This window comes from Staurois parvus, unplaced genomic scaffold (genome assembly GCF_062004578.1).
Source record: "Staurois parvus isolate SC_StPar_1 unplaced genomic scaffold, SC_StPar_1.0 ptg000608l, whole genome shotgun sequence".
NCBI lineage: Eukaryota > Metazoa > Chordata > Amphibia > Anura > Ranidae > Staurois > Staurois parvus.
Genome location: NW_028318404.1, coordinates 2,254,990 through 2,543,347, shown reverse-complemented (window position 1 = coordinate 2,543,347; position 288,358 = coordinate 2,254,990). Strand labels below are relative to the sequence as shown.

The 288,358-nt window shown below is 43.3% G+C and overlaps 5 protein-coding genes and 1 pseudogene across 9 annotated transcripts; 3 read left to right on the top strand and 3 right to left on the bottom strand.

The window, feature by feature from the left end:
* Positions 1–38,527: 38,527 nt before the first annotated feature.
* LOC149449680 (U2 spliceosomal RNA) lies at positions 38,528–38,643 on the bottom strand (annotated as a pseudogene).
* A 25,949-nt stretch (positions 38,644–64,592) lies between these two features.
* On the top strand, positions 64,593–75,350 carry UBL4A (ubiquitin like 4A). Its single transcript, XM_089692957.1, has 4 exons — positions 64,593–64,751; positions 68,031–68,136; positions 73,100–73,275; positions 75,152–75,350. The coding sequence occupies exons 1-4, from the start codon at positions 64,704–64,706 to the stop codon at positions 75,260–75,262; spliced, it is 441 nt and encodes a 146-aa protein (XP_089549083.1). The 5' UTR covers positions 64,593–64,703; the 3' UTR covers positions 75,263–75,350.
* A 10,915-nt stretch (positions 75,351–86,265) lies between these two features.
* Positions 86,266–90,121, bottom strand: INVS (inversin). The gene has a single exon (XM_089692955.1). The coding sequence runs from the start codon at positions 89,792–89,794 to the stop codon at positions 86,828–86,830; it is 2,967 nt and encodes a 988-aa protein (XP_089549081.1). The 5' UTR covers positions 89,795–90,121; the 3' UTR covers positions 86,266–86,827.
* Positions 90,122–90,204: 83 nt separating this feature from the next.
* LOC149449677 (selenide, water dikinase 2-like) lies at positions 90,205–120,199 on the top strand. Its single transcript, XM_089692956.1, has 8 exons — positions 90,205–90,458; positions 96,947–97,050; positions 104,815–104,922; positions 107,459–107,613; positions 110,941–111,031; positions 111,125–111,224; positions 112,067–112,279; positions 119,531–120,199. The coding sequence occupies exons 1-8, from the start codon at positions 90,236–90,238 to the stop codon at positions 119,755–119,757; spliced, it is 1,221 nt and encodes a 406-aa protein (XP_089549082.1). The 5' UTR covers positions 90,205–90,235; the 3' UTR covers positions 119,758–120,199.
* A 2,374-nt stretch (positions 120,200–122,573) lies between these two features.
* IKBKG (inhibitor of nuclear factor kappa B kinase regulatory subunit gamma) lies at positions 122,574–185,356 on the bottom strand. Of its 4 annotated transcripts, none has more exons than XM_089692948.1 (16): positions 185,172–185,356; positions 179,117–179,229; positions 169,257–169,435; positions 160,897–161,186; positions 158,007–158,120; positions 151,416–151,487; positions 151,282–151,343; positions 146,998–147,051; positions 146,715–146,817; positions 140,961–141,079; positions 138,797–138,937; positions 125,177–125,273; positions 124,950–125,099; positions 123,855–123,961; positions 123,549–123,607; positions 122,574–123,469 (listed from the first exon to the last, which is right to left on the bottom strand). In XM_089692948.1, exons 3-16 carry the CDS (start codon positions 169,402–169,404, stop codon positions 123,324–123,326), a joined length of 1,662 nt encoding a protein of 553 aa, XP_089549074.1. In that variant the 5' UTR covers positions 169,405–169,435; positions 179,117–179,229; positions 185,172–185,356; the 3' UTR covers positions 122,574–123,323. The 4 variants fall into 4 exon arrangements, with proteins under 4 accessions (XP_089549074.1, XP_089549075.1, XP_089549076.1 ...); XM_089692949.1 differs by having other exon boundaries at positions 151,428–151,487; XM_089692950.1 differs by lacking the exon at positions 158,007–158,120 and having other exon boundaries at positions 185,172–185,354.
* Positions 185,357–185,504: 148 nt separating this feature from the next.
* Positions 185,505–252,852, top strand: G6PD (glucose-6-phosphate dehydrogenase). 2 transcript variants are annotated; one of them, XM_089692952.1, is made up of 13 exons: positions 185,505–185,650; positions 216,689–216,825; positions 229,817–229,854; positions 231,109–231,217; positions 233,125–233,342; positions 236,452–236,610; positions 236,688–236,813; positions 236,896–236,989; positions 239,719–239,905; positions 243,265–243,500; positions 244,088–244,164; positions 244,247–244,339; positions 250,168–252,852. In XM_089692952.1, exons 1-13 carry the CDS (start codon positions 185,629–185,631, stop codon positions 250,256–250,258), a joined length of 1,587 nt encoding a protein of 528 aa, XP_089549078.1. In that variant the 5' UTR covers positions 185,505–185,628; the 3' UTR covers positions 250,259–252,852. The 2 variants fall into 2 exon arrangements, with proteins under 2 accessions (XP_089549078.1, XP_089549079.1); XM_089692953.1 differs by lacking the exon at positions 185,505–185,650 and adding an exon at positions 202,156–202,325.
* Positions 252,853–288,358: the final 35,506 nt, after the last annotated feature.

Genomic DNA, 288,358 nt, shown 5'->3' with positions numbered 1-288,358 from the left:
GTGGCAGTGGTGGTGGGAGATAGGAATTACATCAGTGGCAGTGGTGATAGGAGGATAGGGATTAAATCAGTGGCAGTGGTGGTGGGAGATACGGATGACATCAGTGGCAGTGGTGGTGTTGGGGATAGGGGTGAAATTAGTGGTAGTGATGGATAGGAATGACATCAACGGCAGTAGTGATGGGGTTAAGGATGACATCAGGGGCAATGGTGGTTGTGGGGAAAAGGATGACAGCAGTGGCAGTGGTGATGGGGGGATAGGGATGACATCAGTGACAGTGGTGATGGGGGGATAGGGATCACATCAGTGGTGGGGAAAGGGATGATGTCAGTGGCCGTGGAGGTGGTGAGGAGAAGAATGAAATCAGTGGCATTGGTGCTGGGGATAGGGATGACATCAGTGGCAGTGGTGAGGGTTGGGATAGGGAAGACATCAGTGACAGTGGTGGTGGTGGGGAAAAGGATGACAACAGTGATAGTGGTGATGTGGGGATAGGGATCAAATCAGTGGCAGTGGGGATGGGGATAAAATCAGTGGTGGTGGTGGGAACAGGGATGAAATCAGTGGAAAAGGTGATGAGGGATAGCGTTGAAATCAGTGGCAGTGGTGGGGAAAATAGGGGTGACATCAGTGGCAGTGGTAGGGATAGGGATGATATCAGTGGCAGTGGCGATGGGGGATAGGAATAAAATCAGTGGCAGTGGTGTTGAGTATAGGGATAGCGTAAGTGGCAGTGGTGGTGGGGATAGGAATAACATCAGTGGTGGTGGGGATAGTGAGGACATCAGTGACGCTGGTGATAGGGATGGCATCAGTGGTGGTGGTGATAGGGATGGCATCAGTGACAGTGTGGATGTGGGGATAGGGATGACATAAGTGGCAGTAGTGGACTTGGGGATAAGGATGACATCAGTGGCAGTGGTGGAAGTGTGGATAGGGATGACATCAGTGGCAGTGGTGGCTATAAAAGTTACATAAGTGGCAGTGGAGATAGGGGTAACATCGGTAGCAGTGTTAGGGATAGGGATGACATCTGTGGTAGTGGTGGTGGGGGATAGGGATGAAATCAGTGGCAGTGGTGGTGAGGATAGCTGTGGCATCAGTGGTGCTGGGGATAGGGATGATATCAGTGGCAGTGGTGGTGAGAGATAGGAATTACATCAGTGGCAGTGGTTATGGGAGGATAAGGATGAAATCAGTGGCAGTGGTGATGGGAGGATAGGGATGACATTAGTGGCAGTGGAGGGAATAGGGATGACATCAGTGGCAGTGGTGATGATGATGAGGGGATAGGGATGGCATCAGTGGAAGTGGTGATGGGGGGATAGGGATCACATCAGTGGTAGGGAAAGGGATGATGTCAGTGGCCATGGAGGTGGTGGGGATAAGGATGAAAATCAGTGGCAGTTGCTGGGGATAGGGATGACATCTGTGGCAGTGGTGATGGGAGGAAAAGGATGACATCAGCGGATGTTGTGATGGGGATAAGGATCACATCCGTGGTGGTGGGGATAAGATGACATCAGTTGCAATGGTGGTGGTGGGGATAGGGATGACATCACTTGCAGTGGTGAGGGGGGATAGGGATGACATCAGTGGCAGTGAGGGATGGGATGACATCAGTGGCAGTGGGGGATAGGGATGATATCAGTAGCAGTGGGGGATAGGGATGACATCAGTAGCAGTGGGGGATAGGGATGACATCAGTAGCAGTGGTGGTGGGGGATAGGGATGAAATCAGTGGCAATGGGGGATAGGGATGGCATCATTGGTAGTGGTAGGGATAGAAATGACATCACTGGCAATGGCGATGGGGGATAGGAATGACATCAGTGGCAGTGGTGGGGATGGGAATGGCACCATTGGCAGTGGGGATAGGAATGACATAAGTGGCAGTAGGGATAAGGAAGACATCAGTGGCAGTGGTGGGGATAGGGATGATATCAGTGGTGGTGGTAGGGATGAGATCAACGGCAGTGTAGATGGGGGATAAGGATGACATCAGTGGTGGTGTGGATAGGGATGACATCAGTAGCAGTGGCGGGGGGGGGGTATAAATGATATAAGTGGCAGTGGCGGTGGGGGTGGGGGATAGGGATGAAATCTGTGGCAGTGGCGATGGGGGATAGGGATGACATCAGTGGAGGTGGGGTTAGGGATGACATCATTGGTAGTGGTAGAGATAGAAATGACATTAGTGGCAGTGGTGGGGGGAGATAGGATTGACATCAGTGGCAGTGGTGTGGATAGGGATGAAATCAGTGGCAGTGGCGGATAGGGATGACACCATAGGGATAGAGATTACATCAGTGGTGGAAGTGGGGATAGCAATGACATTGGTGGCAGTGGTGATGGAGGATAGGGATGACATCAGTGGTGGTGGGGATAGGATTGAAATCAGTGGCAGTGGTGGTGGGGATAGGGATGAAATAAGAGGCAGTGGGGGATAGGGATTAAATCAGTGGCGGTGGGGGATAGGGATGAAAATCAGTGGTGGTGGGGGGATAGGGATGAAAATCAGTGGTGGTGGGGGGATAGGGATGAAATCAGTGGCAGTGGCGGTGGGGGATAGGGATGACATCAGTTGTGGTGGGGTTAGAGATGACATTGGTAGTGGTAGGGATAAGGATGAAATCAGTGGCAGTGGTGATGGGGGATAAGGATGATATCAGTGGAAGTGGTGGTGGTGGGGATAGGGATGATATCAGTGGTGATGGGGATAAGGATCAGTGGCAGTGGTAATAGGGAGATAGGAATGACATCAGTGGCAGTGGTAGGGATAGAGATGGCATCATTGGCAGTGGTGGTTGTGGAGATAGGGATGACATCAGAGGAGATGGGGATAGGGATGACATCAGTGGAAGTGGTGGAGATAGGGATGACACCAGTGGCAGCGGTGGGGATAGGGATGATACCAGTGGCAGTGGTGGAGGTGGTGATTGTGACGGGTGCGGCGTCAGACCCAAAGCCCTTCTCATCAACTTGTGACCAAAGCACTAGCCATTCTAAAACCGTGCTGTCACGTGCGTAACAATGCCACGCTCAGCTGCACCCTGCACAAAGATTTTCCAGCTAATGGACCACAATCTATGTGCCGCAGCCTGAGAGCGATTGTTACTGGGTCAGGTTAATTACTCAATTAACCCTTCACTCTGCCACCACCTCCTTTTTGTACAGAGAAGGAGAAAACTCACAAATCTTAGCTGTATATGTTTGAATAAGCGTCTGTATACCACTGTCACCGAAGGCAGATGTATATAGAAGTTTAAAACACACAGTAGCGCTCTTCAGAGACAGGGATTCTTAGTTTGCATTAAAGAACTTTAGAAATAGTTCAACACTTTTCAGAAAATAGGATTTATTACTAAAAAGGTCAAAATGGTGCAATAAAAATATTTACAGAAAAAGATGTAACCAATATATATACAGAGAGCAATAACTGGCAATGGCGATGGGGGATAGGAATGACATCAGTGGCAGTGGCAGGGATGGGAATGGCACCATTGGCAGTGGGGATAGGGATGACATAAGTGGTGGTGGGGATAAGGAAGACATCAGTGGTGGTGGGGATAGGGATGACATCAGTGGCAGTGAATAGAAATTATATAAGTGACAGTGGTGGGGGGATAGGGATGACATCAGTGGCAGTGGCGGGGGGGATAGGGATGAAATCAGTGGCAGTGGGGGATAGGGATGACATCAGTGGAGGTGGGGTTAAGGATGACATCATTGGTAGTGGTGGAGATAGAAATGACATTAGTGGCAGTGGGGATAGGGATGAAATCAGTGGCAGTGGTGGTGGGGGATAGGAATGACACCATTGGGATAGGGATAGAGATTACATCAGTGGTGGAGGTGGGGATAGCAATGACAATCGGTGGCAGTGGTGATGGAGGATAAAGATGACATCAGTGGTGGTGGGGATAGGATTGACATCAGTGGCAGTGGTGGTGGGGAGAGGGATGACATCAGAGGCAGTGGGGGATAGGGATTAAATCAGTGGCAGTGTGGGATAGGGATGACATCAGTTGGGGTGGGGTTAGGGATGACATCATAGGTAGTGGTAGGGATAAGGATGATATCAGTGGAAGTGGTGGGGATAGGGATGACATCAGTGGCAGTGGTGGGGATAGGGATGACATCAGTGGCAGTGGTGATGGGGATAGGGATGAACCGCCAATGGTTGCCTTACCTATCGCCCAGGTCATGTTTGTTGCTTGAATTATTTTTTCCATTATGTGAGTGAGTGGGACTTCTTGTCTTAGTTTTGCCTCTGGTCTCGGAAAGCCCAGAGCTGCCTCTGAGCCCTCACACATACCCAGGGAAGTCACTGGCTTCAGGTCATACACAGAGATGAAACCAATCCTCCTACATAAGTTGTACCTGTGTATTTGCAGTCTTCTTTTCTCTACATTCTTTCAAAGTCCAAAATTTAAAAAGCTTACAGTACAGAGGAGAGGGATGAAACACTGCAGGGCACTGCGAGGAGAGCTCTGAGAGCTGATTGGAGGGAAGGGGCACACCCCCCTCCACACAGCACACAGGAACAGAGCTGAGGCTGTCAATCTGATGGAGCTCCCTCCCCTGTCACCATTATTCTCTTGGTGTCAGGAAACTTGTCAGAAGTGACTGATAGAGGAATGGGACAGCAGACAGAAATGACACTTAGTGCTCTGGACAGAGAGAAGTACACAGTATAGAGGGACACAGTACAGAGGGAAATGCTTTGTCCATCCCTGAATCCCATCTATACACTATGTGAAGATAGATATTTCCGTGTTAGAATGGTAGGTTGTCATGGTGATATCCTGGTAAACCTCTTCTGAGCAGTGAGTGCTCCATAGATACATGGATACTAGAAGGATACATTACACCCAGCCGTCAATGGAGATGTATTTTGGACAGCGGAGGGCGGAGAGTGCGTCACCAAGTCAGTGCCACAAAACAGATTGATGTGCCCCATCCCTGAGCTGTGATTTATGTACACGGACCTCTGGAAATAATGGAAACCGATTCTTTGAAGTTGTCTGGTATACCTAAACTAGGAGTACTATCAGGGGTGGACTGACAACTCATGGGGCCCCCGGGCAATAGGGGATCATCAGGGCCCTGTGTCCTCGCCCACACCCAAAAACGCCTATGAAAAAGGTACCAGGGGCATCTCATGGGGCCCCCTACTGTCCCTGGGCCCTCGGGCAGTGCCCAAGTTCCCAGATGGTCAGTCCACCCCTGAGTACTATTACACCAAGGGGAAACATCAAAATGTTGTCACCTCTTGGTTCCACCATTCTCACCCCTCCTATTATAAAACACAGACACTGTGTACACGCTGCTGCACCCCCTGCTTTCTGTGTTAGTGCATGACGCTGCATGCACGCTGCTGCACCCCCCTGCTTTCTGTGTTTGTGAATGACGCTGCGTACACGCTGCTGCACCCCCTGCTTTCTGTGTTAGTGAATGACGCTGCGTTCAGGCTGCTGCACCCCCCTGCTTTCTGTGTTAGTGCATGACGCTGCGTTCACGCTGCTGCACCCCCTGCTTTCTGTGTTAGTGCATGACGCTGCGTTCACGCTGCTGCTCCCCTCTGCTTTTTGTGTTAGTGAATGACGCTGCGTGCACGCTGCTGCACCCCCTTGCTTTCTGTGTTAGTGCATGACGCTGCGTTCACGCTGCTGCACCCCCTGCTTTCTGTGTTAGTGAATGACGCTGCGTTCACGCTGCTGCACCCCCTGCTTTCTGTGTTAGTGCATGATGCTGCGTTCACGCTGCTGCACTCTCCTGCTTTCTGTGTTAGTGCATGACGCTGCGTTTACGCTGCTGCACCCCCTGCTTTCTGTGTTAGTGCATGACGCTGCATGCACGCTGCTGCACCCCCCTGCTTTCTGTGTTAGTGCATGACGCTGCGTGCACGCTGCTGCACCCCCCTGCTTTCTGTGTTAGTGCATGACGCTGCGTTCACGCTGCTGCACCCTCCTGCTTTCTGTGTTAGTGAATGACGCTGCGTGCACGCTGCTGCACCCCCTGCTTTCTGTGTTAGTGAATGACGCTGCGTGCACACTGCTGCACCCCCCTGCTTTCTGTGTTAGTACATGACATGTTCTTGTTTCTCATATTTTTATTTCTTTATACTGTAGATATATTTCCTTGGTAATTCATTGTTCACCCATTTCCACTGCTGGAATAACACATTTGTACACAGCTATTCAAAAGGTGGATTCTATTATTTTTTAAGGGTAAGTGTAAAGTGTTTTTCCTGAGGACTCCTATGTGTAATGTTTAGCCCTTTCACTGTCAGAGCCTTTTTTTGCTCACGTTAAAATCTTAAACTTGAAGATTAGTTAGATATTATATATTTTATGAAAGCCTGGAGAATAAAATGTTGGTAGTTATGTCAACAATTGATCAAACACAATTCAGTATTAAATAAAGTTATTTTTTAGCACATACAAACACAATATGTTACCCAAAATTTGGTAAAACATAAAAATTGAAGTTGTGCCGAGTAAAAAGATACCAAACATGTCAAGCCTTAAAATTGCATGCACTCCTAAAACAGCGACAAACTTCAGTACACAAACTATCCATAGGCAACACTTTAAAATCCTTACAGGTCATCGTTTGAGTTGACTGCAAATAATGGCCCTATATTTATTGCTCTCACTCCCAGTGTACGGTGATAACCAATATGTGTAGCACAGCCAATGTGTTCATTTGTAGGCACCCCTAAAGCATACGTTTACATTTATATGTAGAGAATTTGAAGCGCTCTTGCTTAATTACATCTTTTAATTGTTTTGTATAGCCACCAGTGCACCCACTGTAAGCTGACAGTCGGCTTTAAAAGTTTACACACATTCCTATCTGAATGCCCATAGCAGACAACTGCTTAAAGCTGAACTTCTGGCGGATCCAAATAATGCAGTGATGCTTTCCTTAAAATTTCATAAAATGTAACTAATGCAAGTATCTTATTAATATTAATTGGTATGAGTTTTTGCAGTCCCTGTGCAGTAGAGCTCAGACTGGGGTCAGTAGAAACAACACGAAGATCCAATCAGATGTAGCTGAGATGTTCTAATGGGAGGAGAAAGCAGAGTGACAGATATAAGCACATCAGTCTGCTGCTTCTCCTTCATTGTCCAATCACATGCTGGGGGAGGGACAAGACCTGTAAAGTGTTACCTAATGGCAGCAGAGAAAAATCAGGTCTGCTCTCTGGACAGGGAGGGAAAGGAAGAAAAAAGCGCCTCTAAGTGCAGTATGTAACAACATTTATTGGGGAGCAATGTAAAAGCACTCACATTGTGTAAAAAATAAGGCTCAGGTAAGTGGCGTAATAGCTGAGTCATCGCAGCAAAGGCCATATCCACGCTAAGGGAGACTATGGATGTCACAAGAAAGCTGGCCGGCCTGTGAAGTCTATGAAGATGGCATGTGGAGTGCAACATCGGTGTTCGCGTGATGACGTAGGGGAGACCAGCATGCATAGCGACGCATTTCGGAGCATGTGCTAAGCCACTAGAGGGCGGAAGTATGCTCCCTTCTCAAGCTGAAAACTGAGGATGTGGCCATAGATTTACATAGACCTGTCACACAGCCCTGTGCTCTCCAGACAGGGCTGTGCTGTGTGACTGGTCTGTGTAAATCTAAGGTCTGGATGGAATGAAATAGAAATCCTTTGCCAGGTAATAGATTTGTGTATGGTGGCCCTAAATCTCACCAATGATGGCCCTAAATCTCACCAATGATGGCAAAGTCAATTGAAGCAGATCGTGGTTTAAAAGAAATAATGACACTATTCACTATATGAATTCTTATTTTTCTATCTGGCATCTTTATTTATATTTTTCCCCACATTTACAGTACATGCAGACCAAGCTGTCTAGCAAAGGAGACAGACACAAAGTTGTGACAAAAACAACAAATAACACTGCACTGTTGGGGGGCGGGGGGCACCTATGATAGCCAATTTTTATATGGTTTTAAAAAAAATTTTCTTTTTTTTTTATAGAATACTTACTCGCAACTGCCTGCAGTTACACCATTGATAACAAGCAGTCGTGACAAAAATATAAAAAAAAAACAAAACACAAAAAACAGCGTTGTACAAAAAATTCCACTGCCTGTGACTAATACAGCATACTCCACACACAAAGGGGAATCCAGGCTAGATGAGGACAGGAGGACATCCAATTTCATGTTAATGCACAAAAAACCCATGGGTATAGAGAGAACACAGTTAGAGACTGAGAGGAGACTCATCCCCCACCTTGACAAACTTACAGGGTACACCTCTACTGGAGTGAGTTGCTTCATAAAAGTGAAGGGCCTATTAACCAATATCTTCCAAGTCATCAGTGTTGGAGATGAAGCTTTTTTCCATAATATAATAATATGTTTCCTTGCATAATACAATAATAGGGTAAGTAGGGTGCATATACATATATAGCCTAAGTAGGGGCCAGTCCATCCACTAGATTTAAAAGACAAGGGGCTAAGGGGTATAGTAGTAACAGATGGGATACATTAAAGGAACTCGGTCCAATAAATCTGAATAGCTGGACAGTCCCAGAAAATGTGCATAAAGTTCGCCCCAGCAGTGAAGCAACACCAAGAGGAGGAATGACCTCTGTAGATTTTAGCAAGTTTGGCTGGAGTTAAGCGGAGTTCCACTCACCCTGTCAAAAAATAAAAGCCAGCAGCTACAAAAACTGTAAAAAACAGCCACTTACCTGTTCCTCGGTCCCACGGTTTGTCCCCTGCAGCCCGTTTCACCGGCCGTCCTGGATTCCAGGAGGCTGGCATCTTCAGTGTATGCACCCGGCTGTGACAGCTTGCGGCTTCACAGATGGGTACCCACTGCGCATGCGCGAGCAGCGCTGCGCTTCATGAATGGTCCTGTAGTCTTCTGGGACCTGTCACGTGTCCCAAAAGACAACAGGGAGGGAGTCAGGGAGGACACCTCCCGCTTCCGATCGCCTAGGGTACCTGTCAAATTTGGGTACCTGCTCCCCCCCTCCCGCCCCAAAGGTGCCAATCCTTAATGGGGAGCGGGGGAGTAGTCCTTAAAGCGGAACTTCCCCTTTTGGGTGGAGCTCCGCTTTAAGTATATGCGCTGTATAAACCTATAGTGTATTAGTTGACCCCTGGCAGAGATTATCCTAGTACTGTAAATGGAGCTTCCCACACATCCTCCCACTCCTCAACATTAAGGTGTGGAACTGTGGATAAACCACCTAGCCTTACAAACACTGAGCAAATTGGTATTCTTGGGGAATAAAGATTTGTAAATAGCTGATAAAGGCTTGACAAGATCATCATCCCTCAACATGGACTTCAAGGCCGAAGGATGAAAGGAGATGGGAGCACATCCAAATTGTGACTGGTATGCAAGCCACACAATAGGATCATCATAGGTATAAAATGGGGTAGGTTGGGATTTTTCCAAAGGGGAGGATGAGAAGGTAGAAAAGGACCCCCCCAACTCCACTCCATGTGTCACCCTCCAAGCTCACAGGACAGATCCCATAGAGCTAGTCTGAATAAATGGAGACCAAGGGCCTCTATGAACTAGATGGGCCAATGCTTCATAAGAGCCCACAACTGCTGCCTTCAGTGCTACAGCATCATCATCAAAAGGGACTAGTCAGCCACCTGTGCACAAAACACAAGCTGACCAGCCAAGAAGTATTTATAAAACTTTGGCACTGCCAGGGCCCCCTCCTTCCAAGGCGGCTGCAAAACTGCAAGGCGGAGTCTGGGGGTGCCACCTTGCCAAAGAAATTCAGATACCAGTCTATGAAAAGAGTCAAATATAGCTTTAGGACTCCACACAAGGGAATTCCTTATAATATACAACATAAGGGGTAGAAACTTAATTTTGACTAAATTAATTTTCCCAATCAACAAGAGAGGGAGGTTTCTCCATTCATTAATCTTTTGCTTAAAATGGGCGAGAAGAGGGCGCACATTAAGCCGTATGAAATCTGATACAGAGGTGGTGAGGGTGATACCTAAATATTTAACCTGCGTCACCCATTGTAAAGGTGAAGCAGGAGGAGAATGCAAAAGGGGTGGCCTTACCAAAAAGGAGGACTTTAGATTTGTGCCAATTTACTCTTAAACCAGAAAATTAGGCCACATTATCCAAAATGGCCAACGCAGATGGCAAGGAGAACACTGGGTCATCCAGAAATATCACATCATCCACATAAAGGGCTGTTCTTTCTTCTAGACTACCCACTCTAATACCCCTAACCAAGGAGGAGGTATGCAATGCCACAGCTATGGGCTCCATCATAAGAGCAAAAACTCTTGGGGATAGGGGGCAGCCCTGCTTGGTGCCTTGGCATATCGGCAAAAAGTCTTATGTCCTGCCCTCTGTTTTATCAACTGCTACTGGGTGATCATATAGCAGACGTATCCATTTAAGGAGCACCTCAACAAACCCCATACAGGCCAGCAGCACCATCATATACATCCAATCTACTGAGTCAAATGCATTCTCCAGGTCCAAAAAGACCATCACAGTGTTATCAGTTCTATCCGGATGCAACTCAATATTGGTGAAAACTCGCCTTATATTGATATCTGTGGCTTTGCTGGGCATAAAGCCCATCTGTTCAGATGACACCAGTTGCAGGAGGCCTTTGGCAAGTCTGTTGGCTAACATTCTGGTAAGAATTTGAAATCCATGTTGAGGAGAGCGAAGGCCTATAGGAGGCACACTGTAATGGGTCCTTGTCAAGCTTAACCAACAGGACCACATGTTTCATGGGCTTCATAAAATGGCTGAGGAAGATTGTTGTAGCTTTTTAAAGAACATTAGCTAGAACTGGGCTTTAATTTGTTTATCTCTTACTTAAAGTGGACCTTCACACAAAAGTTGCTCTGATTGTTTTCCTCCCCAGGCCTCTATCTAATCTATCTAGCATTATTTTTATTCGGGGCGTGAGTACCTTTCATTTTTATTTTTTTTTTACAGTACTTACTCCCATTTCCTCAGTCCTCGCCTAGGTGAGAATGACGACATCACCTTGGACAGCCAACCTGCTTCCCCCGTGCAGCCTTCTGGAATAGTGTCATACATCCCAGGAAGCTGCAAGACCCATCTCCCTACACCCCTCCATCTCACATATGCACAGAAGGGAGCTGGCTGTAAATCATCAGAAAGTCACAGCCAACTCCCAAATCCAAGATGGCAGTGTTGGAGAGCCACAGCCATGGGAAGAGTAGGCTGCGGGGAAGACATCCGTGGACTCCATGAGCTAGTAAAAATCTGTTTCTTAAAGTCAGCAGCTACAGTATTTATAGTCAATGACTTTTAGTTTCCTAAACATGGGTGAAGTTCCTGTTTAAATCTAAAACTATCTTGTAAAAATGCAGCTGCATGATTTCATTGCAGAACAGTTTTGTCTCCCTATTCAATGGGTGACATTGTCATCAAAGGGCCACAGAATGACACTAACAAAAATGAGTCGGGGGGGGGGATCATATTGGTTTTATTTATGAGGGTTAATTTTCAGAATTTCTAGAAATGGAGGTAAAACAGGAACTGGCTTGGTTTAATCCCAGTAAAATCATGGGTCCTGATGGCAATCATCCCAGAGTTCTAAGAGACCTTCGAGGTATTGTTGACCTTGTTGGACCATTAACTGATCTTTTTAATCAATCACTTCTAGGAGGAGAAGCTCCCTATGACTGGCAGAAAGCGAATATTGTACCTCTCTGCAAGGGTAGCAAGGTAGAAACTGCCAACTGCAGGTCAGTGAATTTATTGCGGCTTTCATACTGCAATGCTGCAGTTCAACCACAGCATGGGTGCAGTGCAGATTACCTACAGTTTTTCACAGACTTCTATTATGTCCCACAGTTTTGGCACATTTTTTGAAAGTGCACCCTGCATGCTGCTAGGACTTAACCCTTGGGTGGTTCAGTGGATATGCAGTTAGCTAAAGGATAGATTCTATAGTGCGGTTGTAGATGGGGGTTCATTCAGACAGACACCAGTCACTAGTGTTGTACCACAAGGCTCTGTACTATGTCCTGTTCCATTTAGTCTGTTTGTAAATTATATAACTGAAGGTTTGTTAGGTAAGGTATGTCATGTTTCAGATGATACAAAGGTGTGTAATAGAATTGATATCCCTGGAGGTGTCTAAGATAGAGCATGACTTGACATTGCTGGAAGATTGGTCAAAGCTGTGAAAACTGTAGTTCAGTGTAAAATAATGTACCTAGGGTAAATCCCTTGACAGAGTACAATATTGAGGGGTATAGTATTAGCCAGAACTAAAGACGTAAAAGCTTTTGGGGTGCCTATTTGAGATGATTACAAAATAAGCAAATGGTATGTCCAATCAGTGGGAAAAGTGCATAGATTTCTTTAGTGTATCACCAGGAAGAAAAAAGGTCATGATTTTGCTTTATATATCTTTAGTTGGACCTCAATTAGAAAGATGTGTCCAGTTCTTGAGACTTCACTTACAAAAATAAACTAATTAGAAAGAATAATTCTAGAGAAAGGTAACCAAACTGTTGAAAGGTCTGAGGGATAAAACATATCAGGAGAGACTTCAGGAATTTAACATGTACAGTCTGGAGGAAAGAAGAGAAAGGGGAGACATGATTGAAACCTTTAAATACATCAAGGAGGTGAACCAAGATCAAGTGCACAGGGAAGTATAACATGACTTCAAACTAACAGGAGAAAAGTTCTAAACTAATCTTAAAAATTATTTCAGCACTTCCCCCTTAAGGGTTGCTTAGTAATTTTTGGGTTCCCTGTCAATTTGGACATATTTCTGAAAGCCCAACCTCTGCTGACACCACTGAACTCTTGTGACCAGAATAAGTCACAACTGTAAAATGAACTCCCACACATAGTTAGTCTGGCTGAAAAGAGACAAAAGTCCATCCAGTTCAACCAATAAAAAAAAAAAGTTATAATCCTATACCCACAGTTGATCCAGAGCAAGGCAAAAAAAACCCAGCAAAGCATGATCCAATTTGCTCCTGCAGGGAGGCAATCGGATATTCCCTGGATCAACTTTACCTATAAATGTTAGTATCCAGTTATATTCTATGTATCCAAAAAAGAGTCTAGGCCTTTTTTAAAGCAATCTACTGAGCTGGCCAGAACCAACTCTTGAGAGAGTCTATTCCACATTTTCACAGCTCTCACTGTAAAGAAACCTTTCCATGTTTGGAGATTACATTTCTTTTCCTCCAGATGTAAAGAGTGCCCTCTTGTCCTCTATGATGACCTCAGGGTGACTAGCACTACACCGAGTTCACTATATGAACCACTGATGTATTTATACATGTTGATCATATCCCCCCTTAATCTCCTCTTCTCAAGAGAGAATAAATTCAGTTCCCCTAATCTTTCCTTATAGCTGATCTCCTCCATGCCTCGTATCAGTTTGGTTGCCCTTCTCTGTACTTTCTCCAGTTCCCCAATGTTCTTTTTGTGAATTGGTGCCCAAAACTGAAATGCATATTCCAGATGGGGTATAACTAATGATTTGTACAGGGGTAATATGATATCTTTCTCTCTGGAGTCTTTACCTCCTTTAATACAAGAGAGGATTTTTCTCGCTTTAGAAACCGCAGCTTGGCATTGCATGCCATTATTAGGCTTGTGATCTACCAGAACCCCCAGATCCTTCTCCACCATTGATTCCCCCAGTTGTACCCCCTTCCCTAGTATGTATGATGCATGCATATTCTTAGCCCCCCAAGTGCATCACCTTACATTTATCAACATTAAACCTCTTTTGCCACATAGTTGCCCAATTAAACAGTGCATTGAGGTCGGCTTGTAAGTCGAAGACATCCTGTAAGGACATAATTCCACTGCACAGCTTGGTGTCATCTGCAAAGACTGAAATGGGATTTCTAATTCAAGACCCTAGATAGTTTATAAATATATTCAAAAGTAAGGATCCCAACACTGAACCTTGGGGTACACCAATGATGACCCCAGACCATTCAGAGTATGAATCATTAACCACTACTCTTTGAATACGTTCTTTTAGCCAGTTTTCGACCCATTTACATACAGATTTTTCCAAGCCCGTAGACACAAGATAGTGTAACCAATATGAAGTTTATATTGAATTTGAATGTCACTTGATCAAAATGCACAAAATAACATTGGCATATGCAGCAGATATCATCACTCTTCTCAACTTTAATTAAAAGGAACAGCATCCACGGTAAAGTACCAGTAACTGTTAGCAGGCGTACTTTCAGAAATAATCCACTGCCTCCAATCTGAGGTGGCTGTTGAATCCCCAGTGAGCAAGAACAACTATCAATAAACAGATCAGCTCACTGCAGGTCCTCAAAACCTGATGACAAGGATTAGATTTTAAAATGGAGAGAGCTCTCCTCTATAATAAACCAATTTCCCTTTAAGAACAATATGGAGTCTTCTGCATGCTAGTTGGGGCCCAATTGATATGAATATCTTATTTCGACTTTGATATTCCCCCCGTGGTCTGGCTCCTCCCACGGCCTTCTGATTGGCTTTTGCCGGCTGCCTGACAGCTCATATTTCCCATCGTTTGAGGGGCAGGCCAGCTTGACAAAGGAGATGGAGCCTCAGAAATATGTTGCGGCCCGCCCCCCTGCTGCCCACAGACCTATCACTACTCCCTGTCAGTCGCTGGGTAAGAGTGAGGAGAGACGCCAACCTGTCATCACTACCAGCAGGTCTTCCTCTAGCCTTGCAGCCGCAGTTGGTTTCACTATCTGAGAAAGGGTGCCTAAGAGATGTAGCACGTAGGTTCTTTCCTGCCCTAAATGCCCATGCTTGTTGTGCAGTGACTTCAACACTATTTTCCTAAATTTTGTGGGCAAGAGGAGCTGCCATAGATTTTCACTACGGTCCGAGGGGCCCCTTTGGTAGGCCACCCCAGCCCTCAGCTCCAATCTATTCCACTCTCGATAATTACCTTAGCATCTGGGGGACCTCCACCCAAAGTAGGTCTGGTTGCTCCCTTATAATGGTTCTTTTTGTAAGCTGACAAGGTGATCTTTATCCTGAGCCTGCTGCATATCCTTAGTGGTGACCTGTGGTAAATCTTTGCCTTTCAACTGGGACACATTGCAATAATATGGTGGGATGCAGGCACTCCGGTTCCCACCACTTCAGCATAATCCCCCCCTTTGACTACGTACTCAGCTCCCTGACTCATGGCTTGTGCCTCCTCTGGGGATACCTGTACCCAGTTTGGCTAAGTGGTATGGCGGCCACAGTGGTGTATTTAGGTTTTGTGCTGCCCAAGGCAACACAAAAATTGTGCATCACCCCAATGAGAGAGTTCTATAAGGTGTGTGTGTGTATATATCTCTCTCATTCTCTCACGTCTCTCTCTCCTCTTTCTTCCCCCCCCCCTCTCCCTCTCTCTCTCTCTCTCCTTTTCCCTCCCTCTCTCTTTCCTCTCTCTCTCCCCCCTCTCTCTTTTCCCTCTCTTTCTCCTCCATCTCTTTCTGTCTCTTCTCTCTCTTCTCGTTTCCCTCTGTCTCTCTTTTCCCTCTCTCCTCTATCTCTGTCTCTTCTCTTTTCCCTCTGTCTCTCTTCCCTCTCTCTCCTCTCTCTTTTCCCTCTCTCCTCTCTCTCTCCTCCATCTCTTTCTGTCTCTTCTCTCTCTCTCTTCTCTCTTTTCCCTCTCTCTCCCTTTTCCCCCTCTCTCCCCCCTCTCTTCCCTCTATCTCCCTTTTCCCTCTCTCCCCCCCACTCTTCCCTATTTCCCCCCCTCTCTCCCCCCTCTCTTTTTCCTCTCTCCCCCCTCTCTTCCCCCTCTCCTCTCTTTCCTCGCCCCCCTCTCTCTCTCCTCTCTCTCTTCCCCCCTCTCTCCTCTCTCTCTTCCCCCCTCTCTCCTCTCTCTCTTCCCCCCTCTCTCTCCCCTCTTTCCCCTATTCCCCCCTCTCTCCCCCCCTCTCTCGCCCGCCTCTCTCTCGTTTCCCCCTCTTTCCTCTCTCTTTCCCCCCTCTCTCTTTCCCCCTCTCTCTTCCCTCTCGCTTTCTCTTTGCTCTCTCTCCTCGCTCTCTCTTTCATCTCCACGCTCTCTCTTTCCTCTCCCCGCTCTCTCTTTCCTCTACCCTCTCTCTCTTTCCTCTCCCCTCTCTCTCTTTCCTCTCCCCTCTCTCTTTTTCCCTCTCTCCTACTAATACATATTTCCCCCCATTCCTCCTAGCAAATACCACCCCCCTTCCCAAAATCCACATTACACTTCCTAGAACAAGTGGAGAGGAAAGAGCCGGGAGAAGGTAAGCTGTGTCGTGTTCTCTGGGCTCTCCCTCCTGTCGTCCATCCAGCACGATACACAATCACTGATAGATCGTATGGGACTGTATACCCACACATAGTATGCTTACCCCCCCTCCCCTCCTCCAAGGGCTACTCATCTCCAAGCAGCAGGAAATGTGGGCAGGGGGTGGTAATAATACTGTGTGTGTGCAGTCACATATGATCTATCAGTGATAATGTATCATGTGCTGCATGGACGACAGGAGGGAGAGCCCAGAGAACACAACACAGCTCACCTCCTCCTGGCTCTTTCCTCTCCGTCACTTCTCTCCCTGCTCCAGGCTTTCCCCTGATCCCAGCTCTGAGTGTGTGTGAAGGAAGGAGCTCAGCGAACAGTGTCCACTCAGGAACACCAGGGCACCCCCTTGATCCGGCCAAGTCTGTCTCTCCCTCCAGCAGCAGAAAGCCGACGGAAAGGAGAGGGGGAGAAACCGGCTTTCAGCTGCTGGAGGGAGAGATGCACAGTACATCCTTCTGCAACTGCTCTCCCCCAACACACTGATCCTCCTTCTGTCCAGGCCACCTACAGGAGTACCGGTGGTACCCCTCAGATGGTGGCTCTACGTGGCGCTACTCAACAGGTCCCTTCTTCCAGGGGGCGGTGCTGACCCCCTAAAAATTGCCATCGTAGGCAAACACCTTGTTTGCCTCGTGGTAGATACGGCCCTGGGCTCTTCTAGATAGAGCATCCGCATCCTTATTCCCTGCTCCAGGCCTGTACTAGGCTGAAACAAAATCCAGATAGTGCAGCCAGCCATCAATGTCTAGTGGCATGTAATTTAGCTGTCGTTAGCACATAGGTCAGGGGATTGTTATGCATCTTCAAAAGGTATTCAGCTCCATATAAATAGTCTTTCAGCTTGTCTACCACAGCCCACTTTAGAGCAAAAAACTCCAGCTTGTGTATTGCGTAACTCCTTTCAGCTGGGGAGAGGCTCCAGCTCACAAGCGCTATAGATCGCATTAACCCAGCATGCTCTTGGTATAGAACTGCCCCCAGTCCCTCATGGCTAGCATCTACATGGAGTTTGCATGGCTTGGAGGGGTCGGCGTAAGCCACAACTGGGGCCTGTGTTAAGCATTGCTTAAGCTTATATAGTTAGTCTGGCTGAAAAAGTCCATCCAATTCAACCATTAAAAAAAAAAAAGTTATAATCCTAGACCCACAGTTGGTCCAGAGGAAGGCAAAAAAATCCAGCAAAGCATGATCTAATTTGCTCCTGCAGGGAAAAAAAATTCCTTCCTGATCCCCTGAGAGGTAATCAGATATTTCCTGGATCAACTTTACCTATAAAAATGTTAGTATCCAGTTATATTCTGTGTATCTAAGAAACAATCCAGGCCTTTTTTGAAGCAATCTACTGAGCTGACCAGAACCAACTCTTGAGGCAGTCTATTCCTCATTTTCACAGCTCTCACTGTGAAGAAACCTTTCCGCGTTTGGAGATTACATTTCTTTTCTGCTAGACGTAAAGAGTGCCCCCTGTCCTCTGGGTGAATAACTCTACACCAAGTTCACTATATGAACCACTGATGTATTTATACATGTTGATCATATCCCCCCTTAATCTCCTCTTCTCAAGAGAGAATAAATTCAGTTCCTCTAATATTTCTCCATAGCTGAGCTCCTCCATGCCTCTTATCAATATGGTTGCCTTTCTCTGTACTTTCTCCAGTTCCCCAATGTTCTTTTTGTGAATTGGTGCCCAAAACTGAACTGCATATAAATAATATATAATATCATAAAAGCTTGCTCACACTGTTTGGTGATGGGATCCAGAGGTCTTCAAGGTCCTTTTTTCAGAGGGCTCTTGCTTGGCTCACTGGTTTCACCCTCCATATTCTTTAAAAAAGTCGGTGAGGGCTACAGCTGTCTTTGCGAATCTCTCCACAAACCAATGATAGCAAGAACAGAGTCCCAGGAACAACCTCAATTCAGTAATAATGTTGGGTCGAGGCCAAGTAGTCACAGCTTCAATCTTGCTAGGGTCTGTAGCCACCCCTTCTGCAGAGACCACATGGCCCAGATAGGCAACAGAATTTTGATAGAAATGGCACTTCTCCAGAGACAGTTTCAGACCTTCTTCTTTGGAACACTTTCTCTAACCGCTCTTCATGCTCCTTCAAGGTTCTCCCAAACACTATTATGTCATCTGGGTAAACCAGTACCTCGATTAGATTCATATCCCCCATGATACACTCCATCAACCTCTGCAAAGTGGCAGGCACCCTGGATAGACCTTGTGGTATGCAGTCAAATTCAAAGAACCCCAGCTGGCTGATGAAAGCAGTTTTCTCTATATCTTCAGGGTGCATAGAAATTTGGTAGTATCCACTTTTCAAATACAGGACACTAAACCATTTGGCTCCTGACAGACACTGCAAAGCATCTTCAACTAGAGGGGTTGTATATTGATCCAGGATAGTCCGGTAATTTAGGGTTCTATAGTTGATGCACATCCGCATGGTACCATTCTTCTTGCCGACCACTACAATACGAGAGGAATAGAGACTCTTTGATTTCCAAATAATCCCAGCCCTCTTCAGCTTAGCCAACTGCTCTCTGCAATCCTCCAAGTCCCCCAGAGGGACTCGTCAGGCCCACACTCGAAATGGCTCATTTTCCTTGAGTCGAATCCAATGTTGAGCACTCTTTGTACACCCAACATCGTAATCATTCCTGGAAAACAATCTCTCCCAGCTTGTCAGTCTATCACTGGCTCTCTTCTGCCAGAGAGCCATGACAGAGGGGAATCTTGAAGGCTGAACTCTCTTCCAACAAAGTTGGATGGGGTGGCTACATTCACTTGCCCTAACAGAGCCTGGGCCTTCAAGGTTATGGGGTCTGCCGTGTTACAGACTTGGATTAGGATATTACCCCTATTGCACTGCCGTGATCACTACTGGAAAGATCTCTACCCCATTTCCAGTACCACAAAGGGCCCCAGCTGATCACTTTCTCTTCAAGACCATTCTTCCAAACCTTCCCCACTTCCTTTTCTGGAGCCTAGTAGGGTACCCATTCATCTGGGAAGGGTAAATTGTTGTATCGGTTGGCACTGCTGTATTCTGGCCTGCAGCTGTGTGTCCTGCGGTCAGCTTGGATGATGGGACCGTAATGCAAACGTTTTCCAACGATGGCGGCTGGGTGTCAGGGCAGGGGCTGTGGAACGGACAGGCAGGCCTAGTGGCAGGGTAACGCACTGACTGACGACAACCACCACCCACAGACCGAAGTCCCTCAGGGCGCGGAGTCTAAGTCCCAGGCTGCCCTTCACCAGAGCCCCTGATGGTGGGGATGGACTTGACGCAGCAAGGAACCAGGTCGCGGCCCCCGAGACACCTCGGCTGCGGCAATGGCCACCGCCAATGACGTGTAGCTGCTAGGAATGACAATAGCATAGTCAGGCAGGCCGGGTCGACAACAACGGGACAAAATGGTACAGAAACAGTGGACAAGAATCACAGGTCACGGGCCAGGTTCAGCAACGGAAGGTCAGATCAAAGGAAAACACAGAGAATGGTCTAGTCCAGTGGTCGGCAAGCCGCGGCTCTTTACACACTTTAATGCGGCTCTTGTGTGCCGGGCGCCCGCTCCCCTCCCTCCTCTCGGGCGGCAGGGACTCTGCAGCGTGATCCAAAAAAAAACAGCCAGGGCAGCGCGCTCAAATGCAATGATTGGCCAGTCTCGCTGCCACTCACATCCTGATAGCCAGTGATTGGCTGTCAGGATGTGTGTAGGCGGGGCAGCGTGACGAACGTGAGAGGAGCTAGGCTCCTTTCACAGTCCGCCCTGAAGACCGGAACAGCGCGGGAACACGGCGAGAGGAACGCGCGGAGCAAAGGTAAGTGAATTGACACAGGGGGGACTTGGCTTACTACTTGCTACTTACTTACTACTACTATATGAGGGATGAATTAATATGGGGGATGAATTACTATATGGGGGATGAATTACTATGGGGGATGAATTACTATATGGGGGATGAATTACTATAGGGGGGATGAATTACTATGGGGGATGAATTACTATATGGGGGATGAATTACTATATGGGGGATGAATTACTATGGGGGATGAATTACTATATGGGGGATGAATTACTATATGGGGGATTAATTACTATATGGGGGATGAATTACTATAGGGGATGAATTACTATGGGGGATGAATTACTATAAAAACGTATTGAAACTAAAAACAGTGTACCATCCTATGTATTTTCAGTTTTAAAAATGTGGCTCTCAAAATAAATTTCAATCGTGGTTTTGGCGAGATTTGGCTCAGTTGAAAAAAAAGGTTGCCCACCACTGGTCTAGTCACAAGCTGAGTCAGATTCCAGGAGAGTCACGAGAGTATACACAGAGCTGTAGCAACACAAAGACACAAGACACAAGTGCAAAGGGCATGTGCAGATCACAGGCTTATATGTAATTAGCCACACCCCTCTGGGGGATGGACCTCAGAGGCCTGAAGGCATAAAAGACTCCCACCATGCTCTGCAGAAACCCAAGATGGACGCCAGCACATGAAGCAGCACAATCTCTGGGAAAAGGTAGGACCTTGACACTGGGAGAACTAGGTCTATGTGTAATGTCTGCAACTATATGCAGGTAGATAGCAGATGTGAGGAAATAGTCAGTGTTCAATTAGTGGGTGTATGGGACTCTCTCACCCGAACAATGGTGTCCAGCAGGTCTGAGCAGTCTGTCTTTCTCTGCAAATGGAGGCTCCTACAGACTCTCTGGTCCTGATTCGGCATCCCGTCTGGTCTCCTGCTTACAGATTGGCTTGCTGGGCAGTGTGGCAAGATTGATGATCAACAGACTCTTTCCACTCCTCCTCCCTCTCTGACTCTGGCTCCGTGACCTGGTCCAATACTCCAGCCATCAGCACTCTCCCTCCATCTCTCCCCTCTCACTGTCTGCTCAGTCTACCGGGCTTTGAGATAAATATGCCCCCACCCACACACCAGCTCCTCTGGGAAATGTAGTTTCCAAATGCCATGTTCCTTAACACAGTCCTGCAATCCGGCATACAAGTTCCATATGGCAGTGAGTCAGTTAACAGTAAGTGGATTAATACATGCTTGGGATAGACATAGATGTATACTCGGGGGTAAGGGGGGGTGGGTGGGATATATATATATATATATATATATATATATATATATATATATATACAGTGGGGATCGAAAGTTTGGGCACCCCAACTAAAAATTTGCATTAATGTGCATAAAGAAGCCAAGGAAAGATGGAAAAATCTCCAAAAGGCATCAAATTACAGATTAGACATTCTTATAATATGTCAACAAAAGTTAGATTTTATTTCCATCATTTACACTTTCAAAATAACAGAAAACAAAAAAATGGCATCTGCAAAAGTTTGGGCACCCTGCAGAGTTAATATCTTGTACTGCCCCCTTTGGCAAGTATCACAGCTTGTAAACGCTTTTTGTAGCCAGCCAAGAGTCTTTCAATTCTTGTTTGAGGTATCTTTGCCCATTCTTCCTTACAAAAGTCTTCCAGTTCTTTGAGATTTCTGGGCTGTCTGTCACGCACTGCTCTTTTAAGGTCTATTCATAGATTTTCAATTATGTTGAGGTCAGGAGATTGTGAAGGCCATGGCAAAACCTTCAGTTTACGCCTCTTGATGTAATCCCCCGTGGATTTCGAGGTGTGTTTAGGATCATTATCCATTTGTAGAAGCCATCCTCTCTTTAACTTCAGTTTTTTCACAGATGGCATCAAGTTACCATCCAAAATTTGCTGAAATTTTATTGAATCCATTTTTCCTTCTACTCGTGAGATGTTCCCTGTGCCACTGGCTACAACACAACCCCAAAGCATGATTGATCCAACCCCATGCTTAACAGTTGGACAGAGGTTCTTTTCATTAAATTCTGTGCCCCTTCTTCTCCAAACGTACCTTTGCTCATTCCGGCCAAAAAGTTAAATTTTAACCTCATCGGCCCACAGAACTTGTTTCCAAAATGTATCAGGCTTGTCTATATGTTCATTTGCAAAGTTCAAACGATGATTTTTGTGGTGAGGACGTAGAAGAGGTTTTCTTCTGATGACTCTTCCATGAAGACCATATTTGTACAAGTATCTCTTTATAATGGAATAGTGTACCACAACTCCAGTGTCTGCCAGATCTTTCTGGAGGGATCGTGCAGTCAAACGTGGGTTTTGAATTGTTTTTCTCACAATCCTGCGAGCTGTTCTGTCTGATATTTTTCTTGGTCTTCCAGATCTTGCTTTAACTTCCACTGTTCCTGATGACTGCCATTTCTTAATTCCATTCCGAACAGAGGATATTGACATCTGAAAACGCTTTGCTATCTTCTTATAGCCTTCTCCAGCTTTGTGAGCGTCAACTATTTTCAGTTTCAGTTTTCTAGACAGCTGCTTAGAAGAACCCATGGTGCTGATTGTTTGGGCAAGGTCAGATGAGTCTGGGCATTTAAAACCTTTGAGATTGACATCACCTGGTCTTCCCAGACGATAATTGAGAACAATCCATGACACTGGAAGGTCTCAGCTTTGCAAAGGGGGCAGTGCATGCTATAAATTCTGCAGGGTGCCCAAACTTTTGCAGACGCCATTTTTTTGTTTTCTGTTATTTTAAAAGTGTAAATGATGGAAATAAAATCTAACTTTTGTTGACATATTATAAGAATGTCTAATCTGTAATTTGATGCCTTTTGGAGATTTTTCCATCTTCTTTATGCACATTAATACAAATTTTTAGCTGGGGTGCCCAAACTTTCGATCCCCACTGTACATATATATATATATAGATATATACATACATATACACACACACACACACACATACATACACAATTCAAGGAACACTTTGAAAACACATCAGATCTCAAAGGGGAAAAATATAATTCTGGATATCTATACTGATTTGGACTGGATAATGTGTTAGGAACATAAGGATGCCCCATCGTTTGATTTCAGTCCTCTGTAGGTTGATAATTTTCATTTCCATTTCCATCAAAGACACCCTGAAAATGAAGTTAAAAAATGAAGTAGCAAGCTAGTCCATTTTGCTGAAATTCCTCTGCAACTCAAAATGGTACTCATTAGTTTGTGTAGCCCCCACGTGCTTATATGCATGCCTGACGTCAGGGCATGCTCCTAATGAGACGACGGATGGTGTCCTGGGATATTTCCTTCCAGATCTGGACCAGGGCATCCCTGAGCTCCTGGACAGTCTGAGGTGCAACCTGGTGTCGTCGAATGGACGGAAACATGATATCGCAGAGGTGTTCTATTGGATTTAGGTCAGATGAGCGTGGGGGCCATTCAACGGTATCAATTCCTTCATCCTCCAGGAACTTCCTGCATACTCTCGCCACATAAGACCAGGCATTGTTCTGCACCAGGAGGAACCCATTGTCTAGCCTGCAGAGGTCTGTGCGTCCCTCCATGGATATGCACCCCAGACCATCACTGACCTACCACCAAAACGGCCATGCTGAATGATGTTACAGGCAGCATAACGTTTTTCACAACGTCTCCAGACCCTTTCATGTCTGTCACATGTGCTCAGGGTGAACCTGCTCTCATCTGTGAAAAGCACAGGGTGCCAGTGGTGGACCTGCCAATTCTGGTGTTCAATGGCAAATGCCAATCGAACTCTATTGTGCTGGGCAGTGAGCACAGGGATCACTAGAGGATGTTGGTCCCTCAGGTCACCCTCATGAAGTCTGTTTCTGATTGTTTGACCAGAGACATTTCCACCAGTGGCCTGCTGGAGGTCATTTTGTAGGGCTCTGGCAGTGCTCCTTGCACAAAGGAGCAGATACCGGTCCTGCTGATGGGTTAAGGACTTTCTACGGCCCTGTCCAGCTCTTCCAGAGCAACTGCCTGTCTCCTAAAATCTCCTTCATGCTCTTGAGACTGTGTTGGGAGACACAGGAAACCTGGCAATGGTACGTATTGATGTGCCATCGTGGAGGAGTTGGACTGCTTGTGCAACCTCTGTAGGGGTCAGGTATCACCTCATACTACCAGTAGTGACACTGACCCTAGCCAAATACAAAACTAGTGAAAAACAGTCAGAAAAGAGGAGTAGGGAAAAAGATGTCAGTGGCTGTCACCTGTTAAACCATTCTTGTTTTGGGGGTCATCTTATTAACACCAAAGCAGCTGAAACTGATCAACAACCCCCTCTGCTACTTAACTGACCAGATCAATATCCCAGGAGTTTAATTGATTTGATGTTATATTCTGATTAAAAAGTGTTACTCTATTTTTTTTGGAGCAGTAATATAAATATATACACACATACACAGATGAATAGTAGCCTTTGTGATATGCATAGCAGCCCTGGTAAGCAATCACCCCTTTCACTTCTATTCTAAATAGTGTCAAAACAAAATAAGAGAATTATTCTGCATGTGTCAGTGCTGGCCAGGCAGGGAGTGAACGAGGTGCTCATTGCACAACACCACCTGGGTTTTACAGACCAGGAGCATGGTTAGGGCAATATGAAGACTGCCATAGAAGTGAGCAGTGTAAATAGTATGTCTGATTTTGACCCTGTTAAAGTGGATCTTCATCCTGAAAACCATCATCCTTTCTGGCTACCCCTCCTCTGGTCCTCTAAAGAAAAATTTTCAGGCAGCCAATTAAAGTCACTTGCCTAGGCAAGCACTGTGCCCTTTATGTTTTCTGGGATATACACGTCACATCCCAGGAGGCATCATCTTTAATTCACAAAAAAGAAGGAGGTTGGACCTAGCGGCAAATCATCTGGAGGCCTGCCAGCTGAATCTGAAGAGCTGGCACAGTCTCGATTATGTCACACTAAAAATGGCAGCACGAGACCTGCGCACCAGAAGAGAAGAGGATCCCAGCAGGTCTATGGTGGGTATATATTTGAAATGTGCAGAACACACCACCTAATAAGCAGGGGTTTTAAGTGGGGAAGAAAATCAGTTTTAAAGAAGATAGACTATGGATATCACAGATGGACCAATCTCCCATTGCAGGCTAATGGAGTCCGATAGCCAGCACCCCTGGCTGTCAGATTACTCAAACAGTGCCAACATCTGATTAGATGCAGGCCTTATTTGGCTGATGATTCTCCACCCAGGTCCCTCAACAAATATCAATTTAAATACTGACATTTGTCGATCCAGGACTTGCCAATAGGGCTGATTCAGCAGGAACAGGCCTAAATTCAATGCATGTAAGGCCCGCTTTTATTCTGATTGCAGCATGATAACAATCATTAAAGCAAGCCGAATAGAAAGTATTTCTGTGTTTTAGAGGACTGATCTTTATATGAACACATGCTTTGTGTCCTTTAGTACAGCATGTACCACATCCTCCTAAATATCATTCTTTTACTTTCAAATCGTTAGTGAGTTCTGTTTCTAGGAAACAGACAATATGGTAATATGACAGCTCTGTGTCCTAAATCTTAACATATTTCCAGAAAGCAAGTAGGATTGGAAGGAAGAAGCTTAAGCAATTACTGATGAGCATATTTACTAACATCATTGGTAAAATCCCAGGGTTAGTGAGCCAGAGTAGAGTTTAGCCTAGCTGAAAAGTATTTGGTATTAGATGGAATTATATAGTATCTAATCTATTTTTGTATTATGTTCAATAATAAGGCGGGGTTCACATCAGTGTGCTGCGGTTTGGCTGCAGTGTGGCTGTAGGTTCACTCCCATTGGCTTCTTAAAGATCATTCTTCTTCTGAAAGCGCATCATAGATGCAGCTTGCAAGACTTTGGTGAGCTTTCATGAAAAACGCACACAGTCCAAAAGAAATCAATCGGAGTGCACTTAAAACTACATGTAAAACATGCATAAAAATCGCACTGCTTCCAAACCGCAGCACACTGGTGTGAACCTGGTCTACAAATTGTTAAATCTCTTTTTTAGGTAAATCTGAAAATTTGCTTTGTTTACATATTGCTTCTCTCACATCAGCAATCGAGGGCGCTATAAGCACAAACAGGGCTGACCTGAAGTTGCTGTCCTCTTCCCTTTCTGCTACCACATATAGCAACTTGAAGTGCATGTAAATCTTAACAGTAAACTCTTAAATTGCTCCCTTTGGGTCTCTTCCACCTCTTGACGTCTATGTAATACACAAGTGCAGTGGCAAAGAGAATAGGCTTTAATGCGCATATATGGGTCCTTGGAAGGCTGAGGTTTCTGTGCTGAAAGTGCTCACTGCCCGCTCCAGCATAGCCATCACACTGTCATAGAAAGCTCCCAGTCTTTAGTAATGATCAGGAGCCTGAGGGACCAGCTCCTGATAACTGTGACAATCAGTCACCATGATTATCCAAAAACAAAGTAAAAGAGCACCACTCATAATATACCCCAGTATATTACTCTAGGAACTTGATTCCTGCTGCCAGTGCTTAGTAAAGGCTTGTCAAGCTTAAAGTGGAACTTTACTCATGACAAAAAAAAATGTTCTTTAGCAAGGAACATACATTCCACATCGGTCTCTAGTGGCTCTGATTTTCGGCACAGTGCCTAAAAATAAAGAGCAACTGAACATATGCAGAGCAAGGTGAGACAGTGTATTACTGGATTTTAAACAGTATAGGCACTTATTTTTAATGTTTTACATAGCTATACCTGCTGAACGTGGCCAGCATGAAGTAATTTAGCAGGACTTAATTTTCTGACTAATGTTTCACTTTAATCCTAGGTCTGCAACAAAATGGTGCCCCTCCACACATTGGTCATGCACACCATCTGGCATTTTTTTGTTGGCTGACAGCTAAAAAGAGAGTGGGAAATTTGAAAGTTTTACTTTTGACTGCTGGTGATTGCTGGTGCTTGTAGTTTTAATTTTCTTCTTTGGGTCTTGCTAAAAGCTTTTACTTTTTAAAATCACTTTTTAAATAGCATTTTTTTTTCCTTCCTTTCCTTGCCTTCGTTCAGTCTGGTAATAAAGGGGAGTAGTTAATTGGTCACAGGTGATACGGGTACTATATAACTTGCTGTAGAGCTCACTCTGAGCTTGCCTGTATTTTGCTTGCCAGACCTTTGACTAATGCAGGCCATAGATGGGTCGAAAATCGGCTGATTTTTCTTTTAAAAAAACGAACAATCGGTCGTTCAAGTGGCCGAGGTTACCACCAATGGTAAAAAAAAAATTGGCCGATTTTCATCCTGTCTACAGCCGGCAAAAAGTGTCCCTGCAGAGAGCTCTGCTATTTCTGACAGTTCTCTGACAGTTCCTTGACATTTATAGCGGTTGCAACATTGTATCTATTTGTTTCCATTTAGGATACAGATGTTTTTATTCGGAAACAAATAGATACAATGTTGCAACCGCTGTAAATGTCAAGGAACTGTCAGAGAACTGTCAAAGAAATAGTGGAGCTCTCTGCAGAGACACTTTTTGCTGGACTGGAATTCCTCTTATTTTCATCCTACTTCTTCTTCTTCTTCATCCTCATCCTCTTCTTCATCCTCATCCTCTTCTTCTTCCTCATCCTCTTCTTCTTCTTCATCCTCTTCTTCTTCTTCTTCATCCTCTTCTTCTTCCTCATCTTCTTCATCCTCTTCTTCTTCATCCTCATCCTCTTCTTCTTCATCCTCATCCTCTTCTTCTTCATCCTCATCCTCTTCATCCTCTTCTTCTTCATCCTCATCCTCTTCTTCATCCTCATCCTCTTCTTCTTCATCCTCTTCATCCTCATCCTCTTCATCCTCATCCTCTTCATCCTCTTCATCCTCATCCTCTTCATCCTCTTCATCCTCTTCATCCTCATCTTCTTATTATTCATCCTCATCCTCTTCTTCTTATTATTCATCCTCATCCTCTTATTATTCACCCTCATCCTCTTCTTCTTCATCCTCATCCTCTTCTTCGTCTTCATCCTCATCCTCTTCTTCTTCTTCTTCCTCATCCTCTTCTTCTTCTTCTTCCTCATCCTCTTCTTCTTCTTCTTCCTCATCCTCTTCTTATTATTCATCCTCATCCTCTTCTTCGTCCTCATCCTCTTCTTCTTCTTCTTCCTCATCCTCTTCTTCTTCTTCATCCTCATCCTCCTCTTCTTCTTCCTCATCCTCTTCTTCTTCTTCATCCTCTTCTTCTTCATCCTCTTCTTCTTCTTTTTGTCTTCCTCTTGCAGGTCACTGCTCATGCGCAGATTTTTTATCGGTAAAAAATCGGCCGATTAGCCCATTAATGCCGCGAAAATCGGCCGATCGGCCGATTTCTTTCCAACTTTACCAAAAAAAAAAACGGCCAAAATCACGAAAAACGGCCGAACAAATAGCCCACTAACGATCCGAAAATCGGCCGATTTTATTTTCGGCCGAAAAATCGGCCGATTTTCGACCCATCTATGGCCTGCATAAGTGGACATTTGATAAGTGGAGTTAAAAAACCAGAGTTGGAAACAGGAAATTATAACAGGAGTCTACTAACCTGTAAGTGACAACTGATATTTCCTATTAATATTGTAACTGGGATAATGTGTTAGCAGGGTGGAAGGTTCTGTGCAGTCCACAGTGTGCCGCATGTATGCAACAATGGAGCAACAGCTCCAGGATGGATAGCGCTGCGACAGATGTGAGCGGCTTGCCCTTCTGGAAACTCGCGTTAGAGGTCTGGAGGAGCAAGTTGCAACACTGGGAAGAACTATCAACCTTGAAAAAGGGTCTTCTGCTCTCTCAGCAAGTAGCTAATGGGATTGATGTGGCGGGCGGAGGGGCTAATCAGGATTATCAGGTAGGAAGATGGGTTACTGTAACGAGAGGGAGTGGTAGGGGCTCACAGAAAAAAGGAAGGCTGGCCCTGGGTTTGAACACCCTAACAGATTTGCCAAGTTGGGTGAAGATGTGGGGGTGGCAGCCCTAGATGTCATTGGTATCCCTAACAGCTGGGAGGGCATACCATCTGGGAGTGGTGGTGAGGGTAGTGCAGGAAGGCCTAGACAGCTGGTGGTAGTAGGGGATTCTAATTTGTCGCCAGAATCGCCTCAACCAAATGGTTTGCTGTCTCTCTGGTGCCAGGGTTCGGCATGTGGTGGAGCGGGTTGATAAATTACTGAGAGGGGCTGGGCATGACCAAGCTGTCTTGGTTCATGTTGGAACCAATGACAGAATACATGGAAGGTGGAGGCTCCTTAAGAATCAATTTAAAGAACTAGGCTGCAAGTTGAAGGGAAGGACCTCCAAGGTGATATTCTCTGAAATATTACCTGTGCCATGCGCAAGGAAAGACAGGGGGAGTATAGAGAACTCAATGCATGGCTAAAGACCTGGTGTAAGAGAGAAGGATTTGGGTTTCTACAGAACTGGGCTGACTTTTCATTGGAGTACAACCTATATGCTAGAGATGGACTTCACCTAAATGGAAGGGGGTCTGTTGTGCTAGGGGAGAGGTTTATGGGAAGGCTGGAGGAGAATTTACACTAAAATCAAGGGTGGGGGGAAGGGAGAATTAGATTATAACAGGGTAGACAGATCAGACAGGAGTCAGTACTTATTGGTGGGTGGAACGGGGAAAGGTTATGGCAAATGATAAGAAGGTTCCCATGTTACAAACAACCACTGGAATTGGTACCATTTGTATGAAAATAAAAAATATGCAAAATACGTGGAACAAGGTGTCAATGAATTAAAGTGTTTGTTCACCAATGCCAGAAGTCTGCCAAGCAAAATAGGTGAGTTGGAAGCTTTGGTGCATGAAGAGAACTATGGATTTAATTGGTATTGCTGAATCTTGGCTTCATTCTTCGCATGACTGGGTCATTAATATTCCTGGCTATGTTCTATTTTGGAGAGACAGAGTAAATAGGAAAGGTGGTGGTGTCTGTCTCTATGTGAGAAGTGATCCCAGAGAGAGTGTGAAAGAGGACTAAGTTGATGGAGAGTGTGATGAGGCTGAAGTATTATGGGTGGAACTACACATGGGGGTGCGTACTACAAAGGTAATCATTGGAGTTTGTTATAGACCTCCCAGTATTATTGAGGAGGTGGAAACTCAGCTCCTTGCATAGATCGAAAGGGCTGCAAGGTCTGGGACAGTGATAATGAGGGATTTTAACTACCCAGCAACTGACTGGAGTAATGGTACTGCAGGGTCAGTTAAAGGGCAAACATTTTTAAACCTACTACAGGACACTTTTATGGTACAGTTCATAGAAGCCCCTAATAGGAATGATGCTCTGCTGGACCTGGTTATCTCAAACCATGCAGAGCTTATTACGAATGTCCATATAAAAGAACATCTGGGTAGCAGTGACCATAACATGATTTCATTTATTGTTAGCTGTAAATAGCGAGCACATACGGGAAAAATAAAAACATTAAATTTCAAGAGAGCTAATTTTCCAAGGCTGAGAGCTGCTTCCCAAGACTTAGACTGGGAGGGAATATTGGCATCGTTGAACACAACACAAAAATGGGAGTTCAAGTACAACTGTATGTGAACACACTGCAAAATATATTCCAACAAGTTTAAAAGGCTACAAATCAAACCTATGTGGCTTACGGCCAAAGTTAAAAAAAGCTATAGATAATAAGAAAAAAGCTTTTATTCAATATAAAAATTAAGGAACGCTATCATCGTCTAAACATTACAAAGAATATAACAGAATATGCAAAAAGGAAATAAAGGCCGCAAAAATTGAAAACGAACGACAGATTGAAAAAGATAGCAGGACCAACCCCGAAAAATTCTTCAAATATATTAATAGTAAAAAGGTTCGGTCCGAGCATGTAGGCCCTTTACATAATAATCTAGAGTGGGTGACTAGGGACAAAGAGAAGGCAAATTTATTTAATACTTTCTTCAGCTCTGTGTATACAAAGGAGCATGGGGGAGCTCTTGGGCATGGTATTGACACAGCTCCAGATGATCCACATTGCTTCAAAATTGATATGATCCAAAAATATTTAGACAGAATAAAAGGTGAATAAAGCACCTGGACCGGATGGCATACACCCACGGGTCCTTAAAGAACTGAGCTCTGTCATTTCAAAGCCATGGTTTCTAATTTTTAGGGACTCTTATGACTGGCATAGTACCACTGGATTGGCGTAAGGCCAATATGGTGCCAATATTTAAAAAGGGGTCAAAATCTTTACCAAGTAATTATAGACCTGTTAGTTTAACTTCTATAGTTGGGAAGATACTGGAAAGTTTAATAAAAGACCACATAGATGAGTTCTTGCTGAAAAAAAATATTTTAAGCAGCAGACAGCATGGATTCATGAAAGACAGAAGTTGTCAAACAAATCTGATTTCTTTTTATGAGGGGGTGAGCAAAACCTTGGACAGAGGGGTGGCGGTGGACGTGGTATACTTGGATTTTACGAAAGCGTTTGACACAGTTCCCCACACACGGCTAATGTGTAAGATAAGGTCTACAGGCTTGGAAAAATCTGTATGTAAATGGATAGATAACTGGCTAAATGATCTTATTCAAAGAATAGTGGTTAATGATTTATACTCTGAATGGTCTAGGGTCATCAGTGGTGTACCCCAAGATTCAGTGTTGGGACCCTTACTTTTTAATTTTACTTTTAGACCATTTCAGTCTTTGCAGATGACACCAAGCTGTGCAGTGGAATAACGTCCTTACAGGATGTCTTCAACTTCCAAGCCGACCTCAATGCTCTGTGTAATTGGGCAACTATGTGGCAAATAAGGTTTAATGTTGATAAATGTAAGGTGATGCACTTGGGGGCTAAGAATATGCATGCATCATACATACTAGGGGGGGTACAACTGGGGGAATCAATGGTGGAGAAGGATCTGGGAGTTCTGGTAGATCACAAGCTTAATAATGGCATGCAATGCCAAGCTGCGGTTTCTAAAGCGAGAAAAATCCTCTCTTGTATTAAAGGAGGTAAAGACTCCAGAGAGAAAGATATCATATTACCCCTGTACTAATCAGTAGTAACACCTCATCTGGAATATGCAATTCAGTTTTGGGCACCAATTCACAAAAAGAACATTGGGGAACTAGAGAAAGTACAAAGAAGGGCAACTAAACTCATACGAGGCATGGAGGAGCTCAGCTATGAGGAAAGATTAGAGGAACTGAATTTATTCTCTCTTGAGAAGAGGAGATTAAGGGGGGATATGATCAACATGTATAAATACAGTTGCAAGAAAAAGTATGTGAACCCCTTGGGATTCCGTGGAGTTTTGCATGAATTGGGCATAAAATGTGCTCTGAACGTCATCTAAGTCACAACAATAGAAGAACACAGTCTGCTGAACATAATACTACACAAACATTAGATGTTGCCATGGTTTAATTGCACATAACATGTAAACATTCACAGTGCAGGGAGGAAAAAGTATGTGAGGCCCTAGCTTAATGACTTCTCCCAGAGCTAATTGGAGCCAGGAGTGAGCCAACCTTGACTCCAATCAGTGGGATGATATTGGATGTGTTGCTGACAGCTGTCCTGCCCTTAAAAAACACACACCTGTTTTGGGTTTACTGGTTTCAAGAAGCACTGTCTGATGTGAACCATGCCTCGCAGAAAAGAGCTCTCAGAAGACCTACCATCAAGAATTGTTGACTTGCATGAAGCTGGAAAGGGTTACAAAAGTATCTCCCAAAGCCTTGATGTTCATGTGTCCACGGTAAGACAGACTGTCTACAAATGGAGAAAGTTTAGCACTGTTGCTACTCTCCCTAGGCGTGGTCGTCCTGTAAAAATGACTGCAAGAGCACAGCGCAGAATGCTGCATGAGGTAAAGAAGAATCCCAGAGTGTCAGCTAAAGACCTACAGAAATCTCTGGCACATGCTAACATTTTTGTTGACACATCTACAATAAGGAAAACATGAAACAAGAATGGAGTACATGGGAGGACACCACGGAGGAAGCCATTGCTGTCCAAAAAGAATATTGCAGCACGTTTGAAGTTTGCAAAAGAGCACCTGGATGTTCCACACCACTACTGTCAGAATATACTGTGGACAGATGAAACCAAGATTGAGTTGTTTGGGAAGAACACACAACACTATGTGTGGAGAAAAAAAGGCACACCACACCAACATCAAAACCTCATCCCCACTGTGAAACATGGCGGAGGAAGCATCAAGGTTTGGGGCTGCTTTGCTGCCTCAGGGCTGGACGGATTGTTGTCATTGATGGGAAAATGAATTCCAGAGTTTATCAAGACATTTTGCAGGAAAACGTACGACCATCTGTCCACCAACTGAAGCTCCGCAGAGGATGGGAGATGCAACAGGACAATGACCCAAAGCATACAAGTAATTCAACAAAACAATGGCTGCAACAGCACAGAATACGCCTTCTGGAGTGGCCCAGTCAGAGTCCTGACCTCAACCCCATTGAAATGCTGTGGCATGACCTTAAGAGAGCGATTCACACCGACATCCCAAGAATATTGCTACACTGAAACAGTTTTGTGAAGAGGAGTGGTCCAAAATGACTCCAGATCGTTGTGCAGGTCTGATCTGCAACTACAGGAAAAGTTTGGTTGAGGTTATTGCTGCCAAAGGAGGGTCAACCAGTTATGAAGTCCAAAGGTTCACATACTTTTTCCTCCCTGCACTGTGAATGTTTACATGTTATGTGCAATGAAACCATGGCAACATCTAATGTTTGTGTAGTATTATGTTCAGCAGACTGTGTTCTTCTATTGTTGTGACTGAGATGACGTTCAGAGCACATTTTATGCCCAATTCATGCAAAACTCCACGTAATCCCAAGGGGTTCACATACTTTTTCTTGCAACTGTACATCAGTGGTTCATATAGTGAACTCTGTGTAGAGGTCATCACAGAGGGGACACTCTTTACATCTGGAGGAAAAGAAATGTAATCTCCAAACACAGAAAGGTTTCTTCACAGTGAGAGCTGGGGGCACTCTTTAAGGTTTCTTCACAGTGAGAGCTGTGAAAATGTGGAATAGACTCCTTCAAGAGTTGGTTCTGGTCAGCTCAGTGGATTGCTTCAAAAAAGGCCTGGATTGTTTCTTAGATACACAGAATATAACTGGATACTAACATTTATAGGTAAAGTTGATCCAGAGAATATTTGATTGCCTCTCGGGGTATCAGGAAGGAATCTTCCCAGCAGGAGCAAATTGGATCATGCTTCGCTGGGGGTTTTTTTTTGCCTTCCTCTGGATCAACTGTGGGTATAGAATTATAACCTTTTTTTCTATGGTTGAACTGAATGGACTTTTGTCTTTTTTTCAGCCAGACTAACTATGTAACCATCAATCACAACTGTGTTAGAATAACTTTAGCCCGATCTCCACACATCCCCATTCCATCCATCCATCTCCACCTCTGATAACCCCCTCTAATGCATTTCTCCTGATTTAGGGATTAGTCATAGAGTTGTGATCAATGATGTGCATCAACAGTGTGTGGAGGGGTGCCATTTTCTTGTAGTCAATCATCGTGGTCACATGATAGGGCAGTCCTTCCCACCCCTAGGCATAAAGATTCAGGTTCAGGTCCCAACCATGACAGTACCTGCCTGCAGTTTGCATGTTATCCCAGGGCCTTTGTGGGTTTCATCTGGGTACTCCAGTTTCCTCCCACACTCCAAAGACAAGCAGGCAGGTTAATTGTATCCTGTCTAAATTGGCCCTGGTATGCGTATGTATGAATGTAAGTTAGGGACCTTAGAGTGTACACCCCTTGAAGGCAGGGACTGATGTGAATGTACAATATACAGTTGCAAGAAAAAGTATGTGAACCCCTTGGGATTACGTGGAGTTTTGCATGAATTGGGCATAAAATGTGCTCTGAACGTCATCTAAGTCACAACAATAGAAGAACACAGTCTGCTGAACATAATACTACACAAACATTACATGTTGCCATGGTTTAATTGCACATAACATGTAAACATTCACAGTGCAGGGAGGAAAAAGTATGTGAACCTTTGGACTTAGTACCTGGTTGACCCTCCTTTGGCAGCAATAACCTCAACCAAACGTTTCCTGTAGTTGCAGATCAGACCTGCACAACGATCTGGAGTCATTTTGAACCACTCCTCTTCACAAAACTGTTTCAGTGTAGCAATATTCTTGGGATGTCTGGTGTGAATCGCTCTCTTAAGGTCATGCCACAGCATTTCAATCTGGTTGAGGTCAGGACTCTGACTGGGCCACTCCAGAAGGCGTATTCTGTGCTGTTGCAGCCATTGTTTTGTTGAATTACTTGTATGCTTTGGGTCATTGTCCTGTTGCATCGCCCATCCTCTACGGAGCTTCAGTTGGCGGACAGATGGTCGTACGTTTTCCTGCAAAATGTCTTGATAAACTCTGGAATTCATTTTCCCATCAATGACAACAATCCGTCCAGGCCCTGAGGCAGCAAAGCAGCCCCAAACCATGATGCTCCCTCCGCCATGTTTCACAGTGGAGATGAGGTTTTGATGTTGGTGTGCTGTGCCTTTTTTTCTCCACACATAGTGTTGTGTGTTCTTCCCAAACAACTCAATCTTGGTTTCATCTGTTCACAGTATATTTTGCCAGTAGTGCTGTGGAACATCCAGGTGCTCTTTTGCAAACTTCAAACGTGCTGCAATATTCTTTTTGGACAGCAATGGCTTCCTCCGTGGTGTCCTCCCATGTACTCCATTCTTGTTTACTGTTTTCCTTATTGTAGATGTGTCAACAAAAATGTTAGCATGTGCCAGAGATTTCTGTAGGTGTTTAGCTGACACTCTGGGATTCTTCTTTACCTCATGCAGCATTCTGCGCTGTGCTCTTGCAGTCATTTTTACAGGACGACCACGCCTAGGGAGAGTAGCAACAGTGATAAACTTTCTCCATTTGTACACAGTCTGTTTTGCTGTGGACACATGAACATCAAGGCTTTTGGAGATACTTTTGTAACCCTTTCCAGCTTCATGCAAGTCAACAATTCTTGATGGTAGGTCTTCTGAGAGCTCTTTTCTGCGAGGCATGGTTCACATCAGACAGTGCTTCTTGAAACCAGTAAACCCAAAACAGGTGTGTGTTTTTTAAGGGCAGGACAGCTGTCAGCAACACATCCAATATCATCACGCTGATTGGAGTCAAGGTTGGCTCACTCCTGGCTCCAATTAGCTCTGGGAGAAGTCATTAAGCTAGGGCCTCACATACTTTTTCCTCCCTGCACTGTGAATGTTTACATGTTATGTGCAATTAAACCATGGCAACATGTAATGTTTGTGTAGTATTATGTTCAGCAGACTGTGTTCTTCTATTGTTGTGACTTAGATGACGTTCAGAGCACATTTTATGCCTAATTCATGCAAAACTCCACGTAATCCCAAGGGGTTCACATACTTTTTCTTGCAACTGTATATGTAAAGTGCTGTGTAAATTGACAGCACGATACAAGTACCTGCAAGCAATAAATAAACAGACACCAGGACTGGGTGGGAAGGTTGTAATATACCCATTTAATGGAAAGTGTAACTATGTTGGAATGGTATGTTTCTGTACTTGCCTTTAACTCATTTCTGCCGACATACAGTATATGGCAATATGGTGGTAGGCTTTAATGTTGGCAAAATCCTAAACATTCTGCTGGGAAGAAGGCCATTAAAGCAAACTCGTTACTATTCCCTCCATGGCAAAAGTATGGGGGAAAAAAAAAAGAACTGCATTCCACTCTGAGCTTCTTATCATTCACCCCAACCATGACATTCCACCATGCATGCAGAGTTTCTCGAATACATTGAATTGAAAGATGATATTGGTTTCCTATCTAATCATTTGTACTTTATTTTCTTCTGTTGTGTTATGGCAACTCTTTAATTGTAAAATATTATGCTTCAATGTGTACATAAAATAAATACATTTAGATTTAAAAAAAATTTACAAATCATTTTTCTAAAGTTAGACATTAAATTGATAAACTCTTTATAGTTTCCGTTTAGGAACATAAAGAATAGAAGAAAATTCTGCATTGAATTATTATGTAGCACCCTCCTAGTTTAGCTAGGGGGAGCTAGACCCTAATGGTTAGTTAGGAGCTGGTTAGCAGCTCAGGTGTGATAGCCAGAGGGGTCAAATTGTGGTCAGCGCTGAGAGACTCTGCAGGCCAGCCTCTCTGGAATTTCTGCCAACTTTGAGGCTTTCGGAAGAGGGCCTTGGAGGCAGTGGGTGGATTTGAGGATTGGCTGGCTGCACTCTTGAGGGACCTCAGCCAATCCGCAACAGAAAGCTTGGCAAGGGCCTAGGTCTCTCCTAAAAGTGTAAGAGCCTGTGCAGTAGCAGGAGTGGTGAGGAGTCAGGTGGAAGAAGGAGTAGGAAGATGTAGGGATGGAGCAAGAAGGCTACCAGGAGACCTAGCGTGATGGGGCCTGCCTGCGAGCCTGGAGCTGGAAAGGAGGAAACCGCTGGACTCATTTTTTTTTTTTTTTTTTTAAGTCCGCAAACGTGCAAACTACAACGAAAAAACCCGTAAGTGTTCACAAAAAATGTGCAAGTGCAAAACACCACACGAAAAAGTGCACTTAGGGGTGTGTTTGTCCTACCCCCGGAAGGGTTGGACCGTTCACCCAATCCCCCGGGGCACGAAGCTCCTGACAGGGACAAGGTTCCCATTTGGTCCTCCTGGCCAAAAGGCCTGGTGGACCACCGTTCCTTATGCCCAGCCGAAGCCGGACATCCAGTACTAGGCAAGGGGGTTCTCCCGAAGAGAAAACCCCCTAGGGATCAGGGGAGGAAGGAACCGTATGGCCACACATCCTCCCCCTAGACTTCAGGTAAGGCCCGAGGACCCACACCCTCCATCCGTGAAAAACACACACATAAGAACAGAAAAAGTGACAAAACGTGGGAGTGGTTTAAATAAATAAATAAAAAATAAAAAAGTGGTACCGTGCCTAATAGTGCACAGACCAGGCCCTGAGGCCTGTAGCAAAAATTGCCCCGGACTTAGCCAAAAGACCTGGTCCTTAGGGCGCTGTGCAAAAAGAGGTGAAAAACAGTGGCCATGTGTCATCTTCACACCGTGGGGTCCCACACCCAAGTGTTACTAGTGACACCCCTGAGAGCGTCTTCCCCAGGGGGCACTGAGTTTGCGGACTTTTTGCGTCCCCAGCCCCAGGCCAGACCAAGGTAGATCCGTCCAAATCAGGAGGTACTGGGTCTTTCCAGCTTTCCCAGAGGAATTACTCCCAAGGTCCCAGAGCGTATCGTGGCGCCCCCTGGTTTCTGTCCCTCCGGTCCAGCCTTCCGGACCCCCATCATACCAGTGAGGGTACTATACAACAACCATCCCCGCAAAGCTAGAATGGTCGGGAGCACCCCCACTGGACACTGATAAGAACAGATACTACACTTGATCTTAGCCGAAAGGCCGAGAAGCGGAAAACGCTGGACTCATTGGCCTCCTGAGCATAGACCACCTGTATGGCAGGGAAGGAGCAGCCCATCTGATAGGATTGGTAGCAGCAGCCATCTCACAAGCAGTGCAGGAGAGGATCGGAGTGAGTACACCTGCACCCCCTGGGCAGATAGGGGAAGGAGCACTCTGGTGGGAAACCAGATTAGCCCCCTACTAGTGACAGTTCCCCTCATTTAAAGGAACAGGAGCCAGATACGCTGCTCGGGAAGCAAGTCTCCAGATTGCTGAGTGAAGAGGAGTTCATCTAGGGTCTAGGACGGTACAACTAGGAGCTGCTGGGTAGCAGTCCAGCAGAGACTGCATCAGAAGAGAAGCTTGTGAATAGTTTCGGAAGTTGTTCTCAGATATTGGTTCCTTCAGGCATCCTATACCCCCTTACTCTATCCAAGTTCTAATCCCCTCAATAAACAAAACCAAAGCTCAAGAACTGGTTTCTGTCTCCGGATGAAAGCTTGTGTGGAAAATGCTGATTGGCTGGCTGTGCATGACTATAGGGGAACCCAAATTCATCAGAAATTCCTAAGGGGGTAGTGCTACAATTATGTAACAGCAGATTTCTACTATATTTTTAGTAAGGCCTCTTTCACATGAGCACTGAGGCCTGTAGCCAGTGAATGGGCAGAGTGCAACTTTAGGCGCCAAATGCTACATGCAAGTAGTCTGAGGACACAATGGCTTTATAGATACATCTACTTGTCCCAATACAACAAGACTGCAGGTGTGGGTGAGTGGCCCTGAACGAAGATAGTGTGTGTTAAGGGCTGCTCACCTGCATTTTGGTCAAATGGGATGGATGGCTGTGTCCATGCAGCCTCTGCATCACCATAGACTTGAGTGGGCTGCCTGCACATGGTAACTGGCAGCTCAAGCCACAAACATGGCCCATTGGTGGCATTGATATGACAAAATCACTGCTGCTGTCTACTTCAATAAACTATGAAAGAAGGGTGTCTTTATGAAGTACCATTAGGGAATAGGTCATAACGCCTGGACTGATAATATGCCTGGGCGACATCTTGTGGCGGAATAGAAATACTTGGGGGAATCAACTTCAAGTCACTACAGGATACAGTAGCCATGTGAAGGTGACTGACACTTTCTTTTACAATGGATTTTATTATAGAAAAGACAACATCAGAGAAACAGTCATAAACAAGATCACTGACCAACAAAAATGAGACATACAAGTTTTCTGATGAATAGTACCATGAATGCACTGAAGTATAAACAGGGAAACAAGCTGAGTACACAAGCACAGTATATGAGGAGGTAAAATAAAACATATTAATTTGGAAAAATGGCAGCCAATTTGAAACCAATGAATTAGTAAACAAAGAGCCAAAATTATCACAAAGTTCACAAACAGAAGGCAGGAGATAAGAAAAAAAAAACCCACGAAGCCTCATTGAGTGCATATTGGTACTCCACACCCAGGACTCCCAAGGAAGTCCAACAGGTAGATACAATATTGCTGGTATGGTTCTTAGAGAAAGAGGTCACAATCAGAGCAAATATCATGAAAACTGGCAGAACAGAGAAGAGAAAAGGAGGAACAAAAAGAAAAGACAAAAAGACAAAGAAAGGGCTCCAGGGGATCGCGAAGGAAAAAAAAATCTTATCGATAAAAGGGACTGGTCAAATCTAGACGGTTGGGCTATATCAAGCCCGGGGCACCAGATCTGCAGAAACTTTGTGTGAGTGTCTAACAGCATAGCCGTCAGTTTCTCATTAACCATTATAAAATTGATGGAAGCTGAGGGGGGGGGGAGGGGGGGATCTTCCAAGCCCTCGCGATCGTTAATTTGGTAGCCATGAATAGATGTGATGCCAGCTGCCGTTCAGCGCGAAGCAGGCCCACTAATGTTTTAAATAATAGCACCTCGTATGGGTTGCGCTTAATGTTTGTGTGAAACATAGTGCGGAGAAGGGCATAGACCCTAATCCATAATCTGCAAACCTCAGGGCAAGTCCACCAAATATGGGCCATGGTGCCTATTTGTTGGCAACCCCGAAAGCAAGTCAGCGGGGAATAAAACAAGCCAGATGGGCAGGTGTGTAATACCATCTATAAAAAAGGACCTTGTAAGCATTTTCTAAAATAACAACATTCCTTGAACATTTAGACAATGCCTCGGTCATGATTTGACAGTCTTGCTGATCCAGACTTCCCCTAAAGTTCCAACTGCCAATGCTGGTGGTAAGAATGAACCGGAGGCATTCTATATGAAATATTAGTGGAGTAAACAAGAGAGATTAAGCCCTGTATCAATGTATTGTTAAAGTGTTGGAGATGAAGGTAGCCAAAGTGCTCCCACAGTGGGAAATCGTAAGAGGAGCACAAAAGTCTCAAAGTTGAGTATTTGGGTGGGAGAGAGCAAAGAATGTACATCATGGAAGTCATGGGCTAGCCACCATGCAAACTGTCCAGCATTGTCACCCCCCGGGGGAAATAATGGATTATGGAGCAAATGCAGCAAAGGCAGGTGGGCAGAAATGAGACCAGTGGAGTATTTAATAGAATCCCAAAGTCGAAGTGTGTGCATCAACGTTGGACCAAGAGGAGAAGGGTGATGAATAGGTGGAAGCCACAGCAAAGAAGAGAGTGGTATCGGGTGGGAATCCATCAGGTCAACAGTAGACCACAAGGGAGAAATATTAGCCACTAGATAGTAAGCCTGAAGATTCGGAACAGACAGCCCTCCCTTGGTCTTGCGGGCAAATAAAATCTACTTAATTCTGGGTCAAGTGGAGCCCCAGAAAAAAGACAGAAGCTTCCGCTGATAGATGCTGTCGGGGATCGCCGTGCCGCTGGGCTCGGCGCAGGCGCAGTACACCGCCCTGTGCAGGGACCTGGCCGACCGCGGCAACCAGGTTCGCGCATGCGCAGTAGAGACCACGGGCGCGCGCCTGGCACTAATGACAGCGCAGGGCGGGATATTTAAACGGCCCTGAGCTGTCATTCAGTGCCTTTTGGTCTTTCTGAATCCTGTGTACCTGTGAAACCTGTGAAAGTAAGTTGCTGACCCGGATTGTGCCCTGACCTTGCTGTTTCTCCTGTTCTTGACCCTTGCTTGCCTGACCTCTCTCCTGAATGCCCCCTATTGGATCTGACCTGCTGTTGCTGACCTGGCGTGTTACCCGACTATTCTTTGCCCACTGCTCTGTACCGCACCGTCCCCATAGTTACCGATCCGGCTTGTATGACCTTGCACTTGCTCAGCCATCCATCCCTCTCAATGGGGTCTCCAGACCTCCTCATACCTGGCTCTCTCCCGTGGGAGCCCCTGGCGAATACCCCTACCACTGACGGGTGTCCTCAGTAGTCACGACCTGGTCCCAGGGGACTCCAAGTCCATCCCCACCATCAGGGGCCCTGGTGAACAAGTACTCTGGGGCTTAGACTCCGTGCGCTGGGAACATCCGATCAGTGTAGTGCTAGTGGTACCGCCGGGCGGTCCCTTACAGATGCGTAATATATGTAAAGGGACTGGGACCAGTAAAACTCGAAACACATACAGTAATTTGTGGAGATAAGTCATACGAATCGCATTGATTCTACCAAACCATGAACCGGAGTCCAGGAAGACAACATCTCTGTCAAATCCTTAAAAACAGCGGGGAAGATAGCCTGATATAGTCCTTCATAAGTTGGGGTGAGCTTAATCCCCCAAATACAGCAAAGCTAAGAACCATTGGAAAAGGGAACAATTGTTTAAGAGTCACCAACATCCACGGTGAAAAGGGTAACCGAAATGGCCTTAGACTTGGCAGGGTTGACACGAAGGCCTGAAAGAGCAGCGAAATAATACAGGACCACGAGTAGGTTTGGCAGGGTAACCCCCGGATTCGTAACTGACAATAATATATCATCAGCAAACAAGGATAACTTATGCTGAGAACAAGCAACATTCAGTCCCTCAATATTGGGATGCATGCGGATAGCTTCTCCCAGGGGCTCCAAAGCCAAAATAAATAATATGGGGGAGAGTGGACAACCCTGTCTAGTACCCCTACCAATTGGGAATGTTGGAGACTCAAAACCGTAATATTTGAGTTTTGCTTGGGGGCACGTGTATAGCGACGAAATCCAAACGCAAAAATGAGGGGCCAAAACCAAAATGGTGAAGGACCGACATAAGGTAAGGCCAGGATATAGTGTCAAAAGCCTTGTTGATGTTCAAGGATAAAAGCATCATGTCAATTTTGCGAGTATGAGCCAGATGTTGTAACTGCAGAATTCGTCTGATGGCGTCCCCCGCTTGTCTATGTGGGACAAAACCAACCTGGTCTTTCTTGATCAGATGAGAAAGAAAAGAATTCAAATGAGTGGCTAAGATTTTAGTTAGGATTTACATGTCGATGTTAAGAGAAATTGGCCTGTAATTTGCCCAAGAAGAATGGTCTCGATCAGGTTGCAGGATCATGATCACATTAGCTGTCAGCGAGTCAGGGTAAAAAGCCAAACCTCCCTTCACCGCATTGAACAAGGTGAGGAGCAAGCACATCACATCAAAGTATGAGTGAAATATTTATCTGCAGCGGAAGGATTAGAGTCATCCGGGGGGTACTTATCAAGGGTAGGATTTAACACTAAATTGGAATTCCCCCACCACCAAGAGAGTAACCCGGTATATAAACTAAAAAGAATCAGCGAGCGCTTAAAACTAAAAAGGCAACCAGAAACCCTCTAAATCACATGTAAAATCAGTATCAATACTTGAAATCAATCACGTACTTAAAAATGGTAAATCATGGTGTGCAAACTCACAAAAAGAAAATTAAATAAATGCAATCATATGATTATCATAAGTGCTCCGAAAAATCAATTAATGAATAAGTAGTCCTTGTAAAAGTGAAGATATTATTGTCCATAAATCAGTGATACTGAGTGAGGATCTGTGTTCAAGTAGTCATAAATACATTCCATGTGCCAATAAAATATTTGGTGATGTGCCAGGGATATGGAAAAATACGCACTCACCAGATGCGTATTTAAAATACGCTTTTATGTATATGGTATGATCAGCCAGAGGTCCCCTTTAAGGTGGAACGGATGATGTAGCCTGGAAATTAATCTCCCTCCTCTGGATCCTGAGCTGCTCTGCAGCTGTCCTCCACACTGGGCTCATCCAAGTTGTAAGATGGCCTTCACGAGGCTCCGGCGGCGTGACGTCCCGGCGTACGGCTCCTCCTTGACAAGTTTCGTGCCACGCATGTTATCAAAAGACAGGCACACCCCTTTTGATAAAGTGCGTGGCAAGGAGCCAATTCCAAGCCACCTGTAGTAGGCACTCTTTTTAGTGCGGTAAGAGTGGAACTTAACCCCTGGGAGGGACCTCTGTGAGTTTAGGGGCTAAAGCTATGTGGATACGGTCAAATTCCAGTCTTTCCAGGGGGATCTCAGAAGCCAGTTCTTGAAAAAGGGCGGTAGTGGTGCCCTGTAAGTCAGTAATCACTTCCAGAACCACGCGGATGCAGTGATTTTCTCAACATCTTCCAATTTATCCTTTAAAGCAGTGGTTCTCAACCTTCCTAATGCCGCGACCTTTTAATAGAGTTCCTCATGTTGTGGTGACCCCCAACCATAATTATTTTTGTTGCTACTTCATAACTGTAATTTTGCTACTATTATGAATCGTAATGTAAATATCTGATATGCAGGATGTATTTTCAATAGTTCCTTCTGTAATTGTACGAGAACATTTTTGTGCCTGTCCCTTTGGATATTTTCCCATGAACTGTCATGACCAGCCCTCGACAGCGGAGTACTAACGATCTGATTATCAGAAAGCATTTTTTTTTTTGGCACCAGAATTTTCATTTCGGTGCACCACTACCAATAACACGATCAACTGATCAGCCATGGACGGGGAAGTGGATTTCGATCAATATTTGGAAGATACAATCTGTATGGTGAGAACAGAGATGTGGTCGATAATCTCAATCTCATAAATTGATGAAAATATGGTACAATTGATGGAAAAAGCATCTCAGTGCGGCCAATCGATGCAAACTGGTCGATCATTTTGCACCCTGGTCAATCGACTTAAGGAATTTGATGGGAACGGAAGTTAATCTGATTGCCAATTGGATCTGATAGTAAAATTGAAGTGTGTATGGCCAGTATTCCCCCCCCTCCCCCCAGGGATATCAGCCCTCTTCCACACCAAGTCGTCTGTCCTGAGGCTCCTTGTATGACCCCGGAAAGTTTGGGATTGCTGATTGCTGTGTACTTCCTTCTAGCGGACCGTGTGCCCCGGTGCCAGCCCTCGTACAAGTGCTGTGAGGAGAAGCCTCCATGGGAGGTGAGCGGCTGTAGGGCACACGCCCTAACCAGATCCCCCCTCCCCAGAAACAAATGGGGGCCCGGCTAACATCTATCCAGCTGCTGTGAGCAGCTGCCCGCCCGGGGAAACATGCAGCAGGTGCAAGGGCAGCCAATGGGTGGCAGTGGGGCACCTCTGACCCGCCCCTTGCAGGGGAGGAGCCTCCAGCCTGGCCGGTCGCTCATAACGCACAGGGAAGAGGGAGCAGGTCAGTCAGTGTGCTGGTGTTAGTTCAGAGTGAGAGGCTCGCAGCAAGCCGGGAATGCGGGACACCCTGCCGAGCCCCTCCGACCGCCCTCACCACTACCTCATAGAGTCTATCTGTATGTGGGTGGACCCGCCTGGAGACGGATAGAGGAGCGGTGTCTCGGTTCCTAAGACCATCGGAAATATGTGTTTTCCGATGGTCTTAGGCGACCCCTGTGAAAGGGTCGTTTGACCCCCAGAGGGGTCGCGACCCCCAGGTTGAGAACCGCTGCTTTAAAGTGTCCAGCTCAGCATGCAAATCCTCCACCTCTTGTTCATGACCCTCCAAAACCGTAGTCGCCAGATCCATACGTTGTTCTAGTTGGTGAGCACAATGTCCCAATTCCTTAAGACCTTTTACAAGATCAGAGGATAGCTTGCGAGAGGCGGTTGTAATCTCCTCCCGCACAATGGAATTGAATTTAAGTAATAAGGCTTCAGGATTGTGGTCAAGAGAACTGGTTAAAACAGAGGGAACTGGTGCTGATTGTCCTCACCAGAGTCCGGATCCCCTGTAAGCCGTGTAGTGTCAGTGGGCTCAGGAGGGCTGGGCACCATCTTATCGGGCTGCCGGAGCGGGGAGCCTTTTTGCTGAGCCCGATGTTTAGGCTTGGAACGCGGGGTGCGATGCATCTTCAGGCGTGGGCCAGATGTTCTGCAAGCACCTCCAACCTATGGTATCAATATGTGGGGGTGTAAGAGCCTGATATGCCGAGGTAGTTGTTCCGGTGGTGCAGAGCAGGGAGATTAAGCGACCATCAACCCTGGCTACGCGTGTACGTCCCCCGATGGGGGGGGATTTGTTTACATAGGAGCAATCTGCAAGGGACAGCCCATGCATCCCGACCCAGGCTTCAAAATGTAGAAGACATTATCATAGGAGAAGGGGGGGGGGGGTAGACACAGACCGCCCTACTGAACCTCGGGGCCAGATCAACCTTCCTCTTCCCCGGGGAGAGCACCCGGGCTCCTCCGAACTCCTGTCTCAGGAAGGATTTCGGCCCCAGCACAGGTATAGGGGCAACACAGGGCTCTACGCTCCCCCACATAGCAGCTTACCTACCTGGGATCCAAGTCACGTCTGGGTGCTGTACAGGCTGGGTCCGGGCCTCATGCAGGCCACGTAGGCCGCAGTGGGCCTCAATCCTCTGGGTCTGCAGATGGGAGTCAAACTGGAGCCGGATCCCCCCTCCGTTCAGCAACAGTGGTCTGTGGGGATCCCCGATGCCAGCGGGATCCAAGCTGCCGAGTCCGGATATAGCACAGGCTGGGCTCAGGGCCTCGCATAGGCAACGACAGGCCTCGCGTAGGCCGCGATCTGCTGGGACCTCAGGCGGGGATCAATCTGATCCAAATCCCCTCGCCGGGCAGCGGCTAATGTCTATAGGGATCCCTGATGGCAGCAGGACCCCTCTACTCCCTGGATGGAGGCAGATTCTAGGGAGAGGCGGCGGAGCGCTCTACCCACTCCCCATACCAGTCGCCATCTTGGACACACCCCTGCCATTGACACTTTCAGATGTGTCGATTTGCCAGTAGATTCAGGTGACAATTTCTCATTTACAGATACATGTTCTCCCTTGTGTCAGCCAGCATGGCTGCAGGGGAGAAGAGGAGTTCCAACAATAGCTGGGCTATTGAAGCCTATAGCTGACACTAGTGAACCAGGCTTTACCAGCCATTGTCTTCTCTTGACAGACACAAGGGTGATCACATGACTGGACTAGAGCTGCCTGGAATTAGGTATCTATATACATCTTTCTTATACAGGTTAGTATAGGTGTTAGGGGTCAGTTTTAAGGATAGTTAGGTGTAAGCTGGAATTCCACTTGAAGTGTTATAGGCTGCTTTACTGTTAAGAACACTCGATAACAGAGACATTTAAGTGAACTGCAGGATTTGTACATGTTCTAATATCACATTGCTGTCAGTGCCAGGAACTGTACATTAAAATGTTTTCATAAGATGGTCAGAACCAGGGGCAGACTGACCATTTGGAAACTTGGGCACTGTCCGAGGGCCCGGGGTCAGTAGGGGGCCCCATGAGATGCCCCTGGTTCCTTTTTCATAGGCTTTTTTGAGTTTGGGCAAGGGGCCCCATGATCCCATATTGCCCGGGGGCCCCATGAGTTGTCAGTCCGCCCCTGGTCAGAACCACCAGCCCCTTTATTTCTTTTTGGACAGATTAAGGCCTCATCCACACTGGACTTTTTTTTTTTATTTTGCCTTTACTTCAGCAGAGTAAAATTCAGTCTTAAAAATAGGTCTAAAGCCACGTTTTGCAAATGTGTTTAGGAGTATATAGACATGCTTAGGCGTGCCAAGTGTTTGGATGTTCTTTCATTCCATTGGGCAGAATATTCAATTTATTCTGGCCATAAGAATAAACAAACATTCTACACTAAAGATGCCTACTGTTTAGGTACGTTTACACACATTTAGACAGATCTAGCATTTTTCCACCAAAATGAGCATGCAAGTGATTTTTGTTTTCTGCCTAGAAAATTGTCAAACACCTCTAACAACAGGTTGTTAGAGTTGTCATTGCTGACTTGTTGCTGAAGGAGCATATCAACATCAAATTTAGGTACACTACTTACACATTAAAAAAAAATGTTTTTTGATGTACTAATAAATACAGACCATATTTAAATACTTGCCTGCTGGAGTCCAGCTTTAAATCAGAGAAAAAAAAATATATATATATTTTTGGATATATATATATTCATTTAACACACACAAACACACACACACACACACACACACACACACCATATTGCCAAACATATAGGGACACCCCTCCAAATCATTGGATTCAGATGTTTCAATCCCCTCTCAGGAGCTCAGTGAATTCAAGCGTGATACCGTCATAGGTTGCTACCTGTGCAAGTCCATCTGTGAAATTTCCTTGCTACTAAATATTCCACGGTCAACTGTTAGTGGTATTATAACAAAGTGGAAGCAACTGGGAATAATAGCAACTCAGTCACGAAGTGGTAGGCCACGTAAAATGACAGAGCGGGGTCAGGGCATGCTGAAGAGCAGTGTGCCGAAGTCACCAACTGTCTGCACAGTCAATAGCTAAAGACCTCCAAACTTTGTGTGGCCTTCAGATTAGCACAACAGTGCGTACAGAGCTTCATGGAATGGGTTTCCATAGCCGAGCAGCTGCATCTAAGCCTTACATCACCAAGAGCAATGAAAAAGCGTTGGATGAAGTGGTGTAAAGCAATCCGCCACTGGACTCTAGAGCAGTAGAGATATGTTCTCTGGAATCACGAATTATGCTTCTCTGTCTGGTAATCCGATGGATGTGTTTGGCAGTTGCCAGGAGAACAGTACTTGCCTGACTGCATTGTGCCAAGTATAAAGTTTGGTGGAGGGAGTATTATGTTATGGGGTTATTCTTCAGCGGTTGGGCTGTGGCCCCTTAGTTCTAGTCAAAGGAACTCTTAAGGCATAAGCATAGCAAAACATTTTGGATAATTTCATGCTCCCAACTTTGTGGGAACAGTTTGGGGATGGCCCCTTCCTGTTCCAATATGACTGCACACCAGTGCACAAAGCAAGGTCCATAAAGACATGGATGAGTGAGTTTGGGGTGGAGGAACTTGACTGGCCTGCACAGAGTCCTGACCTCAACCCGAAAGAACATCTTTGAGATAAATTAGAGCGGAGACTGTGAGCCAGGCCTTCTCATCCGACATCAGTGCCTGACCTCACAAATGCGCTTCTGGAAGAATGGTCAAACCTTCCCATAAACACACTCCTAAACCTTGTGGACAGCCTTCCCAGAAGCGTTTAAGCTGCAAAGGGTGGGCCAACTCAATATTGAACCCTACGGACTAAGACTGGGAGGCCATTAAAGTTCATGTGCGTGTAAAGGCAGGCATCCCAATACTTTTGGCAATAGAGAGTCTACACACACACACAATAAAATGGTCAGCATTTTGACAAGCCATGTCCAGTATGGTCTTGCATCAAGATGGCAAATTCATGATAACCAACTAAAACCGGGACTATTGCCAACTGTGTACTAAAGTACTAGTTAGAGTATACCGGAAGTGGAATATGGGTTTCAATCACAAAAGAAACCCCTTTTTGCCCATAGAGTAATCCTTTAAAGAGCTGAAATCCCACAGAAGTAGCATTTTACTTTAATACATCTAGTGCTGTAAATGGTACAGACATTTAAGCTTCAGCTGGATATTAATACGCTGCAAAAGGATTGAGCTCACCAGAAATCAAACAAGGCCAATGCACAAATTTACAACAACTCAAACATGCAGACTGAATGGCAGAGCCAATTCCTTTTTATAATAGAGCAGGCTTGTGACAGAGAAAAGCGTAGCCATTATATTAAACATGGTCCTGTAGACAATGTTCTGTGCATCCAGACCAACAAATGTCAACTTAAAAAGAAAAAAACAAAAAAAAACAAACAAACACACGTCAGCTGCAATACATAGCTGAGGTTATTTTTTTAGACAACAATATAAAAGGCAGAGGTTTAAAGAGCTGTATTTTCAAAAGAATTATAAATAACCAATACTAGCAAAAGCGTGCCTGTACTAGAACAAACAAGGTGGGGATTTTACGAACAATTCTGAAGAAGCGTTCTCTGTACAGAAGTGAAAAGAAGTAGTGGACAATGTTTCTATTCTTATTATGTGAAAGAGGAAATAAAGGTTTCTATGTACAGGAGAGAAGTGGAGAGGTTATGACAAGAGAAAATATTTTCAGGAGAGGAGGTGTGGAAGATATGACAGTGGGCATTATGTACAGGGGAGCAGTGTGGAGGGTATGACAGTGAGCAGTATGTACAAAAGGAGTGTGGAGGATAAAAAACAGTGGGCATTATGTACAGGGGAGCAGTGTGGAGGGTATGACAGTGAGCAGTATGTACAGGGAGTATGGAGGATATGACAGTGGCCAGTATGTACAGGGGAGGAGTGGAGGATATGACAGTGATTAGTATGTACAGAAGAGGAGTGTGGAGGATAAAACAGTGAGCAGTATGCACAGGGGAGGAGTGTGGAGGGTATGACAGTGGGCAGTATGTACAGAAGAGGAGTGCGGAGGATAAAACAGTGAGCAGTATGCACAGGGGAGGAGTGTGGAGGGTATGACAGTGGGCAGTATGTACAGGGGAGGAGTGTATGACAGTGAGCAGTATGTGCAGGGGAGGAGTGTGGAGGGTAAAACAGTGAGAAGTATGTACAGAAGAGGAGGGTGAAGGGTATGACAATGGGAAGTATGTCCAGAAGAGGAGGGTATGACAGCGGGCAGTATGTACAGGGAAGGAGTGTTGAGGGTATGACAGTAAGCAGTATGTACAGGAGTGTATGACAGTGAGCAGTATTTACAGAAGAGGAGTTTGGAGGGTATGACAGTGAGCAGTACGTACAGGAGTGGAATGTGGAGGGTATGACAGTGGATAGTATGTGCAGAAGAGGAGTGGAGGGTATGACAGTGGCCAGTATGTACAGAAGAGGAAAAAATAGATATAAATCCTCCTGCACTTAAATGGGCAATCCCTATAGCTAAGCAGCTCACACCGAACCTAAACCTGATAAGTGAAACAAGCAAATTTAAAAAATGGTGTAGCGCTAATATGCCAAAAACATAATATTAAACAAATGAATACATAAATATATGTGCATATCACACACACATAAATAACAGGTGATAGGATGAAAACCAGATCCAAATGGTGAGTATTTATATAGTGAAAAGTGCCCAAATGTTGTGAAGTGAATAAAAAAATATTATATACAACCCCCTTATCCCAACTGGGGGATAAATAATCTATCAACAAAATATATAATAAATGGTGAAAAAATAGTGACTCCCCCACAAATAAGGGATAACAGTGTCCCCTAACTAGGGGATAAATGAATATACAACAGTGATAAGTCACCTATAAATGGTGATAATAACAAATACATGTTCACAAAAAAACCACAAAACATCAAAAAAAATACAGTCCACATAAATTCAGTCCAATTCAAATGAAAACTTGCACGTGATCCAGTGAAAAAATCGTGCTCACAGCAAATGTGACTATCCAACATTAGTCAGGGTGCCCCCTCACCTCCTTAAGTTGACCACAAGGGCCAGCTCGCTTTTAGGATCACCCACGATCCTTACAGGAACTATTACATCACAGGGGAAAATCACCGCACTGGATCTCATCAGAATTGGCACTTACTCCTCCTGGGTCCACTCCAGATAAAGATGCTCACAAAAGCGCTCTTACTCTGTCAGAGGATCATGATAATAAAACAAAAAAATCCTCCATAGTGTAATCCAGTTTATTGCTTATATAGATATAAAATGCCAAAAAATTGCCCACTCACATTAGACAGGAATAAATTCAGCTTTTCCTCATGTAATGGGTGTACTGCATGAGTATCCTGGTGTACCAAGATGGCGCCCACGCCGGAAATGACGTCACCGAGCACCGGAAGTCCGTCACCGCGCACCAACGCGTTACGTCACGCTGACCACGTGACTTCATCATTACTCTAACAGTAAAGAACCCATTCTTTGATCTAAATTTGAATTTATTTTATTTTATCCTCAAATCATGGCTGCCTGTACTCTTCAGAGATCTTACAGTAAACAGTTTATTACATTTCTTGCAGTCACCTTTGATATTTGTACATTGTAATTATATTCTCTCTTAAGCTCCTCTTCTCTAGAGTGAATAACTGTATTCTTTGCAATCGATCCTCACAGCTAAGGTCCTCCTTCCCCTTTAATAACTTTGTTGCCCTTTTCTGAACGCTTTATAATTCAACATCTTTCCTGAGAATTGGTGGCTATAACTGAACTGCATATTCAAAATGAGGCTGAACTAGTGTTTTGTAAAGCGGTAGAATTATTGATTTATCTCTGGAATGTATGGCATTTTATGCATGACAGTATTTTGCTAGCTTTGTTAGCTGTAGTTTGGCATTGCATGCTATTGCTGTGTGTTGCATGCTACCTCTGTGATAAACATGTACCCTTGTACTCTGCCTGCTTTTGCAGACCTCACTGAAGACCAGATGTAGGCAGGTGGTGGGCTGCAGTAAGTCCACTGACCTAAAGGTGGTGCTATTCCATTCCTTTAGGCCAGTGGTTCTCAACCTTTCTAATGCCGCGACCCCTTAATACAGTTCCTCATGTTGTGGTGACCCCCAACCATAAAATTATTTTCATTGCTACTTCATAACTGTAATTTTGCAGTGGAAGGACTAGTGCCACATCGTTGGTGTCAGTGGAAGGAGTAGTGCCCCATCGTTGGTGTCAGTGGGGGGGAATAGTGCCCCATCGTTGGTGTCAGTGGGGGGGAATAGTGCCCCATCGTTGGTGTCAGTGGGGGGGAATAGTGCCCCATCGTTGGTGTCAGTGGGGGGGAATAGTGCCCCATCGTTGGTGTCAGTGGGGGGGAATAGTGCCCCATCGTTGGTGTCAGTGGGGGGGAATAGTGCCCCATCGTTGGTGTCAGTGGGGGGGAATAGTGCCCCATCGTTGGTGTCAGTGGGGGGGAATAGTGCCCCATCGTTGGTGTCAGTGGGGGGGAATAGTGCCCCATCGTTGGTGTCAGTGGGGGGGAATAGTGCCCCATCGTTGGTGTCAGTGGGGGGGAATAGTGCCCCATCGTTGGTGTCAGTGGGGGGGAATAGTGCCCCATCGTTGGTGTCAGTGGGGGGGAATAGTGCCCCATCGTTGGTGTCAGTGGGGGGGAATAGTGCCCCATCGTTGGTGTCAGTGGGGGGGAATAGTGCCCCATCGTTGGTGTCAGTGGGGGGGAATAGTGCCCCATCGTTGGTGTCAGTGGGGGGGAATAGTGCCCCATCGTTGGTGTCAGTGGGGGGGAATAGTGCCCCATCGTTGGTGTCAGTGGGGGGGAATAGTGCCCCATCGTTGGTGTCAGTGGGGGGGAATAGTGCCCCATCGTTGGTGTCAGTGGGGGGGAATAGTGCCCCATCGTTGGTGTCAGTGGGGGGGAATAGTGCCCCATCGTTGGTGTCAGTGGGGGGGAATAGTGCCCCATCGTTGGTGTCAGTGGGGGGGAATAGTGCCCCATCGTTGGTGCCAGTGGGGGGGAATAGTGCCCCATCGTTGGTGCCAGTGGGGGGGAATAGTGCCCCATCGTTGGTGCCAGTGGGGGGGAATAGTGCCCCATCGTTGGTGCCAGTGGGGGGGAATAGTGCCCCATCGTTGGTGCCAGTGGGGGGGAATAGTGCCCCATCGTTGGTGCCAGTGGGGGGGAATAGTGCCCCATCGTTGGTGCCAGTGGGGGGGAATAGTGCCCCATCGTTGGTGCCAGTGGGGGGGAATAGTGCCCCATCGTTGGTGCCAGTGGGGGGGAATAGTGCCCCATCGTTGGTGCCAGTGGGGGGGAATAGTGCCCCATCGTTGGTGCCAGTGGGGGGGAATAGTGCCCCATCGTTGGTGCCAGTGGGGGGGAATAGTGCCCCATCGTTGGTGCCAGTGGGGGGGAATAGTGCCCCATCGTTGGTGCCAGTGGGGGGGAATAGTGCCCCATCGTTGGTGCCAGTGGGGGGGAATAGTGCCCCATCGTTGGTGCCAGTGGGGGGGAATAGTGCCCCATCGTTGGTGCCAGTGGGGGGGAATAGTGCCCCATCGTTGGTGCCAGTGGGGGGGAATAGTGCCCCATCGTTGGTGCCAGTGGGGGGGAATAGTGCCCCATCGTTGGTGCCAGTGGGGGGGAATAGTGCCCCATCGTTGGTGCCAGTGGGGGGGAATAGTGCCCCATCGTTGGTGCCAGTGGGGGGGAATAGTGCCCCATCGTTGGTGCCAGTGGGGGGGAATAGTGCCCCATCGTTGGTGTCAGTGGGGGGAATAGTGCCCCATCGTTGGTGTCAGTGGGGGGAATAGTGCCCCATCGTTGGTGTCAGTGGGGGGAATAGTGCCCCATCGTTGGTGTCAGTGGGGGGAATAGTGCCCCATCGTTGGTGTCAGTGGGGGGAATAGTGCCCCATCGTTGGTGTCAGTGGGGGGAATAGTGCCCCATCGTTGGTGTCAGTGGGGGGAATAGTGCCCCATCGTTGGTGTCAGTGGGGGGAATAGTGCCCCATCGTTGGTGTCAGTGGGGGGAATAGTGCCCCATCGTTGGTGTCAGTGGGGGGAATAGTGCCCCATCGTTGGTGTCAGTGGGGGGAATAGTGCCCCATCATTGGTGTCAGTGGGGGGAATAGTGCCCCATCATTGGTGTCAGTGGGGGGAATAGTGCCCCATCATTGGTGTCAGTGGGAGGAATAGTGCCCCATCATTGGTGTCAGTGGGAGGAATAGTGCCCCATCATTGATGTCAGTGTGGTGGAGGGGGAAATAGTGCCCCATCTTTGGGGTCAGGGGGGGGAATAGTGCCCCATTCTTGGTGTCAGTGGGGGGAGGAATAGTGCCCCATCGTTGGTGTCAGTGGGGGGGAGGAATAGTGCCCCATCGTTGGTGTCAGTGGGGGGGAGGAATAGTGCCCCATCGTTGGTGTCAGTGGGGGGGAGGAATAGTGCCCCATCATTGGTGTCAGTGCGGGGGGGGGGGGGGAGGAAATAGTGCCCCATCATTGGTGTCAGTGGGAGAAATAGTGCCCCATTGTTGGTATTAGTCACACAAATGATGGGGCACTATTCCTCCCACTGACACCAATGATACTTACCTTGCTGACCCCTGCTCCAGCCTGGGCTCGCTCTCTCACTTACCTGTCAGCTGTCTTCCTTCTCTGGCCGCTCTCCTCTTCACTTACTCCGGCAGTTCCCTCGATCTTCTTAGATCTACGCGCGCTGCCGCTCGGCTCCTCCTCTCCAAGCTCCACCTCCTCGCCGGTGATTGGCCGCCTGTGTGCGCCTCTCCTGAGCTACAGTTCCGGTGGCCAATCAGCGGCAAGGAGGCGGAGTTGTTGAGGGATCCCGGAGGTGTGGCCAGGTGACAGGGCAGCGTGTCATCCCGCCCACACATCGACTGAGTTAGAGGAGCGGTGTCTCGGTTCCTAAGACCATCGGAAATATGTGTTTTCCGATGGTCTTAGGCGACCCCTGGGAAATGGTCGTTCGACCCCCAAAGGGGTCGCGACCCCCAGGTTGAGAACCGCTGCTTTAGGCCAACAGGAGGCCATAAAGGTCTATTCTTTACCCTTTATGTGCTTTGTCTGCCATGGCAGAAGATGGGACTTGTAGTTTATTCATTCACAAGTTAGCAGTTGACACATTACAAGCCATTGTAAGCCTCAGCTTCAGTGTGGGTTGATGACACCTTCAGCCATTACATTTTAAAATCCCCACAGTCTACATCAAAGGGGTTCAAGAAGACAGTATTTTCAATATGAAACTAAGATCAAGAACTTGAAATTGATCTTAGAAAGTATTTTACCGAAAGGGTAGTTGATGCTTGGAATAGACTTCCAGCAGAGGTAGTGAGTCAGTCAACAGTAAGTGTGTAGGCAGGTGCAGTATGTTTTCTCCACTCTGGGTGGTGCTCAACTTGAGTGGTACCAGAGCCTGGAGAGGAAGTCAGGGGAAACATGGTTTCTCTATGGTTTCCTAGGTCACGGAAGCAGTGTTCTGGTTGGCTACGGTGCATCCAGGTGACCCCTGGTGGCCATCTTGGGTAAGCAGAGACGTTATAGATCCCTGCCTCCAGGGTTTGGGGAGCATTTGCTAATGAGTAGTGTGAGGAGAGAGACCCTGTCTGACAAGAAAAGTGATTAGCGGTAGGGAAAGGTTCCAGGTGAGTAGGGACTTGCTATCCTGCAAAGAAGCCTCCCCTTTGGGTCTGGACCGGACAGTCTGCATTCCAACCTCTGAGACAGACACTGTCGGTGCATCTCTTTCTGCTGCATCTCTGCATTGAACTGAACAGTCAGTGTTTCCTAAGCAGCACTCTCCCACTGGGGTGTTTGTAATTTGGCCTTCTCTTCAATACAAGTATCAAGTTATATTGCAACTGAATGCGGAGGACAAACAGATCTATACTCAGACAAAACATTTAACGAAAAAACCCCCACAAAACATGTAATAAAAAACAAAACACGGGCAGACTCAATGGCCAGTTAAATATTCTATCCCTACCAATCCCAACACAAAGGCTTCAAAGTCATTTTTAGAAAGTGGCACTAAGCCCTCACTCAACTCCACCAGCCTGTCTCTTCACACTGTATTTTACCAGTTATACACCCAAAAGACAGAGAAAGGCCAACATACTTCACATCCAAAAACACTGCACACTGGTCCCTAGCACAGTACACACAACCTCCCATACTTGAAGTTAGGTCAGCCATGTGAGTTTTCATCCCCCTGCTCTGCTCATAGAGACAATCAGAAGGAACATGCTATACTGTAGAAGGCTCAGCTATATCTCTACATGTGTTATCTTAGCAGCCGAACCACAGACTCTCCCTCCTTGTCCCAATACTTTCACACTATTGTTAAGATTTGTGTCTTTGAAGTGAGCCCTAGAAAAGTCTTGGGACGTAATCAGGGCTTTTTTCCCCTCAGAAAATAGGTGCAGGTACTCGCCCCTTCTGAGTTGCCCGTACTCGCCCCTTCTGAGTTGCCCCTTGTCTCTGCCCCCTACCCACCTTTGAATACCGTCCCTTGGTTTCCCAACCCTCAGCTCACAGTCCCGCCCCTTTTAGAAAACACAGAACCAGGTATCATTTTGTAGGGCTAAGTAATTTGCATGGAATTTGTTAATGATAACAAGGAAAGCAATAAAGCAGAGAGCAAGATCCCCTGCAACCAGCAATGATAGATCCCCTTCAGCAACAATAGATCTCCCAGCATCCAGCAACAATAGATCCCCCAGCAACAATTCCCCTCCCCCAGAAACAATAGATTCCCTACCAGCAACTATAGACCCCCCCCCCAGCTACAATAGATCACAACCAGCAACAATTCCCCTCCCCCAGAAGCAATATATTCCCCACCAGAAACTATAGACCCCCGAGCTACAATAGATCCCAACCAGCATTAGATCCCCACCATCAACAATAGACCCACCACAGTGGCAATAGATATCCCAGCAGCTAGCATTAATAGACCCTTCAGCACACCATAAAACCCCTTGGTATTACATTCAGTGCTACAGGTGAGGGGGGCAAGATGACAAGAGGGGGGGCAGTGTGACAGATGGGGGGGCAGGATGACAATAGGGGGGGCAGGATGGGACTCTCTTACCTAACCCGGCAGGAGCAGCCTGTAGGCAAGAAGCATGAGCTGGAGCAGTTCTGCACAGGGGAGGTTTCCTCCAGCCTTGTGCAGCTCCTTCTGCTCCTGACTCCCGATCGTCACACAGAGCACAGGGTGATAAAGAATCCTCACAATACCCTCCCCTGGAGGTCAATCTTTCTTTTACCCACCTAGGTAGTGTGGATGTGGCTAGCTCTGTGGGTGGTCTCCTGCAGGATCTGCTCCTGGTTGGCTGTCTGTGGATAAACTGCACTCCCCCGATCCAGCACCAAAGTCCCCCGATTCTCAACTGTCACCCCAACACTGTACAGAGTACTTTGAAGGGGGCGGGGCCGGACCAAGCAGACTGCAAGACGCTTTCCTCTTCAGCTGCCTCCTCCTCAGAAGCAGCAGAGTTCTGTGTAAAGCTGTCTGGGGCTGTGGTGCCCTCAGTGTCCGCCGGGCACCCCTTCTCCTCTTGCTGCCCCCATTCCTGCTTGTCCGCTAGGTAAATTAGGCGACAGCAAGGCCCCTAAAAGTGTGAGGCCTTAGGTGGCCTTGTAGTTTGCCTGATTAGAGAGCAGCCTCTGGGAAGCAATCCAGCACACTGAGACAACATTCAACATTATCACCAAACATTGCATCAGACACTTGCCATATTGGCAGTCTTTGTTCAGTACCGCCTGTACCACCTGTCGCCACTGATTGGTACTGCCCAGTATCAGTCCATCCATTGGCAGTGGAGACATCCAGGTGTACAGCAAATGTGTTCTCTGCAATTCCAGCAATGTATCACTATACACCCCACATCTATACACAATCATTTAGGGACTATTTCCTTAGCAACAACGTGGAGGGGCTCATTCACCGAGGCTTGAGAGGTAGAGATATTAAAGGAAACCTCCTCCTCATGGGAGGTAGCTTACACCACAGCCTGGTGCTCCTCCAGAGCACTACCAGAGGCATGGCTCACACTCATCCTCTCACTTTCAGCAACAGTGAGCCTTGCCAAGTCCTCGCCGGTCCCACTCGCCTTTTGGCACTCGACACAACATTATTCATTTGTTGGGGTGTAGATAAAACCTCTGCCATGCAGGAGCCCATATTCCGTCCTTCTGACTGTAGGGAGTGAACTTCCACAGCAGCCAACACGCCCTTGACTACCGACTGCTCTGCAGACCCTCCTCCTGGTACAGCAGCAATAGTGTCCACCCCAACATTACCCATGGACACTCTGTCCAACAATGCAAGTACTTCTTTGTGCCGCTCCTCCCAGTCCGTGCTCCACTCTCTGTTGCTCTGCATCCACCCAAGGAGACACACATGAACCAAAGGGCTCAACAACATCTGACACAATACACTGTTCAGTTGGAACATCATCAGACCGTGATAACACATGTTGTACCATTTGAACCAATTCCCCCTTCTGGTCCCCCAGCACCGTATTAGAGCTGTCCTAGACCACCACCAGCTCCAACCCTGGGAGTCCTTGTGTGATTTCCAGAAAACTCTGCAGCACTACCCATGTCATGGGAGATATCAAACCTTCATCATCACAGTTGTCAGGAATACATTTCTCAACATCATCAACATTTCTGTCTTTAGTAGGCTGTCTTACACATTAGCAGTTTAAGACCATCGGACATTTAAACCATCTAACACACAGTCCCGGTGCTCCTGCACAAAATGCTGTACCTTTGTCAGCTTGACCATGTCATTCCGCTGCTTCCTCCTTCATATGCTTGTGCCTTCAACTTGTGTCCTGGACAACCTCTTTGCTCCCTTACAATCACAGACCACCTGGGTAGGGTGGGTGGTGGGGCCCTGAACACTTTTTATAATATGAAGGCGGCAGCACACACCTGCATAATTAGTGTGCCTGTTTTCTCCAAAACCCAACCTAAACTGCCTGTTACATAGTGTGTGTGTGTGTGTGTGTGTGTGTGTGTGTGTGTGTGTGTGTGTGTGTGTGTGTGTGTGTGTGTGTGTGTGTGTGTGTGTGTTCAAATAGACCCTTGATGTCTCCATAAAGAGGACCTGTCAGCTGCCTAATGCTATGGCATTGGGGGATTGTTAACCCCCTTGTCATAGCAATAAAGTTAAGTAAAACAACATATAAAATAGATAAAAAATGTAGCAAGCACCCCTGTCACCCTCTGAGCACCCTCATGTGTATCTAAACAATGATTGTGAAACACATACAGTTGCAAAAAAAAGTATGTGAACCCCTTGGGATTATGTGGAGTTCTCCATGAATTGGGCATAAAATGTGCTCTGGACGTCATCTAAGTCACAACAATAGAAGAACACAGTCTGCTGAACATAATACTACACAAACATTAGATGTTGCCATGGTTTAATTGCACATAACATGTAAACATTCACAGTGCAGGGAGGAAAAAGTATGTGACCTTTGGACTTAATAACTGGTTGACCCTCCTTTGGCAGCAATAACCTCAACCAAACGTTTCCTGTAGTTGCAGATCAGACCTGCACAACGATCTGGAGTAATTTTGGACCACTCCTCTTCACAAAACTGTTTCAGTGTAGCAATATTCTTGGGATGTCTGGTGTGAATCGCTCTCTTAAGGTCATGCCACAGCATTTCAACGGGGTTGAGGTCAGGACTCTGACTGGGCCACTCCAGAAGGCGTATTTTGTGCTGTTGCAGCCATTGTTTTGTTGAATTACTTGCATGCTTTGGGTCATTGTCCTGTTGCATCACCCATCCTCTGCGGAGCTTCAGTTGGCGGGCAGATGGTTTCCTGCAAAATGTCTTGATAAACTCTGGAATTCATTTTCCCATCAATGACAACAATCCGTCTAGGCCCTGAGGCAGCAAAGCAACCCCAAACCATGATGCTCCCTCCGCCATGTTTTACAGTGGGGATGAGGTTTTGATGTTGGTGTGCTGTGCCTTTTTTACTCCACACATAGTGTTGTGTGTTCTTCCCAAAAAACTCAATCTTGGTTTCATCTGACCACAGTATATTTTGCCAGTAGTGCTGTGGAACATCCAGGTGCTCTTTTGCAAACTTCAAACGTGCTGCAATATTCTTTTTGGACAGCAATGGCTGCCTCCGTGGTGTCCTCCCATGAACTCCATTCTTGTTTAATGTTTTCCTTATTGTAGATGTGTCAACAAAAATGTTAGCATGTGCCAGAGATTTCTGTAGGTCTTTAGCTGACACTCTGGGATTCTTCTTTACCTCATGCAGCATTCTGCGCTGTGCTCTTGCAGTCATTTATACAGGACGACCACGCCTAGGGAGAGTAGCAACAGTGCTAAACTTTCTCCATTTATAGACAGTCTGTTTTACCGTGGACACATGAACATCAAGGCTTTTGGAGATACTTTTGTAACCCTTTCCAGCTTCATGCAAGTCAACAATTCTTGATCGTAGGTCTTCTGAGAGCTCTTTCCTGCGAGGCATGGTTCACATCAGACAGTGCTTCTTGAAACCAGTAAACCCAAAACAGGTGAGTGTTTTTTAAGGGCAGGACAACTGTCCGCAACACATCCAATATCATCACACTGATTGGAGTCAAGGTTGGCTCACTCCTGGCTCCAATTAGCTCTGGGAGAAGTCATTAAGCTAGGGCCTCACATACTTTTTCCTCCCTGCACTGTGACTGTTTACATGTTATGTGCAATTAAACCATGGCAACATCTAATGTTTGTGTAGTATTATGTTCAGCAGACTGTGTTCTTCTATTGTTGTGACTTAGATGATGTTCAGAGCACATTTTATGCCCAATTCATGCAAAACTCCACATAATCCCAAGGGGTTCACATACTTTTTCTTGCAACTGTATTGGATATCACCACACACACTGCAGTAGAAGAAATAATTCTAGGTCCCTCATTTATGGTTTAATCTGGAAAGGCATTTATCCCTGCCAGAGCCGGTTTTGCACTTTTTGTACATATAAAAATTATTTTTGGCCTGAAAATTACTTAAAACCACCAAATATTACATATTTTCAGAAAGCAGACACCCTAGATGTTGCACCGATAGATACCCAGTGTGTCAAACCTTAAAATTGCATGTGCAAAACAGCCGCCTATTTCATGGACAATAGACAACACTTTAAAAACCCCTACCGGTCATCAGGTTAGAGTTACCTGTGAAGAATGGGCATAGAATTATTTATCTCACTCCAGGGTGCGTGGTAATATGTAACATGTGTAATGCAAACATTTCCATGCGTAATCACCCCCAGCGTGTGCATTTATGTTTCTACATTTATTTATGGGCAGCACAGTGGCTAAATGGTTAGCAGTTCCGCCTGACAGTACTAGGGTCGTTGGTTCGAATCCCAACCACAGCACCACCTGCCTGGAGTTTGCATGTTCTCCCTGTGCCTGCATGGGTTTCCTCCGGGTACTCCAGCTTCCTCCCACACTCAAAAGACATGCTGTTAGGTTAATTGGATCCTGTCTAAATTGGCCCTAGTATATATAGGTTAGAGACCTTAGATTACTATTCTTATTATACAGGATTTATATAGCGCCAACAGTTTGCTCAGCGCTTTACAATATAACGGGAGACAATAGAGCAACAATACAGTTCAATGCAGGAGGGTTAGGGAGGGGCTAGTGGTACAAAAGGTAGTAACTGTGGGGGATGGACTGGTAGGAGTAGAAGATTCCATTATTAACTGAGGGCAGGATAGGCTCCCCTGAAGAGATAGGTTTTCAGAGATCGCATAAAAGTGAGCAGAGTAGGCGATAGTCTGATAAATTGGGGTACAGAGTTCCAGAGGATGGGGTAAGCTCTGGAGAAGTCCTGAAGACGAGCATGGGAGGAGAGGACAAGGGAACTAGAGAGCATGAGGTTGTGCGAGGAGTGGAGAGTACGGTTTGGGTGACGGATTGTACGCCCATTGAGGATTAAGGACTGATGTGAAGTGCTGTGTAAATTGATGGTGCTATATAAGTACCTGAAATAAATAAATAATATTAAGAGGGGGGTTAAAAAAATGTTTTTGGGGGAAATAAATACTTGGGTATAACTTACATTTTTTACTAAACTTTTTTTTCATCACAAAAAGTCCCCCTGTGATGCATTTTTGGTGACAGGTTCTCTTTAACCATTAGCCGCCCGGCCTATAGCCGTTTGGCGGCGGCAAAAACGCTTCACCTTTCCGGGTGCACGTCATTTGGCGGTTCGCGCGTTTGAAGAGCCGCGCAGCAGCACGATCTGTCACTGGCCGTGTCCGAGGCACACGATGACAGATCTGAGTACCACCCCCCCCCCGTTGCCGGTACCATGTGACCTGCTGCGACCAATCACAGCAGGTCACATGACAGTTGTATACAATGGATGGCTTCATTCATGCCATCCATTGTATACTAGTGCCTAGCTGTGAGTGGTCACAGCAGGTCACATGCACATGTCATGTGATTAGCTGTGGCCAAATCACAGCTAAGCACAAAAAAAAAAAAAAAAAACCTGAATGAATTGATTTCATTCTGGTAAATGCTTGGTTATAGCAAAGTAATTCTTTGCTATAAGCAAATTGTGCAAAAAAAAACAAAAAAAAAACTGATCACTTCCCCAAAGTAGTACAATGTTACTATGGTAACATTGTACTACTTTGGTCATAGTAAAATATGAAAAAAAAAAAAAATGTAATAAAAAATTAAAAAAAAAAAAAAAAAAAAAATATATATTTTTTTTTCATACTGTCACCAGTCAGTGTCCCTGTTCACCGCCATGCCAGTTATATGATGACGCTGTACTGCACTGGTGACAGTATGTAAAAAAAAAAAATTGTGAAAATAGTTAAATTTTTTTAATTTTCCGAAAAATTATGACAAAAAAAATACAACTTCAAAAAACACGCCATGCCTCTTATGAAGTACGTCAGACTGTCTACTTTGCAAAAAGGGGTCATTTGGGGGATATCTGTACTGTTCTGACATTCTTGGACTTCAAGAAATTAGATTGGCTGTCAGTACTTCAGGATTGATCAATATTCAGATATATACCATAGTTTTTGAACTCTATAACTTTCCTACAAACTAAAAAATACATCCTAATTTGGGTTATTTTCACCAAAGACATGTAGCAGAATACATCTCGGCCTAAATTTATGAAGAACAATTATTTATTTGTAAACTTTTATAACAGAAACAAAGAAAAACGTGTTTTTTTTCAAAATTTTCGGTCTTTTTTTTGTTAATTTAGCAAAAAAAAAAAACCCCAGCGGTGATTAAATACCACCAAAAGAAAGCTCTAGTTGTGTGAAGAAAATGATAAAATTTTAGTTTGGGTACAATGTTGTATGACCGCGCAATTGTCATTCAAAGTGTGAGAGCGCTGAAACGTGAAAACTGGCCTGGGCAGGAAGGTGTAAAATTGCCCCATATTGAAATGGTTAATGAGACACCTTTCACACCCCTGATGTCTCACCTGCCCTCCATAGAAAGTAATGGAATGCAAAATGTGCTTCATCAGCTTTTTCCCCAACTTTCTGGCTGGGAAAAGTGACTCCAGGACCGGACATTCACTGATCTCCATACTTCTACCTACTGGACCCTGCCATGCTGATCCCTTGTATGCCGATGGATGTGCTGAGCCCTGGAAATATGATGGGGTCACGTGGGGGGTAACGACAGTTCCCAGGGTGTGTGGAAAAGTTAAAGTGCCACCTATTGATGTTTTGGGGTGCTGTCATTTTCCGCTGTGTTGCAGGCACATGCTGTTGTGAGGCTTTTCATATCCTTTTACTCAATATAACCTCCTGTTTTATGTTGTACAAACATTGGGGACTATATTGTGCCTGTGTGTGACAAAATCAATGTCAATGGATTGTTTTCCAAAAACTGAGAAACAGTTGCGTACATATCATGCAACATAAAAATGTGCAACTATCATCTTATATCCTACATGGCCTCTGCTTTCAGAAATGACAGGATTTCTAGGGTCTGTACCTGACTGGAGCATGTGTGCAGGAAATGTATAAATCTCCCCGGAAGTGAAGAGGTTACAGAGCTGTCTGCGCGCTCAGGTGCACTTTAAATCCAGCAGCGCCCTCTGGTGTTCAGGTTCGGCAATAGCTCTCACAACAGGGAGGTGAGGTCTGGGAGCTGGAGGTGCAGCCAGTGTCTGGAGCTTGTGTACATTCCGCTCCGCCCATATTGTTCTCCAGGAGTTGCCGTAGCTCCATGTGACCAGCTGACATCTTGGAGGACTTCAAGCAGTGAGCTGTGGGAGCCGCTCTAGCCCGCTCGGCTGACTCTATGGTGATCCCGGCTGGACCCGGAGATGCAGCTCACAGTGAAAGCGTTAAAAGGCAAAGAGACGAATATTCAGGTGAGAGGGAGAGGAAAGGGGTTTTTGTGGTGGATGGACTGCAGCTTTGGGAGTGAGACTGGCCAGGTCTTTGCTATACTTCATATGGGTGTTCAACAGGCATCCTCATCAATGTACAAAGAGGACCTGTCCCTGACCCCCATACAGTGTCCTAAGAGAAGAGAGGTCAGGCCCAGGCCTGGTGATGAGCTCTGAGGTTCATATACACCGGGTGTGTCGTATACCGCCCTCCTAGCCGTGGTCCCATTCCTCACCGTGGTCCCATCCTCCACTGTGGCTTGTTGTGGGGTGGGGGAGGAGGCCATGGTAGGGACAGCGGACAGCCAGTGCTAAGACTCCTTGTCGCACCACAAGAAGAATCCCATTATTGGCGCTGTTCACATCTCTGCAACGCGCTTCTGTGCGTATCTTCTGGTGGCCATATTAGGTCCATGGTGTCACACGTGTTGGATCCACGGTGTCACAGGTGTTAGGTCCATGGTGTTACACATATTAGGTCCACAGTGTCACAGGTTTTAGGTCCACGATGTCACACATATTAGGTCCATGATGTCATAGGTGTTAGGTCCATTGTGTCACACATATTAGATCCATCCGGTTTCCTCCCACACTCCAAAGACATGCTGGTAGGTGAATTGGCTCCTGTCTAAATTGGTCCTAGTATGTGTATGTATGAATGTGAGTTAGGGACCTTAGATTGTACAACATTGAGGGTTAGGGACTGATGTGAATGTACAATATATATGTGTAAAGTGCTGCGTAAATGGATGGCGCTATATAAGTACCTGAAATAAATAAAATAAATGGTGTCACACATTAGGTCCACAGTCTCACAGGTGTTAGGTCCACGGTGTCACAGATGTTAGTCCACAGTGCCACAGATGTTAGGTCCTTGCTGTCACACATATTAGGGCCACGGCCTCGCACAGGTGTTAGTTCAACAGTGTTGTGACGGACCGCCTATCACTCTGATTGGGTGATTCTGTCAGAGACCTTCTTCCTCACCGCTGGGACACAGAACCAAGGTATTGTAGCCGGGCATCGCACCCAAGACGAGGCAACACTAGCTTAGGTGCACTGGAACTCTTTATTAAACAGAAATACAGATTTTTATACGCTCAGATATAGGGGCAGTCCCCATATGAACAATAAAAACAAACGTTACACATTGGGTTAAACTTCCCACACTGATTAGGTAAGAGCTTGATCACATTCTCCTAAACAGTGCAAACGGTAACAGTACAACTAACAGTGATCTCATTAACAGTAAGCTAATCAACACCAGGCCCCCAGTCAAGCCTGGGAGCCCACCCCAGACAGCCCGGCACCTCCAACCCTGACTACACCGAGTACATTACACATGCTGGCTTTCACTTGTATAATCTGTCCATCATAAGACCAAACTCATACAATATTCCGACAGTCTGAAAAAGTGGAATTAATTTACCTTCATAGATTTCTTGAGGGAGAATGTTGATAATTATTTCTGTAACAGGTGTCACACAGGTGTTAGGTCCATGGTGTCACAAATGTTGGGTCTGTGGAGTCACACGTGTTGGGTCCATGGTGGCAGGCACGTTGGGTCCACGTTGTCACAAGCATCCCTGCCCCTTTGTATACACCCAGCTGCAAAGCAGGGAATGCCCTGGGTGCTGCTGATTGGGCTAACAGGGATGTGATCATGTGACAGCCTCCTATGGGTTTGCCCTGCAGCATGGTCAGTCCTGCTCAGGACCAGGGATTAGCTCAGGTGTGTTTAGAGAAGTGTATGAACCCACCTGAGAGATCCCACTGGGAAGCTTTCAAAGTAGACAGCCAATCATGGGTGGGGAAGGCTTGCCCCGCCCCTCAGCCACAGGTATACAAGGGGCACACATACATGTGGCTGCAGGGCAATGCATGCCTCAGTGACATATGAATGGTTCTTTACAGTGACTGGTTTCTGGCAGGATCAATCAGGTAAGGTCGGATCAGGATCTCAGCAAGCCCAAGCACACTCCATGTATAGCTGCAGCTGAGGGGTGAGTTTGCCTCCTCCACCACCTATGATTGGCTGATGGCTTTGACAGCTTCCTGGTGGGATTGCTCAGGTAGATTCAGACTCATGTCCAAACATGTCTGAGCTCAGGGATGAGTCTGCACCTACCTGACCTATCCCACAAGGAAGCAGTGAATGCACACAGCCAATCACAGGTAGTAGAGGTATGCCCTTCCCAGATGCTTGTATACATGTGTCTGAGGGGAGGGGCAAATTTCCACCACCTATGATTAGATGTCCACTTTGATAGCTTCGTGGTGGGATCGCTCGGGTAGGTTCGGACTTGCCGCTGAGCTCAGACATGTTTGAACAGGACTCTGAATCTACCTGAATAATCCCACCAGCAAACTGTCACAGCTGTCAGCCAATCACAGGTGGTGGAGGCTTGCCCCGCCTCTCAGCCACACATATACAAGGTATGCGCTTGGGCATGTTGAGATCTTGGTCTGAACCTCAGTGATCCTGCCAGAAAGGCCGAGCTAATCATCTGTGGCCAAGACATCCCCTGCCCTGCAGCCCTGTGTATATGAGGGACATGTATACATATGGCTGTGGTTGGCAATTGCCCCCGCTGCTTATGACTGGCCCAGTACACAAAACCGCTTTCTTGCGTGATCACAAAGGTAAGTTCAGACTGAGCATGACCCCTGCCCCTGTATAGCTGACAATGACCTTCCACTTACTCCCTGCTGCCCCATTTATCAACTGCAGCCCTCAGAAAAGCCTGACTTAAAGTGGAACTGCTTTTAAAACTATAAGCAGGATTTTTTTTGTATTTTGTTTTTTTATACTACATGGGACATACTACGTTTCCTCTGCTCACATGCAGCGCTGGTGAGGATGTTCATGGATGTTGCATCACAGAAGTGAAGGTGAGTATTTACTGACTTAGTTCTGCTTTAAGTCCCTAGTTGGAGCTTACACAGGGACAAGAGTCCTCCACATACTACTGTGATAATGGTTGAGTCTGGCCAATCAGGCAAATTGTATCATGAAAGCAAGGGAATTGACTCACACGGTCCCCCCATTCCTAGGAGTACTTGCTGTATCCTTGGCCTTGTGTGGGCAAACAGGGTCCAAGAGAACAGGGGCATAGTAAGTATCAGCAGCTGAGCGGCTCAGTAACATTGCCTGATCTCAGCAGTACTAAGAACTGAAAAGACCAGTGATGTGCTCGGTCTGCAGACTATACCAGAATTGTACCATGATTACATCTACTGGTTTCTCTATTGGTTTTCCAGGTCTCTGAAAATGACACCATCCTCACAGTGAAAAGACTGGTAGAAGAGAAGTTACAGGTACCAGTGTCCCAGCAGAGGCTGCTGTTCAGAGGCAAAGCCCTCTCAGGTACAGTGTAGCTTGTTAAAATGTTGTAAGTGAACCGTTTGGAACAAATCAGACATCCTCATGAAACTTCCTGGAATAGTTCCTCCATCTGTTTTACATGGCTAAAAGTTGAACTTTGTTACAAAAAAAAAAAATTGGGAGCAGGAAGGTGCATGTCATGCCTTTTCTACAATAAATACTTCTTACCTTCCTGTTCCTGACAGCATGTGGTTCTTAATGAACTACCAGGGTGCTGATGAGCACTCTATGTAGGTGATTGATTCTTCCTGTCATTCAGTATCTGCCTGCCTGTGCGAGGTACAAGCAGACAGCTACACTGACTGTCTGCAGGAGCCATGCTTTAGCGGCTCCTAATCAGGGGTTTTTCCTTAGAAAATAGATGCAGGAACTCAAACACAACCCCCAAAACCCCCTCCCCACACACGTTCTCCAAACCTCATCAAGTAGTCAGTGTGTTTACATTTCACTAAAAGTGGGAGGGTCTTAAAAGGGCATTAAATACCAAGAGTTCATTACGTACAGAATGCAGAGTTTGGGGGGGTTACAGAGTACAAAGTTCGGGGTGCGCTACACACAATGCAGAGTTCAGGGATATGCTACATGCAGAGTTCGGGGTGCGCAACACACAGAGTGCAGAGTTCGGGGGTGCGCTACACGCAGAGCTCAGAGGTGCATTATGTGCAGAGTTCGGGGGTGCACCTCACACAGAGTGCAGAGATCGGGGGTGCGCTACGCGTAGAGTTTGGAAGTACGCTACACGCAGAGTTCAGAGGTGCGCTATGTGCAGAGTTTGAGGGTGCACTACGTGCAGAGTTCGGGGGTGCATTATGTGCAGAGTTCGGGGGTGCACCTCACACAGAGTGCAGAGATCGGGGGTGCGCTACGCGTAGAGTTTGGAGGTGCGCTATGTGCAGAGTTTGAGGGTGCGCTACACACAGAGTGTAGAGTTCAGGGGTGCGTTATGTGCAGAGTTCAGGGGTGTGCTACACATAGAGTTCAGAGGTGCATTATGTGCACCTCACACAGAGTGCAGAGTTCGGGGGTGCGCTACATGCAGAGTTCTGGAGTACGCTACACACAGAGTGCAGATTTCAGCCTTCTTCCACAGCTGCTTACCTCTGCATCCCCCATCCACATCTCAATTTCACTCCTTTTCTGCTCTGACCTCTGCATGCAACCACCCCCACCCCCCCTCCTTAAAAGCTGCACCATCTTCCACATGTCTTACTTTTGTTGCTGTGTTAAGCTTAAGCACCCAGCTGACTGTAGTACCTCCCCGCACACTGTAGGTGGCACCGCCTCTCTCACTTTCAAGGAGATCATCCAGCAGGGGTGTCAGCATCTGAAATGCACCCCAGACACCTGCATCTCCCTTGTTCCCACCTTGCACTCAGGAGGTCAGATCTGTGGGAGCTGTAGGGAGACAAGCTGTCACTTGTGACTTCTGTGTATTACAAGTGAGAGTGGTGAGTAGGGAGCAGAGGGCCTGAGCCAGAGGTAGTGAAACTCAGTTCCGTCAAGTTCCAGCTGATAAAAAGCCCTGCTCCTAATGAAAAAAAAATATAATAATAAATGCACATTTTTTTTAACCTGCATTTAATGTGTATGTATTATTTTTTTTTAAAACGGTGAACGTGCCAGGGATCCAAAAACTTTATTGTAGAAATCCGTCATAAAAGCATGATCACAGCTCCACCAAGACAGGCACAGACATTAACACATTTCACACTAAAAAAAGTGATTCATCATAACAAATGATAAAGCGCTCTTTAGTGTGAAATGTGTTAATGTCTCTGGCAAGTTAAAGGATAAGTTCACCTTTGGGAACCTGTTACGTTTGACCCGTTTTTAGGGTGGAACATGTAACATATTTACACTGGTGCAGCTGTTGCCCGATCCACCCCCATCCCTGTGACAGCAGTACAGGGAGAAGTTCCCAGTACTAGCTGTCACTTTTTTGTAAACTGCATGGCCCTGTGATAGAATATACTACAACTCTCGACAGCCTTTGCGGCTGTTGGCTTGTAGTTTTCAATTAACTACCATGGCACTGTTGCTCTATGGTAGTTCATTGAGTCTTCATGTCAGACTGTATCTGCTTGCTTGTTCAGGATTTAGGGGCACACAGATACACTGACAGTTTGCAGGAGTCCTGCATGGCACCAGTGATCTGCTGATCGCTGGTGCAATGCTTTCCAGGCTCCAGAAAAAAAAAACAATAGTGCACATTTTTTACCTGCAAAAGAGGGATATTCATTTTTTAAAGAGTGAACTTATCCTTTTAGAGTGCGGTTATCTTTCCTTTTCCTACAAGTCTACTTATCCTTTAAAATAGCTGAAGATGCCAAACTCATAGGAAGATGTTGGAGTCAGTGAGTGAGTTTGCAGATGTTGCATTGCTGAAGCAGAGGTAAGTATAGTATTTAGTTCTGCTTTAAAGGAAACCTTTAGTGAAGTTGTCCCCCACAAGTGCAGTCTACCTAGGACAATACTTTCCTCCTCGGTCCAGTGATCCTTCCTCTTACATGGTCCTGGCTGGCTCCTCGTCATAATACACATGCATACTTTGGCCCCATTCATTTCTATGGATTAGCTGTACTCTTGCAGCCTTACACCCCGGTCACATCAAGCCCGACTTTGAAATCGTGCGTCTTACAGTGAAGTCGCACAATTTCAAAGTTGGGGGACATGCCGATTTCAGGTGTGATTTGTACTACTTTAGAAATCGGTGCAGCTCTGACCAAGTTGGAAGCGCAAAAAATTTGACCGTTGTAATTGTGGACAATAGGGTGCGACTTGGCATACGATTTGCAAATTGCATGCCAAGTCGTACCCGATGTGACCGGGGTGTTAGGGTTGCAGTACAGATTACCAATAGAAATGACTGAAGCTGCGGCACACAGGTATGATATGAAGAGGAGCCAAAATGTACCATGTGAGAAGAACATAAATGTTTAACCAAAAGGATTGCACAAAGGGACTTGGATTTTAATTTTAAAAGCACAATGTTAAGGTTGGCCTTTAAAGAACAGGTACACGTTTAGGCCAGTTTCACACGTGCTTTACCGCATTTATGTTGCTTTAACGTTGGTGTTAAAACAGCCCATTTATTTTGAATGGGCTGTTGTCGCACCTCAGCACATTTCAAACTGGACCTGACCCATTTTTTGGAAATGCACTTGGAAGCACTCCACCTTTTTCTGGTGACAGCTGTAAAATTTGGGGGTTTTTTTTATTCCTTTCTTTCAGGATGACGTTAGTTACCAAAACAAATACAGTGCACAGGTTCTAACCCTTCCTCACTTTATTATAAATTAACACAAGATTTTGCAATTTATACACTTTTAAGAAGTGAAGCAGGAACAAGGATCATGTTAAGTATGCCTCCCAACTGCTTCTGCTCCTCTTACCTTCATTCTCCCACCACCCTGTGGTTGCGGGAGAGGAGAGAAATCCTATGTAAGTTCCAAGGTTATCTAGAAGAGCTTACACAGGGTTAATGACCCTTATTACTTGATATCATTTGGGCTTGAGCACCCAGCACTGCATGATGGTAGGTAAAAGAGAATCGCATGTTCCCCTATACACTGATGCACAAGGTATATCTCTTCACTGCAGAAGGCAAACCAAATGGCTGGGGACCAAAGGGAAGGTAAGTATAGACCATGTCCAGTAAATATTTGTATTTGATATGTTTATTATAAATCTTCTGTCCATTCAGCTTATGGAGCTCCAGGCACCTTTTGACAGTTTCCTTTGTCTTCTTACCATCTGCTGTAAAAACCCTGTTTACAGAGCTCAGTAGCCATAGATGGATTTTACACACAAGGGAATGAGTCAGAGAAGTGTTCCATTTCTCCCCCCCCCCCCCCCACCACCTTTTTTGTATAGTACTCTTACCACTTTTCTGCTGTTGTCTGATCAGGTGATGTTTCCTTTCTCCTTATTTTTGGTTCTCTCTGGCGATGAGAAGTCCTAAATACTGCAGAAATTGTTCCTTACATAATGGCATTAGCAAAATGCTCTGCAGCGTTCTCCTGTTATTCCAGGGCTGCTTAATAACGGCCCTCTGGGGTGGGTCCTGAGGCCTGGGGATCATAAAAAGTCAAAGTCACACAGGTATCATTCATCCCACAAGAGGACTGATGGTGGACTGCAGTTTATGAGAGACCATGTTGGAGAGGAGGGTGTAATGCAGCCATAGCTGTTTTTAACAATGCTTGCATTATTTAATTTTTAAAGTGGTAGTAAACATCTGAAAGGAAAAATGAACAAAGCATATTCCTCTATAGTGTGTAATAGCCTTAATCCAAAGCATCTAGTTTGGTTCATATCTGACCTTTCCTCCCATCTGCATAAATCTCTTCTGACAGTCCAACTGTAAGCAATTTTTGGAGATGGTTTGGCCCCCCTCCAGCACACAGCAGGTGGTTGACAGCCTCAGCTGTGCATGTTTCTCTGAGTGATTGTAGAGGGGGGTGTCTGTTCCCTCCACTCTGATAACACTGAGCTCTCCTCCCATGCAGTGTAGTGTGGGATGTCAGATAAACAGATACAATTTATGTAGGAGGATTTGTTTGATCTCTGTGTATCACCTGAAGCTGGTCACCTCAATGGGTATATGTAAGGGTTTTAGCTGGAGTTGGGCTTTACATGTTTATTTTTAAACAAATATTGGCTATGTGGTAGAAAAACCGGTATATAACATCAGTTTAAAATAAATTAAACTATTTCTATGGTTGAACTGGATGGACTTTTGACTTTTTTCAGCCAGACTAACTATATGTAACTATATGTAAACTCAAACAGTAAAAGTTAAAATGTAACCCCAAACCAACCTTGCAAAAAGGGAAGTTAACGGAGTAGTAGTTTCATGATCCAGGAGCAACTTCTTTTACTGCTGTTCTTATCTGCATTCACAGCACTGTTCTAATGAAGAGGTTTTTTTTTTATTCCTGTTCAGATGAACATAGCCTTTCCTTTTATTCCATTGGACCTGACGCCAGGCTCAACCTGATGGTGAAAGAACGAGCGTCCCCAGAGGCGGGAGGAAACGCAGTATGGAAATCGCTAGCTGTCATTCTAGGGAGACATTTTAGTCCCTCTGATGCAGAAAGAATTCTGGAGTATGTGCAGAAGGTAAGGAGCCAACTCAAAGGGTATGGAAAGGCAAATAAAGTAGTTCAATGGAAAGCTCTTCACCTTTAAAGTCTGTCTCTGTTTCATTTAAAGTTCGTTTGTTGCTGGTCCAAACAATCTGTTTACTTCACTAGCAGATGCAGTGGCCGTGTGCGCTGTATAAATTGCATTTAGCCGGGACCGGAACTTCCTCCCCACTACTGGAATAAAATTGAGACGGACTGAGCAGCGTTCAAACTCCATTTTGTTGTGGAAGCAGGATTGGAAGTTCCTTTCCTGCAACTGGAACACAATACTGTAGCATGTAGCTGAGGATACCGTATTTGCCAGCGAATAAGACAACTTTTTATACTTAAAACCATACCCCAAAAGTCGGGGGTCGTCTTATACACAGGGTATACATTGTGAACCTTTAGTTAGTTTGGGCCAGGCTGGCTCAGAACGAACGTCTTTAATCTGTCAGCCCGCTGGATGTGCGGTAATACTGTATATACGGTAGCTTCGGCTACATACAGTATATTGCGCTGAGTCAATTACGGCGAGTGATGCATTCTATTAATGAATACAAAGCCTGTTCGGATTGGCAGAGCTTGTGACATCATCAGCCTGCTTCTCTGACTCAGCCAATCCGAGCAGGCTTTGTATTCATTAATAGAATACATAGCGTGCCGTGATTGGCTCAGCGCGGTATACTCTATGTAGCCGAAGCTACCATACATACAGGAAGCCAGGAAATATGAAGCCAGTTTCAAACTGAAAGTTGTAATGTATCACAAGATGTCATTGATGAACTTCTGATGTCAGAGGATGAACATGATGTGGATTTTGAGGGATTGTAAATACCGGTAAGTCATAACCATTTTAATTAAAATTATTTAAATCAAATCTGATGTTTTTAAATTGGTGTTGCCTCGGAAGGGGGGTAGTCTTATACGGCGAGTATAGCCTAAAAATGTTTTAACTGGAAAATTAGGGGGTCGTCTTATACACCCAGTCAGCTTATATGCCGGTAAATACGGTGCAAACACAGCCACTGCATGTGTTAAAGAAATAAAACAGTTTATTTGGACTAGCGTTTTCCAAATGAATTATGTAGAGCGCACTAAAACTCGGAGATCAGCTTTAATGAGGCAAGTTTTTGTCTTGTTTCCCTTTTTTTTTTAACCTGTTGATCCTGCTAGTTTCACTGCCCAAGTGTTTTTACGTACTTTACATACATGAACTACAAACTGAAGCCTAACGCAGCCTGTAGATGATTTGATTTTCTGTCCCTCCGCCACGGATGGAAGGACAGAAAATCACTTGATTTATGGGCAACCTTACGCTTCAGTTTGTCGTTCACGTATGTAAAGTCAGATCTACAGTAAATCTAATAGTCCAACACTACCATCCACAGGCTGACAACACTGCTGTCTAAGGGTGGCTACACTGCTCTTCCATAAATCCATCCTAACCAGGATGCCTGCACTATTGTGTTCTGCCAGCAGGAAAAAGGAGGGGGTTTGGGGAGCCTTCCCTGTTAGCAGAATGCAATGATTACTACTAGCAGCTAAAGCCGCCTGCAGTAATCGTATGTAAAAAAAAAAAAAAAGGCTGGTTGTACCCAAGTCAATCAGTCTGCCCATACATGGATCGAATTTTGATCCATGTATGGCTGGCTTAACTCTAGCTAACGCTTTTTAAGTAGTTACACCAACAAATATTCTGTTTGGATAAAGGTTTTGACATAAATGAACTAAAGCTGACCATTGTAAGCACCCCTGAAAGTGTTAAATGTTTTTTTTCTGAACCCTCTAACTGCTACATTTGCTGCACACATAATGTGTATGTTGCTTTCTTTTATGTAAAAATATCCCCTTTATTTGCTCTTCCTCAGGACTATGAACGCAGCCTGTCACTTCTCAGCCTGGATGACATTGAGCGTCTGGCTACACGAATTCTCCACCCACAGCTACCAGAAACCATAGACCTCGGATTCCTGGACTGACACCCTTTCCCTTCACAATGTACTTGTTTCCTAACCCTGTACAGTACCCAAATTGCATCACCGTTGCAATAAAACACAAAAATGATCAGGTGCTTAGTCACTGAGTTTATTTCCAGAAATCGGTCTGTTCTGACTTTCCAGCCTAAAGAGGGAACAAGTGATTTTCTGTATACAGATGATCCTTTTTATCCATTATTTGGCAACTGAGCAAAGATATAAGGGTTTACTTTTTAAAGTATAGACTGATGTCAAACCCCCTCATTAACCAATCAGCAATCTTTGTTACTTTAACTGTTCCGAGTTGCTGAAGGGTGAAATGTGATTGGCTACCATGGGCCCATGCACCTGGCACAGAATCTTACTGCTCTTGGCTGCTGGATCGTTAAATTGAAGTGCCTGGACCAGTGCTTTTGATATAGTATGGAAGGGTTAGGCTGCCAGGTTTTAACTGCAAACAAGTAATGAAGGTCACGGCTATCCAACATGTTGGAGACAGAGGTCCCCTTTATCAAGGTGACAAATCTCTCTGAAATGTTAAATTTGATATGGAATTTCAGTATATTCTCTGGATGTTACCATCAAATTGCTGGCTTTCATGACTTGTTAGATTTACATAGTACCCACAGGAGGCTGTGCACCTGCTTACATGTCCATTAACTAGTAATCATTGTGGGGTACAGTTTGTTTGCATTTGCTTTTTTTCAGAATTATGAACACAGCTCGTCTGGTTTTACATGCTTTCTGTGATTTTGATTGCAAGGGATTTTTTTTTTTTAATTCCTGTGACACCAGGGCAAGAAATTAAGGCAAGGGGTTATTGGGCCAGGAGGGCACAGACAGCAAGGGGGTTAGTGCCATAGAAATGCGTGACAGGAGGTGGGTTGGGGGGTTACAGGCACAGAAAGGCTTATACTGCAAGAGGAAAAATGGCACAGGGAGGTGCAGGCAGAAAGGGAGATTATTGGTACAGGAAGGCATACAGGGGTTACCAGCAAGGTAAGAAGCAAACATCAAGGGGGTTACCAACGTGTGAAGATACAGACAGCAATGGCGTTGTCAACTCGGGAAGATGCATATGGCAAGTGGGTAATCGGCACAGGAAGATGCAGACAGCAAGGGGGTTACTGGCATACAAAGGTGCATACAGTGATGTTTAAACGATGATAGCATTCCTTCATTTTTATACTTAATAAAAGCTCTTTTCTTATTATCTATAGCTTTTTTAACTTTGGCCGTAAGCCACACAGGTTTGATTTTTAGCTTTTTAAACTTGTTGCCCATGGGAATATATTTTGCAGTGTGTTCACTGCAAGATCGTATTCAGAGAGTAGCGGTTAATGATTGATACTGTGAATGGTCTAGGGTAGTCAGTGGTGTACCCCAGGGTTCAGTGTTGGGACTCTTACTTTTAATATATTTATAAACGATATAGGGTCTGAGATTAAAAATCCCATTTCAGTCTTTGCAGATGACACCAAGCTGTGCAGTGGAATAACGTCCTTACAGGATGACTCCAATTTACAAGCCGACCTCAATGCACTGTATAATTGGGCAACTGTGGCAAATGAGGTTTAATGTTGATAAATGTAAGGTTATGCACTTGGGAACTAAGAATATGCATGCATCATACATACTAGGGGGGGTACAGCTGGGGGAATCAATGGTGGAGAAGGATCTGGGAGTTCTGGTAGATCACAAGCTTAATAATGGCATGCAATGCCAAGCTGCAGTTTCTAAAGCGAGCAAAATCCTCTCTTGTATTTAGAGGTATAGACTCCAGAGAGAGAGAGATCATATTACCCCGGTACAAATCATTAGTAAGACCTCATCTGGAATATGCAGTTCAGTTTTGGACACCAATTCACAAACAGAACATTGGGGAACTGGAGAAAGTGCAGAGAAGGGCAACCAAACTGATAAGAGGCATGGAGGAGCTCAGCTATGAGGAAAGATTAGAGGAACTGAATTTATTCTCTCTTGAGAAGAGGAGATTAAAGGGGGATATGATCAACATGTATAAATACATCAGTGGTTCATATAGTGAACTCTGTGTAGAGCTATTCACCCTGTGGTCATCACAGAGGGGGCACTCTTTACATCTGGAGGAAAAGAAATTTATTCTCCAAACATGGAAAGGTTTCTTCACAGTAAGAGCTGTGAAAATGTGGAATAGATTCCCTCAAGAGTTGGTTCTGGCCAGCTCAGTGGATTGCTTTAAAAAGGCCTGGATTGATTCTCAGATACACAGAATATAACTTGATACTAACATTTATAGGTAAAGTTGATCCAGGGAATATCCGCTTGCCTCTTTGGGGATCAGGAAGAATTTTTTTTTCCCTGCAGGAGCAAATTGGATCATGCTTTGCTGGGGTTTTTTCTTGTCTTCCTCTGGATCAGCCGTGGGTAAAGGACTATAACTTTTTTTTTTTTTTTTTTAAATGGTTGAACTGGATGGAATTTTGTCTTTTTTTTTCAGCCAGACTATGTAACAGTGAGGGTATTGTCAGCACAGCAAAGTGCAGACAGCAAGGGAGTTATTAGCATGGGAAGGTAAAGACAGCAAATGGATTACTGGCATGGGAAGGTGCAGCCAGGGATTATGGGCAGAGACAAATTAAGGCAGAATAGTAGAGTAGCATCTTTACCCCATGCCTCTGATTGAGATTGGTAAGGATGGCAATAGACACAAAGAAGCTATTCACTTTACAATGTATGTACTAGCATAATCACCCCCCACGCCTCAGTTGCACAGCTTTGACCAATGGTGTTATACCTGATTTACTGCAGGAGCATTAAGGTTGTAGCTGGACCACCTGGACATCACTGCAGACAACATTTTGTAGATTTAGATACTCTTTAACTAGTTGCCGCCCGGCCTATAGCCAGATGGCGGCCTGGCAAACACCTCGTCCCTCCGGGTGGATGCTATTGCGCATGCCTGCAGGGCCACACTGTGGTACAATCTGTCATCGGCCGTGTACCTCGGACACCGCCGATGACAGATCTGTGTACCGGCCAGTACCATGTGACCTGCTGTGACCAATCACAGCAGGTCACATGACAGTTGTATACAATGGATGGCTTCCTTTCATGCCATCCATTGTATACAAGTGTGTCTAGCTGGTCACAGCGATCACATGCACAAGCTGGGCCCATCACAGGCCAGCTGTGTCATGTGATTAGCTGTGGCCTAATCGCAAAAAAAAACAAACCCTGAATGAATCGATTTCATTCAGGTAAATGCTTGCTGATAGCAAAGTATTTGTTTGCTATAAGCAAATTGTGTTTAAAAAAAGAGAAAAAAAATGAAAAACAAATTATCTTTTTTTTTTTGTACTGTCACCAGTCTGTCCCTGATCACCGCCACACCAGTTATATGATGACACTGTACTGCACTGGTGACAGTATGTAAAAAAAATAGTAAATCTTTTTTAATTTTCCAAAAAATTATGACAAAAAAATTACAACTTCAAAAAACTCGCCATGCCTCTTATGAAATACGTCGAACTGTCTACTTTACAAAAAGGGGTCATTTGGAGGATATCTGTACTGTTCTGACATTCTTGGACCTCAAGAAATTAGATTGGCCGTCAGTACTTCAGGATTGATCAATCTTCAGATATATCCCATAGTTTGTGGACTTTCCTACAGACTAATATTTATTATTTTATTAGTTATTTTCACCAAAGACATGTAGCAGAATACATCTTGGCCTAAATTTATGAAGAACAATTATTTATTTGCAAACTTTTATAACAGAAACAAAGAAAAACGTGTTTGTTTTTTTTTCCCAAAATTTTCGGTCTTTTTTTTTGTTAATTTAGCAAAAAATAAAAACCCCAGTGTTGATTAAATACCACCAAAAGAAAGCTCTAGTTATGTGAAGAAAATGAATAAATTTTAGTTTGGGTACAGTGTTGCATGATCGCGCAATTGTCATTCAAAGTGTGAAAGCGCTGAAAATTGGCCTGGGCAGGAAGGGGGTAAAAGTGCCCAATATGGAAGTGGTTAACCACAGTTATTGAAATACAATATTTGACATGATGGCGGTCTTTAATTGGCATATTGCACTGAACCAGATGGATATTGGTTTTCATTAGTGTGCTGAATTTATGTTGCTTTACCCCAGGTTCACACCTAAGCGTTTTCTGCAGTTTTGCAGAAACGCAGTCCAGTCAATTTAACATGATTTCCTATGGGTTAGATTCACATCTCTGTGTCTTCACCCAGTATGTATTTTGGAAAGGGTCAGGAACTTTTTTGACCACAAAACGTTGCATTTTTGGTTTTGTAGACTTCAATGGGAAACCTGCAGCAAAGCATGTATTGCGTTTTTGATGTGTTTTGAGTTTAAAATCTGCCTAGCAATAAGAAAAATGAAAAAAAAAAATAAAGCCTCAAAAACGCAATGCAGAAACGCATCAAACGCAACCTACATAGGAGTGAACCTAGACTAAAGCTGACTTTTTGATGAGTTGACATTACTGCATACCACCTCTCTATGTACGTTATCTAATGACGCAGAATGTTTCCAAATGAGACCTTCTCATGGTAACACATTGTGTAAATCAACTGTATTTATTCTATTTTGGCATACACTTCATAAGGCACATTTGAAAAATACAGTTTATAACACATTAATTCAATAAATATACTATATACATGTAAACACAATATAGGCACTTGCATAAAATGTACTTCTAAAATCATTAATATATAAATATGAGGATTTTGGTATAAATTATTTAGCATAAAAACTGTTCAAGGATATCCTTAGGAAAGCATTAAAGCCCATCTACAGCTACAATTTTTATTTTCATCTTGGATAGTGCAGGGAAGAGTTAAAATTTCGATCAGGATTTTATTTTAGGGAAACACATTAATATAAACCTGATAAAAGCTCATACTTTTTTGCCTGATGTGTTTTCCACTAATATCAATAGACATGCATCAAAATGCAAGTTGCAGTGCACTCTATATTTGCATCATATTGTACATTAATACAACTGGAGGTGCATATTGATGCACATTTTAAGGCACGTTGGTATGTTTTGATGCATTTCCATTTTTTCCCCTGGACAATGCATCTACAGAAAAAATGGGAAAGGTGCAACGCGTCATTGGTCTATCTATATCAGAATAAAACATGTTTTGGCTGGATTTGGGCTCATTCTCTTTACTGGGAGGGCTGTTCTGGCAGTTGCATTTCTGAGTGCATTACTTTCCATGGCAAGTCTGATGTCTACTGCATATAGCCCTTGTCAGAAATACACCATACTAAGACATTTTGGGGGTTATTTACTAAAACTGGAGAGTGCAAAATCCGGTGCGATTCTGCAGAGAAATCAATCAGCTTCCAGGTTTTATTGCCAACGCCTAATTGAACAAGTTGAAGCTAGCAGCTGATTGGCTACCATGTACAGCCACACCAGATTCTCAGTGTTCCAGTTTAAGTAAATCTCCCCCTTTGTTGGGCAAAGGGCTGATCTAGATAACTGAAGTGTAGGTACAGCCAAAACTTCGTTTCACTTTTGGGTAGAGCAGGGAAGTGTTCAAACCTCTGTCAGTTTTTGCTTGTGCAGTGCAATGTATTGGATGTCAAAGCATGTCTTAACACTTGAGATACATTTTCCCTGATTTTAATGGAAAACACATTACAGTGGAACTTTAGTCAGAAAATTAAGTCCTGATAGATTACTTCATGCTGGCCCCTTTTTCAGGTATAGCTATGTAAAACATTAAAAATAAGTGCTTATACTGTTTAAAATCCAGCAATACACTGTGTCACCCTGCTCTGTATAGACTCAGTTGTTATCTATTTTTTAGCACTGCTGAAAATTAGAGTCAATACAGGCTGATCAGCTGACCTCCTAAAGCAGTCTTTTCAAACCTTTATAACACAGAGGATCCCTTAATTTAACTTTGCAGTCTCAGTGTGATGGTCAGTGGGTAGAATGTTCCTTATACTTGTTGCCATTGGGAAGATTACCCCCTTACAGATGGCTGAAAAGATCAATGGTGTCAGTGGGAACTTATCTGAGAGGCAAAAACTGCTCATTGCTCAAGGAACCTCTGGAGGAACCCTCGTTGAGAAACCCTGGCCTAAAGATTTACTGCTGCTCAGAGGCTCTGGGTTTCAGCAAAGGGACAACGTCCAGCAAAAAGAAACAAGAACAATGCTGGAGGCAATTTACAGCACATACTAATTTTGGTGGCATTATAAATGTGGAATGCATGTTCCTTGCTAAAGAACATTATTTTTCTTATCAAGTTGTTATGGGTAAAGTTCCACTTTAAGCAAAGATGTGAATCCAGCCTTAGGACCCATTTACAATTTCAATACATGTGTACCGATGTGCTAAAAACCCATGTGTCGTGATTCATCATTAACCCCTTTACACCAATGTCACACAAATAAGCAGCCTCACAGAATTATGGTTGAACTGGATGGATTTTTGTCTTTTTTCAGCCACACTATGTAACAGAACTAGGCTTTTTTCCATGGGGCCGCATATTTGCGTACCTGCCTTGTGCTGGGAGCGTGCCGCACGGGGTGTCACTGAGAGCCCCAGGTCCCGTTCTAACGATCAAGACCCGTAACTCCTGATTCCAGGTCACGTAATCGCTGTGATAGCCTCTGCTTGTTTTTTTTTCTCTCTATGAATGAAGGAGTTCTCTCGAACTCCTAGCATAGAGGGGGGAAAAAAATGGGTCAAAGGTCAGGATTTTTTTTTTTTTTTATATTGGTGTGAGTGTGTTTTAGGTAAACAAAAACAAAATGTGCACTATTGTTTCTGGGCTGTACTGTGGGTACAAACAAATAACATACACATATATGGTATCGCTGCAATCGTAAAGAGCTGGAAAATGTATTTTGGGTTGTTCTTTGGTGGTAGGTTATGGTAGTAACAAGAAACACAAAGCTTAATTTAAACAAAATACATTATTTTTACTATTTTGGGCCAGTTTCCTTTGATAATAAAAAAAATCAGGAGATATCCATTACCATTTACCACCAAATGAAAGTCCAATTTGTCCTGAAAAAAACAAGGTATAATTCACCTGGATGTACAAAGTACTTGTGATGATATGTACGGTTTTACTAACACATGTCAACGTTGCAAAATTGTGCTTAGGCATTAAGATTTGTTTTACCCTTAGGTGTGAAGGGGTTAAAGATAGTGTCCCATCTCAGGGCTGTGCATTGAAATATAAATGTATTTTGTTCTGGTTAGCAATAGCAGTGCATCAAACATGAGTTGTAATGCACTGACAACAGGTATTAACCACTTGAGCCATAGCTGTTAACCCTATCCACTCCCAATTCTAAGTATAAAAATATATTGGAAGTCAACTCAAAAATTTATAATCTCTTTGACACGCTTACCTTATGCTACAAAAAATGTGCTCCTACGCACATGCATAGATCTAAATGGACTGAAAAGGTTTAGATTTTCCATCACTTTCTGTGTTAGTAAAAATGGTTACAATGCCTAATAGAGAAGGGGTCACGTCTACCGTTTGAGGAATTCCACCTGCAATAAAAATGTAACCATCCTTCCCAACTTCATCTAAAAATGAATAAAGAAGTCTTGGCTATACATACGCTTTAAGATCCATGATTATGGCTGCAGCTGCCTACTAACTAGCACATCTTAGTCAGAATAGCTCAGTAGCAGTCCTTGGCTGCCTAACTTATGGAAGTAAATGGGCTACAAGTTTTTCTTCACTGAACAGCCCCCACCTGAAGAGAAATTAATGTATTTAATGTCTTTCCTAATTTTTTTTTTTTTTTTTATAATACATATTGATCATGTAAACTTTGTAAGGGAATTCTGTATGCCTAGTTTTTTTCAGAAGATGACCAACATTTATCTTAAGCAAACTATTCTAATTTTATTTGAAAGAACACGTTCATTAAAATGAGGTATAGCAGCCCATCAGTGCTGATCTAAGAGAGCTCCTAAATCTGTGTATCAGTGCCGATGGGCTTTGTCATGCCGTGTGGTGTAGGAGGGAGGAGAAGTATGTGAACCTTCATTTTTGCTGAATAGGGATCACAATGATGTGTCTAGAATAATATCTTAATATCTGTCTTCATTAGTCCCCTGTATGGCAGCACTCCGACAAGGAGAGGGTGGGCATCCCGAAGAGTCAATCCAACTCTATTAGTGCATATGTGCTGACAAGTGAACAGAAGGATGACCTCACCAGTGTGCAGCTGCCATACTGTCCGATCAACAAGCAGTGTTGTTGAACTGAATCTCGGTGACCTAGCGGGTATGAGTATGGATCACAAAACTTTCTGTACAGAAAATAAGTCCTTTACATGTTTCAACTGTGTGTTCACCTGCTTATCTGGAGTTTGGTTTAAAATCTATACGCTAATTATTCCATGCACTGATCTCCTGATCTTGGCCAGCCTTGCCACAAATGCTGTGGACAGGGGGTTCTGGAGCCAGGAAGTAATAGGATACTTTTAGGTAGCTGAGGGACATTTGCTTTCATTCACAAAAGGAAGCCCAGGTAGCTGGGATTTCCACAGTAGGATTCCCTGTGCTTTTCTGATTTGACCTCGGCAGATGTTCGGCACCTAGAAGACTGCTGAATCTAGCTGTGGACTGTCTCTCGGCTTGAGGACATCAGAGAACCTGCAACTGTTGAAACATATAGAAGAGGCCGTGGGAAGCGGTCTAGCAGTGTAGAGGGGGTCTGCAGGAGTGGAAGATCAGGTACATAAAATTGCTTTTTGCAGAACCTTAGACCTAAACACAGATTTAACCCTTGCAGTGCGAGGGCAGCACTACTGCACAGAAGCATTCTTCCTTTCTCTTGGAGTTCAGCTTTTAGAATACTACAATCATAGAGGCCTGTGTCTATGAGAATATAAAACCCACTTGAAGCAGGTCAGCTGGACCTCTCAGTGAATTCTAAGTGATCACATAAGTGTCTCAAATTGATGCCATCACAAGCCCAAAGTCCATAGACACAGGCCCCTACTGAGGAGTTAGTGTAACAAGCAGCACCATATCTTTCATTTATAATGCCAAGACCAGGAACACAACTGCCAATGACTGAACTCCAGGTGAATCACAGAGTGCATAGTTTAAATACACAAGTGAAACTTTTACTTGCTCAATAATGTGTAATGGCTGTTGTTCACAGACTTCAATGGGCAAAGGCAGACTGCTGGTAGTGTCAGTTTGGGATTTTTGAGATCATTCATCATTCATAGATATATAGTTAGTCTGGCTAAAAAAAAAAAAAAAGACAAAAGTCCATCCAGTTCAACCATAAAAAAAAAAAAGTTATAATCCTACACTCACAGTTGATCCAGAGGAAGACAAAAAACCCAGCAAAGCATGATCCAATTTGCTCCTGCTGGGAAAAAAATTCCTTCGTGATCCCCCGAGAGGCAATCGGATATTCCCTGGATCAACTTTACCTATAAATGTTGAATTCAGGGACAGCTGACCTGCTTCAGCTGCTTTTACATTCCTAAAGACTTGTGTGGAGAGCAAAGACATTCTGAAACTAACAAAAGCCCGTTGAGCCCTAAATCTGGTAAGCCAGTGAGTTAGGCACATCTACCATGCTGCACTGCCATGCAGGTGACACACTTATTTCCTGTTTCTGCCATACAGCTCCCAATGTCAAATCATTGCCTCTACTGCAGGCCATACATGGGTCGAATTCCGAACTAATTTTTTTAGAAAATTGGAATTTTCATGCATTTTGGTGCCACCATTGATTTCAAAATTCAACCAACCAAGCCTTCAATTTCACTACATGTTGCTACAGAAAAGAATTTTTGTGGCCAAGAATTTGCTTTTCTATCCAGGTCACAGCTCATGCTAATTTCTTTTTCGTCTCTATTTCCTGCATGATTCTGCCATCATTGAGTCGAAATTCGTTCATTTTTCAAAAAATTTCCAACATGCCAGATCAAATTTGATGGTCACACGAAAATTGGCATTTTCTGTGACCCACTAATGGTGTGAAATTCAAATGAAAATTCTTAGAAAAGATTTTCAAAAGAAAATTCTTTCGGAATTCGATCCGTGTATAGACAGCTATAGGTGCAGGGAGCTGGCTCCAGAAGTAAATAAAAAGGCGTACTACAAACCAGGAGGTAGCAGACTAACTGTCCCACAGGCACAGGTATGCCAACTGTCCCACAGGTGTGTATAGCACAATATAACCGTTGGCCAAAATTGCAGCTCCTTTGGCCTATTAAAATATACTGTATATATTTAGCTGTTTGCATCTAATTCCACTTTATGTTTTTGGTGGATTCAACTTTTTATTACTGTCTATGTCCCTGATGGGGAGATATCCCATTGCTTCCTTTCTAGCTGACCACACAGTGAAAACTCCCCAACGGGGCTTCGAATAGAATGAAAAACCTGACGGACCTTACGCATTGTAATCAACATGGAAACCCCTTCACATAGTTCAAGCTCACTTTTTGTCCTTGCGACCATAAAGGAAGTAAGGATAAATCTCCAGAGCTGGGAAACAGAATAAAAACATGATGGAAGGTTAACTTTTCCCCTGCTCGATCCAAAACAAAAGTTATAGATGGAATTCCACATTGAAGGAAAACTTCAGATACAAATTGAGTATCAGAGGTATCATTTTAGGATATAAATGACACTTATCCTTCTGTTACTGATTTTCTGTAGTGCTGCTTGACGGTCCTCCAGTACCTATGCTCATCCAGTACTCCCTCTACAAATGTTGAGATAATTCCACCCTGAATTTTGGAGGAGTGTCACACATACAGGTAAGATTTAGAACCCAATAGAGACCTTGAACATGGATGCACTGGAACTTGCTTAGACCTATCTGAAATATTTAAATGTATGTACTCTACACATTAACCTTGATCCTCAAATTGTAGCTGAGAGCAGAGTTACCCTTTAGGACTGACATACAAACCTAACAATTGCTGTATGGTCCCAGTGTAAAGGAGAAAAAAACCCAACAAAACCCTGGCTGAATAGATTTCAAGTGTGACATATAATCTGCTTTAAAGACTTCGTACACCCAAAACGAATATTTCAAGAGTTTTCATTTATCTTGCTGGAGGGAGGTGACACTTCGGTGTTGATTCACTAAAGGCAAATAGACTGCGCACTTTGCAAGTGCAGTTGTACTCATTTTCTCTTAGTGAATGAGGTGAAGCTCTGCTGACTTCCCTCATTCAATCATGTGCAAGCAAAAATGCTGTTTTTTTTATTCCATTTTCCGTGCACCTGATTGGCTATGCTTTATAAAGTGAAACTTCACCACAGTCACTAAGCTCTGGGGAAACAATTAGTGCAACTGCACTTACAAAGTGAGCAGTCTATTTGCCTTTGGTGAATCAACCCCTTCTTGTTTGTACTATATTCTATGAATCATTAAATAGATATCTCAAAGTGTTATAGGAAAAGAAGGAGCTAAAGGGCAATTCCACCTTCTGGCATTTATCAAAAACAAAATAGAAGTTTTTGATCTACTGATCCTTAACTTTTTGTAAACACTGTAAAAAGTTAAATAAGTGTCTGTTAGTATTGTGAGTCAGAGAACACGCGGTGAGTGAACAGTCCTTGCAATGCTACCCCTCTTTTTACTTCTGTGCTTTCTCCAGGCCCTCTGAATAAGTACTGCAGCTTGGTTCTTGCGCTGGAAAAGTTGTTTTCTGGCTTTCTCTCGTTCTACTAACTGTAGTCTCGCCTCTAAGGGAATCAGTTCAATGTCTAGCTGCTGCCACTGAGCAAGATTGAGACTTGCTCTTAAATGGTCTCTTGGAATTGCCGACATCCTGCTGGCATTATTATGGCTTGTTGGGGAGCAGTTTACACCTGTTCTCTCTATAGCTGCTTGTTTGCTATGTCTGGAGTGTGAACTCGATGTTCTGTGTCTCATCTTTCTTGAAGGTCTTTCTTCCTCACATGTAGTCTGTCTTCCAGAGGCATTTTGCTGCCCAGCTCTGGCTGAGCTACTTTTCTTTTCTGAATGCCGCCTGCCTGAGATTTCTTTGTGCTTTGAAGAATTGTCTCCATTACTTGTCAACTGGATTACTATTCCATCAGGTTCTTTGTTTCTCCTAGGCAAACGAGGTTCTGCAATACTGCAGGAAGCCATTATTTGGGTAACCATCTCTGTATCAGTTTTCTTATTCTTATGTATTTTAGATCCTTTCAGCGGCTTTTCCACAATCGGCTCCTTGCTGGTGACCTTTTCTGCAGGGTCCTTTTCCTTTACACATTGTCTAGTGTTACTTTCAGCTTTTAAAGACAACTGGGAACCTTCTTTAATCTCCTTGGGAGATATTCTATGATGATCCTTCTGGCTTTGGCACCTTTCTTCCTGGACTGGAGTGCTACAATGTTCCTTTCTTTGCCTGGAGCTCTTTTTACTTTTGCTACTTGGACATTCTTCATGATACTCCTTTACAGACAGTTCTGCTGGAAATGACATTGCATGAGATGTCCTACTGGGTGTGCTTGGATTACTTGGCTCACAGACTTCTCCCTGTCTTGGAGATGCATGGCCAGTCCTGCTTTGGCGATTGTGCTCTTCCATCTTTGTCCTACCTGCACTTTCTAGGCGTTTTTCCTCTGTAGTACATTTCTGCTGTATTTCACTGTGACCATGCTGAGCTCTCTGCTCCATGAATCTCTCAGAAGTGTTGATCTGTTTGTCCTCATTCTGCCCATCTTCACTAGGTTGATTAACTTTGATTTTCCTTTTGCTTACACCCTCTCGCTTTTTGGCAGCTGCGTCCTTTCTCAGCTGCTCATGCTTCATCAACAAGTTCTTCCTCTCTCTAAAGGCCCTCCGTACTTTGTGTCCCTTGTACACAGCTTGAATTTTGGAGGCTGCGATGTCCTGGATTGCAGCAATGGAGAGGGCACCATGTTCAAGCATAAACTGTATAACTTCCTGATGACCACCAAGCAGCGCATAGTCCAGAGGAGTATACCGCTCTTCAGTGCTTTCCATTTGGTTAGGAAAGGCATTATAGTGTAGTAGAAGTTTTACTGCATCTAGGTACCCGTTGTTACATGACCAATGCAAAGCGGTGCGGCCATTTTTATCCTGGATATTTGGATCGGCTTTGTTCTCCATTAATACCTCCATGCACCCGATGTAGCCGCCATAGGCTGCACACTGCAATGGAGTCCTGCCTTCGTAATCCTGGGCATTGGGGTTGATTTTATTTTCTATAAGTATTTGACATACATTGGCATTGCCTCCTAATGCTGCCCAGTGAAGGGGGGACCGGCCATCTTTGTCCACAAGATGAACCTTTGCCCCTCCTTTAATCAATGTATAGATGACTTCTCGGTGCCCCATCTCACAAGCCCTGAAGAGTGGGGTGTGCTTCATTACATCTGCAGCATCCACTTGGGCACCATTTTGAAGCAATATTCGTATGGTGCTAATGTGGCCAGAAAGGGAGGCAGCATGGAGTGCTGTACCACCATATTTATCCGTTCTGTTGACCTCTAACTCAGAGTCTAGCTCAAGCATGACTTTTATGGTTTCATCGCTGCCTTTCCCTGCTGCCCACATAAATGCCGTCCTCCCCTCTAAGTCAGCTTCATCTTTTACAGAGGGGTGGGCCAGCAGAACCCGAACGGTGTCTGGGCAGTTTCCCTGAGCAGCATAGTGGAGGGGGGTGGCTCCTTGACTGTCTGAAGGGATGTTGGGGGAGCGGTTTCTTTCCAGAAGAAGATTTGCGATGGCCGTGTGACCCAGTAACGCTGCCCAGTGCAGAGGGGTACGGAACAGATTGTCGTACGGTGTCACGTTACACCCCCGATAGGAAGTCAGAAGCCATACCACTTCTTGGTTCCCATCGCCTACAGCCAGGTGCAGAGGTGTGCGCCCTTCGTAATCCTGCCAGTTCAATAAGGACTCTGTCGGAGCAGCTTCCAGCAAACAGCGTACCGTGAGCGCAGCTTCCGGGTCTTTATGCCCAGCTGCCCAGTGCAGGGGGATCTTGCCTTCCAAGTCAGGGATGCCGATGTTGGAGCCATGCCTCACCAGCAGCCTGACGTGCCGGGGACGGTTGTAATAGGCGCTCCAGTGCAGCGCGGTTTGCTTCCTCTGGTCCTGAGCGTCCACCTGCCCCGGCGGGGTGTGCTTCAGGAGCAGGGCCAGGCAATGGGTGTCCTTGTGGCGGGTGGACAGGTGCAGCGCGGTGATGTCACGAAGATCACGGTGGGTGCAATCCGCTCTACGAGACAGGAGAAGCTTCAAGAGGCGGTGATTGCCCGTCTGGGCGGCCAGGTGGAGAGCCGTGCGCCCGCTTCTATCGGAGCGATTCACCTGGGCCCCGCAGCGCAGCAAAGCCTCTGCACATGCTCTGCGATCACCCAGCACACTGTACATCAGAGGGCTCCTCCCCAGCTGGTCCTCCTGGTCTAGCAGGTCTGAGTTGGAGCCAATCAGGCGCAGCAGAGTGGCCTTGTCCCCTGTCACAGCAGCCGCATGGATAGGAGAGGCCAAGGAGGAGCCCTGGGGCGGGCCGTTCATCTTCCTACAAGCTGAATTCCCCAGCACCGCGGTCAGCTTCTACTACACAGCGGTCTCTATGGCGCCGGGAGACCGGCTCCTTGCCATCTCTATGGTAACGGACATTCAGACCGCTAGCATTTCAGCTCTTCTCTATGGTATCGGCCGTTCTATTCCGCACCGCTAAGCCCTTCTCTATGGTATCAGACGTTCTATCCTGTGCGTTCATCCCTTCTCTATGGTATCGAACGCTCTATTCTTCGCCTCAATTCTTCTCTATGGTTTTGGACGCTCTATCCCCGCGGCTTAATAAATCTTTATGATGAAGGGCGCTCTATGCCGCATGGCTCCTCTCTGTGATATCTCTGGATGGGAGGGGTCGAGCGCACACAAGAATCACGTGGTCAGCGAGTCAGGATAGCTGGAATTTGACCCCGGAAGTGTCATCCACGAGCTACTGTCATGGCGGCCGGTTCGCTGCAACCTTCCATGGCTCCTTATTTCCCGGGCTACCGGCCCTTCGACCCGGAGTCTCTGGGGCTGGGGGCCGGCTTCCGGCTCACCTCCTTCTCGGACATGAAGGGCTGAGGCTGTAAAGTCCCGCAGGAGACACTGCTCAGACTCCTGACGGGACTGGAGGAGGGGGAGACCGGGGAACCGGAGGATGTCGGGGTCCCCAGGCTAGGTGAGACCGCCGGCTCTCTTTTCATGGCTGTCCTCTGCTTCCCTTCTTCCCTGCCTGGGCCCCAGGGGCCATAAGAGCGTGCAGGCTATAAAGAGACTCTGTCCTTACCAACCAACACTACTTCTCTCTCCCCCCCCCTTCTTCCTTCTCTCTCCCCCCCTTCTTCCTTCTCTCTCCCCCCCCTTCTTCCTTCTCTCTCCCCCCCCTTCTTCCTTCTCTCTCTCCCCCCCCTTCTTCCTTCTCTCTCTCCCCCCCCTTCTTCCTTCTCTCTCTCCCCCCCCTTCTTCCTTCTCTCTCTCCCCCCCCTTCTTCCTTCTCTCTCTCCCCCCCCTCTTCTTCCTTCTCTCTCCCCCCCCCCCTTCTTCCTTCTCTCTCCCCCCCCCTTCTTCCTTCTCTCTCCCCCCCCTTCTTCCTTCTCTCTCCCCCCCCCCTTCTTCCTTCTCTCTCCCCCCCCCTTCTTCCTTCTCTCTCCCCCCCCCCTTCTTCCTTCTCTCTCTCCCCCCCCTTCTTCCTTCTCTCTCCCCCCCCTTCTTCCTTCTCTCTCTCCCCCCCCCTTCTTCCTTCTCTCTCTCCCCCCCCTTCTTCCTTCTCTCTCTCCCCCCCCTTCTTCCTTCTCTCTCTCCCCCCCCCTTCTTCCTTCTCTCTCTCCCCCCCCCTTCTTCCTTCTCTCTCTCCCCCCCCCTTCTTCCTTCTCTCTCTCCCCCCCCTTCTTCCTTCTCTCTCTCCCCCCCCCTTCTTCCTTCTCTCTCTCCCCCCCCCTTCTTCCTTCTCTCTCCCCCCCCCCCTTCTTCCTTCTCTCTCCCCCCCCCTCTTCCTTCTCTCTCTCCCCCCCCTTCTTCCTTCTCTCTCTCCCCCCCCCCTCTTCCTTCTCTCTCTCCCCCCCCTCTTCCTTCTCTCTCTCCCCCCCCTTCTTCCTTCTCTCTCTCCCCCCCCTTCTTCCTTCTCTCTCTCCCCCCCCCTTCTTCCTTCTCTCTCTCCCCCCCCCTTCTTCCTTCTCTCTCTCCCCCCCCTTCTTCCTTCTCTCTCTCCCCCCCCTTCTTCCTTCTCTCTCTCCCCCCCCCTTCTTCCTTCTCTCTCTCCCCCCCCCTTCTTCCTTCTCTCTCTCTCCCCCCCCCCTTCTTCCTTCTCTCTCTCTCCCCCCCCCCCTTCTTCCTTCTCTCTCTCTCCCCCCCCCCTTCTTCCTTCTCTCTCTCTCTCCCCCCCCCTTCTTCCTTCTCTCTCTCTCTCCCCCCCCCTTCTTCCTTCTCTCTCTCTCCCCCCCCCCTTCTTCCTTCTCTCTCTCTCCCCCCCCCTTCTTCCTTCTCTCTCTCTCCCCCCCCCTTCTTCCTTCTCTCTCTCTCCCCCCCCCTTCTTCCTTCTCTCTCTCTCCCCCCCCCTTCTTCCTTCTCTCTCTTCCTTCTCTTCCCCCCCCCCCCCCATAGGGATATCAGCACAAACATAGAGGAGAGCGTGACTTCCTTGAAAGTGGAGAAGTTTGCTTCATGTATGGACATTTTCATCTGTGTCCAAGAATTAAACTAATACTGGCAACACTATACAATCTGGCCATACCATCCACTGTGTAATATAAGGATATCCTGTGTGATTGGATAGAATAGAATAGGTTTGTCCTTCTATGGTTTTGTTAATTGTAAAAGAGATTGTACAGGGTTGGTGCAATCAGATTGTAGTGTGTATGGCCAGCCTTAGGGCTCATTGACATGTATTGATTTATGAAAACTGACATTAGAATGAATGTTTATAAAGAATAAGTGTTAAAAATGCACTTGATAAATGCTCAGGAAAGTGTTTATTTTCTAGTGGGAAGTGATGTAGATGAAATGATCTGTCAGAGGTGAAGCTAGGTTGTCATGTGATAGCAAGCAGTTTTGTGAATTCTCTGCAAGATGGATTTGTATACTTTGATCTCTTTTACAATTTGTCTGGTCCAGCTCAGCTTTACCCACACAAAAATCTTTGCCATTGGCAATAATGCTCAATGCCTCTGCTCCTGCCTGACATTGTCAGTATTGCTGGCTGATTGATGATTTTCTTGCACACAGAAGTAAATAGTGTTAGGACATGGCTGTTCTGTACAAACAGGAGGTGACTGGAGCTGCCCTGTCCTAGTTTGCTATTATTTACCCAGTGCATTCTGGGATACAGGAACCTCCACTGTCTCTCCCGCAATGCCAAGCTAACACTTTATAAATGCTTCACAAACACACCATACATGTTATAGGGCTGGTTACAGAGCATTACCATTAAAATCAATGGAGGCAGTTGACAAGCTTCAATCCCTCACAAAAGCGACATGCTGCTTAATTTTTAATACAACGCTACTGCTTCTGTGTGAACAGCACTGTGTGCTGCCCATTGTAATATTCAAGGCAGGCACTGAAGGGCGGTTATGAGTCTTTAAAAATTCTGGTGTCCAGGGGTCTGCAGTAAAGGGGAGGGGGGAGCAGAGTAAGGCCTAGTTCACACTGACTTTGAAAGCAGGCGTTTGAGGGGCGTTTTTAATGCTCCTCAAACACCTATGCAAATGATACTATGAGCATCACATAGTGCTGTTCACATTATCAAAACATAAAGTGTTAGCGGCACGTCGCTTCAAAAATTGAAGCCTCATGTTGAATCAGGAGGAGTTTGAAGCCTTTCAACACCTCCCATTCAAGTCTATAGTGATGCTCCTCAAACGCCCTGCCAGGCGTTTGAGGCATTTGTGGTGCGGTTTTAGAGACATAATAACATTACAGTTTTTTTAGTTTGTGATGTGGTTTTAACGCTTGTCAAATGCATTTGCAATAGGGCATTTGGGGAGTGTTTTTAACGCTTGTAAAAAGCTAGTCTAAAGCTCATAAACGCCTGTCTAATGCCTATACTAAAACTATAGGAGCGTTTGGTAAGAGTTAGAAATTTAGTTAAGTGTGAACAAGCCCCAAGGGAGTGGTGTGGACAAAAGACGAGGAAGGGATGGGAAAGGGGGGTGGAATATGTAACAGTGAGAAGCAGTCTGCTAAAATTACAATATTATAGGACAAGGGCAGGGTGTTCTCAAGGGTGTGGAAATTCTGGAAATAATAATATTCTGAACCAATGGACTGCGGACACAGTACAGGAGATGACCAGAGACTGCGGACACAGTACAGGAGACGACCAGAGACTGCGGACACAGTACAGGAGATGACCACCAGAGACTGCGGACACAGTACAGGAGATGACCACCAGAGACTGCGGACACAGTACAGGAGATGACCACCAGAGACTGCGGACACAGTACAGGAGATGACCACCAGAGACTGCGGACACAGTACAGGAGATGACCACCAGAGACTGCGGACCTTTGGGGAGGGAGGGGGAGCGGATATCTGAATTTGACAGGTACCCGCTCCCACTTCCGCGGAGTTGTCCTTCCTTCTTCTTCCTGCGGCAGCTTCTGTGACAGCTCGGTGCCCACTGCGCATGCGCGAGAAGCGCTGTGCTTTGTGAATGGCCCGCAGCCTTCTGGGACCTGTTATGTGTCCCAGAAGACACCGGACCATTCACAAAGCGCGGCACTTCCCGTGCATGCGCAGTGGGCACCCGGCTGTCACAGAAGCCGCCGCGAGAAGACTGGAGCGAGGAACAGGTAAGGTCCTGCAGGAGAGAAGAGCTAAGCGGCCGGCCCGGTATTCTGATATGGTGGCGGCAGAAATACCGGACCGGCCGCTTTTTAGGGGGAAAAAAGTGCGTCTTATGGAGCGAAAAATACGGTACTTGTCCAGGGACTATATCGGTGTCCTAATCTACTTGTCCTTATAGAAAAAAATGTTTTTTTTAACCAAAACCATATTTAAATGTACTTTAATGTCTGGGGCTTTTAAAAACAAAATGGGCTTTATGGCAACTTAAACGTTTAATGTTTTTAACATTGGGCTCCTCCTTCCCTCCCTGCCTGTCTCCAGCGTCGCACCCGGGGGCTAGCAGGGAGGGGAGAGACCTTGCAGTGTAATGAGTACCGATTGGCTGCTCATCAGGAAAGGGGAGTGTCGGGCTTATCCTTTATCCCTTTCGCAGCCAGAGCTGTTTTTGCATTTTTCCACATATCAAAAATCATTTAATACCTGAAGGTTACACAACTCCAAAACATGATATATTTTCTGAAATCCCCTAGAGAATAAAATTGCAGTAGTTCCAGTTTTTTATGTCACACGATATTATCACAAGGTCTAGGAAAAAATACACTTTAATTTTAGGGCACAAAAAGTAATAAATTATTCAATTTTTTTGTAAAATATAAAAGGCGAAGTTGCATTGAGTAAATAATCTCCAATATGTCAAACCTTAAACTTGCGTGCGCTTGTGAAATGGCAACAAACTTCAGGACCCTATATTTTCTATAGGTGATGCTTTTAAAACCTTTTATAGGTAATCAGTGTAGCATTACAGAGGAGGTGTGCTAGAATTATTGCTCTCATTTTGGCGTGCGCAGTGATTTGTAACATGTATATCACAATAGTCGTTTTCGTACGTAGGCACCCCAGTGCGTGCTTTTTGGTTTGTACATGCATACATATGTGGGGGTGAGGGGCCTTGAAACATTTGGGGGGGGGGGTTATATGCTTGGGTGTAACTTTAACTTAAAAAAAAATAAAAATGTCACCAACTTTTTTTGTTTTTCAGAAAGTCCCCTATGTGATGAATTTTGGTGACAGGTTCTCTTCTTTGAGACATCCAGGGTCTAAAAGACCCTACATGTCTCCACTGAATGTAATTCAATGCACATCGCACCGCAGTAAATTCTTTCCCGGCCTCGGTGGCCGGGAATCTGTCAACGGGGCCCTAGAAGTGACATCACATCACTTCATCACTTCCAGGTAAAGGACAAGGAGGGGAGTGGATGTGTCCGCTGTCCTTCCTCCCCTATACCCGCCGGGAGCCACTGACTGGTCCTGAGCCTGCAGATCGGCAAGTGAAGCCCGGGAGACATAGTGGGCAGGGGGGAGTGGAGGCATAACACATGGTGGGCTGTGTGCTGCATGAATGCTTCCACCTGACAGGTGAGCCCTGCTGCTTGCCAGCAGCATGGCTAAAGGTAAAAAAAAAAAAAAAACCTGCCTTCCTGGTGCCCGGAACTACATATCCCTGGCGTCGGGCGATATGAATTGAACATCCCTGTGTTCTAATTTCAGGGTGTCGGTCCTTCTGGAAGGTAGAATCTAACCCCAGGGTTCCCTAACTATTCAGTATTTTTCCATAGTGTCAGTTTGTATAGCTGTAATTTCTTATAAAAGTTGACTTGAGGGTAACGTGGGGCACTTCCAGGCTCTGGTTATAATTCTTTAGGTTTCTGAATGAGTGACCAGCTTAGATTTGGACTTTTGTTAAGCAAGGCTTTGTAATTGTATATAGCCGTTCAGAGTCTAAATGCTAAAAGTAGAGAATATAGAAGTGAAATTACAACAGGGCCTTGAGGGTATTCTGACAAGGTCATTTCAAAAGCTGAAGCCGGGGACAGGATAGGAGAGAATCCTTAATTTGGAGGTATTGGATTACATCCACTGGTTTGAGTTTATAGGTATTGTGAATAGCCTGGAAGGATTTAATACCAGGATCTGTGAGATGATGCTTAATTAGATATAAATGGTTATTAAACTATGTTTTAAGAGCCAAGAGAGTAGTAAAGCCTGAGGAGAACAGGCCTACCCAAGGTGGTAATCAGATGAAGGGCTGGTGAGGTCAGGTTATGAGTGTGGACAGACAGTCCCACCAGAAGTCATATTTTATTCATAGGTGCAGCTTGGTGGGCTGCCTCTCATAATTCCCTGTGGGACTTCTGCATGTTTCCTCCCACTTTTTTGTGTGTTCCAATTCTTTCTGTTTTATTTTCTATAATATAAACAAAAAAAAAACCACAAGTATACTGAAAACTCTTCATAATGAGGCCCAGGAAAGTGTTGGTGCAGGAGCAGCACAGACATCACACCAATGGAACCTCAAAAACTAATAAGAAAATGGAAGTCCAGCAAAAGCCTTTTATTTTTCTGCTTTAGTTGTGGATGGGTGTGGGGGGTGGTTTGGGAATAGTGTAAACCCGTGTTGTAGTCACTGCTCTCTGGGGCTCCATTAGAGAGGTTTCCCCCTCCTGTTCTTTTGCAGTAACAGCGGTTTCATCAGACAGGAAAATCTGCAATAACAGGTTCTTTCTGTGTTGGCTTTGGAGATTGTTCCCTCAATCCTGACTGGTCAAACCATTGTCATCCGGACATAAAGTGGGGGGAAATCTCTTATGGAGCCCCAAGTAGAAGTGGATACTTTATCCTTTATCCAAATCCAAAATTGATTTTGGCTGGCAGTACACGTTACTTTAACTCTTCAGGAATTTTCAAATTTAAAATATAGGTTTTGGGGTGTACTAACCCTTAAGAAAATGGTAGTGACAGTGCCCTTGTTTTCTGTCCTCACAGGTTCCCTTTAAAGGTGTAACCTTGCCCCATCACTTATGACTTTATCTGCTCTTTCTCCAGGAATTGGGATGGACTCCTGTGTGATACCTCTTAGACATCGGGGACTGTCCCTGGTTCAGACCACAGACTTCTTTTATCCATCGGTGGAAGATCCCTACATGCAGGTGACTGTGACAAAGTTTAGCAGCACTAGAAAGAAAATCATTGTGTAGCTTAATCTCCTTAGTGTTTCCCTTGTGACCGGAGTTGTGTATGTACAGTATGTTCTGTACATAATGAACTGCTGAGTCACTATGACAGTTCTGTCTGCCTGTGGCAGCTAGAAATGGTGGGGAGGGGAGGGTGAGGGAATGTGCTTCTGATGCATTTTCTGCTGGTCGCCATACCCTAACCAGTTCTGTTAAAGTTTAAAAATAGAACTTTGCCGAATCAACTGTTTGTTCAAAAAATAGATAACTACCTTACTTCCTTTACTTAGAGGGGTGGGGGGACTTTGTTGCTGGCAAAGAGCTATATGATTTTCTAGAATATACTGTATAACCACAGTAAATAAGAAGCCCCCTAACAACTGACACATTTTAAAAAGGTGCAAAGATCTTTAAACTTATGCATTGTTAGGGCTTGTGTATAGGTGCTTCAAAATGTGGCTTCAGATAACCTTTTTTTTTTTTTTTTTTTTTTAAGCACTCTGAATGCCAATCAAAGCCCTTGTCACTAAATAAAATGGTTAGCTTACAGTCAAAAATTATACCCCATGTTGCTTTCTTGGTGTTTCAAAGCACCTACGAAGCCTCCATAGAAGTCTGACAAAGCTCACTTGCAGCAGCTGCAGTTTTTGCAAGGGTTTTATTCAACTTTAGCTGTTTTGGAGGTATTGCAGGTATGAGATATCCCAGGAAGCACTGGGAACCCAAAAAGTGAACATTTCCATCCAGGTTTAAAGCTAATAGAGCTACTAATGGACTTTTAATTTCAAAATACTGTATGTGTAATACTGAGGAAAATATTTTGGAGATGCTTGGCTTTACACATACATCAACATTAATGGCATCCCAGTCTTAGTCTGTAGGGTTCAATATTGAGTTGGCCCACCCTTTGCAGCTATAACAGCTTCAACTCTTCTGGGAAGGCTGTCCACAAGGTTTAGGAGTGTCTATGGGAATGTTTGACCATTCTTCCGGAAGTGCATTTGTGAGGTCAGGCACTGATGTCGGACGAGAAGGCCTGGCTCGCAGTCTCCGCTCTAATTCATCCCAAAGGTGTTCTATCAGGTTGAGGTCAGGACTCTGTGCAGGCCAGTCAAGTTCCTCCACCCCAAACTCACTCATCCATGTCTTTATAGACCTTGCTTTGTGCACTGGTGCGCAGTGATACTGGAACAGGAAGGGGCCATCCCCAAACTGTTCCCACAAAGTTGGGCGCATGAAATTGTCCAAAATGTCTTGGTATGCTGATGCCTTAAGAGTTCCCTTCACTGGAACTAAGGGGCCAAGCCCAACCCCTGAAAAACAACCCCCACACCATAACCCCCCCCTCCACCAAACGTTACACTTGGCACAATGCAGTCAGGCAAGTACTGTTCTCCTGGCAACCGCCAAAACCAGACCCGTCCATCAGATTGCCAGACAGAGAAGCATGGTTGGTCACTCCAGAGAACATGTCTCCACTGCTCTAGGGTCCAGTGGTGGTGTGCTTTACACCACTGCATCAGTCGCTTTGCATTGCACTTGGTGATGTAAGCCTTGGATGCAGCTGCTCGGCCATAGAAACCCATTCCGTGAAGCTCTCTATGTAATGGTGTTGTGCTAATGTAAAGGCCACACAATGTTTGGAGGTCTTTTGCTGTAGACTCTGCAGACAGTTGGTGACTTCTGTGCACTTCAGCATGCGCTCACCCTGCTCTGTTAATGTACATGGCCTACCACTTTGTGGCTGAGTTGCTGCTGTTCTCAGTTGCTTCCACTTTGTTATAATACCACTAATAGTTGACTGTGGAATATTTTAGTAGTGACCCATTCTTTCACAAATGTTTGTAGAAGCAGTCTGCATGCCTAGGTGCTTGGTTTTATACACCTGTGGCCATGGAGGTGATTGGAACACTTGAATCCAATGATTTTGGAGGGCTGTGAGAGAGAGAGATAGATATTCTGTCTTCCTTTTCACTGGATAACTACAGTTTTATCATTTCAGAAGTAACATATATTTCTAGGTCAAGGTTTGTGGACACCTGACCATAATACCTAAATAAGCTTTTCAGACATCCCATTCCAAATTATAGGCATGTTGCCAAAAACCCCTCCCCACCTCCACGTTGTGGCTATAACAGCCTCCGTTCTTCTGGGAAGGCTTTCCATGAGATTTTAGAGTGTTTCTGATATTGTACGACAAGAGCTAGTTGTCAGAAAGACGTTATCAGCAGTCCCTTCCAGTTCATGTGTATATTTTCTGAAGGTGTCTGGTGCAGACATCACATCTGGTGTGCAGCATGGAACAGCAGGAAGGTGCGTGGGTTCAGAGTAGACGGCACACATGGTGTACAACATGGGAACACTATAGGAGAAGGTGAGAGAGGACTGAGCAGCAGAGGACCAGCGGAGCTGGGGGACCGAAGCAGGAAAAACTACTATTGTCACACGTGCTGCACAGTGTTTGAGCAATATAGCGGGTGGTGAGCAGGGGCCAGAGAGGGAGGAGGAACAGCAAACCAGAGGATAAGCAGAGCAGGGGGTTACTACTAAGTGATAGATCAGCAGAGCTGGGGGGTTACTACTGAGTGGGAGATCAGCAGAGCTGGGGGGTTACTACTGAGTGGGAGATCAGCAGAGCTGGGGGGTTACTACTGAGTGGGAGATCAGCAGAGCTGGGGGGTTACTACTGAGTGGGAGATCAGCAGAGCTGGGGGGTTACTACTGAGTGGGAGATCAGCAGAGCTGGGGGGTTACTACTGAGTGGGAGATCAGCAGAGCTGGGGGGTTACTACTGAGTGGGAGATCAGCAGAGCTGGGGGGTTACTACTGAGTGGGAGATCAGCAGAGCTGGGGGGTTACTACTGAGTGGGAGATCAGCAGAGCTGGGGGGTTACTACTGAGTGGGAGATCAGCAGAGCTGGGGGGTTACTACTGAGTGGGAGATCAGCAGAGCTGGGGGGTTACTACTGAGTGGGAGATCAGCAGAGCTGGGGGGTTACTACTGAGTGGGAGATCAGCAGAGCTGGGGGGTTACTACTGAGTGGGAGATCAGCAGATCTGGGGGGTTACTACTGAGTGGGAGATCAGCAGAGCTGGGCGGTTACTACTGAGTGGGAGATCAGCAGAGCTGGGCGGTTACTACTGAGTGGGAGATCAGCAGAGCTGGGCGGTTACTACTGAGTGGGAGATCAGCAGAGCTGGGCGGTTACTACTGAGTGGGAGATCAGCAGAGCTGGGGGGTTACTACTGAGTGGGAGATCAGCAGAGCTGGGGGGTTACTACTGAGTGGGAGATCAGCAGAGCTGGGGGGTTACTACTGAGTGGGAGATCAGCAGAGCTGGGGGGTTACTACTGAGTGGGAGATCAGCAGAGCTGGGGGGTTACTACTGAGTGGGAGATCAGCAGAGCTGGGGGGTTACTACTGAGTGGGAGATCAGCAGAGCTGGGGGGTTACTACTGAGTGGGAGATCAGCAGAGCTGGGGGGTTACTACTGAGTGGGAGATCAGCAGAGCTGGGGGGTTACTACTGAGTGGGAGATCAGCAGAGCTGGGGGGTTACTACTGAGTGGGAGATCAGCAGAGCTGGGGGGTTACTACTGAGTGGGAGATCAGCCGAGCTGGGGGGTTACTACTGAGTGGGAGATCAGCCGAGCTGGGGGGTTACTACTGAGTGGGAGATCAGCCGAGCTGGGGGGTTACTACTGAGTGGGAGATCAGCCGAGCTGGGGGGTTACTACTGAGTGGGAGAACAGCCGAGCTGGGGGTTCCCTCTTCTCCCTCCCTCCCCCTCCGCTACCCCTTTGTCTTATTCTTTTCTTTTACTCCTTGGTCTTCTAGTATCCTCCGAATAAACTTATCCTTTCTTATCCTTCCCTTCTCTCCTATCCTACTCCATACTCTTATTTCTAATACTTCCTCCTTCTTTACACTCCAACAACTTCTAAATATCTTTTTGATCTTTTAAAGTCATACCAACTACCCTGAGTTTTTGTTTTTTTTTTTCTTCAATTTTGTCCTCATGTAAAATAAATAAAATCTTGCCAGAGTTTATGGATAAGGTCTTGGGCCACATTTATTAAGTGATACAATATCGTGTTTTTATAGTGCTTCACAGAAATCTCAGATATGTGAAATAGGCAAACCAGGTCGAGCGGTATACTATACTAATCTTCAGTATCTCCTGTATATATATTATCTCCCGCAAATACAACTGCATTTTGGGGCAAAACCACCAAATGTGTGCCATTGTCCCCTTACTCCCACACCTTCGCCAACACAGAGGTGATACCTCTGATCTCTGTTTGTGCTATATTTGGAGTAATGTACCATCTTTTAAGACATTTATAATTCTTTTCAAGCATGTTCATATTCACTGCCCCATGTGTTAATCTAAACATTTTTATTTTTTTTGTTGCTCATTCCATTTTGTTCCAAGCTCCGGTTCCCACTTATCTATGAACCCTTGAGACTCTGATCCGGATATTTCCAGGAGGATCTCATAGATTCTCCAAGTAGCATGTTTTTGTATTTTATTTAAACTAAACATATGCTCTAAAGGGTACATTTCCTCCTCTGTCTTAGTGGTTGCGGGAGGTTTGCAACAAAATGTCTCAATTGATATCGCCACTCATCTAATATTGAAAAGATTTTTTTCTTATTTTTTAAATTGTGAAAAGAAAATAATTCCCCTTTTTATTTACAATATCCTTCAAATGTGTATTACTATCTTTTTATCCATTTTCCCAAGATACTTTCAATCCCCGGTGGGAAAAATGTTGATTCCACCAATGGAATCAAAAGTGAATTATACTTCCATTCCATTTGCTTGTGTAATACATCCCATATCCTCCATACATTCTGTGTCAAAGTACTAGTGCCTTCATCCAATGTGCGAAACTTATGTGGTATCCAAGTAATCCTATCTAATTGTGCCTTACTTAATGTATTCTCCATTTTCACCCAACTTCTTCCCTGTGTATCATATATCCTATCTCCTATTTGTGACAATAACACTGAAATATAATAGCTCCCAAAGTGTGGCATATTTAGTGCCCCTTGTAGTTTATTATTGCTCAGAATTTCATATTTAACTTTTTTTTATTTTTTTATTGGCCCATATATATGAGTATCATTATTTATTTATTTATTTTTTAAGGGTCACAAAAAAGAGCCTGGTAGTTGTCTTGGGAGCATATTAAACTTATACAAGACTTTTGGTACTATGATTGTCTTTATCATATTTATACGGCTTATCCAGGACACCCTGCCTCTTGAAATTCTCCTCAGATCATCCTTTATTTCATTTATTAATGGGATATAATTTACCTGATATAGATATTATTTATTTATTTTTATTTTTTTTAAGAATGGGGTTAATTTTATTCCTAAATATTTTATTTCTTTTTCCCTCCATGTAAAAGGGAATTCTTTTTGAAAAATTTGTTTCTCTTTTTTTGGGACATTAATATTTAGTATCTCTGATCTTGATTGACTCATTTTCAAATTGGGTAACTCTCCATAATCTTTTAATATTTTCATTAAATTAGGTAATGTTATTCTAGGGTTTGTAATATAAAACATGTTATCTGCATAAGCTGCAACTTTATGCTCAACATCTCCTAACGACATTCGTCTTGACATCTGCACTCTTTCTCATGGTAGCCAGCATTGCTCCAAAGATACTACAAACAGAAGAGGGGAAAGTGGGCATCCCTGTCTTGTTCCGTTGTACATTCTAAAGAACTTTGACAACAAGCCATTAACCTTCATAGTAGCTGATGGACCTCTATATAACTCTTTAATCCATTGTAACATTCTGGGCCCAAGTCCTAGAGTCTCCAATGTGTCTATCAGTAATCAGTTGACTCTGTCAAAGGCCTTTTTGGCATCAATCAATAAGATAACCGCAGGGACCTTGCCTTTTTTTACTTTTTTGTAGGAGGAGCAATGCTCTTAATCTGTTATCCCTTCGTTCTCTACCCATAATGAATCCTTGATCTAAGTGTATTCTATCCAGCATCAGTTCCTTCATCCTAGTTGCTAATACCTTTGCATATAATTTAGTATCGACAGGTCCCCTCCTTTGGTATAACCGTAACCATTGCTTTTAGTGACTCCTCCCTCATCTTTGTTTTATTTTCCAATGCGTTCACATATGTACACTAGTGGTGCACTGAAATGAAAATTCTGGTACCGAAAACAAAAATTCAAAATGCACTTGGCCAAAAACCGAAATGCGTAGTTTTTAACTGAGGGAAATAAGTATTTGATCCCCTATCATTCAGCAGGATGTCGTATTCAGTATCAACATTTAACAGAGATATAGGTCTATAACTAGTACACTGAGATCCATTTCCAAACCTTGCTTGGTCACAGGGGAGGCTCGCTGTCTTTTCCTCTCTCCAACCCCCTATTATGTACGCCATCCTTTTCTTTCCTTCCCCTCCTCTGCTATTCTCCTTTTTTTTTAATTTTCCTTTTCTCATTCTTTTTTTTGCCCTTCTGCTATCTCGGGAAGGATGTCTAGACTATGGGTTGGCACAGGTCCCCTCCTCCTCTTCTGAAAGTTGAAGTCAACTGGATCGGACCTTAGGGTCTACTTGTGGTGGGGGCTACCCCCCGTCTCAGATGAGTGGGATCCAGTAGGAGAGGATCCTTTTGGGAGATTATTATAGTTATGTCTGGAAAATACAACTTCAGCCCAATCGGTTACATGTTGGACATTTTGTGTATAAGGATGTATAACAATGTGATTATTGTGTCTGGGTACCATTTTATCATTTGTATTGTGAAAAATTCAATAAAAATGATTGGGATAAAAACAAATTTAAGATAATCTTTCATCTCTTCCTCGACTAATCTGATCAAAGTCATGCCAAATTAGTAAATAGCTTAAAATAGTGTAAAACTGAATCCTTTTTATTCCTCCAATAAAAACACCACCTAGTCACGTATTGGTGCTTCCCACTGCACTGCTTAGATAGCACTTTTATACTAAGTATATTACTGTACCAGTTATATCGTTAGTCAGGATGAAACAAGACACAAGTCCATGTGGTTCAACCAGTTCTTGTCAGAACAAACCAACTGGCTCGCTGAGGGGGATCTTTCATGTGTGTGAAAATGCTTCACCACCTAATACGTTTTGTGTTTGTCGCATGCTGGAACTGGTGTGGTTTTTTTTTTTTTTTTTTCTGCCCATAACACACTAACAGTTTATCTTGTTCTTGCATGTAAATAATTGATGTACATATGGGAGATTTCCCTGTGGTATGTCGGCAACAGGATCTCGTAAATAATGGTGGTGTGATCAGCGCGCAAGAAAAATGTACTCAGCAGCATGCAGGAGACAAGTACAACCCTCTGACAAACCCGCAGCACTAATCTCTTGTATATATTGGGCCACAATAAAAGTAACAACGTGGCATGAACAAGGAGGCACAGGTCACACTGCATGAAGAATGTGCAGATTAGCACAAGAAGACCGTGTCATGTCATACACAAGTATACTGTGTATATATACAGGCATGTATACTCAGCCAAGTAGCAGAGGGATTGCCCTGACAAGCGGAGGGCTGTGTGTCATAAGAGAGGGCTGAAAGAAATCCTTTGGTGGGTGACAGTAAATATAAATGCATTTCAACAATGTATTTACCGGTTTGTTTGGAGAATGAATGAATGATTTCAAACAATACTAAACCCAATGAATAATGAACTAAATGCTGTTTCACCCATTCTCAGGGACGCATTGCCTGTGCCAACGTGCTGAGTGACCTGTATGCCATGGGGATCACCGAGTGTGACAACATGTTGATGTTACTTAGTGTCAGTCAGAAGATGACGGAGGAGGTAAGTGTTGCCTTTTAAACTGAGCATTGATGTAGTTTGGACATTTATTGATTGATGTCTGATAGAAAAAAACATTTTCCACATGTACACACATTTTAATATAGATTCATACTTTAGTTTATTACTTAGAATGGTTCCCTGGAAGATGAATCGGTATTTGCATTTCCCCTTATCCTTTTGCTTTGAATTTAAAAAATAACCTCATATACAGTAAGTGCAGAAAAAGCATTTGTGTGTACTTTTGTCCTCTGTGTTCCTGAAGAACCTCCCTTGCTCAGCCAAGGAGCACTCCATATATTAATCCTGACTCCAGCTTCAATCCAAGGGTCAAGGTGCACAAAAGAAGCCTTGTATAGTCCCAAGTGAGCAGCATATGCTAACCCCTTAATGATCTCCTGGTGTACCCTCATACCTAAAGTTGCTGTGGACTGGCATTATGTATGCTGCAAGCAGGTTAGTCTGCACTTAGCATGTATTTCTGTAAACATTGTGATATCAAAGTTGCATGTGTGACGATACGTGGCGTCCAACCCCTGCCCTTCTCACCAACTCGTGACCGAAGGACCAACCAATCTCGCACCGTGCTGTCACTTGCGTAACAATGCCACTCTCAGCTGCGCTTTGCACAAAGATTTTCCAGCTCGTGGGACCACAATCTGTGCCAGCAGCCTGAGAGTGATTGTTACAGGGTTAGGTTAATTACGCAATTAACCCTTCACTCCTAGCAATAACACTACAATATTAGCATAAGCGTCTGTAATACACACTGTCGTGGTGACAGTGGTGACAGACAAGGATATTCAGAGGATTATTACATACAGTAGCACTCTTCAAGAGACAGGGATTCTTTAGTTTGCATTAAAAGCTTTAGAGACAGTTTCAACACTTTCCAAAATAGGATTTATTACTAAAAAGGTCAAAATAGTGCAATTAAAATATTTACAAAAAAAGATGTTACAAAGCTATAAAGAGAACAATAATGCAACAGAGAAATAAAAGAAAGGAGTTAAGATGGCAGAATACTTGCAATGTCCTTGGTTTAAGCTCTCATCTCCAGGCCTGTCAGTCTTTTTCTATGATATTAAAGGGGTGTCGTGTGAGAACAACTGATCAATCATCCAGTTTGGGGATAGGTGCTAGGCGGTAACCAAGGTTATGACAAAGTCCCAACTGCAGTTTCATACTAATATTAAAGCGGAGCTCCACCCAAAACTGGGGAAGTTCCCCATTTAAGGACTGCTACCCATTAAGGATTGGCACCTTTGGGGGGGGGGGGGGTACCCGAAATTGACTGGTACCCGCTCCCACTTCCGGTCTGATCGCCTATGCAAGTGGAAGGTGTCCTCCCTCCCTGTAGACTTTTGGGACACGTGACAGGTCCCAGAAGACTACAGGACCATTCATGAAGCGCAGCGCTACTCGCACATGTGCAATGGCTACCCGGCTGTGAAGCCACAAGCTATCACAGCCGGGTGCCCACACTGAAGATGCTGGGTTCCTAGAATACAGGGTGGCCGCTGAAACGGGCTGCGGGGGACACACCGCGGGACCGAGGGACAGGCGAGTGTCTTTTTTAAAAGTCAGCAACTACAGTTTTTGTAGCTGCTGACTTTTATTTTTTTGACAGGGTGAGTGGAACTTCGCTTTAATAACTTCCAGTATGTGCAGGTGGTATTCTAGCAACTGGCAGATTAATATTCAGAATTATATTTCAAACCCAGGGATACCAAACACAGCATACCCTTGTCACCTAGGAGGGAAGAGACTGCTTCTTCTCTCTCCTAGGTGCTAATATAGTCATGTATGGCCTTGTTTGACTCGCATTAAAATGATCTATCCAAATATATACCTAATATTAATGTGCTCAGTTCCTGCTGAACTTTACGTATTGTATGTGAAATTGTTACATGTGGAATAGATGTTTTATGGCACGCTCTGCATCCATTAATGGCCTAACAGGTCATGGCTGACTGAGTTATTGTTTTACCATCGGGCAGAGGAAAGTGGTTTTCAAAGCAGACCTCCTGTACCAGACTAATTAGCAGTTTACAGCTCTGGAGCGCGTCTATTTGTGTTTTATGTAAGATAAGAGGCCCTTTTGAAGTTCGTTCAACTTACAGCTACAAATTCCATTTCAAGAGGGAGGAGAGGAGAGACAAAATGGCTGAAGCCTAACAAGATGGCTGTCACAGCATCCATGTCTCTATTGCGCACAATCGTCACAGCATTCATTGCGGACATGTCAAGGTGCATACTCCACACATGTCCTATAAGGGACCCTTTCACCAACTTAAAAGTTGCATCTAATAGCACAGAACAATCAAGTGTTTGAAAGGCCACATTGAGATGTGCTAGTCATGAAATAGAAGTGTGATTTTTTTTGCAATGTTATGGGTGGTAAATTCTGAAGTGTAGGCTACGAATGTTATGACCTCATATGCCATGTAATGTCATGGTATCCTTTTTTTTGGCTTGAAATACACCTCCCTTTACTGAATTGTAGATGTAAGTACCATACATTGTCTGTTCTTCCCAGGAGAGGGAGAAGGTCACACCCCTCATGATAAAAGGCTTTAAAGATGCGGCTGAAGAAGGAGGCACATCTGTAACTGGCGGCCAGACGGTGGTTAATCCTTGGATTATCATTGGTGGAGTGGCTACAGTGGTTTGCCAGTCAAACGAATTCATCATGTAAGCTCCATTTCCTTTAACATGTTCTATTTACATTTAACATTATCTGCAACTTCAGCTTAATGAATAGTTTTACTTGTAATACATCAAAAAATTAGTCTGTCCATGACTGATATTTCAGTTATAGGGTGATGTTGGTGGGTTATCCAATCCACTGGCTTATGTTTTGGAACTTCCCTGCCATGGCCTGTGGAGTAACTGCAATTGCTGTGAGATTTCACTCATCCTGCCTTAAGCGAAGTTATTGTTGCTAGCCCAAAAAGTGATTGGCGTGTTTTATATTGATCAGCTAAATGCGAATCGGCTGTGCACAGAGCAGACAGCAACCATACTATTAGAGTGCAACAGTCCCACAAGGAAGAGGATTGTGGGAAACATCAGGAGGAGGTCATGCAGTCCTGTTGGTTAGAGACTTGTGTGTCCCAAGGCATCTTTCTGCTCTGCCAGATTTCTAGCCTGGCATATGGATGGGCAGAGATCTGCTATATGTTGGTGACCCATAGCAAGGTAATGCAGGTGGCTTCATACTAGTTCTAGGCTAGCATCACCTTCACTTTCCCAGAAATGGTAGGCCCATAATTAACCACTTTGTCCTCCCAGAGGATTTACCCCCCCCCCCCCCCCTCCCTCCTGACCAGGCCATTTTTTGCGATACGGCGCTGCATTACTTAATTAATTGCACGGTCATGCAACGCTGTACATAAATTTTAAGTTTATCTTTTTTTTCCCCACAAATAGAACTTTCTTTCAGTGGTATTTGATCACCTTTTACACTATAAACAAAAAACAAAATTTTGAAAAATATTTTTGACTTTTTGCTGTAAAACATCCAGTAAAAAAAAAATCTAATTTCTTCATAAATTTAGGCCAAAATGTATTCTGCTACATGTCTTTGCTAAAAAAAAAAAAAAAAAAAAAAATCCCAATATATGTAAATTAATTGGTTTAATTATAGCGTCTACAAATTGCAGTATATATACTGTGCAGAGAAATACAAAGTAGCGTGTATGTGTGCGCGTGCCGTTAAAGACTTAAACTCAACCTGTTATCTCTCCATGCAGGGCAGATTAACAGGTTCACTTTAAATCCCCCTTCCCAACAGAACGACCTCTTCTTTCCTTTGTTTCCCCTATCTAATCAGTTCAGCTGTGTCCGTGAGTGTCCCACTCCTAAAGGTATGAATATATAATATTGCAGTTATCGAAGAGGATTGTTACAGTATGCTTTAAACGTACTCCAGTATCACTAGAACACATTTGTATACCCTAATGTACATGTAAAGGAAGATTACAAAATCACAGGGGAACAAACACTCTTCAGGTAGAAAATGTCCCTGTGAACTTCGGGCCTAGCACTGGAAGGGGGCGCAGGGGCACTGATCACTTATGTGTGAGATTCTGAGTGTCTGTTTTCACACCCAGACCTCATAGCTGTGACTGGTGACCACACTAGTTCCTATGTTCTTTAATTCATATATATATATATATATATATATATATATATATATATATATATATATATATATATATATATATATATATATATATATATATATTATTATTACAGTGCTCAGCATAAATGAGTACACCACAACAGATTTGTCAGAAAACCTTTACTTTCAGAATCAACATTTTCTATGGGACACTATACTACTAAATTAGTCCCACAAATGCGGGCCATTGATTGCAAACAAGATTTGTGCATTTGTACACACAAAAGTATTTTACCTAACAAATTAATTCAAGACCATGTTGCAAAAATGAATGCAGTCCAATGAAAGTCTTAGGAGCAAAGCTAAATTTTAGACAACATCCTAATGAACAAGAATTCAACTGCAGATGAGTCTAATTATTAAACAGATGCCTAGCAGACAGTTGATTATAAAAGCCTGTTACTTAACTAAGAAAACCCCTTCCCATTTCATGCTGCCAGCAATGGCACATGGAAGAGAAAGGCCTGAGAAAGAAAATAATTTCTTTACACAAGAAAGGTGAAGGCTACAAGAAGATCAGCAAAGCTTTACTTATCAGTCAGGATACTATAGCAAATGTGATACAAAAATTTAACAAAGATGGAACAGCAACCATCTCACAGATGTCCAGGCCGTCCACAGAAGTTAACACCTCAACAGGAGCGTCTTTCTCATAAGGGTGGAAGAAAATCGCCATGCAAGTTCACTGCATTTAGCTAAAGAAGTAGAAAGCCAAACTGGGGTGATTGTTTCCTGTGACACAATACGGTGTACACTGCAGAGGAATGGCGTGCATGGGTGTCATCCACGAAGGAAGTCTTGCCTAAAGCCCATGCACAAAAACCCTGCCTAGAATTTATCAGGGCCCATGCTGAAAAAGATGACTACTGGGACTCTGTACTCTGGAGTAATGAGACCAAGACAAATGTTTTGGAACTGATGGCTTCAAAACTGTATGGCGTCACAAAGGTGAGGAGCACAAAGAAAAATGCATGGTGGTGGCAGTGACTTTCTGTGGGGTTGCATGACTGCTGCAGGTGTCGGGGTGCTGCATGTTATTGATGGTATCATGAATTCACAGATGTACTGTTCTATATTGAAAGGGAAGATGCTACCATCACTCTGTGCCCTTGGTCGTCGTGCACTTTTCCAACATGACAGTAATCCAAAACACATCCAAGGCCACTGTTGCATTTCTGAAGAACAGGGTGAAAGTGATTCAGTGGCCAAGTATATCTCCTGATCTGAACCCAATCGACCACCTATGGAGAATTCTGAAGAGACGCATCACTCTCCATCCAGCATCCAGGCTCTAAAAGAGAATGGAATTCTTGAAGAATGGAAAAAGATCGATGTTGCAATGTGTCGCCAACTTGTTCATTCCATGCCTAGAAGATTTGATTTTGTCCTTACAAATCATGGAGGTCATACAGAATACTAGATGTAGTAGTTTTTGTTGTGGGGTGTATTCATTTTTGCATCAACTAATTTGAGTAAAACTGAAGATTTTGTAATCAAAGTTATAGTATTCTTACTTTCATGTAATGAGCTAAACAAATGTTCTATAAAACTCCGTTTTTGTCAAAATTTTGGAAAATGTTTGTGTTCATTGAGATATTGATTAAAATCTTACTTTTCAAAAGGGTTGTACTCATTTATGCTGAGGTGTGTGTGTTATTATTCAAGGCATGAATTGTTGGTTTCCTACCACATTACACTGGTGTTGTTTAAATGGTCAATCTGGATATAGATCGTATTTGGCGTAGTTCATTTTTTTTTTTTTTTTACTTGGATGAAGGTGAACTATTGAGTGGTAGCTATGATGGCCTTAGCTAATGTAACTTGTTGTTCCCCAGGCCACAGAACGCAGTTCCGGGGGATGTCCTTGTGCTGACGAAACCTCTAGGCACACAAGTGGCTGTGAATGCACATCAGTGGTTGGATAATGTAAGTGGTCATAGAAAGATACAGCAACAAAGACCAATTCCAGAATGATCAATAGTTACACAACTTTTTTCTTTTTTTTCTTTCTGTCATTAGCCTGAGCGCTGGAATAAGATCCGTCTAGTAGTGACCAGAGAAGATGTGGAGCTTGCATATCAGGAAGCTATGTTTAATATGGCTACCCTTAACCGTACAGGTATGTACCTCTGTCACCTTCATTTGCCCTTAGTCAGGTTCATAGGAGGACCAAAGCTGAGTAATATGCTGTGACCCTCCCACGATCAATTTACTTAGTCTAGATACATACAGAAACCCGTAGTGGCTAAAGTACTTGATACTTACAGTGGTTGTAAACCCTTCCATATTCCCAGTGAAGTGACTGGCCTCAGAGATTAAACAAATCCTCCTACGCAAGTTGTACCTGTTTATCCGTGTATTTTTTTTCTCTACATCCATCCAAAGTTCAGAATTTTATACATCTTGTCTGAGATTTCAGAAAAAAGGGGACAGAGGTGAAATTACACTCTGCAGAGCTCAGTGAATTTTGCCATTTTTCTTTTGGTGTCAGGGAAACTTGTCAAATGACTTCTGCAAATAGCAGAGGAAGGAGGCAGCAGAGAGAAATAACACTTAGTGCTCCTAATTGAGACAAGTATACACTATAGAGAAGGGGTAGAAAAACTGTGGCCCTCCAGCTGTTGCAAAACTACAAGTCCCATCATGTCTATGCTTCACTGAGTCATGCTTGTGGCTATCCGAGTCCTGCAATGCCTCATGGAACATGTAGTTCTGCTACTGCTTTAGGTCCAAAGTTTACCTACCCCTGTATAGAGGGACATGCTTTAATATGTCATGTCTGAGGTTTACAACCACTTTAGCACTTTTTGGGGGAAACATTGTAGAATATAAAGGAATGTATAGATTCATGTAGATTATTGCCAAGAAACCCAAGATCACTGTCAACCAACGCAAGAGATCTGAATTGCACATGTAGAATTTCACGTTTTTTTTTATTTCTTTGTTCATCTTGTCCTTTAGCTGCAGCTTTGATGCACACTTTTAATGCCCATGCTGCCACGGATATCACTGGATTTGGAATCTTGGGCCATGCACAGAACCTAGCACAACGACAGCACAGTGAGGTCAGCTTTGTTATCCACAATTTGCCCATTATAGCCAAAATGGCTGCCATCACAAAAGCCTGTGGAAACCGATTTAGTTTACTTCAAGGAACATCAGCAGAGACATCTGGTGAGTGAACATTTCCAAATACAAATGATTGTATCTCACTGTGACTATTTGATTTTATAATGTTAAACATCTAAGAAATGCGCACCTTCATTATGGCCTTGTATAAAGGGGGTGGACCCAACCACTGTAAGGAAACCTTGCCATTGGAGTCTGGGAGATGAATTAAAGTGTTACTAAAGGCTAGATTTAAAAAAAACAAATTAAAATAACAAACGTGTTCTACTCACCTGCTCTGTGCAATGGTACAGCACAGAGTGGCCCTGAACCTCCTCTTCTCGGGTCCCCCTCTGGCAATCTTGGTTCCTCCTCTTCTTAGTCTGTCCCCATAGCAAGCCGTTTGCTATGGAGGCACAGTGTCTGCTTGCTCCCGAGCTGTGTGTCTATAGAGCTACATTCCATAGACTCACAAAACTGAACTTAGTCCCCCCACTTCTTCCTCACTGCATTTGATTGACAGCAGCAGGAGCCAGTGGCTCCTGCTCGAGTCCTATATGAAGAGGAAGAGAGAGGAGAAGAGATGCAGCCGTGCATAGCACTGGATCTACTCTCCCCTCTCTTCCCCTTCACACAGGGAAGGGGGAGCACAGACAAATATAAGAACTTCTCTTTTTTTTTTTTTTTTTTTTTTTTTTTTCTTTTTTTTTTTTTCTTTATCGTAGTTTACAGGACACAGAGCAGGCTATTCATGACTGACACCTATAGGTGAATGGACACTGGCCAACCAATCAGAGAAAATGTCCTCCCCTATATAACCCCTCCTACACAGGAAGTACTTCAGTTTTTTTTTTGCCAGTATCTGTAAGGTGGATGATCACTGAACATGTGCCGCATGTGTTTTGTGTGCATACTTGGAGGTCTGGAATGGTTCTGCTGAGAACCAAGGACTTCAAGAATCCTCAGGGTTTTGCCTGTAATGCAGCCATATAGCGCTGGACCCTGCATAATGGAACCCTGTGCAGTGTTTGTTCTGAGCAAGGTGCTTTCCAGCAGGGTGCTGTACGGGTCCAAGGCAGTGGCCCCACTTTATGGGGACTGAGTCCTTGAAGATCTGCATGACAAGGCCCGCTGTGATTTGTGAAGGTTGGACTCCTGTTATAATTCAGAGTTCTGCGGCGGAAATGGTAAGTTTACATTTGCAGTGATTCTTTAAAAAGAAATATGACTGGTCATTTCTCCCGGCGGCCACTGGTGGCAATGTTCTGTTTGGTTTGACAAGGCCATGTTGTGTGGGTTTTAGGACTGCAGTTTTCTCCTCCAGTCTCTAGATGGCGTGGGTCTGTTGTGTGTAGCCTACTCTTGTGCAGTAGAGGAAGGAGGTAGAAGGGCAGCCTTTTTTTTTTTTTTTTTTTCTCTTTTCTTCTTCCTTCCTTTCATGATTGAAGTTACACATGGGCTGAAGGATGAGGCTCCTGTGAGAAGGTTGGGTCTCACAGCAGTTTATGGCTGGATAATGAGGTTTACGTACTACCTATGGGGGAGCAGCATGACCAAACAGAACACAATTATAAGCTGCATTAGTCCATTACTCTTCATATTCTTGGTGGGCTTGTACAGCTGTTTTCTGATATGGACTGGGTAATGTGTTAGGAACGTAAGGATGCCCCATCATTTGCAAATTAATTTTATCAACCTGCACAGGACTGAATTCAAAGGCACCCCGAAAATCAAAGGGAAAAAATTCTGCAGCAGGCTAGTCCATTTTGCTGAAATTTCATTGCAGCAACTCAAAATGGTACTCAGTAGTTTGTATGGCCCCCCACATGCTTGTATGCATGCTTGATAATCTTGGGGCATGAGATGGTGTCCTTTGGTATTTCCTCCCAGATCTGGACCAGAGCATCACTGAGCTTCTTGACAGTCTGAGGTGCAACCTAGTGGCGTCGGATGGACGGAAACATGATATTCCAGAGGTCTTCTATTGAATTTGTTAGGTGAGTGTGGGGGCCATTCAGTGGTATTAATTCCATCATCCTCCAGGAACTGAACTGCCTGCATACTCTTGCCACATGAAGCCAGGCATGGTCGTGCACCAGGAGGAACCCAGGACCCACTGCACCAGCATAGGGTCTAACAATGGTCTAAAGATTTCATATCGATATCTAGTGGCAGTCAGGGTGCCATTGTCTAGCCTCTAGAGGTCTGTGTGTCCCTCCATGGATATGCCTCCCCAGACCATCACCATAACATGCTGCCTGTAACATCATTCAGCGTGAACAACATTCTCCACAGCTTCTCTGGTGTTCAATGGCAAATGCCAGGCAGTGAGCACAGGGCCCACTAGAGGACGTCAGGCCGCTCTCACAAAGTCTCTTTCTGATTGGTCGGAGACATTCACATCAGTGGCCTGCTGGAGATCATTTTGTAGGACTGTGGCAGTGCTCATCCTGTTCCTCCTTGAACAAAGAAGTAGATACTGGTCCTGCTTCTACAGCCCTGTCCAGCTCTCCTAGAGTAACTGCCTGTCTCCTGGAATATCCTCCATTCTCTTGAGACTGTGCTGGGAGACACAGCAAACCTGGCAATGACACATATTTATGTGCCATCCTGGAGGCGTTGGACTGCCTGTGCGACCTCTGTACGGTCCAGGTATCGCCTCATACTACCAGTAGTGACACTGACCCTAGCCAACTGCAAAACTAGTGAAAAACAGTCAGAAAAGATGTGTAGGGAAAAAATGTCAGTGGCCTGTTTTGGGGATTGTTTCATTATTGTCCATCTAGTGCACCTGCTGTTAATCAGTTTCAGCCGCTTTGGTGTTAATGAAATTAACAACCCCATCTGCTACTTTAACTGGTCAATATCCCAGGAGTTTAATTGACTTGTTGCTAATTTGTTGATCACATTTCCTGGTTGGTGTTGGTCTGGCATTGCAGCTATATCTGGTAAGTGAAGCCACAATGGATTACCTGGAAAGCGCCTGATTTCGTCTGAGCTTTTCTCCTCTAGATTTTGAGGCTGCTGTGTGTGGAGAAGTATCTTGGACAGAGGATGCTAGGGCAGTCTCTGGTGATTCAAGACACTTGACACAAGCCCAAAACCAAACCAGGACGTGAGGTCTATCTTAAGTCACTTAACATAAATCTAGATGTCTTTCTGTTTCAGATAGGGTCGGTTTAGTGGTGGTCTCTGCTAGAGGGAGATTTCTGGGGCTCCATTGTCCTTTTAATGATGCATATTTTTGTGTACTGATTTTTTTTTTTTTTTTCTTCAGGCCCATCAGGGGTTCTGTGTTTTGCAGTAAAGCGCTGTCATTTTTTTGTTTTTGTTTTGAGGCACTGCTCTTTGGACTGGCCACAGCCTTTGGGCAGTACGCTTTGCTCTGGATTTTTGGAAGAACCAGTTGTAAAGGTTGTGGTCAGGGTTTGGTCTGACAATCCCACGGTAGTGGCTTATATCAACCACCAGGGCAGCATCAAGGGTCCTGCGGTTCATAAAAAGGTGCACCACATTCTGTCTGGGGCAGAACAGTATGTGCGTCTTTGTTGACCGTACATATTCTAGATTTAGGAAAATGGCAGGGTGGTCCCTGCATTCCAAGACATTCTCAGCAATCTTCTGACGTTGGGGAACTCTGGATCTACAGACTTCCAGGTTTTACAACAAGTTAGACAGGTTGTGTCCAGGGCAGGAGTTCCACTGACAGCCTAGTCCAGGAGAGCTTGGTACACTTCTGTTTCACTCAGGCCTATTGTTTTGGGTCCAATAACCTATCCTGCTTTACGATAGCTAGGATTAAAGGCTGGGCTGTTGAAGCCCAGGTCTGCAAGGTTAGAGGGATCATGGTTCCTGTTTTTCCAGATTGTTGAGCACCAGGAAGCCGGCTTCTTGAGCTTCCATAACAGGACCTGTAAATCTTATTTGCCTGGTTTGAAGCCTTTTTATTTCTCCTATCAGGAGGGAAAATGGAGTTTAACTTTAGGTGCGATTTAGGGTCAGATTTTGGCACTACCCAATTTTTCCCCAGAGATCATTGTTTCGCATTCCTTGATTCGTACTTTGTACAGGATGTAACATGGATGGTCCGGTCTGGTGTCCTTTAACTTGACTTTGTTCTTTTGATAGTAGTCACTTCAGCAGGAAGAGTGTAAACTGGTGGCTCTTTCACGTAGGGAGCCGTTCTTGGTCTTGCAAAATGATGAGGTGATGTTGCGTCCTCATCCATCTTCTGGACTAGTGGTTTTTAGTTTTCACTTAAATCAGGACAATGTCTTGCCTTTCTTATTTTCCTAGTCTAAAGTTGGCAGGGGAAAGATAGCTGTATACTTGAATGTAGGTCGGATGGTCAGGATTCACTTTAGTTTGGTGGCACAAGGCGGGATTCCTGGTTTGTGCTGCCAGAAGGGCCCAGAAAGGGCAGGTGGCTTCCAGATCAACTATTTATTGGATTTGCCAGTTAATCATTCAGTCCTATGGTTTGAAGGATAAGGTCCCACCTTTTCGGGTGAGAACACTCTACCAGGAGTGTGGGGACATCTTGGGCGATCCGCCATCAGGCGTCAGTTGGTCAGATTTGCAGGGCTGCTACATGGGCTTTGGTTCACAAGGTTCTACTCGATGGATGTGAGAGACACAGAGGACTTTGCTCGCAGCATCTTGCGAACTGCTTGTGAAGTAGGTCTTGTGGGATTGTTGGCGGTGGCTATCATGGTGTCACCCTCCCCTCAAAATTTCTTTATTGCTTTGGGACATCCCACATGGTCAAGAATAGCCTGCTCTGTGTCCCGTGATGTACGATAACAAAAAAAATTGGATTTTTTTTTTCTACATTCTTGCCTGTAAAATCCATTTCTTGGAGTACATCACAGGACACAGAGGTCCCTCCCCTCTTTCTGGAATTTCATTGCTTGCCACAAAAACCAGAAGTACTTCTTGTGTAGGAGGGGTCATATAGGGGAGGACTTCCTCTCTGATTGGTCAGTCAGTGTCCATTCACCTATAGGAGGCAACCCACATAGTCATGAATAGCCTGCTGTGTGTCCCATGATGCACCCCAAGAAATGCATTGTACAGGTAAGTATGTAGGAAAAAAAATCACATTTTTACGTTAGTATTACTTTCACCACAAGGAAAACGCTGCCTTATAACTTATCAGCCACACAGGAAATGCATTTTTTTTTCATTAGGTTGGCCAACTACTAGATTTTTATTTGAGAAGGAGCAAGAAAAAAAAAAATTAATAGTGTAAAGCAGGATAGAAGTCTGCATATGTAATGCTACATTATTTTGCTTAGTGTGAAATTCTCATACTGCATGCTGGCTGAAGTTTCTTGGGAGTGTGTTTGTTTGCCAGGATACCCCTATATGTGCACTCAGCCAACCCATCCCAGTAGCTGCAGTTTGTAATGGAGCCCTGGTGATGGCATTGCAGCAAATTGAATATATGTCTATAAAGAAGCCAAGTTAAACTTTTTGCTCTCTGCAGAGTTGGTGAGAGGTTTTAGGTCTTTGCTTTACCTGGAAATGAGCTTTACTTGACCATGCAGCCCCAGGCTTAAGGTGACTGTGTTTGTTATTTGCAGTTAGTTTACAATGTACACAATTTTGTCTGGCAGGAGTGTCTGCATCAGAGGGCCTAAAACACCTTAGGCTAGGCAAGTAAAACAGGATTTTTGGGCTTGGCATGAAATTCTTTTCTTGCAATTTATTAGGAGACAGAGTTAAAGAGTAACTAAAGACAAAATATTTACTTTTTTTGATAAAGTGAGTGAGATTTCAACACCTGTCAGTTTTTTGTTCTGTGTTCCATTAGGGAGGTTTACCTTCTCTATTTAACCATTATTATTGAAAGTGAAAGAAAATTCTGAATGTTGGGTTGACACCAGAACAGTAAGAGGGGACATTTTCCAATGGGGGCACTACTTCTGGCGACACCTGAGATTTACTCTAACTTCCTGTTTGGCTATGGGACAGGAAGTAACAGGAAATCTGTTAAATGGGATGTAGATAAAAAAAAAAATAGGTGTTATAGCTGTCATTTCCTCCAAAACGTGAGGAAAAGAGAGTTTTTAGTTTGCATTCTAACACAAAGTTGTGCTGCTGCCTAAAAAAAAATTGGACAATAGAAAAATTGCTGGCAGTCAGCCAGATCTAACCCATCCCACTCCCATAATGCTCCCGTTTTGTGGAAAAGCAGTAATAAGAGTTGATCATAAAGATAGAGAGGGTGTGACCTGTGTCCCCACCCAATGAACTTACCAAAAAACATATATATTTTTTCTTTGTTCGTTGGGGGATACACAGTGCAAGTGTTTAAGAGTGCAGGTTACAGAGGGGTACTTGCAGCCAGCTGCAGGGAAGGATATATGGCCATCTGTGACCTAGTAAGGCAGCAGGCAGCCCATGGCTTGTCTCTGAAGAGGAGTGCAGCAGTAGTGGTGCAGGCTTCAGGTGGACAACAGTAGAGGCTGTGAATGCATGTATGCAATGTGGTAGTTATGCAGCATTCTCAGTGCAATTGACTCAAACAGGGAGCTGTGAAGGTGCAAGGTGTCAAAATTCAAAGACCGCATAACTGCCACTTCCAACCTAGCCAGAAAACCGTGTTGCAGCTGGAGCTCCATGCATTAACCCCAGCAGTGTAGCAGATGGAGACAATAGCAAATAAGCAAACATGGAGTTTCAAAAGAGCAAAGCCCTGCTGGGACTGCAGCCTCTACAGCAGGAGAGTGCCAGGGCAGGCTCAGGGAACATGCCCCCATTCAAGCAGTCTTCATCCCCTCTGGTGGGTGTACTACCCGAATAGTCTACAGAGGCAGGGTTCCATCAGCAGGTACTGTATGTCACAAGCATGGACCTGTAAGGTGCCCCGTGCCTGACTCGCACAGTACATTGGATGGCTGGAGAGTGCCTGAAGCAGATCACATTGCAGGTCAGCCCCGTACCGTGTGCATGGTGGGGGCTGGGTGCAGTCTCCAAGGCTATGCAGAGGATCAGTTGATCTAAAAACATGAAAGAAACAGAACTCTCTGGCTCTGTAGTAGGCATAAAAGCTTGAATTGAAAGAGATCTTGATAAAAACAAAGTCCACTAGGTGAGGGGTTTGTTAATTAGAGATGTGCATTCAGCATAAAACTGGAGCATGATGGGATTGAAAGGGGTATAATCTGGCTGACAGCTTTATTTGCTAGTGTCCAGTCTCCTGTAGACAACAGTATATACCTCTTATCTTAGAATAAATCCCTGAGTCCTCCAGTGAACCATAAAGAAAACTATTTCAGCTTTTAATTTTTTTTTTTTCTCTCTGTACCATAGGGGGCTTGCTCATCTGCCTTCCCCGAGAGCAGGCTGCTCGCTTCTGTGCAGAGATCAAATCGCCAAAGTATGGAGAGGGACACCAAGCATGGATTATTGGCATAGTGGAAAAAGGAAACCGGTCGGCCCGGATTATTGAGAAGCCACGAATCATTGAGGTGACTCCAAGAGGAGCTGGGAGTAGTGATAGCAGCAGCACTACACAGAGCTTTGATGGACAATGTTAAAATACGCATAGTGCCTGTGACTGCTACAAAAGTATAGCTGGACCTTTTTAATTTCTTTGTGAATGGGGAATCACTATGGGAGCGAAACACAAACCTGGATCTGAAACTTGATTTTTTTTTTTCTTTTTTCTTTTCTTCTTCCAATGATGGAAACATTTCCAACAGCCCAAAGACAATCAGTGTATTTTCTTTTTAACCTTCACTCCTCAGCCCAGGCCTGAGCAGCTGGGTTTGTGTGATGTGAAGAAGAATGGACACCAAATCCCTGAGGACCCCTCCTCTATTTATGATGCCTCTTTCTGTTAAAACCTGTGAAGGGCTGGAAAAGGCTGAGACAAACTCCGAGGAAGGGAAGACAGCTAAAAACATTGGCTTGGGCCTTCATAATGTTTTCAATAAACTGTCATATCAAACCAAATAAACCTCTTCTTCTTGCGTCACACATTGGCTATACTCCCATTTTTTTGGTTTACACAAACAATCAGGTATCGCAACATTGCCTGAAGGTCATTTGTGACCTTCCCAGTATTACACATCTGCATCTCTTTAATAAAGATTAGTAGATTTGCCCTCTGTTGCCTATCTGGATGCCAAAAGTGGTACAGCTGGCAATCTTACTAAATGGCTGCTGAGTTAAAGATCACTAAAAAGCATATTTCAAAACCACATGCATTTAGAGGTATAGTACTTGCACATCCTGCTGCCCCATGCATCATGTCTTCACACTTTAAGAACTAGGCAGCTTAAAGTGGAATTTTAGTCAGAAAATGTAAGTCCTACTAGATCACTTCATTCTGGCCTCTTTTACAGGTATACTATGTAAAACATTAAAAATAAGTGCCTATACTGTTTAAAATCCAGCAATACTTACCCTGCTCTGCACACGCTCAGTTGCTCTCTATTTTTAGGCACTGTGCCAAATTTGTAAAGGTTTTACTGCTGCACAGAGGCTCTGGGCTTCAGCAAAATGGCAGCCTCCAGCAAGGAGAAACAGGAACAATGCTGGAGGCAATTTACAGCACACACTAATTTTGGTAGCATAATTATTCATGTGGCATAGATATTCCTTGCTAAAGAACTTGCTTTTAAGCACCTTCTGTATGACTGGCTCTTGGTGCTACTGTGTAAATGACAAAAGGGTGGTGAACGATGTCACAGCCCACAACAGGATACCAGGCACCTGATGCACCCAGAAGTGCTGAAAATTATCCAAAATAGCCACACAAGATAGGGAAGATCTGGGGCACAGGTGGCAGGACAGGTAAGTGTTAACACAGAAATTTTTATTTGTTCACTAAGAGCTGCATTGGCTCTAAGTGATATATGAACTACATGTAGCTTCAGCTACATACAGTACACATTGCTTAGTTCCAGCTATTAGACTTTCCATCTTACACCTGGAGTAAAACAGAGTTGGGCTGAGTGCCACCCAGCCATTCATATGCAGCTTTGCGTTTTGTAAATGCACACATGGAGTTCATGACATCAGTCTGCCTAAGCCAATCGGAGAAAGCTTTGTATTCATTCAGACTGCAAATGGCTGAGCGCACCAGGTGTAAGATGGGAAGTCTTTGTCTTGCAGCCAGAACCCAGTGCTGTGTACTGTATTTAGCTGAAGCCTCATGCCGTTCATAAACCACAGAGCCAATGCAACAATTAGTGAAGGAAATGGTTTGTTTAAAAGCTATTCTCCAGGTTTCCTGTCACTTTTAGTAGTTCATTTGGAACAAGCTGGTCCAAATAAACTTATGTAAACAGAGAAAACCATAAAGCACAATCAATGTACTGCATTGTTACACAGGGGCAGCATACTTCATGTGCAGGCTCTGTATAGATTTATAAAACATGTATGCAAGAAAACATTTTTTTTAATTTTATATATATATATAAAAGATACAATATGGGGGCTAATTAGGCTGAATGGAATATGCAATTTTTCTTCATACTAAGTCTAGGTTCATATATATGAATTTCTGTCTGTGTTTGTGTGGGCATAGTATATTCATTTGAATGGGCCGCAGGAACACAGGGAAAGAGTCCCTGACCCTTTTCTAAAACCACAGCAGCAAGGAAACTGCATGGGGCTTTGGCACAAAGTGTTTCTACGAACTGAAAAACATGCCATCTATTCCAATGTGTGGGTGGCATTGAGAATTAAGGGCACCCCTGTGCGTCTGCTAAACAGCAGTGTGTTTTGCTGCCGTTGTAGGAACATGTGCAATTTACATGCCTACTTGCAATAGTGTGAACCTAGCCTTATTGCTTGCTGCTCAGTGACTTGCATTTTTAAAGGATAAGTTCACATTTTAACAATCATAAATGCACTTTTTTTTTTTACCTGCAAAAAAATGTGCATTTATTATTTGTTTCTAGAGTCCCTAAAGCACTGCACCAGCGATCGGCAGATTGCTGATGCAATGCAGGACTCCTGCAGATCTGTCAGTCTGTGTGCCCAAGCAGATACTTGCTGACAGGAAGACTTAATGAACTACCACAGCGCTGTGGTAGTTCATTGAGAACTACATGCTAACAACTGCAAAGGCTGTTCATTCACAGAATACTGTGAATAAGTGATGCAGCTGCATGGCCTTTTTGTTTTTTTAAATTGTGACAGCAGGGAGGCCAATCCATTCGTAACATGTTATACCCTGAATATGGGTGTAACGTGTTATGAAAGGTGAACTTCTCCTTTAAGGCAGACACAACCAGGCAACTAGCATTTTCATATGGAAGTTAGCAATGACAGCACTATTTTTCTCATTACAGGGGTACTTTAAACTATTCAAAAAAAGTTTGGATTCCTTTTTAAAGCAAAATATTTAAAAGTAGCTGTGTTTTATTGATAGATTTCAACAGACAGGAAGATACGAGTATGCCAGAATGGAGTCTGATAATGGGACCCTGCAAATGAAAGCAGAACTCTGTCACTTATAGGAACCAACCGATTTTAGTGCTTGAAACAAAGAATCTGCTTGGTTTCCATTGGCCATCAGATGCTTCATCACTTCTGGGCCGCAGTTTTTATGATGACTGTAAATCATTTAACACGTATAGCTGATTTAACACTGTCTTATAACATTTTCAACAAGTGTACACTTATTAATAAGTCTAAGCAAGTGCTGTCCTTAGTCACTTGACATCTTCCAGTCTGCCAAGCAAAAAAAGTTCCAAAAACACCATCAACCTCTTTCTCTAAAATATATATATTATATACATTCTTCTTGTAGTAGAATATTTACAGTAATAAGGGGGGGGAGTCCCCAAACATAAGTAGATGGAACATCATATTTGTTAATCATCCTTCAGTAACTAGCTTTGTCAGATTACAAGAACTCCAGTGCACACCACATAACAGGCCAAGGAATCTTTCACAAAACAATACCAAGCTGCACTGTGGTGAAATACACATCCTGCTGCAGGTACAGTGCATTCGCAATAAGGAGCAGTTGAACAGCTGAATTCTAAGCTGGTCTTTATTTCCATGGGGTGCTGTGATCTGCAGTCTTCAGCTCACAAGGTGTATGGCGTCTAAGGTAGCAGGCTGTGCAGTCCTTAGTGTTGAGCAGCTATTGTATGCAATCCATGACATGGATTTGCAGTGTGTCCATATCTGGGGCTTTGTACTGACACTTGGGGCAGCGATATTCCTGAAGTTCCACCACAGGGTGGAAAGAAGGCGCTGGCACATTAGAGTACTGCATAGGGTAAAGTGCTGTAAAGAAAGTACAAAACTTATTAATGTTCAAAGAAAAATGACTGTAAAATTCAGGGGATAAATTCGTGCTACTCACAAGGTTGGTTTGGCCGTGCGTTGTCAACATGTCTGTTCCTCATGTCTTCCATCCTCGACCTGCAACACACATTGGGGGTTATTTGCTAAAACTGGAGAGTGCTCTGCAAAGAAACCAATCCGCTTCTAGGTTCTTTTTTTTCCGTCAAATCTTAGTTGAACAAACTGAAGTTAGAAGCCAATTGGGGTAGGGAGATCTGTGCCTTCACACTAGTAAATCAACCCACAGTATCATCTATAATACAAACACTGCAGAGTGCAAAATCTGGTGCAGTTGTGCATGGTAGCCAGACTTTTGTTCCTTTACCTTTCTCGCTTTAATTCCTCCAGTTGTTCCTGCAGCTGCTCCTTTTCTGCGTGAAGCCGTTCCCTCGCCTGCCGTTCTGCCTGGAAGTCGGCACAAAATATATCTGCCTGGAGGGGTTAAAAAAAAAAAGTGACGTCATTAAAGCAGGTGTACAAGGGCCAAAAATCAGCCTGTTCAATAGGAACCGGCAGACTTTCGGTCTGTTCAACAGAGTATGGTCTAATGACTGGCTTCTGGTGAATGGTTTGATCAGCGATTGCAGTTAATGGGTGATCTGTGTATTCTGGCGCAGGATGCCGTTTGAGCCACAACCTACTACACTGTATGCAGTACTACTTTTTTTTTTTTTTACTTCTCAGTGCACACTACCACACTATAGTACTGGAAACCAGGCAAATTGCTTTGTCTTTCCCTTGAGACTGTGCTGGGCAAAGGTGCAAAGTGCAGCGAATCAGCATTTTCTGAAAAGAACTATGGCAGCCACCATATCTTGGTAGAATCACTACACTCACCTTTCATTTTAGTAAAGTGGAAGTTGTCACTACAGTCTTAACACTGACCATACATGATTCGTTTTTTCATTCAACCAGGAGGCTGAACAGATTCCTCCATCCACACAAACAAGGCGGATAGAATTTATCGCTCCCCCACCGGGACATTGTACAGCATCAAACACCACTGTCAGAAGCAGTGGCAGCAGCTTCTGATTGTCAAAGGGACATGTTGGAAATTTTCATCAAAAACAGTAGACTTCTGTCAAGTGAAGACTACTACACACAGAAAATCAGCTGGTTCAGCAGGAACTGGCTGAATTTCAATCGATGTATTGCCAGCTTAATCCAAATAAGTGCATATACGGTATCAGACTCTTAGTCTACATGTGGCATATCCTGGGTCAGTCACTCACTAAGTAGAGAAGGAAAGCTAAATGTGATGACCCTGCAGCTTGCACCTTCAGAAGAAAATCTGACATGGCATCTTCCACTCTTAATGCCATTTGTTTGATTTTACCATCTGTAAAAACCTGTAGGAAGCACTCGAGGAGAACTGCTGTGTTTTGTTTTTTTTTACCATGAGCACTGTACACTGGTTTACCTGAGCTTTGAGTACACCAATGGTCTCTTTCAGGCTCTTCTGCTCATCTGTTTCCATTTTGAGTTTGTCTATGAGTTCTTGTTTGGCTACCAGAGCCTCTTCGGCCTCCTGCAGTTGTTGCTTTAGTTCTTGCAGCTGGAGGTCCATGCTCTGTTTAAAGGAAATCTCATGTTAGTGAACCATTCTCAGAACTAATCACTCCAGCGATTGGTTTGGATACTTCTTACCTTCATGAGTTTTTCTTGCTGAAGGCCATTCTTGATGTGAGCATCATATTCTTGAAAGAGTTTGTGGTATGCAGCCTGAAGTTGGGCCAACTTCCTCCTACGGAAGCACAAGTTTCCTGTCAGTTGGACCTTTCTGTCCCAATATCCTTTATCAGAAACATTTTTCAATTTCAGATGTTGGAGGTTTCTTCAGTAGGTCTCTCTTTATACATTTTGGGGTGTCGAAAGCTTGCTAAATGCAAGCAGCATAAAAACAAGTATGAAGTCAGCTGGCATTTGTTGTTTTCACCCTTCTGCCACCAGAACTAATATCTTCCTGCTCACACCTACCTGACCCTAGGGTGGGGAATGACATGCGCTTTGCTGGCTCATAGAAAGGAGCACCCAGCTTGTCATAAATCCTGCCACCCTATAATCCTAATAGGGGCCCACAGATGGGAGAAAACTGGGGCCATTTCCTGGTTTCCCAGGCCAGCCACTTCTAAACTGGCATCTATCAGCTGCTCTGATATTTACTTACTTTTAGTTGACCTACCCAACTGTCTCACAAAAATAATGTCCACTCATTACCATATTTTGCCTATTCACTTGCTCTAACCACTCATGTTCTATATGGTAAAGATTTTTTTTGCAACTTGGGTAGCAGATGCTTTAGTTTTATAGAATATTTGTTGCCATTCTAGTTGTGATTATAAAAAAACAAAACATTGCAACCAATTTTGATATTCTAGTACTTTATAAATTAGATTTGTATATTTTGATGACTTGTGTAGAACAGTAGCCATAGCTAAAGTCTAACAGCTCTCAGGTCTTCCTTGTAGACCTTATAGCCCATTTGTAGGTATTAAGTCCCCATCCCAAGTCATTGGACATTTGTTTTGTTTTTTTTTATCCTGTCAGTTGTAGTTTTCCCAATAAGAATACTACAGAAGATAGTGATTTCCATCCAGTTATCATGGTTAAACTTAATCTGTAGCCAATGACAAGCAGTATATGCATATTTTTTTCCCCCACCCAATTCAATTAAGAAGTGATTAGTGTCTACACCTCAATCCTTTCCACTATCTAGGATATAATAAAGGCTATGTGTACCAGAAGAGACTATTAGAAGGTTCACTGCAAATACTTTTGTGTACAGGGTATCCCCAACCAACACAATGCTGCCTCTTTGGGCACTTACTGCTATTAAGACCTCATAACAGTAGCTCTCATGGATGCTAGAACTATATCTCGCTTGATTCAATAAAATGAATACAGTGATAGAAAAACTATCAATTAAAGAGCTTGCCGCAGCTTGATCCCTGAGCCAGGATGATACTTCATAATCTGCAGGGCACAAACAATGACAGGAAGACCAAAAATTGCTGGAAAAACAGCATCGTGCAAACTGATCAAGCATGGCTAATTAAGCACTGGCCGACCACAGATAGCCAAAATGATGGCTCCACCGTGGCCGGCCAGTTCTGGGAGGGCGTCATGACTTCCTCCCAGAACGCGCCCTCCTGGCGATCTCCGTGACATAGCTGATCATGTGATGTGGTAAAAGGCCAATCACAGCAGCCTTTTACCATGTGATGAGCCGTGGCCAATGACAATGCAGTTGCCGGTTGCACTTTCCACATGCTGTCACAGTGTGAGGAAGGTACTGCCGATAACCAGCAATTGTCAGAGGACGGCTCAGCCCTGATGATCAGTGCCCAGCAGCGCTGCCCATCAATGTCACCTATCTGTGCCGCCTATCAGTGAAGGAGAAAAATTACCTGTTTGCAAAATTTTATAATATGAGCAAAAAAAAAAAAAAGTTTTTGTTTCTTTTTGTTTATAGCGCAAAAAATAAAACAGCCAGCGGCGAGTAAATACCACTAAAAGAAAGCTCTATTTGTGTGAAAAAAATGTCATGTGTACAATGTTGTATGACCGTGCAATTGTCATTCAAAGTGTGATAGCACTGAAAACTGGCCTGGGCAGGAAGGGGGTATAAGTGCCTGGTAGGCAAGTGGTTAAATGAAACCATGTCTGCCATCACTGCCCCTCCGTTCCTAAAAATGCTAGTTACTTTGCATTATGCCAACCTTCAATAAATTCCAAGGCGATGACCCACAACAAGTAAAGCTGAACAGAACTGGCCATATCTGTACTTTCAGAGAAATCGATTTCATATTAAAAGCAAAGGCTCTGTCAACTAGCATTTTCAAAGAAAAAAAACAAACAGTGGCTAGTTTCCTTAAATCACATTATCTATTTCTTATGCAAAAGAACTTTATACTGTGATTCATCTAGGTAGTCAACTTACAAAGGTCCTCAGCGGTGGCTCCTGACTTTAGGAAGGGGCTGCACATAGTACTGATGTAAGGTTACAGGAGATTGTTAGTGACTGTAGGCATACCACAGGTGTGGTCAGGAACATGGTATATGAGACTGCCACTATATAACCTTTTTACAGTTCAGTACTTCTACTGAATACTGTGGTCTGATGACAACACAAGTACCAAAGTCCCACATGTGGCCTTCAGGTTGGGCACCAGGGAAATAGTTGAAGCTTAAATGACTGGCACAGCAGTTTTCATCTTTTATTACTGAACAATATGGGCTTGATTGACACCATTTCTGTTGCCATTATCATGCATTGAAAGTGCTTAATGCGCTTGAGTTGACAAGCCATTTTCTTTTAATGTGCTGTTGCACAGGTATTTTGTTCACAGCAGGAACCGAAATACGTTATTTTTATCTCCTTAGTGTGCCTTACAACAGCCTGTGCCACATTTTAATGTGACAAGTTCCACTGGACCTACACTGAGCAATGTAGCCAAATGTGGGGGAAATTGTTCCTTTTTAATATGGAATCACATCCCCCTTTGGGGTGTGCTCTCAGTAGCCCGGCTTGCTTTATAAAGGTGAAAGGAGGAGCTATTCTGGGAGCAGCAGACACAATGTCCCTCTGAGGGATGGCATGAGGTTTAAGACATGACCCAGAACTTTATTAAGTAAAATGTGCGCTATAGCAACCCCTCTTGAAGAGCATTAGTGGCTTCCAATTTCAGCTGTCAGACAGCCAGAGTCCCCTCTGCTCATCAAGAGCTAATCAGAATTGTTCCTGAACATGTGATCACATACAGGATGAAATCTCAACCTCAATGAAAGCCTTCAGCCTGTGTAGATAAACACTTTCACCTTCAGGCTAGAACATCAGCTGTCAGAGTTTCACTACTGATAAAAAAAAATACATTTATCTAAATCATAAAGTAAAAAAAAAAACTTACATCATTGGCCTACACTAAAAATGGATATTTTTTCTAAATTAAAATAGTGTACCAAATAAAAAGCTTTACGTGTCCTTAAAAATATGTATAGAAGTTTAAATATACAAATTGATCAATAAGTTTGTTAACCAGTTGCATTCCTGAGGATTTACCCCCTTTCCTGACCAGGCCTCTTTTTGCTACTCGACGCTGCACTAATTCAACTGATAAATGCTGCACCCAAAACGAAATTTACGTCCTTTTTTTTCACACAAATGGAGCTTTCTTTCGGTGGTATTTGATCACCTGCTACATGTTTGGTAAAAAAAATCCCAATAAGTATATATTGATTGCTTTGTGTGAAAGTTATAGCGTCTACAATATGGTATAGATACTGCAATTTACGCCATTTTTTTTGCTATACAGCGCAGTGCTAGTTTAATGGACAATTGCGCGGTCATGTAATAAGGTACATAAATTTAATTTATGTCCTTTTTTTCACACAAATATGGCTTTCTTTAGGTTGTATTTGATCACCTGTGCACTTTTTATTTTTGGCGCTATGAACAAAAAATTTTTTGAAGAAATTAAAAAAAAAAAAAAACAACAATTCTCATTTTGGTCATAAAAAATATCCAAAAAAACAAAAATTTCGTCAAATTTAGGCCAAAATGTATTCTGCTACATGTTTTTGGTTAAAAAAATCCCAGTAAGTGTATATTTATTGCTTTGTGTGAAAGTTATAGTGTCTACAAACTATGGTATAGATAATGGAATTTACATAGATTTTACTTTCTGACTGCCCATCACATTTCTTGAGGTGCTAAAATACCAGGATAGTACAAACACCCTCAAATGACCCCTTTTCGGAAATTAGACACCCTAAGCTATCTGCTGAGAGGCATATTGAGTCCATGTAAGATTTATTATTTTTCCACAAGTTTCTGGAAAATGACAAAAACTTTTTTTTTTTGTTTTACACAAAGTTGTCATTTAAATGAATTATTTCTCGCACAAGCCATGGGTATATGTGGAATTACACCCCAAAATACATTCTGCTACTTCTACCGAGTATAGGGAAACCACCTAGACTTTTTGGGAGCCTAGCCACATACAGGAGCCTGAAATCCAATGACCACTTTGAAAGCCTGAAGGTGCGTAACTTCCTCATTTCACTTCCTCAATACCTATCACAGTTTCAAAGGCCCTGACATGCCAGGATAGCACCGACCCCCCCCCCCCCCAAAATGACCCCTTTCTGGAAAGTACACAACCCAAGGAATTTAAAAAGAGACATGGTGAGTATTTTGCAGATCTCATTTTTTTCTCACAAGGTTTTGAAATATAAAAAAAAATAGAAAAATTTTTTTTTGTTTTTTTTTTCTTAATTTTCCAAAAACTTGTGGCAACAAATGAGATCTGCAAAATACTTACCATGTTTCTTATCAAATTCCTTGGGGTGTCTACTTTCCAAAAAGGGGTCATTTGGGGGGGTTTGGTCCTACCCTGGCATTTCAGGGCCTCAAACTGTGATAGGTAGTCTGGAAGTGTAATGAGGAAATAAAGTCCTTTTAAAAGCCTGAAGGTGCTTATTGGATTTTGGGGTCCTGTGCTTGGCTAGACTGCCAAAATGTCTCTCACATGTGGTACCCCCATACTCAGGAGACATAACAGAATGTACTTTGGGGAGTAATTCCACATATACCCATGGCATGTGTGAGCAGTAAATCATTTAAGTGACAATTTTGTGTGTAAAAAAAAAAAAGTCATTTTCCAAAAACTTGTGGTTAAAAAATAAATTCTTCTATTGATTCAACATGCCTCTTAACAAATAGTTTGGGGTGTCTACTTTCCAAAAAGGGGTCATTTTGGGGGGTGGGGGCGTTTTATGCCCAGCATTAGAAGTTTATGTCACACATCACTCACTCTTCTAACCACCTGAAGATCAAGCCTTTCCTGACACTTTTTGTTCACATGAAAAAAATCAGTATTTTTTGCTAGGAAATTAATTTAAACCCCCAAACATTATAGATTTTTTTGAAGCACACACCCTAATGAATAAAATGGTGGCTAATACAATGTTTTATGGCACATAGTACTCACGCAGCAATTTTTCAAAAGCAATTTAAAAAAAAAACAAAAAAAAAAAAAAAAAAAACTTTTTTTACTTTTAATGCACAAAAACACAATATATGGGCCAATTGTTTGGTAAGAGATAAAAGATGATGGTATGCCGAGTAAATAGATACCAAACATGGCATGCTTTAAAACTGCGCATGCCCCGTTCAATGTGACAAACTGCATACATTTTTAATATCCATAGGCAACGCTTTAAAAGCTACCACTTTAGATTTACAGAGGAGGTCTAGTGTTTTACTGCCCTTGATCTGATATTCACAGCAATACCTCACATGCATGGTGCAACCGCTGTTTACATACCGGCACAGGGTCAAAGCTTGTGCACACAGCTGTGCGCGCATGGGAGGGGCGAGTTTTTTTTGTTATTTTGATTTTTTTTTTTTACATTTGTACCTTTTCATTTTTTTTGGATCACTTTTAATGCTATCACAGGGAATGCAAATAACCCCTATAACTTCAATGGGCATTGTCATGTATTCTTTTTTGAGAAATCTGGGGTCTATCAGATTCTAGATATCTCCTCTGCCCTTACATTATCTAATCAAACCATGATCGGTGTGATCAGATGCTTTCCCAATTTACAAATGGCGCTGTTTATATCCTGCGAAACTGAAGTGATGAAATGGTTGTAGTTTCCGAATTCTTAGACTGTAGAGATGATTGGCACCACTCTGGTCTCCAATCAGCTCTATGGTCAGCTGGCAGAAACACCGGCTGCATTCTCAGGTTCCCCCGATGGCACGGGACTGCCCGAGAAGGCCGTGGAAGGGGGGAATCATATCCCGCTGCTTGTAAAAGCAATCCTGCAGCTAATTAGCCACTAGGATTGCTTTTACATGAAAGCCGATTGCTGTCTGAAAAAAACGATACCAGGATGATGCCTGCAGCTGTAGGCATCATCCTGGTATAACCATTCAAAGTCCAGTTATGTACCAGTACATCGCTGGTCCTTGTTGGGTGTATATGCTGTGTTTTGTTTTTTTTTGTAAGCAGCCTGTGGACTGAATAAAAAAAAAAAAAAAATCTCTGCCAGACAAAGTGTGTAGTATGCCCACCATTAGACTATACCGCCCTGCATCCACCCACTTCTAATGGTGGGAACACATTAAGTCACACTTTGCCACATGCGCCAGTTCCAAGATTGAAGCGTGCCACTGTTTAGACATTTGTATAATAAAAATTGTCCACGTATAAGTGGTACCCCATATGGAAAAAGGATGACACCAAGTCCCCAACTATCTTGCCACTGCTCCCAGTGTAGTCTGGGCATCCGGGGGGCTACACGTGACTATCTATTCCCTCGTAAATCCAAAACTTATAAGTTAGCCTGTTGTCCTCTCACAGGTCTTCTACATCTTGACCCCATATCTGGCACGCTTGCTGGAGAGAAATTGTTTGAATGCAAGGCGGCCAGAAAAATTAATCAGGGACTCAACGCATATGTTTTGCTGTGGAATATAGACATCTGCAAATTTTTGGTTAAGGTGATTTGCGAGGGGCTGAATTTTGTGGAGCCAATCAAATTCAGGTGTATTGTCATTGAAATGCATAAACCACATTATACGCTCATATCTATGCCTGGCCATGGCAGCAGAGAACACGGCATATGATGAATCGGGTCTGTGGACCAATACAACTGCAATTCATTTCTATTAGTAATGCCCATGTTGAGGGTTAGGCCCAAAAAAAATGTAAATTCGGAAACTAATGAGTTTCCATGCGACTGGTCTGGCAAGGTTTTGATTAGGTTGGCGGCGCTAAATTGTTGTGCATATAAATTGCTTTGATCCACAATCAATGCATACAGATATTCCGTGAAAAACAGCTCCAAAAATCAAGGGGAGTAGTTAAATTTGCTATTTCCACCTGAATTCCGGGTTGTGCAGTGAATGGGGGAAGTACGGGTGCTGCAGAATTTGTGAGCTGTCAATCGGGATTTGCAAGCACATCCGGAAGGACTAGGAGCTCTATGGGCCTCTGTGCGAATTCATGGTGGCTGCGGGACAATACTTAAGCTCGCCACTGCACTTATGGGACTCGCCAAGTCATATTGCAGTGCTGGTATTATTATTATTATACAGGATTTATGGTGCCAACAGTTTGCTCAGTGCTTTACAGTATAATGGGAGACAATACAGTTCAATACAAGAGGGTCCTGATCCTGGGAGCTTACAATCTAAGAGATATGTGAAGACCGCTGGTGCTCGCCAGTTCACCAAAAGGTAGCGCGACACTAGTACTGGCACTCTGCTGCATATGAGAGTCATCAAAATTTACTGGCAAGTGCTAACAGAGATCAGGCTTGATTCTGCGAACACTGTGGTTTTGTGTGCAATGTATCAAGTGACAGTGACCTACTGACACTGCACTTGCTGGGGGAGAAGGGGGGGGGGAAGCTTAGGGGCTAAACGCAGGTGCCAGGGCTGATCCCGCTAACGCTGAGTTTTTGGGGATGCTATACTAATGTGAACGCTGGTATAGTACTGATCTGATCAAAGATATTGATCTGTTCAGACACTATACTAGAAATGGAGTTTTATTGTGCATGAGCGTCTTCCTGGCAGTCAAGGGGTTAAATGTGATGACTGGTGTACTGACAGGCAATCTGACGCTATCTGGGAGGGGCGTGAAAACCACGGGAGCGCAAAGCGTGTGTGTGTGTGTGTGTGTGTGTGTGTGTGTGTGTGTGTGTGTGTGTGTGTGTGTGTGTGTGTGTGTGTGTGTGTGTGTGTGTGTGTGTGTGTGTGTGTGTGTGTGTGTGTGTGTGTGTGTGTGTGTGTGTGTGTGTGTGTGTGTGTGTGTGTGTGTGTGTGTGTGTGTGTGTGTGTGTGTGTGTGTGTGTGTGTGTGTGTGTGTGTGTGTGTGTAGCAGTATTTCTGTAGGGCGGTCAGGAAGCGGTTTGTGTTACGTCACTGAGTTACTTTAACTGACAATTGCGCGGTCATGCAACACTGAACCCAAATTAAATTTACATCCCTTTTTTTTCCCCCCCACGAATTGAGCTGTCTTTCGGTGGTATTTGATCGTCTGTGCAGTTTTTATTTTTTGCACTATAAAAAAAAAAGGCTGACAATTTTTAGGTAAAAAACAATATTTTGGACTTTTTGCTATAAAACATGTCCAGCAAAAAAAATTTTAAAAAATCAAATTTCGGCCAAAATATATTCTGCAACATGTCTTTGCTAAAAAAAAAAAAAAAATCCCAATATGTGTAAATTAATTGGTTTACTTGAAAGTTATAGCGTCTACAAATGGCGGGAAAGATACTGGGATTTTTTTTTTATATACTAATAATGGCAGTGATCAGCGACTTATGGCGGGACTGCGGCGGACATTTTGACACTGGGAGGAACTGACTTGGGGTCACTGACATCCCCAGTGACACCAATACAGTGATCAGTGCAAAAAAAAAAAACCACTGACACTGTGCTAATGGCATTGGGGAGGAAGGGGTTAACTTTTTTTTAGGCGATCAAAGGGTTAACTGTGTGAGGGGAGTGTTTTACTAGTGGGCGGGGGATGTGTACTTCACAGGAACACACTTATCCCGAGAGCTAAACTCCGCTCTCAGAATCAGTGTGTTAGGAACTGCCAGGGAGCAGAGCTGCACTGAAAACAATGCAGCTGTGCTCTGTGTCACTGTTTGCCGGCAATGACTAGGTAATGACTGGCCGGGACCCAGTGATTGACACCCACGGCCACGATCGGCGGCACGGGTAGGGCGGTTGCGCGCGCCCCCTACCTGTTTTGTAAAATCACGTTTTAAAAAGTAATTTCGCGCAGCGGTGCCTCCCTGTGGCCGTTTTTACACAGTGGCTGGTCGGCAAGCAGTTAAAGTGGAAATTTTAGTCAGAAAATTAAGTCCTACTACATCACTTCAGACTGGCCTCTTTTACAGGTGTAGCTATATTAAAAATAGGTGCCTATACGGTTTAAAATCCAGTAATAAACTGTCTCTTCTTGCTGTGCACACACTCAGTTACTCTCTATTCTTGGCACTGTACCTAAAATCAGAGCCACTAGAGGCCGCTCAGCTGACCGGTTTAAGATTTACTGTTGCTGAAGGGAATGCAGGAGTGACAGAGTGCAGAGGGAACACAGATTAGGGAGTGAGAAAATAAAGTGGGGGTGACAGGACAAACTCTGCTGCCAAGGAGACACAAGAGTTAAACTTATAAGGATAGTATCTTATCTCCCGGATATGCTCTCCTTTATCTCTGCTAGAGAGGAAGGCTGACAAACTACTTTAGCACTGCAATCTGAATCCAGACATACAAGCAAGGCTGGAAATTAACATATTTTACTTGAAGAAAGTTACATATAGTATTTGAGACCAATAAGATGAGGAGTGTTTCCAATAGGGAAATATCTGCTTTGGGCTTCAACAAAATGGTGGCCTCCTGATAAAAGAAACAGGAACAATGCTGGAGGCAAGTTACAGCACATATTAAATTTTGGTAGCATAATTAGTCAACTGACACTTAAAAGGATAAGTTCACCTTTGGGAACATGTTCCCACTCCTTCAGCTGTGCTGTGATCCGCTGCCTGTGTGTGACAGCAGTATGGGAAGAAGTTCCCTGTACCAGCTGTCACTTTTTGAAAAGAGTGCATCACGACCATGTCATTCATTAAACAGAGTTCTATGAATGAATGAGCTACAAGTACCAACATCCTTTGTGGCTGTCGGCTTGTAGTTCTCAATGAACTACCACTGCGCTGTTGAGCTTCCTGTCAGAGTGTAAGCTGTGTGCCCATATATCATACAGGCAGGCAGTTACAGTCTGCAGGAGTCCAGCATTTGCACCAGAAGTCTGCTGATCGCTGGTACAATTCTCTCCAGGCTCCAAAAAAAAAAAAGGAGTACAAATGGCCCTTCTACTGCAAAGACCTGCCAGTTAGACTTTTTTTTTTTACCTGACACAGGAATTGTTTTTTCTTTCCATCCAGTTTTCATGGACGGTACAAGATGGCAGATACAAGACACAAATTCATGCAGTTCTGTATTCATTTAGATTTTTTTGTAAGCAGTGTAGGTACTTGAATTTGACTTGATATTCACATGGATAGGCAAGTGGGGGATATTATGCAACATTCTGAAGCCTGTTTTCTTGGGTAGGTGGGTGGGTGGGTGGGAGGAGAAGGATTCCCACTACATCGGGATGTGGCACGGTCCCACTTACTTGAATGGAGCATGTTTTTGCAACATGCTAGATAAAGCTGGTCACTGTGTGACTGCAGCAATGTGTACAGTTGAGGGAGGTGAAAACATCAGTCAACTGTTTTTATAACCCCACTGCAGGGCCTTGCCGTCCCTGTACACTACACCTGAGATCAGATAAGAGGAGGGAGAAGCAGCACAAGAAGCATGCTAATAGAAGGACAGAGCAGAGTGGATCTCATTAATCTGCTGCTTCCCTTTTCACTGTCCAGTCACAGGCTGGGGAAGGGACAAGACCTTTAAGTGTTACTGGACTGCAGAAGGAAAAACAAAATCCGTTCTCCTGCTCTGCTAAAATGGGACTGTGCTGCATGGGAGAGCTGTGAAAATCTCAGAACCGGATTGACGTAAATACAAATCGTTTGGCAAGTATGTATTCAGCTATGTATTTATCGGTTTGCCTGCAGTTTACTAACTCCATGTTTCATTTACATTTTAATAGTTTGTTTTGACCAAGCTGCTCCAAAGGAACTAGTTCCTACTCTAATATTACTAGCAGCAGTGGTGCAGGGACTTCCCATCAGAAAATAAAGATGGGCTGAGTGCTCCTCCGCCATTTACAGAAGCTTTGTATTTTATGAATGAATTCCTAACAACTTAGGACTGATTGAAGACTCAACCTTTTCCAGCACCATCTCTGCTGAGGTCAAATGGTTGTTAGGGAAGATCCTGGATTATGTTACATATTTAGTGAGGCTGAAAAAAAGAGTTGTTTAGTTCAACCAATAAGTATAAATTGCAGCACACAAACAACTAGTCCAATGTTTTAGCCTTGTTTCCAAGACACAAAAGCAGTCTGGGCTACCTGACCCCTGAAACATATACAGTGTAAGGATAATTCCGCTGTGTTTGGTAGATCTAGCACTCAAAAACAAGGATTTACTAGTGACAAGCAAAAGAATTCCAGAACAAGCAAGGTTGTATATATTCAAAATCATGTTGAAGATTGTTTTGATTGGTAAGCTGTGCAGGCGAACAGTGAGGAAAGCATGACATGGGGTAGTATGTGCAGGACAGGAGTGCTGAGTGTATGATGGGGGGGGGGGGCATAGATGCAGGAGAGGAAGGCGAAGGGTACAACAGTGGGCAGTATGTGCAAGAAGTAAAACAGCCATAAGTATGTTCAGGAGAGGCATGAGGAGCACGATTGCTGTCAGGATGTGCAGAAAGAAGTTCACAGAGTATGATAAGTGGCCATATTTGCAGGAGAGAAGTAGAAGATGCATGGGGATTATTATTATACAGTGTTTATATAGCGCCAAAAGGTTTGCTCAGCGCTGTACATTAAAGTGGGGGGACAGTACATGAGACAATACAATACACGAGGGGTACGAGGGCCCTGCTCTTTCGAGCTTACAATCTAGGAGGGAGGGGGTAGAGGTACAGGAGGAAGTGGCTGTGGGGGATGGAGTGGTAGGAGGAGTGGAGGAGAATGGCTGTTAGGTAAGGGTGGGGTAGGCTTCCCTGAAGAGATGGGTTTTCAGGGTGCGCCTGAAGGTGAGGAGGGTAGGTGACAGTCTGATGGATTGGGGTAGGGAGTTCCAGAGGATGGGGGAGGTCCTGGAGAAGTCCTGCAGTCGGGCGTGGGAGGAGGAGACCAGGGAGCTAGAGGGTAGGAGGTCTAGTAAGGAGCGAAGGGCACGGGTAGGGTGGTATTTGGGTATCAGGTCAGTGAGGTAGTTTGGGGCAGCGTTATGAATGGCTTTGTATGTCAGAGTTAGTAATTTGAATTTAATGCGTTGGGCAATGGGGAGCCAGTGAAGGGATTGGCAGAGGGGGGTGGCAGAAGTGGAGCGATTGGTGAGGTGGATGAGTCTAGCCGCTGAGTTCAGGATAGACTGGAGTGGGGATAGCCTGTGTTGGGGTAGGCCGGAGAGAAGGGAGTTGCAGTAGTCTAGGTGTGAGATAATAAGGGAGTGTACGACTTGTTTAGTGGTGTCTGGGGTGAGGAACATGCGTATCTTGGAGACGTTGCGGAGGTGGAGCCTGCATGAATTTGATAGTGATTGGACATGAGGTTGGAAGGAAAGGCTTGAGCCCAGGGTGACACCTAGGACTTTGGCGTATGGGGTGGGATTGATGGTGGCTTTGTTAGTCCTGATGGAGAGGATGGGGGGCACGGGCTGGGGGGAAAACTAGGAGCTCGGTTTTGGAAAGTTTTAACTTGAGGAAATGGAGCGACATCCAGTCTGATATGTCGTTTAGGAGGTGGGTGATGCGGGCAGAGATGGTTAGTATGTGCAGGACAAGTGTGCGGCCTGTACATTGGGCAGTATATGAAGTAGTGCAGAAGGTATGATGTTTAGAACTACGTGCAGGCAAGGACGGTGGATGATACAATAACATTTAGTAGGTGCAGGAGAGGAGTCCAGGGAGGGATGTGCGTGAGTGTAGGGAGGAGAGGCAGCTAAGAATAGACGTCTGGTTTTGGGACTGCGGAGGGGAAAAGATGGTGCTAGTGGGATCATAAGGGGTTCGGACAAAGAAGTAGTAAAAAGAGAGATCACCGCTGGAGGCAGAATCCTCAGTGAAAAAATGGAATTGGGACTTATCTTTTACACAATAAAGAATGGAGGTAATTGATTTTCAGCCACCTTGGAAAAAGTCTATGCAACCAGTTAAAAATGCTGCTGCCACCCTGTGTGCGCTGGATCTGTTGGCTGTGTGAGCAGATACAAAGCTTTACCTGGAACTCATCATACTAGAGGTGCAGATGATTCCTCCACGTCCTAAAAAAAACATGTATTAATTCTACCAAGCCATTAGCAGTTGTGTAAGTCCTAGGTGAATAGGCTGTGAGAACATCAGGGCCCCACAATCAGATTCTGACCTCCTAGAATGCTGGACACAATATTCCTATGATAGGGTTTATATTAAGATGGGGCCCCAAAATAATGAAATTTAGGTATTAAAATAGGATTTTAACACTGCTGGGCAATGTAAAAAAAAAAAAAAAAAAAAAAGGTTGACCACCTCAGGATGAAAGGATAGGTCCAGATATCTGTCACTATAAAGTTACTTACATCTCCTCACTGGCATTCTGCCGCTCCACTTTCAGTGCCGTCTCTAGATTCTGCACTTGCATCCGCCGCTGGTCCAGCTGCGTCACATGCTGCTTCATCTGGAGCTCCCACTCTCGCTGCTGCTCTCTCAATTTCCGCAGGCTGCAGTAGAACAAGTAAGATCACATTTCACATCTACAGTCTTTTCATTGGCTGTAATGTGTAGGCAGCCATTTAAAAACAGAGACTGAACACACCACTGTCCATTCTAAATGATCAGTTTCAGGTGGATTAACCCTTTAACAAAACAGATTACAAAAAAAAGAGCTGCACACTGAAGGTTTTTTACCTCAGCCTCTACAACCACTTTAAAACAAAACTTAGCCATTTACATGACAACCTCCTACATGTCTCCTCCCTCTGACACAACCGCAGAAAAACTGTGAATACTTTATTTTTTGCTTGGCACCATGTTACACTCTCAAAACCGGTGTAACGTTGCAAAAGGTGGAGTTATTGTTTAAATGAAAAAACTCCAAAATGTTTATTTTGTCACCAGAACAGGGGAATCTTTAAATGGAGTAATTTGTTTCTTCCCCTTTAACAACCTCTCCCCTATCCAGGTGCTAATAACACAGTCTTGTGCTCCTAAAGAGGCCTACAGAGGTGAACTCGCCAGGGAGGATTGGCCTTGTACAGAAGGCCTGTACAGCTATGGTAAGTATAACATTTCTCACTGGAAATCAATGTCAGCACACAAAGAAATGTTACAAATCTCCCCTTTCAAAAAAAGAGGCATCTACCCACTTGAAAGAGTCATCCTCATGTCCAGGACCTTTGGCCAACATATTATCAATAACTACTGGATCTCAAATACCATATATACATGAGGCGTGACCAGGGGCGGACTGACCGTTTGGAAATTCGGGCACTGCCCGAGGTCAGTAGGGGGCCTCATGAGATGCCCCTGATACCTTTTTCATAGGCTTTTTTGAGTTTGGGCAAGGACACAGGGGCCCCATGATCCCCTATTGCCCGGGGGCCCAATGAGTTGTCAGTCCGCCCCTGGGCGTGACACAATATAACATGTCAGTTCAAGCTCTGATGCTTCAGATTTTATCATACATGTATGATTATCAACTAGAATTAACCAATCACACAACCTGTTCCTCATTTTACATCAAAACGGAAACTAGAATGGTTTAGGTCAATTATATTTTAGTATTGTTGTACGGTTTATGCGCTTTTGACCTTTTTATTATATATAAACTATATAATATATAAACTATTTTAGAAAAAATGTAATACTTGACAAAGAATTCTCAAGGCATTATGGGTTAGCCAAAAAGATATCACACTTATTTGATTATTCCTGGCACTAAGCTGTTTGAAAAGGGAGTCAATGCTGTGATGGCTTGTGGAGTAAACAGGCTTCTTTCTGTGAAAAGAGTGAAGTGCCATCTTCTGGGTGGATAGTAGACTTTGTAATAATTTCATTTAAAGTGGTTGTAAACCTCAGACATGAAATATGAACAAAGCAAATGCCTCTATAGTGTGTGTCTTAATTAAAAGCATTAAGTGTCATTTCTGTCTGCTGCTTCATTCCTCTGCTATCAACATGAATCACTTAAAAGGTTTTCTTGACACTAAGAAAAAAAAAATGGTGACGGGGAGGGACCTCCAGTAGATTGACAGCCTCAGCTTTATTCCTGAGCTGTGTGAAGAGGGGTGTCTCTCTTCCCTCCAATCAGCTCTCAGAGTTCTCCTCACTGTACTGTGCAATGTGTCGTGCCAGCTCTCTGCCCCCTTTTTTATCTGAACTCTCCGACAAGCTTTATAAATGCTGGACTATGAACAGATATAGCTAAGATAGAGCAGAAGAGTGCAGATAAACAGGTACAATTTACAAAGGAAGATTTGTTTCATCTCTGTGTATCACCTGAGGCCAGTAACTTCACTGGGTATATATAAGAATTTACACCCACTTTAATAACTGGAAGGTCTTTGTGTGATCATGTGCATAGAGGTTACTGTTCCCTACTGCCTGCATCTTTTTAAAGCCCAGTTCACTTTCAGGTATAAAACCATGCTGTATTTTAGGTGTACCAGAAGACAAAGTACAGTGCAGTTTATCATGCATATGCCTGGTAATTGGTCATTCCTGCCACGTATTGGCACCCCTTACCTCCCTTCCACATTCTTCATCTCCTGCTGCGAGGACTCCAGGCTCATCTGACTCTCATGTAACTCTCCCAGTAAAGATGTCACCTGAGCCTTGACAGAAGCCTTCTCCTCAGCCAGTAGCTACAAGACAACAATGAAACAACATTACCAACATAAACTGGTTGATGTTTGCAATCAATTTAACAGATTTAAAACGTGTAGCTAAACCTACAACAGTAAAATCAGCCTGTATATGCAGTAAAGCATAATTGTTATACTCACTATGGAATCTAAGGAGGTAATCCTCCACATTGTGTAAAAAGGCTGTTTGATCCTGTCTCCTCTGCTCCTCCCCTTCTACTGTCCCCAATCCATTGGCTTATAGTACAGAGCTCTAGGAGTCACTCTAGCAATACACACTAAACTGAGCATGTGTAGAGTTTTTTTTTTTCTTTGGAAAGGTGCATGTGATCAGCCAATCGGCCAATCAGCCAGAGGGTTCGAGGTCAGGCAGCCTCACAGGACAGTCAGAGGAGAATGAAAACTCCTCCTACAAGCTTTAATCGATGCTTGGCCAGACACTAATAGAAGTCACAAGACTGTTATATATTGCTGATGAGAAAAAGTATTTAGCACCACTGAATACAAAAAAAAAAAAAAATCCAAGCTCACTTACAAGCTAGCCTACAACAAACTGAATTAACCTTGACATACAGTTCACGTTACAACCAAGATGATTAGTTTAATCACATTTGCAAACACATGTGTAAGCTTCAGGGACCACATCACCACACCTCAGTGTACTTCAGTCCTAACTCTATAAATTTTGAAAGTCTCCAAAGTTGGAGCACATACATAATAATGGTTAGATTGAGGGCAGGTATGCCTTGAGGGAGCCCACACCCACCAATAGCAGCGAAGGTATCCAGTGCACCCCCTCACCAACAGCACAAATTAATTGGCAACCACCTCAACCTCTAACTGGCCTTTGCAGCAAACAGCACTTGGAAAGGTGACTTATGTCAAAACAACAAAATTCCCAGCTCACTTACCAGCCAGCCTGCAACAAACAGAATTAACCAGTATACTGATCCAGAATGACTTAAAATTGATATGGTCCAGAAAAAATTAGACAGAATAAAGCACCTAGACCGGATTACATACACCCACGGGTCCTTGAAGAATTGAGCTCTGTCATTCCAAAGCCATTGTTTCTAATTTTTAGGAACACTTTAATGACTGGCATAGTACCACTGGATTGGAGTAAAGCCAATGTGGTGCCTATATTTAAAAAGGGGTCAAAATCTATACTGAGTACTTATGGACCTGTTCGTTTATCTTCTATAGTTGGGAAGATACTGGAGAGTTTAATAAAAGACCACATAGATGAGTTCTTGCTTAAAAAAACAAAAACACATTTTAAGCAAAAGTCAGCATGGATTCAAGATAGACAGAAGCTGTGTCTGTGGACATAGCATATTAAGATTTTGCAAAAGCATGTGACATAGTTCCCCTTGCAGGATGTCTCCAACTTACAAGCCGACCTCAATGCACTGTTTAATTGGGCAACTATGTGGCAAATGAGGTGGGTGGGCTAAGAATATGCATGCATACTGGGGGGTACAACTGGGGGAATCAATGGTGGAGAAGGATCTGGGAGTTCTGGCAGATCACAAGCTTAATAATGGCATGCAATGCCAAGCTGCGGTTTCTAAAGTGAGCAAAATCCTCTCTTGTATTAAAAGAGGTATAGACTCCAGAGAGAGAGATATCATATTACCCCGGTACTAATCATTAGTAATACCTCATCTGGATAATGAAGTTCAGTTTTGGCCACCAATTCACAAAAAGAACATTGGGGAACTGGAGAAAGTACAGAGAAGGGTAACTAAACTGATACGAGGCATGGAGGAGCTCAGCGGAACTGAATTTATTCTCTCTTGAGAAGAGGAGATTAAGGGGGGATATGATCAACATGTATAATACATCAGTGGTTCATATAGGGAACTTGGTGTACAGTTAAAATTACTCACTTTAAGAGCATCATAGAGGACAAGGAATCACTTGACCTCTGGAGGAAAAAAACAGATTTCCTCTCCAAATATGGAGTTTTCTTCACAGTAAGAGCTGTGAAAATGTGGAATAGACACCCTCAAAAGCTGGTTCTAGGCACCTTAGTAGATTGTTTTAACCACTTGCCTACCGGGCACTTATACCCCCTTCCCGCCCAGGCCAATTTTCAGCTTTCAGTGCTGTTGCACTTTGAATGACAATTGCACGGTCATGCAACACTGTACACATATGAAATTTTTAGCATATTTTTCACCCAAATAGAGATTTCTTTTGGTGGTATTTACTCACCACTGGGTGTTTTATTTTGTGTGCTATAAACAAAAAACAGCAAAAAAAACATTGAAAAAAGAAAGATTTTCTTTGTTTCTATTATAAAATTTTGCAAGCAGGCAATTTATCGCTTTCACTGATGTGTGTTGAGGAGGCTGCACTGATAGGCGGCACTGATATACAACAATGATGGGCACTGATAGGCGGCACTATTGGACATCGATGGGTGGCACTGCTGGGCAGCACTGATAGGTGGCACTGCTGGGCACTTGTGGGCAGCACTAATCATCAGTGCTGATCCGTCCTCTGATAAATGCCGGTTATTGGCAGTGCAGCTGATAACCGGCAACTGCATTTACCAGTGATCTGCTGTGTCATTGGGCACAGCTGATCATGTGGTAAAAGGCCGTTGTGATTGGCCTTTTATCACATCACATGATCAGCTGTGTCTGTAGGACACAGCGATCATGGAGATCCCCGGGGGCGCGTTCTGGCAGGATGTCATATGACGCCCTCCCAGAACTGGACAACCGCGCTGTAGCTGTCATTTGGTGGTTAAAGACTTGGATTCATTCCTAAATGCACATATTATAACTGGATACTAACATTTATAGGTAAAGTTGATCCAGGGAATATCCGATTGCCTCTTGGGGGATCAGGAAGGAATTTTTTTCCCATGCTTTGCTGGGGATTTTTTTTGCCTTCCTCTGGATCAACTGTGGATATAGGATAGTGTACATGGAGGTCTTCTATTTGTGTATGTGTTATTTTTTTCTTTTCATGATGGTTGAACTGGATGGACTTGTGTCTTTTTTTCAACCAGATTAACGATGTAACCAGGGTGCTGTGACGTGGCCTTTACAGCTTACACATGTATTTGCAAAAAGTGTGTGAAGTAAACCCCTGGTTTTAAGTAAACTGTTAGACAAGGTTAATTTGGTTTGTTGTTGGCTGGCTGGTAAGTGAGCTGGCAATGTTTGTTTGTAGTTTTTTGACATGTCGCCCTTCCATGTACTCCTTGCTGCAAAGGCCAGTCATAGTTTGGAGTGGTTGCCATTTGTTTGGACCACTGAGTACAAAACTACAGAGATCCAACTAAAGACTCCCTGAAAAATAAAATTCTATAAAATGAACAAGGACAGGAAGGCCAAAAGGGTGAAGGGAGATTGTAATATGGTATTTATATTTCTGGTAGGCAAGTGCAGCTATCAGAACTGCCAAGGAATAGCTGGAAACAGAGATTTAGAGATTTTCTGCACTTATAACAACAATGGGATAATTGCAAAGTGTATGTCGGTGCAGTAGAGATGAATGAAGTTGTGTGCATTGGTGTTAGTTTAACTTCTATAGTTGGGAAGATACTGGAGAGTTTAATAAAAGACCACATAGATGTGTTCTTGCTGGAAAAAAATATTTTAAGCAGCAGACAGCATGGATTCATGAAAGACAGAAGTTGTCAAACAAATCTGATTTCTTTTTATGAGGGGGTGAGCAAAACCTTGGACAGAGGGGTGGCGGTAGACGTGGTATACTTGGACAGAGGGGTGGCGGTGGACGTGGTATACTTGGATTTTGCAAAAGCGTTTGACACAGTTCCCCACACATGGCTGATGTGTAAGGTAAAGTCTACAGGTTTGGAAAAATCCATCTGTAAATGGATAGAAAACTGGCTAAAAGATCGTATTCAGAGAGTAGTGGTTAATGATTCATACTCTGAATGGTCGAGGGTTGTCAGTGGTGTACCCCAAGGTTCAGTGTTGGGATCCTTACTTTTTAATATATTTATTCCTTCCCGATCTCCCGAAAGGCAATCGGATATTTACCTATAAATGTTAGTATCCATTTATTTTCTGTGTATCCAGGAAACAATCCAGGCCTTTTTTGAAGCAATCCACTGAGCTGGCCAGAACCAACTCTTGAGGGAGTCTATTCCACATTTTCACAGCTCTCACTGTGAAGAAACCTTGCCGTGTTTGTAGATTAAATTTCTTTTCCTTCAGACGTAAAGAGTGCCCCCTTGTCCTCTGTGATGACTTCAGGGTGCATAACTCTACACCGAGTTCACTGTATGAACCACTGATGTATTTATACATGTTGATCATATCCCCCCTTAATCTCCTCCTCTCAAGAGAGAATAAATTCAGTTCCTTGGCTTTGAAATGACAGAGCTCAATTCTTTAAGGACCTGTGGGTGTATGCCATCTGGTCCAGGTGCTTTATTCACCTTTATTCTGTCTAAATATTTCTGGATCATATCAATTGTGAGCCAATGTGGATTATCTGGAGCTGTGTCAATACCATGCCCATTATGGACAAGAGCTCCCCCATGCTCCTTTGTATACACAGAGCTGAAGAAGGTATTTCATATCTAGAATAAAGAGTCTAAAAATAAATAAATAAATTTAAAAAAAAAAAAAAAAGTGTGGGTAATGGCATGACCAGGCATATCTGTGGAATGGATGAAGGCAAGTAAGTTGTGTAAATGACACTGGTGCAGGCCATCACCTTATCTCCTCACCTACTGTCCCCCTGAGTTTGAAGCCCAGAAGATACATCATTGAAGGTGTTGCTGGGCCGAAGGCCTCCTCCCACAAGCACTGACTGGACACGATGCCTAGGGCAAATAGGGTTAAGTGCATGGATTGGGCAGGTGTGTACCCAGCAGGTACATTACTGCAGGTGCCTAGGCCAAAGATCACACCCCCATCAAGTACTGACTGGAGGATAGATCCAAGGGGTGGGGCTCAGTGTACTGATTGGCAGGTTTGGTGGTATCAACATTTCACAGTTCCAACGCTGCATGTTATAGGAAGGGTCAGCAGATCACAACACTTTCTGTGGATATGTGTAGTTGAAAGCTCTCTGTGCTGCCATTGCTATGGATAATTTCAACTGTGCATGCCCCGGCTGAGCACTTGTGGCTCTTGGCTACTATGACTCACAAGACCTGCAATTCACTTTTCTCAATAAAAACATTACAAGGCCGAAGTAGAAGTGTGCATTGCCCAGTCTTGCAGTAAACTAACACCACCCAAAACGGATTTTTCAGGTGTAACTACATGTTGGCAGTCTGAATCACTTCACTTAGAGTTCATGGACTCTGGCCGTGAGATCTCTGCACATGGGTTCCTAATACCATCTATCTGGTATGGCATTATGTGGGGTCACGCCCTCTGTTAAGATTTTGCAGTTGGAGATAATTTCTAAAGCACATCTGGAAGCATGTATTGCTTTGTTATGGCTGAATTCACACTTAGACCCTCAGCTGTGTCTAGGTGCATTCAGTCTATCTGTATTTACAAAAATGAGAATTCTGTGTGTTCTGGGGACATTTGCATGCAGTAAAAAATGAAACGCAGGAGGTCCATTTACATGAGGCCTTATATACCAGTCCAGATCAATTGTATAAAATATTGTAAGATAGATTGTTAACCTGGAGCTGTCTTTGAGCTTCGACTCCTTTCTCTTTCAGCTGGTCCTTCAGGCCTGATACCTCCAGCTGCAGCTCAGTAATTTTTTCTTGCAGCTGAGCATTCCTGATTAGCAAAAAAAAAAAAAAAAAATTCAGGGATTAGTTTATAAAACAAGGTTGACCAATGCAAACATGTTGGTACAGCCCCACCAACCCATCAGATCCTCTGATGCTTGGTTATAATGCAGAAAACACCTTTCTCCACTGTTTGTGTTTAGATCTCTAGCGGTTTTGAGATGCTCACCGGCTCTCTGCCTCCTGAAGCTTCTTTTGCAGATCCTGCTCCTTTGCTGTACACCTACAATAAACAGGCTGTTAGTGTTGTGTATGATCAGATGCAGAGCTATACCTTGGTAGTAATACTAAACAAAGACATAATTGTATATAATGCAATAACTTTGTATGGTGCTGCTCAGGATTTTGGCTACTTGTAAAGCCTAGTATTTTTTTTTTTTTACACAGTTGCAATGATATACATAGAGCAGCCCTTGACATCCTCTTCTGGGATCCCCGGCCAGCACTCCAGACGACTCTTCTTCTCTTTGTGACTCCGATATGCAAGTCGCTCGCTATGGAGCATACGTGCGGGCTCGTTCCTGAGCGGCGCTGCCTGTGTCCACTGACACAGACAGCGCAGCTTGGTCCCACCCCTGCTCCCTCCTCACACCATTTGATTGACAGTAGCAGGAGCCAACTGTGAGAAGAGGAAAGGAATCCCTGTGAGAAGAGGAAAAGAGGAGAAAGCAAACTGCAGATGGGCACAGTGCTGGATCTCTGACATGCTCAGGTAAGTGTTTACAGAGGGAAGGGGGAGACATAGTGGGGTTTTTACCTTAATGCAGGGAATGCATTCATGTAAAAAAAAAAAAAAAAAAGACACCCAGCCTTTAGAACCACTTTAAGCGAATTAGTGGTTCTAAAAATAGATATCTATATAGAAAAGAAGATTTGATGGAAAGAGAAATTTGCATTATTCTGCAGAGGGAGCAATGTGAACACACTACTGCTAAACAAATCATGGAAGCTTGTTTTAGAATGTTTATATGGATAATTGGCTGCTGTATGGGCTCTCTCATTTTTGTAGCCCGAAAGAGCTGAATTCCAGGCACACTGGTAAGATTATACCTATATTGGTAATGCCAAAACATAATAGCCACTCTTTACACTCACCTATTAACGTGTTACTAACTCATGACAGTAAAATCAGTCTGTACATACAGTAAAGCATATTTGGTATACTCGCTGTGGAACTTAAGTGGTTAATCCTCTGCATTGTATAAAAAGGATGTTTGATCCTGTCTGCTCTGATCCTCCCCTGCTTCCCCGTTCCCCATTTAATCTCCTGATGGAACAGAGCCTCGGGGACACTCTGCACATGCTCAGTTTGGTGTGTATTGCTAGCGAGTGTTTTTTTTTTTCCCTCTTGGGAGAGTGCATGTGATCAGCACAGGGCCAAACAACATTGTCCAGACAGAGGGTGAGGGGTTGTGCAATCTCACCGGACAGTGAGAGGAGAATGAAAACTCCTCCCACAAGCTTTAACCAGTGCTCAGCTGTACACTGATATAAGTCAGAGGACTGCTCTAACTGCTGATGAGAAAAGGTATTCTGCTATTTAAATTTACTAAAATAATTGCATTTCCATGTTATTTGTACTGTGGGAGACCAGATATAGTGAATGCAGAGTCCTGGGTATAGTAACACTTTAACTTCAGTTTGTACAGTATAAGAGAAGTGAACAGCAAGCTTTTGCAAAGCTTTTAGTTAGTTTTGTTGAAGTCTTTAAAAGCTCTAGTTTGGGGAGTTTCAGGCACAGACCTTTAGGGAAGGAACGATTGTCACTTTAAACAAGATGCTAACATGCTATAATAAGCTTCAGCACTTCTTAAAATTAGTTAAAAACCTGCAAGCTGCTGGCTTAAAGTCAGGGTTTGGCTTGGACATAAATGTGAGCAACAGTGCTGTAGGGGCATCCTGTCAAGGGATCCTGATCCTAAGCTGCAAAAAAAAAACAAAAACAAAAGAACAAAAACAAAAAAAACACAAAAAAAAAAAAAACAGGCTCAAACCTGTCTAAACTCCCATTTAGAGGTTTGTGAGTCACATACTGCATGTTCTGAGCCAGTACCATAATTACACAACACAATCAAAAAGACTTGCTGTCTACAGACCGAGTCAAGATGCCGCCAATCTGATAACCACAAGGCAAGGCCAAGAGAGACAAGGAGAGACTAGGACAAGTTGGAGAAACTACTGGAGATAAATGCCATTAAAGGCTTTTTTTTTTTTTTTTTTTTTTTTTTACACAAATCAGTGTTCTCACTACTGCCTGCTTGAGCCTCTGGGCCACAGGTTGGGCATCGGAATTTAGAGCTTATGTGAACAAGGCCTTAGCATTTCTTATTCTGCAGATTAGTTTGTGCATAATCATCTACATTTCCCTGCATTATTTGCAACATCTGGATACCTTAATACCCCTGCTGAAAAACAGCATGATGTTCCGCCCTGAGGGCTACAGTAGATACCACTGGTACAACCACTTAGTTCCTTTTTCAGTAATGTTCTCAGCTGAAAGCACTTTCTGGTTTTTCCCAAAGTACGCTCCTGACTCTTTCCCAGCCCCCCTTCCACTCCTACACAGTGGTGTCACAGTGTGTTTTATACACACACACACACGGATATATATATATATATATATATATATATATATCTCTCTGGACCCCACCTGTTTGAATAACTTAAGACCCATCTCCCTGCTCCCGTTTGCCTCCAAGCTTCTCGAGCGCCTTGTTCACAACCGTATGAACTGCTACCTCACCAACAACAACCTTCTTGATCCCCGACAGTCTGGCTTCCGACCACAACATTCCACAGAAACTGCCCTACTAAAGCTCACTAATGACCTACTAACTGCTAAAACCAACGGCCCTTACTCCATACTCATACTCCTTGACCTTTCTGCTGCCTATGACACAGTCGACCACCCGCTCCTCCTCAGTAAACTCCACTCCATCGGCTTCCGTGATTCTGTTCTCTCCTGGTTCTCCTCTTACCTTTCTCAGCGCACTTTCAGTGTCACATACAACTCCTCCTCTGCTCCCTCTTTCTGTTGGGGTACCCCAAGGTTCTGTCCTTGGGCCCCTCCTTTTCTCTCCCTATACCTCCTCCCTGGGCCAACTGATAACCTCCCATGGCTTCCAATACCACCTCTATGCTGATGACACCCAGATCTATCTCTTCACTCCCCAGCTCACCCCCTCACGTATCACAAATCTACTAATCGACATATCAGTATGGATGTCACATCACTACCTTAAACTCAATCTTTCAAAAACTGAGCTTGTAATATTTCCTCCTCCCCGATCCCCCACTCATGACTTTACCATTAAGATCAACAGCACATCCATTGGTCCTTCCCCTCATGCCAGGGTGCTAGGCGTAATCCTAGACTCTGACCTCTCCTTTGGGCCCCACATCCACTCACTGGCTAAATCCTGCCGCCTCAACCTCCGGAACATTTCCAAAATCCGCCCCTTCCTGACCAATGACACCACAAAACAACTTATCCACGCCTTGGTTATATCCCGCCTTGATTACTGCAACCCCCTCCCCACTGGTCTACCGTTACACAGGCTATCCCCCCTTCAGTCTATTATGAATGCTGCTGCTAGACTCATACACCTTACCAACCGATCAGCGACTGCTGCCCCTCTCTGCCAATCCCTCCACTCGCTTGGACTAACCCAACGTATAAAATTCAAAATACTAACCACAGCTTACAAAGCCATCCACAACACTGCCCCTAGCTACATCACCAACCTCATCCACAGATACCGCCCAAATCGCCCACTCCGCTCCTCCCATGATATCCTCGTCTCTAGCTCCCTCATCACCTCCTCCCACGCTCACCTCCAGGACTTCTCCAGAGCCTCTCCCACTCCCTACCACAGCATGTCCGGTCAGCCCCCACCCTGTCTGCCTTTAGGCGCTCTTTGAAAACTCACTTCTTCAGGGAAGCCTACCCCACCTCCACCTAAGAACTGTACTCGAATCACCTCCGCCAGATCATCCCCCCGCAGTTATCACCTTTTTTATCACCTCCCCCTTCCTTTAGATTGTAAGCTCCACGAGCAGGGCCCTCCTATTCCTTCTGTACTGAAATATATTGTAATTGTACTGTCTCCCTTATATTGTAAACCGCTGCGCAAACTGTTGGCGCTATATAAATCCTGTATAATAATAAAAAAAAAAAAAAATATATATATATATATATATATATATATATATATATATATATATATATATATATATATATACACACATATACATACATACATACACACACACACATACATACATATATATATATACACACACACACACACACATATAATTTGTTTGCGCACACGAGCTGCCCTGCAGCAGTATATCTGCTATAAGGCTGTCTGGAAGCGGTTAAAATCACATCTGAAAGTGTGTGCCCTGACGCTGCACACACAGTTGTTCTCCCCTCACCCTCTGAACTCACCTTCCATTTGTCCCTTGCAGGACTTCTATTTCTGTAACCATCTTCCGGACAGCAGATTCCTCCTGCAAAAAACACAGTCAGTAGATATAAAAATGGAAAATACTGAACAGCCCACTGATATGCCAATCCCTCACCCGAATCCTGACCCAGTCTTTAGGTGGCAGCCCAAGAAGTTGATTCTTTTCACTTTCCTTTAAGATATCATCCTGTGACAAGAAAGGACAAAAATAAACACGGTCACACAAAATAATAATAAAACGCAAATTATTGAATGCACAGCACAGAAATAAAACAGTTAAAATATGGAAGTAAATTCTGCATTTCTTTCTATGTGCAGTAAAAGGGAATCTTCAATAAAAATAAAGTGAAATGTATGGATCTCTATACTCCATGGACTAGGATACAAAACCATTTCCTTTCTGGCTTCTATAAAATATGCAGCAGTTCTACCATTTACAGGATAAATCTGTTAAAGAGAAGCAATCACAAAAGGGCTTATGCAAAAGATGAAAAAACACATGCAGTACATCTCTGCAACATATACACATTACCCCATGTGTTATGCCTTCAAAACTTCCCACAGAATACTACCTGATGATGTGCCAGAAACCCAGTGTGTTCCTATATTCGTGTTTGAGCTGAAAACACAGCACATTTGCTGCACTAAAATCCTAAACTGTATTGACATCCCTGTCCAGTTCTTCCAGACTGGACTACAAAACACCTCCCACGCTTCATAACATAGTTCTGTATTCAAAATATTCAAAAAATATTTAGACAGTATAAAGGTGAATAAAGCACCTGGATGGCATACACACACGGGTACTTAAAGAATTGAGTTCAGTCATTTCAAAGCCATTGTTTCTCATTTTTAGGGACTCTAATGACTGGCATAGTACCACTGGATAGGCGTAAGGCCAATGTGGTGCCAATATTTAAAAAGGGGTCAAAATCTTTACCAAGTAATTCTAGACCTGTTAGTTTAACGTCTATAGTTGGGAAGATACTGGAGAGTTTAATAAAAGACCACATAGATGAGTTCTTGTTGGAAAAATATATCTTAAGCAACAGAGAGCATGGATTCATGATACATGTGGGGGGGACTGATTTTCTTTCTGTAAATAAATAAAACAAAAAAAGTGCATTCCCTGTCTAAAGCAGGGGAGGAGGGGTGAAGAGGAGTGAACTTGGCCATGAGGGTTCAAAAATTATACCCCATGTCGCTTTCTTTGTGCTTCAAAGTAGAGATGCACCAAAATTTTGGTGGTCAAAACATTTCTGCCAAAAACACCCCTTTCGGCAGTTGGGTGAATAAAAAAAATAAAAAAAAGCACCGATACAGGTGCTGAAAAAAACCACGCCCCTCACCACTGCCCGCTGGCCACTTGCCGCCACTGGCTTGTGCTCGGTAGTTCAGCATTACCTGAGAAACCATGGATCCTGGTGCTGAGCATAGAGATGAGTGAAGGAAAGATGGCCGCCACACATCTCTATGCCCTTGGAGGACTGGAGCGATGTCACCTCCGGTTCCGGACATTTTTTTTTTTTTTTTTTTAAAGCACTAGATCAATGTTTATTTTTGATCCAATGCTTTACACTGCAGAGGAGAGATGTGGGGTCTTATTGACCCCACATCTCTCCATAAAGAGGACCTGTCACTAATTATTTCTATCACAAGGGATGCATGCATTTCTTGTGATAAGAATAAAAGTGATTATAATTTTTTTTTTTTAAAGGAACAGTGCAAAAAACAAAAAACAAAAACAAAACATTAAATATATATATTTTTTTAAAAGTTTAAAGTGTCCCCGTCCCTCCGTGCTCGCACATAGTGGTGAACGCATACGTAGGCCATGCCCACATATGTAAATGGTGTTCAAACCACACGTGAGGTATCGTCACGAACGTCGGAGCAAGAGCAATAATTCTCGCACAAGACCTCTGTAACGCTACACTGCTAACCTGTAGAAATTTTTAAAGCATCACCCATGGAGATTTTTAAATGCCGCAGTTTCATGCCATTCCATGAGCGTGCACAAGTTTAAAGCGTAACATGTTGGGTATCTATTTACTCGCCGTAACATCCTCTTTCATATTTTACAAACAAATTGGGGTATATATTGTTTTTTTAAAGTGTATTTTTTTCCAAAAAATATATATTCATTTTTAAAAACTGCGCATTTCGGTTTCGGTTATTGGCCAAGCGCATTTTGAATATTCATTATCGGAACCAGAATTTTAATTTCGGTGCACTGCTACTTCAAAGAGTCTCCAGAACTCTATGACAGATCACACTGCAGCTTTTGAGAGGCTTTTATTCAGCTTTAGCTTCGCTTTGTTTTGGAGCTATTGCAGGACACACTGGGAAACCAACAAGCAAACCAGAAAGACATCATCGGAAGTCACTATTATGGAAGTGTCTGGTGCTGTTGTCACATCTGGTATGCAGCATGGAGCAGCAGGAAGGTGAGCGGGCTCTGGACAGGAGCAGAGCAACTGGTGGCGTACAACATGGGAACACTACAGTGGGATGTGAGCAGGCACCAGAGAGAGAGGAGGATCAGAAAACTAGAGGATCAACAGAGCTGGGGGTTACCACCGAGTGGGGGATTAGAAGAACCAGGGGTACTAGGGAGCAGGGGATCAGCTGAACAAGGGTACTAATCAGTTGGGGATCTGCCTAACGAGGGTATTAATGATCTGTGGATCTGCTGACCAGGGGTAATAATGGGCTGGGGATCTGCTGAAGAGGGGTACTAAGGGGCTGGGGATCTGAAGAGTGGGTGTGCTACTGAGCCGGGGTTCTACTGGGCCCCTTTATAACAAATAGAAAATCAACACACACAGGGCATTTGCCAAGCTTCATTAAATCTTCAAAAAAGCAACACCGAAGCATCAAAAACACATCAAAAAAGCATGTTGAAGTGGTAGGTGCTTTAATAGGTGATAAAGTTGAAAAGTGTAAATGAGCCCCAAGATCTCAACAATCCTTGCACTAAAAGTTAAGGTGGAATAATAGGATCTGGACTTGCCAGTAAACGCTTTCCTTGGAGTACTGTACATGACACAGGATCTTAGACTTGGCCATGGATTATATGCATTCTGCTTCAAATGACTGGACACTAACAATGCTCCAAGGACATCCCCTATACCTTTTAACCCCTCCCACTTTCTGCAAGCCTCAGTTTTGTAGCAAGCAATAAGGAGATCATAAAGAAAAAAAAGGAAGGGTGTCCTGTACTGTACTCCAAGAAAAGGGTTATACCAGTAAGTCAAATTTTTGATTTTGTTGATTGTACACAGGATCTTAGTCTAAACCGGGTGTCGGCAACCCGCGGCTCCGGAGCCGCATGCGGCTCTTTTTCACCTTTCCTGCGGCTCCGGAGCACACTGCCCACCAGGTGACAGGCAATAGGGTAAACAAGCCGCGGCTCTTTTAATGTAGATCTTCTGTGTGCCGGGCGCCCGCTGGCAAACATTGGCTGTCAGGATGTAGGCGGGGCAGCGTGACGAACTCCTCTCCTCTCACAGTCCGCCCTGAAGACCAGAACGGCGCGGGAACCCAGCGAGAGGAACGCGCGGAGCAAAGGTAAGTGAATTCACACAATATGGGGAATGAATTACTATGGGGGATGAATTACTATAGGGGGGATGAATTACTATAGGGGGGATGAATTACTACGGGGGATGAATTACTATAGGGGGGATGAATTACTACGGGGGATGAATTACTATAGGGGGGATGAATTACTATAGGGGGGATGAATTACTATAGGGGGGATGAATTACTATAGGGGGGATGAATTACTATGGGGGATGAATTACTATATGGGGGATGAATTACTATGGGGGATGAATTACTATGGGGGATGAATTACTATATGGGGGATGTATTTTCAGTTTTAAAAATGTTTCTCTCAAAATAAATTTCAATCGTGGTTTTGGCGAGATTTGGCTCAGTCGAAAAAAAAGGTTGCCCACCACTGACCTAAGGCTATGATTGTGATTATGACGATACACTGTGGCCCTGATTAACCCTTTGCTTACTGGGCCCTTAAACCCCCTTCATGACCAGAGCGTTTTTTGCAATATATGCAGTGTCGGATTTGTTTTAAATGTTGCAATGGTTTTGCGGCTCCCAGTCTTTTTTTCCCTCTCGGAAATGGGTCCAACTGGCTCTTTATGTCTTAAAGGTTGCAGACCCCTGGTCTAAACCATGGAAAGTCAAAAAGCCATGCAATTAAGGGGTTGGCAATACATTAAATAAACTGCTCAAAACAAGTCGGTATTTAACTAGAGGCAGTGATCAGAGCAAACAGTACTAGGTCCCATCAGACAAGATCCCTTTGAGGGAATACCCATTTTGGATCTCTAAGGGACAGGGCTCCACTTCAGCTGGATCACAACCCTGAACCTGTATAGCACCCTGCAACTAACTCCAAGAGATGCACTACATGCCAAAGTCAGCACCCATGCAGGATCCGGTGTCCAAAGCAATGTTACAGCCCACCCCCATCTTCTACCAGGCAGGATCTAGTCCTCCAAGGCCTAGCTGATCTGAAAAGCTACAGAGATGGAGTTACATACTCATATAGGAATCTTCTATCAATATTCCTGAGAAAAAAAAAACTAAAAGAGATAAGCTGCTCTCAGTAGAGAGAAGACACCCATCACTCAAGGTCAAAGGTCCATCACCTAAGGACGGCATCCCATTGCAACTAGATGCCTTTTTTCCATTGTCTCATTGGAGGGAAAGATGAAATTTGATTAGTGGCCATTTGCCATGGCTCTCGTTTAACATATTGTTTACTTCCCCCCCCCCCCTCCTTTCTTTGGCTCTATAAGGACCCTTTGCTTGAATCTAGGAATCAAAAACAAATGTGCTCTTCAAATAAATTGCAGGAAAGGCACTTTTGCCTATCTTTGTCCTCTGTGTTTCTGAAGACCCTTCACCACCCCAACCAAGGAGTACTCCATAAATTAATCCTGATCGAGCTTCAGTCAGAGGTCTGAACCAGTACCTACACTTCTAAAAGCAATTCCCAAGAAGCTTTGTATATTCCAACGAGAGAAGCCTATGCTAACCCCTTAATGATCTCTTGGCGTGCCCTACATACCACTTTACTACTCCACCAAATTAGTTAGAGGACTGGCATCCCATATAGCACCACACGTGCCACAGTGACTAACCGTGTGGAGTGTGCATTCCATTGTGGGACTATGAGAGGTGTGCTAGAGTTGTGAATTGGTGCAGAGGTTGAAGAGAATACACAAAGTGGTTGATTTACTAAAGGCAAATATACTGTGCACTGCAAGTGCACTTGTTTCAGAGCTTAGTAAAAGAGGTAAAGCTTCACTTTCCAAAGAAAACCCAATCACATGCAAGGAAAATAAAAAAACAAAAGAAAAAAACCCCCAAAAAAACAGCATTTTTGTTTGCACATGATTGAATGATACAAATCAGCACAGCTGCCCCTCGGAGCTAGAGCAACTGCACTTGCAGTGCACAGACTGCCTTTAGTAAATCAACCCCAATGTATATCATGTACATACAATAGGCAGAGTGCTGACCAGCATGGTTTCCTGCACTGAAGAGGTAAAAAAATGGAGACTGCCACAATGCTACCCAACATTTTTCAAATGCCAGTTTCCTGTCTAGTGTATACTCTTGCTTCAATACTTTGTCCATTACCTGGAACAAGCATGCAAATAAGGAAGTCTGATTTTGACTTTACAAATTATTATTATTATTATACAGTATTTATAAAGCGCCAATAGTTCACTCAGCGCTGTACATTACAAAGGGGGACAGAACATGTGACAGAACAATACCAATACAATGCAAAACATGAGGGGATCGAGGGCCCTGCTCTTTCGAGCTTACAATCTAGAAGGGATGGGATAGTGGTACAGGAGGAGATAGCTGTGGGGGATGGAGTGGTAGGAAGAGTGGAGGAGGTCAGCAAGTTAGCAGGGGGTGGGGTAGGCTTCCCTGAAGAGATGGGTTTTCAGGGTGCGCCTAAAGGAGAGGAGAGTAGGTGATAATCTGATGGGTTGGGGCAGGGAGTTCCAGAGGATGGGTGACACCCTGGAGAAGTCCTGGAGGCGGGCATGGGAGGAGGAGACCAGGGAACTAGAGAGAAGGAGGTCTTGTGAGGAGCGGAGTGTGCGTGCTGGGCGGTACTTGGATATTAGGTCAGTGATGTAGTTCGGGGCAGTATGGTGGACAGCTTTGTACGTCAGTGTTAGGATTCACCATCTCCAGATAGAGATTGGCAATGACAACCGCTGTGGGTTTCAAGAAAGGTTTGTTGTAAAATGTGAATATTTAGGAAAAGATGCCAAATCGGCTAAAAAACCAAAAGCACTACTAAAGTAACAAACCGATATACTCTGATCATGCCACGCAGACCAGAAAAGGTGCTTATAAAAATTCCGGCATTTAAGCTGAGGAGATAATAAAAAAAGACCTTCTTCCAGAGCAACAAACCAGGCTGTGCTCCAACATCAGGCTTCAAACACCTGAGCTCTAAAAAGGGAACCACCGATACGCATTTCTGACAAGCGCCAAGCACTCCCTGGTGCAAAATATTGATAACAGACAGGTGTTTAGAGAAGTGTTCATTTGGCATTGGGCTAATGAAAACAATATGATCTCTCATCTCTCTCTTGCAATCTGTAGTACTTATAAGAGGCTTCACTTAATAAAAGATGGGAGCTCTCACCTGCTCAGCTCGGGGTGGCCCCTGGTGATGTCGTGCTGACTCTCTCATGGATTCACACATACTGGGGGTTAGCGTTTCACAGGAGGATAGAGAGCTCCCAGGGCTGTTGTTAGCCTAATGATATACAGCACAGCAGTCAAGCAGGGGCCAAGCCAAGAGGTCAGGCAGAGGAAAGAATGCAGGAGGATCTAATGCAGTGAAAATGTGATTGTGTTGGACTTATTTAAGCATTTAAATCTGCAGCACAATTTTGGAAATCAACAGCAGCTATATATATATATATATATATTGCAACACCACTGACATTCGCCAACAAGCCCAGCTATGCTTGGTGACCATAGACAGGCCCGTACTAAATGAATCTATTAAATCTAAAAGGCCCAATGTGGAAATGCCCAAAATGAAAATTGCTTGCTTGTAGCAGCCAGTTTTTACAATGAAGCTAGAACTCCATCCAAAAGTTTTCCATATCGGAAACCTGTTGTAAGAAAATTGAAGGCTGCATTGCTGGCCTCTCCCAATTGCAGTCATATTGGACCTCTTGCTGCAAAACTTTGGGTTGAATTACTAAAATCTCTTGCATTTCTGCGTAGAAACCAATCAGCTTCCAGTTTTTTTTGTCAAAGCTTAACTGAACAAGCTGAAGTTAGATGATTGGCTACTATGTAGAGCCGCACCAGATTTTGCACTCTCCTGGTTTAGTAAATCAACCCCTTTGTGTCACTGACCCAGAAAAGGGATAAAGAAATTCTAGCACCACTCTTTGATTTACATACTTGTTTTGGGGCAAGTGACTCCGTGTTAACAGCCAGTGGGTCACCAAACCATTAAGCAACTAGAATTTTTAGAAATAAGACAATAGTAGCCCCCCTTTTTTTGGGGGGTTGGAGGAAAAAAAAAAAAAAAACGCATGTCCACTTTATTCAGAAAAGTTTTTGAAGGAGTTCCACTTTAACTTTTTTTTTCTTAGTTTAAATTGGTATATGCTTCCATTGGGAATGTGGGCGACAAAGACATTTTCAACATTTACTTGTCCACTAAAGCTAAAACTACATATGAAGCTGTAAAGTGGCAAAGAAGCATTAAGAGAAAATAAGCATTTTGAACTAGGCTGCTGCAGGCATGAAAGGAAGCTTTAAGCAGTTTAAAAAAATCAAGCACATTTTAAAAGAGAACCTGTGACAACTGGGGTTATGTTAGAATTTATAGATTGGCTCTTCATGGTTAAAAGCTAAGTTCACCTTTAGAAACATGTTACATTTTCCACCCGTTTTTAGGGTGGGACATGTAACATGTTCCCGCTCCTGCAGCCTCTTTCCAATCCCCATTTTAAATTTTGACAGCAGGCCAGGGATCTTCTCACCGCACCCACTGTCAGAATTTGAAAAGAATGCTCTGGCCATATGGCAGTGTCATTCATTCACAGAGTTCTGTGAATTAATGAACTTCAAGTGCTGACAGCCTTTGCGGCTGATGGCTTGTAGTTCTCAATGAACTACTAGATTGCTAGAGAGCACTTTAGGTAGTTCGAGTCTTCCTGTCATTGTGTAACTGCCTGCTCATATGAGGCACGAGCAGACAGATACACTGACAGTCCGCAGGAGCCCTGTATTGCACCCATGATCTGCTGATCGTGGGTACAATGCTTTACAGGCAGAAAAAAATAATATTATAATAACATTTGTATTATTATTAATAATAATAATAATAATAAATGCACATTTTTTTTTTTCTAGAAAGGTGATCTTAGCCCTTAAAATTGTGCAGGCCTTCTATGAAAGATGTATATTTGACTCTTATTTACACCTAACCACTTTGTCTGAAGATTAATCTAGAGATAAATGTCAGATTCAAGAGCCCCACCCACTTTGACAAGAAATACCCTGTGAGCTGTGTGACCAAAAGCATATAAAACATTTTATGTCCCAGCACCTACATGCACACTAGTTACCAAATATCTAAGCTCTGGAGATGACAGCAACATAAACAGCCACTGATCTCTTTTGATACTATTATGCACACTCAGAAGCTTGAGGTTAGACAACTGGCAGGGCAACAACAGTTAGACCTCAACTGTCAAAGTAAGTAAAACCAAGTAAATGGATCAAATATAAATCTTTCATAAATGTGTGCAATTATAATAATTTAAGAATGAACATTTAAATTCTTGTCCTAACATTAATGATCCTCTGTTAAACATCCCTATATAGCAACCAATCAGATCCTAGTTGACATTATTCATGTGTAAGCTGCAAAATTAAAAATAATAAAAAGATGAACATTTAGTTGGAGGCAAACCACTTGCATTTGTTTTTTGAAACTTTGCCGTTGATGTCTAAATGCCATGAAGGTCATTACCTAAAATCTCCATGTTTTCTAGAAATGTAGTTTTCCCTGATGTCACTTTCATAAAGCTTAGGTGCATTTTCCTGCAGAGAAGTGTTGTTAAGGAAGCATTTCAGAAGTGAATGTATGTCACCCTAGTGTAGTGAAAGGGCACCTTGCCTCCATGCTCATGTAGACATCAGCTGCATTTACACAATAAGATACAGGAGGGTTTTAGGCTAGTTCACACCTTTGCGCTTGCAATTTCCAGCATTTTTTAAGCATGTTTTAACAAGCACTGACCTGCAATTTAGTAAGGTTTTCACGTGTACTGATTTTTTATTTTTCGTGTGGCTTAAAAAAAAAGTAGAAGGTTGCTAGGGAATGTGCTAAAATGCATGTTTTATGCATTTTTCATGCTCTGCCATTGAAGTTTATTGTGCTAAGAAACACACCTGTACTATTTTCTAAATATAGCAGTGCAGAGGTGTGAATGGGCTCTATAGCAAAGAATAGCAATCCTTTTCGGCATTAAATCTAAGAGGTGCAAACAGGGCCTTAGTACCTCTTCAAAGACTTTCTTCTGAGCAATCTCTGGACAAACCGATTCTTCAATAGCAGTTCTGTCAGTTGTTGCAATTTGTTCATCTCTAGAGGTCACCTCGGCTAGCTGCTTTTTAGCTGCTTCAAGTTGGGCTTGCAGAGAATCCCGTTCAGCGCTCAGCCTTTGTACAAGGTTTTTGGCCTCGTTGAACTTGTATGCAATGAATGCCCTCTCTCTCTTCTGCGTAGTCTGAAACTCAACCATCTCGCTGTGACTTTTCCGCAACATTGCATTACTCTGTTCTAAGGCCACTGGGAGAGAAAAGAAGAAACCCATTAGAAAATTTAACGGGAAGCTTAGAGTGTATTTTCAATGCATTTTTTATCATGTTTACTGTAAAGCCATTTTTTTTTAACACAACTTACATGTTTTCATACGCTTGTTCTTCCAGAATGTTTGTTGAATAACCACTAGGGGGTGTAAACAGTCAATCTGTAATTACTTGGCTTCCCTCCTCAATGAGACTGTCACTTTATCCATCCAGTCCAAAGTGACAGTGGCTGTGTAAATCCCATCCCCCCTACCACTGTATGATTAGTCAGGCTCCTACAGCCTCTGCAAACCTGTAAAAATCAATGTGAGGTTGGCTGAAGCTGTATGGGTCTAGTGGAATTTACTGCACTTCTACACCTTTAGTGTGAATTCATACATGTGTGGTGCAAATTGGAGCTCTGTTTTTGCTAATTGACAAAAGTAGTTGTTCAGTGGTTTAGATCAGGATCAGGTCAAGGTTTTAGCCCAACTGTTGTGAATCAGAATTGTTCCCATAGAAGTCGACAGAAACTGCACTCTCCTGTTTGTTCTTTTTGTAGTTGCTACAGGATTCCCCCATCTGAGGAGAGCTGCATCAGCTATGCATCTTTGGTGGAGTCCATTGTGCATCATTTTTTCCACTATAACAGTGGTGGAACTCTGAGCGCTGGGAGTGACAGTGTTTTGGGTTTGAGGATGTTGGATGACTAGGTAGTTTTCTGATAAACATCTTGATCCCTTTTTTTTTTATTTATTTAAATTGCCACCATATTTGCTCTACGCCAATCAGTCGGTACCATTTCAGTCAGTAAGGTCTTTGAAAAGTAGACACTGTGGCTTGGCTATAAAGGAGCCAAATTCCTTAAAGTTTTACAGGTGTAAGCCATCTGTACCTGCACCTACATTAAAGTCGGGATCTTTCCTGAGCCTGGACTGGCTCTGTGATGTCAGCAGACAATGGATTTTAGCCCGCTGTAAGCTGAATGCAGGTCACAGGAGAGCAGAAAGAAGTGCACTCCTGTGAACCACAAAAAAAGTAGTGGCCGTACTTCTCCTTTAAAGGTCTATATTAGTTATTTGCTATTGTATCCTGTGACAGGGATGGTGGAACTTACTATATAAGGGTTTCTGATGCCCCCAAAGTCTGTTCAATAACGGTTTATTATATTTCCGTTATGGACTTCTATGACTGGACTATCATTGGGCAGGTCTGTGCAGCTGTAAGTTGGAGGATGGAGAGGGATGCACAGTAAGTGATGAAATGACATAGCCAGGAAGGAACTGAGGTGATGGCGGTCAAGGGAGTGTAAAAAACAGCATTAAAGCGTAGTTGCACCTGAAAAAAAAAATAAAAGTCATCAGCTACAAAAACTGTAGCTGCTGACTTTTAAAATGCAGTCACTTACCTGTCCTTTGGTCCAGCGGTGCCCTCACCACCGCTGGTTTCACCAGCAGTCTTCTCTCCCTGGCACCGGCATCTTCAGTGTTGGCACCTGGCTGTGACAATTTTGGCTTTACAGCCGGGTGCCTACTGAGTAAGCGTGAGAAGTGCTGCGCTTTATGAATGGCCACGTAGTCTTCTGGTCACTGTCACGTGTCCCAGAAGACTACGGGGAGAAGAGGAGGACAACTTCCGCTTTCAATCACCTTAGGCAGTCACAGCGGAAGTGGGAGCGGATACCTGTCAAATTCGGGTACCCGCTCCCCAAAGGTGCCGATCCTTAATGGGGAGCGGGGGACAGACAAAATGGAACTTCCACTTTTGGGTGAAGCTCCGCTTTAAGGGAGAAATCTGGAGCAGTGACATGGGGAATGTGGAGTAGTGACAAGAAAGACCATGGAGTGATGGTAAAGACCCCTCCACTTCCACAACAACTGCAACCTGTTCAACCTGCCATATAATTTCTATTTATATTCGCCCTGTCCTGAGATTAGGCAGCCTTGAAAGACAGCACAGCCTATGCCTCTTTAAATAACCCTAGCACCAACTTTTCACAGTGGAAGTGAGACTTGACGATCTCGATAGACCCAGCGGAATGGAGTAGGGCCTGGTTGACCATAGCAAAATGTTCCTTTAATACTGCCACCCTTGAGGCTGCATATAAAGTGCTCATGCGGTGGTACTGGGTTCTTGCCCGGATAGCCCATGCAAATCCCAGATACAGTGATTGGTGCTTCAGGAATTGTGGCCTTCAAGAGAAGGGGTTTCATATTTGGTAGTTGTGTCCACAGTTTCTGGTCCAGAGTCTTTGGTCTGTTACATACTCTGGTTTCCTTCTGAATCGTCAGGTGAAGCAAAGTTGACTCTAATTCCATTGTCCCATTCCAGGCCTCCTTACCTACCAAGAAATTAGCTTCCTATTTATTTTTGTCTGCCAAGTGGACCATTGCTCAGGCGTGGAAGACACAAAGGAGTTTATTTACTAAAGCTGGAGAGTCCAAAATCAGACTCCCTTCTGCATAGAAACCAATCAGCTTCCAGGTTTCATTGCCAAAGCTTCATTGAACAAGCTGAGGTTAGAAGCTGATTGGTTTCTATGCAGAAGGGAGTCTGATTTTGGACTATCCAGCTTTAGTAAATAAACCCCAAACTGTCTTCTTTCAAGGCGTGAAAGACCGTATGATCACATTAAACGACCAATGAAAAGATGTCCAGCATTTTAAAAGGACTCCAACTATACGTTTCTCAATATTGGGAACCTTGGATCAATTATTCTTACCATTCTTTGCACCCGGCCAGTTTTGGCCATTTAGACTAAGTTCACACCTGTGCGTTTGTGCAGGCCACGATTTGTGCAGATATGAGAGCCCATTCATTTGAAAGGGCTGTCGTGCCCTGGAACATGCAGGAAGCTCCCTGCACGATTTTTGAAATCGCAGCCTGCATGGGAACAGAGGTTACAAGTACAGTTGCGGTTTCCAGTGGAGGCAACGTGCCATTAGGATTAATGGTACCCACCCGCGGGTCTCTCATTTCTTTGTGTGGGTGGTTGCAGCTGCAGGTATTTGTACAGGTCCCGCAGTGGCACCACCCGCACAGATGTGAACCTAGGCTTACAGTTGATGCCTGAGACAGTCCTGATTATATGGTACCCCTTTCCCCTCCCCTCTTTCTAGGTATAATTTTCTTAGGTTCATACTCTCTCTGGTTGCAACCATTACTGGGAAACCTGCTTTTATGGAACTTGCTGAATTTTGCATTTTTGGTATTTGAATCAGTCTCAGCGTACAGCCAACTGAATCTTACAGTGTTTATGGTTCATTTGATTACAATGTATATTTCATATTCTGTGTAATTCTTTTCCCCCTGCATGAGCAAGCTTGGAGCTTGTTATGTTTGGAAAACTAAAATAAAAATTATTGAAAAGAGAAAGACAGCACAGCTGGCCTGGTGACCCAACTTGTTCCTACTGCACAAAACAAGGTCACCTTTCTTTTCCAGCATGCGACTGGAAATTGAAGAAGGAGTAACAAACTGATAAGTCTTCTCTCTGCTCCCTACTTAGGTCAACATGTTCCCAATCAGGTCATGTGTAGGCAGGTGACACAATTGGCTCCTAGTGCAGAATTAATTTTTCGTTTACATACATAACTGCATTCACTGATTAATTCCAACATTATAGTTAAAAAGAAAAATGAACTAGTGACAGTCTCATTTGGTTTAGACGTATTCATGTGTAACCCATTACACATTATATAAAATGTCTCATTATGATTTGTTTTTAAACATTAGGTTTCTCTAAACTGTAAAATCACTTAGATGAGCTGTTAGACTATTCCCAGTTCTGTCACATCTATTAAATCTGTTAAGGTAAGCAGGTACAATAAGAAGTGCTGCAAGAGTAAAGTCAGACTTTCAAGTAAACATGAAATGTCCTCTGACATTATAGTAGTATAACTAAAGGCAAAATTCTCTTCTTAGTTTAGGTGGTAACGGTAAATCTCCCCAATGGGACACAGATGTCAAAAAGAAATCTGACAAAGGTTAACCCCCCCCCCCCTCCTTACTATAAAAGAAAAAAATGGGGAGGAGTTTAGCCTATAGTTCTACTTTAAATGTGCTGGTGTCCTGCTGAGCCCCGCCCCTTCCCATAAAGCCCCACCTGCTCATTTTTATGTTGTGGCTGGTGCACAATGCCACACTTCCATTAAATTGTGCAAGGTAAATCTGTGAAATAACAGCCTATACAGGACCCAGATCAAGCTTTTAAAAAAATAAAAAATCTAAAAGATGCTAAAATTAAAAAGCTCCTCAGCTCCCCTATGTGACCTAACACCTAGGCAAAGATCATATTGTCTCTGACTACCCGAAACATTGGGATTGTTTTCATGTCAGCTATTGCTTTAAAAATCAGAGAGATCCTGTCTGCTAGACCTGCCTTTCTCAACCAGGGTGCCTAGAGGCTTCTTCAGGGGTACCTTGGCAAAATGTCTAAAAACTGCCCAAAGCTTGTATACAAGCTAGCAGATGAAAACAAGCCTGCCTTTTACTTACACAAAGCCACAGGTTTCATTGTGCACCATTATGACCTTCTAGCCGCTGGCATCCTGGCAACCAATGACATCATTAGTTGATAAGGAGGATGTCAGCTGCCTGCACAGCATCCTAGTTTGACCCTCCCCTGCCCCTCTCTGTCACTGCTGGGGTCACATTAGATCACGGATAGCTAAAAGTTAGAAGAGAAACACTAGTCAAGACCAGTGTGCAAAAGTGTATTTCATTTGGAAGAGTAAATCACCTCTAATGTTGGGTGTCCTACATGTGTGGATGTTGCTGCATTATATAAAACTATTAGAATCTCTTTTCCCATTTTAGAATGGGGTGCCTCGGGACTGTCCATAATTTTAAAGGTGCCTTGACTAAAAAAAAAAAAAAAAGGTTGAGAAACATTGTGCTAGACTTGAAGTGTAGTTTTAAGCAATTACAAAAAATGCTGTAAACTAAGGATGCTTTCAAAAATAATGGATTAAAATGTGTTTCATTATCAACCTACAAAGTGAAAGAACCAAAAAATATCAATATTGCACACAGTAAAATCAGCAGGTAGGTGGTTTAAAACATCTTGCAGAGCTAACTACAGATCTTCTGTGGATGTAGTCTACCTCGGTTGCTTCTGTGTCGTCATGTAATCCCAGACAGACTCCATAATGTGGAGATTAGGGCTCTGTCTCAGAGTACCATAACATTTCCAATATTTCCTGTTCTTCTATGTAGGTTGTTAATTGATATATTCGGTTAATATTTTTTCTTTTAAAAAGCATCTTTACACCATTTTTTGTAAGTGCCCAAAATACAATACTACATACATATATATATACATACATACAGAAAAGGTTTTTAATCTCAACAATCATTACCAACCCTGCCTGCTGGACTACAGAACTCTGCCAATTCCCATCCTCTTTGTCCCTCTCCACATACATATTTTTTTACTAAGAGAGTAGCTAATGCTTGGAACAGATGTCCGGCAAGGGTAGCAAGTCAGACAGCAAGTAAACTAATTTAAACATGATTGGGACAAAACACAGAACTACACGGTGCGTACAATTATTAGGCAAGTTCTATTTATGAGGATTAATTTCATTATTGAACTACAGTGCTCTCAGTCAATCCAAAATATTAATAAACCTCAAACCTGAATATTTAAGAAAGTAAAAGTGAGGTTTTGGCTTTCTTAGGAGAATATCTATGTGTGCACAATTATTGGGCAACTATTAGTATGCAACTAAATGAAAAACAAAACATTTCCCATCTCACGTGTTTATTTTCATCTGTTAAAGTGAGAATAATAAAAGAAACAACTCAAAATTTACAAATAAACATTTATGACATTTCAAAACAAAACAAAACAAAAAAAAAAAAAACACAAAACAGTGACCAATATAGCCACCCTTCTTTTCAATAACAGTCATAAGCTTTCCATTCATGGAGTCTGTCAGTTTCTTGATGTGTTTGTGGTCATCTTTTTTGTGCAGCAGCAACCACAGCCTCCTAGATACTGTTCAGAAAGGTGTGCCATTTTCCTTCACCATAAATCTCCCATTTAAGAAGGGCCCACAAACTTACAGGTCAGGAACAGGACCATGTTATTATGCTTTAATCTTTAATGCCTTTACTAGATAGCCACGCAGTGGAGTACTTTGATGCATGTAATGGAGCATTGTCCTGCGTAAATATCATGGTCTTCTTGAAAGATGCAGACTTTTTCCTGTACCACTGCTTGAAGAAAGTGTCTTCTAAAAAAACTGGAATTAGGTTTGGGAGTTGATTCTGAGTCCATCTTCAACCAGAAAAGGTCCAACTAGTTCATTTTTAATAATACCAGCCCATACCAGTACCCCACCTCCACCTTGCTGGCATCTGAGTCAAAGTGGAACTCTGTGCCCATTACTAATCCAGCCATGGGCTCGTCCATCAAGAGTCACTCCCATCTCAGTCCATAAAATCTTAAAAAAAAAAAAATCTGTCTTCAGAGATTTCCTGGCCCAGTCTTGACGTTTCAACTTATGTGTCTTGTTCAGTGGTGGTCGTGTTTCAGCCTTCCTTACCTTGGCCATGTCTCTGAGCACTGAATACCTTGTACTTTTGGGCACTCTAGATAGGTTGCAGTTCTGGAATATGACCGCACTGAAGGATAATGGGTTCCTGGTAGCTTCAAGTTAAGATTCTTATCAAATCTTCGGCAGTTAATTTGCATCTTTTTTTCTCAACACGTTTCTTGTGATCCTGTTGACTGATATCTTAGCAATTTCTAGAGTGCTGCATCCCTCTGAAATACTTTTTACAATTTTTGATTTTCCAGAGTCAGTTAAATCGCTTTTTTGGCCCATTTTGCCTGAGGAAAAGAAGCTGCCTAATAATTATGCACACATTGATATAGGGTGTTGATCTCCTTCGGCCACACCCTCCTTCATTACACAAATACACATCACCTGATATGCTTAAATCAAATAAACAAACATTCACATTTATACAGCTTGGAGTTGGACAATATGCATAAAAATAATGATTTTGTCAAAATATTCACTTGCCTAATAATTGTGCACATAGTGTATACTTAGAGAAAAAAAAAGGAAGCAGACTCGACAGACCACTAGGTCTTTTTCTGCCATCATTCTTCAGTTTTTATTCCAGAAAATAAATTCTTCTGCCTTGACTCCGGAGAGTTGCCCACAGACTTTGTGTAGGAAAAAGTCTCCTGGGAGATGTAGTTCTGAGGAATCAGCAGATGGCCTTGTCAATATTTTACAAACTTGGTGATGTCATAGGGAGTAACAAAAGCCATTTCTCACACAAAAAAAAAAAAAAAAAAAGCAGTTAAGGAAAAAATATAAATGCTAGGACATGCCGTGGAGAGCAAAATTTGGGAGGAAAATTTTAAGCAAACCTGAACGTACACATACAAAACATGTACCCTTCATTAGGCGACTGTGACCTGATAAAAGGGAGCCTATGTGTTTATTAAGTCACAAACACTATGTGATGTGGCTTTTTTAAAAAGTTTGTGCTGAAGGGTCAAGTTTTATTTCGGTAATAATGAATGCACATATTTTTGCAGGAGATAAAATGTGCATTTATTTTTTTTTATAAAAATCTTTTTTTTTTTTTTTTTTTCTTACAGAAGCCTGCAAAGCATGGCTCCCACGATCAGTGGATCACAGGTGCTATGTCAGGCTCCTGCAGATACTTACTCCAGTTTTCTTGCCCATAGCTCTCTAAGGGCTTTCAGTTAGAAAGCTAAAAATAGTGGACCACGAGATCAGCACCCACGCAGTCCATTGAAAAGTACAAGCTGTGTGGTTGCAGATGGAACTTGTAGTTTCTTTATGCACAGATTCTCAGGCAGACTTTAAAATGTAACAGCAGGTGCAGGGAGACGAACCCTTGCCTGCTGTCACAGGGAAGGCGAGGTTCTCTTTGAACATGTTTCACCCTAAAAATTGGTGCAACATGTTCATAAGGTGAATCTATCCTTTAAATTGAAGCAGGATTTAAGTTATATACATGAGATTTCTCATTAAAATATAGAAGTAGTAAATTAAATGATTTAATGTTCTTAACCACTCACTTCTCAAGTCCTGGTTTTCAATCCACAAGCGCTGAAAGGCCTCAGGACTGGATATTTCAGGCGGGAGAGTGTCCGTTTTTCCCAGAGACCCGTCTTCAGGGCCATCCTTTGTTTGAACCATATCACCCGTCTGCCCTCGGCCGCTCATTCACTGCACACAGTTTCTTCAGGTTACCAAGCTGCACAAAGTGTGGTTAGAGAAGGAAAAAGAAGTAATAAGATGGTCACATGAAATCGTTCTTTAGATAAAAAGTCAGTATCTCCAGTTATTTTTTATGAACACTAGAAGCTTTTCCCTGTTCAGAGGTCCTTTCACTAACACGGTAGAAGGCCTTATAATACAAATTCATGAATCATCTGAAGGACAAGCAATAAGGGCAGCAGCTATTCCTGTTCTTTAGGATGCTAATGATGCAATGAGAAGGCAAGTCAGCTGCCAGGGGGCTGTGCTCCCATCCCAATCCTCCCGGCTGCTGCAGCTTGTCAGCCAGTCTCTCTAGTCTGCCACTTTCACTTTTATTTCTCAGCTCTAGCGGACTTCCTGTTAAATTCCCAGGTCATATGATGTGGAGTAATAGCCAAAGACAATAAAATTCAGTGGTGATAACACAGAATAGTCACCATATGACACTTGATGGTATTATAAAACAGTAATCATGGAAAAGCAATCACTGGATAATGGTAGATAACAAGCACTTACTGACAAATACACACAGCATGGCACAGCATAGCATGACATCTGCTTCCAATCCACGCAGTAATACCGTGTGTTTGCAGTGAAGAAATATTCTGTTTCCCCAAAGAATACAGAATAGACAGGTAATTGAATGAAGTGTTTTTTTCCATCATGTGATTGATGGAAGCGGTGTTCACTGTGTGGAGGTCCAGTTGGAAGGGCCCCCAAGTGGCTCGTTTCATGTGGAAACGAGTCGCCTCCTTTATTGCTGGCAATTCTCGTAAAAAGAAATACAATGAACTTGGAGATATATTATCACTCTTCTCTAAAAGGCATGCTAGGGGGATTTACTAAAACTGGAGCAGACAGAATCTGAAGCAGCTGTACACTGTAATCAATCAGATTCTTCGGTTAAAGTGGAACTAAACTCAGTGATACTTACCTTCTGCTTCAACACTCCGACGTCTATGAGGTCCCTCAGCTGCAACTTCTTCCTGGTGCCGGTTTTTTGCCCATCTTGATTGTCCTGCCCGGGATGACATCACTTCCATGCATGCACAGGAACCATCCCAACACACAGGCACTGCCAGGATGTAAAAATGGGCTGAGCATGCACAGCGCAGGGTGCATTCTACAGAGGACTGCGAGCAGGCTGGTATGTTTATTTTTATTGCACAAGAGACACTGGGGTTCATTTACTAAAGCTGGTTCACTCAGGATCTCTTGCACTTCTGCATTGAAACGAACCATCTTAGGGCTCGTTCACACTTGGCTGTTTTACCAACGCTTGCCAAACGCCCCTATAGCATTTGGCAAGCGTTGGTCCGGCGTTTGCGGAGCGTTTATTAAAGCTCGGCAAACGCCGCATGCGCGGTTTAGCGGCAGTTGCTAGGCATTTGCCGAGCGTTAATAACACCCCACAAACGCCTATAATGCAGTTTGAGTGGTGTTACCGCTCCGCAAACGCCCCGCAACCACACTGCAAATGCCGGCCGGGCGTTTGCGGAGCAGCACCATAGACGAGGATAGGAGGCTTCAACGCCTCCTGACTCGACCAGAGACGTCAATTTTGCCGCGACGCAAACGCTCCCGTTAGAACAGCACCATGTGCTGTAATGTGCAGAGGCGTTTGGGAAGCGGTAAAAACGCTTCCCAAACGCCTCTCTGCTGCCTGCACACAACGCTAGTGTGAACGTAGCCTTACAGGTTTTATTGCTAAAGCTTAATTGAACAAGCTGAGGTTAGAAGCTGACTGGCTACCATGAACAGGTGCACCAGATACTGAGTGAACCAAATCCTTGGTCACTTGCTGGTGATTTGGATTTTAAAATACTTTTGTTCCTCTCAAGGTCTTGGATTCCGTTCCACTCAGTGGGGGTATTCTGATCCTGCATGTCTGCGCTGTTTGCCTCTCTCCCTCCGCCCCCCCTTCAATCTTATTTTCTGTCACTTGTTGCTAGGACTGTCCACATCCCAGCAACATATTACATTCTTTGCAAGCGCCCTTATTAAGAAGCAATCATGTCCATGCAAGCCGCTTCACAACCTCTCAACTCCACCTGCCTGACTACGGCTCGTTTCCTGCCTTCCACGGCTCTTGCCCAGTAAGGGGGTTCTGAATGATTGTGTTTTGTACTGGTAGCTAAATGACACTTGTTCACATCCCCTGTCAGGTACCCCTGTGTCACCAGCACAGCGGGAGCCAGCGTCAATAACCGCAGGCTGCATGTAATACACTTGGAGCACCTAAGAAAGCTTCCCCAAGGATTCTAAACAACAGAAGGGGTGAAGCCTGGTGGATGGAGATATTAAGATGCTGAGGTAAGTGCTGGGAGAAAGGATAAGAGGATTTATGCTGGAGGAATAGTTGAGGAGCACCTGCAGAAAGGAAAGGGAGGGGGGATTTGTGCTTAACAAATGGGGAATGAGAGGAATTTTGCTAGAAGGTGGGCAGGGGTAGTTTATGCTGGGGATTTGTAGACAAAAACATTTTTGGGTGGTAAAATAAGAAGTTTTTAAGAGGGTTTTTATTTATTTATTTGGAGGGTGAAGGCTTTTGCTGGGAGGGGGCTTTTGGCAGGGCAAGAGGATTCTTGCTAGAATGGGTGGTTAAGGGGGAGAAGCCACAGAGATGATTTGGGAGAGAAGAGAATTTGTACAAGAATACAAGCTTTGTTTTCCTTTTTTTCAATGATTGTACTGGGGTTGATATGCATTTGTGAGACTCTTGCTTGTGGCACAACAATCAAAGCATATTGTGTTGGTACAAGCATGGTTCTGTTGACCCGTGCTCCTTAAGCCTCTCCCACTGTTAACAGTTTGACCACACCCACTTTTTCACATGGCCAAAATGCACCTTCGCCTGTGTAGACAAAAATCCTTGCATCGGCCCTGGACATGGAGTTGGGGAGAAGAGGAAGGTTTGAGGGTAAATTCAGGTAGTACTCGGACATACATGGTTAGGGACCAGAAATCAGTTGATCCATCTGCACCATATCCCTTTTTCAAGAAGCAAAAATTAGGAAGGAAAAAGTATGTGGGATTTGACAAGATTAAAAACACAGAGACATATTTTGCGAATTAGAAAACCAAAAACAGCGATACCTTTAATGTTTTCAGAGTTAGCAAAATATGTCTCTGTGCTTTGAACATATCTTGCAATAAAACTTGTTTTTTAGATATATTTGTGTGTGTTTATCCTGGGGGAATGTTTGCACCTTTAAAATACTTTTTCTTCTTTAATTGTTGACTGTATGAGTAAAAACTAATTTTAATGCCAAAAACAACCAGTTCCAAAAACCAAAGTACCACATTTTTGGGGTTTTTTTCAGGAACTGAAAGCCTAAAATATTACTGCTGCCGCCACATCTCCAGAACTCCTGCTTCCCAAGTTATACAGTCCTGGGGTAGAAGACACAAACACCAGATGCTGAGCACAACTGGATGAACTTCTGTAGCATGGCAGCTCTCAGTACTGGAATTATAGGTAGAGGGGGCCACAGGTCAATCAGTTCACCAGTATGGCAGCCTTAGTTTGTTAAGTCTGTTATGCCTCCATTTTCTGCATCCTATAGAGTCATTTTAGAGAAGTCCATCTGGCTGGTTGGCAGGTCCTTGTCTTTAGCGCAGCCATTCCAGCATGCAGAGCTAAAGTAAGCAGCACTATTTTAGGGGCAATGCTATTTATACAGAACCTGCCCCTCCCTCAACATTATCAAAAAGCACGCATAGAGAACTTCTAAATTGCACAAGCAAATCCAATGAGAATTACAGAAGTAAAAACTCTTGTGATCTCTCTCTCACTACAATATTCGGTAACAAGAGCTAAAGAATGGAAAGCCACATGGTGTTAAATTTGATACTCTCTCCGCTACTGCATCCTTTTTAACAGAGTGAGACAAAAACACGATCGGCAACCAATCAGAGGTTTAAAAGTTTGCCGGGAAGAGCAATCCATGGAGACCGACTCGCCCACATGGCATTTTCCAGCAGAAGCTCTGTCCCTAGGCAGCCCACCCAACCTCCCAGCCTGCAGCAGGATGGGGAGTGGCAATGCCTCAATTTTTGGCTTGGCAGTTTCAGCGGATGAGGTTCTGGGAAGGTAAGTGTGAGGTGGTCAATAGAGCCGACTTCAAAAAGGGGATGAGGTGAAGTTGTGGCACAGCTGAGGAGCAGAGATAAGTTAGCCCCAGTGCAGAAATGAATAGATGATAGCACAGCAGATCTTAGGAATGGAGGTAAGGTGGTGACACACCAGCATGGATGTAACTTGAGCTAATCGCCTCCTGCTTTCTGAAAGCTCAGAAAAGCTATATAAATACTGTACTTAGAATGGACGCAGATAAACAGGTAAAGCCTACACAGGAATTGTTTCATCTCTGTGTACCACCTGAGGCTACTAACTTCACTGGGTATATGTAAGAGTTTCCACCCACTTTAAAAGTGTTTGTAAAGGCTCAAGGTTTTTACATCCATGCAAAAAAACCTTCCGTGTGCAACATCCCCCCAAAATACTTACCTGAGCCCCATCGCGATCCAGTGATGTACACAACAGCCTCGTCCCTCCAGAGACTCTTCTGCCTCACTGGCATGCACAGAGCGGGGGAAGCCATTTGCTCCAATTGCGGTCAAGCACAGCCAGTGAGGCAATAAGGCTGGCCATTCATTATACAATTTTCTTGAGAATTTTGCTTTAGATTTACCAAAAAGCATATAATATGAGGTCAAACTTAAACAACACTTTCAATTAGGCAGGCCCTTGCACTAGTTGAAGGTAAATCTAAAGGAAATTGGACAGAAAATTGTATAGTGCATAGCCAGCCTAAAGAAAGGGGGGGGCGAACAGCAGCTGTGTGTGTGAATAGACACACATAGCAGTGGCTCTGGAACGAGCCTGCTTGGGTGCTCCCATAGCATGCTGCTTGCTCTGGGGGCACTTGGCAGGAGGGAAGGGCTAGAAGTGCCAGCATGGGACCCAAAAAGAGGAGGATTGGGGCCGTACTGTGCAAAACCATTGCACAGAGCAGGCAAGTATAACATATTTGTTTTTTTAAACTCGCTTTTAATATCACTTTAAAGCACATGTTGAGGCAAATATTAAAAACCTATGCAGTACATCTCTGCATTTCTTTGGAGATTTGGCATGCTCACTTGTGTTTTGTTTTGGGGTTTTTTGTTTTTTTTTTACAACAATATGTCACAGTTGCTTTAATAAGTGGAATGTTCCCTTAGGATACAGTGTATTGATAAACAGGGGTCAAAAAATTCCACTTGGAAGTATAGGGGAAAACCCACATAGCAAACCCAATTGACAGATGACACACTAAAGAAGCAGAAGGTGGTTTCCCTGTGTTAATATGTCACCGGGTCATAGATTACAGCTTCATCTGGTTATTCTTCCTTGTATGCTCTGAAACAGAAGTTTTGCTAAGTTCTGCATACTGATTGAACATTTCCCATCACAGGATAGCTCTCAATTGTAGAGGTACCAAGCTGATTGCTATGTGGAAGAACACTATCTTTACCTTTGTACTAGCTGTTTGTTCTCATCTTTGCTCTGTCATTTTCAATCTATACAAGGTCTTTACCAAGGCAGAGATGGTAAATATAGCAGACACAGCATGCCATATACTTGACACACAACAATAGACTGTATATGTAATATACTACATGTCCAACATGAATATATTAGAGCAGCAAACTTAGTTTGGTCTTAAAAAGAACACTGTAGTGAAAGTAACTAAAATCCAGGTGTTTCTAATACCTAGATGTGGTGGCTGTATTAGATTTTTTCTGAATTGTTTCCTTTACTTCCATCTAGTAATACTGCAAGTAACATGCTTACTGTCCTAGGGTGACAACACTCATCGTACTACACCTATAGAGGAGCAGTACTGTCAGCCTAAGGGAGAACTACAGAACACCTCCACCACTCCTTATTTCCATAACATATGAGGAGATGTTCTGTAGTAGAGATATCACAAGAATTCTGGTAGGATCAAACAGGTATTTATTTTTATTTTTAAACAAAATAAAATTATATTTTGAGAAGACTAAAAAAAAGTCTAAATAAGCAACGTTCATGGTTATGGCTCATTCACACAGGCACAGCAGGAGGTCAGTAAGTAAACTGAAATAGCACAATTTTTTGCAACCCTAAAACAAGCCGGGAACTGACCAATTCCACTCCAATGGAACACTTATGCAAGAATTATGATACGCTTATCTCTAAAATCCATCTATTGTTGCATTCTGATTCCGCTAAGCTACCTTACATGGAGAAATGGGAACAAGAACTGGGAGAGACAATGGACAATGCTGAATGGGGTAAATTAGTGCAATATAATTCTAAGTCCTTCATCAATACCTCATTAATAGAGGCGAATTAGAAGGTCTTTTTAAGATGGTACATGGTACCAGTGAGAATAGCATCCTGTGTGCCAGATGCTTCTCCCCTTTGCTTCAGGGGCTGTGGCCAAGAGGGAACAGTGTTCCACATATAGTGGACATGCCCAAAAGTTAGGTGGTTTTGGATACGTACACATAAATTTTGTATACTCAATCACCCAGATTAATCTTACTAAAGCTCTGCATTAGGCCATACTGGGAAGTCCAGTAGAAGGGGCATAAAGACATGTGAGACAGTTTATAACCTTTACAGCAGCTAGAATCTCAATTGCGAAATCCTGGAAGTCTCCTGTGATCCCGTTTTATCTTTTGAAGGCCAAGTTGATTTGGATCATGACAAATGAAATTCTTGTCAGTGATCCTACCTGACAAACCGGTCCTCTTTGAGAAAACCTGGGACCCATGGATCAGATACCCAACGGACACCCTGTGACTCGGATAGCTTACTAATATCTGGTTTTAGAGGAGGGAGGGCGCACCTCTTTTCCTTTTCTCGCCTCTTAGTTTTTATTTTCTTTTTATTCCAGTCTTTCCTTTTCTTAGGGGGTGATTTCTACATTATCTGCTGTAAGAGGCACACTGACTAGAATTGGTCCCATGGCGAGCAACAGGCGATATCGCAGGGAAGTCCAGAAGGAGAACCTGTTGCACACCATGTGAGCCATGCAGAGTGTATCTTGGCTATAGAAGCCTTGTCAAAGGTACAACAGAGAAGTCAGTTTTCTTTTCTCTCACACCCAACTTGGCATGCCAAGCATATTAGAGATACACCCCGGCATACAAGACCTTCCATAACATTTACAAATATTACTGTACTTTTCTTTGTTCTTTACATCAATATGTGCCTGGATGTGTTTGAAGTTGGAACTGTGTTTTCTTCATCACATGTTTACAGGATGATTTTTGTACTTTCTTGGAAAAATCAATAAAAATCATTGAAATGAAAAGGAGGGGCAGGGATGCCACAATCCCCACCTCAGCCAGAGGAAGCCTTCTGTTAATTTGTAGTGCTCAACCAGTCTGGATTTTGTCCTGGGAACAGAATGGGAAATCCTTGTACCACTGTGGGAACGTAGCGCTATATACTGCATGTAGCAAATGAGACATACAGTTTATACGCTGCATCTCATAGCGAAGCATATTGTTCAATTGGACCAGCTTGGTCCAAACAAACTATTTAAAGTCACTGTATTCCTGGAGCTAGGCTTAAAGCCATACTAAAGGCCTAAATTTTGTTTTCTAAAAATAAAAAAACATGTCTATACTTACACGTGCTGCGCAGTAGTTTTGCGCAAAGCAGCCTGGTACCTCCACTTCTCAGGTGCTCTGCAGGCTCCCCTGGTCCCTCCCTCCTGACAGGTGCCCCCCACAGAACACAGCTTACTATGGGGGCACCCATGTGTCCATTCACACATGGAGGCATGACTTGGCTCTGCCCCCTCTCTCTTCTCATTGACTAACTGGCCGTGATTGACAGCAGTGGGAGCCCATGACTCCTGTTGCTCTCTCAGCCGATGAGGAGAGGGAGTCTCGGGATAGCGAAGACTCCAGAGCACACTGCTTGATCGAGATGAGGCTTAGGCGAGTATTAGGAGAGGCTGAGGGGGAAGCTGCAAAGTGAAGGTTTTTTACCTTCATGCATAGAATGCATGAAGGTAAAAAACCTTGACCCATTACAATCACTTTAAATGATTCAATTGAAAGGATTTTAGCTTGAAACCACCACTCAGCCTTTCAAGCTAAAATGTTCATTGCTCACTGGAAGAGTTACACTAGTATTCCTATTATCCTGAGTGCCAATGGGGCTCTACACCTCAGCCTGGAGTGGCACCACAAAATATTTATTGCTTCATTGAAATGGTTTAGCTATATCTGCTCAAGAAGTGCAAAAAATACTCGATCTATTAAGAAATTCAGAGCCATCTTGTGTCCGCGTGAACTTCCTGTCATCTCAAGAAGCCTAATAAGGCTTCCCAGTTCTTATTTTGGGGCTACTGAACAATTAGTCTTTATGTTGTGGAGAACTGGACAGAGAATGGTTTGAGAAGTTTAGAAAAAAAAAAAAAAAAACTAGGCAGGGCTGACACCACCTAGTCCTCAAAAATACTGTGTGTTGTCAGCCCAAAACAGGAATTAAGAGCTGAATGTACATTTGGCAGATAACAGGTACTTGTCTGTACCTACAGAGCCTTTAGTAGGCTAAAACAATGGAAATGTGCATTGGTAGGTTGCAGAGATGTACTACATATTTGTTTTTCTTAATTTTGCCCTTAAACACCACTTCAGCTCCAGAAGATTTTACCCTCTTCATAACCAAGCCATTTTTTTGCTATACTGCACTGGTAATTGAGTGGTCATGCAATGATGTATCCGAAATTTATATAATTTTTTTTTTCACACAAATAGAGCTCTCTTTTCGCTTTGCTATATAAATGGGAAACAAAAAAAAAAAAGTATGTATTTTACTTTCTGTGATAAAACATATCCAACTGCTATAAAAAATATCCAGGGATGAAAAACAGAGATCGATGCCTGTGTACAGAGCTCTGTGTTGAATGTCAACACAGAGCTCTGGGCTGTGATTATACACAGCAGACCAGCAGGTCCCAGCCGTGAATCATTGGCCGGGATTTCCTGACAGGTTCCCGCCGTGTACAATCTCAGCAAGTTCCAGCCTGGGGTGCATGCATGCATGCATGCGCCCAATACCCGGAAGTAGGCAGCGACGTATGGGTGTGTCGCTTTGCCAACAGTGTCCACAGTACATGGATACAAGGGATCCATACTACCAACGTTACTTAAAGCACATGTGAGATGTGTACGGGCTTTTCAGTGATTCTGCAAATGCCAAGGTCATTCCGTGCTTGTGCCGCCATTGCTTAGTGACACTTTGTTTATGAGTCACTTACTAGGAACCAATGGCAGGCGCAGATAGACGTCAGTCATTCAGAATCAGACACTAGCAACAATAGGTATCTGTACGTCATAAAAATATAGAAAATACACATACACACAATAGACAGACAGTGGATGGAAAGTGTTTAATGGCTCTTGAAGTACTTTGTGTTATCCAACTAACAAATGACACAAGGTCACCGCACATAATAAAACAAATGGAGAACAATAAAGGTAAATGCAAGTATTAAAGGAACAAGCATTTAAATACAAAGACCATGTGCACATGTATACTGAAAGGTCCCTCTTATAAACAAACTCAGTTAAAGCAAGACAACTATTAAAGGAAGACTGTAATGACATAACACAACATTGGTCTTACCTGGCAAATAAAAACGATGAATTGTGTACGTGGTTGTCAGACGATCACAGATCAGTCATATCCTAGGAGACTCGCTTTGTGTCAGCCTCTCCGTCCAGTGCAATGGATTTCAGCTAATGAACAAGATAAGGAGCTGTAAGTCTGGCATACCATCAGTGGGGCTCTGCTTACCCCAGACACTCATCTGTTAAGAGACCCTGTCAGGTCTCTAAAGAGATAAAAAAAAAAAAAAAAAAAAAAAAGACTTCCTCATTACAGCCTGGTCTTCCACCTTTCCACTGCGGTACTCTCCATCAGTGCCCTTGACATTAGATAGAGCAGTCAGAAATGACTGCTTTCCTTACATCTATGTGCAAGCAGCTCCTGCCAGATCCAGCTACAGTCATTTGGAAAAATACATGGTGTGCCTGTTAAAAAAGAAGTATGGCCAAAACTTGTTTTGGCCTTACCTCTCTTGTGGGCCACAGGAGCGCACTTACTTTTGCTCTCCTGTGACTCATACACAGCCAATAGCGAGCTATAAACATTATATTGTCAAAAGTATAGGGACACCCCTCCAAATCATTGGATTCAGGTGTTCCAATCATCACCTTGGCCATAGGTGTATAAACCAAGCACCTAGGCATGCAGACTGCTTCTACAAATATTTGTGAAAGAATGGGTCGCTCTCAGGAGCAGAGAATTCAATTATGGTCTAAAATATAATATTGAATAACTCAAGCGCTAACTATGGAGAAATAAAAACAAAATTTATTAATTTATTTTTTTACAATAAAGTGCTGTAGTTGCTAGTGCACACAATCCATGTCTCAGTGGGGCAAAATTATTCATTTATAAAAGTGAAAAAACTGCTCTACATAAACCAATGGTACAAACCATTATATTACCAAAAAAAAAAAAAGTGAAAATTTATATATACACACACACACACACACACACACACACACACACACACAAATATGTATATAAAAAAAAAACACGAAGAAATACAAAGAAATTCAAAATTGAATTCAAAGTATGAATCAATTAAATGTTAATCAAAAATCAAGTTCAATCAATAAAGTGTTCATTCAGTGAACCCTCCTTTGGATAACGAAAAATATGTGCATCTGTCATCAATTCCCGTTCAAAGACATCCTCCACCATATATCTACTCACCTCATGCAGTGTGACCTCACATTATCCAATGTTACGATCTAACTGCACTTTTGGTCCCATATGGACTCAGAAGATCAGCGTACTGAATGAAAACTCCAAAGTAAGCTCCCTCGTTCCGGAGGTGTATTTTGCACCAGGTATGATGAAGATCCAGTGATGTACTGAATAAACACAAGATGGCAGTATCTTCTCAGCAGCAGAGTCCTGTACCAGCTCAAAACAGACACCATCCGTGATATATTGCAAGGGAAAGCACGAGCCCACTCAATGAATGCTATTGCTTGCTGTAATGCAGTTTCAAGAGCCGTTTGTATAGTACTACAGGCCGCTATCCCGATGAATGGCAACGTTGTGACGTCATCCGCACACTCCTCACTGACGCGTTTCGTCACTAGTCATGGTGCTTTATCAAGGGGATACGATTGGACCGTCCGACAATCAATCACTTTATATAGTAAACCAGTGCCATTTCCTTGTGGCCCAGCCTAGCACATGGTGGAAAAGCCGATCGGCGCCATTTTAATGAAGACCAACCTGTGCAATAAGTCCATCCATTAAATTTCCTGGCTACTAAATATTCCACGGTCATCTGTTAGTGGTATTATAACAAAGTGGAAGCAACAGCAACTCGGCCACGTAAAAATGACAGAGCGGGGTCAACGCATTCTGAAGCGCACAGTGCGCAGAAGTCACCAACTGTCTGCAGAGGCAATAGCTAAAGACCTCCAAACTTTGTGTGACCTTCAGATTGGCACAACAGTGCGTAGAGTGCTTCATGGAATGGGTTTTCATGGCCGAGCAGCTGCATCCAAGCCTTATGGAATCCATCCAACTGCTTGATTGACAGCTAGCTCCAGCTCTTAGCACTCAACTGAGAGTCAAAGCCAGCTGCACCCGCCCCCTCACCAGCTCTGCACTCCATTGAGTGGTGGAGGGGAAGAGCGGCGAGGGGTAGAGCAAGAATGGTGACCGATCATCACTGTTCCCTGCTCAGAGCAGACCAAGAAATCAGCCGTCATATGATCGCTTAGTTCTCAAGCCTAGAGCTGGCAGGGGACAGCTGCGGCATAGAGGTGAGTATGTATTTTTGTTTTTTTTGAAAACCCAAAAAAACCCCAAAAACCTGCTTTGGATACGTTGGACCCTCTGCTGGGTTTTTGTTGGTGTAGCCAAATCTATCCAGCACCAAACCCATGCTGCCACAACCACAGAGTGCACGGCTACCAGTGACACTGTATATAAACGTACATGAAGAAAAAGCCAGTACTCACAGAGTAAAATCCAAACCCACTTTTAGCAGATCATCATCCAAAGGTTACAAGAAGTAAAAAAGGTAGAATACACCAAATTATGCTTGCTTCCACTCTTTGAAACCTTTGGATGATGATCTCAAAAAAGTCATTGTGAGGGTTACTCCGAGGGCTGTTTTTTTCTTCATGGCTTTTACTGCAGTCTGTGGGATGATTATCTCCCTATTGGTTCTGATGACCACTGACATTCGACCAAAAAACGATAAATGTAAAATTTATAGTAACAGGAACTGAGGGAAACCTTCCAATGACTACAATAGTGCTGGTGCCAACTGCCTAAGAGGAACTACCCCCTCTCTACAGTAACATCTCCTCTTACTACTTGCTGTGCCTCTGCTGAGACAAGCAGAAAAAAGGAAAATCATCCTAAAGGGGCAGAGAAAAAAAAAATCTGACTTACCCATTCCCTACTCTAATGAGAAAAAAAAAAAGGAAGAGGTTTAGGCTTTAGCTTTAGGCACTTTAAAGCCCAACTCTGGGCGCCTCTCACCCATATTTTAGGGCACTGAAAGCAGGCATTTGAGGGGCATTTTTGATGCTCCTCAATTGACTATACAAAATGATACTATGGACTGTTTACATTAACAAAACATGAATCCTAAGCGTCACTTCAAAACTGAAGCTTCACGTCGAGTCTGGAGGAGTTTGAAGCCTTTCAATGCCTCCCATTCAAGTCTACAGTAAAGCTCTGCAAACGCACTGGCAAGCATTTGCAGCACATTAATAACATTACAGTTTATTATCGGTGTGAAACAAGCCAAAAACGAAATGGAGAGTTTGGGGAGCATTTTTAACATGGTGTCAGCCCCCAGGTTGCGGCTCTCTAGCATCAAACGCACCTACTAACACGCACTAACACTATATATGCATTTGTTAAGTCAAGTGTGAACAACCCTTAAGAGATTTTATTTTTCTTGCCTGGTGAAGCAATGCATATTCACCTAAATCCCCACATTAAGGTCCCTGTTGTTTCCATGTATGAGGACTGCAGATGCATCTAAAACAGACACCCCCTTCTGGATCCTTTGAGAACGCCATCACTGGACTGACCAATAGGAACTGTCTGTCACGCAGGCAGTGCAGAGAACACTCACAGAAGGACCAATGCAGGGAGTACACAAAAGAGGAGGACTTGATGCTGGGGAGTCACATGACTTGGGGAGGGGCTTGAGGTAATCCCAGAGATGGGCTCTAACAGTTACACTGGAAAAGCTTTCCCCATTCAAAAAAGGTATGTACCTGGCCGGAGAACAGCAGTGAGGGGAAAAGGGATTGCTGGCTTTGTTTTGCCCTGACATATACATGGAGATTTTTCCATCTTTCCTTGGCTTCTTTATGCACATTAATACAAATTTTTAGCTGGGGTGCCCAAACTTTCGATCCCCTATGTACTGTAACCACCTCAGTACTGGGCACTTTCAGCCCCTCCCTGCCCAGGCCAGCTTTCAGAGCTCTCACACTTTGAATGATGCGGTCGTGCAAAACTGTACACATATGAAATTTGTATCATGTTTTTCACACCATAGAGCATTCTTTTGGTGGCAATAAATCACCACTGGGTTTTGTAATTTGCTAAATTAAAAAATACCGAACATTTTAAAACAAAATGAGTTTCTTAGCTTTTGTTATAAAATAAGTACCTTTTTTTCATAGACTTTGATCAAAATGTATTCTGCTGCATGTCTTTGGGAAAAAGTAACCCCAATCAGTGTACATTATCTGGTCTGTGTGGAAGTTATAGTATGGTACGTATACCTGAATACTGGCCAATCTCATTTCTTGAGGCCCTAACATGTCAAACAGTACAAATAGCCCCCAAATGGCCCCTTTTTGGAAGGTAGACAGTTCAAGGTATTTAGTAAGAGGCACGGTGAGTTTTTTGAAGATGTAAATTTTTCCCCACAATTCTTTGGAAAATGAAGAAATTAAACAATTTTTTTTCCACAAAATTGAAATTTTAACAACTTATTTCACACGGCATTTGGCATACTTGTAATTACACCCAAAAATACATTCTGCTACTCCTCCTGAGTAAGAGGATAGCCACATAGAGGGGCCCAAAATCAAAGGAGCAGCTTCAGGCATTATAGGGGGATAAATTACACATCCGATTTCCATACTACCTATCACATTTTGTGAAGGTCTACTAGGGACGCCAGCAGATGTTGATGTTGCACTGGCACAGATGTTGATGTTGCACTGCTGGACAGGGACAGGCGCCGCTGTGTACTGCTACACTGGCACAGATGCCGCTGGGCGCTTGGACACGGACAGATGCCGCTGGGCGCTTGGACACGGATAGATGCCGCTGGGCGCTTGGACAGGGGCTGGGCACTGCTTGGACAGGGGCTGGGCACTGCTTGGACAGGGGCTGGGCACTGCTTGGACAGGGACAGATGCCGCTGGGCACTGCTTGGACAGGGACAGATGCCGCTGGGCGCTTGGACAGGGGCTGGGCACTGCTTGGACAGGGGCTGGGCACTGCTTGGACAGGGGCTGGGCACTGCTTGGACAGGGACAGATGCCGCTGGGCACTGCTTGGACAGGGACAGATGCCGCTGGGCACTGCTTGGACAGATGCCGCTGGGCACTGCTTGGACAGGGACAGATGCCGCTGGGCACTGCTTGGACACGGACCGATGCCGCTGGGCACTGCTTGGACACGGACCAATGCCGCTGGGCACAAGTGAGGGATGGCTGCACTGTGTATGATCTGCGTGGAGCTGCACAGAAAGATCAGCAGCTACACACACACATTGCTGACAGGCAGCACCATCGCCCTCCTCACAGAGCCTTGTCAGATTTCCCCGCACACTGTCAGCAGCTTCTCACAAAGGGAGTTAGAAGCTGCAGCACGTCAGATAAAGGCCACCGAATTTGCTGGCTGGAGGTTGTCCAGCATTATCTAGTACTTTCCTCCCCAGCCTGACTGTCCTTGGCCCACCCTCTTTTATTCATTGGATTTCAGTTCTTCTTCATGGTGGCTCAGCATCACATAAGAGCATTACCTAGGTTGGTCTGTATACAAATGCAGCCTGCCTAGGAACGCCCACATCTCCAGACTGACACCCATCCATCAAGACATTCTGAAATTTGTAAAACTCCTATGCAGTGTCAGCCCGCTGCTTGTATCAGTACTGGGGAAGGGGCTGCAAGGCTTTCATGAAGCTATGTACAGCCCCCAGCTGGTCCCTCCCACCAGCCATGGTCTGCCTGCTTTGCATAGAGGAGCACAGAGACCCAGTGATGATGTCACTAGATCTAATATAAAGTGTGTAATGAAAATAGAAAGTTTTTATTTGTAGATTAAAGTTCAGCATCAACAACACAGGACACTGTATATAATACACAGAGATTTAGGCAGTAAACCTCATTCAGTGATATGGCTGCTGGCACCTCGGACATTCCTCACATCTTTGCACTTCCCTGGTGACTGAAACATGTCAGGAATCTGATATCTAATACCATCTTATGGGGAACAGACAGTCCTAGTGCTGGGACTTGTAGTTCTGTACTGCCCCCCTCACCTCTACAGCCCCCAGTCTCTGTCCCCTCAGGCCTCCATACACCTCCTACCATGTACTCACCTCCTGAGTGAAGCCAGCTCTGTGTATCTGGAACACAGGGATACAGTCACACCACTCGGCTCCTCACAACAACCTCCCCTCAGATGTTTTCTCTCGCACTTCCGGGTTACTTCTTAACTACATGACGTAGTCATCAAGGGACTTTTTCTGGGCGGTGAGTAGGTTGTAAAGACACCGGAAGTAGGGCAGGCCTCGTCCCCCACCTGCAGACGGAAGTGGGGCTGACCACTATGCTCCATCTTCCGGTACATGACGTAACCCTCTCGCATGATACCTGGGATGTTTTCTCCTGATTGGTCACTTGCCTCTAACGTGTGTGTTGATTGGTCTAAGTAGGAGGCGCGAGCTCGGTTCCATCGCTTGTCTTCTTTTGCACCCCGCCTATCAACGTCAGGAGTAGCCTGTGATTGGACAATAGGATTGAACGGGATGGGAGGAGCAGAGCAGGTGGGCAGAAATGGGGAGCAGAGCCAGTGTGGGTGAGTGAGAGGGGAGGATCCTCATAGCTCTCCTCCTCCTTCCTATTGTAGATGTAGAAACATCCAGTCCATGTCTGTGTACTGTGTGCTATAGTGTGCTACAGGAATACCTCCTACAATACGGTCCTATCATTCCTGGAGGACCAACCAACTGCCAGGGGCCAGATCTGTATACCTTCCATAGTGTCTCCTATATATATATATATATATATATATATATATATATATACCCACCATAGAGTCCCAGATCTCCTCTATACCTACCATAGTGTCTCCTATATACCCACCATAGTGTTCCCAGATCTCCTGTATACCTACCATAGTGTCTCCTATATACCCACCATAGTGTCCGAGATCGCCTGTATACCCACCATAGAGTCCCAGATCTCCTCTATACCTACCATAGTGTCTCCCATATACCCACCATAGAGTTCTCAGATCTCCTGTATACCTACCATAGTGTCCGAGATCGCCTGTATACCCACCATAGAGTCCCAGATCTCCTCTATACCTACCATAGTGTCTCCTATATACCCACCATAGTGTCCGAGATCGCCTGTATACCCACCATAGAGTCCCAGATCTCCTCTATACCTACCATAGTGTCTCCCATATACCCACCATAGAGTTCTCAGATCTCCTGTATACCTACCATAGTGTCTTCTATATACCCACCATAGTGTCCCAGATCTCCTGTATACCTACCATAGTGTCTTCCATATACCCACCATAGAGTCCCAGATCTCCTGTATACCCACCGTAGAGTCCCAGATCTCCTGTATACCTACCATAGTGTCTCCTATATACCCACCATACAGTTCCCAAATCTATAAACCCACCATAGTGTCCCAGATCTCCTATATACGTACCATAGAGTCCCAGGCCTCCTATATACCCACCAAAGTGTCCCAGATCTAAATACCCACCACAGAGTCCCAGATCTCCTATATACCCACCATAGTATCTCCTATATACCCACCAACGTGTACCAGATCTCTTATATAACCACGACAGAGTACCAGACCTCATATATACCCACCATAGAGTCCCAAATCTATATACCCACCATAGTGTCCACGATCTTCTGTATACTTACTATAATGTCTCCGATCTCCTATACACCCACCATAGAGTCCCAGAACTCCTATATACCCTCCAAAGTGTCCTCGATCTCCTATATACCCACCATAGAGTCCCAGATTTCCTATAAACCCGCCGTAGAGTCCCTAATCTTCTATATAACCACCATAGAGTGCTTGATCTCCTATATACGCACCATAGATTCCCAGAACTCCTAAATACCCACCAAAGAGTACCAGATCTTCTATATACCCACCATAGAGTCCCAGATCTCCTATAAACCCACCATGGAGTCCTATATACCCACCACAGATACCCAGATCTTCTATATAACCACCATAGAGTCCTATATACCCACCATGGTGTCCCCATCTCCTATATACCCACCAAAGTGTCATAGAACGCCTATATACCCACCAAAGTGTCCCAGATCTCCTATATACCCACCATAGAGTCCCAGATCTCCTATATACCCACCATAGAGTCCCAGATCTCCTATATACCCATCATAGATTGCCAGATCTCGTATAAACCCACCATAGAGCCCCATACCTCCTATATACTCAACATAGTGTCCCCAATCTGCTATATACCCACCATAGAGTCCCTGATCTCCTATATACCCATCAAAGTGTCCTAGATTTCCTATATACCCACCATAGAGTTCCCAGATCTCCTGTATACCCACCATAGTGTACTAGATCTCCTATATACCCACTAAAGTGTCCCAGATCTCCTATATACCCACCATAGAGTCCCAGATCTCATGTAAACCCACCATTGAGTCCTAGATATCCTATATACCCACCATAGTGTCCCAAATCTCCTATATACCCACCATAGTATCCCAGATCTCCTATATACCCACGATAGAGTCTCAGAACTCCTATATACCCACCATAGTGTCCCAGATCTCCTATATACCCACCACAGTGTCACAGATCTCCTATATACCCACCATAGAGTTTCAGATCTCCTATATACCCACCATAGAGTTTCAGATCTCCTATATACCCACTATAGAGTCGCAGATCTCCTATATACCCACCATAGAGTCCTATATACCCACCAGAGAGTCCCAGATCTTCTATATAACCACCATAGAGTCCCATACCTCCTATATACCCACCATAGTGTACCCGATCTCCTATATACCCGAAGTGTCATAGGTCGCCTATATACCCACCAAAGTGTCCCAGATCTCCTATAAACCCACCATAGTGTCCCAGACCTCACATATACCCACCAAAGTGTCCCAGATCTCCTATATACCCACCATAGAGTAATAGATTTCCTATATACCCACCATAGTGTCCCAGATCACCTATATACCCACCACAGTGTCACAGATCTCCTATATACCCACCACAGAGTCCCAGAACTTCTATATACCCACCATAGAGTCCCAGATCTCCTATATACCCACCATAGTGTCCCAGATCTACTATATACCCACCATAGAGTCCCAGAAATCCTAAATACCCACCATAGAGTCCAAGATCTTCTATGTATACCTACTATAGTGTCCCAGATCACCTATATACCCACCATAGTGTCCCAGATCTCCTATATACCCACCATAGAGTCTCAGATCTCCTAAATACCCACCATAGTGTTCCAGATCTTCTATATACCTACTATAGCATCCCAGATCTCTTATATACCCACCATAGAGTCCCAGATCTTCTATATACCTACCACAGAGTCCCAGAACTCCTATATACCCACTATAGTGCCCTAGATCTCCTATGTACCCACCATAGAGTCCCAATTCTTCTATATACCCACCATAGAGTCCCAGATCTCATATATACCCACCATAGAGTCTCAGATCTCCTATATACTCACCATAGAGTCTCAGATCTCCTAAATACCCACCATAGTGTTCCAGATCTTCTATATACCTACTATAGCATCCCAGATCTCTTATATACCCACCATAGTGTCCCAGATCTCCTATAAACCCACCATAGAGTCCCAGATCTTCTATATACCTACCACAGAGTCCCAGAACTCCTATATACCCACTATAGTGGCCTAGATCTCCTATGTACCCACCATAGAGTCCCAATTCTTCTATATACCCACCATAGAGTCCCAGATCTTCTATATACCCACAATAGAGTCCCAGAACTCCTATACACCCACCAAAGTGTCCCAGATCTCCTATATATCCACCATAGAGTTCCAGGTCTCCTACAGCTGGTATAGGAAAGAATCACCCCCTTTAAAATAATCACGTTTTGTTGCTTTGCAGCCTTAAATGAAGACAGACACAGTTTTTGTTTTTTCAGCTGTAGTTATTCAATTTATAACATCTATGTGAAAGATATTATACCAGCATATCGGAAAAAAATTAAAAAACAGAATCACTGAGTTGGCAGAAGGATCACCCCCTTGTGTCAGTATTTTGTTGAACCACCTTTTGCTTTAATTACAACCTTTAGTCTGTTTGATATTTCTTTACTAACTGCACATCTGGACTTTGCAGTATTTGTCCACTCTTCTTTGCAGAACTGCTCAAGTTCAGTTAAATTTGATGGTGACTGTGGACTGAAGTCTTCAAGTCATTCCACAGATTTTCAGTGGGGTTTAAGTCTGGGTTCTGACTAGGACATGCAAGGACATTCACTTATTTCCTCCTTCAACCACTGTGTGGCCATATTTGCTGTGTGCTTTGGGTCACTGTGTGCTCTGACACCTTTCTATCAGAACCAGGATTAACTTTTTCATCGATTTGAGCTACAGTAGCTCTTCTATTGGATCGAACTACAGGGGCCAGTCTTTGCTCCCCACATGCATCAGTGAGCTTTGGCCGCCTATGATACGGTCACCGATTTGCTGGTTTTCCTTCCTTGGATCACTTTTAGTAGGTTCTGACCACTGCAGACTGGGAATATCCTGCAAGAACTGCAGTTTTAGAGTTGCTCTGACCCAGTCCTATTGTTATTACAATTTGGCCCTTGTCAATGTCACTCAAAATCTTACCAATGCCCATTTGTTCTGCTTTCAACACATCAACTTCAAGGACAACATGTTCATTGGCTGCGTAATATATCCGACCCATTTTCAGGTGCCTTTGTAACAAGATAATCAATTTTATTCTCTTTACCTGTAACTGGTCATAATGTTATGGCTGATCTGTGTATATACCCACCATAGTGTCCCAGATCTTCTATATACCTACTATAGTGTCACATGTATCTGTGCTCACACAGCCTTTGCCTAAGTTTCTGTAAACTTACCTTAGAGAAGAATTATATTCACCTTCAGTCCAGCAACGCACCATCCTGGAGCTCCCCGCCAGCCGCTGACATCTTTGGGCAGCTGGCTTACAGGCATCATTCACCAGCTGATTTAATTGGCCGAGCTGAGATGACGTCACTCCCGTGCATGTGTAGGAGCTCAGTCTGTTTGGCATTGCAACACATGTACAATCAACTGTGCGTGCGCAGCTCACTGTACAGAAGAGTGCAGGAAGGTAAGTCACTTGAAAGCAGAAGAGGCATAGCATGTCTTTTTGGCACTAAAAATTCTGCCTGTTTGTCTATTTTTAATTTTTACCATAAAGTTCCACTTTAAATGCTAAATCCACCTAGTGCCAAAAATAAAAATGATATTTTCCAGCTTCTGCAGACTTCCTTCAGCTCTGTGTCTGTTCTAAGGTATGTCATTTTTGTTACAGAGCTGGAGGAAATGTCAATGGACTACATGGGACTGGTAGTTTATTTATTCACAGATTTCTGTGAATGAATGAATGACTCGTCTATGTGGCAGTATATCCTGCTCCATTCATAAAACTTGATGCATCATTAGAGTGTAGTAAGATGAGTTCTACAAATGGCGGAGGGGAAAGGAGGGGGTAGGTGGACAGCTGTTGCTCCAGATCTGACATTTGTGTGAGTTTGGAGACCTGCACGCACCCATTCGGATGTCAGAGTGGGAAGAATGGCTGTATGTGTGCAGTCACTGTGTCCCATTCCCATCACATGAATGGGACTACTTGAACACCTGCGCAGGCAAATCAAGGCAAGTCCAGTTGAATATGACTAAGGCCTCATTCATGTGGGTGTACTTACGTGTACACCCATGTGAATGAGGGCTTAGTCACATTCAACTGGACTTGTTCTGTAATGTGGAAGATTTTTCGTAGCTTCACCAAGTCATTTCTTCAGTTCTAATGAGCCAGGAAAATACCCCAATATTTATATCCAAGCAGGTACCACCGACACCTTGATCCAATTGCTGTGGAATGTGTAGACATTATTGTCCAAGAACAGAATGGGAGATGTGAAAATTGTAGAACCATCCTGTTCTAGTTACAGTATGCCAACCTCGGAGACAGGAACGGGAAGTGGACCATAAAGGACCCTACCAAACCAAAAAGGAGAAAAGTACAGGGGTTGTTCCATTAACCACTTTAATACCACGTTTTAGTTAAACAGACAGCTATAGCATGGTTCTCTCATTCTGGGAGGACATCTATAGATGCCTCCTGGGGCGAGCATCAGGTGTGCTCTGTGACCTTTAGACACAGCTAATCACAGATCGTGGTAAAGGGTCAATTACATCGGCCCTTTACCATGTGATCAGTTGTGACATTACCGATTTATAACTATGATATCAAAAGACCAAGCCCAGTGCTTGGCCAGATGTGGATTCCTAAGTGTCCATTTACTATGGGAGTGGTGCTTTCTGTTCATTTTAGCAATAACATATCAGACGTCTAGTGGATGTGTATTTGAACTTTAGCTCTGAGATATGCTATATCCGTCATGAAAGGAACTGGAGGCAGGTACTTGCCCCTATATTCTCATTCCTTGCCTAGGTAAGGATGATGTAGTCTCAGTTATTGTAGGTGCTGACGTTTACGCTTGTGGTTGGGATGAGGAGTGTGAAAAAGAGAGAAAAAACAGTTAAAGGGAGTATGGCCAAAGATTTTTAAGTCATACTTCACATCTGGTTTACAGTAGTGCAATTAATTCTGCCCTCCTGTGACCCAGATTCAGCTGACAGAGGGCTAAAGCATCAAAGAGCTGAACCAGGCTCTGTAGGAATCCTGACAATAGTGGCGGGATCTGCCCAGATGCCTAGTGCTGCTGAGATCCCGAGCCAGCCACTCCTACCCCTACCACAGCCTGGTTCACCAGTGAGCATTGGCGGGGCAGAGCAGAGAGCCAGTGACTGACAGCAGACTGAGAATTGAGCGATCAGCTGTCAAGAGATTGCTTGGTTCCTGGTCTTAGAGCAGGCGGGGGCAGCTGCAGAATCAGACCAATGCTTCATCCACCTAACTATGTGTGTTCTTTTTTTTCTAATCCCATACTTCTCTTTTAAGCTGCATTTTTCCTGCCTCCCCCAACTGCTGCCCCTTAAGCAGCTGATGGGGGTGTACACATGCCACAGCGCTTTGCATCATGGTGCTGTAAAAATTATCCACCATCGCGTTCAGCGCTACCCACTTAATGTGACCCATTAAATTAAATGGGGCCTTGCCACCACTGCCCTGCAGCTGAGCGCAATGCACATAACACTTTCTCAACACCTGTCAAATCCACCGCGGGTCACTCTTCAGAGGGCAATGCCATTATAATCATGCCCTTACTTTTCTGAAAACCAGGTGAAGTTCCTTTTTAAGTTACTGAGGCCTACAGAAAGCCATTGCCATCTCTATTTTATGAACCATACACCATAGGTACATAGTAAGTTGGAGACATCGTGTAAGGACATAGTCAGGGCTGAAAAAAAGACAGCAGTCCATCTGGTTCAACCAATAGAAAAAATAAATAAATAGAAAACCTCCATATGCACAGTCTTATACCCACAGCTGATCCAGAGAAAGGTCCAAAACAAAAACAATATAGCATGATCCAATTTGCTCCAGTTGGGGAACAAATATCCTTCCTGATTCCCCTGGAGGCAATTGGATATTCCTTGAGTCAACTACCCCTCAACTATATACACTATATTGCCAAAAGTATTGGGACACCTACCTTTACACGCACATGAACTTCAATGGCATCCCAGTCTTAGTCCGTAGGGTTCAATATTGAGTTGGCCTGCCCTTTGCAGCTATAACAGCTTCAACTCTTCTGGGAAGGCCGTCCACAAGGTTTAGGAGTGTGTCTATGGGAATGTTTGACCATTCTTCCAGAAGCGTATTTCTGAGGTCAGGCACTAATGTCGGACAAGAAGGCCTGGCTCGCAGTCTCCACTCAAATTCATCCCAAAAGGTGTTCTATCAGGTTGAGGTCAGGACTCTGTGCAGGCCAGTCAAGTTCCTCCACCCCAAACTCGCTCATCTATGTCTTTGTGGACCTTGCTTTGTGCTCTGGTGAGCAGTCAAACTGTTCCCACAAAGTTGGGAGCATGAAATTGTCCAAAATATCTTGGTATGCTGATGCCTTAAGAGTTTCCTTCACTAGAACTAAGGGGCCAAGCCCAACCCCTGAAAAACAACCCCACACCATAATCCCCCCTCCACCAAACTTTATATTTGGCACAATGCAGTCAGGAAAGTACCGTTCTCCTAGCAACCACCAAACCCAGACACATCCATCGGATTGCCGGACAGAGAAGCGTGATTGGTCACTCCAGAGAACACGTCTTCACTGCTCTAGAGTCCAGTGGTGGCGTGCTTTACACCACTACATCTGACACTTTGCATTGCACTTGGTGATGTAATCCTTGGATGCAGCTGCTCGGCTATGGAAACCCATTCCATGAAGCTCTCTACGCACTGTTGTTGTGCTAATCTGAAGGCCACATGAAGTTTGGAGGTCTTTAGCTATTGACTCTGCAGACAGTTGGCGACTTGTGTGCACTGTGCGCTTCAGCATGCGCTGACCCCCCTCTGTCATTTTACATGGCCTACCACTTTATGGCTGAGTTCCTGCTGTTCCCAGTTGCTTTCACCTTGTTCTAATACAACTAACAGTTGACCGTGGAATATTTAGTAGCAAGGAAATTTCACGGATTAACTCAGTGTGTGCTCCTCCAATGATCAGATTTCTGCTGATGTGTGCCCCCTCCCTGCACAGCCATTCACTGGGAAGACCAGTGTACTGCTGTTTCTCCTCCCTCACCTCTCTATGCAGAGGGAATGTGATCACTTTTAGAAAAGTGGAAAAAAAAGCTTATAATATTTTTTTATATCTATACACAAATGTTTTGCCTTTCATTTCTATTTTAAACTGAATGGGTTGTTTTACAATGTGAGGGTTTACATATACTTTAACTGAATAACTTCAGACCTTTCCTATATGACAGGACCTCTGCTACCCCAGACCCCCAGATGTTCCCGTTGATCCTCAGAGAAGGAAAACTGCAAATGCCTGTGTCATCTCACAATCTTTTGGATCTTGTGCATTCTATGATGCAGCACCCACAATATGGAACTCACTTCCATCCATTGTCCGGGAGTCACCCTTTCTGGATGTTTATTGAAAACAGGCTGAAGACACATCTACTCACTTACAGCAACACCTGATGAATCCTTCTCTTCAACACCAATGTAACAAGTGCTTGAGTCCCACTCCCCAAAAGAACGGTGCTATAGAAATAATATGATTATTATCACAGAAGAATGTGGGAGAGGGAAGTCTTGGAGCACTGACTCCTTTTTGGCTCTGTTGCTGGAAGGCAGAAAAATGATTGTCACAATAAACCATGTCCTTTCGGAACACCCATGTTTTATCATTCCCTCCACTGACTGTGGCATCATGGTACAAGAATCTGTCCCAACCATGAAAGGACCAGTGGGTTGTGTGTGCCCCCCCCCAGAGCAATAGTTTCCAGTCCTCCTTACGACTAGGTTGACATGTATGCAGTTTGCATTTGACCCGTTTCTGCATTGCGTTTTGCAGTGTGTTTTCCATTTTTGCTGCGTTTTTCAGGTTTTTCTTTTGTTGCTAGTGTCCCATAGGAAATCATGTTAAATGGACTGTAGTGCATTTCTGCAAAATGCTGCAGAAAACGCTTAGGTGTGAACCTAGGGTACCTGGGAGTTGCACAAATTGCATTTGCCATGAGGGATGGAGGATCAGATTACCTGATTGGCAAGTCTTCACAGAAACCCTCTTATATGAGCTCAGAAAAAAAACAAAATTACAAAAAATAACTCCCCTGCAGACCATAGTCATTCAGTAAAGCCCATTCATATTCAGCAGTGTAGTCATGACTCAGCAACATCGTCAGCTGAGTTCAGTCTCCTAATTTGTGCAATAATTGTGAAGGATGAGCCAATTTATTTAAAGGCTAAGGTCACCTTTATAAAAAAAAAAAATCTTTTTTGCAGGTAAAAAATATGTGCATAAGAGCCTGTAAAGTATTGCTTCCATGATCAGCAGATTGTGGGTGCAGTCTCAATCTCCTGCAGACCGTCAGTGTAGCAGTCTGTCCGTACCTTGTATGGGCAGGCAATTACTGAAAGGCATTTTGTTTTTTCTTTTTTCAACTTGTTGCTGGGCAGAATAAAATGCAAAACACATAAAAAAGGCATAAAAAATGCACTGCATGCTTTTCTGCAGCGTCTCCATTGAAGTCTATAGAACCAAAAACACAACGTTTTGCGTTTAAAAAAGTTCCTGACCCTTTCCGAAAAATGCATTGGGTGAAAATGCGGAAATGTGAACCTGTCCCATAGGAAATCATGTTAAATGGACTGCTGTGCGTTTCTGCAAATCTCTGCGGAAAACACATAGGTGTGAACCTAGACTAAGACAAAATTGATTTTACTGCACATGTGGAAATGCTCACTTAGATCAAATTTAATTTATTTAGAAGTTTTGTTTTTTTCGGGGGAGGGGGGAGTGTATTTAAGGCTCCATAGTTTATTTTATAGCGTTTTTAGATTTTTGTAGTTGTTTGTTTGCTGTGGCTTTACACTTTATTTATTTTACTTTTATTTGCTGTTTTTTTTCTGTGAGGAAAAAAAAAACTAAAACAAAATAATGAGGCTAATAAGGGTCAGTTTTTGGGTCCAGAATAATTGAATGCAGCTTCTGTAGTGCTTGGGAGCCACCCTAATGCAGACCATAGATGGTACGTTTATCGGCCGATTTTTTGTCCGAAAAACGAAACATCGTTCGTTCTGTAAACCGATGTTGCCACCAATGATTGGGAAAATCGTCCGTTTTCCACAAATTTTCCAGCATGACCGATAAAAGAAATGAGGAGGAGCCGCAAAAATCGTCCAATGCCATTGCCCCACTAACAGTGCAAAAATCGGTCGATTATTCTTTCGGACGAAAAATCGACTGATAAACGAACCGTCTATGGCCTGCATTAGGGTTCATTTCCACTAGCCCAAACAGTAGGGTTGCCACCTCATCCCTTTTAAAACCGAACACATATTAACCACTTGCCTACCGGGCACTTTTACCCCCTTCCTGCCCAGGCCAATTTTCATCTTTCAGCACTGTCACACTTTGAATGACAATTGCGCGGTCATGCAACACTGCACCCATATTATACCCCCTTCTTTACCAGGCCAATTTTCAGCTTTCAGCGCTGTCGCACTTTGATTGACAATTGCGCGGTCATGCAAGATTGTACCCATATGAAATTCTTATCATTTTTTTCTCACAAATAGAACTTTCTTTTGGTGGTATTTAATCGCCGCTTGGCACTTTACTTTTTGCGCTATAAACAAAAAAAGTGCAAAAAATTTGAAAACAATTTTTTCTTTGTTTCTATTATAAAATTTTTCAAACAGGTAATTTTTCTCCTTCACTGATGTGCGTTGATGAGGCAGCACTGATGGGTGGCACTGATAGGCAGCACTAATAAGGTGTCACGAATAGGCGGCACTGATCGGTGGCACTGATAGGCGGCACTGATGATGGGTACTGATAGACAGCACTGATAGGTGGCACTGACTGGCATCACTGCTAGGCATTGACTGGCGCAACTGGTGGGCACTGACTGGTGGCACTGACTGGCAGCACTGCATTGGTGGGCACAGGTGGGTGGCACTGCTGGGCACAGGTAGGTGGCACTTCTGGGCACATGTAGGTGGCACTGCTGGGCACTGGTGGGTGGCACCGCTGGGCACTGCTGGGTGGCACTGCTGGGCACAGGTTGGTGGAACTGGTGGGTGGCACTTCTGGGCTCCGATCATCAGGGCACTGATCATCCCTGCTCTGACAACTGCCGGTTCTCGGCAGTACTTTCCTCGCACTCTGACAGCGTGAGGAAAGTGCAGCCGAGAACCGGCAATTGCATTTCCCGGTGATCAGCGTGTCATTGGACACGGCTGATCACGTGGTAAAAGGCCGCTGTGATTGGTCTTTTACCACATCACGTGATCAACTGTGTCCGTAGGATGGAGATCGCCGGGTGGGCGCCCCCAGTTGAGCGTGTTCTGGGAGGACGTCGTATGACGCCCTCCTAGAACTAGCCAGCTGCAGTGTAGCCGTCATTCAGCTATCTGCGGTTGGCAAGAAGTTACATTTTTATCATTTTTTAAAGACAAATAGAGCTTTCTTTTGGTGGTATTTAATCACCACTGAAGTTTTTATTTTTTGCACTATAAGTGAAAAATGACCGAAAATTTTGAAAAAAATAAAGTTTTCTTCGTTTATATTATAAAATTGTGCAAACAGATAATTTTTCTCCTTCACTGATGTGCGTTGATGAGGCTGCACTGATAGGCAGCACTGAAGGGGTGGCACTGGTGGGCATTAATGAGGAGGCACTGACTGACGGGCACAGATTTGACAGCACTGATGGGCACTTTTGGGGCTACAGGGATAATCAGGGCACTGATAATCAATGCCATGATTATAAGTGCAGATATTTGACAGTTGATGGTTATTGGCGGTACTTTCCTCACACTGGAAAGTGTGACAGTGTGAGGAAAGTACCGCCAATAACCAGTAAGTGTATTTACATGGTGATCAGCTGTGATTGGATACAGGTGATCACATGGTAAAAGGCTGCTGTGATTGGACTCAACTATCACAGACAGCACTGGGGGCGTGTTACATAGTTAGTCTGGCTGAAAAAACACAAAAGTCCATCTAGTTCAACCATAAAAAAAAAAAGTTATAATCCTACACCCACAATTGATGCCCTCCCAGAACTGGACGACTGCGTTGTAGCCGTCATTTGGCTATAGCACGGTAGGGAAGTGGTTAATTACCCAGGTTGTGGCTGATTAAGTTGGTAATTAAACTCACTTAGTGCCTTGTCTGCATTAAATTAACCTCAGCACCTGTGTAATTAATGTGTGTTCGGGGTTTTAAAGGGATGAGGCGGCAACCCTACCATACAATAAAATGCAGTGTTTTACCATACAGGCTACTGTCTCTGTTAAGTCTGGCAAGGGGCTTCAAATTTTTTGTAACTTTTTTTTTTTTTAACTTTCTTTCAGGTGTCACATAATGACACTTCATCCATGTCTCTGCAGAGGAGCACCGCAGTGACTTGTAGTACCGTCCAGTGCACACCACATACTGGACCATACATCACACCCACTCTGTAGTGTGAATGAGGCACCTAGAAAACCGTTGTTTTCTATGTGTCTAGCGGTAATCTTCATTTTTTTTGTGACTATGTAGAAGAAAACGAAAAACTCCTTCATTACACCCTCCCCATTGACTCCAATGCATTTAGCCAAAGAGATGAAACTGCAACCAAATCTTCTCATTCATAGAGACATTTTGGGGAAATGAATCCCCTTCAGGGGAGGTGGAAATCTAGTAAGATGACAAGTGTATCTACCTGGCTGAGACAATCATTATTCTCTTCTAGCCTATAGTAAAATAGATTAAATAAATCCTATTTCATATATCATCATCTTTGGTGTTAGTGGAAGGAAAAGTGCCCCATCAATGGTGTCAGAGCAATAATTAAATGCTCCATCATTGGTGTCAATAGAGTAATAAATACCCCATTGTTGCCTTTAGTGGGAGGAATTCTGTCTCAGGGGCCGGATAAAGGCAAGCAAAGGGCCACAGTTTGGAGACCACTGCTTTATAGTATTTCTATATACTGGGTTATGTAGGGAGGTAAAGGGAGGGGTGAAGGAGCTTGGCCAGCACAGACAGTTATGTGCTCCCAAAACAGGACAGGGCTATGACATGCAAAAGGGTAGGGGGGTCCCCACCATTCATTACATATTTAGCTTGGATTTCTTGGCTGAATCCAATCAGCAGTTGTTTAGGGATTTTGTCAGCTGGCATTGTTGGTTGCTGAAACCGATATGACTGGATAATGGCAGCCCCTGTCACATAATGATCTAAAAATAAAGAAAGCTAAAACACAATCTGGGGCTAAAAAGGAGAAACAAATCTCAAATCTGTATCTACCTGTCCACACTCTGATAATAACTCTAGCCCACGGGTATCAAACTGGCGGCCCTCCAGCTGTTGCCAAACTACAAGTCCCATGAGGCATTGCAAGATTGACAGTTACAAGCATGATTCCCAAAGACAGCAGCATGATGGGGCTTGTAGTTTTGCAACAGCTGGAGGGCTGCCAGTTTGACATCCCTGCTCTAGCCAATCAGAGATCAGGACATCTCAGCTTTTTTTTTTTCTTTGGAAATGTAAATGTGGTAAGCGAAGCAGTGAGAGGAAGTTACGCAGGCTTCAAGAAGTACACCCCCAGTAACCCTGTGAGGTGCTGTCTGTATTCTGGCAGCAGTCCATTATACAGTGTACCTGTTGCTGTGCTTGCTGTATAGCATTGCTAACTCACTGACTGCTTGTAGCTGAGACTGGCTGCATTGGGGCATACATCCATACATGTGCGCATACTTTACACAGGTACTGGGCATAGCAGCGTACAGCCGCACCTTGTTATTGCTGTGTATTGGCAGCTCCGGGTCCCTGGGAAGTTTTTATTTGTATGCACGCTGTACAGCCTCTTGCCGCCATGCTCATGGGCCCTAAATGAATCAACATTCTAAACTACAGTATTTTCTGGTGTATAAGACTACTTTTTATACTTAAAAATATACCCCAAAAATTGGTGGTCGTCTTATATGCGGGGTATAAAATGTGAACCTTGAGTTTGTTTGGGTCAAGCTGGCTGGATGTGTGGTAATACTGTACATACAGCATACCGTGCTGAGCCAAGCTGGCTCAAAACAAATGTCCCTATGACAGATTAATCTGTCAGCCCGCTGGATGCATGTATGTACGGTAGCTGCGGCTACATACAGTATACACTGGGCCAATCACGGTGAGTGATGTATTCTACTAATGAATACAAAGCCTGCTCGGATTGGCTGAGTCAGAGAGGTGGGCTGATGATGTCGCAATCTCAGCCAATCCCAGCAGGCTTTGTATTCATTAGTAGAATACATCGCTCGCCGTGATTAGCCCAGTGTATACTGTATGTAGCCGCAGCTACCGTACATACACACATCTAGCGGGCTGATTACCGTAGTGACGTACTGGTATGTTTTGAAACAGCTTGGCTCAGTATACTGTATATACCGCACATCCAGCGGGCTGACAGATTAATCTCTCATAGGGACATTTGTTTTGAACCAGCTTGGCTCAGCTCGGTATACTGTATGTACATTACTGCACATCCAGCGGGCTGTATATATACTGTATACTGTATGTAGCCGAAGCTACCGTATTATCGCACATTCAGCGGTAACCATCTGATTTGGAATTTGATCCATATGATGACTGTCTTACAAATGTATCCCAAGATGTCATTCATGAACTTATGATGTCAGAGGATGAACATGAGGATTTTGAAGGATTTTATGTACTGGTAAGTCATAACCATTTCAATTAAAAAATCTGATGTTTTTAAATGGTGTTTCCTTCGGAAGGGGGGTACTCTTATACGGCGAGTATAGCCCAAAACCTATGTTTTAGCTGGAAAATTAGGGGGTCGTCTTATACACCCAGTCGCCTTATACACCGGAAAATACGGTAATACCATTCTAAATGGACATGACCACAATACATGTAGTAGTGCGCACTGACATGCGTTGCGGTAACACGTAGTACAATGTAAAACATGCATCCTACTGCACGTACCATTCATAACTGTGAAAACAATGGGATTCTTTGGATTTAGCCATTTTTACATCATTTATCTTGCTTTTTGCATTAGGACTCATTTACACTTGCGGTCAAATAGGTTTTTGCCATGTTTTAGCTCTCCCCCCAGCCTGCCTCCCTTAAACTGCAAAGGCATTCAGACAGGGATGAACATATGCACAAAGCATCGCGGTCACTGCAAAAATGAAACCCCCTGTCATGTTCGGTCAGCAGTACCACCACCAAACGCAATCCATTCAAGCGAATGGGAAAATGCCACAAGCACGTTGTGATGTGTTGGTGCAGGCTTTACAGGGTTAAAACAGTCACCGAGGAGGTGACATATCATCCCCTCATTGCCTGTCAAGATCTTCTGAAAAGCAATCCACTGCAGATCACTTTTCAGAGGGGTGACAAGGTCAGCTTGGATTTACCTTAGACATCATATCGCCCATTGAGGCATTACCCATAACAATCAAGCAACTAGTATTCATTTTGTATGGTACTGGTAAATGATTCACTTTGATTTTTTTGGGAAAGGAACATTTTTGTTTTGTTTTTCATATATATATACATACAAACACACATTTTTTTTTATAGTTGTATATTTTGTTTATTTTTTTATACAGTTGCATATTTTGTTTTTTTTAAACACTTGTATATTTTATTTATTTTTTATATATATAGTTGTATATATTTTTTTTAGTACTTGTATATTTTGTTTATTTTTGCTAATTTTTTTTTTAACACTTGTGTATTGTTTATTTTTGCATATTTTGGTTTTTTTTTAGCACTTGTATATTTTGTTTATTTTTATATATATAGCTGTATATTTTGTTTATTATTTAATACTTGTATATTTTGTTTATATATATATATAATATATATATATATATATAGTTGTATATATTTTAAATTTTTTTAATACTTGTATATTTTGTTTATTTTTATATATATAGTTGTATATTTTGTTTATTTTTTAATACTTGTATATTTTGTTTTTACATATATTTATATATATATATATATATAGTTGTATATATATATATATATATATATACTGTATATATTTTTTTTAATACTTGTATATTTTGTTTATTTTTTTAAAGTTGCATATTTTGTTTTTGTTCATTTTAATAGCTGTATAATTTGTTTATTTTCTTATATATAGTTGTATATTTTGTTTGCTTTATTTCAATAGTGTTTGATTTATTTTTGAATAGTGTTTAATAGTGTTTGTTTTGTTTTTCTAACCAGTGATAACCCAGCTAGGAGCACTTCTGCTGGAAAAGGTTAACAGAGGGTGTAGTGATTTGTGGGTGACACCTCCTCCATGGTGTGTGCATTGTGTAGAAGGGACTGGGCTGTGCTGGGAGGAGGAGAGAGGAAGCAGAGGGCTGGAGCAGACAGTGGGGGAATGCAGCCTTTGGGGTGTGTTCTATGGGGAGGGAGATGTCATCCTTCTCTTCCAGATCCGCCCCCATCTCATATACACAGGGCAGCCAGCATCCTGAGATCACACTGACAGCTCACTGCCCCCCTGCTAAGCCTGTGGACCAGCTGAACCTGTAGAAGATCCCTCCACAGTGAGTACCTGACCCCGATCTCTGCACTCATCTATAGATCTGATCTGTCTGTCTGCTCTGCTGAGTTTACACAAAGTACAATTGGACTTCCTTTAAACATGCCCCAGGGCCCCTTCCATGTGAATGCTGACACGCTCCATACAGAGAGGGCACTGGGCTTCATAGCCAATGTCTGGGGTCTTCCACAATCTACACAAAGGAGAACGCTGTGCCCTGCAGCGTCAGTCAGCTTTGTCTGTCCTCACCGCCCCTAATACTCCATAAAGCTTCTGATTTCTGTGTTTTGTAGATCTGAGTCTCTAGAACGCCTTTTTGATTTTTATGAAGTGTCATGTAATACTGGCAGCCCAGGACATGTTACAACCTGGCTCAAAACACCTTTAAAAGTCTCATTGTGTCTTAGGTGTCAGTGTATGGGGAGCCAGGGATTTGTTTGCATGGAAGTTTACTCCTCTTAAAGGAGAGCTCTACAAAATGTTGATTAGGGAGAGGCGAGTAGATTGTCAGCTGTGTGTCCTAGGTCATCTGGTCATTGCATTGTTCTGTCCTCTCCTTGATTTCTCCATCAGCACTCTGGAGTTCTTCTTTAGTCTTAGTTTACACTTGTGGATGGGGGGCATTTTACGCTTGTGAATGGGGGGGGCAGTAAAAACAGGTGTTTTCCTGCCCCCCTAAACTACAAGGCAGCCATACAGGGGTTCACACATGCCATGGCCAACACACTGCAGCACAGCAAAAATGATCTCTTATGTTCAGTGGGCGGTACTGCCAGCTAAAGGCTAGTAAATGGGTAACTGTGGTGCAAGCTTTAAGGGGTTAAAATAGTTGTTGAGGAGGTGACATTTCACCTTCTCACCGTCTGTGAAGTTCCCTTTGAAAAGTGATCCACCACAGATCACTTTTCAGAGGGCTACCATATGCATAAACGAGCCCTTAGACAGTGTGCGGAGACGTTACATAGTTAGTCTGGCTGAAAAAAGACAAAAGTCCATCCAGTTCAACCATAAAAAAAAAAGAAAAGTTGTAATCGTAGGTTTTTCTGCATGCGTTCTGCACTCACATTGTGAACAGGGTACATAGAGAACAATTGCTCTCTTTATTAGAGCAATTGTTCTCTATGTACCCTGTTCACAATGCGAGTATCACAATCATGATCCTGCCATGAAGATCCTTGCTGAGGAACTTCCTGTTATAGTGTGACAACACTCTGCCCCTATCTACTAATTGTGCTTCATCATGGTCACCCTGTTGTATGGGCTTCCAAAGCAGGCTAGAGGTGGTCATTACATAGAAATGGTATACTGTTGTCACCATCAGGAAACCACCCTTGAAAAGTGCCACAGAGCCATCAGCGGAGGGCATGTGGATGGGATATGGCTGAGGCCAACATTCCGTCAGTATATTACTGTTATGCCTGCCAGCTCTCCTGTATGAGCAGGGTCTCATCCGCTCACCTTCCATGAAAGCCCTTCTCCAAATATCTGTGGAGCATGGGCGGCATTCTGTCCTGGCCAACAACCCACCAAACCCTCAATAGGAACACCTTCAGTCTTTGACCTTACGGAAGACTGTTCTCTCTACGAGCTGCATTTAGCAGGATGTTGGGTACAACTCATGACTCACTTATGAAGACGTCCAGTGTTTGTGCCGCCATATTGGTAAAAGATTATGGAGAGAAGCTTTTGGTGATTCCAGTTGCATCCTAACATCCGTAATGCATCAGTCAATGTCTGCCCCCACCAGGGGCAGACTGACCATTTGGAAACTCGGGCACTGCCTGAGGTCAGTAGGGGGCCCCATGAGATGCCCCTGGTACCTTTTTCATAGGTTTTTTTGAGTTTGGGCAAGGACACAGGGGCCCCATGATCCCCTATTGCCCGGGGGCCCCATGAGTTGTCAGTCCGCCCCTAGCCCCCACTACCCTACCTGATAAGCAGTGCTGAACTTGGTAGGATCATGTCAGGCTAGCAATCCTGTTATCAGCACCAACAGGTCTGATAAATGGACCATTTGCCTGGTTCTTCAGTGCTGATCCCTTGTAGGCCAAAATGATGCAGCATGTGGCTGACCAACAAAGGAGTGACACCAGCAGGCAAATGGTGGCATTCACTCGCCTAGGGATCCTGCTGCAGTTGGAGATTATACCTGCTTCTGGCTATTGGGGAGCATGTGACCTTCCCATGAGACAGTGCTTGGTCTAACAGCCAATCACTAGGCCTAAGTACTGGCACATGACCAAAGTGCTCACACCACTGCTGTCAGCATCCAACACTAGATTGGGTTGTGATGGAGGAAGGAGTGCACTAGCAAAGTGAGTATCAGTATGTCAGGAGGGTCCCTGCCCCAGAAGGTCTAGAGATGATGGTATCTCTTGAGCCTGGGTTCACACAATGCAGTGTGATTCCTGGGCGAATTTCATGTGGTGTCCTGCAGTGTGAAAGGAAAATGCCAGCTATCTGGCTGTCCCAGGGTTCAGTAGTTTCTAAAACCCTGGCATGTAGTTAGCAAAGTCAGAATTCCCAACTTCCAGAGTATTAAAGTCATTAGATCAGAGTAACATTCAGGCAACCAGCATGTTCGGAAGGCTAGCCCACATACATTCCAATCACATGTTGCATGCTTGTTCACGGTCAGTTAAAGTACGAGACAAGCCAAAAACTATTTTTCTGGTTTTGGAAAGAGTGAGCCAGGATTAGAACCTCTGCCTGGTGTTTATTGCTATCTGGGGCTCCATTGAAGAGATTTTCCTTAACTTACTCTCATGGTGACACTTGGCAGATGGGAAGTTAGAGAAAATCGGAAATTGGGACATATACAGAAAATAATTAAGGTTCTCACCTTCCTCTACTCTACTAAAATTAAAAATATGTATTTCTGTCTGTGTTGCTGTTGGATGGTTCCCTGCACTTCTTGTCTAGCTGTTGGAAGGACAGGAAGTAAGGGGAAGCAGCCTCTAAGGGTGCATTTACCCCTGCACTGCCATTACATGGAAGAACCCCAGCGGGAAAAAAACAATGGGAGGTTGCCAGCTCTTGCAGCTAATTGCAGCCACTTGCATGTAATCGATCATGCAGCAATCCCATGTGATCAGGCCTGGACGCAGGCAGCCTTGTTCACGCCAATGCAGTTTGCGTTTGATCTTTTTTTGCAATGCTTTTTGCCACGTTTTTGTTTTTTCCAGCTTTTGTTTTTTGTTAAAGGGGAAATATGTTTTGTTGCTGGGCAGAATCAAAATGCAAAACGCAGCAAAAACGCATTACATGCATTTCAGCAGCATCTCCATTGAACTCTATTGTAGCAAAAATGCTGCTTATTGTGTTTAAAAAAAAATCCCTGACCCTTTCCAAAAACGCAGCAGCTCAAAAAATCATAGATGTGATATCCCATAGGAAACCATGTTAAATGGACTGTAGTGCAAAAAAGCACTAAAAAAACGCATTGGTGTGATCCAGGCTTAAGGCTAGGTTCAGACTAATGTGGTGTGGTATATCGCATGTGATTCGCAGAGGAACATTATGTATGGCTCCAATCGCGCCGCACCAAAAAGGTGCAGGACCCTTTTTTGGGTCCGTACTAGAATCTGATTGCATGGGTATTCACACCAATGTGATCTGATGCTGCACTTTGCACCATATTTTGAGGACTGATTTCGGGGTGTTAACATACACACCCACATCGCTTTGCATGAACAGGGTGCAATTTTGATGCCGTGCGGAAATCGCACAGAAAACGCTGTGAATGCCAGTGTGGACCCAGCCAAAGGCTCCGTTCACACCAATGTGTTTTTTAGTGCTTTTTGCAGAAACGCACTACAGTCCATTTCACATGGCTTCCTATGGAACATGTTCACATCTATGATTTCTTTGAGCTGCTGCGTTTTTAGAAAGGGTCAGGGACTTTTCTAAAAGTAAAAAGCAGCATTTTTGCTACAATAGAGTTCAATGGAGAAGCTGCTGAATGCTTGGTAGTGTGTTTTTGCTGCATTTTGTATTTTTATTCTGCCCAGCAAAAAAAAATTCCATGTAAAAAAAAAAAACTGAAAAAAACGCGGTAAATCACTTACACAATCTGTCCAAAACATAGTACAAGAGATTTGGCAGGTTAAGCACTGAAGACAGCCAGGCAACTAGCATTGTTCAGACTACTGCTTTCCTTGGTAAAGTGAGAGGGGGTTGAAATCATTCAGAGAACCATATTGCTCAGTGGAAAAGGATGATGGGGCAGGGGAATAATGGGCATGCTGGAACTTGTAGTTCTCCAGCTGGGAGTTGCCTAAACTGGCTCTAGCATGCTAATAACAGGCTGTGCAGCTTACTTTTCTCTTGGCTTTCTGTCCACAGTTTTTCACAGTATAATTCCAACAAAGGGTTAATCTTGACTTTGCAGAACAGACAGGAGTTAAAGGGCACTGACAGGCGAGCAGCTTGTCATACGATGTGCAGCTTGCAGCACTGGGGTTGCATAACTGAGAGTTTACACAAAGGGTCTATGAAACAATCCATGGTCAGATCACCCTTTTATCCAGCACAGAAAGGGTTAGTGGACATATGTACCTGCTGGTAGCAGAGAGGTGCATATAGGGTGTGTGTGGGTGGGTGAAGCCGTTTGCTGTATCATGGTGACTTTGCTTTGCCTCTGTGTGTGTTTTAGGCTTTCCTAGGCTGTGTATGTACCTTGGCAGTGTGAATGCCTCTTCAGACAATGCCGGGGCCACACCTGGCACCCTGATCTGCCAGGGCTTGCCTTGTATATCAGCAACAGGCTGTGTGGATAGGCGGCACGGATACTCCTCCTGATGTAGGCACAATGGATTACCTCCATTCCTGCAAGTCACGTCTGCTCTTCATCATTTCTGACAATGTTCACACAACACGTAATACATATATTGGATATATTTATGCCGGCTATAAACCTGAAATGGCAGAGACAGTCCCAGATTAGTTTTGTAGTTAAGACCGCTTTTTACCCCAGCGGAACCCTTGAAATAAATTTACAGGTCTCAGGGAACCCCTTCTGGGAAAATGCCCCTTACGTTGGTGGTCAGTAGGAAGACAGCCCCTCTTTACAGTCAGCTCAAAGGATCATTGGTGTCATGGTATTGGCTCTTCCAAGTGGTGATGGACCTGGAAATATGGCAGCACCATCAGATGGGCTCACAACCCTAGCAACCTCTAGAGGACCCCTAGATGAGAATAGCTGAGTCAAGGTATATGTATAGATGTATGTCTTTGTATGGAATGTCTGTAAATTGGCTCTCATTCACACCCAAGCACGCTTCCAGAAGCGATTCAACGCTCAGCCCCAAATTTCCATGTTACTCTATAGTGTGTGTTCACATCTGAGCAATGAGTGCTCACTCAATGCTCAGAAGAACTACAGGATCTTCTATGGGGCATGATTGCCCGTTCTTGGCTCCAACAGACTCCAATGAGAGCGCCTAAAATTAATTCTCCTCTTATCAACCATCTTCTCTTCTTAGTTGGGCTGCTTTTACACTGAGCAGTTTTAGACTATTAAATCCAATGGAACTCTTCACACTGGTCAGTTTTGGGTCTTTTGCGTTTAAAAAAACTACAGTTTTAAAGTAAAAAAAAAAATACACCAAATATGCATCTCTCCATTAAAATGAATGGAAACGCATCAAAAACATGGTATGGGTCACATGTCCTTTTTCACAGCTGCAAAACACACCAGAAAAATGGCAAAGATGCATATGCATTTTTGCAACAGAGAAGTGTGAAAGTAGCTTACCTAGCTTTCCATTGGCTAATACAAAAATACTCAAGCCTAAAACCGTGAAAAAAAATTCCAAAATCACTCAAGTGTTAATCCAGGCTTACCCTATGTATGCACCGCTTGTTTGCTCGCAGTAGCCCATTCGTTTGAATGATCTGCTTTCCCACGTATCCCCCAGAAAAAGGTGCTTGCAAGGAATCAAAATGACCATGTGGTTCCTGCACTCTCAAATGCTCTGTCCTGAGGTCCAGCGGTGTCCTCACTGCAGTTGGTATCAGTGGCAGTTCTCGCTCCTGGCATCTTAAGTGTGGGCACCCGGCTGTGACAGCTTGCAGCTTCAGAACCGGGTGCCCACTGCGCATGCGCAAGTAGCGCTGCGCCCTGTATATGGTCCTGTAGTCTTCTGGGACCTGTCGCGTGTCCCAGGAGACTACGAGGAGGGAGGGTAGGGCAACTTCTGGTTCCGATCTCCTATGCGATCGTACAGCGGGAGTGGGTACCTGTCAAAATTGGGTACCCGCTCCCCAAAGATGCCAATTCCTCACAGGGAGCGGGGACTGGTACTTAAAATAGAACTTCCCTTTTTGGGTGGAGCTCCGTTTACGTGATTGCTGTTGTTTTTTTTTTTTTCTTCTTTAACTCTTAAGCTGGCCATATACATATAGATATGGATAAATCTATTCAATAGGAGACATCTGTTAGCTATTGTGTCCTGACAGGCGGGCACCAGTGGCTGGTAGAATACTGATTATATGCAGTCACTGCTTGGCCAACTATTTTGCAGCTGGTTCCTTCTACAAGTGTTGATTGAAAAATCGACTTCTGTCAAGCTAGGTTTTGCCAGCTTATATTTTAGCTGATTCAGCAGTCATTGGCTGAACTTCGAGCAGTCTATGGCAGCCTTTACCCAAGCTGGGGAATGATTTTTTTTTTTTTTAAATTTAGAATGCTGTAGTTGTCCGTGTTGGCCATTAGAGTCCAATTTTATTGCCTTGCTACTCAGAGATTCAGCCACTTGTAGGCAGTCATCTCATTAGGCCAGAGCTGCATACATTTTTAGTAGCCATTACAATTCCTATCAATGAATGGCTAAATAGAAGGAACAAATGGCTTTGAATGGAGTAAGGAACACAAGTAATGTAGCACAGCATAGCGCTCAATCTGACATGATCTCACCGTGCTCTAATCATTAACAACTGACTATTACAACATGCTACTTGTGAAGCTCACTCATTGGGATCCTCCTGTTTAGCAGGAGAAGCAGTTTAGCTTCCCCTGGTGAGTAATCACTTACACCAGCCTTTCTCAACCTTCCCACCCCCCGAGGAACCCATTAAATTTCAGGTTATTGGGGAACCCCTGCTGAAAAAGAATTATGCCTACAGCTCATGATACATTAGCATGATTAATACGTCAAGGAAAGTTTTAAATCTAGAATTAGGTGTAATTATGGAGTTCTTAGTGCCCACTCTAACATTAGTGGTCAGTTTAGAAGTAGTGGAAAATTACCCCCTTGAACTGGTGATCAGTGAAGGTGGGAGATCAATACACCATTGCTCAAGGAACCCCTAGCAATCTCAAGAGGAACCCTAGGGTTCCACGGATCCCTGGTTGAGAAACACTGACTTACACCAGGGGTTTCCAAACTTTCTAAACAAAGGGCCAGTTTATTTTCCTTCAGACTTTAGGAGGGCTGGACTGTGGCCATATGGAGTAAAGGTCCTGACATCAGTGGGAAAAAATAATGCCCTATTGTTTGGTGTCATTGGGAGGAATTGTGCCCCACCATTTATGTAATTGGACCCCATCATTGGTGTCATTGGGAGGAATTGTGCCCTATCATTGATGTCATTGGACCCCATCATTGGTAGGAATTGTGCCGCATCGCTGGTGTCATTGGAAGGCATTGTGCTCCCTTCATTGGTGTAAATGGGGGGAATTATGCCCGATTGTTGGTACCAGGGGATGAAATAGTGCCCCAAAGGGCCTCATCTGGCCCCGGGGTGCAGTTTGGAGACCACTGACTTACTCAATTTAGCTACTAAAAATCTCCTGTGTAGCTGTGGCCTATTGAGTTGACTGCCAGCAAAATGTTTACAAGATTTGTATGCATTCATCTGCAGGTGAGGAAAGCCTTGGCGGGTCAGGATTAGGTTTGTGCATTGACAGCTTCCTGGTGGGATAGTTCAAGTGGGTTCAGACTAGGATGTGAACATGCATGGGCTCATCCCTAGACTTTTATCTCTCAGTAACTCTGGATTTAGGAATAAACAAATGTAATTTAAGAAGTTAAGACCACCCCTGAGAAAAGAACAGTGCAACGATCATCTTCACAATGCAGACCTCCTGTAGCCAGCACAGTATCCGCTCTGGTGCTCTGCATTTCTAGTGGTCTCCAGCATGTACTAAGGGCAGGTTCTGTAATGGAGATTACTGGCAGAACCCATCTTACATTTGTTGCACATGAAGGATATAGAGACATAAACACTGGGTCATCCAGGCTATGGAGATTTTCTTTGTGAACAGAGGTGAAGGTCATTTTTTGCTGTACAGACTGGATTGGGAGTGGATTCTCTTTAATGTGCACCCATCTACTGATGGGGTCCTTTCACACGGGTATATCATTTTTTTTCATCAGTTCAGTCATGTTTTTTCCAAGAAAAAAACTGATAAGTTCACATCACTTTTTCATCAGCTTACGTCAATTGTCCATCAGTTCACATCCGTTTTTTTTACATCCTTTACCAACATAAAAACGGACCATATGTCTGTTTACATCCGTTTTTCATATGTTCTGGGCTTTTTTATGGAAGAAAAATAGGGTTTTCTTCCATTCAAAAAAAACAGATGTTAACAGATGCGGATATTAACCACGTGCCCTCCAGAAGATTTACCCCCCCAGGTCATTGACCAAGCCATTTTTTGCATTACAGCGCTGTTACTTTAACTGACAATTGCGCGGTCATGCAACGCTGCACCCAAATTAAATTTACGTCCTTTTTTTCCCATGAATTGAGCTTTCTTTATGCGGTATTTGATCGCCTGTGTGGTTTTTTTTTTTGTTTTTTTTTTTACTTTTTTGCACTATAAAAAAAAAAGAAGAGAATTTTGAGAATACGGTATTTTAGCTTTTTGCTATTAAACATGTCCAGGAAAAAAAAATTAAAAAAAATCTAATTTTTTCAAATTTAGGCCAAAATGTTTTCTACTACGTCTTTGCTGGAAAAAAAAAATCCCAAGACATGTAAATAAATTGGTTTATGTAAAACTTATAGCGTTTACAAATGGCTGTATAGATTCTGGAATTTTACTAGTAATGGTGATGATCAGCGACTTATAGCAAAACTGCGGCGGGCATTCTGACACTGGGGAGAACTGACTTGGTGTCAGTGACATCGCTAGTGACACCAATACAGTGATCAGTGCTAAAAATAAAAAGCACTGACACTGTACTAATGCCACTGGGCAGGAAGGGGTTAACATGAGGGGTGATCAAAGGGATAACTGTGTGGTGTTTCACGGTAAGCTCTGTGTGTGTGCGTCACTGTAATCACACTGCTTTGGATGGCTGTGCTGTGCACAGTCATCCAAAGCAGTGTGCACGAGCTGACAGGGTGAAGAACTGTATTGTTTTACATACAGTTCTCCTCCCCTTCGAAGATCCTCAGCAATCACTGAGCACCTGGCGAGTAATCACCGGCCGGGACCCAGTGATTGACAGCCGCTGCCACGAATGGCAGGTAGGACGCGCTCGCGCCTCTTGCACTCCCCCTATCTGGAAGTGCAGAATCGTGATTTTGCGCACCTGTGCCGCCCTGTAGCAGTATGTCTGCTATAGGGCGGTTGGGAAGCAGTTAACAGATGTAAACAGATGATCATCCATTTACATCCATTAGTCCATAGAAATACATGGGTGTCTGTTTTTCATCTGTAAACGGACAGATGAAAAACAGACATACGGAACGCCTGTGTGTAAGGGGCCATATCCTTTATGGATTTAAGCCTCCCATTCACACCTTTGCACATGTATTGTGTTTAGGGTGGTCCCAGGGGCGGACTGACAACTCATGGGGCCCCCAGGAATAGGAGATCATGGGGCCCCTGTGTGCTTGCCCAAACTCAAAAAAGCCTATGAAAAAGGTACCAGGGGCATCTCATGGCGCCCCCTACTGACCCCGGGCCCTCGGGCAGTGCCCGAGTTTCCAAATGGTCAGTCCGCCCCAGCGTGGTCCATTGATCTCAATAGACTGCCCTACATGTGACAATCATTCAAAGAAGAAGCACAGGTCCTTCTTTTTTCTTTTTTTTTTGTGTGTGTTTACATCACATTACAACACATGCCAATAGATTACCATGTGTTGTGGTGCAATTTAGCACATATGCGTTGGCTGGTGCATTGAGAGTGTCATTAAGAATGAATGGTACTGCAGCGTGCCTGACAGAATATAGCACGTTTTCATGTGCTACGAGAATGCAGGTGATAATTGTGAATGGGGCCCAAAGCCTTACATGGGTAGAAAATCATTTGAAAATTTGCATTTGATAATGATCTGTCGAATGATCTTGTGATTACACCATCATTGATACAAATTTTTTTGCCTCCACTTTAGAGCATATTGTTGTTCGTTTACAATATAAAATGTATTTTTTTTTTTTTTTGTCGATCGATTTCACATTCCCATGCACAGTAGTTTTTGTGTTGTTCCCAAACTACTCCAATACTTACTCAAATCATTCATTGGCACCACAAACTTCCAACATGTCGGTTCAGTTTTTGTCATAAATCTTTGTGTTTCGAGATTTGAAATGAGCCCACTAATATTTGGAAAATTGAACAAACCAAGTGTTTCAGATTATTATTTTTTTATCAGTTTTCTTCCCATCTATGGCCAGCTTTACATTCACTGTATATGTTGCATGCTGAAGGAGCAATTGTTTATTCTGCTTCTCCAACCGCCCCCCGCAAAGGGCAGCCACGTGGAGGTGTACAAATGGTGCGATTGTGATGCTTTGCGGCTGTGGCCAGAATGATATCTTCTGTCGCAGTACTTCTGCCAAATGTGTCCTATTCAGGTGAACGGAGCCGTGTCCGCTCCTCCCTGCAACTGCATGCATTGCTCGTGGCAGTGTGCCATTTGCGGGGTTAAAACAGGCAATCAGGCGGTAACATATCTCCTCTCCACCTGTCCGATGCCTCTGAAAAGCCAACCACTGCGGAATTTAGTAGTGATGAAGGCTACACTGTTTACCTTTAATGTATTCAAAGCATTAAGGTCAAAATGCCCAGTATTTTTGACAACCAATGGTGTTAAGGAATGTCCATGGGAGACCGCGCCAGAGAGGAGGCGAGCATTGCAGCCAGGACTGGCGGTTTATTTAAAAAAAAACAAAACCTAATAATATTAAATTAATAAATAAAAGTAAAAATGTTGGTCTCAATGCATTCTTCTTGGTTTTTACAGATCATATGGTTTCGGCAGAATTAAAGTGGAACTAAACTGTATCTGAGCTCCACAAACTGAAAACGCTTTTTAATATTCAAAGTAAACTCCCCCATCCATCCATGTCTCCGTGATTTATGTTGCTGAGAAAACACGTTGAAAAACACCCCCTAGCATTGCTGACCTTGGTCTTCTTGAGTAAGGGCAGATGATTCATGTAGCATTTACTTCTTGGAATCCATCTGCCCTTAGCTCAGGCACGAGGGTGTACTTAGCTGAGAAAGCTCCTCCTCCAGATGAAAGGAAAAAAATGCCCGTAAAGACTTCTGGGATGGATGACATAATTTTGGAGACCAGAAACTAGGAAACGACTGCAGAAATGTATAAAAAAAAAAAGGTTTAAAAAAAGTAAGGCTGCATTCACACCTGAGCAGAGAGATTTACTGGCGTTTCATTTGAGAGTTTTTGAGCATTTTTAGAAGTGTATTACAAGTATTTTACAGCTTCAAGTGCTTTTGTTTAGCCAATCAAAAGCACTAGTGACTAGGGGGAAGAAATTAGAGTTGGAGAGCTGCTGTTTAAGCAGAAAAACGCACAACAAAATGTAAAATGCTCAAGTCACACATTTTCAGGCATTCCTATTGAAGTCTATGGGGCCAAAAAATGCTCCTAATCTGCTAAAAAGAACCTCATGTACTTTTTTGAGCGTTTTGCTTCAGGCAACAGAACACTCATGTGTGAACGGGGGCCATTGAAATGAATGGGATTTGGCTTGTTGAGTGTTTTCAAGCAGAAAATCTCTTAGGTGTGAATGCCACCTACATAAAATATACCTTCCTATTTATTTACTAAGGCTAGAAGCATAAGGAATAAACCTGAGCAATGATGGTTGAGAGAGATAATCAATATTGTACAGTTACATTGAAATTTGTGTGGACAATTTAACAAATAAGACTTGACCTGGTTAAGTGCCCAGTCATACCAGTGCGATTTGTGAATTGAAATCACACCTAATGAATGTGAATGTCAGTGTCTTAATGTGTGTGATTTGCTGCAGTGCGATTTCTTACATTACTTTTTCTGCGGTTTTGTTGCGATTTTCACATACATAGAATATAATGGAAATCGCACTGCAGATTACAAGAAATCGTTGAAAATCTGCACAAGTTGATCCAGGGAATATCCGATTGCCTCTCGGGGGATCAGGAAGGAATTTTTTTCCCTGTAGGAGCAAATTGGATCATGCTTTGCTGGGTTTTTTTCCTTCCTCTGGATCAACTGTGGGTATAGGATTATAACTTTTTTTTCTGGCTGAACTGGATGGACTTTTGTCTTTTTTTAGCCAGACTAACGATGTAACTATAGTAAGTAGCAATAAAGTCTTTAGAAATTGTACACAAATCATGCGATTTGAAATTGCAGCGGTGTGACTGCTGACTACAGCTGCATATAAAATAGGAGTATGGGGGCCACGTGGCCCAAAGACACCAGTCTGCTTTGTGTTCCATACCAGGCACTGCAACCCACAGGAACCAATCAGGTTTCAACATTTTGCACTCCGAACACCAAAAGAATAGTTCTGACTGATTGTATCACATGGCCTTTGCTATCTGATAAGTTTAGCCACTTAGGGATTGATTTACTAAAGGCAAATCTACTGTGCACTACAAATGCAGCTGATCCAGAGCTTAGTAAATGAGGCGAAACTTTGTTTTGTAAAGAATACCGAATCACATGCAAGGCAAATAAAAACCAGCATTTTTTTTGCTTGCACATGATTGGATGATAGAAATCAGCAGAGCGTCCCTTCATTGCAGTGCACAGACTATTTGCCTTTAGTAAATTAACCCCTTAGTGTGCTCATAAGCCAAGCTCAGTTGTCCACTATTTCAGGTGAGCAGATGGACTTTACAGACACCCCATTCCTGCTCCTGTGATCGGTGAACACGTGATGTCTATACATTGTAATTAGAAATGTTACAGTCCACTTGGAGAGTATAATGCATGTAATGTAAAGGTAGTATCTCTGGGAGGAATGTGGAGTATCTGTACAATTGACAGCGGGTTCACACTATGCACTGCAGGACACTGCAAGTAATTTGCACAGGAATTGCACCGCATTCCTGTGCACATTACATGCAAATGTCTGTGTAGTGCGATTTGGGCCATACACTTTGTATAGCTCGGATCGCATGCGCACCAAAAAGATGCAGGACTTTTTTTTTTTTTTTTAATCTGCACCTGAATTGCATTGCATGGATGTTCACTGGCAATCGCATTTTGCAATCTGTTTCGGGGTGTCATTAATTTATTGACACCCACACCAGATTGCATGAACGTGATGCGATTACAATGCAGTGCGGGAAACGCACAGGATTCACAGCGTTTCCCACACCACATTGGTGTGAACCTGGGCTCGGTGGTTATCACCAATGTTTGTGATCGTTCCAGGATGCTTTGTTATTGGCTGTAAGTTTTCAAATAAAGTGACATAAAAGAAAAAGTACTCGAGTATGGGTGACACAGATGGTCTCTTTACAACCTAACTATGTATTCTTAAAGTTCCTGCTATTGCTCTCAACCTCTTCCAGTTTCGTTTTTTTTTTTTTTTTTGTCTGTGATCCGACCTCCTGTAGGAAGAGTAGGACTCTTATTATTATTATTATTATACAGGATTTATATAGCGCCAACAGTTTGCTCAGCGCTTTACAATATAACGGAAGACAATACAGCAACAATACAGTTCAATACAAGGGGGTTAGGTGCTCCTTGGCACTTACAATCTAACTGCATTTGTTCTCCATGGTTCCACTGTATGTAGGACCATAGGCACTCTCTCCTGGACTGTGGGATTTGTAGTGTGCATAAAGCAGTGCACTTGGCCAGAACTAACATGCAGTGCTTGTTCCAAACAAATGGAAGTGAGAGGGAAATGGAGAGCTCTGGGAGCTCACAGAGTATGTTGCAAGGAGGCAAAAAAAAACATTAAGAAACAATTTACAGGGACAAAAGTAGCGGATGTATGACTTATTTTTGGAGAATAAGGATGCCATTTAGCACCTGTTCCCTAGAACTCCCATTCTCTTCCATCACCGTCTTTCTTTGTGTATGCGTGTTCATGATTGTATATTTGGTGACATTTCCCACTCTACTGGAATGCTCATCGCCTCTCCTCTTCCCCTACAGAGCCCAAGATGAGCGCAGCCCAGGAGCATGTGCACCTGAGCAGGTCGGAGGTGTGCGGTATAATGAGGGAAGAGCTGTACAGTGAGGAGGATTTCCAACAGACACAGACCCACATCTTCATTGTAATTGGTGCTTCGGTAAGTCATCCTTTTTTTTTTTTTTTTGCTCTGCTGCAACACTAAATCCCTAAACTTTACTTTCATCCTGGACGGTACCGTAAGTGTTAACTTCTGGTGCTGCAACTTATAGCTCCAGTGATAGTACAGTAGTAAAATATTTTATATTTTTTTCACAGAATAAAAGGCGAGTTCTGTGATTGGATGAGGGGAGATTGTGATGTTTATCTGCCCCTCTTCTCCTTTCACAGAAGCCTTGTATTCTGTGAAAGAAATACAAGAGAAGTTAGGTGCGGATGAGGTGTAGTCCAAGCAAACTACCATCCTCTCTGTACTATCTTTGGAACTTTAACTTTCAGTGCTGCAAGATTGGTGCTCTTACAGTACTCTCCAGGATGAATAAAAGTAAGCGTGTTTACCATCGCGAGCGCGGCACCACCTACACAAAGTGCACCCATCATCAGAGCAGGTTTGTTTTGACATGCAAATGTCTCAAGAAAAACTTTCCCAGTATTAGGCTTTAAAGTTTTTACGTTTTTTTTTTTTTTTTTTTTTTTTTTTTAAATTGTTGTTAGTATATGAGGTGGTATCAAACTGTTTCGTAACATGCCAACAGATGGCAGCACAAGGCTGCATGCACCATCACAGGGAGCACCGACCTTCACAAGTCAGTGTGCCAAAAGACATCGTCCTGTGTGCATCGGGAGCTGTGCAACTGGTGCTATTCTGACCATGTGCATTACATAGTCTGCTATATCATCATGGACAGTAAGAACATAGAGCAGATGTGAAATTCTGCACGAAACTGGGCAAATCTGCCACGGAGACATTTGACATGATTCGGCAAGTTTACGGCAATGCTGCAATGAATCATCCCAGGTGTTTCGAGTGGCAAGCGCTCTTCAAGAGCGGAAGAACATCACTGGAGACGACGAGCGATCAGAAAGACCTTCAATGAGCACATCCCCTGAAACTGTCAAAGCCATTCGGCAACTTGTGCATGACGATCGTCTGAGAACAATCCACAACATTGCTGCCATTGTCGGTGTGTCATACAGAACAGTCCAGGCAATTCTCACATGTGATCTGAACATGTGCCGCGTTGCTGCCAGTTTCATTCCTGGGCTGCAATGATCTCACTTCCGCACCCACCCTAATCGCCACATTTGGCTCCTGCAGACTTTGCCCTCTTCCCAAAGATGGAGATCCAGCCCAAAGGTCGCCATTTTGACAACAGTGTGGAGATCCAGCGCGAATATCAGAAGATGCTTAACACGCTTCGAAAAGAAGACTTCCAGGACACGTTCCAGAAGTGGCAGGAACACTGGGAGCGCTGCATTGCTGTGCAAGGGGACTATTTTGGAGGTGATTTGTGTGTAAACGTAGATAAAGTACTTTCTTGTAAACAGAGCTAGTCTCAAACTTTTTGATACCACCTCATATTATAAATTCAATATTTGGTTTACAAATAAACTTTTAAGATACAGCAGAGGATTTCCAAAGCATTGTGGGTTATCTAAAGAGACAGCAGAGCACGTGCAGATTGCAGCATGCTTTAAAGGTCTGATAGAAGACTTTGATTACGGGATGAGTTATTGTTTTCAGTAGGGAATGATTTTCTTAAGGAATAGAGACTGTTTACTTTGCAATGTGAATGTTTACCGAGTTTTTAGTAAATAAGATTAAGCTGTGTTTACTTTAATCAACCATACATGTTGTTGCAAACATTCCGTTCTTTTTTTATATCCATATTCCATCATAGATAATTCAGTATTGCCCCTTCAGGCAACCCCCTCAGCCTCTAATACCTTCCCCTTGGCTTGGGACCCCTAACCCTGTGTTGGATGGTACGTGGGCTTAAAGCTGAACTCCAGGAATTAGGCAGACTCTACCTTTGCAGTGGGACCTGCCTGCCTGCACTGCAAGTGTTTAATATTTGTCTAGCCTGGAGGTGCAGGGATAAGGTGTAATACTTTGTCCTCGTTCACATGGGTGTATATTGTAGAATGAATTAAATAATAACAGTAATGGACATGGACAGCAAAGCTGTTTAACTTGTAGGATGAGACCCCCTATAGGTAATGTATTATATTAAGGGGGAAGTTCACATTTGAAAAAAATTATAAATGCACATTTTTTGCAGGTTAATAAAATATATGCATTTATTTTTCTCTAAGGAGCCTGCAGAGTATTGCACCCGCGATTAGTAGATTGTGGGTGCAACATCAGGCTCCTGCAGACTCTCAGGATAGCTGTCTGCCTGTACCTCGTATCGGCAGGCCGTTACTTTAGAGCAGGAAGATCAATGAACTACAAGAGCCCTCACAGTTCATTGAGAACAAAAAGCCGTCTGCCGCAATGGCTGCCGGTAATTGCGTCAAAACTGCGAGTGAATGACGCAGCCGCGTGGGCGGAGCCCTGCACAGCCATACTATTTTCAAATTGTGACACTGGGTGCGGAGAGAGGAACTACCCACAGAAAGGTGAGGCTTTGGGGACAGAGGAATTTATTCCCTTGACATTATCCTTTGGGTTCTATCAGGAAACAGACTATTTTCATAGAAGGCCATGCACACCCAAGGGCCAGGTGCAGAAGTACACCAATTACAATCACACTTGGCCAACCACAAAGGGGGGAGTTCTGATGGTCTGTATTGTTCTTCTAAAACTGGATTCAAAACACGATGAGTGCAGCAGTAACCAGTCCAATACTGGCTTTCATGTTCTAATAGTGGTGAAAAATTCACTGATTAAATCTGACCATTATGGGCAACAGCTTCCTTTTTTATTTCAGTTTTAGACTTCTCATCCTAGATGCTGTGCTAAAAAATAAAAAAATGGATTTTATCCAGAAATGGCTGTCCTTGCCTAAACATGTAGAAGGGACTATGTAAGGTTTGATGGCTTCTGCAGGGAAGTGAGGTCCCACAGTGCGGGGCCACAGCATTGTCACATAGAACTGCTGAATTGTGTCATTTTGTGTGCACACAATACAGGAAGAAAATCCCTTGCTTAATTACCATTTGGCAACCCTGTTGGTTTGCTGTGAAACCTCTAAATGACAGAGTAGTTTCTACACAATATCCTGCTGAATGCTGTAAGGCAGGCCAAACTTTATGCAATTTTCTTTACTTCAACCACGGTTTGAAGAAAATATAATTGCTTGATTCCCCCATCGACACAGTCAGCGTTTCTAGGGGAATCCCTCCCACAGTGCTATTGTGTTCTGCTGGTGGGGAAGGCTCCCTGCACTCTATGTTGGCAGAATACTATGATCACTGCTGGCTGGTGTAGCCGCCAGCAGTGATCTCATACAAAAACCTGTCAGGCTGTTTGTACTGAAGTCAATTGATCGATCAACTTCAGTACAACCGGCCTACCCATAGATGGATTGAAATTGGGCCACTTGTGAGCCATCTATGGCCAGCTTAAAAACATCACATACACAGCCCACAATATGTACTACATATACAGTATATGGCTTAGTGCATGACGTTCTTCCCTACCAGCAGTTTGGTAGTGGCTTTGATTCCAACTAGGGGAAGTCTGTTTTCAGTATGGAGCCTGCATGTTTTTTAGAGGACTTTATCCATTTATCAGATTCTTGCCAGTACCAAAAATCTATAGGTAGGTTAAGTAGTTAGTAGCCAAATTATATGTGCATGTGTATGACTGTGGTGATAAAAAAAAAAAAAAAAAAAAAAAAAGAACCCTTAAGCAAAAAAAATTGTAGCCTGGAATAGGCAAGTGTTAGAACCCTACAACACTACAAGATAAATGAGGCACTAAACAATGGACAAAAGCTGACATGGATAGATGACCTTGGCCTGAGAATGAATTGCTTCACAATGCATGCAGCTAGAGAGGAAGATCCTGGAGGAGGGATTGGATAATATACTCGCCTACCTCCAACGTCTGTAGTACAGCAAGTGATGTCCTTCAGACAAGATTGCTGGGAACTCTGACTAACTCATGATCATTTTTTCAATCTTGAATGGTACCAAGTTTCTAACCATGCGGGGTCAAATCTCATGAGACTTTGCAGTGCAGGAACATCTTGTGAGATTTTGGATCTGGCTAGAAGGACAACATCACCCTTACCTAGGTGCTGCAGAAAAAAGTCTGGAAAGATGAAAATATTATACAGTCTACCCAAACTATTTTTTTTTTTTTATGCTTTCATCTAGCATCTTGGGGTTAGGGAGCACCTTGAATAAGTGAAACTCATCACAGAGGTGCAAGGTCTGCAGTAAGACCATGTAAATACTTTTGTGTGCATAGTCTGGGTGCAGGTGCCCTTTAAGAAGTTCACACTCCTGCAACTTGGGATACAACTTAATACTCTCTTGAGAAGAGGAGATTAAGGGGGGATATGATCAACATGTATAAATACATCAGTGGTTCATACAGTGAACTCAGTGTAGAGTTATTCACCCCGAGGTCATCACAGAGGACAAGGGGGCACTCTTTACGTCTGGAGGAAAAGAAATCTGGAGGAAAAGAAATCAAACCTGGAAAGGTTTCTTCACAGTAAGAGCTGTGAAAATGTGGAATAGACTCCCTCAAGAGTTGGTTCTGGTCAGCTCAGTGGATTGGTTTAAAAAGGCCTGGATTCTTTCCTAGATACACAGAATATAACTGGATACTAACATTTATAGGTAAAGTTTATCCAGGGAATATCCGGTTGCCTCGCAGGGGATCAGGAAGGAATTTTTTTCCCTGCAGGAGCAAATTGGATCATGGTTTGCTGTTTTGTTTTGTTTTCTTTTTTCCTTCCTCTGGATCAACTGTGGGTATACGATTACTACTTTTTTTTTTTTTTTTTTTTTTTTTTTTTTAGTGGTTGAACTGGATGGACTTTTGTCTTTTTTCAGCCAGACTAACTATGTAACTTTGCAACTTGTGAGACCCAAAGTCGCAAGACGTGAAATGCCATGTATCTCTATAAGAGACGTTTCCAATTGACACTACTGAAGTTGCTGCAACTTCAGTAAAGGTTCCTGCACTACTTTGATCCGACTTTGACACCGCTTCAGTGCCAGACAGTGTAAAAGTCCTCAAAGTCACTTCAAAGTCGGACTCCAAAGTTGCACTGAAAATAGCAGAACTTTGGAATCGGACTAGTGTGAACTGAGCTTGACATCATAGCTCTCGTATGCAGCCTTCATGCCTGTCCGCACTCTATGTGAACCCTCTCAGCTGATTGTTGTAGTGCAATCATTATCACGGTCTTTGTTTTTCAGACTCCTAGATCTACTGGGCTGTGTCAGAGTTACTCAGCAGATTGTTCTGATATTCCCTTTGCCTGAGGTTTTTTACACCTCCATTCCCCAGTGTCCTGCCACTCCCTACCCACTATACAGAGAAGGTTCATTCATGCATATATTTCTGTGTACACTCCACTGATCACTTCCTATCACCTGATGATGATTATCCCCATATTTTCTGTATTAAACCAGAAGGGCTTTGCAAATCAGCTGGCATTAACCACTCGTCTACCGGGGCAATGTTTTGCACACGTTCACGTTAAAATCTGCAAATTTTGCTAGAAATGACTATAAAGTAAATATTTTCTGAAAGCGGAGGCCCTGGAGAATAAAGTGGTGGTAGTTGATATTTTTTAATTTGCATGATATTTGCACAGTTTATTAAATGCATATTTTCTGGAAAAAATACACTAAAATTAATTTTAGTGTAAACAAACACATTATTATACCCAATTTTTATAAACCGTGACTAGAAAAAGTACACATAAACAGCGCTATGTCAAAACACAATGTCCAGTTGATCTAAAAGGATAAAGGAAAGAAAAAAAACTTCCACCAAAAAAATTTATAAAATAAAATTATAATGTGAAAAGTTCAATTCATTCCAGTGGTAAGTGTCTCTTTAAGATAAAGTGATCCACCATCCATGTGATCCTGCAGTGATTAACACCCCATTCAACACTCACCAGAAGCTGGTGAGTAACCAGTAGTGGAAAATTAGTAGGAATTCAATCAATCTCCTTAATAATGAATGGTTGTGAAATCTTGAACTTCATAATCAGCCAGCAGCCCAAAAGAACCTCCAATCAATTGATTATTAGTATCTCATACTCCAATCTCCTCATTCAGATTGAAAAATATCAATTCCATATGTGGGCAAAATAAAACAGCCACATAGCGTGATACCGTAAAAACAATAATTTATTGCCATAGAAAACCTCCCTTAAGAAAAGCACTCACATTGAGTAACATGGTAATGCAGATTGTATATATACTTCCAATAAAATGGCCGCTGACCACAGCAACTAGTGACAGTCTCACCACACACTGGTAACTAAGATCTTGAAACAACGATCACGTGCTCTCACCACGTGGTCCCAGCGTGTGTGCTAACATCACGGATGGTCACGCTGATGCGTTTCGTCATATCAGACTTCCTCTGAGGGTGTCACTTTGGTGGAAGTTTTTTTTCTTTCCTTTATCCTTTTATATCAATTGGACATTGTGTTTTGACATAGTGCTGTTTGTGTACTTGTTTTAGTCACTGTTTATAGATTTTTTTGTTAGTTAAAATGGCAGCTTGGTTTAAATATTTAAAAAGAAAGTAAAAGCAAGCGCTGTAAATCAGAAGAGCAGCCAATGCACCAAAGGATACCAAACAACCTTTCAAAACATGAATATATATAGGGTGCAGCGCTCAAGCAATAGACAATATATCAAAGATATAAATAAAACATGAATAGTATAAAATACATAAAGTGACTTGTGACAAGGTGCCAACATATAAAGTGACTTCAGTGATATCATGTATTCCGTCACTGTAGGAGTGACTCGTGGTGAACAATGATGATGGAATAGATAGTCCAAATATGAGTATAGGAGATCGGAATATCTCCAGCAATAGGTGCTCCGTTCAAACCAGATGGTGAGGTGACCGGTATATATGATAAGGCTGTGCACTCACCAGATGCACAGTTAATCTGGCCGGAAGAAATTGAGCTGAGAGCCGGGAGGAGAGAGGAGAGCAGTGAGGGGAACACCTTACCAGACCAGATTAATACGGGAGCCTGGAGCGTGCTCTACAAGAGCATTGTTTCTACATGCGCAGATTAACTGTGCATCTGGTGAGTGCACAGCCTTATATATACCAGTCACCTCACCATCTGGTTTGAACGGAGCACCTATTGCTGGAGATATTCCGATCTTCTATACTCACATTTGGACTATCTATTCCATCATCATTGTTCACCACGAGTCACTCCTACAGTGACGGAATACATGATATCACTGAAGTCACTTTATATCTTGGCACCTTATCACAAGTCACTTTATGTATTTTATACTATTCATGTTTTATTTATATCTTTGATGTATTGTCTATTGCTTGAGCGCTGCACCCTATATATATTCATGGTTTAACCATTAGCCGCCCGGCCAATGGCCGTTTGGTGGCTTCAGAAGTGTCTCTGCACTCCGGGTGCACGCCATTTGGCGTGCTCCCGCACATGTGCCGTTTGCGCTAATGCAGAGCGGCGCAGCAGTGCGATCTGTCACCGGCTGTGCACCTCGGACACGGCCGATGACAGATCCAAGTACCGGCTCCCGTTGCTGGTACCATGTGACCTGCTGTGACCAATCACAGCAGGTCACATGACAGTTGTATACAATGGATGGCTTCATTCATGATGCCATCCATTGTATACTAGTGCCTAGCTGTGAATGGTCACAGCTAATCGCATGCACATGTCATGTGATTAGCTGTGACCAAATCACAGCTAAGCACAAAAAAAAAAAAAAGCTGAATGAATCGATTTCACTCAGGTAAATGATTGCTTATAGCAAAGTAATTCTTTGCTATAAGCAAATTGTGTAAAAAAAAAAAAAAAAAAATACTGATCACTTCCCCAAAGTAGTACAATGTTACTATGGTAACATTGTACTACTTTGGTCATAGTGAAATATGAAAAAAAAATCTTAAAAAAAATGTAATAAAAAATTAAATATAATAAAAAAAAATATATATATATATATTTTTTTTTCATACTGTCACCAGTCAGTGTCCCTGATCACCGCCATGCCAGTTATATGATGACGCTGTACTGCACTGGTGACAGTATGTAAAAAAAAAAAACAGTGAAAATAATTTTTTACATTTTTTTCATTTTCCGAAAAATTATGACAAAAAAATACAACTTCAAAAAACTCGCCATGCCTCTTATGAAGTACGTCGGACTGTCTACTCTGCAAAAAGGGGTCATTTGGGGATATCTGTACTATTCTGACATTCTTGGACCTCAAGAAATTAGATTGGCTGTCAGTACTTCAGGATTGATCAATATTCAGATCTATACCATAGTTTGTGAACTCTATAACTTTCCTACAAACTAAAAAATACAACCTAATTTGGGTTATTTTCACCAAAGACATGTAGCAGAATACATCTCGGCCTAAATTTATGAAGAACAATTATTTATTTGTAAACTTTTATAACAGAAACAAAGAAAAATGTGGGTTTTTTTAAAACATTTTTGGTCTTTTTTTGTTAATTTAGCAAAAAATAAAAACCCCAGCGGTGATTAAATACCACCAAAAGAAAGCTCTAGTTGTGTGAAGAAAATGATAAAATTTTAGTTTGGGTACAGTGTTGTATGACCGCGCAATTGTCATTCAAAGTGTGAGAGCGCTGAAACCTGAAAAATGGCCTGGGCAGGAAGGTGTAAAATTGCCCGGTATTGAAACGGTTAAATATTTAATTACTGGTTTAATAATTTTTATTTTTGTATACCAATATTTTCACCATTTCCTACTTCCTCTGAGGGTGTCACCCTCAGAGGAAGTGTGATATGACGAAACGTGTCAGGGCGTTACCATCCGTGATGTCAACACACACAACGGGACCACAAGGTGAGAGCACGTGATCGTTGTTTCAAGATCTTAGTTACCAGTGTGTGGTGAGACTGTCACTAGTTGCTGTGGTTGGTGGCCATTTTATTGGAAGTATATATACAATGTGCATTACCATGTTGCTCAATGTGAGTGCTTTTCTTAAGGGGGGTTTTCTATGGCAATAAATGATTGTTTTTACGGTATCACGCTATGTGGCTGTTTTATTTGCCCACATATGGAATTGATATTACCCAATCTGAATGAGGAGGAGATCGGAGTATGAGATACTAACAATCGATTGATTGGAGGTTCTTTTGGGCTGCTGGCTGATTATGAAGTTCGAGATTTCACAACCATTCATTATTAAGGAGATTGATTGAATTCCTACTAATTTTCCACTGCTGGTTACTCACCAGCTTCTGGTGAGTGTTGAATACAATGAGGTGTTAATCACTGCAGGATCACATGGATGGTGGATCACTTTACCTTAAAGAGACACTTAACACTGGAATGAATTAAGCTTTTCACATTATAAATTTATTTTATACATTTTTTGTTTTTGGTGGAAGTTTTTTTTTCTTTCCTTTATCCTTTTATATCAATTGGACATTGTGTTTTGACATAGCGCTGTTTATGTGTACTTGTTTTAGTCATTGTTTTATAGATTTTTTTCTTTTGTTATTTAAAACTGCAGCTTGGTTTAAATATTTAATCACTAGTTTAATAATTTTTATTTTATTTTTGTATACCAATATTTTCACCATTTCTTGAGCGGGGTAATATAGGCTGGTTTCATCCTATATATTTTTAATTTATACCCAATGTTTGTGAACATAGAAAAGATGGAGTTGCGTAGAGTAAATAGATACCAAACACGTCAAAATTTAAAATTGAGCAAGCGCAAGGAATTGCAATGGTACCCAAAATTCTCCATTGGCAATGCTTTAAAAGCATTTATAGGTCATGACTTTAGAGTTAACCATGAACTATGACCCTAGAATTATTGCTCTCACTCTGATGTTTGCAACAATATTTGACATTTGTGGCGCAATTGATGTTTATATACGTGCTCACTCTACGCTGCACTTTTTAGGTGGGGGGTGCTTTTTTTAATTTAATTTTTTTTTTCTTTAAGCTTTATTGCTATCACAAGGGAGCTAACAAGTCCCATATGTGATAGCATGGGCAGGTGACAGATACTCTTTATATAGTCATTGGGGTTTTATTAGACCTCCACTGTCTCCCCTGCCTTCCAATACCTTTATTCCAGCACAGATTATGCTGGAATAGTTGTATCTTTGGCTGAGGAATGACAGTTGTGACCCTGGAAGTGACATAATACACTGCAGGTTCCCCAGGCTAGGTGGGGAGCACCCCGTGCATCCCAATCACTTTTATGGAAAAGCCCTTTGCTGGCTCAGCTGTGAGCTTGAGTTAACCATTTGTCTAGCATGCTTTTTATCAACGTACTTCGGTAGACAAGTGGTTAAAACAAATCCCCTGTCTTTTGTGTCCATATGTTTCTATGAACACAAGGATTGATCATGTCTTCAGAACCTAGAATCCTTAGGTCTTGTCAGTAGCCTCAGGGCTTGTATATACAGGCATAAACTTCTGAGTTGCTTTCCTTCCCCATATAAGTTAAAGCTAAACTCTGGAAATTGGGCAAACTCTGTCTTTGCAGTGCCCCCCCCCCCCTACAAGGGTTAATTGTGCCCTTTCTCTAGGGGTGGGATAAAATGTGTTATTGCCCTATCATTGTCTCCAGCGCTCCCTGCTGCTGTGGATGGTCCCCGGCATCATGCGTACAGTGCAAGGCTTTTAACCCTCGTTGTACATGAAGCGAGGTTGCAGTCGGGGCCCAAAGTGCTTTAGAGATGAAGGGAGCTGCTGGAGACAGAAATACGAAAAGTATTATACCTAATACCTGTACCCTTAGGCTGGACATACATTATGCAACCTATGATTGAAGGAAAGAAAATAGATCAATTCCCCAATCAAGACAGTCATTGTTGATGGGGGAATCCCTCCCGCTGTGCCATTGTATTTTGACAGCAGGAGGTTTCCCCACTGTCAGAATACAATGATTGCTGCCGGCGTCTATACCAATGATGGTGGCTATAGGCAGTGATACTTTCCAACGCTCTTACCTGGGTTTTGTTACAGACCACATGACACCATCCAATCTACCAATAAGTGTATGATGTCAAGGCAGTAAAAAGGGGTGCGCCCTCTACAAAAGGGGCACAGATGTGGTCGCAGCTGCTAACACCTCCTATGTCAATGCTTTTTACTAGTAGGCCCCCTTTACCATTAGGCCTCTGCTATTCTAGCCTTATGGCAGTCTGTTTTTGTGACCTGTAATTTCACAAAAGTGGACTACAATGTATTCGCATGGGTGGGTGGGTCCGCCTTTATACCACCCACATCAGTTTGTCTGACCAAATGCAATATGTTTGCACCCAGATCCGGCTTTTATTGACTTGGCTGGATGTGAGTGGATATACGTGGATGCATGTCTGCTTACATCCAGCCACCCTTATGGATTCCATCATTAGATGAAGGAAAGATCCGAAAAGGGCATGGATGTCACATATAATATATCTGTTTCCATTCTGATCCAATTTAGCAGGGGATCAGTCTAGTATCTCCTGCTGAGATGGGACGGAGGGTACCATAAAGAAGATGCAAACCCCAAAATCTACTAAATCGCATACAGTATATCTTTAAACCTGTTGATGTAATTTTCACTTTATTTATAATCGCAGCTTTCATTAAAATAATAATTGATCCTGCCATGAATTTCCTTATTCAGTGACATCCTGGTATAGGGAGACAATGCTCTGTCTCTGTGTCCCAATTGTCCTCTTGCATTGTCACCCGCTCACATGCACTTCCATTAGAGACATAGCGGTTGTGTCATTACACAAGCCTCTTCCACCGTTGCCACCATCAGAAAGCCGAAAAAGTGAAAAAAGTATTTTCTAAGGGAAAAAAGGCAATTGGTTACAAAATACATTGCTTTAACAAACTAAATTGTCATCCATTTGGGGATTTAGATCTAATTTAGCTGCTAGCCCCGTCACATTTTTCAGTTACAAGTATCCAGAACAACAGAGCAAACAGTCTTGGTACAAACACTTTCCTAATACTTTCTATATATTGTTTTCTTTCTATCATTTTACCTTTATTAAAACTCCTGTATTTCAGTATTGAGATAATACCAATGAAAAATCCAGCTTCTCATAGCCAGACATCTTAGATTTTTTTCTGTCAGTGTTCTTGTAGCAGATTTTTCTTCATTTCTGTTTGTGAGGGGGTAGCACTAAAAACACGGGTTCTAATCCTTCCCCTTTATATCTAAAGGAAAAGAAACATTTTTGGATTAACATGTACTGTAATGTATAATAATGAATTCCCAGAGCCCCATGGCTAGCTAAAGTGGGCACAGCAATAGTTTGCTCCTTTCAGGCAGACTGTCTCTTAGGCCTCGTTTACACTTGCTTTGCTCTCTGAAGAGCAATCTGCATTCAAAGAGTATTGAACAGGTGGTGAGGAGGCGTTGTATAGCCCCCTTAGAGCCTGTTTTAAGCCCTAAATCCCAGACTATTGTGGCCAACTGCGATCAATGAGTTGTGTTTGGTGGGAGATAGTGCCCACTGAGCATCACAGGGTTACAATTATTGCCACAGCATATGTACACCCACGGCCACTGCCTTTCCAGCTAAATGGGGAGCCGTTTAGAAGTGGTAAAAACATCACTCAACCACAGGGTTTTACTCCCAACCCCACCCCCCCAAAACTGTATTTACTGCATAAATGAGCCCTTACTGAAACCTCAGACTAAGCCTTCAGGAAGGAGTGAGTGGGAGGAGTCAATGCACAGACTTCATTTGTTTGTGAAAATTTCAGCTTGAGCTACAGAGCTATGTTAACCATGGTTTCTTACAATAATAGATGGGTATAGCCTGGAAAACATGTGGAAAGGAAGAGGTTGCATCAGCTTGCTCTGGAGAATACGAAACATTAATTTGCAATATTATTCTTTATATGGCTGTTTTATTCATTATAATTATTTTATACAGGAAAAGAAATAGACATCATAGAATATAATAGCATCTTTCTTTTGTGTTCTACAGGGTGATTTAGCCAAGAAGAAGATCTATCCAACCTTGTGGTAAGGGGAGCAACATTTTTTCAGATTTTAGTATTTTTCTGTTTATAAAGCAGTCCGTCTATTTCATCTTTTCTTGTCATTTTTATTTACATAATGAGAACTTTGACAGTAAACATACAGTTCTATCCATCCAGCATCTTCTCCCCACTGGCCTTCTGAGTTGCCTCTGGCTTCTGGCTGCAGGGTAAAGCCACAGGTTCACTTTAAAGTGGAAATAAACTTTCTAAACTGTCCCCAAATAAACATTCAGTATACACACAAGATATCAATACTTGTATGCATATCTAAAGCTCTCCTATGTAGATATTTCTTTATTATTTTGGCAGCTGACATAACGCTTCCCGTGTTTTGTGCATCCTTGCCATGTCCGCATTTTCACCGAACTTTGCTGGGATGACATCAGGCTGGACATCAGCGCTCACTCTTGAGTGATGAACAGTTTGTTCCAACAAGGCTTAGCTCCATTCTTTCATATATGCACAGGATTTTTAGATGACATTTGTTGTGGGTTGAAGTGTGGATGTAGGAAGAAGGCACTGGGACATATTCAAAATGGTACGGACTTAAGGAGGAGCAAGGCCAGTGTGGGCTATATCAGTAATATGGGTGAGATGGTTTGAGGGTTATTTGCTGGTAGACGGGAGAGTTTACTTCCACTTTAACTGCACCCCAATTAGCAGGGCTTCTACTCTCCTCGCTTTACTTCTCCCACTGTACCATTTGACCACCACAGATTCAAATTACATAGAGATTGTACAGCTTATGCATGGGCCTTGCACAGGAGATTTTGAGAAGGGACATGTGAGTAAAGGCCGGGGAGGGGGGCTGGGGGCAGGCCACGCTACAATAGAAGTGTAACTGTAACATATGTGGAACATGGGTATAGGCTAATACAATACTTATACATAATATATAATTACTATATATAATACATTTTGGCCTAAATTTAAAAAGAACAGGTATTTAATTGCAAAATTGTATACCCTAATAAAGGCCTATAAAGATTAATTTACTAGTCCAAAGCAATAATGATGTGTAAATTTCAGTAATCCATAACAACCAATCAGATCTCATCATTTTAAAGTAGTCATAACCATGGCTTATTGACTGCTGCAGGTTAATGCACATTTTTTTGCCTTTAAACTAGATTGCATCTTATTGGAATATTACTTACTGTACAAGGCTGCAATACTAAGTACTACGCTATGGTGGATGGGCAGGGATCAGATATTCTGCTCTGTTACTGTATTACAGGTGGTTGTATAATGATGGACTACTGCCAGAAGATACTTATATTGTGGGTTTTGCCCGTTCAAAGCTCAGTGTACAGGACCTCAGGAAACAGAGTGAACCGTACTTTAAGGTAATGATTTCATGAAAGCTGAATAGGTTTAGAGTGGCCCTACATATCATAAATGTTAAACTTCATTTCCAAGTGAAATGGACGAATTATCATTGAAATCATCAACAGGTGCAGTTTTAGAAGGAGCACCTATAACATCATCTCATGGTGCAATGGTTGTCTCTTCCAAGATATCACTACCTATAACACCATCCCAATGTCTTGGCATGGGCACCCAAAACAAAGAATCATTGTCTTGGTAGGGGCACCCATAGCAGCGTCTTGGTAGGGGCACCCATAGCAGCGTCTTGGTAGGGGCACCCATAGCAGCGTCTTGGTAGGGGCACCCATAGCAGCGTCTTGGTAGGGGCACCCATAGCAGCGTCTTGGTAGGGGCACCCATAGCAGCGTCTTGGTAGGGGCACCCATAGCAGCGTCTTGGTAGGGGCACCCATAGCAGCATCTAATCATTGTCTTGGTAGGAGCACCCATAGCACCATCTCATTGTCTTGGTAGGGGTATATATAGCACTATCTCATTATCTTGGTAGGGGTATATATAGCACCATCTCATTATCTTGAGTGAAGCACCCATAGCACCATCTCATTATCTTGGTAGGGGCACCAATAGCACCATCTTATTATCTTTGTAGGGGCACCCATAGCATCATCTCCTTATCTTGAATGGGGCATCCATAGCACCATCTCATTTTCTTGGAAGGGGCATATATAGCACCATCACATTATCTTGAATGGGGCACCCATAGCACCATCTCATTATCTTGGTAGGGGCACATATAGCACCATCTCATTATCTTGGTAGGGGCACATATAGCGCCATCTCATTATATTAGTAGGGGCACCAATAGCACCATCTTATTATCTTGGTAGGGGCACCCATAGCATCATCTCCTTATCTTGAATGGGGCATCCATAGCACCATCTCATTTTCTTGGAAGGGGCATATATAGCACCATCACATTATCTTGAATGGGGCATCCATAGCACCATCTCATTTTCTTGGAAGGTGCACCCATAGCACTATCACATTATCTTGGACGAGGCACTTATAAGCACCACCTCATTATCTTGTGAAAAATGTTAGAAAAGGTTTTCAGACCTCTCTAATCAATTTGTGCCCCTCCATGAAGAGCAATTCAGGGATGTCTGTCAGAGGCATAGATATATCAGAAAACAAACACCGCCACAATGGGATGATGATCATCTGTAGTGGCTGAAATTTTTTAGACTTAAACGTTGAGATAGTGTAATATGTACTGAGAAAGCTAAAGTTTCCTTCCTCTTTGGAGCAGGAAGTAAGGGCAAATGTTCCCAACAGGGACACAGATGGCCGTAAAAACCTGAGAATGGATTAAGCCATTACTCGATCTAAACCTGGAGAAAACAAAATCCTTATGAAGCCCTACTAAAGTAGACATAACAAAGAGGCCAACATGACCGGGGAAGCCTCAAACAGTGATGTTACTTGGCCTTGCTTGGTGTATAGGAAAACCCATCCCAGGGTTTTAATGCATGCTGTACACAAACCTCTGTGGAGAAAAATCTATACACTGCCAATGCCAACCCCCTCTCGAACAGGCTACTTGCCTTGCTTTTACAAACTTCTGTACTTTCCAAAGTACTGTCTGGGAACAAGCATGCAGCCAGTGAAATGATAGCAATTGATTTGCTTACTTGTTCTGCATTAGTGACTTAGAAAGCAGCAAAGCCTTAGGATTAGTATGACTGCCTGACAGCTGATCAGTAATGAAAGCTTCCATACTTATTATAGCAAAGGTTTCCTCTAAGTGTCTGTTCTGCATCTTGAGTGGATATCATGTCAGGATATATTGATGCTGACACCATCACCACCATGTGGAATACTTCTGTCACTGCTTCTAAATGTCTGCCTTTTTTATTGCGCCATAGGCCTCAGCAAGTGATGCAGGGAAATTGGACTCCTTCTTCAAGAGGAATTCCTATGTATCTGGACAATACTCAAATGAAGCATCTTTCAAAGCCCTTAACCAGCACTTAGAGTCACTGCCTAATGGGAGTAAAGCTAACCGCTTATTCTATCTGGCTGTGCCACCCAGCGTGTATCATGACGTCACTCGGAACATCAAGTTAACCTGCATGAGTGCAATGTAAGCACTTGATATTTGTGTTTTATGCATTATTGTTTATAGGACAAATCTTTATAATTGCTCACAAATTTGTTCCCAAACTATGCAGGCTGCTTTTTTTCTGCTTTAAAATAATAAACTCCATTTTAAAAAAGATGCTGTCAGGCAGGATTTTTGAGAAAGAAAAGACCCTGTTGGTCTCTTCTGTCATTAAATTCTTCCTTCTGTCTGTCAGCGGTAACAACAAACCATGCATGCATAGCTGAGAGTGCATTATGTCACCCCCTCTGTGCCATGATGAAGTGACTCCTGTTCTCGTGTGTGGGAGTGATGTCACTGCACCCCGGTCATTCAAGCAGCTGAACAATGCAAACCCAGAAGGAAGATCGGGAGAAGATGAAGCGCCGAGCACTGTCTGCACAGCACTGAAGGCTTCCCTTGACAGGCGCAGTGCATATTAGCACATTATGGCAAGAATCTCCTGGGTGCCCAATTAGAAAATCGTTTTTAGCTGAGTTTAATAATGCTTTAAGCTTGTTCTAGACAGGAAAAGGTCAGATATGTGGGTATTTTGTCTGCCAAAAAATCTTTCATATCACATTTAGATCACCCAAGCCAGGGCAGCATTAAAGGATAAGGTCACTTTCCATAACATGTTACACCCACATTCAGGGTGTAACATGTTATGAAAGCACAGTTCCCCGCCAATCCCCTGCTTTGACAGCTAGCACAGGATTGTCTCTTCCCCACTAGCTGTTAAATTTTTTAAAAAAAGCGTCCAGTGGGGTTCCACCCGCCTGGCTGTGTCACTCCCCTGTGAATGAGAAACTACAAGTCCCGACAGCCTTAGCGGCTGTCGGCTTGTAGCTCTCAATGAACTACCATGGTGCTGTGGAGCGCTGTGGTATTTCATTCAGTCTTCCTGTCAATATATCTGCTTGCTTGTACATCCCATACGGGCAAGCAGATATACTGACGGATCTGCAGGAGTTCTGCGTGGCACAGCGATTTCCTGATCACTGGTGCAATGCTTTCCAGGCTCCTGCAGCAAAAAATAATAAATGCACATTTTTTTTACTTGCAAAAAAATATGCATTTATCATTTTTTATCAAAATGTGAACATTTCCTTTAAGGTTACATGGGACCCTTGGAAAGTAAAAACCCCATCTTTCTCATTCCTGATTAACAACTTAAAGTCTAACTCCAGCCCCCCCAAAGAAACAAAACCTGCACTACAAGGCTCATTACATCCAGGGGTGTCAGAATAATGAGAAATAATTACCTTATTTCATGCTTCAGCCTCCTCTGCTTCCTCCTCATTAAGCCATTAATGGCCAGGGTCACGTGCTCACCCCTACTATGTACAATGCCAGCTCCACAGACTGGAGCTTTAGGGAGAAGAGGGCAGCGCTAGAGCTGGGGGTAGGGTAAGTAATCCTTTCTGTTCCTCTACCCCCTACATATAACAAGAATTTAACCCTGGCAGTTCGGAGGGCCTCCACTGCAAACCTTTTCTTTTTCTAATTTCTGGAGTTTGGCATTAAAGCAGAACAAAAGGGATTAAACTTACTTTTCCAACGCTTCCTCGCTGGTGCCGGCATCTTTTTCTGTGTGCCAGGTTTTGGCCATCTTCATTCGCCGGTATGGGAAGACGCCACTCCTGTGCAGGAGCCAGTCATCCCAGCACACACAGACCGGCCTGGCACAGTAAGCTGAGTTGCCCATACACAGCGCTGTTTACGGCTCCAGAGAAGACAGTGAGCAGGCAGGTAGGGGTATTTAATTACTGAAGAGACTGCATGTCTCGTCTGCAGCAAAAGCCTGCCTGCTCAATGTTTGTTATAGCGGAGCATCAGTTCCACTTTAAAGGAAACACTCGTATGTTCAGTTTGTAATTGACCCTTCTCATCCCATTATTTCTTCCCCCTATCTTTTGCATAATCTAGTCTGGAGAGATTGCCCTGTGATAGGGTGGGAGTGCAATTCTGGGGGAGTTGGGGCTCGAGTATTACCGGTCTAAGCCTCTCCTGCTTTTGGCTATCTTTAGACTATTTTGCGGAGTCTGGTATCTCAATATTTTGAATTTTGCCTCTCAAAAGAGTCAAGCACATGTGCGCCCTTGTCAGGTTAAACAAACCCTACAATGGTGGTTTCCAACGTCTTCCTATTCATAGTACAGCAGTAGAATGTCTCAGCAAAATTGTTGAGAACTGATTCAACGGCATCACTAGCTAGCTTGTAAATGGTAAATATGAAATGGTAATAAGCAGGATTTCAGGTTTACTGAACTAAAAGGAAAATAAAATTTAAAGTGATACTAAAGGATAAAAATATTTGGGGGTTCAAATAAAAATGATGTTATACTTACCCACTCTCTGCAACAATATTCCACAAAAAAGTCCCTTCCCTCTTCTTCTGGTTGTTGCCTGTTAGCACTTTCCACTCTTCCCTTTTCTAGGTGCCTCCTTAGCAACTCAGTTGCTATGGAGACACCTGGGCATGGGTGCACTCCCTAGCTGGGCTGTGTGCGTCCATAGATGCACACAACGTCAGTAAGCCACACCCCAATTCCCTACTCACACGAGTTTGACTGACAGCAGTCAGAGCCTATGACTCCTGCTGCCCTTAGTGTCTCCTGTGAGACCAGGAAGAGAGAGCAATGGTGCTGCAGCTGAGACAGCACTGAAGGGGTGACAGGAGCCAGGTAAGTGTTTAGGGATGGGGGTGGGTAGTACAGGTAGTTGGGTGTTTTTATCTTCATACAGGGAATGCAGTAAGGTAAAAGTTTTTTGTCTTTTAATAAACTTGAACATGATATATTTACATAAAAACTATACATTCTTTTTTGTGGATTAGTGAACAGTCCATGCACTGGCAGAAATACGATTGTGTTGTTCTTGAGAACATTTTCTTACATCAGCAAATTTCCAGCTGCAGACTGTTTTTGATCGTTTAGTATTAATGTCTTTGGACTCCTACTCCTGATGCCAGCTGATGTAAATAGCAGCAAAGTGATTTGCTGCTTCACTCAGGTCAGATTTGGTTTGTCACGACTTATACGAGCTTATATTTTCCCTGTGATAATTTGAGTTATGTGTTTTTTGTTTTTTTTTCCTCCTTATTACAAAGCGGTTGGAATCGGGTGATTGTGGAGAAACCCTTTGGGAAGGATTTGGAAAGTTCAAACAAGTTATCTGAGCACATCTCTTCACTCTACCAGGAGAACCAGATTTACCGTATTGACCATTATTTGGGCAAGGAGATGGTACAGAACCTCATGGTGCTCAGGTTAGATCAATTGACTTTTACTTTCTTTTAAATTGCCTACCTCTATTATTTTACTGACCATGCCTTGATGTATTTAGATTTGCCAACCGGATATTTGGGCCACTCTGGAACCGGGATCACATCGCTTCTGTGGTTTTGACATTTAAAGAACCATTTGGCACTCAGGGTCGTGGAGGATACTTCGATGAATTTGGAATTATCAGGTAATATTATCAGTGTAACAGGTACATGTATTGGTCATCCCTAGGGCTGTTATCTCATCCTTTGTGCGTCTCCACTCTCTAGAGATGTGATGCAGAATCACTTGCTACAAATGATGTGCTTGGTAGCCATGGAGAAACCGGTGTCCACCAGCTCTGATGATGTGCGAGATGAAAAGGTAATGTGCCAGTTGTTTACTGAGTTTTGTATTCTAATGAACCTCATTTTGCCATTTCCTATGCAGGTTGTCTTATAAGCTACCCACAGACATCCAGCCAACCTAATCACCCAGGTTGAACTTATTGGACAGGCTAGAAGACCTATGCTGATCGTCTGATTACTATTATTCATCTCTGTGATAGGCAGCAATAGGAGAACAAATGCTTGTAGCTCCCCCTCCCTTGGCTATGAATGTTTTGCTGAACTCAACAATCCTGCTGAGGAATATACCACATGATAGAGGCTGACCTGAAAGTGTGATTGGTAACCAGTCGGATTGGTTAGCAATCATGTGATCACCATGACTAACCAATCATGTTGATCACAGAGAGAGCAGATCACAGAGAGCATTCTAGAACTGCATTGTTTTCACATTTTTGCCCATCTCTTGGCTTTTCTTGACAATATATTTAGTGTATTGAAAACTAAAAAATATACAGAATTCTAGTTCTGGAAGTGCTAAAGGTACCATGTGAAAATGAGTTTAGTATACGGAGCAATTTAAAAATTGTTGAGTAAATTGATATATTGTAAGCTCTAACGAGCAGGGCCCTCTGTTTCCTCTTGTACCAAATTGTATTGTAACTGTAATGTCTAACTTCATTTTGTAAAGTGCTGCGCAAACTGTTGGCGCTATATAAATCCTGTACAATAATAATAATATATACCAAAGCATCAAAATTTGGTCTAGTCAAGATGATTTCCGGACATAAAACGTTACTAGATTAGCTCTTGAGCGTAGGACTGATTTCTCATTTGTTATAGGTTATGTTCTGTGCATGCTCCTTGTGTGGTCAGCAGAGTGTTATTTGCAGTAAGACATTCCTAGCGGCTACATCTATGCCCAGGAGTTATTAAGGTTCCGTTCAGACTGTTGTGAGATACAGAATTCCCTGACCTATTTTTACAAATTATGCTGCACCCAGCTGCATGGTACTGTGGCACCTTGTGGTTTGGCATTTATTGTACACTTGCTGATGCTTGGGGGTGTTATCAGGGGCGTAGTTACCGCAAGGCAAACAAGACGTTTGCCTAGGGCGGCATTTTTCTGGGGGGTTGGCACCGCCCCCTGGCAGACGTGACACACGTGGAAGCTGCCGTTGACTGAGGATGGGGATCAGGCACAGCAGTGCGGGCTGCTTGAGGGTGTCTAACTCTCATTCCCAGATCAGAAGAAAGACATCGGGCTTTCCTGATCATGGCTCCTGGGGTGGTCAGCGGGTTTCATTCTGAAGGCAAGTACTGGAAAATCAATCAATCTCTCTCCCCCAAGTAAAATACACCACTGTGTGCTATTAACAGACACCCCCATGCAAGTGTGCAGCGTGTTTTTCTCTGTGGGCCGGGAATGCGTGTGAGTTTTGTGTGCATTTCCCACCCACACTTATATGAACCTACAGTAAATACTGCTGATCAGGGACCATTAACGGTTTTATTTCTATTTAAAACCTAACTCCAAATTTCTTGTGACTTTAAAGTTCATTTGGACCAAGCTGATCCAAACAAACCTTTTGCTCCAGTAACAGATGCACCTGTTGGGAGAGATGTATGAACTGCATGTAGCATTCACTATGTTCAGTATACAGTGCTGTGTTCCGGCAGCGGGATGCCATCCTATTCCTGGACAAAATGAATTTGGGCTGAGCTCAGCCATTCACAGGAAGAATTGTATTTTATCAATGGATACTGGGCTTCCTCTGAGTGGCTGAAATGGAGATTGTGACATCGCCCGCCTGTCTCCACCTAAGCCAATCAGAGAAAGTCATGTATTCATTGATGAAATACGATGCTTCCTGTGAATGACTGCACAGCACTCAGCCCAACTCAGTTTTGTTCCAGGAATGGGGCAGGAATTCCCCATCCTACTGCCAGAACAGAGCACTGTATACTGTGTGTATCTGATGCTAAATACAGTTTATACAGCGCTCCCAGCGAGTGCACCTGTTAGTGAAGCAAATAGTTAACTTGGACCAGACAAACTGTTTAGTTAATTTGGACCAGACAAACTGTTTAGTTAATTTGGACCAGACAAACTATTTAGTTAATTTGGACCACACAAACTAGTTAATTTGGACCACACAAACTATTTAGTTAATTTGGACCAAACAAATGATTTAGTTCATGTGGACCAGACAAGTTCATTTGGACCAGACAAACTATTTAGTTCATTTGGACCAGACAAACTATTTAGTTTATTTTCATTTGGACCAGACAAACTATTTAGTTCATTTGGACCAGACAAACTATTTAGTTCATTTGGACCAGACAAACTAATTAGTTAATTTGGACCAGACAAACTAATTAGTTCATTTGGACCAGACAAACTATTTAGTTCATGTGGACCAGACAAACGATTTAGTTCATTTGGACCAGACAAACTATTTAGTTCATTTGGACCAGACAAACTATTTAGTTTATTTTCATTTGGACCAGACAAACTATTTAGTTCATTTGGACCAGACAAACTATTTAGTTCATTTGGACCAGACAAACTAATTAGTTAATTTGGACCAGACAAACTAATTAGTTCATTTGGACCAGACAAACTATTTAGTTCATGTGGACCAGACAAACGATTTAGTTCATTTGGACCAGACAAACTATTTAGTTCATTTGGACCAGACAAATTATTTAAAGTCAGAAGAAACCTGGAGATCGGCTTTAAATAGCAGTTTGATCTTTTTGCAGGTGAAAGTATTGAAGTGTGTTCCTGAGCTAACCCTTAGCAACATTGTTTTGGGACAATACGTTGGAAATCCGGAAGGAAAAGGTGAAGAGCTAAAAGGCTACTTGGATGATCCCACAGTACCTAAAGGATCTCTCACCCCAACTTTTGCCACCGCTGTGCTGCATGTACAGAATGAACGATGGGATGGTAAGAGGTCATTCTGTCCTGTCTATTCTGTTATTCTCTGTATATCCATTATATATGCCAGCTTGAGACTCACATCTGGCTGACATCTTTTATACTTTATATAGGACTTTTTATATTATTCTTATGTTTACATATCCAGTAATCCAGTGCCTATAATATCTCTATACATAAAGTGATTCTGAATCCAAGGTAAACTAGAATACAAGGCAGTGGTTTGGTTGAAGTAGGACACTTTGCACAACTGATTGGTTGATGTGAGACACAGTTGCTCTCTTACACACTGCACACTGGACATTTTTACAGCGTCTGTTTTTGGCTTTTGCTGTTTTTTTCTACAGCCAGTCAACTCCCCAGCATGTTCGTAAATAAGTTGGTTAAAAAAACTAACACAGGAACTTAACTCACCCCAAAGGGGGAATGAAGTAGATTACCGACTCACCAACAGTAGAAGGTGGGGTCCTCTATAACCAAGTTCAACTCCAGAAGGTTCCCTTAGGAAGAGGCTATATAAAGAGAACCAACTGCGGTATAAACAATTATACAGCTTTATTGAGATCAATTTTAATGTAAAGGCTAATTAACCGACAATCCTCCAAACACCATTAAAATAATGTAAGATAATGTTATCTCAATAAAACCAAGCAACGCACATCCACTTGCGCTAGATAAAATGTACTCTGTCTCAAATAGAGCATAACCAATCAGGCCAGCAGTCTCCAGAGTAACAGTCAATGGGTGCCGGTGTGCACAGATGTGATTCAATTGGCTACCCAAAGATTGTTTAAGAAAGTAGGCATGCTGATTTTGTTGTGTTTTACTAATATTTATGTTCTATGTTGTTGCTAAACTTTGCATGTGCATTTGTAACACGTTTTTAAAGAACCCGGATGCATATTGGAAACAACAACTGTGAAATTTGATGTGTTGTCCCTATGTGACAAAAGAGAAGAACTGTAAGGAAATATGTCTTATTAACTGGCATCCATTTTGTATAATGCCTCCATTTCTAGATGTTAGAACAACTAGTTTCGTTTTTGTAGCGCCTCTCTCATTTCTGAGAATAGTTTCTATTTCACTGTAAATGGAACTACCTTATATGGTATCCCTCAGCTATTTGCTGTTTCTGTTCTTCACGTAACTATACTGATAAGAGTGGAATGTTTCATTTGTCATCCAAAGATTAAGCAACACCCACTGAGTTCTGTATGCACCCACTGAGTTTTGTATGCTGTTCTTGTCATGCTTTAAACTTTCAGAGATTTAGCATGTACACTTCGGTGTCTGGAGTTTTATTTCTCCCAGACCTGGTGGGGAAAATAACGAGGACAGGAGGCTACAGACATAGGCTGATTCCTATCAGAGAGTTGACCCAATTCTATAATAATGAATAAGCAGCAACATAGATAAATATAATGGACATCCAATTAAAAGGGACATAACCACATTGGGACCAGATGAGGGCAGTGTTGGAAGTTCAGATACCACAGAAGATGGGGTAACCCTGTTGGTAATAGAATGGTTCACTGCCAGAATAAGGTAAGGACATGCTGGCAAGGCCCATAACCTGGGCATTTGTTGGTTGGTGGGCTGAATAAGCCGGTTAAGAAGTGCTCATGTACCGACTACGCCTTTAATAGGCAGTCCTGAGGGGCAGCCATAATGCTAATGGTAACAAAATGGAGTCAAATTGTGACATAGGGTATAGATGGTGACCCTTAAAGGTAGGTGAGGCCTCTGATCATCTAGTCTGAGTGATAATAAAGTACAGCACAGGTTGCGACAGCCACCACTTAGGTATGCCCGCAGGCTCCCACCACTCCAACGTGCTAATGGTACTTTCCTCTGTAGTGTCTCATCCTCCACTCGGGGGATATGGTAAGGTAAATACAGGGTGTCCTTTTGTACTGAACCATGGATAAACGGTCTCCAAACAGCGGCCAAAGGTCATGCTGCCATGAGGTGCTCAATGTAGAGATCCATGTGTAGAAGCTGCGCGGGTATTTCCGCCATCCCTGATATTTGCATTGGGCGGCATGGAGATTTGTCGCAGGTAGAGGCGTGGCCCAGAGCTTGTTGATGCTGCCTACGTCAAAACTGGACATAGATACTTAAAGCCTCCACAACAGTGTTCAGTGGAGAAAAGGCAACATAAACTCAAAAGGAGGAAAAAAAAAGAAGAAAAATGCAGCGCAGAGATACACAGTTAAAGGAATAGAAAGAGGAGGAGAGAGGAAGAGGGTGAGAGAAGAAAAGAATAAAGGGAAGGAGGAAGAGGGTACAGGAAAGAGAGGATAAATGGAAAAGAAAAATAAAAGAAGGGGAGTTCATGGTTCGAGGAACACCTTTTAAACTCATTTTGTTATTAAGTCCTAAAGGGATCAAGATTTTAAGTTTGAAAATCCAACTTTTTTCAACTTGTTTCTTTACTCAATAACACAGTATTAAAATCACCCCTCCTATGGGATAGTTTAAGGGCATAGAAGCCCTTGACCCTCAAGCCAGTTGTTTGACCTCCATGGAACTATATGTTATTCATCTATGTTGCTGCTGATAACCATTGAATCGGGTCAACTCTCCAGACTACAGTCACTATATCCTTCCTCGTATCTGCGATTTGGGTAGCCAATTGAACCACATCTGTGCACACCGGCACTCATTGACTGTTACTCTGGAGACTGCTGGCCTGATTGGTTATGCTGTATTTGAGACAGAGTACATGTTATCTAGCGTATGTAAGTGGGTGTGCGTTGCTTGGTTTTATTAAGGAGATAACATTCTCTTACCTTATTTAATGGTGTTTGGAGGATTGTCGGCTAATTAGCCTTTACATTAAAATTGATCTCAATAAAGCTGTATAATTGTTTATACTGCAGTTGGTTATCATATATATATATATCTCCTCTTCCTAAGGGAACCTTCTTGGTCCCCAGCATGTTATCCTATGTGTCCATGCACACATAGACTGTAATCAGCGTTTTTTTGTCAGGGGCATTTTTTGGTTGGAAAAAAACCCCAGAGCTAGTGGGTTTTTAGAGGAGTTTTTTAGCTATAAAAACACTCTAACACTGAAAAACACGGTAAAACACAGCAAACCAGCGTTTTTGGACTTTTTTTGAGGAAAAAATATATTTTTTTCTTTTAGGTAAAAAAAACGCTAAAAAATGCAAACGCAGAAAAAAAGCTGCTAAACGCTAATGCAAAAATGCTTAAGAAACCGCAGAAAACCTTTTTGTTTACATGACTTTACACCGCTAATGCTACCAGCGTTATTAAAACGCCCAATGTGCATGGAGCCTTATTTTAAATATCACAAGCTGTGTTCAGATGTGGAGCACTCAGGTGTGATTGTCTCCATCCAGGTGTCCCATTCATCATGCGCTGTGGGAAGGCTCTGAATGAGAGGAAGGCCGAGGTGAGGCTGCAGTTCCGAGATGTTCCAGGTGACATTTTCCAAGGGCAATCTAAGAGGAATGAGTTGGTGATACGAGTACAGCCTGATGAAGCTGTTTACACCAAGATGATGACCAAGAAGCCAGGGATGTTCTTTAATCCAGAGGAGTCCGAGCTGGACCTTACATATGGGAACAGATACAAGGTATCTGCAACACGTGTGGAGAACAGGTCATGGGAGGTGGTGGTAATTAGCGGGGCTCCTTTGATGAGAAAAAAAATAGCATAATATTTATGTTGCCCATAGTAACATTTTATTTCTGTCTGCTTCCCTCTTTAGCTAGTACTACATGCAGACACAATGAGAGTTGATTTTCTGGTTGAACAAGCCATAGAACCCACGAGGAATATGTGAAGACGTTGACCCCAAATATAATTTAGTTTTGGTTCACACCAAATGCAATTTGATCCCATTTAAAGCGCTACTTCAAAGTAGCGCTGATTTTAGACAGAGGTGCTATTTACCTTTTTATAGTGTATGAGTTAAGTTGCACTGAACTGGTGAAAAAATAACGCAGGAACTATTTTTCAAATCGTGCTACTTGAAATCAAAAAACACATGACTTCAGTAGTAATTTGTATATCGCATGTCGCACCTGAAGTTGCAGCAGTGTGATCCAGGGCTAAAGGCTTCGCATTAATCATCAGTTATACAAGAGGATTACTGTTTGAACGTGTTACCATGTTATTGCTTTTAGTGGAATTGTTGTTTTGTCTCTGGTGCTCTTACAGGATGTGAAGTTGCCAGATGCGTATGAGAGGCTAATCCTGGATGTGTTCTGTGGGAGTCAGATGCACTTTGTGCGCAGGTAGGTCCCTGTCTGTATGACAGAGAGGGAGGTGGATGTCTCTATTCCCGTATTTGTAACTGTTTTTGTCTCTTTATTCTAGTGATGAGCTGAGGGAAGCCTGGAGAATCTTTACTCCTATTCTGCACAAACTGGAGCAAGAGAAGATCAAACCCCTGCCTTACACATATGGAAGGTGAGTATTCCAAGCTATTAAGCACTTCCTGTTGGCTATATGCATATATGCAGCCTCTTGGCAGGTGGGCTTTAATGCTGAGCAGCTGCATACAGTTGTGTTCAAATTAGTAGCAGTCAGACATCACTAACCTGATCAATCACTGTCTTTGGTAGAAATGATATTTCTACATGGCAAATAATTTACTAGCAGGTGTAGTAGAGTAATAGAAATCCAACAGACCCAACAGTCATGACATGCATGCTGCTGATTCTGTGTAATTGAATCACTCATTGAAAGGGGCATGTTCAAAATAATAGCAATGTGGAGTTCTATTAGTGAGGTCATTCATTCTTTGAAAAACAGGTGGCAATTATTGCCCTTATTTAAAGAAGGAAGGCAGCAAATGTTGTACATGCTGGTTACAATGCATTTCTCTCTGAAATTCTGAGGAAAATGGGTCGTTCCAGACATTGTTCAGAAGAACAGCGTACCTTGATTAAAAAGTTGATTGGAGAGGGGAAAACCTATAAAGAAGTGCAGAAAATGATCGGCTGATCAGCTAAAATGATCGCAAATGCTTTAAAATGGCAACCAAAACCTGAAAGACGTGGAAGAAAGCGAAAAACTACCATTCGAATGGATAGAAGAATAGCCAAAATGGCAAGGACTCCGCCAACAATCAGCTCCAGGAAGATCAAAGAAGGTGTAAAGTTCCCTGTGAGTACTGTTACAATTAGAAGACGCCTATGTGAAGCCAAGCTATCTGCAAGAAGCCCCCGCAAAGTCCCACTGTTGAAAAAAAGACATGTGCTGAAGAGGTTACAATTTGCCAAAGAGCACAATGACTGGCCTAAAGAAAAATGGTGTAACATTTTGTGATCTGATGAAAGTAAGATTGTTCTTTTTGGGTCTAGTGGCCGGAGACAGTTTGTCAGACGACCCCCAAACACTGAATTCAAGCCACAGTACACTGTGAAGACAGTGAAGCATGGTGGTGCAAGCATCGTGATATGGGGATGTTTCTCATACTACGGTGTTGGGCCTATTTATTGCATACCAGGGATCAGTTTGAATACATCAGAATACTTGAAGAGGTCATGCTGCCTTATGCTGAAGAGGAAATGCCCTTGAAATGGGTGTTCCAACAAGACAACGACCCCAAACTCACCAGTAAACGTGCAACATCTTGTTTCCAGACCAGATTGACGTTATGGAGTGGCGAGCCCAATCCCCAGATCTTAATCCAATAGAAAACTTGTGGGGTGACATCAAAAATGCAGTTTCTGAGGCAAAACCAAGAAATAGAGAAGAACTGTGGAATGTAATCCAGTCATCCTGGGCTGGAATACCTGTTCACAGGTGCCAGAAGTTGGTTGACTCCATGCAACACAGATGTACATCAGTTCTCAGAAACAGTGCTTATACAACTAAATATTCATTAAGTGATTCAAAGGAAAGCAAAATCTTCAAACATTTTTCAGTTTATATAGTGAATGTTTGTTTGAGTTTGTAAAGAATATTCACTTTTCTTCAAATTTTTTAGAGGAACAACACAAATCTGATATATTTTTTTTCATGTTTTGATTTGGAATAGAATGTGTAGTGTTTCCAATGCATTTTTGTGTATGGAAATAAAAGCTATTGGCACTGTGCTGAGAGCGTGCTCCCCGTGCGCTCCCAGCACAGCAACAACAGGTACTAAAAAGCTCCCAATGCATACATGCGATCAGGAGATTTCCGATCATGTGACTGCCAATCATAGTGGGCACATGTTCCGAATACCCACCATCGCCTCCTAGCCCCTTACCAGGAGGAGGAGGCCAGCATTCCAAAGGGATTATTTACATAAAAGAGAACAAATTGGCCTTCTAAAAAGAAAACCTTTTGCCACTTCTTTGTTTAACCATTAGCCGCCCGGCCAATGGCCGTTTGGCGGCTTCAAATGTGTCCCTGCATTCCGGGTGCACGCCATTTGGCGTGCTCCCGCACATGCGCCGTTTGCGCTAATGCAGAGCGGCGCAGCAGATGGTGAGGTGACCGGTATATATGATAAGGCTGTGCACTCACCAGATGCACAGTTAATCTGGCCGGAAGAAATTGAGCTGAGAGCCGGGAGGAGAGAGGAGAGCAGTGAGGGGAACACCTTACCAGACCAGATTAATACGGGAGCCTGGAGCGTGCTCTACAAGAGCATTGTCTCTACATGCGCAGATTAACTGTGCATCTGGTGAGTGCACAGCCTTATATATACCAGTCACCTCACCATCTGGTTTGAACGGAGCACCTATTGCTGGAGATATTCCGATCTCCTATACTCACATTTGGACTATCTATTCCATCATCATTGTTCACCACGAGTCACTCCTACAGTGACGGAATACATGATATCACTGAAGTCACTTTATATCTTGGCACCTTGTCACAAGTCACTTTATGTATTTTATACTATTCATGTTTTATTTATATCTTTGATGTATTGTCTATTGCTTGAGCGCTGCACCCTATATATATATTCATGGTTTAACCATTAGCCGCCCGGCCAATGGCCGTTTGGTGGCTTCAGAAGTGTCTCTGCACTCCGGGTGCACGCCATTTGGCGTGCTCCCGCACATGTGCCGTTTGCGCTAATGCAGAGCGGCGCAGCAGTGCGATCTGTCACCGGCTGTGCACCTCGGACACGGCCGATGACAGATCCAAGTACCGGCTCCCATTGCTGGTACCATGTGACCTGCTGTGACCAATCACAGCAGGTCACATGACAGTTGTATACAATGGATGGCTTCATTCATGATGCCATCCATTGTATACTAGTGCCTAGCTGTGAATGGTCACAGCTAATCACATGCACATGTCATGTGATTAGCTGTGACCAAATCACAGCTAAGCACAAAAAAAAAAAAATACCTGAATGAAATCAATTCATTCAGCTTAATGATTGCTTATAGCAAAGTAATTCTTTGCTATAAGCAAATTGTGTAAAAAAAAAAAAACTGATCACTTCCCCAAAGTAGTACAATGTTACTATGGTAACATTGTACTACTTTGGTCATAGTAAAATATGAAAAAAAAATCTTTAAAAAAATGTAATAAAAAATTAAATATAATAAAAAAATATATATATATATTTTTTTTTTTTCATACTGTCACCAGTCAGTGTCCCTGTTCACCGCCATGCCAGTTATATGATGACGCTGTACTGCACTGGTGACAGTATGTAAAAAAAAAATAGTGAAAATAATTTTTTTAATTTTTTTATTTTCCGAAAAATTATGACAAAAAAATACAACTTCAAAAAACTCACCATGCCTCTTATGAAGTACGTCGGACTGTCTACTCTGCAAAAAGGGGTCATTTGGGGATATCTGTACTATTCTGACATTCTTGGACCTCAAGAAATTAGATTGGCTGTCAGTACTTCAGGATTGATCAATATTCAGATCTATACCATAGTTTGTGAACTCTATAACTTTCCTACAAACTAAATAATACATCCTAATTTGGGTTATTTTCACCAAAGACATGTAGCAGAATACATCTCGGCCTAAATTTATGAAGAACAATTATTTATTTGTAAACTTTTATAACAGAAACAAAGAAAAATGTGGTTTTTTTTCAACATTTTTGGTCTTTTTTTGTTAATTTAGCAAAAAATAAAAACCCCAGCGGTGATTAAATACCACCAAAAGAAAGCTCTAGTTGTGTGAAGAAAATGATAAAATTTTAGTTTGGGTACAGTGTTGTATGACCGCGCAATTGTCATTCAAAGTGTGAGAGCGCTGAAACCTGAAAAATGGCCTGGGCAGGAAGGTGTAAAATTGCACGGTATTGAAACGGTTAAAGTGCAGCTGTACTCTGGAAGGTTAATATTGTTGTCTGTGTCCCTGTTATTCATGCTCTATTTGTCCTGCTGACCACTGTTACCAAGACAGAAAGTGAGCAGAATTTCAAACTGACTTGTCACCAGAGTAGGAAGTGAGGTAAAATCCTCCAATGGGGACACCTGTTCCTGTGACAACTCCCTAAGATGGGAATTCCATTCACTTTTGAGAGATTTCCTGATACATCTCTGGGGCTTTAAGTGAAAGGAAATTGTTCAAGCAGCGCTCAGGCAAAAATAACCTGATAAGGGGGTCTTATTTCTAAAAAAAATAACTGTATAGTTGTTTCAGCTTTAAATAGCTGTTGTCTCACAGTAAACTATTTTTGTTTGCTGAAAGGCTTCCCTCTCAGGGGGCAGTATTTTGGGAGTTTCATTCATCTTTGGGGTGTATTGTTTTTTTATTGTTGGTAGGGCCTTTTTTTTTTTTTTTTTTTTCTCTTCCTTAAAAAAGAAAAAAAAAGTAGGCGTTAGTTTATGGAGTAGTGTTTTGGATTCTCATTTTTTTATTTTATGCTGATACAGCCTTTTTAACATTTGGGGTGAGCTCACACTCAAACTGAGATGTAGTAATTTCTATCCTTTCCTTAAACAAAAGCCTGCGTGATGGCAGGCAGATAGCTTGGGTCCAGCATGTCAAGAAGTGTGTTCTTCAGAGACCCACATCCCTCTGCTTTACAAGAGCTAGGATCCTGCTAGTCACATACTACTGATACAGATTACTTTACTGTTCTGGCCAGTTGTGGCAAGAGGAGGAAGTCAACATAGGAAGAATCACCCTTACCTTTCCTATTATCACACTGGATCTGACCATTTGATCTTGGTAAAAGTGGAACTTACTTAGGACTCCTTAATGAAGTGATTAAAGACCATCTGTAATATCTGTGTAAATGCTTGCAATGTAACAGCTGACCTGGAGAGGAATTTTGTTCTTCATTATGGGAGCCAGATAGAGCCAGGGAACTAGCATTCTTAGGGCTCATGTATACTGCAGCTCCTAAACTGACGTTCAGGAGCTGTTCAGTGTTTTTTTCCGCAGCCCCTGAACTCTCCCTAATGTTTTCCTATGTGTCCATGTACACATCGTCGTTTACAAGCAGTTGAGTTTACAGTCGTTTTTTTGAACGCACCAAACTTGCGTTCAGGAGTAGAATTTACTAGCGTTTCAAATGTCAAACGATCTAAACGCGATTAACCGTTTTTATAAGCATTTGCGTTTAGAAGTGTTTTTTAACTGTTCCATGTCCAGATGCTGTCCAGAGCCTTTTTTCATCATCAGAAATGCATGCAAATCGTTTTCCATGTATTCAAATGGACCTAGTACACCAGCGCAGTCAGTTCCAGGTTTTGCGTGAAGGAAAAAAATGGTAGAACACGCCTCATTATGCTCATGATGGGATCCATAATGAATACAACCAAAAAAGACAGGTCATCTCAACACATACTGCTCTCTCTGCTTCTGCTCTCTCTATTCCTCTCAAAATGTCTGAAATAGTAATTTTGTACTATTTTTCAGTGCATTCTGAGCATTTGGGAAGGTCTCCTGAGGTTATCTTTTAAGAACGCTTCTAAACGCAAACACACATAAACGCGGTATGCAAATGCAGCTAAACTGACAGTTTTTAACCTACGTTTTCCAGCAGTCCGTTTCCATCGTTCAGAAGAGTTTTCCAAATGTCCCGTGTACATGAGCCCTTAGAGTTCTGCTGTGGTTGTTCCGTCATTTCTTTAAGAGACAAACCCTGTTATACTAGATATGGGAATGGGGGGTTGAGTTGCTGTGACCAGAGTGCAGAATACAATCATTGGTGGTAAGCTTAAATGTGATTTGTTTGAAGGCTTCTAGCGGAAAAAGCTGTATATTGTATGTTACATGTTCTATATCCTTAGAACTCTACCGCAGCACTTTTAGATATGGTTTACTTCCATGATGTCTGTCCTCTCCGATTCTGACCCTGTTTCGTTTCAGCCGGGGCCCCGCAGAGAGCGACGTGTTGATGCAGAACGTTGGCTTCCGGTATGAAGGAACATACAAATGGGTGAATCCACACAAACTGTGACCCACCTCCCTGAAGAGTTCAGAGCCAGAAACAATCTGAAGACTTACCGGCACAATAGATCACAACCTCGGGAATCCCAGGGGACCAAAGCACAACTTTTCCTGTACCGACTTCTTGGCTTACACCCCACTCTTCATACATTGTGAACTGTCACTATTCAGCAATACAGAATAGCTGTGCTTTAACAAGTTTACATTTCATCACTCTCCGTATTTCTTCTCCTAAATTGTATGTATAGCCATTTTCTTGGTTTTGGATACAAGAAGGCTTAGAATCCCCATTCAAGTTTTTATTGCTGTCTGTATCTCTGCAGCGTAGATTCTTCTCAATTTGTCTAGTTGACCATTGTCAAGAGAGAACATTCCACATTTTTACGGTCCTTGGCAAATGAAGCAAGAGGAAATCTTCCAGTGAGGATACCGATTTATTAGATATTGTCCAAAAGGGGAATTAGTCTTACTTTGGACTTCCTGTTGCATCTAAGGAAGTGAAAGTAAATGTCCCTAATGAGACACAAGACAGGTATTTAAACTGATTGGGGTTTAACAATTCTCTAATCTATACTGAAAAGAAAAGTTTTCAGTATACATACACTAAAGTGTAAGTTCACCATTTTACAAAAAGCCCCCTGTGCAATTCCAGATCTCCTGAATGGTACATACCATCACTCTACATGTAGCACCTGCTTTCCATTACATATGTAGCTGCGGGGAGTCTTAGCAGAAATTGCCGGACCCCTCAATCCTCCTCTGTTGTATCATTTGAAGGACAGGCTGGACACTACCAGAGTAACCCTTGCAGCTGCCCAGTTGCGTTTGTAAACTGTGTGCATGCACAGTGCACTCTCTCCTTTTCTAGCTACAGTGACTAGGTACTATACAGGGGGTCTGGAATGACACAGGGGGCTTTTTGTGACATGCTGCAACTTACACTTTAATGGCCCATTTACATAGACACGGCGTGACATAAGTTTAAGGAGTACTGAGCAACATTAGGGCCTGGGTCAACAAACTGTTGTTTGCTTTAACTGGATTTTGCATTCAAATTAAATTCTATGGAAATGTAAAACCTGTTTTGAAGCAGGTCAGGAAAAGATTAATTACAGATCAAATGCATCTGTCAATGAATTCTGAATAATCTCTGAAGCATCTCCTGTGGTCAAACTGATGCCATTGACAAAAGTCCAAATCCCATAGGTCTTTAGCATGTATGCAAATTATACCAACTCATCTGTACTGTGTACAAGGTATGTCATTCCCATGCAGTTCAGAAGACCTAGGTAGACACAGGAAGGCCCTCCACACCATGCAGACTGTCAGCACGACTAGAGCTGTAATACTAGGCTCTCAACCACATCAGATTTATGTGCCAGTTGCAGCAAGAATATAGTGTATTCGTATGGCTGAATTCACAGACAGATGCATAAAGTTGCTGACACCAGTTGTACCTGCCTGTGAGTATTTGGATGTAATTGCACATGAAGTGATTACCCGTGGTTGGGTGCAGATGATCGCACCTGGATGCAAACAGCTTGAATGCGAATGAGGTCTAAGTCACACTGTTTAAGAGTGCAGGTACCCAGTGGTGCCTGCCCATGCCTGCAGCAGCTCTCTGTATACAGAGGGTGAGATTTGCTAAAACTGGAGAGTGTAAAATCTGGTTCAGCTCTGCACAGAAACCAATCAGCTTCCAGGATTTATTGTCAGTCTAATTGAACAAGCTGAAGTTAGAAGCTGATTGGCTACCATGCACAGCTGCACCAGATTCTGAGTGCTCCAGTTTTAGTAAATCTCCCCCAGTCTCTCCTAAAAATAGTGTGACTTCACATTCTTCACCTGAATGCCAGGCAATTGTAATTGGGCAAAGCTTCAGCACTTACTTGTCCGCCCCCTTCTGCCTTCTACACATTCCTAGTGGTCAGTGAGGCAAGCCATCATAGTGATTGATGGGCCAATAAAAATGAGGTGTGATGTAGTGGCGAGCTCTGACACTACCCATACATTTTGGAGATTTGCTTGATTCTCACTGTCCACAATTCAGGTGGAGCCGAGGATATGGAAAGCTTTTGCATTTCTGGGTACCTGCTCTTTATACCGAATAGTGAAAGCTGTGGACAGGTTTAATTACAGTCTCTTTACAAGGCATATGCACCATAGGACTGTATAGGTATATATTATCTGCTAATGCCCAATAGTACTGTCAGTTTTTTGGGGTATCAAGCTGTAGCTGTGTCTGGGACCTACTACTCTGGTGTAGATCCTCTAAAACTGGAGCACACAGAATCTGGTGCAGCTGTCCATAGAAACCAATCGGCTTCTAACTTCAGCTTGTTCAGTTAAGCTTTGACAATAAAACCATGAAGCTGATTGGTTTCTATGCAGAGCTGCACCAGATTCCGTGTGCACCAGTTTTAGTAAATCTTCCCCTCTGTCTCACTCCTTCCCAGACCTAGAATCACAAGTAATGCTGTTTAGAATTGTGCTTAAATATTAGCCTCATTTACAGGTTTAGATGGTTACAGGATTGTTGCAATGTTTACGTGCTTATTTTTCCTTTTATTTTGATATGTCTGAATTAGTAAATACTTTACTGCACACAGGCTTTTGTCGTCTTTTCCTTTCTGCACACCCTAAAGTGCACCTCTACCATAGGGAATGTATAGTGGTTTGTACAAACATGTTTATTGTGGTCAGGGCTGAAATTTTATAAAATTTGAGGGTGGGGGTGCTATTAAGAAAATATTGTCACCTGCACATATCTGCAGAAGGCAATGCATTTCCATGCGATGCGGGAAATGTGCAAAAAAGTGCAGGCACTTTTTTTTTTTTTTTCTTTTCAACATCGTGCCACAGCAAACAGCATAGCAAATGCATTTTGGCAGCTGCGTTTTCTAGATGCATGGGGGTGCCATTAAGAAATAATGGCACACTCACGCATCTGCAGAAGGCAGCGCATTTCTGTATGTATTGCATGGAGCACGAACAAGCCCATAGTCAGTGCTGTTGCTTTCTGACCTAAAGTATCCACAGTTATTTTACCTGTTATTTGTATGCCGATCGCTCCTGATTTTTGTGCTGCACCCCTGAAACAAGCCCTGTGCTGGATCATCCTGTCATTCGTTCTCCAGATGAAGTTGTAATGCCAGGTAAAGGAGGATTCAGTGGGTCAGATGGAAGGACGCTGCATGCTAATGGGCCAATGAGGTATCGGGTCAGGGCAAGAAACCGTGCATGCGTGACTCGAGAGATTCCTGCTGCCAATCAGTGTGCTTCAGAGAGGCAGCACTATCCTTAGTCAGGACTGAATAAAGGTGGAAACACAGAAAGTAAGCTCCCTGGAAAGCAAAAGTGCTGATTCGTGGTGGACATATTGTTTATCTTAAAGCAGAACTTCACTCTCGCAATCAGCATTGACTATTTTTAATCCTTATGCTGCTAGCATTAGTAAATAGATAGGAAAGTATATTCTATTTACTTGTTTTAAATTTTTTTTTTTTTTTACATTTTCAGTGACTTTCTGGTTTCCATGCCTAGGCAAATAATGTCATACATCCCAGAAATCTTCAGGAGGAGAGGAGGGGCTTTGTCAGCTAAGGCAGATGGATTTCAGATTCCAGGAAGTAAATTAATCTGCCCTTACTTAAAGTGTTACTAAACCCCGGACCCTGTATCCACTATATCTGGTCTCCCACAGTACACGGAAGATGGAAATTCAATTATTTTAGTAAATATAAACTGCTAAATACTTTTTCTCATCAGAAGTCAGAGCAGTCTTGTGGCTTCAGCAAAGCATTAGCTAAAGCTTGTAGGAGGACTTTCTTTCTGCTCAAGGAGGATGCAGAACCCCTGACCTCTGTCTGACCAGTGCTGATTGGCCCTGTGCTGATCACCCCTGTGCTGATCACATGCACTCTTCCAAGAATTAAAAAAAAAAACCTCTCTAGCAATATACACCAAACTGAGCATGTGCAAATGCCTACGGTTCAGTCTGCCTTATCAGTACATAAGAGGTGGTCGCTTGAAAATGGGGAGGAACAGAGAAGGGATCAAATGGCCTTTTTACTCAATGCATAGGACTAACCCTTAGGCTCCAGAGTGAGTATATCAAGCATGCTTTACTGCATATACAGACCGATTTTACTATTGTGGATTTAGTAACACTTTAAGATGGCCGCAGCCAGAAATGCTAGAGGGGTGTTTTTCAAAAGCGATTTCTCAGCAAAATAAAGCATGGAGACATAGATGAATGGGGAATTTGCTTTGAATATTAAAAATAAATAGTGTTTATGGTTTGTGCTGCTTCGATACAGTGTAGTTCCTCTTTAAAAAGCTCAAAACTTGAGTGCAGGAATGTCCTTCAGGTGTTTTTTTTTTTTTTTTTATAATGGCTATTTCATGATAATTAGGGGTATCAGATCTGGGGATTGCAAGAGCTACCATAATCCTTTAGAGAATAGAATGTTTTACTCTAAATTCTGCAATGCTTTAATTAGAATAAAAATGTACCCAAAAATACTTTATTTATGCTTTCAATTCAGTAATCTCCCTGCTTCTCTCTGCTAGAAAGCTAACATCCTTTAAAACTACTTACTTTTTAGCAGTCATAGCTGTTTCCATGTAGTGATGAGCTGATTCTTTCTGGGATACCTGCGTATCCAAGACAATGTTGGGTGTTCAGGCAGAAGCAGCCAATCGGTATCGCTTCTTCCTACAGATCCCACCCTGTACAGCAACTGTGATCAGCACATATGACCCCACCAGTACCTAGAAGAAGCCCCAGCTTGCTAAAAAGTGTCTCTGAAATGTTAAAGTCACCACAAGTGTTTCCATTAGGCCTTCTCATGGGGCGGATCAGCTCACAAATCCCTGCTGATTAGAGCAGAGACAGTGGATGATACATCCATGTACGCTCAGTTTCTGCAGAGCGGCTATGGACGGAGCCTGCTCTGCTCTTTGGGCGGCCAGGAGTAAATGGACTCCACTGTCTGTTTACTCCCAACTACCCTCTGATCTGCCTAAACAGAAGAGAACAGATCCCCTTCCTTTTTTTTTTTTTTTGCGAACTAGATCAGACTCGGCGATAGGCAGGTATAAACTGACACAATTCTGTCTACACCCTCCAGTCCTTAGGGATGCATAGACTATCCAATCGGGTCCACCTGGGAAACTGACAGGTGGACCTGATCAGATAGCCCATGTGAAATGGAGCTTAGTGTTATGCAGGCCATAGACTAGTCGTTTATCGGCCAATTTTTCATCCGCACGTCCGATATTCACGCTACTAGTGGGGCCCGCCCATCGGCCGTTTTTCGTGGATCATCTCATTTACTTTTATCAGTCATGCTGGAAAATCCACGAAAAACGGATGTTTTTATGTACGATGGTGGCAGAATCCGCAACGGCCGATAAACGGCCCGTCTATGGCCTGCATTAGGCCCACTTCAGGCAACTTGTACGCTGCTATTTGCTGCAGTCTCTGTGCAGTACTCAGTTATTTATGAATTTTATATTACACTGGAAGCTGTTTGCAGCACTTACCCATACAATGACTATACAAGAAGGGCATAGATCTGCTTTGTCACTTTTTTACTTTTTTTAACCCCATTTAACATCTTATTCGTTCAAGTAGAACTGAGGACAATAAAGTGTTCTCACTTTGGCATGTTTCTGGAACAGGAAGTGAAGGGAAAATTTCTCAATGATACACTCACAGCAAAAAAACCTCTCTACTCTATCCAGGACTAAAAAAAATAGCTAAACATACACTTTAAATATTTAACACTGTCTCACCCAGCTGATGAGTACATTGCATGTGTTTAGGGTGTGCTCTAATGCAGAGTATTACTTCTTTCCTTTTTTCATGTTCCTGTGGCAGTCAGTGGTCTGTTCCTCCAATCCCTAGCAACATAACCCAAGTGGGAACTTCTACGTCATTGCACACAATGCAAAGATGACTTCTCTAAGTGAGTAACGACAAGACCTGCTGGAGGCCAATAAGAAGAGTAGCTTCAGGGAACTGGTCCTTACCACTGGAATTGGTGGAGAGAGACTGCAGATATTACATTGTATTTGGATCATCCTTTTAGACCAGGGGTATCCAAACTTTCTAAATAAAAGGTCAGTTTACCAATCTTCAGAATTTGAGGGGGTGGGACTGTGGCCAGTGTGGGTAGACAATGCCCTGGTGTCAATGGGAGTAAACAGTGCCACATCATTGGAAGTAGTGAGAGGAATATTGCTCCATTGTTTGTATTAGGGGAAGGAATCGTGCCCCATTGTTGTCAGTGGGAGGAATAGTGTACTATTGTTGTTGTCAGTGGGAAAAATAGTGCCCCAGCGGTAGGAATAGTACCCTATTCTCAGAATCAGGAATGAGAAATAGTGCCCCATTGTTGGTGTCAGTGGGAGGAATAATGCCCCATTGTTGGGGTCAATGGTAGGGAATCGTGCCTTATTGTTGGTATCAGTGACAGGAATTATGCTCCATTGTTGGTGACCGTGGGAGGAATAGTGCCTTGTATAAGTGGGAGGAATAGTGTCCCAAGGGCCAGATGAAAGCAAGCAAAGGGCCACATCTGGAGACCACTGCTTTAGAAAAACATACAGTTTATTCCGAATTCTCTTTGAGGGACAATGTTACAGTTACATAGTCTGTCTGAAAAAAGACAAAAGTCCATCCAGTTCAACCATAGAAAAAAAAAAAGTTATAATCCTATACCCACAGCTGATCCAGAGGAAGGCAAAAAAAACCCAGCAAAGCATGAGCCAATTTGCTCCTGCTTGGAAAAAAATTCCTTCCTGAACCCCCGAGAATCAACCGGATATTCCCTGGATAGACTTTACCTATAAATGTTAGTATCCAGTTATATTCTGTGTATCTAAGAAAGAATCCAGGCCTTTTTTGAAGCAATCCACTGAGCTGGCCAGAACCAACTCTTAAGGGAGTCTATTCCACATTTTCACTGCTCTCACTGTGAAGAAACCTTTCCGTGTTTGGAGATTAAATTTCTTTTCCTCCAGATGTAAAGAGTGCCCCCTTGTCCTCTGTGATGAGCTCAGGGTGAATAGCTCTAAACCGAGTTCACTATATGAACCACTGATGTATTATACATGTTGATCATATCCCCCCTTAATGTTAATTATTTATGTCCTGAGATAGGATTAAATAATACAATCTTTTACATGAAATTGATAGATGTGATGCATCAGAAGGTATGCCACTGTTATTAAATATTTTTCCCACACGCTTTGATATTGTAAAGTGGAACTCTAGAAAAAAAATACTAAATTCATCATAAAAATGTTTACTGTGTTACCTGTCAAACGATCTGTAACTGTGGTCAACCAATCTTCAGATTGACATACCCTTTAGACAACACGCCATCAGACAGCTGACGCACAGGATTTCCTGCTGCAGCATTCTGCAGTGACCTTCTATGTCACCTTTCTGCCTCCAGCCTGACCATTCGAAAATGAACCTGCATACTTACCTCTGCACAGTGAGCAGGGATCTGACCTAAGTAACAGTCATAATAAATCAGGTGTGGATCATTCTAATCAACAGAGGTGTATTTAGCAGTAGACCAGTTGAACAAAATCACGATATTGGCAGATAAAACATTAAAATTATATGTGAACTTTGCTTAGATGTTAGGCTCGGTTCACAATACTGCAGCTGTGATTTGATCCAATTTTCAGTGTGATTATGTAGAGCAACTTGGCTGCATTTTAACCATGGGACCTATGGTCTATGGGGCCAAAACTGTGCTGGGATTGCACCAAAGTAGCACAGGGCCCTTTTTCAAAATCACGCCATGCTGTGTTGTATTGATAAGAACCAGCACCATTGAAAACAATGTGATTTCCATTGTCACATAATTCTGTGCGACTCTGAAATCACACCAGTGTGAACCAGGTCTAAGACTAGAGTTCCAATTTAAAGTGCATGTTAACAGAGAGCTCCTCTTCTTATTTTAGTGGTTGTCATGTGACCACTATGCCATTCTACCTCCCCAATTTCCAAGTAGTGGTAGCAGAGACTTCTAGGGGCATCAGCCATGAAGTTAATGCAAACCAATGCAAAATGAACAAAGATCACCAATAACAATCGAAGATGCAACATAAATATATATCATTTTTTTACAAACATTCTTATAGAATAATTCTGTTTTTGAGAGATATACTTGGACCCACCTATCTGCTGGTGATCTCCTGCTGCCATTTTAGGAGGTTAGAGTCAGGTCCATAAATATTGGGACACTGACACAATTCTAACATTTTTGGCTCTATACACCACCACAATGGATTTGAAATGAAACGAACAAGATGTGCTTTAACTGCAGACTGTCAGCTTTAATTTGAGGGTATTTACATCCAAATCAGGTGAACGGTGTAGGAATTACAACAGTTTGCATATGTGCCTCCCACTTGTTAAGGGACCAAAAGTAATGGGACAATTGGCTTCTCAGCTGTTCCATGGCCAGGTGTGTGTTATTCCCTCATTATCCCAATTACAATGAGCAGATAAAAGGTCCGGAGTTCATTTCAAGTGTGCTATTTGCATTTGGAATCTGTTGCTGTCAACTCAAGACGAGATCCAAAGAGCTGTCACTATCAGTGATGCAAGCCATCATTAGGCTGAAAAAACAAAACAAACCCATCAGAGAGATAGCAAAAACATTAGGCGTGGCCAAAGCAATGGTTTGGAACATTCTTAAAAAAGAAGGAACGCACCGGTGAGCTCAGCAACTTCAAAAGACCTGGAAGACCACGGAAAACAACGGTGGTGGATGACCGAAGAATTCTTTCCCTGGTGAAGAAAACGCCCTTCACAGCAGTTGGCCAGATCAAGAACACTCTCCAGGAGGTAGGTGTATGTGTGTCAAAGTCAACAATCAAGAGAAGACTTCACCAGAGTGAATACAGAGGGTTCACCACAAGATGTAAACCATTGGTGAGCCTCAAAAGCAGGAAGGCCAGATTAGAGTTTGCCAAACGACATCTAAAAAAGCCTTCACAGTTCTGGAACAACATCCTATGGACAGATGAGACCAAGATCAACTTGTACCAGAGTGATGGGAAGAGAAGAGTATGGAGAAGGAAAGGAACTGCTGATGATCCTAAGCATACCACCTCATCAGTGAAGCATGGTGGTGGTAGTGTCATGGCGTGGGCATGTATGGCTGCCAATGGAACTGGTTCTCTTGTATTTATTGATGATGTGACTGCTGACAAAAGCAGCAGGATGAATTCTGAAGTGTTTCGGGCAATATTATCTGCTCATATTCAGCCAAATGCTTCACAACTCATTGGACTCCGCTTCACAGTGCAGATGGACAATGACCCAAAGCAGACTGCAAAAGCAACCAAAGAGTTTTTTTAAGGGAAAGAAGTGGAATGTTATGCAATGGCCAAGTCAATCACCTGACCTAAATCCGATTGAGCATGCATTTCACTTGCTGAAGACAAAACTGAAGGGAAAATGCCCCAAGAACAAGCAGGAACTGAAGACGGTTGCAGTAGAGGCCTGGCAGAGCATCACCAGGGATGAAACCCAGCGTCTGGTGATGTCTATGTGTTCCAGACTTCAGGCTGTAATTGACTGCAAAGGATTTGCAACCAAGTATTAAAAAGTGAAAGTTTGATTTATGATTATTATTCTGTCCCATTACTTTTGGTCCCTTAACAAGTGGGAGGCACATATGCAAACTGTTGTAATTCCTACACTGTTCACCTGATTTGGATGTAAATACCCTCAAATTAAAGCTGACAGTCTGCAGTTAAAGCACACCTTGTTCGTTTCATTTCAAATCCATTGTGGTGGTGTATAGAGCCAAAAATGTTAGAATTGTGTTGATGTTACAATATTTATGGACCTGACTGTATGTGCATCTTTGTCAATGCTGCCATGGGTCTGAACCCACAGATAGCGTGGACAGTAAAGTAAAGGAGGCACAGCAGCAGAAAGGAGACTGGCAGATCATCAGACTGCAGAAAGGAGACTGGCAGATCATCTGACTGCAGGAAGAAGACTGGCAGGATCACCAGAATGCAGAAAGGAGACCGGCAGGATCCCCAGATTGCAGAAAGGAGACTGGCAGGATCAGCAGATTGCAGAAAGGAGACTGGCAGGATCAGCAGATTGCAGAAAGGAGACTGGCAGGATCAGCAGATTGCAGAAAGGAGACTGGGAATATCACCAGACTGCAGAAAGTAGACTGGCAGGATCACCAGATTGCAGAAAGGAGACTGGTGGGATCACCAGACTGCAGGAAGAAGACTGGCGGGATCACCAGACTGCAGGAAGGAGACTGAAAGGATCACCAGATTGCAGAAAGGAGACTGGCAGGATCACCTGATTGAAGAAAGGAGACTAGCGGGATCACCAGTTTGAAGAAGGGAGACTGGCAGGACCACCAGAGTGCAGAAAAGAGACTGGCGGGATCACCAGACTGTAGGAAGGAAACTGGTGGGATCATTAGACTGCAGGAAGGAGACTGGCGGATCAATAGACTGCAGGAAGGAGACTGGCGGGATCACTAGACTGCAGGAAGGAGACTGGCGGGACCACCAGACTGCAGCAAGGAGACTGGCGGGATCACCAGACTGCAGGAAGGAGACTGGCGGGATCACTAGATTGGTACTTCATTGCCCTGCACAAAATATAGAGGATGAATTATGAAGGTTAGCATGTTTATTAGAATTAATTTAAGGAAAGTTATGTTGTTGGTTTACACACAACCATATCTCATCATATCCCCATAATCTCTTCTCAGCCAAAACACAACATAACTGTTACTACACATTCTATCTGCATCTAAACATCTGTTTAGAGCCTGAAACATAATCCCCATTGGCTCATAGCAGTTGTACAATCTGCTTGGGTAACATAACAGGCAGCCAGGTGTGACACATTACCCTGCATCTCTATGACATATTCCTATCCTGCAAGCTTAATCACTACAGCAGGTAAAAAAAAAGGCAAAATCTATGTGAGAAGTATATTAACCAATGAAAGGGACATAGCTAGAAACCACAGGGACCATAGCAAAATGTAGATGGGGCCCCAGTCAGTGACGGATGCTTTTGAATGATCCACTATTTACACCCCTTTACATGATGTAGCCAGGGGATAAGAATTAGGTGTATGCAGGCTGCATGGTAACTTACCTTCCTCCTCCAACACGTACTTCAGCTGACCACTAATGCAGGGTGAGAGGGGAATTCACAGCATTGCTACTGAACAACAATGCAAGGTGTGGGTTAACAGCACTGCCACTAACATGCAATGCAAGTGATGGGGCACCAATGCTGGGGTTATTATTACATTTCCTGATGCTAATGCTGGGGGTTATTACTGCAGTCCCTGGCACCAGTACTGGGGCTTATTATTACATTCCCTGAGTTTAATCAATAAGGAATGGAGAGAGGTTAAAGAAGAAAATCATTTTAAAAATGCCCCCCCCTTCCCCTTCCCCAACATGCTGTCTATGGTACTGGACACAGTTGCCTTTATTGAAAAAACAGTCAAGTTTCTTATCCTGTATGTGTGAACATTGCACAGTATCATTTCTCTTGTCCTGTATACTGGGTGTAATTCCCACGATTTGTATACACATATTCTGTATTATATGGATACTACATTGCACAGCTTCCTGTCTACACGGGGTGTGATTCTATAGCACAAAGGCACATATACATGATACATCGGACCAAAAAGCGACAAGTAGTAAAACGGGACATGTGGACTAAAGAGGAACAACTGGGATCTATGGAGCAGCCGAGAGGCCATAGACTGCACAGCTCCATCCTAGTATGTCATTATACACCTTTATTTGAATGAGGGGAGGGGACTATCAGGGCATCAAATATTGTGGCTCCTCCCAGTCCTGTTCTGTCTATTCTGATGACAGAGCAGGAGGCAATGAGTAAGGCTACGTTCACACTAGCGTTGTGTGCAGGCGGCAGAGAGGCGTTTGGGAAGCGTTTTTACCTCTTCCCACACGCCACGGACAATTCTGCACATTGCAGCACATGGTGCTGTTCTAACGGGAGCGTTAGCGTCGCAGAAAACCAGATGCCTCTGGTCGAGTCAGGAGGCGTTGAAGCCTCCTATTCTAGTCTATGGTGCTGCTCCGCAAATGTGCGGTTGCGATGCAGTTGCGGGGCGTTTGCGGAGCGGTAACACCATTCAAACTTCATTCTAGGCGTTTGTGGGGCGTTTTTAATGCACGGCAAATGCCTAGCAACCGCCGCTAAACAGCGCATGCGGCATTTGCGGAGCATTTGCCGAGCGTTAAAAAACGCTCCGCAAACGCCGGACCAACACTTGCCAAATGCTATAGGGGCGTTTGGCAAGCGTTGGTAAAACAGTCAAGTGTGAAGGAGCCCTAACACACATTTACAAGCATGTCAATTGTTTTCATTATAATAATTGTCAGCTCTTAGGGCTCGTTTACACCAGAGGCAATCATTTGCATTTTAAAACACAACATAAGCGCAGTATGAACACAGATGCAAGAGAAATAAATGTATTTCAATGCGCCTAGTTTACACCATTGCAGTGTATTTATGTGAATCTTTTAATAACAACTAAAGCATGCTGCATATTTCTACACCAGAACACACAGAAATGCACATAGATGCACTGCAAACACGCGTTAATGTACAGAAAACGCACATGAGTGAACATCAATGTATCAAAAACGCACATAAACGCATGTAAATGCACCACTAATACACATCAACATACCAAAAATGCATGGGAACCCATGCCAACTCATGTAAATGCAACTTTGCAAAAAATAAAAAATAAATAAAATTTGAAATAATGACAAAATAGTTCCAAAAAGGCATTGCAAAGGCCCTAAAAACGCACTAAAATGTATGTAAATGCACCTTCAGAAATGCACAGTGAAGACAGATTGTGGTACAAATGAGCCCTAAACCTCCTTAGACAGAGCCCTGCCCCCGCACTGTCACAGGAGCAGTTCTATACAGAAATGTCTGAGTGTTTGCAGCAAACATAAACAGCAAACAGTTCTGCTCTAAGCCCCGCCCAACTGTCACAGGTGCAGCTGCCATAAGAAGAAATGTTTTTTTTAAATGTTTGTGAAAAAAAGGCCTGCTTTAAAAAAAAAAAAAAAAAATCTTTATTTTGCTTGTTTTCATTCATTTTCCTTTGTTTTTCTTTCCCCTCCTTCCTGTTTTATTTCCTGGCCCCGCCCCCTGCTCCCTTCATTGGTCCCCTGTTGTTGCTGTCTTCTCACATCCTCTGTTTACCTTCCTGGTGTTCAACCTGTAAGCTCCGCCCCCTCCAGCTTGGGGGGCAAGGGGGAATCTATACTGCCTCTAAGCCACGCCCACCTTCCCATGGTGATCACCTCTAAGCCACGCCCACTTTCCCCCACTGTGATCACATCTAAGCCACGCCCACTTTTCCATGGTGATCACCTCTGTGCCACGCCCACTTTGATCACCTCCAAGCCACGCCCACTTCCCCAGAGCTTCAGATAACACGAGGAGGTTGATTGGAGTGGACGTGTTTTATCTTTGTCTCAGTCGGAGAAACAAGAATGAGAACATTCAGAATAATTACCATCGCATTGGCTTTGCCAATTGCACTCATCATCGGACTTCCACTGATTGCGAAACATGCGACGGTATCAGCAGGTAATATTATCACTTCCGGTTCTATTTGTAGTATTCCACATTCTACACACTGGGCTCCATTCACATCACTGTAATACAAGGATCTGGGCTTTAGCCATGTCATGTGACTGCTTAAGTCTTGCTGGATTCAGGTGAAAAAAGTCACTTTTTTCTTTTTTGAAAACATGAAGCCTGTCCTGGGGTGATATGTATAAGATGTGAAGATTCCAGCTACACAGCTAAATGAAAGATCCTTGTGTTATAGCTTTGTGAAATGAGCCCAATGTCCTGTAGTAGATGGTATAAGGGAAGAGAGGCCATAGATGTCCATCCTATACACAGTACATGGCTGACATGGCAATTCCAGTGTACAGTACATGGATAGGTTACATCTTGTACTTACTAGTGATGGCAGTGAGGGAATATGGGAGTTGAAACCTGAAAAAGAGACTACAGCTTCTCTACTATTAAATAGATTTTGTCACAAAGCAAAACACCTATGTGAGAAGGGAATGATGGAAGTAACTATCTCCTGATTCAGAAATCACATACTTGTTCCAGAGCAGTAACAGTGATTGAGGCGTAGACCCATCGTCCTAGAAATGGCATTCAGCACATGGGTCAGCAAATGGCTGCTAGACATGTAATAAGGAAACCTGAATTTAACCCCTTCGTGCCGGCGCCTCCCGGCCCTTTAACCACTTGAGCTCCAGAGGATTTATCCCCCTTAATGACCAGGCCTCTTTTTGCTACTCGGCGCTGCACTAATTCAACTGATAATTGCGCGGTCATGCAATACAGCACCCAAACGAAATTTACATCCTTTTTTTTCACACAAATAGAGCTTTCTTTAGGTGGTATTTCATCATCTGTGCGCTTTTTTTTTTCACGCTATAAACAAAAAAAGGCCAAAAATTTTGAAGAAAAACAATTTTTTACTTTCAGCTATAAAAAATATATAGCAAACTCAAAGTTGGTTATAAATTTAGGCCAAAATGTGTTCTGCTACATGTTTTTGGTAAAAAAAATCCCAATAAGTGTATATTGATTGCTTTGCGTGGAAGTTATAGCGTCTACAAACTATGGTATAAATACTGCAACTTACGCTATTTTTCTGCTATACAGCGCTGCGCTAGTTTAACGGACAATTGCGCGATCATGCAATACGGTACATAAATGAAATTTACATCCTTTTTTCCCCCACAAATTGAGCTTTCTTTTGGTGGTATTTGATCGCCTGTGCGGTTTTTATTTTTTGCGCTATAAAAAAAAGGCTGACAATTTTGAGGAAAAAAAAAACAATATTTTGGACTTTTTGCTATAAAACATGTCCAGTAAAAAAAATGCAAAAATCAAATTTGGTCATAAATTTCTGCCAAAATGCATTCTGCGACATGTCTTTGCTAAAAAAAAAACCCAATACGTGTAAATTAATTGGTTTACGTGAAAGTTATAGCGTTTACAAATGGCGGGAAAGATACTGGGATTTTTAGGGTTTTTTTTATACTAATAATGGTGGCAATCAGTGAATTATGGCGGCAATCAGTGACTTATGGCAGCGACCAGCGACTTATGGCGGGACTGCGGCGGACATTCTGACATTGGGGGGTACTGACTTGGGGTCACTGACATCCCCAAAAACACTAATACAGTGATCAGTGCAAAAAGAAAAACACTGACACTGTACTAATGGCACTGGGGAGGAAGGGGTTAACTTTATTTTGCAGGGAAGGGTTATCTGAGTGAGGGGGAGTGTTTTACTAGGGGGCGGGGGTGTGTGCTGCACGGGACACCGCTGATCGAGAGAGAGAAACTCTTCTGTCTCGATTAGCTCGTCCTCAAGCTGACAAGGAAGCTGACAGCTACTGCAGCTGTGCTCTCTGTCACTGTTTACCGCCGATTGCCGGGAAATAGCCGCTAAGGACCGGCTGTGACCCGGCGACTGACATCCGCGGCGGTGATCGACGGGACAGATAGGGCGGCGGCGCGCCTCGTGCGGGCCCCCTGTTTGCAAAACACGCGTTTTAAATCGCCGGGAAACAGCTGCGACCCGGCGACTGACATCCGCCTCGTGTGCGCCCCCTGTTTGCAAAACACACGTTTTAAAACGTGGTTTTGCCTGCCAGTACCGCCCTGCCGCCGTATTTCTACAGTGGCAGGGCAGCAAGTGGTTAAGGGTCTCAGAAGCTGGGAGGCAGGGTGGGATTTAGGGTCATGTGACCACTGTGATACGCTGTCACATGATCGGGAAAGCTCCCAATCGAAAGAGGACATCAGGACCTTTCCGTGAGTACCGGACATGTGTGCTTGGAGCGTGCAAGGTGCGCACTCTCAGCACATATATTTTTTTAATAGAACGCAAATGTGTGGCCGATCGGCGTCTAGGCCCAGACGCCAGGAGGCCGTACATTTGCGTTCGGCCGGCGTGAAGAGGTTAATATAATGCATAAGATTGTGCTTATAATTCTTAGATAATATGACCCAGAACTAAAACTGAGAAATTAATATTTCTATTTCTATTTTTTTTTCTCTGATTAGCACCTGCTGTTTCCAAGCGCACTGGTTATGAATTCAAGACGGATGGGCAATATGTACCTGCTGGGTCCAAGCCCTTAGGTGCTGAGTTCCGTGAGGATGTAGTATATGCACCTTTGCTTACTAGGCTAACAGGTAACGATAACAAGGCTGATGAGTTGTACAAGCTCGAAGGTGAGGAACACAAAGCAGAAGTGGAATCCAAGCTCACAGCTAAAGATGCCAAGGAATATGAGACAAATTTTTCTGCGGAGTCCAAGCTCACAGAGGAAAAGCACATAGTGGACGTGCTTTATGCACCTGAAGAGTCCAAGCTTACAGATGAGGCGCATAAAGCGGATGTGCTATATGGACCTGCAGATTCTGAGCTTGCCGGAGAGGAGCACAACGTGAGTGCACCATATGAAGCTGTGGAGTCCAAGCTCGCAGGTGAAGAGAACAAAGCGGATGTGCTATATGGACCTACAGAGTCTGAGCTTGCAGGTGAGGAGCACAATGTGAGTGCACCATATGAACCTGTGGAGTCCAAGCTCGCAGATGAGAAGCACATAGTGGACGTGCTTTATGCACCTGAAGAGTCCAAGCTTGCAGATGAGGCGCACAAAGCGGAAGTGCTATATGCACCTGCAGATTCTGAGCTCGCCATTGAGGAGCACAACGTGAGTGCACCATATGAACCTGCAGAGTCCAAGCTTGCAAGTGAGAAGCACAAAGCGGATGTGCTATATGGACCTGCAGATTCTGAGCTTGCAGGTGAGGAGCACAACATGAACGCTTCCTATGAACCTGCAGAGTCCAAGCTCACAGGTGAGGAGCACAAAGTGGATGCGCCATATGAGCCTGCAGAGTCTGAGTATACAGGTGGATTGCGAAGGATCGCAGACGAGACTGATGTATCTGCAGAATCGACACTCTCAGCTGAAGATAACAAGGCAAATCAACCGGATGTACCTCCAGAGACCAAGCACAAAGATGAAGATAAGAATGAGAATGACGTGAACAGTAAGGCTGAGTCTCATCTTCCAGATCACACAGGTGATAAGGATATGCATGGTACATCTCAGCCCCCAGAAACCCAAGAAACAGGTAAGAAAAGTCAAATCTTTAATTGATAGTTTGAACTTTGGTTGATTTCTGCTGAAATTGCCAAAATTCAAGCCGCAGGTGGCTCTACAAGAATCACTCGTCCGTACATAATTCTTTTTAAAATTTGAGCCAAGAGGTAAATTATTGGGCGAACAGTGAGTGCATCCTATCAAATGTAATCATTGTTTGGCAGCACCAACAGCCGTGACTGCCTGAATATATACCTCTAGCTACGCTGCTGTTGGGGCAGATGTACACATTGGGCAGGAGAAACTGTATGAGGGGGTTGAAACCTTGTTTGACTCTGTGGGAATTGAATTCCCTACACATCCCATCCTATCTAAAAAAACCCCAGGTGGTTAGGCCAACATGGCAGCGGGATGCGGAGTCCCCTCCCTCCTTATGCTCGCCTGCACTGTGTTGTACACTGACCAGCTGCCGAGTCCGTACTTTTACAGATGCTTGCCCAGACTTCTACTTTTTGGTGATGCTAGGGAAATTTTTGCTCTAACACTGCCCTACACCCCACTGGTGCAATCCCTGCATATATATTTTATGAATGTTCTAAGTCAAAGTCAAATTTGGGGTTCAACAATAGAATGTTATTTTACCACAGCTACCAATCAGAACTGTCTGGCTTCTACTTCCCAAGGCAGGCTGGAATTTGATTGGCCACTGCGGTGAAATATTAGCAGTTTACATGCTGACAATAATTATCCAGAAAACCCTACGGATTTATATACTCTATTCATATTTTTAATGTGTAAACAACATTCATGCTTGTGATTTCGTATCCACTTAGATAATTTAACCCAAAAATGTTCTTTTCTGTGATTATAGGACTAGATAATGACTATATTGCGGCGTTGGGAACAGACTACCAGTATATTCCAGCCCTGGATGAAGACAATGAATACGGAGACATTTTTCAGGGTAGTCAAAGGATGCTAGATCAACCTGAAGACCAAGATTCAGAAGACAACCGGGCTTGGTTTCGACTCCAAGTACAAAGTAAGTGAAGTGTTCTTAAATAATATACTTAATGCAGCTAGTGTATTATTAATGGTTATTTAAAGCACAGCTCCATCCAAAACCTTCTTCTTTTTTAGAGTTTATATGACATGGGGAAATGTTGGGAAGAATTCTTCTTACTTCCTCCACAAGTGGGGAGACATAAATTAGTTCCAACTTTCCCCACCTAGAGTTCCACATTATTAATTTTACCTAGCTATGTTATAATCCATATACATTCAGAAATGCTTACATGTGTTCTTATCAGTGAAAATAACTTCTTCCTTTCTTCTTTTGTAGAAATCCCTATTTGGCTCCTGGCTATCATCATGGTAGTAATAGGTGTGATTATTTTCACATTGATCATCCTCTTCATCTGCGTAGCAATAGCTCAGTAAGTATCAACGATCTACATAATTTAAGCCATTGTGGTTTTGGCCATCATATTACACATAAACAGCAAAGCCTGGAGCAGTGCAGCAGCTGTGATAGCACATAGGCCCCTGATCCAGTACTTCCAGGCATGTGCCAATGACAACCTGTGCTATGACATGGGCCACTGATCCAGTACTTCCAGGCATGTGCCAGTGAAAACCTGTGCTATGACATGGGCCACTGATCCAGTACTTCCAGGCATGTGCCAGTGACAACCTGTGCTATGACATGGGCCACTGCTCCAGTACTTCCAGGCATGTGCCAGTGACAACCTGTGCTATGACATGGGCCACTGCTCCAGTACTTCCAGGCATGTACCAGTGAAAACCTGTGCTATGACCTGGGCCACTGAACAGTACTTCTAGGCCTCTGCTGGTGATAGTCTCGTCCCACTTATGCCCCAGTAATTCTAGGTCTGTGCCAGTGACAACCTGTCATACCACATAGATCTCTAATCCAGTACTTTCAGGCCTGTTTTGGTGACAACCTGTGATACCATATGGGCCTCTGATATAGTGATTCCAGGCTTATTCTGCTGTTTATCTGTATTTTTCTCACTGTATTTGTTGCCTACATTTTGTATTATTCAGTAACACATTTTCTTCTTTTTGCAGCTGGCCACAAAAAGGAAGATTAGGTCAGTTAGAGTCAGTGACAAACTTTGTTGTTGTGTCAAACAATCAACTGACCAGGGACAAGAAGCTTCATTACAAACCAACACAAGAGGCGATGGAAGAAATTCTCGATGAAGTGATAGTGGATATGGAAAGAAGAGGGAGATATCCCCCCCAGTAGAATACACCAATTGGTGCTGCCAGCTATAGCCTGCAGCGCTGATCAACTGGGAAAAACCCGGCGGGGTGGTTGTACAGAAGGATTTTCGAAACGTATGGTGAAGTCTCTCAAATTCTTACTGGATGTGCCCACTCCTGAAGAACAGCAATCCGCTGCCATTACCACCAGGCTTACAGACACCATCATAGTTATATTATTGAAGCAGTGCGAGACTCCTTAAAGTGGTATGGAACCTGGAAAACAAAATGCCAACAGGCATTGGTCTCTTCTGTCATAAGTGATTCTCTGCCTGTCAGCACTAATGTAATGTGATCTCATCACAGTCCAACTACAGCCAAAAATTGGAAGACGGAAGAAGACCAGAAGATATCAGCAGCTGGCAGGCAACAGCCTGCTGCCTCATCAAATGCATTTAGTAGGCTAAAGCCGGGCAGGAACCGGCTGACTTTTGGTATGTCGAATGGTCATACTGGAAAACCAGCATTCAATCAGTGCTTGCTGCCAATGGCTGCAAACGCTGATCAGTGTATTAGGGTAGGGGGGCAAGGGAGTCCCCCTGTCAGAATACAGAGACACAGCAGATGATGTGATGATGTAGACGAAAAATGAATAATCTGGTTCCCCCATACACACATTCAAGGTGGATATGAGAATCCATCCCGCTGTGATATTATATTCTAACTAGGGATGCGCCAATACCCTTTTTTGATCTGTGAGTGCGGGTACCGACACTTTTGGTCAAGTACTCGCTGCTACCGAGTACCGATACTTTGCGGTGCGATTTGCGTCAATACAAAATGTATGGACACAAATAGCACCGCAAAGAATAGCATGAGATTTGAAGAGGAATGCGATTCCTCTCCAAATCGCTTGCTGTTTCCTCACTGCTCCTGTGTAAACCCAAGATTGTCATAGCCTGAGTTCACACAGGTGCGGTGCGGGACACCTCCCTGCATTGATCCCAGAGAGAGAGAGGGAGAAAAGGAGAGGAGAGGGAAGAGAGGAGAAAGAGGAGAGGGGAGAGGGAGAAGGAGAGGGAGAAAGAAAGAGAGGAGAAGGAGAGAGAGGGAGAAAAGGAGGATAGGAAAAAAAGAGGAGAAAGAGAGGAAAAAAAGAGGAGAAAGAGAGGAAAAAAGAGAAAGAGAGAGAAAAGAGAAAAAGAGGAGAAAGAGAGGGAAAAGAGAAATAGAGGAGAAAGAGAGGGAAAAGAGAAAAAGAGGAGAAAGGGAGAGAAAAGAGAAAAAGAGGAGAAAGGGAGAGGAGAGGGAGAAGGAGAGGAGAGGGAGAAAGAGAGAGGAAAGGAGAGGAGAGGAGAGGGAGAGGGAGAAAGAGAGAGGAGAGAGAGAGGAGAGGGAGAAAGAGAGAGGAGAGAGAGAGGAGAGGGAGAAAGAGAGAGAAGAGGGAGAAAGAGAGAGGAGAGGGAGAAAGAGAGAGAAGAGGGAGAAAGAGAGAGAAGAGGGAGAAAGAGAGAGAAGAGGGAGAAAGAGAGAGGAGAGGGAGAAAGAGAGAGGAGAGGGAGAAAGAGAGAGGAGAGGGAGAAAGAGAGAGGAGAGGGAGAAAGGGAGAGGGAGAAAGAGAGAGGAGAGGAGAGGGAGAGAGAGGAGAGGGAGAGAGAGGAGAGGGAGAGAGAGAGGAGAGGGAGAGAGAGGAGAGGGAGAGAGAGGAGAGGGAGAGAGAGGAGAGGGAGAGAGGGGGGAGGGAGGAGAGAAGAGAGAGGGGGGAGAGGGAGAAAGAGAGAGGAGAGGGAGAAAGGGAGAGGAGAGGGAGAAGGGGAGGAGAGGGAGAAAGGGAGAGGAGGAGAGGGAGAGGAGGAGAGGGAGAAAGGGAGAGGAGAGGGAGGGAGAGAGGAGAGGGAGAAAGAGAGGAGGAGGGGGAGAAAGAGAGAGGAGGAGAGGGAGAAGGGGTGGAGAGGGAGAAAGGGAGAGGAGGAGAGGGAGAAAGGGAGAGGAGGAGAGGGAGAAAGGGAGAGGAGGAGAGGGAGAAAGGGAGAGGAGGAGAGGGAGAAAGGGAGAGGAGGAGAGGAGAGGGAGAAAGGGAGAGGAGGAGAGGAGAGGGAGAAAGGGAGAGGAGGAGAGGGAGAAAGGGAGAAAGGGAGAGGAGAGGGAGAAAGGGAGAGGAGAGGGAGAAAGGGAGAGGAGAGGGAGAAAGGGAGAGGAGAGGGAGAAAGGGAGAGGAGAGGGAGAAGAGAGAGAGAGAGGGAGAAAGAGGAGGGGAGAGAGGAGAGGGAGAAAGAGAGAGGAGAGGAAAGAGGAGAGGGAGAAAGAAAGAGGAGAGGAAAGTGAGGAGAGGGAGAAAGAGAGGAGAAGAGGAGAAAGAGAGGAGAAAGAGGGAGAAAGAGAGAGGAAAGAGGGAGAAGAGAGGGAGGGGGAGAGAGAGGGGAGGGAGAAAGAGAGGGGGGAGGGAGAAAGGAGAGGAAAGAGAGGGGAGGGGGAGAGAGAGGGGAGGCGGAGAGAGAGGGGAGGGAGAAAGAGAGGGGGAGGGAGAAAGGAGAGGAAAGAGAGGAGAGGGAGAAAAGAGAGGAGAGGGAGAAAGGAGAGGAAAGAGAGGAGAGGGAGAAATCCTCTTCTTCTTAATCTTCTTCCTCACCCTCATCTTCTTCTTCACCCTCATCTTCTTCCTCACCCTCATCTTCTTCTTCATCTTCTTCTTCACCCTCATCTTCTTCTTCTTCTTCACCCTCATCTTCTTCACCCTCATCTTCTTCTTCTTCACCCTCATCTTCTTCTTCTTCACCCTCATCTTCTTCTTCTTCTTCTTCACCCTCATCTTCTTCTTCTTCTTCACCCTCATCTTCTTCTTCTTCTTCACCCTCAACTTCTTCTTCTTCTTCTTCACCCTCATCTTCTTCTTCTTCTTCACCCTCATCTTCTTCTTCTTCTTCACCCTCATCTTCTTCTTCTTCTTCTTCTTCACCCTCATCTTCTTCTTCTTCTTCTTCACCCTCATCTTCTTCTTCACCCTCATCTTCTTCTTCACCCTCATCTTCTTCTTCACCCTCATCTTCTTCTTCTTCTTCTTCTCCCTCATCTTCTTCTTCTTCTTCTTCCTCTTCTCCCTCATCTTCTTCTTCTTCTTCTTCACCCTCATCTTCTTCTTCTTCTTCACCCTCATCTTCTCCTCTTCTTCACCCTCATCTTCTTCTTCTTCTTCACCCTCATCTTCTACTTCTACTTCACCCTCATCTTCTTCTTCTACTTCTCCCTCATCTTCTTCTTCTTCTTCTCCCTCATCTTCTTCTTCTTCTCCCTCATCTTCTTCTTCTTCTTCACCCTCATCTTCTTCTTCTTCACCCTCATCTTCTTCTTCTTCACCCTCATCTTCTTCTTCTTCTTCACCCTCATCTTCTTCTTCTTCTTCACCCTCATCTTCTTCTTCTTCTTCTTCACCCTCATCTTCTTCTTCTTCCTCATCTTCTTCTTCTTCTTCTTCACCCTCATCTTCTTCTTCTTCTTCTTCACCCTCATCTCCTTCTCCTTCTTCACCCTCATCTTCTTCTTCACCCTCATCCTCTTCTTCTTCTTCTTCACCCTCATCTTCTTCTTCTTCACCCTCATCCCCTTCTTCTTCCTCACCCTCATCTTCTTCTTCTTCTCCCTCATCTTCTTCTTCTTCTTCCTCACCCTCATCTTCTTCTTCCTCACCCTCATCTTCTTCTTCTTCCTCACCCTCATCTTCTTCTTCTTCATCCTCATCCTCATCTTCTTCATCCTCATCCTCATCTTCTTCATCCTCATCCTCATCTTCTTCTTCATCCTCATCTTCTTCTTCATCCTCATCTTCTTCATCCTCATCCTCATCTTCTTCTTCTTCCTCACCCTCATCCTCATCTTCTTCTTTTTCCTCACCCTCATCTTCTTCTTCTCCTTCTTCCTCACCCTCATCTTCTTCTTCTCCTTCATCCTCATCTTCTTCTTCTCCTTCATCCTCATCTTCTTCTTCTTCTTCATCCTCTTCTTCTTCATCTTCTTCTTCATCCTCTTCCTCTTCTTCTTTTTCTTCTTTTTGTCTTCCTCTTGCAGGTCACTGCTCATGCGCAGATTTTTTATCGGTAAAAAATCGGCCGATTTGCCCACTAATTGCCGCGAAAATCGGCCGATCGGCAAAATCGGCCGATTTTTTTCCAACTTTACCGAAAAAAAACCCCAAAATCCCGAAAAACGGCCGAACAAATAGCCCACTAACGATCCGAAAATCGGCCGATTTTATTTTCGGCCGAAAAATCGGCCGATTTTCGACCAATCTATGGCCTGCATTAGGCACCCAATGAAATTAGGGGGTTATGAATCATTCTGAGCAGCTAAATGAGATATTTATCAATACATTTGCAGTCTTAAAATCAATCTGTCTCTTTGCTCCTGTTTAGCATTGCCTTGTGACAGATATGATACATGTCCCCGATATCTGCGATATACAGTTGTGTTCAGTCAGATATCACTAACCTGATCAATCACTGTTTTTGGTAGAAATGATATTTCTACATGGCAAATAATTTACTAGCAGGTGTAGTAGAGTAATAGAAATCCAACAGACCCAACAGTCATGACATGCATGCTGCTGATTCTGTGTAATTGAATCACGAATTGAAAGGGGCATGTTCAAAATAATAGCAGTGTGGAGTTCTATTAGTGAGGTCATTCATTCTTTGAAAAACAGGTGGCAATTATTGCCCTTATTTAACCACTTGCCTACAGGGCACTTATACCCCCTTCCTGCCCAGGCCAATTTCTAGCTTTCAGCGCTGTCGCACTTTGAATGACAATTGCGCGGTCAAACAACACTGTACCCATATGAAATTTTTTTTAAAAATTTGTGACAGAGCTTTCTTTTGGTGGTATTTAACCACTTGAGCTCCTGAGGATTTACCCCCCTTAATGACCAGGCCTTTTTTTGCTGTTTGGCGCTGCACTAATTCAAATGATAATTGCGCGGTCATGCAATGCTGTACCCAAACTAAATTTACGTCCTTTTTTCACACAAATAGAGCTTTCTTTTGGTGGTATTTTATCACCTGTGCGCTTTTAATTTTTTGCACTATAAACAAAAAAATCACGAAAATTTTGAAAAAAAAACAATATTTTCTACTTTCAGCTATAAAAAATATATTGTAAACTCAAAGTTAATCATAAATTTAAGCCAAAATGTATTCTGCTACATGTTTTTGGTAAAAAAATTCCAATAAGTGTATATTGATTGCTCTGTGTGAAAGTTATAGCGTCTACAAACTATGATATAGATAATTTGAAATTTACACAGCTTTTACTTACTGACCGCCCATCACATCTCTTGAGGTGCTAAAATACCAGGATAGAACAAACACCCCCAAATGACCCCTTTTCGGAAAGTAGACACCCTAAGCTATCTGCTGAGAGACATATTGGCCCTGATTCACTAAGACGTGAGTCTACTATCGGACTCTGACCATTCAGGCAGACTCAGTTAAATCAATCAAGACCTGTCAGTCTTCTGAGCGGCGTCTAGCAATCTCATTAACCAAGGTCTACTTTGCTATTAGTAAATGTGGAATCGCGGCTGGCATATTTTTAGGTGCAATACTGGATATGTTCGCTAGATGGCGCACAAGCGCGGGCTTTATTAACATTGGCGTTTTTGTGTTAGCAAAAGAGAATCTTTAGAATGTAATAAATAGTACACCTATATTAGAATTGTTTGTTTGTTTTTTTTTTGTTTTTTGCTGTTTCTCCTAAATGATCAGGAAACTAATGCATTTACTAATGAATGTCATACATTCTATTTTCAAATGTTAAACATTTTCACACTTATATCTCAAATAATTTGGTTACTTCTAATGTCCCAATATAATTATATATCTTCATTCTCTTTAGTCACGTAACTATTCTATGTTAAAGACAAGTGCAGCGCTATAAATGCATGTGATCAATAATGAACGCATGTAAAAACCAAAAAGTGCAAAGAATTGCAACAATGATGTAAAATGGTAAATGGTGCTAAAATAAGTTCATATAATCATTCCTGAATAATGGAATGTCCTTCGTGTCTGAGTACCAACTCAGAGAGTGCCTATGAATGGCACGTGTGGTCTCTCCGTGACGGACAGTAGTGCATGAACTCGTGAAAGGTAAACCACCCTTGGGACTGGTCTACACTCACCAGAACAAAAGTATTAATGCGCATGGGTTATACACATCACACATCTGGGGGTGCAGCGGTATGCTGGCAGCTATGGGTTAGTCATCCAGCTCCATCCATCCATCAGGTTGGGTGCCCAAATGGTCCTGGGGAGAAATTAGCTCAGCCACAGGAGCCAGAAAGGTGCTTAATAGTGTAGTACACTGTCACAGGGGTGGATGACCTTTCACGAGTTCATGCACTACTGTTCGTGGTTATATTTATATTGTGTAATACCATTTTAGTAGTCTATATCACTTGACCAGCGCTCGCTTTATCATTTTTAAACAATGTAACTATTCTACATTATATCTCAAACTGTGTCTCCCACAGTGGTTTAGTGGTTAGAGCTCAGAACTTACAGCACTTGGGTCATGGGTTCAAATCCCAGTTTGCATGCTTTCCCTGTATGGATGTGTTTCTGCCAACACTTAAAAGACATGCTGTTAGGTTCATTGGACCTAGTTACATGGCTGAGTTTCTGCCCTTAGATTATAAGCTCCTTGACATTTATGAACGTTAAAAAAATGGAGATCAATTTTCTGGGTTGTGTCAGTGCCAGGAATATTGATCAATCAATTATGATTTTGCCTAATGACTAGAAAGTGGATGAATGTTACATGCGTCCTGTTCTTCTGCCAATTAGGAAATGTGCAAGTTTCATGCTGTGTATATTTCATTGTAACTTTTTTCTCTTCTTTTAAATCTGTCTCCTTATACAACTTGACCCCCTCCCCCACCCCATCATCACCTGTCCCATATGCAAATCTATGGATCACCGCCCCACTCTTTTTAACTATTTACTGATCAAGTGAATGTGTCTCATTTTCTATCAGCTACAGCTCAGATCTCACATTATTATACGATTGCTGATTGTATATCACCACTAGTCTGATTGAATTCACAATCCCTGGTCAGTCCCGTTCCCTTACCTCTAATAATCTTTAGGACCAGTTCACACTACATGTGTTTCAGTTGCTTTTTCGGCATCACAAACGCACAGAAAGAAGTTGACCACGCTGCATTGTTTATGCACAGAACTGTACTGGAACACATTGAAATGTCCTTGAATGTACTAAAACGCACACGTCCCTAATTAAATTGAATAAAAAGAAAGTAGAAAAAACTAACTGGAAGGGATACAAAAATGCAATGCAACGTGTCCAAAACGCATCCAAAATGTACTGGAACACACTAAACATGCATGCCAAAAGGGCATGCAAAAACGCATCAGGAACACATCTAGACTGTTTCTATAGTGTGAACTGGCCCTTAAGACTTGTTCACACCATTGGTGGTGCAGAAACGCATGCAAGAACACACATTTTCCAGCACAGCAAAGAAATGCAATGCCCTTTGCAGTTGTGCACGGTTAGGTGCAACACACTTTTAAAATAATATGCCTGCAGTATTTTTGCATGTTCCCACACATTAGGCAGGCCATTGAAATTAACGAGCTGAGGAAAAGAAAAAAAAAGTAAACAATGCCCCATTCACACAGGTCCTCTGGCCTGTACAGCATGAATGAGTGGGTTGTTTATGTGGCTAGAGCCACCTGTTACACTATGGGGACACAGCAGCTGTGGGTGGGGCGAAACGTGTTGACGTATTTCCGGCTGGCTGTCCCGGCGTCTGACGTCATTTCTGATGAGTGGAACGCACGCCGAGCGGTGCGTTCCAAGGGGCCATCTTTGCATAGTGGATGAGTCTGCATCTGAGGTCTGTTATCCTGCTGTATACCTGGCTGTGGGGTCTCTATACAGAAATCGTTTTATATGAAAGAAAGATTGTTTTGCTTCAATAAAATGCGGGTTAATATCTGCTAAAATGTGAGTGGTCTGGAAAAAATTCTCTTAAGATTGGAAATCATTACGGTATCACACTATGGTTTTTTCTTCTTCCTGATTTTCTCTGGGGGATTCGGTGAGAGGAGTAACTAGAGGAGGTGTCCATATCCTAGAGGAGTCAATATTTGGAGGTCATATACAAATTAAAGGGGGTCCAGGAGCCCTTAATATCCCTGAAAGGCGTTTTACTCACCAATATCTGGTGAGTGCGGTTAATGTTGGTTTTGCACTGGTGGATGGTGGAGGTATCACTGGCACGGAAGAATCCAATGAAAATATAATTTTTTCACGGGACTGTGTTTTTTGGATTTTGTCACTGGACTTATTATTTTTTAAATTATATATATTTTTTATTTCAATTAATATTTTAATTAATATTTTTGTGTCACAGTGTATTTTAAGTTTGTGATATTTAGTAATTATTATTTATGGGTTGGTGATGTATTTTATTGTATTGTGGGTTTTGCGCTGGTATAAGTTGAAATAAATATATTTTTCTTCATGTTTTGATTTGGAATAGAATGTGTAGTGTTCCCAATGCATTTGTGTGTATGGAAATAAAAGCTATTAGGAGGATTTTGAGCTTTATTCACTTTTTTAAACACACTGCTATTATTTTGAACACAACTGTACATTATGTAAAAGAGATCTATGCAGAGTATATTAAAAACTAAAAAAAAACAGTTCTTGAGTCATGTGATTACACAGCTGATAATGAACACATTTCCCATCATCTGTATATTGTATTTGGCTCCCATACACACAGGAGGCCGCTGATAGCAGTATAGCTAGCATACCATAGCAATTGTTTAATGTTTGTAAACCTATATGCCTGTACTAAGGGCTTTTTTGTCAGAGAATCGGTGCAGGAACTCACCCCTTGTCTCCACCCCCTACCTACCTACAAGCCCCATCCTTTGGTTCCACTGCCTACTCACCTACCAGTACCACCTCTTTTAGTGAATACAGAACCAAGTATCATTTTGTGGTGTTAAGCAATTTGTATGGAATTACAAAAGAAAACAAACAGGAAAAAATATATCATACTGCCATCAACAAAAGAACCCCCAGCAACAATAGGCCCACTCCAACAAAAATAGACCCCCATCAGCAACAATAGATCTTTCAGCAGGCAACAACAACAACAAACCCCTCCCTCAACAGTAAACCCCTCCCAACAACAATTCACCCTTCAGAAACAATAGACTTCCCTCAGCAAGAGATCCCCCCAGCAACAATAAATCCCCCAGCAGCCAGCATCAATAGACTTTCCAGCACACCCCAGCACTCCTTGCCATTAAATACATTCAGTGCTGGAGGTGCCAGAAATGCATTCCCCCTGTGTTCCTGCTGAAACAAAGCCCTGCCTGTACTGAATATGGAGGCTGCAAGTACTTCCCTTCTGAAAATACCAGTTACCTGGCTATCTCTAACATCAATACTTCCTTAGACTTGAAACCCAGAGCTCTTTATATGCATGCTAGTTCCTGGTCAGTGCTTCAAAGTACTGAAACCATTGGATCAGCATAACAGCCAGGGAACTAGTACTTTCTGAAAGAGAGGTTAGCAATGGCAGCCTCCATCCTTTAGCAGTGCAGGTTTTTCTGCACTTCTATTGAGAATATATAAGGGGTTTTCACTACCTTGTTCAAAGCATAAAACACCATAAAGGAGATGCAAGGGGCTACTATTGCTGTATCCTCATTGGCTTCAATATTTTCCAAGCTACAGATTTGGAACCAACATACAGTGTGAAGCCAGAACTGATTGTCCCAAATCAGTGGCTCAGAAAGTACTAAAGCTATTAAATTGCCATGACCCCCCAGGGAACTAGCATTTACACAACAATAATGCATATTATATGAGATACAAGTATCCATTATTAGTTTAGGAGAATTATACACTGGACAGAGTTTATATTAGCCTTCTGATGACCATAAAAACAAGTCCAAGTCTTGTGGCGGTCTGCTTTGTGTCCCTTTGACCTCCTTAGTTTCATATTTTCTGACCTAAGTTGTTTAGGCCACATGCACGGTAATAGTATGGGCCATCCTAGGTCAAGCTAAATCTTTTTCACTTCGGTCACATATTTTGGCCATTAAATTATTGCATTGTGAGCCTGTAGATAGGAAAACAACAAGGCGCTGGCGGGGATAATGTATTTCAGACCTGGATCCTAGCTACCAGGGCATATTATTTATAAAGACTGTGCAGCTGCACAAGAACACACTGGGAGTTAAGGACCCATTAATGTGGGTCTAATGGATGTTGGGCCCCCTTCCTGCTGCCATATAGACCAGGACGTGGCTAACTTCTATCTAGCTGTGAACTCGTACACAAAAAATAAATGTTTTTACTTGACTAATGGCTCAAAAATTGGTGTCACACAGGGGTCCATTGGGGCTTCTACCACTACTAGATAGAATTTTATAAAAAAAAAATCAACCTTTCTGAAAACAAATTAAATGTCTGCCCAGTTAATAATTAATATTTATGTCAGATTAATAATAACTTGAAATTAAGGCTTTGTTGTGGCTTTTTATGGACTAGTCTGGACAGTCCTGTTAACCAGAACTGTTGTCAGCCAAGTGATATCTTCAGCAGCTCTCTAGAGCAGGCTTGATCAACCTTTTAACCCCAGAAATAATTGGCAGGTCTCAGGGAAAACTTACAAAATCCGATTTATCAGTGGTCAATTGGGAAAATGCCCCTTATATTGTGATCGTGAGGAAGAATGCAACTTTTACAGCGATGGTCAGAATTCCACCCTTACAGACAGCTAAAAAAGATCATCGCTTTCATACTGCTGGCTCTGCCTAGTGGTGTTGGCCCTGGAACTTTGCTCACACCATCAAATCAGATACAGCTCAAGGAACCCCCTAACAACCTCTGGAGGAACCCTGATTAAGAATGTCTGCTCTAGAATAATAAACCACCTTTAGGCTGACACAAGAGGGTGATGTCGGTCCTCAACTACTTTTCTGCCACCTCAAGAGTGGCTCTATTTGTCTGGAAACAGTCACTTTTATGCTGACACAAGAAAGAACTTTATATTCTTTTCTAAATTATAGTAATTTTATACACGTTTTAATAGGTCCCATATATATATATTTTTTATTTATATTTTATATTTGGACTTTTTTAATTTCACTCCTATTCTATTCTATGCATCCTTGGTAGCTGATATTATTTCCTGTGTATGCTGTAGGTATATGTTTCCACATTTTGACAGGATTACGCATATTAACTTTTTGAGAGTTTTTTTCTCTCCTTTCAGAATATTTTTTATATATAATTTTACAATAAATTTTTACAGAAGTGTATAGTATATCATTTTCTATATTTTACAGTTTTTGGAATTGTTTGTATCATGAAAACACGTTTACCTTCAATCAATTTTAAATAGTGTTTGTATATATTTTTCATATTGCTCGACCTGTTTCTATATATAAATTCTATTCTCTGAGGATATATGACTCCAGTTATATCCCCTCTCTTTTTGGACATATTGATGCTTGTCCAGTCAAAATGATTAATCATTCACCATTATGTTGATTTATATTGTTTATATTTTATGTATTTTGCTCCACTAATGTTCCACAACTAAGTAGTGGGGTACATTGGATTAGTGCGTGTCTTATTGGAACTAAGCTAGCACCTTGGTTCCAGCTGCACGGCATAAGCTGATTAACGATCAGCTGTTGTTCGGATCTAGGCCACATGTGTGGACGCCCTTACTGTATAAATAGACTGAAATGAGATGTCCGAAGATAGACACACCCCTTTTGATAATGTGCTATTGCACGAAATGCGTTAAGGAGGAGCCCTAACGTTGTGACGTCACGCCGCCAGAGCCGTATGGAGGTCCAGTGGCCATTTTGGATAGTGGCTGACACAGCCACCTGGAGATATGTGTGTGCACTTTATTATTTCTTCATGTCTTGAGGATCTTTTGAATACATTTTACCTGTTTTTATATGGATATTAATCCACAATAAATTTGAACCTTAAAAGTACTACACTATACGGCTTTTTTCATATATGGTTTAGCTCTGAGCCAACTGCTCTTGGGGACCCCCAGAGGAAGCGTAGCTGCACAAGAGGCTGTTGTCCGGACGAAGGATCCTTATTCCTGGCTGGCTGGCTTATCCACTTAAAGGGGACCCCGCAGAGATTTAATGGTTTAATGCACAAATTCTATGTGCATCTGGTGAATGCGCATTTTATAAATTGATGCACGAAGTCACATCACAAGGAATATCACTATGAATTATCTATGAAGTTGAATTTCACCATTTGATATTGCTGACCTTCCCGAGTCAAGCCTGCACGCTTTTTCAAGCATAATAAGACTGTGGTTTTAAATCTTTGTTGGGTGCAATTTATCACCCCCGTGTACATCTGTATGTGTAGTAATTTTACTCGTTTGAACAGTTTTGTCATTTTGTAGCGCTGCACCTGTCTATTTATATTTGCCTTTACTAGGTTTATGGGATATCCTATGTCGGTGCAATTGCTGCTGGATACTCAATATTTATAATTTTACTCATTTAGATAATCTGAGCGCTCGCTGTATGCACTTTTATAAATGAATTAAAGCAATTTTAGTGCACCAAATTCAGTCATCTCACAAGCACCATTATATATATATATTCACAGACCACACATTTGTTCTTTACAGCCTGCAGGTGCCTCTCATTGTACAATGCCCATTTTAACTTTAGGAACGTTTTGCTCCAGAAAATTTAGTCCAGAAAATGAAACGGTTATCATGAATCCAATGCTGCTCCTTTACAAACATAAATAGCTCACGCAAGCTCCAGGCTCGTCATATGGGTTTTCTGTTGATGAATTCACAACATGTAGCTATAACAGGTGCCCCATTATGGGGTATAACAGATAAATATTGATATAATTTTGCATTTGCCAAAGCTCCAAAAGTAAGTAGGAGATCTCCAGCAGGGGTTTAAAGTGCATGGCAGTGTGAAGAGTTTGGCATCTATACCCGCCCAGTGGGCACGGTACTGAGCAGTGTTTGCTGTGCCAGCAGCATAAAAATGACTCCTTCTATTTTGAACACAGGTGTGTCATCAGAAATGGGCTTCACCCATCATGGCAGACATAGTGGTCAGGCTTATCTGTTTGGCATGTCTTCAATTCCCCGGGCAAAGAGCTGGATGAGCTGATGATGTACCCTACAGTGGAAAAAAGTTAGACCACCTCTATCTGAAATGGAATGTGTTTTTGTGTATATTTCATGTTCAGGACTAAAACTATATATTATTTTATTTTATATTATATTATTTTATAAAATTTCAGTCAGCAGGTGAAGCTGGCTGATCTTTCTTGCTGTGAAGTGCCTTTTCATTACAGAGCTCAATAGCTAAAGCCTAAATGACATGGTGCAGAGAACAGTGCTCATCACATCAGTACTACTCGCTTTCTGCACCATTACACTGAGAGCTCAGGGCACCATGGTGATAACCCCTTAGGGAGCTTATCAATGATGTTTACTTCGATTCAGGTGAAAAAAGTCACTTTTTTCTTTTTTGTAAACATGAAGCCTGTCCTGGGGTGATATCTATAAGATGTGAAGATTCCAGCTACACAGCTAAAATAAAGATCCTTGTGTTAAAGCTTTGTGAAATGAGCCCAATGTCCTGTAGTAGATGGTATAAGGGAAGAGAGGCCATAGATGTCCATCCTATACACAGTACATGGCTGACATGGCAATTCCAGTGTACAGTACATGGATAGGTTACATCTTGTACTTACTAGTGATGGCAATGAGGGAATATGGGAGTTTAAACCTGAAAAAGAGACTATAGTTTCTTTACTATTAAGTCCATTTCACATTGCTGCACTGCGATTTAGCCGCAGCACGGCTGTCCCTGCGTTTTCCCATAGACTTTCTATTACATCCTGTGTTTTTTGCCAGGTACCCTAATAGCACACCAAAATCATGTAATATGCAGGACCTTTGGTGTGCTTCCTGAAAATATGCCAAAAACACAGGATGTAAAAAAGGGTGTATTAGGAAAGCACGAGCGACCAGCATGAAAATCGTGGATACACCGCCACTGTAGAATCTAGCTCTCCAGTATAGGAGCAGTGAGGGAGTGACACCATGAGAGAGAGGAATGCCCTCTAGCTATCCTGACACTGATGAGTTGCTACCAATGACGGGGTCACTAGTGCGGTAGAAGTCTCGGGCTCATTCACATCGTTGCCTTGTGGTAATGGGGTAATTTGTTAGTTTTAATGCACAAACTTTGGCAGATTGCGGGTTTTATTCATTTTTTTCTGTGATTCCCCCACCAGTTCTGCCACCAGATTTCATCCCATATATCAGCCTGGAATGGAGAGGGGTGGATAAAAAAGAAAATCATTTTTAAAAAAATGACAAATGTTGCCAATGCCATAAGCTCCTCCACCCTCCCCACCCCCTACCCCCAGCATGGTGTTTATTGCACTGAAAACAGTTCATTGAAAATACAGCCAAGTTCTTATCCTGTATGTATGGACTGTGTACAGTACAGCTTCTCCTATTCTGCATGCTGGGTGTAATTCTATTTATATGATCTTGTCCTGTATGTATGGACTGTGTACAGTGCCGCTTCTATTATGTATACTGGGTGTAATTCTCGGTATATGATCTTGTCCTGTATGTATGGACTGTGTACAGTACAGCTTCTCCTATTCTGTATACTGGGTGTCATTCTCAGTATATGATCTTGTCCTGTATGTATGGACTGTGTAGAGTACAGCTTCTCCTAATCTGTATACTGGGTGTCATTCTCAGTATATGATCTTGTCCTGTATGTATGGACTGTGTACAGTGCCGCTTCTATTATGTATACTGGGTGTCATTCTCGGTATATGATCTTATCCTGTATGTATGGACTGTGTAGAGTACAGCTTCTCCTATTCTGTATACTGGATGTCATTCTCAGTATATGATCTTGTCCTGTAGGTATGGACTGCGCAGTATAACTTGTCCTGTATACTGGGTGTCATTCTCGGTATATGATCTTGTCCTGTATACTGGGTGTCATTCTCGGTATATGATCTTGTCCTGTATACTGGGTGTAATTCTCAGTATGTGATCTTATCCTCTATGTATGAACTACGCAGTATAACTTGTCCTGTATACTGGGTGTAATTCTAATTATATGATCTTGTCCTGTATGTATGGACTGTGTACAGTGCCGCTTCTATTATGTATACTGGGTGTCATTCTCGGTATATGATCTTGTCCTGTATGTATGGACTGTGTAGAGTACAGCTTCTCCAATTCTGTATACTGGGTGTCATTCTCGGTATATGATCTTGTCCTGTATGTATGGACTGTGTAGAGTACAGCTTCTCCAATTCTGTATACTGGGTGTCATTCTCGGTATATGATCTTGTCCTGTATGTATGGACTGTGTAGAGTACAGCTTCTCCAATTCTGTATACTGGGTGTAATTCTCAGTATATGATCTTGTCCTGTAGGTATGAACTGCGCAGTATAACTTGTCCTGTATACTAGGTGTCATTCTCGGTATATGATTTTGTCCTGTATGTATGGACTGTGTACAGTGCCGCTTCTATTATGTATACTGGGTGTCATTCTTGGTATATGATCTTGTCCTGTATGTATGGACTGTGTACAGTACCACTTCTATTCTGTATACGGTGTGTAATTCTCGGTATATGATCTTATCCTGTATGTATGGACTGTGTACAGTACAGCTTCTCCTATTCTGTATACTGGGTGTAAATCTCGGTATATGATCTTGTCCTGTATGTATGAACTACGCAGTATAACTTGTCCTGTATACTGGGTGTAATTCTCGGTATATGATCTTGTCCTGTATACTGGGTGTCATTCTCGGTATATGATCTTGTCCTGTATACTGGGTGTCATTCTCGGTATATGATCTTGTCCTGTATACTGGGTGTAATTCTCAGTATATGATCTTATCCTGTATGTGTGAACTACGTAGTATAACTTGTCCTGTATACTGGGTGTAATTCTAATTATATGATCTTATCCTGTATGTATGGACTGTGTACAGTGCCGCTTCTATTATGTATTCTGGGTGTCATTCTCGGTATATGATCTTGTCCTGTATGTATGGACTGTGTAGAGTACAGCTTCTCCTATTCTGTATACTGGATGTCATTCTCGGTATATGATCTTCTCCTGTAGGTATGAACTGCGCAGTATAACTTGTCCTGTATACTGGGTGTCATTCTCGGTATATGATCTTGTCCTGTATGTATGGACTGTGTACAGTACCGCTTCTATTATGTATAATGGGTGTCATTCTCGGTATATGATCTTGTCCTGTATACTGGATGTCATTCTCGGTATATGATCTTGTCCTGTATGTATGGATTGCACAGTATAACTTGTCCTATATATTGGGTGTAATTCTCGGTATATGATCTTGTCCTGTATACTGGGTGTCATTCTCGGTATATGATCTTGTCCTGTATGTATGGACTGTGTACAGTGCCGCTTCTATTATGTATAATGGGTGTCATTCTCGGTATATGATCTTGTCCTGTATGTATGGACTGTGTATAGTACAGCTTCTCCTATTCTGTATACTGGGTGTAATTCTCGGTATATGATCTTATCCTGTATGTATGGACTGTGTACAGTACCACTTCTATTCTGTATACTGTGTGTAATTCTCGGTATATGATCTTCTCATATATGTATGGACTCCACAGTATAACTTGTCCTGTATACTGGGTGTCATTCTCGGTATATGATCTTGTCCTGTTTGTATGAACTGCGCAGTATAAATTGTCCTGTATACTGGGTGTAATTCTCAGTATATGATCTTGTCCTGTATACTGGGTGTCATTCTTGGTATATGATCTTGCCCTGTATACTGGGTGTAATTCTCAGTATATGATCTTATCCTGTATGTATGAACTACGCAGTATAACTTGTCCTGTATACTGGGTGTAATTCTAATTATATGATCTTATCCTGTATGTATGGACTGTGTACAGTGCCGCTTCTATTATGTATACTGGGTGTCATTCTCGGTATATGATCTTGTCCTGTATGTATGGACTGTGCAGTATAACTTGTCCTGTATACTGGGTGTCATTCTCGGTATATGATCTTGTCCTGTATGTATGAACTACGCAGTATAACTTGTCCTGTATACTGGGTGTCATTCTCAGTATATGATCTTGTCCTGTATGTATGGACTGTGCAGTATAACTTGTCCTGTATATTGGGTGTAATTCTCGGTATATGATCTTGTCCTGTATACTGGGTGTCATTCTCAGTATATGATCTTGTCCTGTATACTGGGTGAAATTCTCAGTTAATGATCTTGTCCTGTATGTATGAACTACGCAGTATAACTTGTCCTGTATACTGGGTGTCATTCTCGGTATATGATCTTGTCCTGTATACTGGGTGTAATTCTCAGTATATGATCTTGTCCTGTATGTATGAACTACGCAGTATAACTTGTCCTGTATACTGGGTGTCATTCCCACGATCTGTATACACTTAGTCTGTTTTATATGGATACTACATTGCACAGCTTCCTGTCTACACGGGGTGTGATTCTATAGCACAAAGGCACATATACATGATACATCAGACCAAAAAAAGTGACAATTGAGTAGAAAAAAAGGGACAAGTGGATTTGGTTGTAAAGAGGAACAATTGGGATCTATGGAGCAGACGAGAAGTCATAGACTGCACAGCTCCATCCTAGTATGTCATTATTCTCCTTTATTTGAATAAGGGGCAGGGACTATCAGTGGCTCCTCCCAGTCCTGGTCTTTCTATTCTATTTAGGTAACAAGTGGCTGATGACAGAGCAGGAGGCATTGAGTAACACACATTTACAAGCGTGTCAATTGTTTTCATTATAATAATTGTCAGCTCTTAGGGCTCGTTTACACCAGAGGCAATCATTTGCATTTTAAAACACAACATAAGCGCAGTATGAACACAGATGCAAGAGAAATAAATGTATTTCAATGGCCTAGTTTACACCATTGCAGTGTATTTATGTGAATCTTTTAATAACAACTAAAGCATGCTGCATATTTCTACACCAGAACACACAGAAATGCACATAGATGCACTGCAAACACGCGTCAATGTACAGAAAACGCACATGAGTGAACATCAACGTATCAAAAACGCACATAAACGTATGTAAATGCACCACTAATACACATCAACATACCAAAAATGCATGGGAAACCACACCAACTCATGTAAATGCAACTTTGCAAAAAATAAAAAATAAATAAAATTTGAAATAATGACAAAATAGTTCCAAAAAGGCATTGCAAAGGCCCTAAAAACGCACTAAAATGTATGTAAATGCACCTTCAGAAATGCACAGTGAAGACAGATTGTGGTACAAATGAGCCCTAAACCTCCTTAGACAGAGCCCTGCCCCCGCACTGTCACAGGAGCAGTTCTATACAGAAATGTCTGAGTGTTTGCAGCAAACATAAACAACAAACAGTTCTGCTCTAAGCCCCGCCCAACTGTCACATAAGCTGCCATAAGAAGAAATGTTTTTTTTAAATGTTTGTGAAAAAAAGGCCTGCTTTAA

What these genes read in the sequence shown, in the direction of transcription:
- UBL4A (XM_089692957.1), top strand. Translation starts at nt 64,704, where the DNA reads ATGCAGCTCACAGTGAAAGCGTTAAAAGGCAAAGAGACGAATATTCAG. An exon ending in GCAAAGAGACGAATATTCAG is followed by an intron (nt 64,752 to 68,030) that starts GTGAGAGGGAGA and finishes TTGGTTTTCCAG; the next exon opens with GTCTCTGAAAATGACACCAT. An exon ending in TTCTGGAGTATGTGCAGAAG is followed by an intron (nt 73,276 to 75,151) that starts GTAAGGAGCCAA and finishes GCTCTTCCTCAG; the next exon opens with GACTATGAACGCAGCCTGTC.
- INVS (XM_089692955.1), bottom strand. Translation starts at nt 89,794, where the DNA reads ATGAACGGCCCGCCCCAGGGCTCCTCCTTGGCCTCTCCTATCCATGCG.
- IKBKG (XM_089692948.1), bottom strand. Translation starts at nt 169,404, where the DNA reads ATGAGCGGCCGAGGGCAGACGGGTGATATGGTTCAAACAAAGGATGGC. An exon ending in AAGACTGGGTCAGGATTCGG is followed by an intron (nt 151,344 to 151,415) that starts GTGAGGGATTGG and finishes TGTTTTTTGCAG; the next exon opens with GAGGAATCTGCTGTCCGGAA. An exon ending in CAGAATGCCAGTGAGGAGAT is followed by an intron (nt 125,274 to 138,796) that starts GTAAGTAACTTT and finishes GTGCTTCCGTAG; the next exon opens with GAGGAAGTTGGCCCAACTTC.
- G6PD (XM_089692952.1), top strand. Translation starts at nt 185,629, where the DNA reads ATGGGGAGCAGAGCCAGTGTGG. An exon ending in CAGAACCTCATGGTGCTCAG is followed by an intron (nt 236,611 to 236,687) that starts GTTAGATCAATT and finishes TGATGTATTTAG; the next exon opens with ATTTGCCAACCGGATATTTG. An exon ending in GATGAATTTGGAATTATCAG is followed by an intron (nt 236,814 to 236,895) that starts GTAATATTATCA and finishes TCCACTCTCTAG; the next exon opens with AGATGTGATGCAGAATCACT.